The sequence below is a fragment of the Haliotis asinina genome, chromosome 10 (genome assembly GCF_037392515.1).
Source record: "Haliotis asinina isolate JCU_RB_2024 chromosome 10, JCU_Hal_asi_v2, whole genome shotgun sequence".
In the NCBI taxonomy this organism is placed as follows: Eukaryota; Metazoa; Mollusca; class Gastropoda; order Lepetellida; family Haliotidae; genus Haliotis; species Haliotis asinina.
In genome coordinates this window covers 33,674,473-33,931,792 of record NC_090289.1, presented here as the reverse complement: position 1 = coordinate 33,931,792, position 257,320 = coordinate 33,674,473, and the positions used below count along the sequence as shown (strand labels likewise).

General features: G+C 39.4%; 15 protein-coding genes across 18 annotated transcripts; 8 read left to right on the top strand and 7 right to left on the bottom strand.

The window, feature by feature from the left end:
• Positions 1-13,653: 13,653 nt before the first annotated feature.
• LOC137298973 (uncharacterized) lies at positions 13,654-19,878 on the bottom strand. The gene is made up of 5 exons (XM_067831401.1): positions 19,670-19,878; positions 15,538-15,645; positions 15,150-15,231; positions 14,211-14,372; positions 13,654-13,817 (listed from the first exon to the last, which is right to left on the bottom strand). The coding sequence occupies exons 1-5, from the start codon at positions 19,796-19,798 to the stop codon at positions 13,735-13,737; spliced, it is 564 nt and encodes a 187-aa protein (XP_067687502.1). The 5' UTR covers positions 19,799-19,878; the 3' UTR covers positions 13,654-13,734.
• A 4,457-nt stretch (positions 19,879-24,335) lies between these two features.
• Positions 24,336-28,410, top strand: LOC137299093 (uncharacterized). Its single transcript, XM_067831592.1, has 5 exons — positions 24,336-24,485; positions 25,184-25,297; positions 27,199-27,280; positions 27,718-27,879; positions 28,245-28,410. Exons 1-5 carry the CDS (start codon positions 24,357-24,359, stop codon positions 28,328-28,330), a joined length of 573 nt encoding a protein of 190 aa, XP_067687693.1. The 5' UTR covers positions 24,336-24,356; the 3' UTR covers positions 28,331-28,410.
• A 6,572-nt stretch (positions 28,411-34,982) lies between these two features.
• LOC137298989 (uncharacterized) lies at positions 34,983-40,898 on the top strand. The gene is made up of 5 exons (XM_067831450.1): positions 34,983-35,108; positions 39,098-39,205; positions 39,523-39,604; positions 40,343-40,504; positions 40,816-40,898. Exons 1-5 carry the CDS (start codon positions 34,983-34,985, stop codon positions 40,896-40,898), a joined length of 561 nt encoding a protein of 186 aa, XP_067687551.1.
• Positions 40,899-48,558: 7,660 nt separating this feature from the next.
• On the bottom strand, positions 48,559-56,121 carry LOC137299043 (fas apoptotic inhibitory molecule 1-like). The gene is made up of 5 exons (XM_067831518.1): positions 56,074-56,121; positions 51,168-51,285; positions 50,444-50,666; positions 49,911-49,960; positions 48,559-49,214 (listed from the first exon to the last, which is right to left on the bottom strand). Exons 2-5 carry the CDS (start codon positions 51,279-51,281, stop codon positions 49,065-49,067), a joined length of 537 nt encoding a protein of 178 aa, XP_067687619.1. The 5' UTR covers positions 51,282-51,285; positions 56,074-56,121; the 3' UTR covers positions 48,559-49,064.
• Positions 56,122-56,295: 174 nt separating this feature from the next.
• Positions 56,296-85,729, top strand: LOC137298085 (centrosomal protein of 70 kDa-like). The gene is made up of 19 exons (XM_067830159.1): positions 56,296-56,343; positions 58,423-58,485; positions 59,078-59,177; positions 59,957-60,023; positions 60,642-60,738; positions 61,448-61,621; positions 62,190-62,275; positions 62,524-62,592; positions 68,318-68,408; positions 68,872-68,960; positions 69,740-69,817; positions 70,464-70,575; positions 72,091-72,189; positions 72,760-72,924; positions 76,035-76,175; positions 76,645-76,816; positions 80,873-80,987; positions 81,920-81,999; positions 83,019-85,729. Exons 1-19 carry the CDS (start codon positions 56,311-56,313, stop codon positions 83,078-83,080), a joined length of 1,893 nt encoding a protein of 630 aa, XP_067686260.1. The 5' UTR covers positions 56,296-56,310; the 3' UTR covers positions 83,081-85,729.
• Positions 85,730-86,925: 1,196 nt separating this feature from the next.
• Positions 86,926-101,037, top strand: LOC137298368 (glycogenin-1-like). Of its 2 annotated transcripts, none has more exons than XM_067830591.1 (8): positions 86,926-86,997; positions 90,250-90,396; positions 91,707-91,860; positions 92,505-92,667; positions 94,379-94,487; positions 95,027-95,210; positions 99,186-99,243; positions 100,438-101,037. In XM_067830591.1, exons 1-8 carry the CDS (start codon positions 86,942-86,944, stop codon positions 100,599-100,601), a joined length of 1,035 nt encoding a protein of 344 aa, XP_067686692.1. In that variant the 5' UTR covers positions 86,926-86,941; the 3' UTR covers positions 100,602-101,037. The 2 variants fall into 2 exon arrangements, with proteins under 2 accessions (XP_067686692.1, XP_067686690.1); XM_067830589.1 differs by lacking the exon at positions 86,926-86,997 and adding an exon at positions 89,218-89,345.
• Positions 101,038-111,174: 10,137 nt separating this feature from the next.
• On the top strand, positions 111,175-150,152 carry LOC137297800 (chitin synthase chs-2-like). The gene is made up of 32 exons (XM_067829748.1): positions 111,175-111,345; positions 111,992-112,251; positions 120,373-120,438; positions 120,864-120,971; positions 121,671-121,790; positions 122,611-122,725; positions 123,410-123,557; positions 123,966-124,062; positions 124,712-124,829; positions 125,259-125,336; positions 125,623-125,755; positions 126,716-126,944; positions 127,569-127,733; positions 129,981-130,123; positions 131,050-131,175; positions 131,595-131,664; positions 131,906-131,961; positions 132,919-133,068; positions 133,277-133,385; positions 133,607-133,813; positions 135,228-135,463; positions 135,814-136,006; positions 137,161-137,316; positions 138,248-139,227; positions 139,695-139,958; positions 140,591-140,673; positions 141,205-141,307; positions 142,145-142,298; positions 143,370-143,507; positions 144,247-144,379; positions 145,995-146,195; positions 146,607-150,152. Exons 2-32 carry the CDS (start codon positions 112,117-112,119, stop codon positions 148,661-148,663), a joined length of 7,071 nt encoding a protein of 2,356 aa, XP_067685849.1. The 5' UTR covers positions 111,175-111,345; positions 111,992-112,116; the 3' UTR covers positions 148,664-150,152.
• Positions 149,466-157,392, bottom strand: LOC137297801 (uncharacterized). Its single transcript, XM_067829749.1, has 6 exons — positions 157,377-157,392; positions 155,876-156,079; positions 154,311-154,479; positions 152,841-152,971; positions 151,824-151,927; positions 149,466-151,374 (listed from the first exon to the last, which is right to left on the bottom strand). The coding sequence occupies exons 2-5, from the start codon at positions 156,068-156,070 to the stop codon at positions 151,862-151,864; spliced, it is 561 nt and encodes a 186-aa protein (XP_067685850.1). The 5' UTR covers positions 156,071-156,079; positions 157,377-157,392; the 3' UTR covers positions 149,466-151,374; positions 151,824-151,861.
• A 2,787-nt stretch (positions 157,393-160,179) lies between these two features.
• On the top strand, positions 160,180-167,398 carry LOC137298442 (rho-related protein racA-like). The gene is made up of 10 exons (XM_067830708.1): positions 160,180-160,359; positions 160,824-160,992; positions 161,278-161,414; positions 161,600-161,699; positions 161,922-162,112; positions 163,236-163,425; positions 164,829-165,059; positions 165,779-165,885; positions 166,479-166,718; positions 167,186-167,398. Exons 1-10 carry the CDS (start codon positions 160,180-160,182, stop codon positions 167,396-167,398), a joined length of 1,758 nt encoding a protein of 585 aa, XP_067686809.1.
• A 2,061-nt stretch (positions 167,399-169,459) lies between these two features.
• On the top strand, positions 169,460-179,610 carry LOC137298918 (rho-related protein racA-like). Its single transcript, XM_067831290.1, has 11 exons — positions 169,460-169,790; positions 170,467-170,653; positions 170,975-171,143; positions 172,033-172,166; positions 173,250-173,349; positions 174,005-174,195; positions 174,747-174,936; positions 175,294-175,524; positions 176,415-176,521; positions 176,633-176,872; positions 178,117-179,610. The coding sequence occupies exons 2-11, from the start codon at positions 170,471-170,473 to the stop codon at positions 178,327-178,329; spliced, it is 1,758 nt and encodes a 585-aa protein (XP_067687391.1). The 5' UTR covers positions 169,460-169,790; positions 170,467-170,470; the 3' UTR covers positions 178,330-179,610.
• Positions 179,611-181,761: 2,151 nt separating this feature from the next.
• On the bottom strand, positions 181,762-189,485 carry LOC137297973 (rho-related protein racA-like). Its single transcript, XM_067829980.1, has 11 exons — positions 189,437-189,485; positions 188,934-189,120; positions 187,982-188,150; positions 187,308-187,444; positions 186,665-186,764; positions 185,977-186,167; positions 185,400-185,589; positions 184,903-185,133; positions 184,543-184,649; positions 183,551-183,790; positions 181,762-183,038 (listed from the first exon to the last, which is right to left on the bottom strand). Exons 1-11 carry the CDS (start codon positions 189,442-189,444, stop codon positions 182,826-182,828), a joined length of 1,773 nt encoding a protein of 590 aa, XP_067686081.1. The 5' UTR covers positions 189,445-189,485; the 3' UTR covers positions 181,762-182,825.
• A 108-nt stretch (positions 189,486-189,593) lies between these two features.
• On the top strand, positions 189,594-203,221 carry LOC137297714 (metaxin-2-like). Of its 2 annotated transcripts, XR_010957696.1 has the most exons (10): positions 189,594-189,744; positions 192,561-192,608; positions 193,404-193,523; positions 193,948-194,024; positions 194,337-194,429; positions 194,608-194,646; positions 195,156-195,281; positions 197,670-197,746; positions 198,336-199,642; positions 202,535-203,221. XR_010957696.1 is itself a non-coding variant. In XM_067829647.1 (9 exons), the coding sequence occupies exons 1-9, from the start codon at positions 189,702-189,704 to the stop codon at positions 198,499-198,501; spliced, it is 789 nt and encodes a 262-aa protein (XP_067685748.1). In that variant the 5' UTR covers positions 189,594-189,701; the 3' UTR covers positions 198,502-200,249. The 2 variants fall into 2 exon arrangements, 1 of the variants encoding a protein (XP_067685748.1); XM_067829647.1 differs by lacking the exon at positions 202,535-203,221 and having other exon boundaries at positions 198,336-200,249.
• A 4,047-nt stretch (positions 203,222-207,268) lies between these two features.
• Positions 207,269-207,832, bottom strand: LOC137298662 (src kinase-associated phosphoprotein 2-like). The gene has a single exon (XM_067830946.1). The coding sequence runs from the start codon at positions 207,830-207,832 to the stop codon at positions 207,269-207,271; it is 564 nt and encodes a 187-aa protein (XP_067687047.1).
• Positions 207,833-211,059: 3,227 nt separating this feature from the next.
• Positions 211,060-235,267, bottom strand: LOC137297980 (src kinase-associated phosphoprotein 2-like). Its single transcript, XM_067829995.1, has 8 exons — positions 235,139-235,267; positions 234,521-234,664; positions 233,752-233,829; positions 221,591-221,665; positions 220,625-220,738; positions 218,774-218,868; positions 217,089-217,185; positions 211,060-214,998 (listed from the first exon to the last, which is right to left on the bottom strand). Exons 1-8 carry the CDS (start codon positions 235,176-235,178, stop codon positions 214,397-214,399), a joined length of 1,245 nt encoding a protein of 414 aa, XP_067686096.1. The 5' UTR covers positions 235,179-235,267; the 3' UTR covers positions 211,060-214,396.
• Positions 235,268-240,614: 5,347 nt separating this feature from the next.
• LOC137297837 (band 7 protein AGAP004871-like) lies at positions 240,615-255,678 on the bottom strand. 2 transcript variants are annotated; one of them, XR_010957702.1, is made up of 9 exons: positions 255,168-255,663; positions 253,477-253,583; positions 246,526-246,598; positions 245,792-245,874; positions 244,951-245,154; positions 244,037-244,092; positions 243,685-243,763; positions 242,236-242,603; positions 240,615-242,194 (listed from the first exon to the last, which is right to left on the bottom strand). XR_010957702.1 is itself a non-coding variant. In XM_067829800.1 (8 exons), exons 1-8 carry the CDS (start codon positions 255,427-255,429, stop codon positions 242,415-242,417), a joined length of 1,053 nt encoding a protein of 350 aa, XP_067685901.1. In that variant the 5' UTR covers positions 255,430-255,678; the 3' UTR covers positions 240,615-242,414. The 2 variants fall into 2 exon arrangements, 1 of the variants encoding a protein (XP_067685901.1); XM_067829800.1 differs by having other exon boundaries at positions 240,615-242,603; positions 255,168-255,678.
• Positions 255,679-257,320: the final 1,642 nt, after the last annotated feature.

The following is a 257,320-nucleotide window of genomic DNA, read 5'->3' as shown; positions in this document are numbered from 1 at the left end:
TTAGAGCTATTTAACAAAATCTCACCCATGGGCGAAAAACATTTTGGCCCATGGGCGAGAATATTTCCTTTTACCCCAAACACATCTTTTCCAATATTTGGAGGGTGTAAATGAATGAAAGTACATTTATGAGTATCATGACAGAAATTTCAACTCATTTTGACTTAATTCCTCTAAATGAGAGCAATTTTGAAAACGCTCGCCCATGAGTGAAAGACAGTTTGGCCCATGGGCGAGAATATTTGCCTTCACTCAAAATACATCTTTTCCTGTGGTTTGGAGGTTGTAAATGAATGAGGATATATTTGTAAGTATCATGGCACAAAATCCAACTCATTATGACTTAATTCTGCTAATTGAGACCGAGTTTCAAAAACATCTCGCCCATGGGCGAAAAACATTAGGCCCATGAGCAAGAATATTTCCTTTTCACTCCAAATACATCTTTTCTAATGTTTTGGAGGATGTAAATGAATGAAAGTGCCATTATGAGTATCATGGCACAAAATTCAACTGATTTTGACTTAATTTTGCGAGTTCAGGAAGATTTTTAAAAAATATGCCAGAATAATTACTTTTACTCAAAATACATCTTTTTTGTGTTTTGGAGGTTGTAAATGAATGAGGATATATTTGTAAGTATCATGGCACAAAATTCAACTCATTTTGACTTAATTCTGCTAATTTGTAACAAGTACAAGAATCTGGACTTCCACTTAAATTTTCATAGTTTTTTTTTATTGTCTTGGGGGTTGTAAATTTATAAATGAAAGTGTGTTTATAAGTATCACGACAAAAAAAAATGAAATCATTCCGGTCTTAATTCAATTAATCTCGCTCGTGGACGAAAATATTTTCGTTTGCTTGTTTTCTTTATTTTGCAAACATGTGGTTTAAAAATAGATGAAATTCTAATGACAATTCAGTTTAATTTCGTGAGTTTAGTTTTATGCAATATCCCAGCAATATGGCGGCGGTTTCTAGATAATCGAGTTTGGATCAGACAATCCAGTGATCAACAGCATGAGCATCTACCTGCACAATTGGGAACTGATGACATGTGTCAGCAAAAGTCAGCGAACCTGACCACCCCATCCCGTTAGTCACCTCTTACGACAAGCATAGTCGCCTTTTATGGAAAGCATGGGTTGTTGAAGCCCTCTTCTACTCCAGATCTTCACGGGTCCCGAACACAGAGCTTTACTTCCAGCAACATATACATTACACTTAGAATACCTAGCCTTGAGATTCTTTTGAATTTAGGTATTCTATAAATATAACAAAATGCAACCTATATCTATGAAGTTGAAGTTATTTGTGAAAGCCCTAATCAAGAGTGACCAAACTCCAGTGACTATGCTGGGACACATTAATAAACGGTGTTGTGAGATCTTTAAACTGTATTGAAATATGTCTTGTCAATTCCACTGACATTCGCCAAATGTACCTACCTAGTAGTTTTAAGTGTACCTACCCAGTTTAGCATGTTTCGTTTTAATAGTGTGGTCTCCATTTTAGTAATTCCCGTTTGCCAGTCCCGGCTTTTCTTCGTCCGAGGTTTTATGAGGTATTCTCCTATTTGTCAGACCAGAAATAATCTACAACAGGGGTAGGTCACTCGCTTGTTTTCTTTACTATTTGTACTAATTAGTATGCGCCTCCTTGTGCTCCAATGCACACAGTGACCTGATTCGTCTCCATCGCAACTTAGGCTGCGTTTAACAGTACTTCAGCCAGTTTACTGTATCAGTCGAAATCTTACAATGAATGAATGAATGAATGAAGAGCAAGAAGTATATGTGAATGAATGAAAGAAATGATAAAAGAAAGAAGTGCATATGTGAATGAATGAGAAAGATATAATAAAAGAAAGAAGTACGTATGTGAATGAATGAAAGAATAAAAACATGCTAAAGAACGCAAAACTATCGTTAGATCACATGTGTTAACATCAGCTTGTTATTGTCTCCCTGGTCAGACGTAACAATTGTCAGACAGGCTAAAACAACAAACTATCTGGTTGACTGCACAGCTGCCTGTTGACGTAGTATACCCACATCACCTACTTTTCCTGCGTAACCTTCATCTACATCACCACCCTTAATATATTGAGCAGAGAGCACAGAAGGCCCTATAGCTGTAACCACTGAACCGTGGCGTCTCTCTGCTCCCAAGTTCCCAAGTGGGGGTGTCCTTCTCTACCTCTTCCATTAATCTTTAAAACATCTAACAAGCTCAACGCATGCATTTTTTTACTCAAATGTGATGTTATACATATCATAAGAGCATTTTTTTATGTATTATTCAGTTGATAAATTATTATTTCATGATACATATATGTACAATATTTGCTTCGATTCTGTAACTACCCACATTATGACATTGAGACCATTCTGATTTATCGAGTAAAATACGATTGTATAGTTTTGAGTTTGAATCTTGGCATATTTTACCGGTTTGCCACTTTTGCACTCTGCCCTTTTAAAGGGGGCGTGCATATTTTGGTGGTTTTTAGCATTCCATCTATTCATTTGGATTTATTAATGTATTTGTTTTTGTTTTTGTTTTGTTTTGTTTTGTTTTTTACTGCTAGTGGGCCTGTTAGTCTGCTTTGATAACTGTAAATTTATTCTGACGTTTGACGAGCGAAACGTGAAGTGTTGTTATCATGTATGCTATGTAATTATATTATTGGTATGGAGCGGCATTGATATGTATGTTTATGCTTGCCAATCCAGTCCCGATTACTTGAGGAGATTAGTTTAAACTATAGATTACCGTATCCATACTATTAATGTGTAATCATTATATCGGGCTATGAGGAATACGTAATGTAATCAAGATTGACTTTGCGTTTACTTTTCTATTTTTTAAATAAATTTTCAAATTTAAATTAGCAAAACACTCGAAAAGATTTACTTTGGCTTTCGTGATTGTGGTCTTTAAGTATTTTAGAAATTATGTTGTTGAGACAACTAGAACTGTTGATCTGCAGTCTTTCAAAATTCATTTTCACGAGATATATTCTCCCTTTTTACCAGTTCTCAAAAAGAACATATAGCTGTTTACACAAAGGTATCTTCCCGTAAAATAAGTAGGACATAGCATAGCAGCGCATTTGCCATAACTGAAGTTGTTAAAATGATCCTGAAAACTGTCATTTTCAACATTCACCTTGGAAGCAATTTTATCAAGAAACTAAATAACTCATTACTAATGGAAGGAGTGAACTGAAAGCCCATTTTATTAACTGAAGTCACTGATTGAACTCGCTAACATCGATTCACTTACATTCTGGTACACGTGTCTTATTTCGTTTCCTGAGGACACACATTTTACTTTTTTTATAGAAAATCCGTGTCTAATCCCATAAAACAACACCGTTGTCACTACACCAAACGATTTTGACCTCGACCTAAAACAAAGGTTTAACTTACAGGACTACCTGTAAGATATCCCTTTCTTGATAACGAGTTTAACAGCTACGCCGAAATGCTGCTTACCTTATAAGAAGTTGTATATCCATAGAACTTTCGTGTTTTTTTCCAAATGATCATGACCTGAACAGATATTACTTTGTCAAAGACTTCATGAGTGATTTTCAAGTTCTAATCCACACACTGATTTCCACTTTTTCATCATTTTGACTTTTATCTCAGTTTGTTGAGTATCTCAGCATAACTCGCAAAGACAGTGGAAACAGAGCGGAACGATGACGCTTTCTGTTTCTTCCGCGTTCACTTACGTAATTTCCGCAAAGCGCCTACGACAATTTCCACCGAAAGTCATGTCTCGTCCGCTGGTTTGTTTATTGGAGTAAAACAGCTGCCGCTTTCAAGTGTATTTTACTTGTCATATACAAAATTCATCCATGGATCACATTAGGTCATTAGGGGACACCAGCTTTGAAATGAACAGGTGTTCGTGAGTGTATATGGATGAAAAAGACTGATTGCGCAAGACGCGCAGCCAAATATCTCACATTCAAAGGAAATCTCGAATTGATTGTTTTATAAGGCGTCGAGCTGACCAGTTGGTTTTGGTGTTGTGTATAAACCTCCTTTGCAAGAACTTTGTCAAGCATACCTGCTTTGTCCTTTTGCAAGACCTGCACATATTAGTGTTTGAAAGACATTGACATTTATGTGCATGTGCTCTGGAAAACCTTGTCCGGCACGATATTCCTTCCAATTTAGTTATTGTGTGCATGCTGCATTTCAATTTTGGAAATGTGCTTAAAACATATTTTGATTCTCAAAGAACGTGGTTCGTTTAGCAAGTAAACTATTGCTTTGATTAACACTTCACTAGTACTATGCAATATTACAGAATATACAAAACCGGATACACAAACACGAGAAATTATAGCATTGTGATTAGGGGTATATGGGGTTATAGGAGTCCCTTTTTATCCACCGAGACAAGTCCTACACGCCCTGGTGGGGTGTGGATTCGGGGAGGGGGTAACGGAGGAGATGACCAAGACACACGCACTCCATACGCTATCATGGTCTTCCTTACTGCTTGAAGATCGACCTTTTCTCACAGTGGTCTATGATGACTTCGGTGAACGGAAAAGAACTTATTCACTGTGAAAACCAGAAAATAGTTGAATCCGTCCACGATTTTATCATAAAACACAAAGCTTGATTTTTAATTTTTTAACAGGAAACTAATTAACTTGTCAAAAACCTTCTCACAAATGTTCAGTGTTTCTACAAAGAGCTAGTCAGACACAACAAACCATAACTCTATTTTTCATGTTTACTTATATGATAGTTGTATTTTATGTAATGATATGTATGCCTATGTTATTATATGATAGTTCATATGGATGACGACACATGCTTCATTTATATTTGGTATTATATGCTGTATGGGTGAGGTACTGTAAAGCTTGTTCACCAGTCCCAATCAGAGTTCCAAAACACACAAATATACAACAACATGGAGATGTGTGGAGAAAATAGAGACATGTGGAGAACAGCAATGTCATAACTGAACAGAAATCATTCCCTCTATTGGTGAAGGCCGTGTGGGATTAGTTAAACAAAGAAATCTAGTCGACCATGTCTCCTAATCCTCTTACTCCTTAAACAAACGACTTGCCTGGGCTGTCTAAAATTGAATTGAATTTTTTGTAAATTCGATGTTTCGGGTATTACGTGAGGAGATAATCAGGTGTCAACACTATGGCGTTCGACGTTCCGGACATGAAGGAAAACCAAATACGTTATAACGTACAGTAATGTGGTCACTATGAGCGAGGCAGACGGTCTGATGAGCACAGCTCATTACGGAAATCTCTTGTCTTTGGAGCTGCTCGTTGAGACGCTGAAGCCTTCTGTCAAGTTCTTCTTTATTCTTTATTGTGGCCACTGTGTCACAATATGCTGTTTACAATGCTCACAGACCCTCGATTCACGATGACGCCAACTTTCTCGACTACTGTTCGTGCGACGACTATCTTTCAGGAATTGGTTCCACAGCTCATTCTTTCACCGATGTCTTTGTGTATGTGTTTTAGTTCGTTAATTAGCGTAGAGACGAGTCTTCTGCTATTCTCGGGCACAAGTTCTCCAAGGCAGTCGACGCTCCGGGTGTCATTAGAACAGTGTTGAGCACTGTCACACTCCACTGCTTTTCGACAGTCCTGTTGTGTATTTGATAAAACAATCGACAATCCGGGTGTGAACCAAAAGAGGATACCACCATTCTCATCGGTGGATGAAATGGGATGAAGAAAACCCGCATACTCTTCATCACATTGCTACACCGTATTTACCATAACGAATGTTTAAATATCACTTTATGTAAATAGAGCATCAAAACAAGCTGGAACCATGTATTATATTAAGATGGTACTAACTATACTCGATTCGAACCACCGCTTTACAGTTCACTGACTGCCGTGTATGCAGGCTTTTCCCACGTGGCGGGGTAAAACTTAATGATCTATTATCCCTCGCAAGGCCACGTGAACCAATCAGAAATGGACATTCTTAAATGGGGTAGGAGAAATGTGCCCTGTACGTTCTTATGAACCTTGATCTTTCAGGTACATCTCATCAGTTGTGTACAAATAATGGTCTAGAATAATGTTTCAAACACTTTAATACGTATTGATGCAGGGGCTCATTATATATGTTCTTGTTTACGTCCCGCTCGTCAAACGTCAGAATAAATTTACAGGTACCAAAGCAGACTCACTCGCTGGGCCACTAGCAATAAAAAAACCAAACAAAGCAAAAACAGATAAATCAATTAACTTAAACAAATGGATGGAATACTAAAAACCACCTAAATATTAACATGCATCATTTAAAAAGATAGAGCGCTAAAGTGGCAAGATTCAAACTCAAAACTATTCAATCGTATTTTACTCGATAAATCAAAATGGTCTCAATGTCATAATGTGGGTAGTTACAGAATCAAAGCAAAATATTTTACATGTTTATGTACGATTTATTTAGCAAAGCTAGAAAAATCCCCGACAAACACGGCCGCTTCTCCTCAATATGTGGGTTTGTGAGAGTGAGGGTACTCCCTACAAGGCTCACTCCCATTAGTTAACAAGGAGTCCTCCCATTTTATGTATTTTTAACTCGATAGGTACGGAAAATTAATTAGGCGATGTGGGTATGTCATGACTGGTTGATTTCTCAGGATTAGGTGAATTGGGTATGGTAGAGTCGGTATACTATGATCATAGGGGATTTAGCAACAATGTTGGAGTGAAGGAATGACAAAACTCTATGATAGATTAATGAGCATTATGAAAATGGTATTGGTAAATTAACGCAAAATGCCCTAAACCTGTCCAGCGTGTCATATATATAATTTATCAACTGAATAATACATAAAAATACTCTTATGATTATGTATAACATCACATTTTAATAAAAAGATGCATGCGTTGAGCTTGTTAGATGTTTTAAGATTAATGGAAGAGGTAGAGAAGGACACCCCCACTTGGGAACTTGGGAGCAGAGAGACGCCACGGTTCAGTGGTTACAGCTATAGGGCCTTCTGTGCTCTCTGCTCAATATATTAAGGGTGGTGATGTAGATGAAGGTTACGCAGGAAAAGTAGGTGATGTGGGTATACTACGTCAACAGGCAGCTGTGCAGTCAACCAGATAGTTTGTTGTTTTAACCTGTCTGACAATTGTTACGTCTGACCAGGAAGACAATAACAAGCTAATGTTAACACATGTGATCTAACGATAGTTTTGCGTTCTTTTGGAAGGGATGGCCGTGGTGTATCATTTATTCTTTCATTCATTCACATATGTACTTCTTTCTTTTATTTATATCTTTCTCATTCATTCACATATGTACTTCTTTCTTTTATCATTTCTTTCATTCATTCACATATACTTCTTGCTATTCATTCATTCATTCATTCATTCATTGTAAGATTTCGACTGATACAGTAAACTGGCTGAAGTACTGTTAAACGCAGCCTAAGTTGCGATGGAGACGAATCAGGTCACTGTGTGCATTGGAGCATGAGGAGGCGCATACTAATTAGTACAAATGGTAAAGAAAACAAGCGAGTGACCTACCCCTGTTGTAGATAATTTCTGGTCTGACAAATAGGAGAATACCTCATAAAACCTCGGACGAAGAAAAGCCGGGACTGGCAAACGGGAATTACTAAAATGGAGACCACACTATTAAAACGAAACATGCTAAACTGGGTAGGTACACTTAAAACTGCTAGGTAGGTACATTTGGCGAATGTCAGTGGAATTGGTAAGACATATTTCAATACAGTTTAAAGATCTCACAACACCGTTTATTAATGTGTCCCAGCATAGTCACTGGAGTTTGGTCACTCTTGATTAGGGCTTTCACAAATAACTTCAACTTCATAGATATAGGTTGAATACCTAAATTCAAAAGAATCTCAAGGCTTAGTATTCTAAGTGTACTGTATATGTTGCTGGAAGTAAAGAGCTTCAACAGCCCATGCTTGCCATAAAAGGCGACTATGCGTGTCGTAAGAGGCGACTAACGGGATGGGGTGGTCAGGCTCGCTGACTTGGTTGACACATGTCATCAGTTCCCAGTTGTGCAGGTCGATGCTCATGCTGTTGATCACTGGATTGTCTGATCCAAACTCGATTATCTAGAAACCGCCGCCATATTGCTGGGATATTACTGAGTGCGACATAAAACTAAACTCACGAAATTACACTGAATTGTCATTAGAATTTCATCTATTTTTAAACCACATGTTTGCAAAATAAAGAAAACGAGCAAACGAAAATATTTTCGTCCACGAGCGAGATTAGTCGAATTAAGACCGGAATGATTTCATTTTTTTGGTCATGATACTTATAAACACACTTTCATTCATATATTTACAACCCCCAAGACAATAAAAAAAACTATGAAAATTTAAGTGGAAGTCCAGATTCTTGTACTTGTTACAAATTAGCAGAATTAAGTCAAAATGAGTTGAATTTTGTGCCATGATACATACAAATGTATCCTCATTCATTTACAACCTCCAAAACACAGGAAAAGATGTATTTTGAGTAAAAGTAATTATTAGGACATATTTTTAAAAATCTTCTTGAACTCGCAAAATTAAGTCAAAATCAGTTGAATTTTGTGTCATGATACTCATAATGGCACTTTCATTCATTTACATCCTCCAAAACATTAGAAAAGATGTATTTGGAGTGAAAAGGAAATATTTTCGCACATGGGCCTAATGTTTTTCGCCCATGGGCGAGATGTTTTTTGAAACTCGGTCTCAATTAGCAGAATTAAGTCATAATGAGTTGGATTTTGTGCCATGATACTTACAAATATATCCTCATTCATTTACAACCTCCAAACCACAGGAAAAGATGTATTTTGAGTGAAGGCAAAACTGTCTTTCTCCCATGGGCGAGAGTTTTCAAAATTGCTCTCATTTAGAGGAATTAAGTCAAAATGAGTTGAAATTTCTGTCATGATACTCATAAATGTACTTTCATTCATTTACACCCTCCAAATATTGGAAAAGATGTGTTTGGGGTAAAAGGAAATATTCTCGCCCATGGGCCAAAATGTTTTTCGCCCATGGGTGAGATTTTGTTAAATAGCTCTAAATTAACGGAATTAATTCAAAATGAGTTGAATTTTGTGACATGATACTTATGAACATACTTTCATCCATTCACAACCTCCAAAACATGGGAAAAGGTGTATTTTGAGTAAAAGTAAATATTCTCACCCATGGGCCAAATGGTTTTCGCCCATGGGCGAGACTTTTTGAAAAATCACTTTTAATTAGCCGAATTATGTCAAACTAAGCTTAATTTCGTGTCAAGACAATAATAAATACACGTTCATTTATTGAAAAACTGCAAAGCCTGGAAAAAAAACATGTAGTTTCAATGAAATTATTTATTCTCGTCCATAGGCCAATATGTTTTTCACCCATGGGCGAGATTTTTTAAAATCGCTGTCAGTTAGCAGAGTCAAGTCACAACAAACTGAAATTTGTGTCATGATACTTATTAACATTTTTTCATTCATTTACAACCTCCAAAACATTTATTCTGGATGAAATTAAACACTTTCGCCCATGGGCCTGCCCATGGGCCTACCCATTGGCCACTGTTCGCCCATGGGCGTGCCCATGGGCGAGCGAGTTTAAATTTTGAGTTTTCGAAAAAATTTTTTTTCATTTTTTCATCCTTAACACATATACATAACAGCTGCCTGTTTAATTTTGCGAAATCCCTTGTGAGAGAGTGGCCACAGTGCTGAGAGTTTCTGGACTTTTGTGAGTCCAGAATTAAATTGTGACGTGTTAAAGTGTTTTTGTATGGTTCTACAATTATACTCAACAGCAAAAGAAACGCAGCTCTGTTTTGGTCACGTTTTTAAATGTAGACATAAACATAGATGCTTACTTTTATGAAATTTCATTTTTTTCTAAATTTCCCTTTTTTCAGTATACTACCGTCGCTTCAATTCACCTACACCACCAACCACTAAATTTCGTTATGCGTTAATTCAATTTGTAAACGTTAAACGACGATCAGGGCTAGAAATGATATTCATCAACCCATAAGAGGCGACTAGCAGAATCGGGTGGTCAGGGTTGCTGACTTGAGCGTGTCATCGTATCCTAATTGCGTAGATCGATTCTATGCCATATTTAGCACAACATGTTTCTTCAAATGTTTTCTGATGTTTGTATCCAGCCAGTGTCAGCTCTTAACCAAAAATTCTTAACTATGTTACAATCATTATCCACAAAACATGGGGTTGAACTTAAGTAAACTTTGTTCGGCCTCTGAGACAGCCTTCCGGAAGATTTGGATACCAGTACACTGCATGTTTCGCAAGGTTGATTCTGAAGGTCTATTTTGTAGTTTTGTAGTTGTCCGGGGGACAGTTAGCTTAGGGTTGAACTTAAGTACCACACACTATGGAATTAAAAAATGTGTACAGAGACGGAAGGTTGGATGATCAAGTTTGTTTACCCTCTGAGACAGTCTTCCGAAGGATTTGGATACCAGTACACTGTAAGTTTCGCAAGGTTGATTCTGAAGGTCTATTTTGTAGTTTTGTAGTTGTCCGGGGGACAGTTAGCTTAGGGTTGAACTTAAGTACCACACACTATGGAATTAAAAAATGTGTACAGAGACGGAAGGTTGGATGATCAAGTTTGTTTACCCTCTGAGACAGTCTTCCGAAGGATTTGGATACCAGTACACTGTAAGTTTCGCAAGGTTGATTCTGAAGGTATACCAGTACACTGTAAGTTTCGCAAGGTTGATTCTGAAGGTCTATTTTGCAGCGAGGGGGCGTGTACCTCGTCCGTCGATGGGGGCGGCAAATGTATGTATCTTCGAAGTAGTCGATTAATGGCTGGAGAACCTCTGGCAGACGACCAACTACTTCCCCGTCTTTAATTGACTGCGTCTTCAAATTACACATTCATAACAGTTAACTCCACCCTGTAACTCTTTCTGATGAACATACAAGAATTCTTCTAAAGCTAACTTGTCCTTCCCTCTCTGACTTGGAATCCACTCCATGATTGTGGAACGACTTGTCCAAGGGGGGCAATTAGCCTAGGGGGCAGTTGTCCAGGTTGTCCAGGGGGCAGTTAGCTTAGACCCGCGAAATGCACACAGAACCGCCCTAACCTTTTCAACAGAAAAAGGATAATAAGCTTGACATGTTCAGTTTGCTCGAACACGTGTTATCATCTGTTTGCAATGAGGAAATAACACATGTCAGTTGCACTGTCTAACCTGTTGTAACATACATCTTACACTGTGACACGTTTAAATATTTCATATGTGCTTCTCTTTCCACAGAGTCCTGAGATCTAACCTGACGATGAAACGCTATCTATTAACATTGATTGAATAGAACGATGTTCCTGACTTGATCAGATAAGGAGGTAAAGAGTCGCAGAAACGTATCCAGGGCATATTAAACTGGCGGCCAGTTGACAACCACTCCATCCAAGGACTGACGTCCAACGTGCTGTGGCTGTATCTGGTCACTGTGTCCTGCTAAATGACGGTAAAATGATATAAGTAGAAGAATGATAATCGGTGATGGTACCCAAAGATATGGATAAATTTACACATTGTTTCCACTGACCATGGTTAGGTCGCCGCCATTTTTTACTTACCTTACCTCTGCCACCTGGTAGGGGCTCAGCTTGGACAGAGAGCACGTGACCACATGTTGACCATAACGATGCCCCATCAAAAGATATAGGTTACTTTAGAGAATGTTTCCATTGACCATGGTTAGGGCGTCGGCCATTTTTGACTGACCTTAGCTCTGCCACCTGGTAGGGGCTCAGCTTGGACAGAGTGCACGTGACCACATGTTAACCATTAAAAGACGTTGACAAACTGAGACATGTCACGTGGTTCGCAACAATTTACATATCGTCGGCGATTGGTTCAAAGTTGCAAGATTGCAGAAGCAGTTGGCTTGATCTACTATAGAAGTGAGATCTTATCTAAAGTTGCTTGCTAAGAATACAGCTATTACTTCAACGGCAAATAGGGTCCCAATCATAAACATCCTCTTATCTGATGAACTGATTTATAGATGAACTTGATGTCCATTCAACCCATGAAGATCCGGGTTAGAACTGGTCTTCAGCAAACCGTGTTTGTCGTAAGAGGTGACTAAAGCGGACAAGTGCGCGTGGTCACACTCGCTGACCTGATTGACTTAAGTCAACGTATCCCATTTGAGTCAATACTCACTTGGTCTGGTACAAACTGGATTATTTACAGAGCGCCTCCGTATGACTGGAAAGGTTGAAACAACAAAAGCACCAAAGATACTAAGTGAACGCAAAATTTCGCAACATAAGTCACCATTTTCAACATACAAACATCCGAGACGCTACATTTATAATACATTTGTACTTATATATATATATATATTGAAAGTGCAGCAGACTCCCATGGCATTGGAAGAGGTCGGAATGCCGTCACAGAGGTTTTGTCAGGAATTGTGCATCTTTTAACTGGCCATTCGTAATGAGATGTTTTAGCAAACCAAACAAGAATGTTTCACGCCACAGATTACAATATTCCACGTCGACTGAACCGAATAGGCAAACCTACAATATAACCATCGATCTCTGCCTTGGGATGAGGTATACATGTGGGAACACTCCTAGATAAATATTATGTCATGACATAATCCTTACTTTCTTTTTAGTTCTCGATTGCACTAAACAAAAACAACAAAATGTGTTTAAAAGGACAATGTGCGAGTTCGTGGCTCACGAAAGATTCAGTTCGACGTTTTCGACTGCATCAAGAGAATGTTCCTCCGCTCTGACATAAATAGTAAATAAATGATACCAAATGTTTGCAAAAAAATGACTGTATCCTGCCACAATGCACGCAAAGGCACGTAAACTGTCCATCTTAAAACACGGTAACATATAGATCAAACTAAAAAGTGAGTATGCCTTGTGGCATACTTTGCTGTCACTGGTGCGCCAGGTCTTCCACACGTCTACCATAAAACATTTGAAAGCGTTTTGGGGGCCTTAAATCGATCAAACACCATTTCAACATGATGTTTTATGTTTTGAAATCACCTTAAATATGCCATAACTTGTTTTAAACCCCCAAAGCTGTGAACTGAAGACCTCTTAATTGTAGACGCCGAAATGGTGCTCGACAAGGAAAGTTGACCATACCCAAAGTGAAATTGTCCCTCGTCAGATATCTCATTGAGATTTTTTGTGTCACTGTGAGTATTTATTCATAGATATACATAGCAAACAGATGATGCGATCTTACTGGCCTCCTCTGTTTCAAGATCTACATTTTATACCACAAATAGCAGCACTCCATTACTGTTACATCGAGTATGTCTATGACTTGTTCATGACATGACCGATTTTTCCAGTGTTTGGCATCATAAACAACCTCCGACCATTGCTTTTGAGCAATGTAGTCGCCTTGTAAGACCGGCGAAGACACCAAACACACACACATGCACACTTTGTTGTAAAACATAAGTTTGATAATACTGTGAAATTTAGACATGTGGATTGCAATGTCAACTTTTGATATATAGAATAGACGTCATCAGTTGGAGAGGTAGCGCCTCTTGTGGTGTTATGCTTGGAATGGATAACTTGCCATACTTCAAACAGTATTTATTGGTTTAAAGACATGACAAGTGACACAGACAACAATCAGGTATACAAGTTCAGCTTTACATTTTAACAGTTGATGGGGACGCTGAAAGCATCTGGATCCGTGATGCCTATTTCATATCCGTTGAAGTAGAGTTCCCTATCTGGACCTGAACAAAAGCAGAATGTTTCATAGTAGTTACAATCCACGTTGAACGGAGCGTGATTTAAAGCAGAACAACAGGATATTCCATTTTGATTGGTCATTCCAATGTTTCTCAAACTTATTTCTGACACAATCAAAACTCAGGGTTTCTGCTTGCATTACCATAGTGGTTGATATTTATTGCAGTCTATTGCAAATCTATTTGTAAACTCGCTTTGATTAAGTCCCGAAAGTAGCAAGAAGGCAATGTTTCATTCCTCTGAAATCGAAATCTGAACATCAGATATACCAGATGATTGTAGACATACTGTCTCACAGTGACCTTATACCGTCGAGTCAGGTGACAGCGGCCCCCTGTTTCTGCATCCAAGTCTACCTTTGTAAAGGATCTACTCACGACTTGCTGCCTGATTGAAGATTCCCAAGTAGGTTAAGACACAGTCAGAGTCGGTTACGCCCATGGTCAGGTTAACAGAGCTGATAGTTAAAAACCAGTTGTCGGACTTCAGCCCGCTTCCCTCAGCGCCTATGTAGCTTGATCCAAGGTCTGTACTGTTGGCTACACAGAAGGAGGTCATTAACATGAGTGAGCCTCAGATGGGGAAAAGATGATAGTCATTCTGATGAGGTCCTGCTCGTGTTTTGAAACAGAACAGTTGACGTCTCATGTGTGCAATGGATGCTAGATATAGAATCTCTTAAGGAACACTTGGTATCCGAACTATGAGAAGGTGATCTATAAACACAATGTCATCCTCTTAATACTTCCGATACCATGCAAACGATTTTCTTATTGTCGAATAATTCTGGTGACTATATATACACCAGAATTATTCGACAATAAGAAAATCGTTTGCATGGTATCGGAAGTATTAAGAGGATGACATATATATATATATGGTTTGGGGCATTTTCTTCATGCAAAACGCATGTTTAAGCTGTCGTCTGCACGGAAAGAGACCACTGAATATGTTTTAGTTGTGTCTCAGTTTGAAATGAGAGAAAAAACGACAGTTATTTAGATGAGGTCTTGTACAATTCCCAATTATTGTGATCTACTTTTTTCAGCTGAAGGTCTGACTTGCCTCTGCATGTGTTTCATGAATGCTTGACGTGGGATAAGATACGTATACATGATATAACAATAAAGACATAATAATCGTCTACATCATTTCGTCTTATTCTGAACTAGACACGTCTTTGACACAGGGCCAGGGGTAAGCTAGGAAAGACTCACCTCTTCGCGAACACCTGGATTTAGCACTTTTTGACCATAGGAATAAAAATATATATAATATACATAAACAAAGACACTTTTGACAATTGAGTCACATACACGGGATGCAGTTTGGCAGGAGGACGTCATTTGGGACGTCTTTGGTACATGTTCCATCGGCCAAGATGGTGTAGCGTTCGTTCTGCAAAACACAAACCAAATATTTTAAACATTGAAACTGTGCTGTGCACAAAACCACAGTGAATCTGATTTGTTGTAACCCTTGACATATGGATTCTGGTTGGGCGATACCTGACAGCATGGTACCTCGAAGGTACCTGAATGGCTGCTAACCACGGCCACGTTTCAATAACCTTTGTGTAACACATATAACCATATCCCTATTGTATCTAACACAGAGAACCATACCTTAGTTACCTGTATGTAGCACGTACACACGTACCTCAATTACAGCAAACTATTGAAATGGTGACCATTTCCATTGTACCTTTTGATACGACGTGACGATTCTGGTTGATTTCTGAGTTAATCCATACACAGTGTATTGGATGCCAGTTACTCCGTTGATCCAGTCGTAGTAGAAGTCAGCATATATCTAAAATATATAACACAAGGCAAATGTGTGTGTGTGTGTGTGTGTGTGTGTGTGTGTGTGTGTGTGTATATATATATATATATATATATCGACATACATGTTCTGAACAATCATTTACCCGTCTACCGTCATAGATTATCTTACACCCTCAGTTAAAAATATCAGTAACATATATATGATATTAAGCATAGCTTTCCTGCACGTTTTGCAGTGTTAAAACGGTAAAAGATCTTTTTTTTTCAACTTGGTTAGACGGTGGCCAAACATTCTTCCTCGTCTAATTATGTACCTGCATTCCAAAAACAACAAGAAAAGAAACCTATAAATTTCAACTCAGATGATAGGGACGATTAGAATGAAATATTTTCTATTTATGAACTACTGCTCTTGATAAAGCTCACGACACTGTTACAGGAGCTGATAACATGTACTATCAATTCCTTACGCACTTATCAGAATCCTGTCTGGAGACTCCTTTACATATTTTTATGATATTTGGACTTCAAGGACATTTCCTTCTTCATGGCGTGATGCTATAGTAGTACCAATACCTAAACCTGGCCGTGATCATACACATTCGTCAAACTATAGACAGATTTCACTATCTAGCTGTGTTTGCAAAACCATGGAACACATGATGAAGAATCGATTTGTCGACTTGTACTTGAAAACACATAACCTTATAACAGATATACTATGCGGTTTTCGTAAAAACCAGAAGTACTGTCAATCACTTAGTGTGTTTGGAATAATTTGTTGAAAACGCTCTGATTAATAAACAATATGCTGTGTCTATCTTTTATGATCTTGAAAGGCCTATGACACTATGAGGAAATATTTCATTTTAAAAGATTTACATGGCTTCGGATTGCGAGTCCGTTTGCTTCAAATCATAGTTAACTTTTTATCTGACAGACAATGGGTTCTGCCCTGTCTGATCACTACAATCAGGATCAAGGTGTCCCACAAGGCAGTATTTTTTCCATGACTTTATTTAATATCAAGATCAAACGTTTATCAAAGGTTTTATATGATTCATTTTATGGATCACTTTTTGTGGATGATTTTAACATTAGCTGTCGCGGTAAAAATATGCATACTATTGAAAAGCAAATGTAGTTGTGTCTAAATGAAATAAGTATATGGTGTTTAGAATGTTTTGTTTGTTTTAGAACATTTCCAAGTCCAAAACAGAGAGCAAGTTTCTAAGTCTTATTTTTAACTTTCACTTGACGTTTTCCCCGCATATTAAATCTCTTAATGCTAAATGCTTGAAGACATTCGACTTGTTTAAAGTTGTTTACAGTTCAAAATGGGGAGGGGATCAAACTACCCTACTTCACTTATACAGATCACCCCTTGGCTCCAAACTTGATCATGGCTTCAGCTTATATGGTGGAGCCTGTCACAACAACCTTAAAATGTTAAATTCTTTCGACCACCAAGGTCTAAAACTTTGTCTTGAATCGTTCAGAGCTTCTCATGTTGACAGTCTCTACGTCGCGGCAGATGAGCCATATCTTACACAACGACGTATAAAGTTATCTTTACAATATACAACAAAACTTCATTCTAACGAATCTAACATTGCATTTAATTGTGTCTTCGGTGCTGTCTACGAGGATTTATATAACAAGAAACTTTCACTTGTACAACCTCTTGGAATTAAACCTTTCATTTCTACTGGGCAATCTCCTCCCCATCTTCTTTCTTCGATTGATTAGGCACCATTTGCAAGATGACACAGATTTGCAGATAACACTGACCGTGTTATATATATATACAGTGTTCCCAGAAATTATTGATAAAATCTTGTTTTTTTTTTGCTAATGATGCTAAGATTGGAAAAAGGGCTTTCACTATGCACTAAGCATACTAAATAAGGGAGACAACTCTTGAAGGCTTAGAAGGCAGCTCATTACGTCAAGAGTTATCTCCCTTGTCTGAGCAGACGGCTTCCTGTGTTGACATGGCATAATTTACAGCAAGAGAGAAAAGAAAGCTCATTCTAGATGATTTTGAAAGGGGTGAGGCTGATGCTAAAGTGTTAGCTTGTAGACATGGTATTCCTCTGTCTACAGTATACAGAACTTTGAAGAATATTCAAACAGGAACCGGGATAGAGCACAAAGCAGGGGCAGGTCGGCCTAGGAAATTCAGTGTTGTGGATCGCCGAAGACTTGGGCAGATTGTGAGTAGGGGCAAATTGAAAAGTGTTGAGAACATCAGAAATGAAATGATTAGCAGAGGAAGTCCTCAGGTATGCAATGAAACAGTTAGGCAGGAATTACAGAGACTTAATTGGGTGAAAAAACGTGGAATTCCCTCGCCGTTGATGAAAGATGCACAAAAGGAAAAACGTTTAAACTGGTGTCGGGCTCGTGAAAATCAAGACTGGGATAATGTTTTCTTTTCGGATGAAAGTTCTGTTTGGCATTTCCCTAATTGTGTGAAAATTTGGACCAAAGATACTGTCAAACCTATCTACCAGCGACCAAAACATAGCCCGAAGTTTCACATGTGGGGTGGCATATCGGCTCGCGGAGTGACGCCATTGTGTGTTTTCACGGGAAACTTGACAAAAGAAAGATACGTTGACATTCTAAATGGTCACCTTCCGACAGCACAAACATTGTATGAAGATGATTGGATTTTCCAGCATGATAATGACCCAAAACACACTGCGAGCTACACAAAACAGTGGTTGTCGGGCGAAAATGTTCAAGTTTTAGACTGGCCCAGTTACAGCCCAGACCTAAACCCAATTGAGAATGTGTGGGGAGTCATGAAGGACAGAATAAATCAAAAGGGACTGAGAAATATTGAAGATATGAAGGCCGAGGTGGTCCAATATTGGGATACCCTGTCACACGATTACCTACAAACTTTGATGGGTAGTGTGCCTAGGCGTATTCAGGCATGCATTGCTGAGCGAGGAGGTCTAACAAAGTACTAAAACAAGACTGAGACTGTAAAAGGATGATGTTTTAACATGTTTATGTAAGTAAAACGCCAGATGTTAATAAACGTAATGAGTTACATGACGCAACATGATTCTCAATAATTTCTGGGAATACTATATATATATATATATATATATATATATATACACACACACACACACATCTATCTATCTATCTATATCTATATCTATCTATCTATCTATCTATCTATGTATCTATCTATCTATCTATCTATCTATCTATCTCTATCTATCTATCTATCTATCTATCTATCTCTATATAAAACACCCAAAATATAAACAATACATAATCTTCCTTTGTTCCTTTGTCTCCAGGCTATTACAAATCTTTGAAATTGAGATTTATAATGTTATTGCTGCGTCGAATACAACATCGTCCTCTGTTGGTTACGTCAGGGAACATAATGACCGATTTTGCTGCAGCACTCAACAAATCTGTGGCCCCCACTTCTTAACCCATAATCTAATTACAAAGCAAGCATCAGAACTTACATCCGTGATGTTATATACAGAAGAAGTAGGTCACCCTGGGTAAATATTGATATATGGTTTGTAAATAGACAAATATTTTATAATTGATAGATTAATAACTGCGATTGTTAAAATTATTGTCCTCCTGTGAGGGCACGTACATCCAATGTATACCAGTATTTATAGTATCATTTTAAATCGAAGCATATATTTTATTTTGATTCGTGGCTAGAATATCTAAATTTGGATGGTATGAATCCAACTAGGGTCCATGCAGGAAGCAAATGTAACGGTAAGTGCCCATAGTCCCCAGTAAGGCGATCTACCTTCAGTCTATAACCTATTTTCATATTGCAATGCCACCTGTTGTAAACTGTTTTGAGTTAATTACAAGTTTAGTTTTAAATTCATTTCTGTGGTAATCTAGTTAGTTTACTGTCCTTCGTTGACGGGGATTTCATAATTTACCATTAATCACTATGTATACCAATTACTTGTTTTGTCACGATGTGGCTGAACTATCGCCAATGTCACTCACTGTCTATGGTGAACGTGATATTTTGTACTTACGTTATTTCCTTGGTAGGGAGCGCGAACATCAAGCACTTTGGCCGACCAAGCGTTTACCATGCAGCAAGGTGTAGGTTGAGCCTTGACGACCGCCAGGCAGGACAGAGTGATCAGAAGCAGCAGCAGCATGATGGACGTCAGACGTTGGATGGAATGGTGGTGATCAACTGCCCGCCAGTGTTAAAGGCATTGGCTACGTTTCGGCGACTGTATACATCCTTATCTGCTACTCAGTGTTAACAGATTTCAGTGTCTCGATAAGTGACAGAACTGTGAGGAGAGTGAAACATATTGTAAAACTTCAGATGTATGCCACGTCAGTTAGACAGTGCCGCCAACACATAACGGTTCCTCATTTCAAACACACGGCAATATTTGTGCGAGCAAACGGACCACTTTAAGCTTATCTGTTCTCTGCGGCATTATGTTTTCACGTTCCTTGCGATTCAGTGCATATTTCGCAATAAGAATCTACATTGTGAAAGATGAGACTTGCTGAGGTGCGTCTGCCCTTTGGACGACATTGCTTCTGTTTCGCCTTTTTATTACAGATAGAGGTTACGCGTGGGCATCTCGAACTGGTCATTACTGAGACACTATCTTTGGACATCGTTCTTAATATGCTTTTATTTGTGCATCTTCTGAAATCAAGCGCGACGGTCAATGTTTCGCACACTGGCGCAGCCACATGTTTACTGACATCTTTGAGAGGCATTTTAGAAGTTATAAAGATGAAGAAAAACTATCCATAGAACCTATGAGGTTCTATGGATAGTCAGCTTCTTCCATCACCTTATCTCAACACCGGAAACAGTCAATGTAACAAAGAAGTTCACTACAAACAGAACGTGGTTTTCCTTGTTTATTGACGGATTTATTGTTGAAGATTGACATCATTAGCCCACGCATTCTAATTTCAACTTACCATCATGAGTTATGTTCTCTATTGTAAAGCCACCTCTTACCATTACACTTACACACTGAAACGATGGTGCTTAATGATGCAGCAGTCTGTAAAACGTTCTATACCACTTGCCGCATGTACCCTCTTGCACGATCAGAGTTGTCAGTATGACACCACAACTTGTCAAGCGCGGGCACAGTCTAGTATTCTGAACCTTACATCCTGTGTAGACAGAGCTCAGCGTGACTGACGGTGACGTAGAAGTAAAACCGGAAGTATGTCTGGGCTCCGAGTCGGATGTTGTTCTCCATAAGCTACTGACACTGACTGGTTTCATGCCAGAACTTGCCAACCTGTTGTTATGTACGTATGGTCACCCTGGTTAGTAATTGAACATAGATTGAGCTTTTCCATGCAATGTGTCGTGCCATACAAGTTTGAAAAACCCCCAACAAAGTTGACAGAAATGAACGTTGCTGTTTTATGTCTTAAATCCCCGAAGAGATGTAAATAGTCGCAAAGATGAACGACGTGGCTGGTGTCAGTTTTTCACCGCGTCTGCATGAGATCAGCGTTAGTGTGGTCCTGTGCGTATATACGTTATATGCACAGAAACTGTTTGATACAAATGGAATTTGCACCATATTGATTTGATGACAAAATCAAGATTTCCCTCCATACTTGCAGTTTAAGGCTGATAAGAGACATGTTCATTTTTGTCATCTTTTCAACTTTGTATGGCATGACACACTGCAGGGAAAAACACGATCCATGTTCCATGGCTACTACATATACAGTTAGGACCGTCTCCACGTTTGAAGAAACACCTCGATCCCTAATTTGTCACCAATATAAGCAGTTAGTTCACGAAAAAACCCACCAATTTGTGAAATGCCGCAGGCAGCAACGCCTTTGACGTAATTTGGCATGACACGACCAGAGGATCGAACTACTAATCTTTCGACACACTATCTCCTAGACCTTAGCAACTTTCAGCATTCGATAGATTATCGGAACAGTTCCATAAACGACCACGACTATAAATGTCAGATAATGTATTTTAGTTCTAGATAAACATGTATTTAATCTTGACAGAGATAGATTCTCGCGTTTATGCACATACCCAACGCTATCTAGACCGCAGATCACAAGGTCGCATTAAACTGAGATATGGCAAAAGTATTAGATGGGAATTTCTAACAACAGAACTTAAAACATACACTATTAATGTCTAGTCATTCTAGAGAAGCATAATTTTAGTATGAAACTTCAGCCCAAGCTATAAACAACTGTATGTAAATAGATCAAGTCGATGTTTATCGGGAAAATACATGCAGTGAAATAAACTATAAACATACATATAACACGAAACAGGAAACTAAACGTCCTCAAAGAACACACGTGAATGCGTTGGTGTTTCTGGCACGATGCACAGAGACATAGGTTCTATGTGTGACAACACACAATGCATGATTGTTGAGGTAACAGGTGGTTAGTTAGTAGGGCATTGTGTTTAGCTGTGAACAGTACTTGCTGAAAATCAGCTTCGATAAAACGAGAATGGCGCAAGACAAAGTCATATAACAGTGAACAGTCACATAACACGAAACAGGAAACTGAATGTCCTTGAAGGACACATGTGATTGCGTTCGTGTTTCTTGGGAGCATGATGCTCAGAGACATAGGTTCTGAATGAGACGGCATTATCGTTACTTGAACATATGGTTAGAAGGGTACTTTCGTTTACCCGTGAATAATACGTGTTGAAATTGAACTTCGGACAAACAGGAATGGCACAAGACGAAGTTACCCAAAAACATGTCCACAAAATCACAATGATGTCTCTTTGAAGCCGATATCTTCTGAACGACTTCACTCCTTGCAACAATCCGGTCTGCCACATGTGACATCACGTCAACAAGACAACCATATTTGATTGATGCATAGACGGATCCTACCATAACAACAGACCATCAGACCACAATAACGTCTTTTTGACGTCGATATCTAATGACGTACAACGATCTACCACTTGTGACTTCACGTCAACAAGACAACCATATTCGATTGGTACATACACGTATTATTCCACAATAGCTTGTTGGCAAATCCTGATTTGAAACCAGTCAGTGACCGAACTTTATGGAGCTGAACAACATCAGGCCCGGCGTCCAGATATACTTCCACTTTTACCTTTACGTCACCGTCAGGCATCATATATCATATTTGGGATTTCACTGTCTCAGTAAAGTACAAATTCTAGTACTTTTTTGGTTGAGTCCCATCCGGGATTCGAACCCGCACCCTCAGAGTCAGGCACCTAATCGCCAGCACACAAAGTCTGAGGGTGCGCGTTCGAATCCCGGATGGGACTCAACCCAAAAGTATTAGAATTTGTACTTTACTGAGCAAGTGAAGTCCCAAATATGACATATGTTGCATCGGACCACTTTCTAAATGGCATCGTGTAATCACCGTCAGACGTGCCGAGCTCTATGTACAGAGGATATAAGCTTCAGAATGCTACACTAAATAAGGACAATGGTGACCATGGTGAGTCCAGGCGTCATCTTGACAACTCCGATCGTGCAAGAGGTGTACATGAGGCAAGAGGTGCTGAGGAACTTTTTACAGATGGTTGCGTTACTCAAGCCGTCGTTTTCGGGGTGGAAGTGTAATGGTAAGAAGTAGCTTTACAATCTATCATAGAACACAATTCATAATGGTCAGTTGAAGTTAGAATGCGTGGGCAACTGATGTTAATCTTCAATAACCAGTCGTTTCAAAAAACGAATTGGCTGTGAGCATTTGCGACTTTGTGAATCCTGATTTCATATTGACAACTGTGGAGTCCCGGAGAACCTATCAGCGTCGGTAGCGTTCCCATGCATCGTCGGTTTCAGGATGAAAGTGTAACGGTATGTGGTGGTCAGCTGACATTAGAATGCATAGGGGACAGATACTAATCGTGGCCGTCGACTCTGATTTTAGAACACCTGCCCAGAAAAATGTACATCATGGACAGTGTCTAATAATAATGGCTCAATACTGATACGTTCGTGATATCCACACGTGTAACCCTGCACAATTGAAGCAATGCAAAATCAGAGCCGGATACAGCTTTTGGAGAAAGGGGGTTGGGGTTGGGGTTGGGCGGGCTGGTGCACACTCTTGAGAAAGACGGAGCGCACACTTCATTTTCACCCGTTTTCAGTGGTCATTCAATAAGCATCTCTGGAACCGCCTATGGAAATACATAATGAATGTACTAAGGGTGGATCGTGAAACCGTGTCTCCTTCTGGGAGAGAGACAGATTATGTAAGGATATTATCAAATTTCCTTGACCTCTTAAAAACAATATCATCCAAAGGACAGACTTACCTCAGTTTCGCAAGGTTGTGTCTTATTGCGAAATCTGCACTAAATCGATGTACACGAATAAAACCGTAGAAAATGATAAGCTTAATATGGTCCGTTTGCTCGAACAAATCATGTCATGTGTTTGCAATGAAGAACTGATATATGTTGGCTGCACTGTTTAATCTGAGGTGACATTCTTCTGAAGGTTTTCACACGTCCACAGATTTCAATATGTTGCACTTTCCACACAGTTCTGTGAACTAACGTGACAGTGAAACGGTATCTATTCACATTGGTTGGATAGAACACTGTTCCTAATTTCATCATATAAGGATGTATACAGTCGCCGAAACGTATCCACTGCTAATAAAACTGGCGGTCAGTGGATCACCACCATTCCATTGAAAAGTCTGTCGTCAAACATGGTGTTGCTGCTTCTGGTCACGCTGTCCTGCCTAGCGGCTGTTAAGGGTCAACCTACACCTTGCTGTATGCAAACCGCTTGGTCAGCCAAAGTGTTTGACCCTCGCGGACCCTACCAAGGAAATAACGTAAGTATAAAATATCGCTTTTATCGCAGCGACATGTTTGTGACAATAAATTTTATTTTATGTAAACATAAGAGATAGTGTAACCTCAACGGTGGACTCGAGGACCCAAAAATAGCAATAATAGTGGAAGAAATTCGCTTGTTTTCTAACGCTGCACTTAGTAATATGACAACCCGGCTGTCTGTCTGTAAATAATTGAGTTCAGTGAGCAACGATCTACGCAGTAGTAGTAGTAATAGTAGTAGTAGTAGTAGTAGTAGTAGTAGTAGTAGTAGTAGTAGTAGTAGTAGTAGTAGTAGTAGTTGTAGTATCCCTCATAATATGTCAAAAGTAGTTATATTTCAATACCTTTCAGATATTTTCAAATCCAAAAGAAAACGAAAGTAATAATTGTAATATATGGACTATATTGCCAGCCCCCTCACTACCCCCTTTGGTCAGTACCATTCCTGGTGTAGGTATATGGCACTACTTGTACCATGCTTGTTGGTCAGTAAACATGTGACTTAACCTGCTCTCCAGTTCTCTGTGCATACAATACAGAATTCCAGGATCATACAAGGTACCAATACATGAAGAATCATTACAATAATATCTGGAAAATACCTGCTCTAAATGTTCACATTGAAAATCTCCCTTCCCCAACATTGAAAAACATTGTCTGCAAAATCATTGGTCTTGTATATTATATATTTTAGATAAATGCTGACTTCTACTACGACTATGACAAAGCAGCTACTGCCATCCAGTACACCGTGTATGGAACACCGGTAACTCAGAAGTCAACCAAGATTGTCACGGCCTATCTACAGGTAGCACCATTCATTTGTAGATTGGAAACCAGTCACCAGTTCCACAGCTAGTATTCATTGAGACATGATTCAACCGTTAACTAGCGCTCTTTGTCTTGTGAACAGAACGTTTGTCCAGCGGGGGAAGTCGAGTTTCGATTCCCGCATTAATTATACAAAAAACGTTTAAATATGGTATTTGTTGTAAATATCCTGATAGCAGGCAGCGATATATACAGAAGTGTCGACAAGTTGCTGCACTTGCATCAGTGATCTCACCTCTCCTCACCTCAACTAACGTCACCTTTCTGTGAACAGATTATCTGGGTATGGTTCAACCGGATACCTTCATTAAAGCTGGGTTTCCTCTGGTAATTCCTGCTCATCTGGGAATGATCGTACTTTGTACACATATGTAATTGTCATGTGGTCCTACGCGTTACACACATCCAATTGAGGTGTAAATCTACGTGTTGTATACAGGTATTTCAGATACGGTTCTATGTCTTATTTACGCTTAGGTAATTGAAGCACGGTTCTCCGTGTTACCAGCAGGCAACTGGGGTATGGTTTGGTATGTAACATGCAGGTAACTGAGATAGCTCCTCCTGGTAATTGAGGTGTGGTTTTACGTGTTACACACAGATAACTGACGTATGGTTTGGTGTGCAACACGCATAAGCAGGTAATTGAAGTAAGGTTCTGCTTGTTACATAAAATTAATTAAAGTATGACTCTACGTATATCATACAGATAATTAAGGTATGGTTCTGCGTGTTACATACAGGTAATTGATGTATGCACCTATGTGTTACACCGCATCCGTGGTGTAACGGTTAGAGTGCCCTCCTGGAGGGCGGGTTCGATTCTCGACCGCGTCATACCAAAAGACGTTAAAATATTGATACCTGCTGGTCGCTGATTGGCGCACGGCATGAATGAGTACAACAAATACTGGTCGGCTCAGAGTCAGTATAATGTGTCAGTATAATGTGTCAGTATAATGTGTCTGAGTGGGATATTTATGCTTAACTGCGGCATAGTATGTCAGTAGGCTAGCACTATAAAACTAGCGCAAGTCGGGATTAGTACTAACAGCCACACATACACATGCCTGCACGTCGTCTCATGAGCGAAATATATTTCACTGTGAGACTAAACATCACCCCATCTCACCTCACCTCACCTCTCCTCACTTCAACTTCGACGTGTTACATACGTGCTGCATGCAGTACACACTGCAGGACCTTTTTATGTATACTCACACGCATAAGAAACGCAAGTGCTTTTTCTCTCATCTAAACAGGAAACAAAGTCTGAACCCTAAAGTGATATGAGTTTTTGACATATATTGAAGCCTGGTGGTGTTATGAAAAAATATGTTGCGTTTAGGAAGGAAAGAGTAAAACACATCATAAGAAGGAATCACCAAAATGCAGCATACCAATGAACATGAGGAATCATGCACACGCCTTGTGAAATCGAACATGCAGGAACTGTCACCTCCATTTGCTGAACAATGCCACGTTTAAGTCAGACTGAAAGAAACCAGGCTATCGGAAGCTGGAGTGTTTCTCCAAAATGTATCCAGTCATTTCGACATAAACATAACGATCTACCGTCTCCAGCATGGATACACGACTACAGAGACCATAGATGACCGTCCTCGGAGCAGTCGTCCATGGATCACCACCCCTAGACAAGATCGACACATTTCCAGTCAACACCAGCGAGATCAGTTTTGGTCAACCCCTACACCTTTCGAAAACATAATAATGTCATCAGTCTCAGGTCTTCGCTCAGGTTTTATCTATCTGAACCTGTTTGTATTTCTTGTATTTACTATAAACAATTACAGGCATATATTCGTCATACTTGACTTGCGTTACTTTTGCTTGTGAGTATATATTTGGATTTTGCAGAATGCACGCTACACTATCACGGGCAATGGAACATGCACCAAGGACGTGCCAACAGACGTGCTTCTGCCAAAGTGCATCCCGAGTACGTCCGTCAGGGTGGAAAGAGATCATGAAATTTTCAGAATTGTTTTGTGTAGTCTCGTTCCCATAAACACAAGACCAAAAGTCGGATTTTAAATATTTTCTTTTTAAACAAAGTCATATATTTCTTTGAGGGGCATTTTATAAGTTGGGAAGTACAATGAAAAGCCATTAATAACAACGTCATCTATTGCGCTAGCACAACGTTTCGATACTGATTCTGATCAACTAAAGTCTCGGGCAAAACCTGCAGTATTATGCAAGCTAGCACGTCTTATTATCTCGCGTTCCTTTCAGCAGTATCAGTTACGCGTTGTGTGCACTCTTGGCAAATGTTGTGAGGTCTTTGTTTAGACGGATTAAAAGGTAGACTATCGACATCGTTAGTGTCATTACAGAATTGTCCTCTATCAATTGTAAATGCTTATTTCTGCGTAGACGACAGTGAAGACATTGGCTCAAGCTACATCGGCATTCAAGCAAGTGGGATGAAATCCAACAACTGGGTGGTTGTCAAAGACTCCATCAACATAACCATGAGCGTCACCGATCCTGACTGTGTTTTAACCTACTTGGGAATCACCAACCCAGCAGATAGTCGTGAGTAGATCCTTTACAAAGATCGACTTGGGCGCAGACGTCCAGGAGGTAATGTCCCGATTTCGATCTCTAAGGAATGAAACATTGCCTTTGTGTTGCTTCGAGAGGGAAAAGCAATCTGCGTTTTCAGTATAAAATGAGGTTAACAGTAGATTTACCATAGACTGCAATAAATATTAGCCATCACGGTAATGGAAATATCAAACCATAAATGTCGCAAAATCAAAATATCAAAATCGTTTAAGCAATCAAAATCAGGTATCTTTAAAATCTGTGTTACCATATAGAATGGACTTGTTTGGCATTAAATTATTCTCTGCACAACATGCATTGCAATTATTATGAAACATTCTGCTTTTAAACAGCTACAGATACGGAACTATACTTCAATGGATTTAAAACAGGCATCACGGATCCAGATGCTTTTGACGTCCCCATCTCTTGTCAATAAGGGCAGCAGCACTTCATCTTGTCTGTTGAACTTCACGAAATATACAAATAATAGAAATCCATAAAAACTATTTAAAATTATGGCAGGTTCTGTTTTTAATTACAAGCACAAAATCACAGGAGGCTCTGCCCCTTCTTGCAGTAGCATGCATCATGTATGTATGTATGTATGTATGTGTGTGTGTGTGTGTGTGTGTGTGTGTGTGTGTGTGTGTGTGTGTGTGTGTGCGTGTGTGTGTGTGTGTGTGTGTGTGCGTGCGTGCGTGTATGGACGCACGCACAAGCACACAAAAGCATCTTTTCTATCATGAGTGTGGCGTCTTTTAGTTTTTGTAACACGAAGAACACGGCAACAAAGTATGCCCGATGCTGTTCTATATTTTTCATTTGATATATATGTTCCCATGCTTTAAGGTGGACAACTGACTTACATTTCCTTTGGATTGTGGCGCATGGGACAAGACAGGCAACTTTTGTTTGCAAACATTTTGAATTATTCAATAGCAATAGCACAACTGAGTCGACTCTCCATGTGAAGGGCAATGCCATGCATTTGGAATATATGGCGTCCTATTTCACACATTTCTGTAGCTTGTGTTGTTAAAACCGAGAACGGAAAAGGACGTATGGATTATCGTCATCACATAATGTCTGTAGTGTGTCAGCAGGAATATCAAGTCATCACAGTGGACAATATATAGCTTGAATATTGTGATCTGTGGCATTAAGACATTCGTGTTTGGTGTGGCAAAACATCTAATTATGATTGGCAAGTTAAAGCTTTTACTGCACAGTGACTATCCACGGTAGATATACACATATGTATTCAGTCGTAAATCTCAAACATAACGACCGAGTTCAAACTGATCAAGCCAGAACGATTCTGAGATGAATTGGTCCTAAATGTGTATTGAGGACGATAAACTGACCCTAAAAATTCCCTTTCTGTTGCAAATGAAGGGCGTAAAAATTGTTAAAATATTCGAATGACTGGGGATTGTGCCGAGTTCAAATGACTGGGGATTGTGCCGAGTTCGAATGACAGTGTTTGTCTTTCTCGGTTAACAATGGTTTTATGTGGAAACATGAATGTGAGCTTACAGTGAGGCATTATTCACAGTGTACAGCCAAACAGAAAGAAACATGTTAATAGGATATGATCCACTGGAACGGCAACAACATGATCCAAGCTGAAGAGTACTTAGATTCAATTCTCAATTTGTTCTGATTGTATAATGCACATTGTCTGTCTCAGTGCCATTGGAAATGTGAGGCCGGTAGAGATCCAAGCACTCCCGATGCATAAAGGCCAATAAATGTCCCGCTAGCCTCTCTCTCTCTCTCTCTTCCTCTCTGTAAGTGCGTGCGTGTGTGTGTGTGTGTGTGTGTGTGTGTATGTGTGTGTGAGTGTGTGTGCGTGCGCGCGCATTAGCAGAACATAACTCCATATTCAAAGACAGTCACCGACAGTCAATTTTGTGGGCCTCCCTAGTGCTCAATGCCATATCCATTTGCAATAGTTTTCAAAACACGATGACCAGTGGACAAAGCGGTGCCTGTTCTACTTGAAATCACTTAAGCTGATCTGATGTCCTTGTTATAATACTCTAAAATGAACCTCCTCTTCTCAGAATCATCCATACCGTGGATCAACGAAAAAGTCTGCTAACAAGTAAATAGAGGGGGATATATATCCATCTATAATTTGTAACTAACAACGGTGACCATGGATAAAGTTACATCTCTGTCTCCGAATAATCTGAACAAGTCAGATATTTACCGAGTAAACGATTTGTGGAATGCAACAGGCAGTACCACATTTGAGGTAATTAGCCATGACACGACCACAGGATTGAACTACCGGCTTTCCGCTCTCCAAGCAAACATTGTCTACTTGACCTTAGCAACGGTCGTGACGTGTTAACGTTCCAAAAACGATCACGACCATAAATGTCAGATGACGTATGTTAGTTCTAGATATACATGTATTTAATCTTGACAGAGACTCGTATCTCGGGTTTATGCATATACCCAATGCATTCTTAGTTACAGAACATAAGGTCGTATTAAAGTGAGATACAAATAAGAATAATATTGAAAACAATATATTACATAACACTTTCTAACAACAGAATTTACAACAAGACAAAGGTCCAGAGATATAGTCATCAAATCACAGTAACGTCTTTTTACAGTCGACATGTAATGAAAGGCTTGAGCCATGACTCACAACGATTCGGTCTACCACGTGCTGCTTCACGTCAATAATACAACCATATTCCATTTATGCACATACGGATGGTACCACAATAAAATGTTGGCAATTCCTGGCATGAAACCAGTCAGTGGCAGCAGCGTATGGGGCAGAACAACATCCGGTTCTGTGTTCGATATGTCCGATTTTACTTTTACGTCACAATGAGGCACGTCAAGCTCTGTATAGACTGGATGTAAGGTTCAGACTAAATCGGCACACTGTTGATGTGGCCACGTGTCATCTTGACAACTCTGATTGTTCCAGAGGTGTACATGAGGCAAGAGAACGTTTTACAGACGCCGGGTTGCGTTACTCAGACTGTCGTTTTCGGGTGGAAGTGTAATGGTAAGAAGTGGCTTTACAATCTTACACAATCATTTTCAATATGACAAGATAAGCAATAATTTTGGTTTTGATAAAGTTGGATATCAGCAAGTGGTAGAGATAAGGCCAAACAAGGTCACCCTTTAAACACTGTCAGTATCTTGTGTGTTCTCCATTCATCCTGACGCAGGCATTGAGACGATGGGGCAATCAGTCACAGAGCCGAGCAATGTGAGCCTTGGGAATGTTCCTCAATTCTTGCTGCAAAGCCAGTGTGAGATCTGCGACGTTGACTGGCGGTGTCTGACGTCAGTAAACATGTCTCGCCAGTTCATCGCTGCAAATAGGACTGAGATCTGGTGAAAACCTGGCCAGACCATAACATTTCTTGTGTCACCCTGGTGGTATGAGGGTGGGCGTTGTCATGTTGGAATGTTAGTGGACGTCGAGGGCGTAGAAGATAATCCACCGAGATACCTCTACAGACCTCAGTATGTCATCCGCGTTGACACCTGATTATGAATGATTAGTTAAAAGTTTCGCTACCCAATGACAAATAAACGGTAGATATACATCTATGTATCCAGCCGTAAATCTCAAGCTTTGCGAACGAGTGCAAACTGACCACGTCGGAACGACTTTAGGACGAATTGGTTCTAAATGTGTGTTTAGATCATTTATCTGGCCATAATAGTTTTCCTCTTCCATGGCAAATCCTAGGGCGTATCAACTGATCAAACTCTCGTTGAAGTGGGATCATAGCGAGTTTGAATGACACTGGTTATCCTTCTTGGTTATCGTTAGTCAGAGCCTCTTTTCACTGAGGTGGTCAGTATGGTAAACCTAGTACAATGTTAAAAATGGGACTTACCATATATGACCCTAGTAAAGGCTACTTCGTGAAGGGAGATCCGGATCACCAACTATAATGCTCATATAAAATACGAGCTTTTCGTGAGACATTATTCACAGAACTGCTGCAGAGGTTTCACTTTTTCCCATGGTAAGCCTTTTAAGCGTGCATATTCTCCTGGGAGGGTTGAAACGGAAACTTGTTACAGCTTCACAGACCAATTAAAGTATTTTACTTGAAGGTAAGATAAATGTATATGTTGTGTCCTGGAGCTAATATTGCATCAGTTTGCATAATTTGTCTGTTTGCTTGTTGTTTAACGCTGCACTTAGCAATATTAGCAATCCAAGAAGACTCGTCCCCATCTTGATGCTTGTGCTTTGACAAAGATCATCCCGAAGAAAATCGTGGAAAATAGATACTGTCATATTGAAATACGAAGAAGATATCTAATGGAATGGTGTTTCCTCATTTGCTGTTTCAAAAAGGATAATGCTACGGACGGTGAGAGATTCAAATGCACGCCCGTGCGTTTGTTTACATTACAGACTCAACTATTTTCAATTTAGTGTCTTCTGAGGAAATTTCCGGGCATGTTTGGAGATTCTATGTGCGCTTCCGACATTTAGTAGCATTGCAGTAACACATCGTTTTGAGTTGCAAAGCTTAAATATATAACTAATCAACTTAAAACTCAATCAAATTTCACTTTATTGGACATACTTTACTTTCTTGAGTCCTTCATATTTTGTGAGCGTATTCATCATAAATTCCAACCGGTCATTGACAGCAAGATTAGATGCAAGTTCAGAGAACTGGTTGACATTACGGACATCAAGTCCTAATAGGATTCTCCTCAAATTCTCCTTTTCGAAATATATGTTAAAGTATTTTTGTGTTTTCATTAAACGGTATTTGGGAATCTAAAGTGAACAGCTAGTAAAACATACATAAGACCGTTTATTCAATAAACCATCATTCATTTGGTATGTTTAACAGGTTAAGATCTTTTGGGTTGTTAAAGCAGCAATTCTCGAGTGCTTCTGTTTATCACTGTTGCGCTGTTATCAAGTTGCGCTGATGTTCATACGCCAATATGAAGCCTTTCCATCTGGGCACCATGTTTCTCACTGTTGGAGTTGGGCTATTGTTCTTGCTTAAAGTTGCGCTGATGTTCATACACCAATATGAAATCCTCCCATCTATGCACCATGTTTCTCACTGTTGGAGTTGGGCTATTGTTCTTGCTTAAAGTTGAGCTGATGTTCATACGCCAATATGAATCCTTTCCATCTGGGCACCATGTTTCTCGCTGTTGCAGTTGGGTATTATACTTGCTTGATGTTGCGCTGATGTTCATACGCCAATATGAAATCCTTCCATCTGGGCACCATGTTTCTCACTGTTGGAGTTGGGTTATCGTTCTTGCTTAAAGTTTCGCTGATGTTCATACGCCAATATGAAATCCTTCCATCTGGGCACCATGTTTCTCACTGTTGGAGTTGGGTTATCGTTCTTGCTTGAAGTTGCGCTGATGTTCATACGCCAATATGAAATCCTTCCATCTGGGCACCATGTTTCTCACTGTTGGAGTTGGGTTATCGTTCTTGCTTGAAGTTGCGCAGATGTTCATACGCCAATATGAAATCCTTCCATCTGGGCACCATGTTTCTCACTGTTGGAGTTGGGCTATTGTTCTTGCTTAAAGTTGCGCTGATGTTCATACGCCAATATGAAATCCTTCCATCTGGACACCATGTTTCTCACTGTTGGAGTTGGGTTATCGTTCTTGCTTGATGTTGCGCTGATGTTCATACGCCAATATGAAATCCTTCCATCGGGGCACGAGTCGCTATTCGGCTTGTCTCGGAGTAAGACGAGTTGGTCAGGAATGAGACGGCTGGTAATACTTTTTTCCAGTTGTCACCCACCTGGGAGGATTGACACGGAAACTTGTTAGAGTGTCATTAACCAAATGAAAGTGTTAACATGATGGGTAGATAAATATACATGTAGTGTCCCGGAGCTTCGTATGTTGAAAACTGTGACAAAATATTGCGAAATTTGTTTGTTTGTTTGTTTGTTGTTGCACTCAACAATATTCCACGTGACTGGTGTCAGTTTGCCACCGTCTAATAATGCGACTTCGTATGGCCATCATGTGGTCTGTCCAAGCTGAGCCCTGCCAGGTGGCAGAAGAAAGGTCAGCCAAAGGGTCGACACCCAAACTATGGAAAGAATGTGTTTACCTCTTTACCGTTATCTTCAGGTGTCATCATTATCAGGGTTCTACTTATATCATTTTACCGTCTGTTGCCTTTTCTCTCAAGTGGAATCGTTATCGTCGGAAAATCAAGGCGTTTATTGGGCGTTATATTCCCAGAAAATGCTTGTGATAGATGACAAAAAACAAAACAAAAGTATTTTCTTGTTCTAACCATGAGACACGTTCGTTTGATGTAGGCAGAAGTAACAGATGTATCTGTAGCAACAAAACTGTCTTCAATTTGGACTGACAAATCAATATTGAATTAAAAAGATAAGACGCATAACTCACTCATATGCAGTGTGCAGTTTTAAATTTACAATTGAAATATACCCAGCTTGATGCTTTTCAACAGATCTGTCCCATATTCAAACAGACCTCATTGTGTTGGAACAGTGTGGAACAGAGTAAGTTGACTATTGAACAAGAATGGCCTATGTATGTTCAACAGTCATTCTCTCAGCCGTGTAGCACCAGATGGATGTGCGGATGATTAAGTTCATTTGACCTCAGGTACAATGTGGTCGAAAGGACACACATACCGTTCCATGTTTCGAAAGGCGCTTCTTATTGCGAAATATGCACTGAATCGCCGCAAACGTCAAGCCATAATCCCATGGAGAACAGATAAGCTTAATATGACCTGTTTGCTCGAACAAATATTGTCATGTGTTTGTAATGAGGAACACATTTTTGTTGGCCATGTTGTTGCACTTGCAGTGACATACATCTGACTTTTTACATATGTTTGAATATTTCACTAATCTTTCACTTTCCGCAGAGTTTTAGGATCTGAAGTTACACTGAAACGCTATCTATTAACATTGATTGACGTGAATGTTGTTTCCGATTTCATCAGATAAGGGTGTATACAGTCGCCGAAACGTAACAAGTGCCTATAAAACCTGCGGCTAGTTGATCATCACCATTCCACCCAACGTCTGACGTCTAACATGCTGCTGCTTGTGGTCACTCTGTCCTGCCTGGCTGCCGTCAAGGGTCAATCTACACCTTGCTGCATGGCAAACGCTTGGTCAGCAAAAGTGTTTGATGTTCGCGCGCCTACCCAAGGAAATAATGTAAGTACAAAATATCACGTTTATCATAGTGGCAATGTAACAATAGATTTTATTTGTGTGGTACGAATAACAATAGAATTTTCTCAAGAACCACCAAATGATCATTTCTATTCTCAGTGGTATTACTAGAAGTTTGTTGTTTAAAGCCGCATTGTGCAACAGTCCAGCTTTATATCTACATTTTGTAAAAGATCGTGTCTGTACCAGACACTCCAGATAATGAGTGTCAATCTATGCAATTGGATACGTGCATGAGTCAACCAAGTCAGCGATCATCCATTCCCGTCAGTCGCTTCTTACGGCAAGCATGAGTTGATGAAAACCAATTGTAACCGGTTGGTTGGTTTGTTGTTTACGCAAGTGGGTTATAATGATTTGTGTCAACCAAGTCAGGTTGCCTAAACCACCAGTTCCCGTTAGTCGCCTCTTTCGACATAAACAAATAAAGTACATCTAGCAAGGATCAATTCCACTGTATTTTGGAGGGAGCTGAGAAAGATTTCAAGCTAAACTCCTGTACGGATTATGTAGCTGAAGAGAGATGATACGATCATTTTAATAACTTTTCAAAAGGAGAGATACAAATGAACCAGATGTGCTGCTAAATTTAGACAAATTTCTCGAAATGAGTGAAGTTGATAAGGAGATACTTGAATCCACCATAACGGAAGAGGAACTTCACAAGGATATACAGCATATGAAAAATGGTAAATCTCCAGGTATTGATAACGTCTGTATAGAAATGATTAAAACAAGTGAATCTAAAATGATGCTCTTATTAGTGACTATGCTCAATAAAATATATTTAAACGTTTGATTTCCACATGTGAAGTAAAACAATTATAGTTCCTTTGCACAAAAGGGGTGATGCAAATATTCATGATAGTTACCGAGGAATATCTTCACTCCGCTCACTCAAGAAAATATATAACTTGTGTTTTAAATGAAAGACTTACAAGATGAGCAAATGTTATATACAGTCAGGCCGCGTTAATCAGGACACTTCTGTTTTTCATCAAAAACGTTCGGATAGTGAAACGTACGGACTGCTGAAACGAACACAACTACAGTAGAGTTACTTCCCTTTGACATGGCAATACAAAAACATACGAACGTATCCAAGTTTCAAAAGGCTTATTACAGTTTGTAGACATAATAACTTGAATATTCATATAATAACCAATCAATGCATACAATCATGTCTGGTAGATTATACATACACGTGACAAAACTCACTTATAAAAGAAATCTACATGACAGTAACAGTTCTGAATGGTGGAGCTTTTTACTTCGGACCACACAGTTTTCTCAGTGCTTCTCGGAGATTAAGCGTCTGTGGCCGGTCGGCACACTGGATGTATAATAAACTCAAGCTGGTTTTCGGAAGGGCTGTTCAGTTGTTAACCATGTATTCACTTTTCGTGCTATCATCGAGAAAACTCTGTGTAGAAAAAGAACAACATATACGCTGCATTCATTAAATCTTTAAAAAAACACGTTGCATTTTGTAAATGAATATAAACTGTGTAAACTCTGGAAATTGCTTTCACCATACGGCGTGAAGTGTAGAATGGTGCAAACTGTTTTGAACTTATATATAACAGTAAAATCGGGTGTCCGAGTACAGTCCGAGTTAACGGAAATTTTTTAGTGTCCATTTGGTTTACGGCAGGGTTCCATGTTGAGTCCAATGTTATTCTGGTTGAACTTTCTCTAGAAATTTCAAATTCTAATGTAATTCTTTTGTCAGATACTGGTCGTGGTCTTCTGTGTGAGCTAGTCACTTTATATTTGCAAGCAGATAAATGGGGATATAATGTAAATTTAGATTAATCTAAAATTAGCAGTTAAAGGAAAACTGACTTTACAGTGTGAGAAACAAGGAAGGCGTAAACAGCTACAAATATCTAGATTTTGTGTTCACCTGTACATGTGGTCCTAGCAGCCAGTAGTAAGAAGGTTGTAATGGAATTAATTATAAACTTAAGCAAATTAGGACTTTTTAGTATTTTTCAAATGTTTGACAGCCAAATTCAGACCATGTATTTATATCGGTCACAAGTTTGGAGGGTTAAAATATACGATAGCATTAAAAGAATTCACTAACAACTAAAGGCATATACTATGGTGTACCTAGATACTGTTAGGTACTGCAATGGGCGTCTGAGATCCGCCATATACTTTGCTCACACCGTTTTGGATTTGTCTGGTTTTCATTCATATTTTCAAATTCATATTTACAAATTCATATTTGCAAAGATTCATATTTTCAAATTCAACTTTTCAAATAACGCTTAGTCAACATGTTTCACTGAAATTGGACATCTAAGTTTGAAAACAGTTCACGTTATTAGTTGAGTCAGAAGGGTATATGTCTTCCAATATACAATATCAATTCCATAAAGTATTGGTCAAATTCAGACCTGCTGTCTTACGTTTAAAGAATAACGTACTAGTAAGGTGGCACAATATTGATGTATTCCTTGGAGAGTGTCTTGTAGATTTCGAAGATGAATGTCACTTTTGGTTGAACTGTCCGGCTCATAAAGAACTTCGGAGCAGATGTGTGCCTAATACTTTGCAGGTTAATGTGATATCGTTTAGCACTATCCTTAAACAAAGCCAAAAGACATGAACAATCTGGCTCGTTTTATCCGTTGGTATATGACCAGATAGTGGCCACATGATACAAACACCCAGTTGGGGGTACAGCAACGTGCATTAAACTTGGACAAAGTATTGTATGTGTCCCAGTCTACCCAGCTGTGAATGTTCATATTGGCGCTATACAAATATTTGTATGATGATGATGATGGTGATGATGGTGATGATGATGATGATGATGATGATGATGATGATGATTGTATGAGGATGATACAAAATAAGAGAAAAGAAAAATGGAAGTAGGTCCTAAAATTCTGAAATCTTGGGCCCGTGACCTTCTTACGTAAAACAACTTTTGATGATGATGATGATGATGATGATGATGATGATGATGAAGCACGGGGCCCTTTTTTTAACAGATTAAAAATTGAAATGCAGCAGAGAGGGTTCGGGTGATCCTGGCACAGTCAGGCTGGTCAAGCTCATCATCAGCTCAGGGCCCTCGCCCCCTCTACACGCAGCCCAGACAGCGAATGGGACTTCTCCCAGGAAACACTGCCTAGTCGAACCCACCAAGAACTTTCCGGAGAATATGAAGGCTCCCCAACACTGCAGCCTTCTGCATTACCCAGATTGTCAGAAGGGCTGTGCTCCCGGTGGAGAACCTGGGCACTCTCCTCATCTGCGCCAAGAGATCAGGAGGTACCAAACCAAGGGCACCGAGAACAATGGGGAGCCTGACGACAGTGTACTTGGGATGTAAGCGAGACATTTCAAAGGCGAGGTCCGCATATTTATCATGCTTTTCCTGAATTTTGCCAATCACATTGCTGTCAAAAGGGACAGAAAATTCTATGATATAAATAATTTCATTGGCTTTATCAAAAAGGACAAGATCAGGTTTGTTGGCTGGAATTCGTCTCAGGCTGTACATTGGCCTATTCCAGAGAAGTTTGTAGCTGTCATTTTCCAGGACGCCCTGGACATGTTCAGGGTCATACCATGGATGGGCCTCGGAGTCAAAGCCACAGGCATGGCGGAGACGATAATAAAAGCAGCGAGCCATGCCATCATGTCTTTTAAGATATGCTGTTTGTGCCAAGGAAGGGCATCCACTGACAAGGTGTTTGACATTATTATTATTATTATTATTATTATTATTATTATTAGTAGTAGTAGTAGTAGTAGTAGTAGTAGTAGTAGTAGTAATGTGAAATATCAAAAAGACAAGCATAAAGTTTCCTTTAAAGTATTTTCAAATATAGAGCAAATGTAATTACAACAGGAATGTATCTGCTACAAATGTACAAATGGTAATATTCCTGAAACACTGAAAATATTCCTGCTTCCCGGTAAAATAATTTGTCTTGTATTATATATTTTAGATAAATGCTGACTTCTACTACGACTGGAACAACGTCGCAACTGCTATCCAATACACTCTGTATGGATCAACTCAGAAGTCAACCAGAATTGTCACGTCGTATCAAAAGGTACAATGGAAATGGTCACAAGTTCAATGGTTTGCAGTAATTGATGTACAGGTGTACGTGCTACATACAGGTAATTAAGGTATGGTTCTCTGTGTTAGATACAAACAATAAGGACATGGTTATGTGTGTTACACAAAGGTTAATGAGACGTGGTTATCAACCATGTAGATATCTTCGAGGCACCATGCTGTCAGGCATCACCCAACCAGGGCTTCATTTGTTAATGGTTTCAACAAATCAGAATCATTGTGGTTTTGTGTACAGCATAGTTTCAATACCTAGAGGATTGTTTAAAATGTTTTGTTTTGGTTTGCTAGAACGAACGCTACACCATCCTGGCCGATGGAACATGTACCAAAGACACCCCAAATGACGTCCTCCTTCCAAACTGCATCCCGAGTGAGTGACTCTATTGTCAAAAGCGCTCTTTGTTTATGGAATATATAGCAGTCTTTGTTTACGAAATGATGTAGACGATTATTATATCCTTATTGTTAGATCATGTAGTTGTGAATACCAGAGCTTTCTGCAAAAGGGCATCCACGAAAGACATGCAGAGGCAAGTCAGTCCTTCAGCTGAAAACGCATTACACCATAACTGGGAATTATACAAGACCCCATTTAAATAAGTCAATAACTGTCGTCTTTTCTCTCTTGAAACTGACACACAACTAAAGCATATCAGTGGTCTCTTTCCGTGTAGACGACAGCCTACTCAATATTATAGCGTTTTTACATGAGGTGAAATCCCTAAACCACCTAGATCATGTGTTTAGTTACATAACATGCCGCCGGTCTCCTTTTGTTCAGACAACAGTTCAGACCTTCTCTCAAGTTATATTGCAATTGGCACTGAGCCAATTTGATGAAATCCAAAACCTGGATGATAACCATATCTGGTTTCTATAGTCACCAGAATTATCCGCCAATGACAAAGTCAGTTGCACGGTATTTAAAGTAGTAAGAGGATGACATTGTGTTCCGATGAAGTGTTCCTTAAGAGATTCTACATCAGGCAACCATTAAACACGTGCAAAGTCATTTGTTTTGTTGCAAAACACGAGTAAGACCTCATCAGAATGACTATCATCTTTTCTCCATTTGAATCTGACACGGCAATGGTCTGCTTCTGTACAGACGATAGTACAGACCTTGGATCAAGCTACATAGGCCTTGAGGGAAGCGGGCTGAAGTCCGACAACTGGTTTTTAACTATCAGCTCTGTTAACCTGACCATGGGCGTCACCGACCCTGACTGTGTCTTAACCTACTTGGGAATCTTCAACCAGGCAGCAAGTCGTGAGTAGATCCTTTACAAAGGTAGACTTGGCTGCAGAAACAGGGGGCCGCTGTCAACTTACTCGACGGCATAAGGTCTCTGTGAGACAGTATGTCTACAATCATCTGGTATTGAATTTCAGTGGAATGAAACATCGCCTTCCTGCTACTTTCGGGAGGGTGTATGGCGAGCTTACCAATAGATTTACAATAGACTGTGATAGTGGTAATCCAAACGGCCAGCCACGAGTTTCATGTGTTAGTAATAAGGTTTAGAAACCTCGCGATGACCTGTCAAATATCTTGAGGTTCTGCTTTATATCATGCTTCAGCTCCAGATAGGGAACTCTACTTCAACGGATTTAAAACAGGCATCACGGATCCAGAAGCCTTCAGCGTCCCCCTCAGCTGTTAAAATGTGACGCTGCACTTGAACATGTATACCTGATTGTTGTCTGTTTTACTTGACATGTCATTAAATCAATAAACATACTTTGAAGTATGGCAAATTCTGTTTTCCATTCTAACCACAACTCCAGAAAAGGCGCTACCTTTTCTGGTTATGTCATCTATGTAACGGACGTTCACAGTGTCTTCCACGTGTCTTAAGTTCGCAGTGTGGTCCAACGTAAGTTTTGCAACAACACTGTTGCATGTGTGTGTGTGTGCTGTCTTCGCTTGCTTCGGAGGTTGCTTATGACACCAGACATTGGAAAAATGGGCGATGTGATGAAGAGGTTAACCAACAGCAAAGACTTGCAGCTGTTCGTGCTATTACAGTAGATCTTGAAACAAAGGGGACGAGTGAAACCACATCATCTGTTTCCTATTTACAAAGGATAAAATACGACTCCGAGGATTTGGTAGCAAATATAAAGCCCGAGGAGGAGGAACTTTCGGAGATTGTTTATGGTACCAAACATTTGAAAAACTGGTCATGTGATGAACAGGTCATAGACATAATCAGTGTTAACTAAATGCAACGAAGTGCAGCTGTTCGTGCTATTAAATTATATACTGAATACCCGAGGAGGTCTCGGGGTAGAATAGGCCTTCAGCAACCCATGCTTGCCATAAAAGGTGACTATGCTTGTCGTAAGAGGCGACTAACGGGATCGGGTGGTCAGGCTCGCTGACTTGGTTGACACGTCAACCGTTCCAAATTGCGCAGATTAATGCTCATGTTTTTGATCACTGGAGTGCCTGGTCCAGACTCGATTATTTACAGACCGCCGCCATATAGCTGGAATATTGCTAGGTGCAATATATTGAATAAATGGAGGCGAGTCATATTGAAAGTACCAAGAACGTAGCCAATGGAATTGTGTTGCCTCGTGTGATCTTTTAATATGGATAATGCCATGGGCGGTGAGAGATTCAAATACACGCACGTGCGTTTGTTTCCATAACAGGCTCTCCCAGTTCCAATTTAGTGTCTTCTCGGGCGATGTGCGGTCATGTTCTGTAGATTCTATAAGTTTTGAGTTGCAAATCTTAACTGTATGACTAATCAGCTTTAAATCAAAATCAAAATGGAATATCTTGAGGTTCAGCTTCAAATCTTTAAATCCACTCAACATGAATTGTAGTTACTATGAAACGTCCTGTTTGTCTTCAGCTTCAGATACTGAACTCTAGTTAAACAGGTATAAAACGGGCCACATGGATCCAGCTGTTTTCGATGCCCACACTCCAGTTAAAATGGACAGCTTGTCTTCGCCTTGTTGACTGTTGACCCTGTTTCCCTTTATGTCATTAAGTCAATAATTATTCCTTAAAAGTATGGCAACTTCTGCGTTTAACAACACAACACCACACCACTATTGTGTTTGCGTAACGTTTGCGGCATAATCAAACAATAAGGTGGATACATCTGTTTGTCTTCAGTTGTGTTACGAGGCGAGTACATACGAAGGAAGTAATGGGCGGATGTGAATTTCGAGCCATCGTACCACGACGGGTCGAGGTTTTGCTTACGACACGAGACAGTAGGGGAAAAGGTCATATCTCAACTATGATCATTCATTCAATCAATCAATCACCCGAAGAAGGGGCACGAAGTACTCCAGAAACGTCGTGTTATACAATAAAGAAGTTCACACCTATATGCTTGTCTTATATATTTACATACTTCTAAATGTCGGTCAGGAATCTCATCAACATTGAACAGTGGTTATTCGTGCTATGAAAGTATATCAAGAAAAAAAGATTAGTTGGTTTGTCTGGGCTTAACGTCGCCCTCCGCAATATACCAGCTATATAGCTGTGCTCTGCAGATATTCATATGACAAACATGGATTAATGAAGACCAATCGTAACCCGTATCTTCATGGGTCCTCTGTCTACAAGAACCTCTGCCACGTCAAACCCACCCAGAACTTTCTGGAGAATATGTAAACTCCCCACCACTTCTGACCACCAAAGTGTCAGAAGAGCTGTGCACCCGTCAGAAAGTTTGGGCATATTCTTGACCTGATCATGAAATCAGAAGACATCAACAAACGCATCGAGAACAGTTGGGAGTCGAACAATTTGGTAATGGAATGCAAATGGACTTTAAATTATGTGATTAAATGACAATTTCCATTGCAAGCCATGTTTCAGGGAGAAATTCTTACTGCATACGCCGGGAAAAAAGGTTAACCTGCATACGCCGTTAAAAAATGTTAATTTTTTCAAAGTTGTATGTTTCAGCTATGTGCAGGCTAAGTATGCTGTTACTGCTGCATGGTTTCAGTAAGATCATGTCTAGACAGAAAGAACACACAATACGGAGTGCTTCCATCAAAGTTTTAATAAAGGACATGGCACAAAACACAAATCACCTGTTTGGCCTCAATTACCCTGTTGCTAGTAAGAAGCAAACAATGACACAAAACGATTGATCAGTTGGGATCATATGATGAAGGATCCCCCACCAAATGAAACAGTTCGTTGAATGTGTTTTTCCTGCAAATGCTGTATCTGGCTGTCTCCAGACCATTCCCCACGGGGGAATCAACTTTCATCTGACCAATGTATTCTTCGTCTCAGATTCGCACAGTAAACGTATTTGATGCTTGGTGACCCCTCTAGAGTTGTACCTGGCTCTCCTTTGGCGATTCATGACTGTTCCCGTAGTCCCGACAAAATGGCAGCCAGTAGTGCCTCAGAACATTGTTTCTCCAGGCTTTTTGTCCATCACAATCTGAAGTCACAGTGGGTCGCCCAGAAGGTGGGCAATCGTTCGTTCACCTCATCGGTTTTCCTGTAGTTTCTAACCAACTGACTGACATCTGTACATGTAGTGGGTATACATATCCAGACCAATTGCTTTAAATAATACTCTGCTATCTCTGGCCATCTGACAATCGTATCACAGTCGCAGAAAACTGATTGCATTGTAACCCAAGCCAGTCAAGTACCGACAACTGCACATTTGTGAAAATCTGTGGGTTTGCCTCCGGACATGTTACAAAGATGTGGAGAGCTTTCCACCATGTACATGTGCAATAATTTCTTAAATGGTACCTTAATAGTTATCATAGGGGCCAATAAACAAAAACATTCAAAATAAAACACAAACTGTTTAATAAAAAAATGTTTTTTGATTGATAACGCTTTCACTAAGACACATGAGCGTGTTATTCTGGACATCCTCAACATGATCAATAACAGGCTATATACTAACAACACAACACACTCATAAGTAGAATATTATGCTCAGATCAACAAACATTATTTCTATTATTAACAAAACAAATTTTAAACATACTTAGTTAACTAATAACAAATATACTGACTTCCCTTCATGTCATGAATCTGTGACATGTCATATTTTTTTTAGGAAAGTATTCTCATATCTTCACACATTCCTCTCTGTGTGAAGCTCTAATCCCTTCATAGAATATCTAGTCAAACTCACAGTGAACCCTTACTGCCCAGTGTAAATGAAGGATGCACTGACTGTCCAGATCTCAACTCATTTGGTTTAATCTTGTTGACACATTTAGAAAACTCAGTTAAGAAATACAGCAATACAGCTCTATGGCGACAGTCTGTAAAAATATGAATCTGGGTCAGGCAATCCCATGATCAACATCATGTGCACAAATGTTCTTTTTGTTTTGCTATGAGTAGATATATTGTGCTCAGAAATGACCTGGCCCTGATTTCTTGAAACAAACTTAAGTTTTTACTCAAATTTGACATTTTGAAACTGCTTTATTTTTAACTCAAATGCATTTTTCAAAATAGAAAATGCTCAAACACCTTAAGCAATATATTCACAAAACTCAAATTGTCTACTGTTTTTGAGTTTAATATCAATTTCAGTACATTCTGGGAAATGTATTTTCTCAAATTTGGGTAAAAACTTGAACTTAAGTCAAAACTCAGACTTAAGTTTGTTTCGAGAAATTGGGGCCTGGATGGAAAATATTCACAATATTATTCATGGTCATTATTATTTACATTCGAAAATGTTTGTTTTTCAACTCACAGAAATAAGCTATCTTTTTCTGAAAGCTTGAATTATTCCTATGAGAATTTAAAAGAGTTCACAATGGTTAGCTGATCACAGCATTCAACTGACCTCATTCTGATGGGTCAGTTCTTCACACAAAGAAGTGCAGCAACAGAGTAAAGCAGGGCTTGATTTAAGATTTGAATTCAAGGTTAAACTTGCATCAGGTTGCACTAAACACACACAGGTTGCACCAAACAAAATCTGGTTACACCTTGATCAATAAATCCATCAACGTTGACAAATAATCAGGAATTCATCCAGTGATATATGCATCAATAACACAAGACTGCAGAGAGAGTGAGTGAGAACAGTTTTATGCCATTTTTAGCAATATTCCAGCAATACGACGGGCTTCACACATTGCACCCATGTGGGGAGTAGAACCCAGATCTTAAGTGTGGGTGCAAGTGAATCTTTAGCAATATTCCTGTAATATCATGGTGGTTGACACCAGAAATTGGCAAAATCAAATATTGAACCTGCATCTCTAGGGTGATGGACGAACACTTAAACCACTTGGCTACCCTACTGCATCTATGGCTGTACAATGTAATAGTAAAATGAGCATATAATTATGATGTACTCAAAGACTGAAAACATGACAAATTACACATTCTATAATGTTTAGCGCTATATTATGGTAAATAAAACGTCCAAAGGTAAGGTTTGTTTGGATACAGTTGACACACACTTACTTGAAACATTTTGACAGGCACATGGTACATGTAGACATAAAATATTAGACTGATTTATAAGTTTCACTTTATGTGTTATGCAAGTAAATCAAGCCCTGTTTTAAAGACATGAGACTGTTCATTTCACATTAACACAGTTTCAGAATGGAATGAACTGCTTTTACACTTTTAGTGTAGATGTCATCAATAACAAAAATCAAATTCATAAAAGACAACCATAACACTTGTATCGATGGCAACACCAACAACACAGACTTCTCAGTGGCCTTTTTCATTTGAAAGCTGAGAAAACACCCTCCTTTTTCAATAAATTTTCGAAAATATTGCAAAGTAGTAGAATACCCTGATTTCTACATTTTGGTCTCAGGCTTAACAAGATTTAAAATTGAAATACCTTTGCACTGATACATACACATTGTATGTGTATATAGTGTTATGAACATCACCATAACATACGGTACAAAAACAACATAACAGTTATGTGATTGTTTTACCCCAAAAATTTAGAAACCATAAGTAAGTTTAACACTATTGTCTTGAAATGAAATACATTAGTATATAAAAAGTAAAACATATATAAGCCTAGTATGATGAAATTAACAAATGTTGGATTGTCTTGAAGGAGGGCAAGGTGGGTGGGGGTGGGGACCTGGCAAGGTTGATGTGGGGGTGGGGATTGGGTGGAATTGATGTGTTGGTTTGGGATAGGGTGGAGTTAATTTAGGGGTGTGTATAGGGTTGGGTTGATGTGATCTGGGGTGGGTAAAGGGTTGGGTTGATGTGGGGGTGGGGAGTCAGAAAGCAGTCACCAAAACACATGCCAATATGGGACATGCTGCAATGTTGAATCTAAAATAAGAAATCATCTCTACCTGAATGTGGATCATCAGTCTGAAGGGAAACATGGTCAGTCTGAAGGGAAACATGGTGACAACCAGCTTTAGTTTCTACCAAGCGGTTTCTGGAGGTACTTAATGTAAATTTATTTAGACGGAAATTTGACATATATTATACATTGTATTTACAATTATTTTCTCTTAGTTGTTTAATACTAAAATGAAGAAATATGGTTTGACTGTTGTTGCTGATCACATGACTAAAACAAGAAGAAAATAAAAAAGGATATTACAGCACTAATACAAAACAACCTACACAACAATCAATCAAAAACGTGAAGATATACAAGAACACAGACATAGTATTAGGCCAAACCGAATGACCACTTGTACTAAGACAAAGTATGAATGGATATACTTCACACAGATTCCATTCACCAACAAAACCATGTTAGTACTACACATTTTCCAAATTATTCACATCATCTTGTCAATTAGATAAATGGCAAAAATTCCAAAGACACATCTTTGACCAAAACTTCAAACAATCACATAAAGTATAGAGCTTGTTATGGCAATAGAAAGAGTCTGTATACATGGACAAATATATGGACGGTAAAGAATGGACAAGTGTTCAAAGCTTTATTACTACTATCTTTCAGATAAACATGAAGGCATCTTGACCTTGTGCCCAAGTGTATCTATACATACTGACTACTATCTTACTAGTGCCAGTCACTGAAACTGTGTCTCATAAAGGCACCAGAAGCCTTGACCGATTCCACAAGCGAGTGAGTTTAATTTTAGGCAACACTCTATTCTAGTTATATGGAGACAATTTGTAAAAATATGAGTCTGGATCAGATAATCTGGTGATCAACAGCATCAGCATCTATGTATGCAGCTGAGTTACAATGGCACGTGTCAACCATTCAGCGAACTTGACCACCCAAATCCCATTAGTTGCCTCTAATGACAATGGTTTTCTGAAGAGCAATTATAACCCATATCCGATTCAACCAAGTAATCGTGGCACAAATGTCCTGTCAATGTTGGTAATTCCACATGGGTGTGTATCGCTCAGACCCTATCCTAATACCGTATACAGTCAAAGGAATCCACTCCAACATCAATCAAAGTTAGATTTCACCTTGTAAAATATTTTAAATTCCCCACTGAGGCCTAAAGATTGAAAGCTAGGTGATTTCCTACAAAATAAGCAATAATGGTCACAATCGATGCAAAAGGTGAGTTCCATGATTTTGGCGTGAAATTGAGTAGGTAGCTGTTTTGAATCAGTCAAGGCATATAACTTTTGAAATAATGATCCTATTGTGACCATTATTGCTCATTTTACGAGGGGATAACTAACTTGATTGAGGTTGGGGTGGTTTCATTGTTACATCCCTTTCCTTTTATATTGTACTCAGGTCGGTTCTATACACCCATATGTCTTCCTAACACTGTTTCTATGAGAAACACCTGTCTGTGGGTAATTCAATAGCAGGAACATGCCTGACTAAAAATATCATCATCACATAATTTGGTGAAAGGAAACTGGACAAACAAAACCTTTAAATGTCTTCTAAATTGCATGAAAATGACAGAATTAACACAGAAAAGAGAGCTTGCCATTTTCTATCTTTGGGATACATTTTAACAACATAATACATCTGAACAATATACATATTTCATCTCGAAGGAATGTCAACACCATGGGAAAAGAGAGACTGAATACCTTTCAACACTGCTTTTAGTCGAGCAACAAAATGGTTGCAGAAATGAGAATTGAAGTTCGCACAATATATACATGTGAGGAATTAAACACTTAGGTGTGATGAGGAATGCTTTAACCACTATGCTACCTCACCACCCCACAATGATAAGATATAAACTTAATGTAAACAACAGGGGAGTTAACACAGAATCAAGCTCATAAATTGCCAAACTGGAACAAAAAAAAAACAACACTTTTGAACAGTAAAGGCTTTACGAAAGATATGAAACTTTAAATGAGCTCATGGGCAGTAATTTTATTGATTTGCAAACCAAATCTATCACAGGTTAGATATTCAGAATAAAATGAGGATTCTTAAAACAAAGAAAAATACATTTTCCATATGACTTTGTACAAACAAAGTCTTGACCCATTTTTTTTACAATCAAAACCAAAACATTGTTTGGTACATTGTTAAATTTAAGAATCATCTGAATAATACTTTTCACTCTGGATAGTTTGCTGCTATGATGGGCTGGTAAAGATCTACTGCAGTTGGACGGAACAGTATCATTTTAATAAGACAAGGAAAAATAACATATCGCCATCTCATTCTCAAAAACTGCTCACCAAAAATATACCTTTAATAAATAAATATGTGTAGTTTCAGACATTTCACTGCCATACTTAATCCTGAAAAAATCACATTAAACATTCATATGCTCAATCCATTTCTACAGTTATTCCACAACCAAACAATCTGTTCCAAGAATGAAATGAGGTGAATTGTTTTGATATATCCGTTGTTTGCTAGTAATCCGTTTCCTCAGTCGTTGGCGGGAGGTATCTCCTTATCGTCTACAAACAGCTGGTGTACCAGACCACTTCGCCGCTTGCCGCTGCTGCAGATTTTGATATAGGCAGCATGGGCACCAATCGCAAAGTGGGTCTCAGTTCCATCATCAACAAACTCGGCCTGGAAGATTTGGGTTCTCGTTACTTCCCAATCTCATAATAAATAGATCTTAGTTCTCTCTGCTGTCAGATCTTAGGTTTAATTAACTTGAGTTTAAGTTAGATCTTAACAAGCTTAGGATGTCCCATAACGGGATATATCAGGAGGACCTTCTGCAAAATTTTATCATCCGATAAAAAGAATAACAGGAAGTCCACATAAGCCAATCAGAGAGAAGTTAACTTGAGATTTACATCACAAGATTTAAACTGGTGACACTCATTCCAGACCATATTTTGAAAGATACTCATTGATAATTTGGAAAGTGTACACAAGCACATTCTTGAATGTATAATGGATGTCCAATAATGTATGGCAGTACTTTCTGTAGATTATGTCGTTAAGACTATAATGTTAGTCAGAACTAAGATATGGTCAGAACACATCTTGACAGGAGAAACCCATGATCACACTCCTCCAACAGCTGATGCTGGAGCAAGTCAGCTCACATCTATGCAGGCCATTGATAAATGGATGAATTTAAATATACTCAGAGAAACACATGAAGGAAAGAACACAGTGTTCGTTTAATATTTTGAAGATTTTATCACCAGTTTTGAATAGTGCTGTGGGAGGAATTCAGAGACTAAATAGAGAAACACTGCCCAAAACTGGTGTTACCTTATTTGTTTTGCTCAGTTTATGAACTCTACTTACAGCAGTGTTTACTTTCTCTCCATTCACCCATACATCCACCGTGTCCTTCTCTGGAACATAAGATTCAACTGGTTAAAAAAATATAGGATTTACCCTGGTTATAAGAAAACTTCTGCAGCAAGTCTGCCATTGTAATGTAATGTTAAATATTTCCTAATCTAAGCAAAAATGAACTGAAATAGTAAACATCCCAATTCTGAAACAAAACAATAGTCAGTCTCTGAATTTTTCAGAAGTCCAGACACTGTACCATATTAAACTGAGGCATGATGTTTCTGTGGGCAGGTACTTGCTGTGCACTCACACAGATATGTATACACACATGCCAGAAAACATAAGAGCAATAACCTTGACCCCTATTCACCTGGAACAGTGATGTCATCCTACCCATGGTGAACATGCAAGTGATATCACCTTGACCCCAGTTCACCTTGAACTGAACAGTAGGGTGTCATCTTACCACTGGTGAATACACCAGTGCAATCACCTTGACCCCAATTCACCTTGAAGAGAATAGTATGATGTCATCTTACCCATGGTGACCCTTATTGGGTTTTCGCCTATATGGAGGATCCAGGACTGGGTGATCTTGCGCTGGTTCTCACAGAACTTCTGCAAACTTTTGCCATTAACTTGCAATGTGTACTCATAGGCAAATCCACTGACTGCCTCGATGGTTATCTCACAATTGGCCTTGCCCACCTTGAATGCCTCCTTGCCGACCAATTTGAACATCCAGTCTTCTCGATGTATTTCCTAGAATTCAAAAGACAAGTCAGATTGATGTAGTATATGGTGAACATGAAGCCATGTCAAACAAACCTTCTAATACTCACTGGAAGACAGTATAGACATTAGATCTACATTACACATATTACATTACATGGTTTTTGCCAGAAGGGATCTCATATCCTATTAGATGGCAAAGTCAAACAGCTTAATACTTGTGTACTCTAGTCATAATACCTCGATATGTGGCAATATATGGTCACAAGCAGGTCAGGGACATGTATAGGTCTGTCATACAGGGGCTTCTTTCATTGTCACACAGTGTAGAGTTTTTATGTATTCATGTGTGATATGGGGTAGTGTGTGAATTTAGTCACAGGTCCCAAATCTGGTCCATTATAAATTCTTTCGGTCATGCAAGCTTTGCTGGAAACAGCCCATACTTTATCACTGAGTTTTGATGAAAATGATTAAGATGCATGTAATATTTGTGATGAGAACTTAACAAAAATAAAAAAACTACCTCACCTTTCCATCAACTCGGATGACTCTCTTGCCTGTTGTTGTTCCATGTTCAAATTCTATCGTGTGCACCCCATCACTTAGAGCAACCTCCCAAGTGGCCACGAGGTCACTTGACATGTTCCTGTTTAATTTTAAAAGGAAATAGCAATGACAACAACAACAACAACAACAACAACAACAACAACAACAACGGGTTTGTGAAGCCTTTAACTCCATCTGCAAAGTATGCTGGAAAGGCTGAAATATCATTACAGTCAGTGGATTAATATGAACTTTAACTTTCATTTCTACTCCCCTGGAAGAGGACATCCAAGTTTGTACCCCCATTCTATAGTCTTCAAAATAAGTAGGGAATCATAAAACAAAAATGTTCTAAATGCTACAACTAAGTAGAACAACACAGATACACAATGTATGCTGACGAGAAACATTCTATGCAAGAACTTCATCTGCAAAACATAACCATGTTCACATTACTATACAGCATGACCTCATAAGGTTTGAGCTTCAAAATGTTCATCAGCATCAGTGACTTGAATTGAACTTTAATGACATTTTTCAAATGTTTTACACTTTCAAGATTGATGTCAGTATTCAACACATTTGATTTCTTAGTTAAATCTCCCCATGTCTACTCAAATATTTTACCACAACACCACAATGTTGTTTTATTTGCATGCTTTTCCTGCATGGTCCTCTTTCAAGCTGAAATGTGTATGTCTGGATCAAAACCATTAAATTTCAGTAAATTTAAAATGTAATACATCCACATGTCTGTGGAAATGATTACTATGTACACAGTTCGTTTAAATCAATAAAGCTACATTATAAGGTGTCCTTTTGTGTTTACACTTGAGACTAACTTATGAAGTTAAAAAATTGAAACTGATATCACAAAGGTTACCATTTGCACACGACTCAATCTAATTCCACTGGTGTTATGCTTTGTGTTTTGCTACTTAACAGTGTGTCGTGATGGCTTTCATGTACAGGCCTGTGAATACCATATAATACCTGTATTCTGATCTCCAGTTATCTTCAGTCTGTGTGGATTGTTTTAACATGTATAAAGTGTCTTACCATGAGAAGTGCCCACTGATTAAGACTTTGTTTGCTTCAGTCGAATATACTGTTGTAAGATCTGGTGAAATTGTGATCCAGTTTCAACTTAGAAATATTTAGCCAGTTTAACCACTTGTTACAAGATTTGAGGTTGAAACCACTTGAACTTCATAGTATGTTGTATTTTAGAACTAAAAATAGCACTGACAATTACAGCACAGTGCTATCTGTCGAGGGATACAGTAGAGCGGTGTTCAGCCTAATTCCTACAGGTTTCATCACACCTAACAATAATTAATACACAAAATGAACTATTCAATATGTATGATTATCACGTGTGAAGACAAGTTAATCGTGCTTAGTAAACCTGTTTCAAGCAAATATTTGAGGTGATCTAATCAGATCTAATCAGATTTTGAGCTCTTGTCGGCTCTGCCGAACAGTGACGTTGGGCTATTCCGAACAATGGCGTCAGGCTATTCCAAACTATGACGTCCGGCTATTCTGAACACTTGTGTCGGGCTATTCCGGGTTATTCGTTGGACTGATGTCCTCCATGACGAGTGTCTAAGTTTAAGTGCAGTCATTTTGTTCCTATTATGCACTCTGATCTCCATGTTTTCACTAAAATTTGTATAATTTAGTCTGTTCCAATGTATAGCTGGAATAATGTTGAGTGCGGCATTGAACATCAAACCAACCAACCAATAATTGAAACATGCAGCTAGGTCCTCCGCGATTTTTTTCGCTCTATGGGTGAAAGGAATTCATGTAAATTTGCTTGCAGTTTCAGAAAGAGTTTGTTCCAAATTAACGTTTTTATACTGTAATTTTTGGAAAAATGAAAAAAAGATGACATGCTTTTTATAGTGGTGTGGTCCTTCCTTAACATTCCAAAGTGTCTAAGAATCACTCAGTATGCTGATCTACCAGGTACAAGTCCAATAACAGTATAGTTCCATAGTGTAACTATAACTCATATAGTATGTACATTATCGTGCATTAGAACAAACATATTGTTGCAAATAAGGTCAAATACATTATGGTTTGATGTGTTATCTCAACATCCAGTTAATGATGATAGCATGCTCCCGTAACCATGCAGTACAACAAGTACTGCCATGGACGCATCACATGAAATCATTTATGCCGGTATATTTATGCAATTTACTCATATGAGTCAAACACACTTCACGTGTTACAAAAGGTACTTGTCAGGTGTGGTGCTGAGCAACTACATACCAGATAACAACTGTTTCATATGCGTACAGAGGAGGAGTTTGCTTGTTTCGTATGGAACGAAGTTGTCATGAATGATTCTTCAGATGACAGTGCTATCTACACCTTTGAAAGACACAGGTTAGAGCCACCCAAACCAAAGTTACGGCACGACGCTTACGGTCTTACGGACGCTTATGGTCTTGGGACTTTCGGTTATTGACAAATACAAAAATCCTTTCAGTATTGATCTTAACCACCTGACTGAAAAATACCAAAACGCTACACATACTAGCATGTGAGAGAGCAATATGAAAGAACTACAAACTCTAAATCAGACCATATCAAGTGCTTACAGTTAGTTAGTTAGTTAGTTAAGCCAGGTAAATCATATCTGATTCAATTTACGTATAATTTAATCATGTCAGTTAAATAATTTGATAAACACTAGGCCCAAACGTAGAAGAAATATTTGTTCATTTTTGCTCAAAATGAAAATTTGAAGGTAAGCATTCACTATTCGAAACATCAGCAGAAGAAAAGATTCAGAAAGAAAGTCCACGAAGAAGAGTGTTGTGTTAATTTTGAACACTATCACTTGATTGATGTTTTGTTGAAAATGCATTTCTTATATTCACTTGAAAATCATGTAACTGCCAGGCATCAAACAGGTATTCCTGAACATTGTCTCTGCACAAATGTGTTCCAGTGTGTGCCTATTTAACAGGTTTTTCAAATGTAGATCACTTATAGTATCTTTATTTAATGATCTTTATTTTTATTGAGTTGATATATTTCTGGTCGCTTTCTTATTGAAAGATTATTTCATGAAATGTATATTATGGAGAAAAATGAACTGTTCTGAATGCAAAGCTACTTAGTCACATATGGGCATTAATTCAGTCAGCGTCAGTGACATTTTCTGTTATTTCATGTCTGAATGCAAAAAGAAACATGGGGCATGCAAAAAGAAACATGGGGAATATCTCAAATGTTTATTGACATGCCTCAACAAACATGTTCCTGATGTAAAAGTAAGTTGTTCCACGAAGTAATGCTTGGAGTTAATGACTGATTTGGCTTGGGAGAATGCAATAGCTTGTACAGTAAATCTGATTCCTTTATGAAACAATCATGTTTTTTTCAGCAGGGTACAGGACAAGTTAAATTGTAACACCTACCACTAGAGAATGGAAACTTGCATAATTATCTTGTTTTGTGTTTGTCTTGACACTTTAAGAAGCAGATGGAGTAATTAATGCCGTTTGTTTTAGTATAGGTCATAGGCATAAAGTAGAGTAGGGAAAATTGCTGAGGTCAATGGTGCTTGTTCGGTAAAGGACGACAGGGCTGCACATTGATGGCTTAGTGTTGATCGGACGGCACAGTCCATATATGGCTAACAAAGCTTTTTATTATGGTTTGGAACTGCATAATGCACTTAAACAATAGACATATTGGTATATTTAAAATGGGGTATCCCAGTACTGACCAAGACTTGTTTTCTTAGCCATCTCATCGATGATACACACACAAGGTTTAAGTATGTGATGCCAGTTTCTTGTCTTCTCGTCAGTTTTCTTCTCTGCGTCTTTTGAAATATATTTAAGGAACAGACAATCGTTTTTCCAGTAGAGGAAGTTTCCGTTTCATGGTATGCGCATAAAACTTGCTGTAGCGACCGGCAAATTGAGTAAACAATACAGAAATGGAATTTTGTTTGGTAATAGCTGCATATTCGGTAATATCCCAGTGTTTGGGGTTTTCCACGATATAAGACAAAAACGTAATTCTTATCTTTAATATCATTTTAAGTTTTGATTTTGCTAACCTACAGTGATAAAGGTATATTCATCTATTTCACAAAAAATGTGTCACGTGTTTCCAACAAAAACAGCATTGATGACATCGTAGCCACTTGTCACATCCACGTATTTTGTCTGTGTTTTCGACAATGAGCCATACCTTTCTCTCCACACTGCGAGAGTGTTTTGATCACGTGGTTTCCTGTTTCATACATAACCTGTCACTAGCAGACGACTGATCTTGTTGAATTGTGCTGGCTATTTTTTGTTATACAGCCAATTGATTTTGCATCTGAAGTCGTATTAACGATCGAGGGTAAATAATATTGATGTTTATTTGCTCTTTACATAACTTAATTTCTTGATTTCAATTGTCAATAAAACGTCTCACGACAGGATCTGGTCATCCGCCCTACCGATGAAACTTTGTGCACTCCGATCGCGCACGTACTTCCTCGATATAGCGCTAGCAATGCAATCGTCGAAATTTGGGATACCACCGCTCTACTCATATTATCAATACAACTGTCGTGTTGCAGGCAATTAAATTAATGCTTTTCATCTTCAATCTACTTCATCGTGATGCAGATCGAACCTCAGGGTAGTTCATGTCGACTGGTCAACTTTTTTTTATCCTATTGTCGATATAATATTGATTGGCATACAACACTGAATAATAAGCATATAGTTCATATAGTTTACAATATAGACTTCTATTGTGAGTAGATTTAGACATCAGGGAGAAGACATTATTTGATATATGCGTAAATTTTGAAAATCAGAACTAGAAACGATCACAGTCAGAAATACAAATTTGCACTTACTCAGTCTTCGCTTCTTGCTGCTCGGCAACAGACCAAAATGTACACACTTCCGGGTAGATCCGCAGCAAAGATTTTTAGCTTGACCCTGGGAATTGGGAGCCTGCACGCTATTTTGCAGATGGCATCAGCTGATCGTAATCACATTTCTATTTTCAGAATATTTTCTAAAGATGTCCTATACCTTAACGATAGAGTTACTGTACCTGTTCCCGAGTGCGCACCTGTCAAACAACAAACATGGCGTCTTTCGGCAAACAACGCCGTTGGATTGTAAGTTATATTTTGTTATTTCAAACCATTTTTTATGCACTACGAAGACGTCTAATTACCCAAACCTATTTTCTTATCAGTCACTAAGATAGAGCGTAGATTTGACTGTCAGTTTGCCATCCCATTGTTCTGGCGGTAAATTTGAATGTGACAGACTTGTCAAAACATGTTAAGAATTGTGTTACAATATATTTCGAACGGTGTTGAGAGATTTGGAGAGATAGTTGTGTTATGAATGAAATCTATAGGCCGATACGTGTTATGAATACAACGATTGCATCTAGAGAAAATGAAAATAATCATGGCATGTTATCAAATATTTGATTCAGGGATTTACCTGAGTCCTGTATTTGAGGGTCCCTGGGACCTATACTCTTAATTTTCAGGGGTCCTGGGTGACAAATTGGGGGCCCCAGACACTTAAAAATTACTATTAATACAGTTATTGCATTGTGTATCATGACCATCACATGAATTATTACCGTATTTAAATTGCAAATGATACCATTATCCGACTTGCAGCAAACTCAGTGATAACGTACTGTTGCTTGAATGGAATTTTCGCCAAAAGTATTTATACTTTTTCTGCATCCCTATGGATGTGCTAATAAATTTTGTGGCGTCCATTGTCATTTTTATACGTTTAGGATGCAGGAATTAGTATCCTGTAAATCCCTGTTCATATGTCAGTACGCATTTTGCCATGAGTCATTTCCTAGCATTTCACCAACAAGTATAGTTAAAACAGTACAAGTTGAATTGAGGTAAAATTTGTTGTACCATACTGTGTCATCGCTCTGTTTAGTCCACTTACACTTGTGTAAAGAAGGCAACAATGCCATTTTTCATGCATGAATACCCCTTTCCAATCAAACATCCCTTCACCATGTGTTCACTGTCCTTTTGGTTGTGTGGTGCAACCTTTTACAGGTGCCATCACACCCCTGTCCAAGCAAACAGTCCTTCGCCATGTGTTCACTGTCCTTTTGGTTGTGTGGTGCAACCTTTTACAGGTGCCATCACACCCCTGTCCAAGCAAACAGTCCTTCACTGTTCTCAGGGTTGGGCAGTCAATTTTCCAGGTGCAAACTGACCATGCAGTAGAATCCTTTTTGATCAGATAGTTCTTTGTCTTTAGGGTTAGACAATGTATATAGACACTACTTGCACCCCTTGAGGATCCTTAGGGATGGTCACCTCTTTACATTCCTTAGGGATTGTGAGCTAGGATATATAAGAATGGGGTTGGTCATCATTGTCATCATTTACCAAAATTTCATTGCAAAGTGACATGACAACTTACCATCAGTATCACACTCACAGAACAACAGCTATCTACTGATTCTGTTTGAAAGAAACTTAATATTTAACAAGTTGATGGAACTTTATTTTCCATCTTGATAATCTTATCAGTGGGTTTCACTGTCTGTCACAGTGCACAACAAGGCATGTCACATTTATGTGATCTTTAGGAACTGTAACTGTGTTGTTTATCACTAGAATAGATGCTAATAGTAATCACTAATAGTGTAACTTATGTATACAGATTTTACGTGAGCGTTGTTGTTTTATTTTCCAAATGATCTTATCTTGTAAATGTTCAAAAGAAAAAGAAAACACATTCTTTTACCTCATGTTGACAATTTATTCTTGTATAAACCAAACAATACTATATAATATTGTCACATGGTGTATAGTTTAATGGAAAGCAGATAATGTTACCTGAGAATATCAGGGAAACTGTGCAATTTCATTGATAGTTCTAGAGGCCCACAGTTATGTCTTGAATCATTTTATTGCAATACATATACTGAACATATACTGGACGTACCAAATCTGTGTTTTTTTAGACAAGCCTAAACATTTCAGCAGAAACAAACAATTTCTTCGCAGCACTGTGCATCATGTCTGTGTGTAGGATGCTCTTGTATGGAAAAGTAATCATCATCATCATCATCATCATCATCATCATCATCATCATACATCAAAGTTGTTATTGAACCTGTTGATCAGATTATCTGTTTCAGTTATGACACATTTAGTATATATTTATATCATTTTGAATTATTTAACATTCAGAGTCATCAAATGACTAACCCAGGTGTTGATGTGGAAGACGATATGGATAGTCCTGGCTATGAGGTGAGCATCATGAAAGACAACATGTTCCTGTTATTTCACGAGAGACCAAATGTTTCTTACACTCTTGATCATGTTGATTGTCACTATAATGTCAGTCTCAAAAACGTCACATAAGCAGATAAATGTGATGTATGCTTGAATAATTAGGTATGTCATTAATTATAAATTCAGTATATGTGATATATCACCTTTATAGTATCAAATATATTGATATGAATTAATAATAAAATGACTTTTCTGTATGTCACTATGTGTTTTCCATAGATCTGCAATCATAACGTTTTGGACTTAATATGAAATAGGATGATCCATGAAAAGTTTAGATTTTTAGACATTCAACAATTTTCACTTAAGTCAAGTTTTCAAATTTTGAATCAGTATTGTCCAAATTGTAGTGTTCAGTGTAGCAGTTGTGAGGAAAACTTGTGATGTAAAGCTTAAGGAAATTGTCTTCTGCTTGGCTACTGTGAACTTCTTGTTAGCCATTTCACTGGTCAGTCAGAGTTTTTCTTCAGATGTTTGTTTGATGTAGCGACAACCAAGATATGATTTTACTGACATTTATGATGAAAGAGAATTGTTATTTTCACAGGGTGAAATGAAAGCATGGTCTAGTGTGAATCACCTGTTGCGGAGTAATGGTTATGCGAAAGTTAAACTTCTGCATCCAGCAGATGTGTCTCTTGCAACAGGTAATTTATAATGTTACAGTAATAACCTATCTACTCCGACAAGGGTCTGTCAACAGAAAAAAATCTTGCAACCACTGTATGTTTACTTGATTCTTCATATAAATGGTTTAACAATCCAGCCATCTTCATGATCATTGGGCGTCTCAGACATGGTAATCAAAGATGAATCATGCATCTGAAGAAAGTTGTTTTTCCACTATCTACATGATCAAGAGATAACTTCTCTGACATTTACAGAAAGTGGTCAGTGGCAGGGACTTTTAAAGTTTAAGTGGGGTCACTTGCCAGTGCCACACCTTAGGTATGCCCCAGTCCACTGGAGTTGAACAGTGAAATATATCAGTGATTTCATACAGTCGGTTTGATTTCATTTCAGACTGATGAATTGCTCACTAACACAAAATCTAATACATGCAAATGATCATTATTTTTTGTTTCATTAAGGTGTGCAAATTGCACATGTGAAACTGAAATTTCACTACACACATTTGTTGATTACCTTAATGTCTTACCAACAAGTGATCCCCCTTGTAAGAAATAGCTAAAAGTTACAACAAAATACTGATTGTTAATTGTTCGTTAAACAACTTTTTTATTCGTGTGTCCCGAGATATAAAGTTCCAACACTAATCAGCAGAATTGGTCTGTCAATTTCATGGGACTGTGTAAAATTGTTGCAATTTTTAGATTTGAAATCATCGTTCTAAAATGAAATCAAACAGACTATAACAACCTGTCAAATTTTAGTACCATTAATTATACTGTTGTTGTTCTTTCAGATAATGTTGTCTGTATTGATCTTGCAACTAGTGAATCATTGAGAGATACTTTGACAACTCTTCTGGGGTATGTGCCATATTTAGCTAATTTTAGGAAGTTATCAGTCATGGGTTGGATGAATTATGAAAGAAAGCATAAAACTTTTCATTGTAGACTTCCAGTAGGTCACATGTAAGTAATTCAAGGAGTTACCATGTTTACCATCATGTACTTCCGTGTTGTATTTTTGCATTTTGATTCCACATCAATTCATAGCAGGAACACTGCACCATTTTACTTTGGTAATTGTGATAAAGAACAGGAAGTGAAAAGTCTGTTGATAGGATTCCTTGTTTTACAGATCCATATTGAACCTCACACTGACAGAAATATTGATAAATGTCCGTAATACACTTTCAACAAGTTCAGCGAAGTGAATATTGTTGTGTTCCTCACTCACTTGTTTTTCTTGCTATTTTGAAATGCTTGAAACATGGGTTATATGACTTATTTCCTTTAACATATTTAACTGACTAAATTTTGTGGGCTTTTCCAATAAAATGGTGAATGTGCTCTAGAAATATGTCTCTCAATTTTGAATGATATGATTAGTAGAAGGCTTGATTTCCTAAGCAGTACAGAAGATATTATGTGCAGCTTATAACTATCTTTATGATGTTGACAACTGTATGTTCTGGATGTCAGTGACCAACCAGAGCAGCAGAGCTCCTTGATGGAGAAGTATCAGAATAAGGTGAAGGACCTCAAGGTCATGCTGGAGTGTTCAAGGGCCCGAGTGCAGGTATGACGTTCACCTTAAATCAGACACACAGACAAAGCACCTGTGCCTAACGCAACAAATTCCTGTGCATTTTTTGTTTGATTCACTGTTAGTGGTTTCTGAAATTCATTGATTTCAACAAATTTGTTGCTCATGCATAAAAATACTTATACTTCAAACAAAATCAGTGTTCTCCATAGTTGTCTGTTCATTATACAGAATTTATTCCTCACATTTATAAGTGAGCAGGGTTGCATTTAAAAACTAATTTCTAATTTCACTAGTCCTTTGAATTCATCTGATCCAGAGCTGCTATCTTATGATTACATGATAGTCCACATTGGAAGACTATCACTCGAGGATGGAGCCTTGTTGGTCAGTTTGATTAATCACAGTGTTTGAAGTTAGCCTAAGCCCCAGGCAGACACTTCAAAATGTTAACAGTGCTTAAGGATTCAACGAGACCAGATCTGGTGCATTTATCCAGATGAATGGAACATGTAAAATTTTTACCAGACCATCAGGCTGGTTATCAGTAAATTTAAACCATCCATCAGAAATCTATACCTGTTACAGGCTGTCGGACCCGTCTTATTTCATACACTATTAATCATTGTGAATGTTAACTATGAACCTTGCATAAAAATGACAACTGTAAAGATGCAGTTTGCTGTTTTTGAAAATGTGGAAGTTTAAGATTAGTTAGTGAAGTGTTGTGTATGACTGATAGGAACTGGAGCAAGAGGCACAAAGTAGGTTGTCCTACTACAAAGATGAAGGAGACATGCTGCGGAACACCAAGAATGTTATCGTGTCCAAACAGCGTCAGCTGGAACAGCAGTGCAAGGAACAGGAGCTGGAGATTGACATGCTCAGGAGGAAACTGAAGAGGATGGTTGATGAAGTGAGTGGGAAGATGGATGGGTGACGTCTCAAGACCCATGTCCAGTGACTCCATCAGACTTTAAAGTTGCTGCTTCACAGTATAACACTAATTAACAGGTTGCATCCCAAATGGGCACTTTTGAGCTTCTAAATATTGCCAGTAGTTTTAACATGGTGACCTCAGTTTGCAGCACTACTGAGGCAGGGGTTGGAGTTATTTCACCTCTTTTGTCATGAGGACAAGGTGTTTCACCTTATGAGCCATGAGCTTAATGATGTCAAGGAATTGTGATCTCAAGTAATTGTTGCAGTTGATGACTAGGGCATTGTTCAGAATCTATTTCCAAAACAATATCTCCAAAAGGTATTGTTATGGCGATGACAAAAGGTGAAGGGTAGCTCACACAAGCAATAATTCCCATAGAACACAGTTTATGGTGATAAATATGGGTGTTGATTGTGTAGTTTTATCAGTATTTGTAGAACACCTTCCAGTTTAACATGACTTGGACACACGAATAATTAGATAGGTAGGATTTTCTCCTTGAAAGTGTTTAATATGGTTATGTATGTTTCTGTGTTTTTAGGAGACAAGAAGAATCAACAGGCAAAATCAGGTTTTTCAGGAATTCAAGAAGAGAACATCAAGGGCTCATAGTGTGATGGATGAAAAGTAATTCTCTATTTTGGGATAATTTCAACTGAATTTTGTTTTTAATGTAATTTTTAATGATACTGTATGGGCTTTGAAATGGTTTGGTAAAACAAAATGGTCATATGCTTTTATTGATGTTCATGTTTCTCTGAAAACCAAATAGCTAGCCCGAAAATTTTTGTTAAAAGGTGATATTTCATGTTTTATGATGAATTAGAAATTCTGTAAATCCGTCTGCTTATTTAAAGTGGTTGCCTATGTTTCAGACTACTTGACATCATTGATGCCTATGAAGGTCAAGTAAACACATTGCAGAGGGAACTGGATCAATCCAGGTAAATTCGATTTATTATCCAAAACTGTGTTCCACAGTAGATATGGCATGTGTGATATCTCCTAGATCACTTGTTGATAAAGGTAAAAATATCCTCTGCAAGCCTCGGATATTTATTATTTTTCCTTATCCTGACTCATGCATGCACTCCAGATGATCCAGGTCCCGGTCATCAAAACGCAACACAGAGAAGGATATACCCACTCCGAGTGTGTGTACCCGCATGAGTAGTTATACTTGGGGGAGAGACGTCATGTGCTCGCGTGAGTGCACTCTTGGATGGACTCATCAGCGGAAAATGTCTTGTATGCAGTCATCTTCCCCTTCCCCTCTCACAGACTCACACAGTCAGGATCGTCAGCGATCCATGAATTTGTCTTACTCTAGGAATAATGAAGATAAACATCATTGTGATTTGTCACTGGAGGAAGCCTTATTTTCGGACTCTGAAGTCACATCATGGATCACAGATGGTTTAAATCTGGTTTCCCTATCTAAGGATATGAACAAGCTCAACATGTACAAGATGAAGAATGACGACATTGATACGTTAACATTCCCACCGATAGCTTCTGTATCTACGATTCCTAAGACTTTGTCTACAGCATTCAAGTCAGCAACCAAGTTTCAACAGCAGCATGTGCCGCCTTTAAAATGCATGTCATTTCCCTCTTCATCACATGGAGCCATTCATCAGAGTGCCTGATGTCGACAAAGGTTATAAAGTCATCAACTCAGCTCGCAGCAAATTTTAGAAGGTGGAAGACAGGAGAATGGCGCAACTTGAGACTACTACGAGGTGAACTTTCTTTGGATTAGCTCGATCTAAAGCCATCAATGAGAGTCTCATCGCAAAGTTTAGCAACCCAGTAAATGAGGAAGAAAGGATGATCCTGTTGGCACTTGTTACACAGAGGAAGGATCATCAGTTTATGTCTGAACATCTAGCTTCTACCACTGCGGGGATTAATCTACTTCAGAGACAAGGGCTCCTGTCGGCCATGTCATGGAGGCAGAACTTCACAAAGCCATTGTATCAAGTCCAATGGTCTGCACCTACAGTATTCGATGGAAGGATTGAAGGGGTAGCAAGATCGATTACTCAAGATTCAAATGAAGTTATGATGATAAAATCCACTGACACTTTGACTTCTGTCCTTAAACAGACAAATCAGCGTTACACTAGCAAGGCCAAGTTTTCCAGGGTTCAAAGAGTGAGTGACAAGAAATTCAACGATCGACGGGAGAAATCGTCTTCTTCCTTTCGTCGCCCATAGGGAGGAAATAAACGATCTCAGACGTCAGGAAGATCGTCTAGGGGTGATGGAGGGAATAAACGTAGAAGATCAGGTTTGGAACAACGGGAGTCTTCCACCCCAGCCGTTCCCGTACAACCGGCTCAAGTGGGTGGACGTCTTCAACGCTATTCCGAAAATTGGGGAATCCTCAATGATGAATATGTCCTGAATATTCTACGAGACGGCTACAAGATTCCGCTGGAGGATACACCACCACTCACAAAACTACCAACTCCCATCATCTATGCATACAATCAACTAGACAAGCTGACCGATGCTATATCAACACTGTTGCAGAAGGGAGCAGTAGAAGTAATACAGCCTCGGATTTTACTCCCCAATTTTCTTAGTACCGAAGAAGAATTCCAGAGAGAAATTAAGTCTCATTTACAACATGAAGGAATTCAACAAAACGTTTCTACAGAAGCCGGAACATTTCAAGATGGTACATCTTCCTCATCAAACCAGCAGACTGTCTAGCCAGCATAGATCCACAAGATGCATACCTGCATATCCCGATACATCGGGAATCCAGGAAATATCTACATTTCCTTTTCAACAACCAGCATTACCAATGAACAGCCCTACCGTTTGGAATATCATCGGCCCCATGGTTATTTACACGGATAACCAAACCCATTGTCAGTTATCTGCACCTCAGGGGTGCTATTCAGTGTGTTTTATCTGGACGACGGTATACAAGCACATCAATGGAAAAGTCAACTCAGACTACAATTAGACTTCACAATCAACCTACTAACACAATTAGGTTGATTAGTGAATCACTGTCGGAACTGGAACCTCAACAAGATATCAAATTCCTCGGGATTCGTTTCATCACTACGTTGAATCAGATTCTAGTTCCGGAGGACCAGTGGGTCAAGATTCAAGAAATGATAATGAAAGCTCTACTGTCTCTGTTAACACTTCGGCAATGGCAGTGTCTACTAGGCCTCCTCACGTCAGCACAAGATATGACCATAAGAGGAAGACTGCAATTGCATCCCTTACAATGATTCTTGAATCTTCATCTCAACAACAGAGGACAGATTCCGCTCCCAGACAGCCTGAAGCCTTTTCTGATGTGGTGGACTCGCGGATCGAATGTCTGCATAGGAACCTAAATGTTAGAGCCGGTATTCAACAACCACCTCTATGCAGACGCATCTCTACAAGGATGGGGAGCTCATCTAGGAAACGAGTTAGCAGCAGGAATCTGGAACGAAGAGGAACAGGCTCTTCACATCAACCAGCTGGAAATTAAAGCGGTCATTCATGCCATCCACCACTGGTCAACAGCATTGAGAGACAAGTTAATAATGATCCACACGGAGAACTCAACAGTAGCGTTTTACATGAACAAACGCTAAGGGTCAACAAAATCACTGTCTCCACTACGTCTAACTCTTCAACTGTTCAACTTAGTCGACAGTCTGAATCTTCAAGTAAAAGCATGTCACATACCAGGAGCCTGCAACATCATGGCAGATGAGGAAATTCAGCAAGAGCAGCAAAAGCAGTTACCTTAGCCTTATGGAAATCCGTTCGCACACTTCATGACAACACAGGGATTTTCGGCGAGCAAGGCAATTCATCTTCAAATTCATTCTAAGGGTCTGAAAGGTTATACATTATCTGCATACTTAGCAGCTCTCAGCTCGGTCATCACCATGGGAACAGTGACCAAACTGACTAAAGTACCAGACCTTATTGCCTTACTGTGTTCTTTCGCGTTGGAAGATCAACAACACAGATTTGAAGCTCCAACGTGGGACCTAAATGTTGTACTCCATCATCTCACAAGTGATGCACTTGACCACTTGATCATACTTCAATTGAAATGTTGACCCAAAAGATGCTATTTTTACTTGCCCTGGCTACAGCATCAAGAATGTCAGAAATTCATGTTCTAGACTTTAATCCAATGAAGTTTGATGCAAGTCATCATGAAACAACTCATTTAGGTCTAAGATGGGATTTCATAGCAAAGAATTAACTGCGGGGTCAACCGGATAGACTGTTCCATATACCGTCTTTGTCTTCAATCTTAGGACCTCACGATATACAAGATTTATCATTTTGTCCAGTGAGAGCATTGCAAATATACATTGCACGTACCAAGCCTAGAAGAAAACAGTTCAAGCGCCCATTTATCCTTATATCTACTGAGACACCCATGGAAGTATCCCACAACACTCTCTCAGTGTGGATCAGAGCTGTTATACTTACAGCATATAAAGCAGCAGGATTAGATCCTCCGCGAGCCTCTAACCCACATGAAGTCTACACTACCTCTACACTAGAACTGCATGATAATTGCTTGCTATCTACTATTATGGAAGGCTGTTTTGGGAAGTCAAATACAGTATCCGCCAACCATTACCTGTGAGACATAGCCACGGAGGACGTCACTGGCATTCATCAGTTTGGACCACTTAACTAACAGTTCCCCGACAACTCTGACTTAACTCACCCGATTTATCACGTGTCTTGTGGAAGCCAGATGCTCTGAGTATTTTAGTGGAAAGTCTGTGTGCACATCTTGAACAGACTAGCATAAGCGATTATGACCTTGTATTCATTATGAAGATATTTGAACATGAAGGAAGGTCGCAACTAGTTTTGATTGTGATATTGTGATATTTAGATGCATCAGAAACTAACAGGACACTAGCTATATTAGTGTCATCACGTACCAGTCAACAAAGCCCTTTTTCCACTGGATGTGATTTCCCCCAAAATCTACAACGAATATGAGAAGAATAAGACTGAATAATCACCGTTACAAGTTTCCTTTAGGGAGGGAAAGTATTGGACGTAATTTCGAACAGACTGTAGAATACAGCATTGCCTTACCCACCACCGTTTCCATCGGATTCTGTAAGCAATTAAGCATGAGTCAGGATAAGAAAAGATATGTAATTTTCTGGATAAAATTGATATTTTATACTTATCCTGACTTATGGCTAAAGCCCTCCCATCTGCCCCTCACAGACTAGCTGAATTCTTGTATTCTCGTGTCGGGTGATTATAGGAGAGAGGAAAGTACAGCTGACCATGTGCATGAACAAAGGAGGTAATACATGGGTGAGTGTGAATTTATGTCCCCTTCGTTCAGAAGGGAACTTCAAGGGATTTCAGGTGTTCTACTACCTTCGCCAGGAAGAGGAGATAAGCAATTAAGCATGAGTCAGGATATGATTACACAATGCCATTTAGAAAGTGGTCAAATGCAACGTATGTCATATTTGGGATTTCACTTTCTTAGTAAAGTACAAATTCTAGTACTTTTTCGGTTGAGTCCCATCCGGGATTCGAACCCGCACCCTCAGAGTCAGGCACTTAATCGCCAGCACACAAAGTCAGCAGCCTAGCCCGCTCAGCCACTTCCACAAGGCGGTGGATGAGCGGGCTAGGCACCTGACTCAACCGGAAAAGTACTAGAATTTGTACTTTACTAAGAAAGTGAAATCCCAAATATGACATATGTTGCGTGAGTCAGGATAAGTATAAAATATTAATTTTATTCAGGAAATTACATACTTTATCAACTTGTGTTGATATCTTTGATATCAGTAGACACTTGATTGAGATTCTCTGTATGTTGTAACAATTAGATCACTGCCTCCTATGCAAGGATCTGATGAACCCTCCATTGCAGGTCATCAGGTTAGCCAACTGGTCTGCTCTTCAGTACCCACCTCTATGTTCTTGCTATGTCTGAATAGAAACTAATGTGATTTATTTTATTTCTGTACCAAGAAACAAACAATAAATGGCACTCTTGAATAAGACATTATAAACCTACTGCCATGGGTATTTTACATACCTTGTGGTATCTGAGTAAAAGATGAGGATCTTGTTGAGTGAGTGGGGTTTTACGCCGCTTTGAAGGCGCCGCTAGTGTACCCATGTGAAGATCGAACCCAGGCCTTTGATGTGATGAGCAAACACATTAACCATTAGGCTACCCCAATGCTACCCATATGTTGTAGCATTGGGTGTCAACTTGTTATGTTTGTTGTTTCTTCACCATCTCAGTTGTCATGGCACCTGACCCGTGAAGATTCAGTTATTTGCAGACCACTGTCATATACCTGGAATATTGTTGAGTGCAGCATAAAAACTGAACTCACTCACTCATTGTTGTGTCACCATTTTTATGTAATGCCATACCACAGATTGGCTTACTTACCCTTATCAACTGTACTACGGCATGAAATCAGACGCTGAATGTGATAAATATCATGATTATGAAAATAATTATTCAATTATTTGAGCACTGTTTAATAGGGCTTGTTTCCTTATCATTACCAGTTCATATCACTGGGATATCGGTTGTTGGATTCAGATGTATTGTTTGAGTACAGTGATGTCAATTTAGGGTGCTGTGTCTGGCCTTAGTACTGGAATTCTTCTTTCCCTCAGATCTGGTTTACCATTCGGTGCTGAAGACAGTGAAGAGTCCTACCTTTCTCATCACCCCAACCCTTCACAGAATGTAAAAGGAATCATAAAGGTTAGTCCGAAACTGGGATTGTACTAGATAATCAAGTGCATCATTCATTCAAAACCGAATGTGATTTGCTGGTGGTGGAATCCATGTGAGTTTCCTCCCCTTGTTAATAGAAACCAAAGTGGGTGAGTTCAAACCCTGAACAACCTAAAAATAACAACAGATGATATCTACAGAATATTACAAAGTATTCCTCCAACACAACTGTTACTTCTTTTGCATGAGTTTCAGTGAAAATACGTGCACGTTTGTATTGAAAAAGACAAGATGAACCCAAATGTTAAATGGCCAGTGTGTAACCATCACAACCCATACACTCAATCCCATTCTTTTGTTTGGCTTTAAATTTCCCAACCTTTATTTATGATTCCAAACACACTATCTTGGTGTCAGTCACTTCCTGAGCATGCTGAATGCCAATGCATTAGAGTTACCTCCCTTTATTCATTTGCGTCATGTCTTACAGTCATATGAGAAGCGTATCCAGTTGTTGCAGAAGAAGGTGAAGCGGCTGGAGGAGGAGAAGGAGCTGATGAAGCTGGATGTGGGCAGCAAGTATGTTGCTATAGTTACAGTGTATAACAACACAACAGGGTCACATCTAAGTACAGAATTCTACTTGATTTAGTGTCTCTCTTTACATTAATTTTTCATCACATAACAAATGTATTACTTTACATCATGTGAACAACAGAATCAAGTGCCTTCAAGGAACAGTCAGGAAGTATACTGAAGAGCAAAAGATCTGCAAGTTTCCTAAAAATGAAATCTCATGAAAGTAAGCATGCTTATGTTTATGCCTTCTATTTAAAAACCTGAGAGAAAAGCATTTCTTTTCCTAGTCAGTATACTATTTTAATAACCTGCTTGAAATGGGGAATTATGGACTGTCTGTTCTTTGTGAATGAATGAGCCAATGGTTCAACACTATTCATTCACTAGGAAGGATAATCTGTAATTTCTGGGATTGGAACTTGTTAGTTGTTTTCAAAATGTTCACAGTTCTTTTAACCAATAAGTGGTAGCACTGAATAGTATTATATTAATGTCTTAGGCAGTTTATAGTGTCTAGAAATAGATGATGGTCTTTGTGATTGCTGAGTGAGCATGCTTCTAGCCATAAGTATGATATTTGGATGATTGTCTTCCAATGTACTTTGATGATATTGACCATTTTGGTCAGTGTCATTCACTGGTCTTTTAAAAGACAGAAATGGTGTAGCTGAATTATTTCTTTGTTGTAAATCTATATTCACTCACTCACTCTATTTGCTGAGTTAATGTCTTAATTAATGTCACTTGATTTATGTTGTATGTATGACATTGTATTTTAGGCCAGAAGTGAAGGATTACAGACTCGCTACACAAAGAGTTAAGAAGCTGGAAAAACTCCTGGCCACACACAACATCAGGTATAATTTGATGAAGAAAGCGTTTATTGATATAGCACTTGAGATAGGCTAATAGGGGATTAAAAAGTCTTCTCTTATGTACAAGTGATAATCTAAAAGTTTTCTTACCCTCACAATTTTGTCTATTTTGTTTATGCAATGTTTTTGCCTACCATTCAGTTATCTAATGAAAGAAACTTATAAACCAATCAAAGATCTTTTCCATATACAAGTAATGCAATGTTGTGTACTCCTAAGGAAGCTAGAAATGAATTAAAATGCACACTGATCCAGTAAAAGCTCTGTGACAAGCATCTCCAAGTGTGAATCAAGTACTGTGAGGTGTAGATCTATCTCTTACTGACTAACAGCTCCCTTGTCCAAAACAGAGATGCTTCCAAATCATAAAGATAAAGAAACTGTCTCATGAGGAATCAACATATATCTTTTGTTATCATTTCCATTGATTGTGAATTGTTGGAGAAGCCTTCACTCATCAATCAAAGAAGCACCATCTACACATGGAGTATTGATGTGTGGTATGACGTCTGATGCTTCAGCTATGGCAGTTTTTGACTGCAGTTCAAGGTGTATTTGGTAAGTCAGCACTGTAGGTTATAGATCTGCAGTGACTTAATAATGATAATTGTTGACATCTGTTACCTAGTGTCCCTGGAGAGAAGAGCAACAAAGATCCTTTTAGACTCAAGAGGAAATACAGCACCAGGGTTGAAGATTTAGATTATCTCCCCTTGGACTTCTGTCAGCAATATCTCAGGGTAGGCATATCTGTCTGTTTTTGTGTTTGTTGTTTAATACTGTACTGGGCAATATTCCAGCTGTATCGAGACTGTCTGAATAATTGAATCTGGACCAGTCAATCCAGTGATGCACGTCATTAGCTAAGATCTTCAAGTTGGGATCTGATGACATGTCAGCAAGCCTGATCTCTCCATTCTGTTTGTCACCTCATACAACAAGCATGGTTTGCTGAAGACATAATGAAAATGGAATTTCCTTTTCCTTGAGATATCAAAAATGTAGTTAGGACATTAACTTTGAACACTTCACTAATAATACATATTTTTATCCCCGCTGCATGTAAGCTGGAAAAACTCCTGGCCACACACAACATCAGGTATAATTTGATGAAGAAAGCGTTTATTGATATAGCACTTGAGATAGGCTAATAGGGGATTAAAAAGTCTTCTCTTATGTACAAGTGATAATCTAAAAGTTTTCTTACCCTGACAATATTGTCTATCTTGTTTATGCAATGTATTTGCCTACCAATAGTCCTTCCGTAATCATTTTGTTTCCTGAGCATAACTCAGAAACCGTTCAATATTCTTAGACCAAACTTGATAGATATAGTAATCTCAGCTTATGGTTGTGCCTTTTGCTATTTTCAGAATTTTGGCATTTATATTTATTTTGTTTTTCCATGCAACATTTTGGTGTTAGTCTTATGGTGGGGTGGGCTTCGTTTCCTGAGCAGAACTCAAAAACCGTTCAATATTTTTCCGCAAAACTTGGTAGATATATCAATCAGAACCTAAAGTGGTGCCTTTTGCTATATACAGGTTTTTGTGATTTATTATTTTCTCGATTTCCATGGAAACGTTTCAGACATAGTCTCAAACGTGAGTGGTGTGTTCTGTTTCCGGAGTAGAACTCAAAAAACTTCTTAATATCTGTCAGTGTTACTTGGTAGATATGTGTGGCAGACCCCAAAGTGGTGCCTTTTGCTATTTACAAGTTTTCATGAGGTATTATTTTCTCGGTTCCATGAACACATTGCTTTCTCTTTCTTGTTTTCTCGAAAACCGTTTCATATCTTTCAAAAGATCTTGGCAGATATATGAGACAGATCTTGAAACGGTGACTTTTTTTTATTACAGATATATGGTATTTATATTTTTCATGAATTCCATGGAAACAATTCAGACTTGGTCTAAAAACAAAATAAGTAAAGGTCAGATGATTTGTCCTTTCAAAGATGTGGGGGCCGGGGGAATATGTCACCTTCTAATTAACAACTCCGCCATATAGCTGGAGTATTGTCGAGTCCGGCATAAAACTCAAGTCAATTTAATTGACAACAGTTGTAGGGAGATAACTCCAAAATTGTAACCATGGATATTGAAGAATAGCATGACATATATTTGCATATTTTGGAGCAATCTTTAGTATATATGATAAGCTACCCTTTGCCACACCATTCTTCCTTTATTGATTTGTTAAAGAAATGTACCACATTTACAATGTGATGATTAAAGTAATTTCTCTTTAAGGACATATCAGCAGAGCTTGGTATAGATGATATTGACAGAATAAGCGTGTGTATGCAAAGCATCAAGGAAGAAGTTAAAGAATGCAAGAAATATGAAGGGGTAATTATAAATGTTTGTCCAGTGTAACTAGCATGCATACATGTAAAGGTCCTATTTTCTCCTTCATTCCAAGATCAGATGTAACGTGTTCATTATTCACTTCCAATACTGGTGCTGTTTTACTTCAGCAAGTACTGACTCCCTGCATGTGTGACATGGACAACAGTTTATACCAACAATATAGGAAATTGTGCAGTCTTATGTAAATAATGGATATCTCCAACAATAGACATGATTCAATATTGACAATGTAACACGCACAAATATTTTCATATATGCATCTGCACTCTGTCCAGGTGACAAGAAGTCTTTATCTGGACAGAGTACACAGGATTCATTTATTTTGTATGTGGGATTGGGTGGGGGAGGGTCAACTTACTTTGTATATAATTTTTTGGGGTGTGGTGGGTGTGGTCATTTACATTGCACATGCTTTTCCATCAACAATGTTAAGTAACATTCATTCATTCATTCATTCATTCATTCATTCATTCATTCATTCATTCATTCATTCATTCACTCATTCATTATGGAATAATGGTCCCACTTTCTCTTCATTCATTTTTCCAGTATTTCAAACGTATTCACAACATTGTACAAGCTGTGGAACGAGGAAGCCAGGGTAGTCGAGGTCAGAGATCCAGCCCCAAGAACCACATGACGCTGACAGACAAAAGTCTGCAGCATGATATATTTGTTGTGGAGAGTTGGAGCCAAGATATTGCTTCTTTGCAGGTAAAGGGCAGGTGGTTTAGCTTGATAAGGTTATCATGAGCTTTGGAAATGTGAGTGTGGTGGTTGAGCTTGGATAAGGTTATCATGAGCTTTGGAAATTGTGGGTGTGGTGGTGAGCTTGGATGAGGTTATCATGAGCTTTGGAAATGTGGGTGTGGTGGTTGAGCTTGGATAAGGTTATCATGAGCTTTGGAAATTGTGGGTGTGGTGGTTGAGCTTGGATGAGGTTATCATGAGCTTTGGAAATGTGGGTGTGGTGGTTGAGCTTGGATAAGGTTATCATGAGCTTTGGAAATTGTGGGTGTGGTGGTTGAGCTTGGATGAGGTTATCATGAGCTTTGGAAATTGTGGGTGTGGTGGTTGAGCTTGGATGATGTTATCATGAGCTTTGGAAATTGTGGGTGTGGTGGTTGAGCTTGGATGATGTTATCATGAGCTTTGGAAATTGTGGGTGTGGTGGTTGAGCTTGGATGATGTTATCATGAGCTTTGGAAATTGTGGGTGTGGTGGTAGTTTTGTGATTTAATGATCTGGATGTGGTAATGACAGTGATAGTACAGTGTAGTTTGGCCTGGTGTGTTAAGTTATAATGTGGTTGCATTGTAAGTCGTCATGAGAGGGTTATGGGTTCATGTATCCTTGATGTTTGTTTATGTTCCCTGAGCCCGAAGGGGAACAGACAAACATTGGGGATACATCAACCTTTGGGCCCGAAGGAACCAATCAACACTGTATTTATTTTACCGAACATTTCAATGTTAATTTTGAACTGTTTGAAGCTTGGGTATTTGATTGCGCACTTCAACCAACCCTTGTGAATAAAACAATTCGAATCTTGCATCTTGTTTTTCCCACATGTATAGTCTTAGCAAAGTCTCTGTGGTATAATTCCCCTTGTTAATATGCACAGGAACTCCATTTGAACGTTCTTTCAAAATATATTTATTGGAATGGGCGTCAAATCTTTTCGTAACCATTGCTAGATTTTGCAGATGACACAAGATTTAGAGTTATCTCCCTACCATCAATTTCCTTTCACAGTACATCGGTAATTTCCGTGCATTATGTATGATTCAATGTTATTCGAGATAAAGAAGTACTACCATGAAATATCGAATGAGTTACCACTGGCGGTGGGGTACATTGGAATGCACCTCACTTGTATGTGGGGTACATTGAAAATAATAGAAGAGCGCTTAGCCAATCCAAATATGACATTTATGTGTGAAGTAAGATGAGATGTAATGGAGGTGTGGTGTGATGGAGTTTCTTTTGGTGTCATGTGTCAAGTGATGGTTTTGTATGATGTGATTTTGTATTTTAGTGATGTGGCATGATGTGATTGTGTCTGTGGTTTGTATGATTTAATGTGGCGGCAACGTTGTGATGTGATGAGACAGTGGTTATGGTTTTGAGTGATATTGTGATGACTATAGTGTGGCGTGTATGATATGGTGGTATTGTTAAAGGTCACATGCAACGTAAAACACAACTTTGCAGATTCTGGTACCTTTCGGTATGCACTTACCGAAACAAATCATAAAAAATGCCAATTCAACCTATAAAGTTGAAAAAAACACGATGAAAAAAAAGCCTGCGAAATCCGAGTTCAAACGTGTCACTAAATTCCCCCCAGTGCTGGGGGGAAAACTGGTTTCAACAGCTTGCTGCGCTGCATCCATAACGCATGCCCAGTGAATAGGTTCGCAGAGCTTGAAACAGTATGCATGCCCAGAGTCTGAGGTCGTGAGCAGTAGTCTAATCTTGGTTGTGTACACAAACAAGTAAATAATCTACTCGTTACGTAAAACAACTTGTTGATTGTGGTAAGCAGTCACCTATATGTCTGCCTGTCTGCTAAAGACAAAAAGCAATACACAGCTTGAATCATTGGCCACATGCAATTTGAACTTAACACCTATCAGACTTTACGACATAAAGAAAATAAGTTGATTTATGACTCGTGCACCCGAGTCCCATGTCTGCCACATTATGTAATTAGGCATGTGTGATACACATGACATGTTTTTATGTCTGTGGGTTGCAAACAAACTACATTCATTTTTTTCGGATGACTGGATCTGACGGAAACTGGTGCAAACTCTTGTCAGTTTCAAGTCCTGCTTTGTACTTGGACGAATGACAGATTCCAGCCACACAATGGTTTACCATCTCTACTGACATGATTTTTTATTGAATCGAGCGCAAATTCAGAGAACATGTATTTTCTAAACCCAACATCTCTATATACATTCTTCATGGATAACGACTTCTTTTCGTGTATATGATTTTGTTTGACAACAGTATGTGAATCCATACTGAAACGACACATCAAGTACACAAAAAGAAGTTGTTATCCATAAAGAATCTTACTTTCTTGTGACTGGCTATACTTCTAAAATGCCCATCAAACAGATCACCTTTCTGTACACACAATGAACCCTCAGCATATCAGCAAATGAAACAGCCAATCGGAAGCTGTCGTTACACTTGAGTGCATATCCACCAGCTATGACTGGGTTCAGTCTCCCGAGGGCTTCATTTCGGGGGAAGTAAGCCCAAGTACAAAATATTGCACTTTTGAATAGCGATTGTACGCTTATAATTGTGTTTATTTGTTTTTTTAAAAGCAGCAATGTATATTATATGTCATGAATAAGTGATAAATGTGTTTTAATTATGTTTGATTTTTTGGTTGCTTGTTACCTTTAAGTATGACTGTATGATGTGATGTGGTGATGTTGGGGAGTGATGTGTTTGTGTGATGTGGTGACTCTTGTGAGATGTATTGATGTGGTACAGTAAAAGAAGACAGAAATGTCATGCCATCACTTTCCTAACCTTCAATCATCAAATCTATAACAACCACTGCACAGTGTACAGAGAGATGTGGTGTGGTGGGATAGCCTTGTGGTTAAAGTGTTCACTTGTCACATCGACGACCCAGATGCGATTCTCCACATGGGTTCAATGTGTGAAGCCCATTTTGGGTGTCTCCCACAGTGATGTTGCTGGAATATTGCTGTTGTAAAAGGGGCATAAAACCCAACTCACTCTCTGGCTCACTCACTCCAGAGACATGTAGACCGACACGTGTATCTCTCCAACAGGAGCTCCAGTTGACCATCAACTCATTGCTGGATAGACTTGCTCCATGGGCAAAGATTCATTTCACCGGAGGTCATAGTGTTGAAGAAATAATCGAGACACTGGAAAATGTCACTGCCCAGGAGGGCTCCAGTGCTAGGAGAGTAAGTGTCTGCATTTGACAACTTGAGCTTTCACAAGAATTCACAAGGTAGTATAAGATACAGAATACCTTTAATAACAAGAGCCACATACAGATTTCAGCTTACATGAAAGACCAGACTCTAAAACATGTCCCCTGTCAGTAGATTTTAGTGTAGATATATACACACTTGGATGAGTTTAAGATGATTTGGGGATACTCTAGATAAGGGTTTCAATAAACAATGCTAAATGGCTAGAGAAGATGGTTCTGTTGAAGACTCTCCACAAAGCACTAATAACTAAATGTCCATTTTTAATGCGCCTTTCCCATGTACAAGGCACATGCTCCAAGCAGTGAAAGCACTCTCATTGCAACTGCTGTAAAGGTCTGTTTGTATATCGAAGTTGTGAAAAACATTACACTAGGATGATGTATGCCATGAAGCCAGACTGTTAATCAAAATTTCATTTTTTCCTTCATTTTTTCAGGATGGTCAAGAGCACCCTTCAAGGGCTGAAATGGAAAATATTGTTGAACACTTCATGACACTGTTTGATGTTCCAACCGTGGCTGGTGTCTTCCCCAGAATGACAGAACTCTACACAAAGCTTGGCGAGGTCCATAATGTCATGAACTCCTTGAGGAACATACTTTCTCTAAGTGAGAATCTCTTGTTTCTTAAGTCTGATAACTGTGTTTTCAGATTTCATTTTTGGAGAGTAGTACAGAAACGCTTTATTTGTTGGTTTATGGCTGTTTTGGACAATATTGTAATGAGGCTGAAAAGAATCTTTAAGCTTCTATTTTGTAAAGAAAAGGCTTTAAATGTAAATGTTTTGACACAGTACAAATTACAACAACTTCTTGCAAGTACATGTTCTTAAGCAGCATTTAGTGATATGCTTGTTGTTTTTCTTCTGGGTGTATTTGTGACCCTTCTTCTGAATTTAATGAGAGGGCTGTTTAGAGAAGGAAGTATGGACTGATTTGGTTTGGCTCATTTCAATGCCGTCTTTCACCCAGATGAACGAATGCTGAATGCAACTCCACAAAACACAGGAACACCTGTCTTCCTGATGAGGTTGAAGTGCTTTTCAACAATAGAACTTAAGAATATACTCCAAATTTAACGACCTGAGTCATAGTATCTTTGTGTTGAGAATTTTGTGTCTTACCTCATCAGTCAGTCAGTCTCATGTTACTAGGCTGTGTGTCTGTACTGCACGATTCAGCATACTGTAAAGACTAGTAGTAAAGAAAAACTAATTGGAACAATGTTAATGTTCAGTGGAAAATTTATGATCCCACTTTTCCTGTATCAGTGGAGTATCAGGTAGAGTCTGTTCACTAATTGATAGTTTTATCAACAAAACCCAGGTAACCTCTGCAAAGCCACCACATACGGTGGAGAATGGTTGGCTTGTTGCACTGAAGAAGTTTGATTCCCCACATGGGTACAATGATTGAAGCCCATTTCTGGTGTCCCCTGTTGGGATATTGCTGGAATATTGCTTAAAGAAGCATTAAACATATCTTACCCACCCACCCACCCACTCACTCACTCCACCCCCATCATGTGTGTGCTAAGTTCAGTCATCTCCATAATATGTTGCAGGGAAACTCCTGTGATAAAATATCCCATACATATTTGTGTTATCTCCCCTTACCGGATATACTGAACTGTAACTAACTTGATACATATTCTTAGGTAACATGTATAAATTGCTATAATGACGTAGTAGGAAGCTGGTGGTAACCATGGTTACCACAACCATATCAGGCTGAACAGCAGTGGTAAACCCATGTTATCCAGACTTGTGGTTTCCATCACTTATTTTAGATTTTTTTCAACAAGTATATATTTTACATAATGTAAGATGAATCTTCATTTTTCAGTTATTTCAGTAGCATAAACTGCTGCACGAAAAGAACAAAAAATAGCTTGGAAACAACAAGTAATAAGTCACAATTATCCCTCACAGAAAATCCCTATCAAACTTTGAGTAGTATATAGTTGGATTGGGAAGGGCACATTGGTAAGGTGCATCTGGCATACATGCACAGACGTTACAGTTGAAGGTACAGTCAGGCCGCGTTAGTCCGGACCCCGACAATCCGATTCCCGCGATATCCAAACAATAGCTAGCTGTAACCAATCTTGTTTACTATGTAAACTCATTACCTGGACATCGGATATGTTTTGTGATTGGCTATGATCATTTGACAGACAGATGCAATCACGTGGTTGACACGTGATCTTACTTCGTAACAATGCTGCAAGTCACAAGTATGCCAATGTCAAACTGACCAACGTGAAAGTTGATTTCTTGCCCCCAAACACCACATCGCACATTCAGCCAACTTGTATACGTTCGTATGTTTTTGTATTGCCATGTCAAAGGGAAGTAACCCTACTGTAGTTGTGTTCATAAAAGTTCGTTTCAGTAGTCTGTACGTTTCACTATCCGAACGTTTTTGATGAAAAACAGAAGTGTTCGGATTAACGCGGCCTGACTGTATTCAAATAAGGACGTCTAGAACAGCTTGAATTAAAGCTTCAACAGGTAGCTCTGGTACTCGGTTAGAATTGACCCAAAGTAGGACCTGGATATGCCCAGGACTACCCGAACCCGATTAGTCATGTGACATTTTTTTAAGGAGAGGAATACATAAACTCCATGGATGCACAACAAAGTTGCACTTATCTTAACCTTTGTGTTTGAATACAGATAAGCCTCATGTGACTGCAGTGTATATTTAGTCAGATAATTATGTTTGTGTATCTACTTACTTTTTTGCCAGAGCTCCGGTAAATCGATTCCCTTTTGGATATTTTATACCCTTCTGTTGGCACCTTCAGCTGGTTCCCCAGGTTGGGTCAGGTAACAGGTGGAGTTAGCCATAAATGTTGACTTGTCCCTGCTCTCTTTAACATAGGCATTTCAATGTGAGACCTGTGTGAACTTGGAATTCCTGTAAATATGTAAAAACTGTGTAGGGTTTGTTTTCTGATTCTTTATAGATAGTAAAGTTATCTTTTTACATATCTGTTTCAATGGGGTTACTTTGTTGTTAAAGGATCCCGGGCAAGCCATGTTTGTAAGAACAGGCAGCTTAATGGATCATGTAGTTTGACTGTGTGACTTTGTTGATGGCAAGTGGTCAGACCTGGACTTCATGGATCATGACTTATAATATCACGCATTGGAAACCCAATCCTGACCAGATTGTTATTTCTGGCTGATGTCACACAGCAGGAATATTGTTGCATGTTGTGTTCAACAACAACAAAACATAACGTATGTTTTATTTGGGATTACACTTTCTTAGTGAAGTACAGATTATAGTACTTTCGTTTGGCTGAATCCCATCTGGGATTTGAACCCACACCCTCAGAGTCTGTCACATAACCCGCTCAGCCAGCATGGCAGTTTCCACAAAATTGAAAATCGACAACTGGTAGTCTTGACTACGGAATTTGTGTACCCCTCTGTTAAGTGTAAATTGGCACTGTTCCCATGGCTGAGAGCTATGATTGTAAGTGCCATTAGAATATGCATCTGACTTATAGGCTGGCAATGGAATGGAAGTAGATATATTTGGCTCAGTTCCTTTAACATCCACGAATGCATTCACTGTCAGCTTGGGTTGTATACTCCTCATGGAGCTGAGATCATGACCCTGATCCATAGACTGGGACTGTAGCCCCTTTAGTATTCTGTATTTTTGTGGATCTAGTGTCTTATAAAGATACGTTATGAGAACATCAGGCATCTACTGAAAGACTGTTATCCACATCTGTTTGTTTCTGTGGGTGTTCTTTTGATCATTTCTTGTCTTTGTCTAGTGTCTACTGAAAATGGTGTACATAACTAGCATTTGAGTTTCACATAAATATCTTTCCTTTGGGTGTGTAGTGGTGTAGGCTGCCTCATGTAAAAGAGTTTCCTTCTTCTGAGTTCAGTGATCAATTGGTAAAATGGGAATTCCATTTCTGGCATCTCTCTCCATAATATTACTGTGGGTCCTGTTCCACAATGCTCTCATAGCATAACAAGCTATCATAACTGTAGTGTTATGAATGGCTTAGTGCTACAAACACTTTGTGGGTCAGGTCCCAGCACTGTTGTTTAGTAGGGCTGCAACAATTTGGTTCGATTCACCATAAATCATATCTAACACCTTAGTTTCGATTTTCGATAACCATTATTGCTATTTCGATTCGATATTTGAATATCTATTTCTGTTATTTCCACTTATCTGACTTTTGAAATTTTTACCTTGTCTATTTGTGTTTATTATCTGGACTGAGATTCTGAAAGCACTCAGAATGAGTTTGACTTTTGAGATTTTTACATATGCACGTTTATGGCCATTGACATGGGGACAAGAAAGTGAAAACTGCTGTTCTGTGTTTAAACATCATGTTGTATTTGTTTGAAATAGGTTACATCATTGATATTCCTGATTTTCTTTTCAAATCTTTGAAATTTTTTTCCGTGTGATATTTTTTGTATTTTTTAAACTGAAACTAGTGTACATGAAATCTGATGTTATACTTGTCTGACGAACTGAATTGAAATGATCGAATCGAGGGTCCAGTATTGGAAATCAAATCAAATCGAGGTCTGGGTGAATCATTGCATCCCTGTTGTTTAGAACTGCATTATACCATTCTTACGATGCCTGTTCAGTGTACGTGTTGTTGTGTTGAAGGTGATGACAGTAAATCGTCAGCTGTAGTGGATTCTGTAGGGAGGCTGTGTCAGGCACACAACTCCACCACTGCCAAACAGCTCAAACAACTGCTGCAGACGGATGACCTTGACGGGTGAGGAGACCTATGGCTCACTGAGCCTCACACTGCTTTCTGCTGTATTTCAGAGTGGGTAGCATAGAAGTTAAAGTGTTTGCCCATCATGTGGAGGGCCTGGGTTTGGATTCCCACATGGGCACAATGTGTGCAGCCCATTTCTGGTGTCCCTTGCTCTCGCTTGGAAAACGCCCACCCGTGACGTGCCTGAGACAAAGCATGACATGGGCACTTATGTAATATCCTCTATGTAGTACCTGCTTCACTTCTCCTTGCTACAGACCCATTGAAATTCTGGGGTAGAATAGTCCTTCAACATCCCATGATTGCCGTAAAATGCGGCTATGCTTGTTGGAAGAGGTGACTAATGGGATTGGGTGGTCAGGCTTGCTGACTTGGTTGACACATGTCATCAGTTCCCAGTTGTGCAGATTGATGCTGATGCTGTTGATCACTGTATTGTCTAGTCCAGACTTGAATATTTACAGACCGCTGCCATACAGCGGGAATATTGCTGAGTGCAGCATAAAACTAAACTCACGCTCTCCCTCTTCCTGCTATATGACAACCATCCAACCTGACTCACTGATCTGCTCTGTCAGTGTTGTTGATAACAGCAGGGGTAAAAAGTTTGCTTGTTGTGTAATGTGCATTGTCATGTCAATATGGTACATTGACAGTTATATATAGGACATCTCTAAGTGCGTAATATCAAACACCTAGCAGTGAGTGTGATTATAAACCATGACGTGACAGATTAACTGGAAGGAAAATAAAGAAGCAAGTATTGTCTAGCTTGTTCTAAGTAATAGTATTTTGTGAGTCATGATCATGAGGTAGCAAATTCTGAGTGCCGAATGCTAAACATTACATTAAATTAAAGACTACGGAATAGGAGCTGGTGTCACTTCAGTTTGTTTGCTCACATTGCCTGATGTATCCATTCACAGAGTTATAAGACGTCTAGACGAACACAGGACGTTCTTCCCACCATTTCAGGAACTCACCAAGAAACTGCTCCAAATATTAGGTAAATATGTTAATATCTGTTCCTCTCATCAATATTCATTGAGAGCTTCCTAGATAAAGATCCATATGGACAATGTTACTTGACCCTGTGGCCATGATTTGTAATATGTGAAGGTTTCAGCACCATGCTCTTGATGTCTACAGTGAGTGGTGTTCCAAGTGAAACATGTTCTTGGGGCAAGGGAGGTAACTGACAATGGACGTCAAGTTTTCATCCTTGTTGAGTAATTTTTGAATTTCAGAGTTATGTAAGAATGAAGATTTTTATGGATATCAACTTCTTTATGAGAGAACACAACGTTTCGGAGTTAATGCTTACTCCTTCATCAGGTAAGCATTAACTCCGAAACGTTGTGTTCTCTCATAAAGAAGTTGATATCCATAAAAATCTTCATTCTTATGTATTTTCACTTCTAAATGACATTCAAAGACTTCAGAGTTATGTTTTGGCGGGCCTAATATGTGTATGCATAGTGCACTAAAAAGACACTTTAGGAAATTGATGTCTGGTTTGTAAACATCATTTCCACTGCTTGCAGGATTTGTGAAGCATGTGTCTCATCAAGCAGGGAGTGATAGATATTTCATAATCTTGCCCCAGTTTCTTGAAACAAACTTAAGTCTGAGTTTTGACTTAAGGTAAAGTTTTACACAAATCTGAGAAAATGTAGGAAAATATTTTTCCGAGATAAACTGAAATTTTTACACTGATTGAACACTGATTCTTCTTGAAGATCGATGAAAATGGGGTGGACAAATAGCATACTGATTGTCAAGTTTGTTCGGATTATCCAAATTGTAAATGTGTAAAGCTAATTCTTGTTGTCCCTGATGTGATGTGGGAATTTGGAAGCAGCATAGAAATAAACTCACTCACTCCAGGTGAAAACAACACCAGTGGATCGCTTTTGACAAGTATCCTCATGCACATAAACGAATGTGATACAGAAACAATGACACCTATTTTCATTAGTAAAGTTACATTCTCTGTCATCTGTATGGAAATTTTGTCTGATTCAGGTATCGAGAGGTTGGATCAAATCGTCCCTGCAGTCCGAGCACTCAAGATGTTATCTCACTGATCCCAGAGGCATCAGCCACAAGTTCCACATTCTATGTACGAAACGTGGACTGTGGACGTCTCATTTATCAAAAATTTACAAAGCTTCCATTGTAGTCAAACTCAATTCTTTCTGTTGAGATTTAGTAATTATTTTCCAGTGTACCGTCTCTCTTATTTTGTAATGACAAATCCTTAAACCTGCTTGCTGATGCAGCTTCTCTGACATCTTACCTCTTTCATGAACTTACAATCATAAAATGGCCTTGACATTATATTTAAATGATCTATTTCACAGGAAAAGTATTCATGAGCATAAAGCAAGTTGAGTATCGGCAGTGTCAGAGCTTGTAATGAAAGAACCCTTCAGCTGGAGTGAATGGTTTTTCAAGTGTCATTTTAAGAAAGCTTTACTAGCAAATAGGTCTAGAGTATTGTCATAACTCAACAGAGATATGTACAGTGGCGTTATTACAGGGTCTGTTGAAAATGTCACACATAATACTGATTGCAGAATACAGAACATTTCTAGTGTTCTGGTAAATACAATATAAGTTATAAAAAATCAGTATTCTTTTGTTCTCTCCAGCCATGACTTCACCGAGTGACACATTTGTCAATGCTATTTGTGAACAAGTGGCATTATTTCCTGAAACCCGAATGTGCCAATACTCAGGACGACAGTATGCAGTGAATGAATGTCGATGGTTAATCCAGTTCAGTAGGTGATACACATCAAACAGTAAAGACAGTCACAAAACATTTATGCAGGATAGGATACATGCCTCATGACACTATGTGTATTGTGGTAAATATATTTCAACATAGATACAGTACATCAGATCTGAGATTGAAAGTATACTATTTAGTAATGCATATTTATAATGCGCTCACTTCCAATCTTGCAGCATGCTCAAGGCGTAGTTTTGAATAATTTTAATCTCCAGTTAAGTCAGGAGTTAGGAAAATATTCAATAGCTTCATTAAGCTAGTTTTATGAGTAACAGCATCATGTATTTGCTTTCTAATACTATTTTGTTTTCAGATTTTTGTTGAAACAAGATATAAAGTATCTTGTATTTTCTCATAGACAAATATCATTTGTTGACATTACAATGAGTCATTTCTTCCCTATCAGAATTGTTTGTGGATGATGGCCAGTGAGAACACAATACCCAAAGGCAGCACTTTCACAATATATTTCTTAAATGATAAAGTACATATATGTTTGTGTGAAGATTTTTTGTTCACATACTGTGCAGCTGAACCTGACACAATTCATATGTACTATGAATTCCACTCATGGTTAACAAAATGAGACAATGTCATTGTTAAGTTATGGGGTGATAAATTGATCAATGCATGTTATGAAATCCCATTGGCTTAGATCGATGCTTATCATGTCAATCACTGGATTGAGGGTTCCATGTTTGAAAATTTATAGACCATGGGGTAAAAAATCACTGAGAGATATGTTAAAGAAACAGTCAACAACAAGGTTCATCTGCATATGTATCATGTATGTATCATTTGTAGTTGTATTCTGTTGGTATATTCAAGTGTAGAGTTTATGTTCTCTTTTTGTACATATTTCACTTATTAAATTATTGTTTGTATTTAGACTTGTTACTTTTATGTTTGATATATGTTTTGTGTAGTTTCATCTTATCAAGGTGCTTATAGTGACCGATTCAGGAACCTTACCTCAGTGCCCAAAGGGGAAAATTGTGATAAAAATGTGTTTGTCTAATTATTGTGAGGTTTTGACAGTCTTATAGCAAAAGGTATGTCTGCATGACAACTTAATAACATTAAACTAAATTATGCCATCTCGATGTTTTTGTTTGTGACTCATATCCCAACTTAATCAGAAGAGGGTATATAAAGAATATGTAGAGGGTTACAAAACGTATTTTCACCAGTTGTCTGGCATATTTTATTGAGTGTTCAGATCAGCTGCTAATTGTTCTTTTACTTAGTATATGATGTAGATCAAGGTGCTATGTTTTGGAAACAGTCTTTAAAAAATATAGATGACAAAAGGTCGAGCTAACTATCATAGTAGAGCATTCAGATCTTGGTGGAGGGAAGGTATTTCACGGCATTTGAAAGTTTGGGCAAGCAGAAAAACATACATTGACAGCCTAAAATAGGTCCAAAGTTGTAGCTTTATGAAGTAAAGCATAATGTGTAATATCTGAACTTAGTTTCAGTATACTTTGTCAGTTTTTACTATTTGATTTAGATTTACAGCAAGGGAAGACAGAGATGATTCTTTGGTAAAAAGTATGTGTCATGTCAAGTTCGATGTTTGCATGGTCATAACCTTTCTTTAACTATGATCAGTTAATGGTTCCATATGAATGTTTTTTAGTTACACTGTATGCACATCTCCAAAAATATGAAATGACAAAACAGTGTACCATGCTGAATCTTCAGACAGCAAATATGATCTGATATTACTCAAATATTCCTTATATTGTTTCTTTGATTTTCACATCAGTTGATGACAGTTTTTTGCTGACTTTTCTTTTCTTAGCCACAGTTTATGAAACAACAAGTATGTAGTTCAGTAAGTCAGATTTTCTCACAAAATGCACATAGTGAATCTGTCAAGATGTCAAACAATATACACTATATTTTACTCTGTACTATTAAACTGATTTAAGTTTAAGATGTTCTTTATTTTTTCGTTCTGGTTTAGGCATGACCAATTTTATTTCTTGTTACGAATCCACTGGTCCTATTTGTTCAAGAATAAGGAAAAAAGCAATTTTCCATGCTCAACAGTAAAATTCCAATGTCTTTATTGGCCAAAAATGTAAACTTGTAAGTAAAATACTTTTAATATTTTGAAGGAATATTACTTTGACTGGTGATTTGATAACACTTTGTCCTCTTTCCTTATGGTTTTCCGAGGACAAAAATCCATCAAACAAGAAATATGGTCTGGCCTTGCTTTGGTTTGAGTCTGCTCACAGTGGAGCATTCAATTCTTCACCTTCATCTTTCAACTGTTGAAGGCGACTCATAAGAGGCGACTAACGGGATCGGGTGGTCAAGCTCGCTGACTTGGTTGACGCGTGTCATCGGTTCCCAATTGCGCAGATCGATGCTCATGTTGTTGATCACTGGATTGTCTGGTCCAGACTCGATTATTTACAGACTGCCGCCATATAGCTGTAATATTGCTGAGTGCGGCGTAAAACTAAACTCACTCACTCACTCACTCAACTGTTGAACTTGTCCACACCCAGGACAAAATGCCCTCACGTCACTTGGAAGATGTCAGTAAAGCATGTCGACCTCTTGCGTGTAAGTGGGCTCACATTTGTATATCAGTACTGCCTCCAACATTCATCATACAACGGTGCAAATATTGTGTTTTGAAATGTTTCAGACACCTGACTATACCTATTCTGTAGTCTGTTTCATTGTGTTTATGTTACAAAGGAGGCCACAACATTCTTCCATGCACGCAGCTGAATTCAATAAGCGTTACACAGAGAACAAGATTTTTACAAGATATTGAATTACTTTCGGGGATCATACTTCATGTGCAGTCTCCTCTGCAACTGCCTCCTTGCTCTGTCAAATCACAGTCATCCAGGCTGTCACTGTATACTGGCAACGCAAATACATTTATTGACAGAATAGTTACAGGTCATAGGTTAAACCCCTTGAACCCTCTAGACTCTGCCAATGCAAAACATTAACATTTTCCCGTGACACCCTATCCCCCACCCCTCAACCCCCATGCATCCGCCAATGCAGGCCCACCTGTGTCAGCATGTATTGAATATATTATATAATATTCATGTTTCATTTAAGTAGATAGTTACAAAATCCATTTTTATCAGGCGTGCACTTCATTCTTTGGTGAATGTTGTGTTATATTAAAATGCATGAGTGCTCATTTTGTTGCACCTGCTGTAACAGGTAAGTTTTATATAAGTAATGTAATCTAAGCATTGTCCATTGCATCAAAGCTTTTGATTGTCTGGGGTTAGGATTACAGTTTTGACATGGCTGTGTTGTCTGACCCAGGTACCGTAAGACTGTTGTGTAATTGAGAATGTACAAGTGCACTCATGAAAATATTGGCAGGGTTGCATCTAATTAAGGCCTACTCACGTCAGCCAACACTATAAATATGCCAAGAATGTTTGGTGTGGATGTGTTGGTGTATGAGATGTGCAGTGGTCTGTATAACCTGCGGTTATGGCCATATGCGTGTTAGTGGACTAAGTTGAGCTTTACTGAAATGAATGACCAGAGTATATTCAGGTCAGTTAGTGTAGCTCATCCAAGAAATCTGTGGAATAAACTTGTCAATCCATACAGTTTGTTCATGCAGATTTAGTCTGTCTCACAGTACCCTAACCACATTATGTTCCCTACTTCTCAGCCCTCGCTGCAATGTTGAAGCCCTAAATCAAACAAGTTTTGATTGAATCTTGTGTCTTACTGGGGCTCATTTTCAGTTTAAATGGGTTTATTTGTTACTATCAAAACTCTATGACACTGTATATTCAGAGACTAATCATTTAGTTTAATTCCATGTAGATTGTGTTCCTCCCACAAAAAGAATTCGTAACCGATCAATGATGTGTCTGGCTGCCTGTTTGCAACCAGTCAATGACATGTCTTGCTGCCTGTTGTCTAGCGGATAGAGTGTCTACCTTGGGAATGGATAATCGCTGGTTCGACCCCAGCTGTTAACGGATAGTTTTTGTTTCCTGGCCTAAGGAAGTTAAAGGGACAAAACAAGCACTGAATAGACTGAGAGTCGATTTGTGGTGTCGGAGACACCGTCACCGTGAAAACTGCGACACTGGTCGTTTATCTTCTTATCTAAGTGACGGATGATGATATATGATCAGAGACCCTATCCACAAAACGCAGCACTACGTCAATCGTAAGCTAATGACACAGTATAGTACGATAGGGCGTAACGTTAGGGAACCCTGATCATATCTAAATTTTAGGATCACATAGAGAGCAGGATTAATCCAAAATGAGAGAGCATTAGTATGAGTGAGAGCTATACATGTTTCAAACTAAACATGTATAATTAGACGGAAATGACATGCAAATTGTGTCGATTATATATTCCTCTTGTTGAACGGAAGTAGTCTGTTCTTGCAGACTGGATTCTTCTTAACCGGTGACTGGATTTGTTCCTGGGAAGATACCCTTCATTCCGAAGACTTCTTTTTGGTGAATCGGACAGTGGGAACATTCCAAATGGTGAAGTCGGCAGGTTCCACCTACGAGATAAAAGGCCTAATTTATTACTCACAGAACAAGTTGATCGTGACACACAGATAACACTGGTCTATTGTTTTACCTTGAACCGTCTTCTAGGTTATGAAGGTAGTACCTATCGGAACGACATGATAAGTGTACTACAAATATACGTCTATAGTAGGTGCGTTTCCGTTATATGTATTTCTTATTACTGCTGGCTTTGAAAGGTATTTGATATAGAGCAATGTTTTCCAATGAAAGTACGGGCGGTATATGGAAGGATTTGGAATTGTAGACAATATGTCATTGATCATCTCGGTAATATATCAGTGTGAAGTGTGGGCAGTGTATCATCGAATTATTTTAGCAACCTCTCTGTGAAAAATGTTGGCATCATGGCGGTGAACTTCTCGGGCAGTATGTCTGTATACAGTGCTGGAGATATATCGTTACAAGGTTTTGGCAATATATTCATGAACGATGTTGGCAATATGTCGGTGAACAGTGCTGGCGATACATCGTTGAGTGGTTTTGGTAACATCGGTTAATTGTTTTGGCAATGCATGGGTGAACAGTGCTTGTGACAGATCGTCGAATGGATGTGGCAATATATGTTTGGATGATGTTGACAATATATAGGTCAATTGTTGTGGCAATGTGTGAGTGAATTTATTTGGTGAACAGTATTGTCACTATATCACGTGTAACCGTCCTACAAATCACAAACATTATCCTCAAATACATGTGACGTAAAATACGTGATTGGTCATCCAACTATCGCAATATAATGTATTCACGGTCAGTGATTCATTACCAAATATTTCTAACCCGGGCATCAGCTGCCGACCAATTATATCATATTATACATTAATAACACTCCTAGAACGTTGTTCTTGTCTTCAGAACGTATCGCACAAACTCTTGACTCTGGTATCTTCAGTCATATATTCCAAGATGATGAGGTCAAAGAACCGATATTTATTCTTCATTACATTTATTCTTGTCATAGATCAAATTTGTTGTCTCAAATCCAGGAGGTAAGTTAAACTAACTTTATGGACTTAATGTCATGGGAAATTCTGGCTCGCTTTACGTTGTCATGGATTGTCTGGCAAGTGACCTGGTTTAACTGAGAAGTCGACCTCGTATTTGTAACATGATTCCTCTGATAGTGTGTAAATAAGTTTTAAAATGCATAAAATATATTTATTAACGATTTCAATGTTTTTGCGTACCAGTTCTAATTTAGCTCCCCATATGAGTTGGGAACCGCAGTTTAACTCTACCATATCTCACAACAGGAATATGTGACCTTTCCGTTTGAAGATATAGTTCAATGGCATTGAAAAGCTTTGTTGGGTTCAAAACGAAGTGGGATGGTTGGTTTAACGCCGCTCTCAACAATGTATTGGACAAAATAAATTAGGGATATTGGTATTTTTATGATTGATATTTTATCAGTGTATCAATAAATATATGACCATTATTCAAAATTTCAAAATATGCATGTATCCCTAACTATTTTTGTCCAGTATAATCCAGCTCTATGGCGGAGGTCTGTAAATTATCACGTCTGGACCAGAAAATCCGGTGATCAAGAGCACTGCAATGACATGACATGTGCCAGTCAAGTCAGCGAGCCTGACCATCTGATCTGACAAGCATGGGTTACTGAAGACCAGGGTCTAGATTTTCGAAGCTCTCTTGGCGCTAAGATAGTCGTAACTGCCACACATTAACACTGACTTACGACTATCTTAGCCCTAAGAGAGCTTCGAAAATTTAAGCCCAAAATTTTAACTCGGATCTTCACGGGTCTAAGCGAGGCGGAACGGGAACGTAAAAATAGCCAGGTCCTGAATACGTCAAACACTGAACTTCAATTTCTCTTTAACTTGTCATGGTTGAGTTCTGAGATCTCATTGTAAACCTTTCCTTCAGCTGTACTTCAAAGAATGCCTACGTTACCATGGTAGTTGATGACCTCACAGCCATTGGTGCCATGGTGCTTCAGCAATCTTTAAACAACACACAGACCAATCACTGCATTGTTGCCATGGTGACAGACACAGTATCCTGGCTGATAAGGTGAAGTAAGAATACATTAGTTCTTGTAAAATAATGAATGTGATATGCACCCCCGTTCAAAATGAATTAATACTACGCTTTTTATAAGTATTATGCTTTAGAGGTTCATTACATTTCTGCAATATAGAACACAATTTAAATGTTCATACAGTCAGCCTGGATATCAGGACTCACTAGCAGGAACGTTTTGGGCAACTGATGATCTTGTTCTGATTAGCTTTGGAGGTGCAAACTATTTTAAGTCCAACTCATTCATTTTAAAGAAAAGAACCCTTAGCACTATGACTACCTTGAGTTTTTTTTAAGTTATGGGAGTTACGGTCAGCTTAGCGCTAAGATATCTTTGTACAACTGCACCCAAAACCCACTTACACAACAAGATCTTAGCTCTGGATGGTCGCAACTCCCATACTCCAACACTGACTTAAGGCGGCCTTAGGCTAAGATCGCCTTGTGTAAGTGTTTCCTGTTGTGTCACTGTTCTGTCTCAGTCGGCTTTAGGGGCATTACCTGTTAAATTCACTTAACGGATCTTGAGTTGCCCAATTGTTGCAGTCCGTTGTGTAAATATGCGTCAATTTGTCAAATCTGAATCATATATGACTGTATGACGTCCGCCCGGGGAGAGGAAGGTCGCGGGTTCCGCGTCATACCAAAAGAAGAAGAAGAAGAAGAAGAAGAAGAAGGAAAAAACCCACGTTAAAATATGGTACTTGTTGGTACCTTCCTGACGCTCGGCATTAATGGGTACACAAAGGACTTTTCGGATCGGAGTCAGTATAAATCAGTATAAAGTGTCTGAGTAGGGTATATATGCCAAACTACGGCATGGTATCTCAGTGAGCTAGGACTTTGTAAACCATCTCAAGTCGGGGCTAGTACAAGCAGCCATACATGCATATGCACGTACGTGGTCATGTGAACGAACTATTCTTGAGTACTACGTAAAACCTAACCTCACCTCGAATCCTATTACCTTTCCAGGTTTGCCCATACCCTTGGGCTGTCACCACCTTGGTATTTCCTTCCTCGTGGAGTCTCCGCAGCTTGCAATATATGAAAAAATGTTAAAAAACAGGGTTACAGTCCACCCCTCACACACTGATATATATACGTTCACACAGCGTCCGCCCATTTCCACCCCACCCCCCATTCACTCACTCACTCTATAATGATCTATCAACGCGAACTGATTCTGATTATTGACTTTATTTCCAACGTAATATGTTTTAACATAAGTTACTATAATCATTATAACTACCAATGTGTCCATAACGTGTCATTGTGATATTGTTTTTCTCCGTCCACAGAGATATGCTTGGCGACCGTTTTCATAAGGTCATTGACATAAAACCAATCAAAGTAAAGAAAGGGGATCGGCCTCCTTCACCACTCTTCGGGAAATTCCGGGCTTGGTCGTTTGAAGAATACGACACAATTGTCTACCTTCATTCTGATACTTTGGTGAGTAACATTCTGTTGACCCGGGGAGGAATAAGCCGAATGCTTTCATGGCGTTATAGAATCGTGTATTCTGATAGGATTTATAAAGAATTCTACCATAATATATTTTCGAAAACGCCAACCTTAGTGAAATGAATATCATTTTTCCGATGCATATTAGAACCTTGCATTTTATTGCAATAAAATTTCGCATTTTGTATGTAAGTAATCGTTTAAGTAAAAAAAAATAAAATAAAAATAAAAAAATATATCGTGGAAGGGATTGGTTTTTGGATGAAAATAAATATAGCTAATCAGACATTCTAAGATAGCGTTGTAAAAGGTTGTAAACTACGTAAACGGTCTTACTTCCATAAACGCAAAACTCCCCATAGAATTCAATTCTAAACTGAGTGAAGTAGTAAGTACAAGATGCTGAATAATGCAAAAAAAAACAATCCGCTCATTAATAACTATATACGACGAGTGTAGTTATGTTTGCATGTTTCACGCTTCACGCTTCAGCAATATTTCAGCTGTATGGTCTGCAGATAATCCAGTCTGGTCCAGACAATCCTTTGATCTACAGTAGGAGCACTGATCTGCATAATTGGCATACGATGACACCTGTCAACCCAATCAGAGTTTAGGTGTAATTGCTTCAGGTACTGAGTAACGTGGACGAGTTGTTTCACTACCCTGAGTTATCGGCCGTGGCGGAAGGTACTTGGACTGACCACTTCAATTCTGGAGTCATGGTCATCAAGCCGTCCGTTGAGAGATTTAAGTCGCTTCGGAACATGGCCAAGCAGGAACAAAGCTTCGATGGTAAAAGATTTCATTGTTCTGCTTGCAGTTTTACGCCGAATCAAATCAGATAACTGGCATGGCATTTTCTGGAAAGTTTCGGTGTAGTTCTGATCCAAATTTGATAAAACATAGCGACCTTCACCTTGTACTTAAGTCATCTCGGGATAAAACATGTTTTTTGCGAAATTATTATCTTCCTTCCCCACTTCTTTCTACCAGCATACGTCTTTCGCAAGTATCTGGCTCTTGACCCTCGTTATCTGTCAGTCTCTGAATTCTAATTTGAATCTAGCTGAACTATCTCCTTGCAAATCTGTTGTGGAGAACGTATCGTATTCCCACTAACCTAGTTACCCAACATGCAGAAAGAAGTACGTAAACGAAAAAGGATTTAATTCGCTGCAGTTGTTTACATTTTGTGAAGATCATATGAATAACTAAATGATCCTGCTTTTTTAATATATGTTTACATTAAAATTGTTATTTTTTGAGGGTGAAATGTTGGTTAAGGACTTCTCAAGGCCATTAGATAACACCTTGGAGCCTAGAGATAATGTTTGGTTGTCAATGATATAATGTCTGCAGTCTATGCGATAATACCCGAGGCTCTGGGATATAACCGGGGGATATGAAATATTACCTGGCGAGCATGAGATAATACATAGAGGCCATGGGTACTACCCGCAGATCTATTAGATAATACTTCAAAGCTATAGAATACTGCCATAATGCTATGGGATAATGCCATGAAGATGTGAGATAATACTGGGGTGTTGTGGATAACACCTAGATTGCTATGAGACTATACTTAGAGACAAGGATATATAACATGGAGACACTGATTCGAGGCTATGATATAAATCCTGGAGGCTATGCTATAATGCCTGGAGGCTGTAATATTCTACCTGGAAATTATGATACAATGGCTGGAGGATGTGAGAGTCAACGTACAAGCTAATACCTTGTAGATATGAATAATTTTTTTATGAGATAATATCCGGAGGAAATGAAACCTGGAGACTGTGAGATAATACCCGGAAGCTTGGTACCGTTGCCGTACATGTACATTTTGTATTGTATGAGAAACATTCAGTTTCATTATGTGCAGTCAGTGTTCGAAATAGTTTCTAAATTTTGCTTGAAAGTTACCACTACACAAAATAATTCGTTAGCCCGAAATTGTTAGAAACTGAACAAAAGATTACAAAAGCGTAAATTACCATAAAATATTATTGTCCCAAGTACACTGTCGTCAGTCTCCCCATTGCTCCCGATGCCCTTGGTTTGGTACCGCCTGGCGCAGATCAGGAGAGTGCCCGGGTTTTCCACCGGGAGCACAACCCTTAAGACAATCTGGGTAATGCAGAAGGCTGCAGTGTTGGGGAGCCTTCATATTCTCTGGAAAGCGACTTGGTAAATGTTTCCTGGAAGAAGCCCCATTCGCTGTCTGGGCTGCGTGTAGAGGGGGCGAGGGCCCTGAACTGATGATGAGTTTTACCAGCCTGACTGTGCCAGGATCATCGAACCCTCCCTGCTGCATTTCTATCTCAAACTGTAAAAAAAAACAGCAAAAAAAATAAAATAAAAAAAATAAAAATAAATAAATAAATAGATAAATAAAAAAAATAATAAAAACAAGAAAAACAAAACAAAACAAAAACCCATGTCGCACACTGTGTTCAATATTATCATCATATATTCATACGATCCACATGTCCACTATTTTCAGATACAGATCAAGGCACGTTGAACATGTATTTCTCGACATGGCATCGACTATCCTGTATATACAATACTGCAGGCGATTCCCCGGAGACAGCTGTTGGCGCATACAACAGGTAACGGAACAATACTCTGTATTTGTTACGAAGTGTGGCTGTAATACTCTGAACCTAATAACGAAAGGCGTATGGTACATCCTTAGTGTGCGTGTATTAAGTGCAATAGTCTATTTCAGTAGCATGCATTTGAAAAAATTAGACAACCAGGTAGCATATCTCTGTCGGCATGTTGTGAGTGTGAGGGGGAAATAGAAGAAATGGCTGCTACATTGTGTGGGTTTCTCAAACTGAATGGTTCAACTCCAGCACTCCGCACTGTCATCGGCTTTATTAGATGATGGGAAGAAAGACCGCCGATTGTAATAATTCAACTCCTATTCATTGAAACAGTCGAATAGCGAAGTATCTAATACATCGTCTGGAAACTTATAAAACGAATTCTTCTATCTCGAATGTTCATCCAAACGAAACTTTACCATTGTGAGTACACGCTACTGTTTAAGCTAAATGTATGTTAACGTACTGAGAACGAATTGTCTCAAACTCTCCTTTTTGGCCTAGAATATTGTGATAACATGTGAACTGGATTGGCTTAGGTTCGGCCACAGAGTGAAGATTGTGCGCTTCAACACTGAAATGAAACCATGGCTGGTATCCTTCAACCTGGAGGCTGAACAGACCGAAATGTACGCTGGGGAACTCGGCCTCATCCCTGTTCCAAGACCCTTCTATGAGCGATGGTGGCGGGTGTTCAGGGCATCAATCAGACCTCATCTTGACGTAAGTAGTCACAAACCAAGTTAGACCTCAGCCCAAACGACCTTCAAGACCTCCGATTGACGTAAGTAATCAAACACTAATACAGGACTTCACCCAGATGCCAGTATGACCTCACCATGACGTAAGTAATCAAACACTAACACAGGACTTCACCCAGACGCCAGTATGACCTCACCATGACGTAAGTAATCAAACACTAACACAGGACCTCACCCAGACGCCAGTGTGACCTCACCATGACGTAAGTAATCAAACACTAACACAGGACTTCACCCAGACGCCAGTATGACCTCACCATGACGTAAGTAACTGCTAGGAATAAGCTCCGCTGAGACTGGAATCCATCCCTGTTTCTGTCAGACCTCACCTTGAGGAAGAAATCACAGATCGACATGGAACCATCCCTGTCCTAAGTCCAACTTCAACTAATTCCTGGCGACTGTTCGAGTCTGTCTCACATCATGGTTTTCAGTTTAATTTAGGTCTTTGACCCACAGTACAAACAATGGCGTATCGCATTTTGTTTTGGTGGCTCTTACATAAGAGCGTGAATGGCATAATTATACAAGCAGAGTTTAAATTTGTTTGACTATTTATAAATATTAGTTAAAGCTAATGTAGTATGTGATAAAGTCACAGGATACATAACTGTGTTATATCATATCAACGCACAGCTAAGTGCAATCTGACAGACAATATGTGTATGAACAGACTTGTCACATTTGTCCACATGTTAACTTATTCCATATATCAACCTCTTATCTCCATTGTCCTCGTGTTGACCTTTCGCACACATCAGGCACTTACCTTTTTTGTTCTTACGTTAATGCTGGTAGAATAACATGGTAACCCTAGACTCAGGTAATAAGGAGTCGGGTCTATTCAGTAAATGGCTATATGTAAATCCAGTTTATGAGACAGCCCCTATTATACAGTGGCAGCGTTGATGGTGTCAGTTACGCCGGGAACAACACAACGTTATAGGCTAGAACGTTCTCCTTGACCACCAGAGACGCGAAAACCGAATTCAAAGGCTGTGGTTGAACATAAGAGCAATTTATTTTACATGCTTCACCATACTGTCGGAATGTATTGTTGCAGATTTAATCGCGGCAGGAGGGATGTTTCTACAAGATAAAGGAGGTCTAGTTTTGCCAGGTTGGAGTGGCAATGAGATGTAACGAGCGTGAGGTTTCAGCTCAAGAAAGCTCGAGAGACAAGTAGAACACCCAAATTAAAATCTTCATATTAAGTCTAAGATATATTTGAAGGTACATTAAGTTTACATTCTCTTTAGAATCTCTCAGTATATGTTGGGTAGCCTAGTGGTTAAGGCGTTCGCTCGTCACGTCGAACACCCGGGTTTGATTCCCCACCTGGGCACAGTGTGTGAAGCCCATTTCTGGTGTCCCCAGCCGTGATATTGCTGGAATATTGCCAAAGCGGCGTACAACTAAACTCACTCGCTTGACATATGTATGTGTTGTCAAAGATAGAGTCTTGAGCAAACTTAAGTGCTAACCCGCGTCCAATGGGTTAACTCTAGCCCGTGAGTTAAAGGTATTGTCACATAATCTTCAGCTTCACTTCCACCTCACAGACAACAGACAGCTGGACAATATTGGAAGTTTGGATAATACCATGCGATTAGGATTAGGAACTGAAACTCTATATGCCATCTACGGGAGTTAAAACAAATATTAGTAACCCACTATCTTGATGGTGTCCTCTCTTGCTGTGGGGGTTTGGTCTATTTCACCGTAGAAGTGACATTAAAGAAATGTACTTCATAGAAACAAATCAGAGACAGCAGAAACAAGTACATGTAGTTGGTAAGACCAGTTGGGTAATTTGTGCCGGACTATGTTGGAAGATAATAAATGCAGAGGTAATTAGATCACGACAAACATATAGATGTATACCTGTGTGTATATAATGTCCTTTGAGGTTCCCACGGAAGAGTGCTCTTTTACTACGTCTAACCTCGGAACCGACCCAAGATGATCTGTCGGCCTGATTATTTGATTTGGACAATTCACACTGAAAATTGTCCTTTTTTCTAATTATTATTCGCCAAGTTGACCTCTGCTTCCTTACCCAACCTCACGTCCAAGAGGCTCTCTTGAAGCACGGATGTAAATGATTTCATATTCTTAAGTTGACCTCTGTTTCACTACCCCACTCTTCTGTTCAAGAGGCTCTCTTGAAGTTCGGATGTACAGGATTTCATATTGTCAAGTTGACCTCTACTTCTATGCCGAACCCTCCCGTCCAAGAGGCTATCTCTAGGTACACACCCAAGAAATGTCACATTGTCAAGTTGACCTCTGCTTCTCTGCCGAACCCTCCCGTCCAAGAGGCTATCTCTAGGTACACACCCAAGAAATGTCACATTGTCAAGTTGACCTCTGCTTCTCTGCCGAACCCTCCCGTCCAAGAGGCTATCTCTAGGTACACACGCAAAAAATGTCACATTGTCAAGCTGACCTCTGCTTCTTCACCCCAGCTTTACGTCCATACACAGAAAGGCTCTCTTGAAGTACATACATACAAGATCACATTGTCAAGTTGACCTCTGCTTTCCTTCCCCACCCTCACGACCATCAATAGTGAGACTGTCTAAATTAGAAAATTGAAAGATGTAAGATAAACAACCATTCAGGTTATGAAATAAAGTGAGAACTATTTCGGTCGACACACCTTCAGGTGCAATGATATTTTGTCAGCAAAGTTTATACGATATTCTGTAACCGAACAACCAGCACAGATAGTATGTAACTGTAACAGGAAGGTTCAATGAACAATATTCTCCCCAGCCGCAATAACACAACAGCTCTCCACGTTTGAATGGTTTTGTATGTAATGCAAAAATTTTATATTCAAAAGCACGCAATAGACTTTTCCCAGATGCTGTTTACAAAAGGTTGTGAAACCTGGTGTTCGTACGTAATCGATATGTCTATGTATTCGTATTCTGTCAGTGCCTTCTAACAAGATGCTAATGCCATAGGTAGGATCAGTTACCCATGACTCATGTACAAAAGAGACAAATGGTGTCTACGTCCGTATTCCAGATCCGCATTTAAACACCACACTTTGGAATCCAGGAAGTTGACCCACCCTTTTCTTCGTGTCAGGTGTCGTCATGTTCGGGTATTTATGTGAAGGCTCGTCGCCATGACATCGATTGCCCACTGACCCGAGAAATAATCATGTAGCGATTAAAGAATGTTCCCTTGTGATGTAGAGGTAAAAGGCATACCAACAGATTCTTCTTGACCTACCTATCATGTGGGGAGGTGGGATAACCACTGTGGTTAGATTCAGCAGGTTTGATACCATGTGGTTGTATTCTGAACAAAATAAACAAAAACCCTTAGACGTCATGTCATGTCTTATTAGCATCAAACGGAAGACCCGGATTCGATCGGTACAAAGTGTGTAATACATTTGTAGTTACCCCCGCCCCCAATCCCCCTTTCCTTCACCACCAACACCCACACACACACACAGCGATATTACTAATTACTGCGTGAAACCATACTCACTCACTCACTCCTCACACACACACTCACTCACTCAAATAGCGGTTTGACGTTTTTTTGCTAACGTTTTCCGGGTTGTAAATATCTACCATTCACCGCTATGTATATGGTGGCAATAGTCTTACTATTACCACCTTCAGTTGACATCAGCTTAAGTGGAGTTCGATGGGTACAATGTGTGCAGCCCATTTCCACTCTCCCCAGCCGAGATATTGCATGGAGCCGTGTAAAAACCATGTTTACCGAAATAACGTTTTTGATTTTTTTTCAAGTTTTCCGAGTTGGTAAACTTTGAAACTCCCCTCTATTCACTGCTATGTATGAGCTAGCCATAGTCTTACCATTACAACCTTCGGTTGACATCAGCTTAAGAATAATTATGGAAGGAACCTATTATTTATGTTCACTGTATACGTTACACATTTTTCAGAAGGTTCTCAGAAGTCACAACATGGCGATTGTTCAGGATGGACCTCGGATATTTTTAGGTAGGTGTGTCCGACAATACGGGTTTGGTCATATTAAATATGAACAATTTTGTTTTTGTCAGTATACAGAATTCGATGCCTTAATCGCTCCTTTCCTTCGTGTAAAAAACCTTTAAACCACAAAACAGAAACAGACATATGGATTCGGGGGTAGAATAGCAAAATGGCTACTTAATGGAGCGGGTATTTGAATCGTATTTTGGGTCTGACCGATTGTTTTCAGGGAACGGTGGTAGTCGTAGTGGGTGGGAAGTTTTAACGTTAAGAGGCTCACTGCTGGAACGACGCCTTGGCGTATCCCATATAACCTCCTTCTTCTACAGGACACAAAGTGCATTAAGTTTAAAAATCATTAATTAAAAACCCCCAAAAGAACATGAAACATGACCAGTTTATGTTTATGGAGTTTCCTTTTTGACACAAACTCTGCATGACCAAGACGGACAATAATAAGATCCTAGTATGCTGAAAAAGTGTGTCGTTATGTACACGTTGTAAGAATTGGGTTGAAGTTAAGCAGCGCTTGGGATGAACCTTGGTCACTAACCCTCATAAGACATTATGCTGAAGTAGTTATTACAATCAAATTACTTTGACGTTAATGCATCATGCATCATGCATCATGCATCATGCATCATGCATCGTAACGCTTATTTACACCTATATGTGATCACTTTTAATGGCATTTCTCTCTCTACTAGAATTGCGTTCGTGCTGAATGTTAAATGTGTGTATTCTACGACATATCATTTCCTTATATGAAACTGATATTAAAGAACAGGGTATTACAAAAACGGCACTACTGGTTTGACGTGACGTTCTCCTGCCAGACACATTCTACCCGAATCCGGATATTGAATTTATGCCATTACCCCTGTTACTACAATACCCTATCACCGTGGTTGTCGATCGCTTTACGTCATTGATTGTATTGATATGCTATTTGTAATGATTATATAAGTTATTCGTTGTACTGACATGTTATAACTGTATCGATTGCCTTTAGACACCATACGCTGGGGAAGGTCAGCCTGATTATGCAGTCTTGATTGAACTTATTTACCAGTAAGCGTGGGCTTCATAACGCACAACTTATGTCTTGTACGTCTAAGGTAAATATATTTTCATCGAATGGTGCAATAGCCTATGTCCGAAGTCTTTCATTCATTAATGTCATTTATGTTATTTTCGTAGGTGACCCTTACACTGGACTTCATGTACAAGCGAACTTCTTCGCATTGAACGACAAATCCTATCCCAAGTTCCTCAATGTTCAGGGCAAGGCGATCAACAACCAGTATTGTACCCAGTTAGACTTCTTCCTCTGGGACCAAGGCACTTTCGATGTCAGAGGATAGTCCCTAATAAATTTGTTTTTGATTTCGTATACATTGTTCATGTTCAACATCTCTGAGCTGGGCAGAATTATGATTTAGCATTGCAAGACATGACACAAGTTTCAACTGAAAACGTCCTGAAGACAGACTTTATATGAACTTTAGATTGTGAGAGTAGCATTTGATAAAGGCAGTGCAGAACATACTTGCCATTCTGATTATTTCCAGTGATCGATTCATAAATTGCAATCGCTATTTTCCGTTTTTTAGAATTTCTGTTTTGATGCATTGTCTATACCAAAGATGAGATAACTTTATTGATGATCAATTTCTTTATTTTAATAATCATTGTCTATAAAAGTTATAGACACATATACTATATCAGATGGAAGTTATTTTTGATTTCATTATAAATATGTTGCGGTTTCCACAAATAAACTGCGGATGACCCAAGGAACGTTTTGGTGATAACTGTGCATATTGCTTAAGGTGAATGTACGATTGGGAAATCCAAATCCCTTTTATAATTTGAACCGCCTGTAATCTTCATCACACATAATCTGGATACGGATGTAAGACATACATTTTGTTTTCCCACTTGTTTCTTCATGTTCGTGTTTCTTCACCTCAAAATCTCAAGAACAGATGAGGTGAAATAGGTCACTTGCCTTTACATTGTTGAGAGAATAAGAGATCGTCTACACCTGAAACTGAAGATTGTCTATACCTGAAGCTGACTTGAACTGTTTTTTGTAAAGGGTCCTTTTTGACTGGCTAAAGAGTTAGTGAGTGAGTCGACGTGTAACGCCATATTGGAATCTTTTCTAACCCTGAATGGTTTGAAAAAGGAGAGAAAAAAACAACAAAATTCTTCTTATCACTGGAAAAACAGAATTTCTAAAACAAAGCCGTAACTAAGTTAGAAACTGATGGTGGACAAATAAGCGAAACAACGTTATTATCAACTATGCAAAGACCTATTTTGAAACGTTTTATACCGGTAACCATGTCAAAGATGTCGATCAAGAATTCTTTTGAAAAATAGTGGAATATCTACATTATCAGCATTGAAAAAAAAAAAAAAATAAATAAATAAATAAATAAATAAATAAATAAATAAATAAATAAATAAATAAATAAATAAATAAATAAATAAATAAATAAATAAATAAATAAATAAATAAATAAATAAATGAAAACGGAGTATATAGGAAGGATGAGCTACGTCTAAGTCAAAAACAAGGTTTCAAAAACATGCATCCAGAGGACATATATACCTGTGTGAAACATTTCATATCCATTTCACTATTAACTAGCCTCCGCCGTGATATCAGCACGTATTAAAACATACATCCCAATGTAATAAGAACGGATCAAAGGTTATTTATGAAAGGCAGATACTTTGCAGAATGTACAATACTGATTATTAATTATACACAATGCATGAATTAGCCATGATGAGTTTGACACTTATCGACTTCGACAAAACAAAAGGATAAGGGAATAACGATGACTGATTTAGAATCCCGACTAACTCAGTTTGCCTTTGATGAAACTGTTATTTTAGATGGGTCCGTACGCTCCTTTAGTGAAACATTACGAGCATTTTGAAACATGCTTTTGTTTATTTTGGTCGTCTTGCCAAAATCTATTCACAATATTCACATTTCACAATGACTGTAATTTGACTGGCTATATAATGTAAAAATATGTCGACCTGTTAAACGGGTAAGAAAGGCTGTACTCAGATAAGAAAGAAATATAGCTAAAAAATGTTTATGCATGTACAAAAGTCACAAACACGTTACCGTATCCCAACTGCTTAGATCGATGCTCATGCTCTTGATCACTGGATTATCTGGTCAAAGTCAAAGATATTTATTGTATTTCTGGCTTCCGGCCCATATACATTGGAGTTACGTGCAGTATACAATCAAATACAGCTTGAATATCCAGGTGATGTTAACAGAATATCCCTTTTAGACATTGCACTGTGGATGTATTGTGATAGTTTCAAGTTTGATGCAGTTAGATAGGATTTGCTTAAATGCTACAGTAGGTGGTTTAGAGAGGTAACATTCAGGAATAAATTATTTAAGTAAATCTGTGTATGATGGACCGAAAAATAAAGACAAATTAATTTCGTTTTCAATAAACAATTTACATAAAGAGCAAATTCTTTTAGCTCTGTCCATGGGCACGCGTCTTCCTTCATTAATCATTAAGTTTGGTAGTCCTAATTTAGATCGTTTTAACGAATTTCTCAACTTTTGTTATGTTAAATGTGATAGGTACTTTTCGGGTTGGCGTAGGGTTTTAAACATTCTATAGGAATCATAGCGTGAGCTATTATCTAAAACCGACAGCCAGTCTTGATTAAATATATTAATAATTGTTTCCCGGAATTGATACAAAAAAAGCGTCGGAATTTATTATTTACCATATACCTGGAATATTGCTGAATGCGGAGTAAAATCCACTCACTCATAAATACAATGGTTGTTTTTTATTTTCAAATTCTTCACGCATTTAAGCATTATTTACAATTCAGAGTTATTGACAGCATCCATCACGCCAAAGAAAACTACAGTTACTGACATTCATATCTACAATTACGTTTTAGTAGCCATTAATAAATTCAAAATGCACCCTCACACGAGTAGACAGATGCTTCAGACTTACTGCTTGATAATGTGAAACCCTTGCTGTAGTCCTCATCTGTTTTAAGTACATATTCATGATTAACTCGCTCTGACTAAAACAAATCACATACGGGTTTGGCACAGCAATAAGGTAACCGACAATTTGACAAATTTATTCAATTTGTAAATCATATAAAGAGGCCATAAAGAGTTCAATTTGTGTTATTGCCGTTTACCATTGCACATGTCTATATGGAGAGTGTTCCCTTGTATTATGCAGTAGTTTGACGACGTGTAACCAAGAAGGATTCATGTACGTGCTTCTGCGCATATATGATCAATTACCGATGCAATGCACTTACAGTGAATATGTTGTTGAGTCCACGCTTTGTTACAGTTTTAGCCCAACATGGGAGTTGATAGCGTGGGGAGCGAGGAAATTCCATGTGTTACAAGAGAGGTGACTCCACCCGTCTGCCTAATGGCCAGCGTTACCTGTGTGTCCAACTATACACCAACGTTTTCACAGGGTTTTGTGGTATTCATGTAGGTAGATTAAATTTACACATCAGAGACAACATTGGTGTCCGAAAGAATTCCCTATTTTGACGTGCGATATTGCCACGTGCGATCATTAAGGGTTAGAACTGAGTTGACTTTGCGTGTGTTTGTGACAGGTGCAACCGATCGGACAGGATACGCTTCCACCTCGGGTTGTCGTTTTTTTATGTCGATTGACAAGGCAGTGGGAATTGTAATATGGATGTATGGATTTTACAGTATAATTTTCATTTTATATACATATCATTACAGAGGAGAAGCTATTATTTTCTTTTAAAGTAATATCTGTGTACGAAGGTGTCAACAATGATACTGAGTGAGTGAGTTTTGTTTTACGCCGCTTTTAGCAATATTCCAGCAATAACAGGGCTGGGGACACCACAAATGGGCTTCACACATTGCACCCATGTGAGAAATCGAACCCGGGTCTTCGACGAGACGAGCGAACACTTTAACTTCTAGGCTACCCAACCGTCCTTCAACAATGACATGCTGTCAAAACAGATCAGGTACTCAGACAAGGCTATGATGCTGATTGCGATTTGTGTTTCACGCCACGCTCTGCAATATTCCAGTTTTATATTTGCAGATATTTGAGTTTGAACCAGACAATCAATTCATCAACGTCCTGAGCGTCCAACTACTGATTGTGTTGTTTCGACAGGCCATGAAGCAATAACCGCCTTCATATAGCTGGAACACTATTTTGTGCAGAATACACACATGCGTGCGCACGTATTCACACACGTACACACACGATATACCACGTTTCAATATAACAGCTTACATTTAAACTAACAGTCGTTGTTGTGTCTTCACACTGATAACAGTAAATTGTGAAATCGTGAAATTAATGCGTATTTGAAAAACATTACAATTTGAACTCTAAACTGTCGTGTGTACAATTCTTCCTACCAGTGTTAAAAATGCCTTCAAGTGTTAAGATTCGTGCACTTACTTTTTCTCTAACAGCGTGTCATTTATTCACATTCAGATAGCACAATACTCATATACCATTATGCTTGTCTTTATCATGTCAATTATTCACATTCATATAGCACAATATTCATATACCATATGCGTGTCTTTATCATTTGCACTATCAGCAAACAATCTGTCCTGTTAACATGCACCCAGTCCCGAGTAAATACAGGTGTCTTGAAGAAGGGAGATCTGCGTATGACATGCAGTCACGCAAACAATGAATATCGTACAAATGATCTGTAACACTCGCAGTTTTTCTTCCGTTTCGTGGTGTTGTTTTCGATGAGTTCCACAGCGACGAATAACACAAATGTGACATTTGATAATTGATCTGATTATCTGGTGCATGTACATTTCATGTTTGGATCTGCAATGATCATTTGTGCATATGTCATTCCCAAGGAGAGCTTCTGTACATGTGTTAGGGTGTCTGTACCTGTGTAAGCTTGTATGTACCTATGTGAGGGTGTTTCTACCAGTGTGAGGGTGTTTGTACCAGTGTAAGGGTGTCTGTACCAGTGTGAGGGTGTCTGTAACTGTGTGAGGATGTATGTACATGTGTTAGGGTGTCTGTACCTGTGTAAGCTTGTATGTACCCATGTGAGGGTGTTTGTACCAGTGTGAGGGTGTTTGTACCAGTGTAAGGGTGTCTGTACCAGTGTGAGGGTGTCTGTAACTGTGTGAGGATGTATGTACATGTGTTAGGATGTCTGTACCTGTGTAAGCTTGTATGTACCCATGTGAGGGTGTTTCTACCAGTGTGAGGGTGTTTGTACCAGTGTGAGGGTGTCTGTACCAGTGTGAGGGTGTTTGTAACTGTGTGAGGATGTATGTACATGTGTTAGGGTGTCTGTACCTGTGTAAGCTTGTATGTACCCATGTGAGGGTGTTTCTACCAGTGTGAGGGTGTTTGTACCAGTGTGAGGGTGTCTGTAACTGTGTGAGGATGTATGTACATGTGTTAGGGTGTCTGTACCTGTGTAAGCTTGTATGTACCCATGTGAGGGTGTTTCTACCAGTGTGAGGGTGTTTGTACCAGTGTAAGGGTGTCTGTACCAGTGTGAGGGTGTTTGTAACTGTGTGAGGATGTATGTACATGTGTTAGGGTGTCTGTACCTGTGTAAGCTTGTATGTACCCATGTGAGGGTGATTCTACCAGTGTGAGGGTGTTTGTACCAGTGTGAGGGTGTCTGTACCAGTGTGAGGGTGTTTGTAACTGTGTGAGGATGTATGTACATGTGTTAGGGTGTCTGTACCTGTGTAAGCTTGTATGTACCCATGTGAGGTTGTTTCTACCAGTGTGAGGGTGTTTGTACCAGTGTAAGGGTGTCTGTACCAGTGTGAGGGTGTCTGTAACTGTGTGAGGATGTATGTACATGTGTTAGGGTGTCTGTACCTGTGTAAGCTTGTATGTACCCATGTGAGGGTGTTTCTACCAGTGTGAGGGTGTTTGTACCAGTGTAAGGGTGTCTGACCTGTGTGAGGGTGTCTGTAACTGTGTGAGGATGTATGTACATGTGTTAGGGTGTCTGTACCTGTGTAAGCTTGTATGTACCCATGTGAGGGTGTTTGTACCAGTGTGAGGGTGTTTGTACCAGTGTAAGGGTGTCTGTACCAGTGTGAGGGTGTCTGTAACTGTGTGAGGATGTATGTACATGTGTTAGGGTGTCTGTACCTGTGTAAGCTTGTATGTACCCATGTGAGGGTGTTTCTACCAGTGTGAGGGTGTTTGTACCAGTGTGAGGGTGTCTGTACCAGTGTGAGGGTGTTTGTAACTGTGTGAGGATGTATGTACATGTGTTAGGGTGTCTGTACCTGTGTAAGCTTGTATGTACCAATGTGAGGGTGTTTGTACCAGTGTGAGGGTGTTTGTACCAGTGTAAGGGTGTCTGTACCAGTGTGAGGGTGTCTGTAACTGTGTGAGGATGTATGTACATGTGTTAGGGTGTCTGTACCTGTGTAAGCTTGTATGTACCCATGTGAGGGTGTTTCTACCAGTGTGAGGGTGTTTGTACCAGTGTGAGGGTGTCTGTACCAGTGTGAGGGTGTCTGTAACTGTGTGAGGATGTATGTACATGTGTTAGGGTGTCTGTACCTGTGTAAGCTTGTATGTACCCATGTGAGGGTGTTTCTACCAGTGTGAGGGTGTTTGTACCAGTGTAAGGGTGTCTGTACCAGTGTGAGGGTGTCTGTAACTGTGTGAGGATGTATGTACATGTGTTAGGGTGTCTGTACCTGTGTAAGCTTGTATGTACCCATGTGAGGGTGTTTCTACCAGTGTGAGGGTGTTTGTACCAGTGTGAGGGTGTCTGTACCAGTGTGAGGGTGTCTGTAACTGTGTGAGGATGTATGTACATGTGTTAGGGTGTCTGTACCTGTGTAAGCTTGTATGTACCCATGTGAGGGTGTTTCTACCAGTGTGAGGGTGTTTGTACCAGTGTGAGGGTGTCTGTACCAGTGTGAGGGTGTCTGTAACTGTGTGAGGATGTATGTACATGTGTTAGGGTGTCTGTACCTGTGTAAGCTTGTATGTACCCATGTGAGGGTGTTTGTACCAGTGTGAGGGTGTTTGTACCAGTGTAAGGGTGTCTGTACCAGTGTGAGGGTGTCTGTACCAGTGTGAGGGTGCCTGTAACTGTGTGAGGATGTATGTACATGTGTTAGGGTGTCTGTACCTGTGTAAGCTTGTATGTACCCATGTGAGGGTGTTTCTACCAGTGTGAGGGTGTTTGTACCAGTGTGAGGGTGTCTGTACCAGTGTGAGGGTGTCTGTAACTGTGTGAGGATGTATGTACATGTGTTAGGGTGTCTGTACCTGTGTAAGCTTGTATGTACCCATGTGAGGGTGTTTCTACCAGTGTGAGGGTGTTTGTACCAGTGTAAGGGTGTCTGTACCAGTGTGAGGGTGTCTGTACCTGTGTGAGGATGTATGTACATGTGTTAGGGTGTCTGTACCTGTGTAGGCTTGTATGTACCCATGTGAGGGTGTTTCTACCAGTGTGAGGGTGTTTGTACCAGTGTAAGGGTGTCTGTACCAGTGTGAGGGTGTCTGTAACTGTGTGAGGATGTATGTACATGTGTTAGGGTGTCTGTACCTGTGTAAGCTTGTATGTACCCATGTGAGGGTGTTTGTACCAGTGTGAGGGTGTTTGTACCAGTGTAAGGGTGTCTGTACCAGTGTGAGGGTGTCTGTAACTGTGTGAGGATGTATGTACATGTGTTAGGGTGTCTGTACCTGTGTAAGCTTGTATGTACCCATGTGAGGGTGTTTGTACCAGTGTGAGGGTGTTTGTACCAGTGTGAGGGTGTCTGTACCAGTGTGAGGGTGTTTGTAACTGTGTGAGGATGTATGTACATGTGTTAGGGTGTCTGTACCTGTGTAGGCTTGTATGTACCCATGTGAGGGTGTTTCTACCAGTGTGAGGGTGTTTGTACCAGTGTGAGGGTGTCTGTACCAGTGTGAGGGTGTCTGTAACTGTGTGAGGATGTATGTACATGTGTTAGGGTGTCTGTACCTGTGTAAGCTTGTATGTACCCATGTGAGGGTGTTTTTACCAGTGTGAGGGTGTTTGTACCAGTGTAAGGGTGTCTGTACCAGTGTGAGGGTGTTTGTAACTGTGTGAGGATGTATGTACATGTGTTAGGGTGTCTGTACCTGTGTAAGCTTGTATGTACCCATGTGAGGGTGTTTCTACCAGTGTGAGGGTGTTTGTACCAGTGTAAGGGTGTCTGTACCAGTGTGAGGGTGTTTGTAACTGTGTGAAGATGTATGTACATGTGTGAGAGTGTCTGTACCAGTGTGAGGGTGTCTGTACTTGTGTGAGGGTATCTGTACTTGTGTAGGGGTGTCTGTAGTTGTGTGAGAGTGTATGAACCTGTGTGAGGTGAGAGGGTGAAAGGGACTTGGTTGGTTGATAACGCCGAAGACCCAGGTTCGACTCCCCACATAGATGCAATGCGTAAACTATATTTCTAGTATTGCTGGGATATTGCTAAATGTGGCGTTTGACTATATGCACTTACACACTGAAAAATAGAGCAACAGAGACATGGAAGTGATTCTTTGCCGGTAGACAAGGCATGGCTCGACTCCCTGGGATAACTATGTGTCGTTCGCTAATGTCAACTTACAGCTTCCTTGTACAACCCAGTGACGTATTTAAGATTGACATCCGGTCACCCATGTCATCCCAAACCCTCTCTCTACAATAAGCCTCTTTCTATCTGTCCACACGAAAAGTCTGTCTAGTGAAAATACTGTGATTATCATGTTTCATTCCAAAGGGAATACGCGTTTAGTCTGTACGCGCTGGTAAGCTTCAAAACAACTTCTCGGACGAGGTTAATCTATGCGTCACAATTCTTGAGACATGAACCGGCAATCAGACTCTATTGTTGGACGGGTAAGCTTCCTGGTAGACTAGGTAGCCTAACACGTCGGGCATAGCATATACAATTACCTGCAGTCGGTCGCTATAGGGCACAGTAACCCAATGCCCGTAATTTTATGACTTTTGTACATCCTTCTCTCTCTCCTTCTCTCTCTCTCCCTCCGTCCTCTCTCTCTCTCTCTCTCTCTCTCTCTCTCTCGTACCTGTGTGTATGTCTAGTGTGTCTCTGTGTGTGTAGTTCACGTCAAGCCAAAAGAAGTTAAAACATGATATTTGTTGGTCCCTGCCTGTCTCTCCATTAATGGGTACAAAGGGTACTAGTGGGCTCGGAGTCACTGTTATGTGTCTTAATTGGGCATTCATGCTCAACTGCGGCATTGTATATCGATGAGTGAGTATTATAAAACCAGCTTAAATCTTGGTTAGTACAAGAGTCACACATGCATAGGCATGCACGTCGTCACATGAGTGAAATATTCTTAAGTGCGACGTTAAACCCCTGCGTGTATGTTTGTGTGTGTGTGTGTGTGTGTGTGTGTGTGTGTGTGTGCGTCTGTATGTGTATGTGGTATTGTGAGCGCACGTCGACTCTGTGTGTCTTGTGTGTATGTGTGAGCGCTCGTCTCTGTGTGTTGTGCGTGTGTGTGTCAGTGTGTCTGTGTGCGCGCGCGTGTGTGTCCATGTGTGTCTGTGTGTGTTTGTGTGTGTGGATTTATGGGTGTGGGGGAAACGGAGAACTTATTTAGGCAGTGCGTTGCGTTAGGCAGTATCTGTAACACGAGATAACATCACCGACTTCGGGTGACCCTTTCATGTAATTGTCACAGCTGTTTTTCACCTTGTCATCAGTGGAATTTATTTCTGAGGATAGTTAAAACTGGGTATTCCTTTTGCGTGGATTCATAACTACCCTTCTATATAAGAACAGGATAGAATGCCACGTTCAGATGACAAAATGCTTGTGACGAGACACAAAAACAAATCAACGAAAGAAATACGTGTAATATAATATTACGCAAAGTTCTGTTGGTGTAATATATATTTGTGCAATAATAGTTAGCGTTTAAAAAAATTGCCGTCGTGACACAAACTGACATCTAAATCCCTAATTCAAGGGGGTCAACCTCCTCCCCTAACTCTCCCCCTTAAATTCGTCCCTGAGGATCAATATCTCGTAACCTCTGGACCCAGCACACACACACACACACGCTCGCACGCACGCACGCACGAACTCACGCACGCACGCACACACACACACTTCCCCCAAATCCTCGATAGGTCACAGTTTCTGCAAACTGCTCTAAATAAAGGAGAATGCCGCATATTGAGATTCTCTACTGCCCACTGTCTCAGTTCATCATTAAATGTCAGTATGCATCAGTGACAATTACGCCTCACACGTAAGTCAGCGTGGTGACACCACTCCCTTTTACGTGTGTCTCGTCCAAGTTATGCATCGTCATTGGAAGTTTCGCCAAGGATTTGAACTTTAACATCAACGAATGTAGGCCTCCTTGAATTCCTAATGGACGTGTATAGCTGAGCAGTGATTAAACCTGTCTAACCGCGTTTTAAAACAGCATATCTGAAACTCTACCATGTTTGATATTACGAATAAATATGTTCAAGCCTTCAGTGTGTACTAACTTACCAGTATGTTAGTTCACTGTCCAGTGATTATCCAGACTCGCATCTACCTCTAGAAATGATTATATTTTACCGAAAAAGTTCTTATGTGTAACATAAAGGGGATCGTGACTTTTTTCAGCCAACGTGAATCTCGCAAATATGCTAATATGCTCTACTTTCCACATAGTATTGGATCGTTAGTGTTCATATCAATGACGTTGTTTTAAAGATTGTTGGGTATAAATTGCATGTAAGGCTGTATTTTTTTCACCAAGAATCACGTTCTGAGAATTAAAGCTACATATCATCTTCCAACCAGATGCATTGTTCCGAAGAGACTTAATGCTGTCAAGCTTCGCTGCTTCCACACTGTCGTCTGCTGGGAGCGTCACGTGACTTGATGTCGTCTCCTCACATTTCGTCAGTGAACAATCTGAGAGCGGGTTGTGATGGGATTGCCTGTACTTGTGGCTCGGTCCAGGAAAGGAGCTCCTGTGTCTCAAGAAATGTCAAGAATTACACCTTTGTGACAATGGAAGCTGATCTTCCCAGAAATTGGTAAGATATAATCAACGTCACTGATTTCATTTTACAATGATGTTGGCATTAGATCTATGATAGTTCAAATTATACGTTACAGTACAGAACAAATATCAATCTATCATCCAAACCTTTACATACAACCTGTAAATAATTGAATGGAAACCAGCTGTGTCTTGGGTGTAAAAAGGAACCAGTTTAAGTAGCAGTGATTCTATTTGATTTTAAAGCCTTGGCGACTGGTGACGTCACATTTGTCTGCAAAGCAATTTGATACAGTCATATTTATCTCACAAGCAATATCTACCGTGAATCGTTTGGCATGACAATAAGTATGTTATGACGAGTTTCAGAACATCACAAGTATGTGTACGCATATGTTGTCTGATGTAATTCTTACACGTGCGTGACGATTTAAACCTTCTGTTTTAACTGTACGTGATTATGTGTACCTGTGTCTACAGTCATGTGCAGCGTATAAATTTCGATGTAAAAGTATGTGTACACGTTGCCTTAAACTTAGGAGGTCCTGGACTGAGGGTGAAAAAGGACGCACATATTCCATAATTACACATCCCTCATAGCTGTAGTCTTGACAATATCTCTGGTTCTCAATGCAAGAACATAAAAAATATTTTAACAGTACAATGATTTGTGTTTTCAGAACCGAACATGGGAATATAAGTGCTTCAACCAAACAGTAACATTCTGACTTGCAAGGAGGATTCAGAACACAGTGTAGTAATTAACCTTCACCCGAATTAACGTGGATTCACAGATACAGAAGCCATGATGCCGAGCCGTGGCAGTAGCATACGTTGGAGGGACGAGGCGCCCGTCAGTGACCTCACACAATTGAGTAGACTTACTGAAGCCTCTGTTCTAAATGTACTCAAAGAGAGATACGAGACGGACCAAATATACGTAAGATTCATTCCATTGATCTCTCTGCACCTTAGCCAAGTGTCGAAATGTTCTTAGCACCCGCGAAGATCCGGGACAGAATCAGTAGCCCACGTTTGTCATAAGAGGCGACTAACGGCACTGGGTGATCAATCTTGTTGACTTAACTGACAGATGTTATCGTATCCCTATGCTCATGCTGTTGATCTCTGGATTGCCTGGTTCAGACTTATATACACACTGACGCCATATGGATGGAATATTGATGTGTGCATGTTAAAACAACCGAAGAAACAAAATTATGTACTTATGTTCGGTGAAGGTTGAAACTGTATCAAGACAAGTAATTGATTTTCGATTATGATCGACGTGAGGATCCTCGTTCTGTTTTGGACCTAAAATTTGTTGCGTTTCGAGAACTGATTTTAATTTTGTACCGTTTCGAATCCACTCTAATTTTCAGATGCATATATTATTTGCCTGTCAGTGTACTTACTGCAATTATTCATTTAAACAGACTATTTAGAAATCTAAATGAACTGGTGCTCCTTTATCGTTGTCTTCATGGCAAGTTGGAAAATTAAAACACAGATGCAAGATGCGATGTAACGGTTCAGTGACTTCACTATGCGGTTATACATGCCCCGTGATAGTACCACGTATGTTTCAGTTTTCATAAAATCGATCACTGGATTGCTTGACCTTGACTCGATTATGTACAGATCACTGCAAAAAAGGTTGAATACTGGCGTTAAGCGACAAGAAGTTATTTAGAAAACAAGACCTAGACCGAAAACAAGGGAATTAAATTAGTTTGGACGATACTGGTCACGACATTGGTTTTCAGCTGATCAAATGATTCGACTGCATTTATCAACAGGTTTTCTTCAGTCGGTGTTAACATAGCCTTACATTCAACAGCTTTATATAAGTATTGTTTCACAAGGAATCGATCAGTCGATTACCGTATTAACCATATTAAGATCATGGATATGAGCACTGTATATTTTATAAGAGACTGTAAGCTGAACGTCCTTTCAGAAATGAAGAGATTGGGGAGATTTCTGGTCAAGCGGGCGCTCATCACACCTAAGACCCCCGTTTCACAAAGCTACCGTAGCTTAACGTCGTAAGTTTATGTTACAACATAGGGGGTATAGTCATAGCACTATAACAGCTTTGTAAAACGGGGCCCAGGGCCTTTACTCTCGAAATGTTCGTAGCCTCAAAAATTCATAACGTTGATCGTATCCAGTGTGTTAAGAATGGACTTAAGAAGTTCGTAAGGTTACAAATGGTTCGAGAACAAGTAACCTGGTTCGATTCCCCACTTGAGTACAATGCATGAAGCCCATTTCGTGTATTACTAGGAAGTGTCTATTCTCAGTCACTCTCCCATTGAGAAATTAAATGACACCGTCACGTTCTCGATATCACATTACAGATATAATATCCTCTTTGTGTCGGGAATTTCAGTCACCTTTCAACTTCCTGGTGGAGGTCCAAGAAAATCATAATATCATAAGGCCACCACGTCATTCAGAGAGTAGTGGTTAACGTCCCTCTTCATGATAGTTACCCCGTTCTATGTCGATAGCTGGCCCAAATAAATTATAGATCACAACAATATGACAGAAATTCTCAACGATATTGATTCACTCAAAAGTTGATATTCATATTCTTCACATAAGTATCCTTGACGTGCGTGTATGGTTGTGAGGGGTAATAATTTCTAAGGGTAATTCGAACGAAATAAATACCATTGGAACGTCTTAAATTCAGCATTGAAAGGTACTAGGAGTCAAACGCTGAACAAGCATCGTGTTTCGCAAGGGAATTCGTTAATATACACAGCGTTTTGTGTCAGTTGGGATAGGACTGTAACTTTTTTGCAAACACGTATATTATTTTGTATGTTAGTTTATTTGATGCCATGATGATGTAGCAGTATCTGAATAAGATGATGTCATTGTACATAATACTCCGGGGTCCCTTTTATAAAGCGAACTCAGAATTCCGACGGTCAAACTTGCGATCACCATAGCGCTTTGATCGCATTTTAGGACCGAGCCCAGTCTTATGAAACGATAGATAGTAGGTATCAAAGAAGATAGGAATCATTTTTACAGGCTAACAGTAAACATTCGGTAGAAGTCATGTTAAATAAACGGGGTCGGAACAAACGGTGCATTCCTGTCGCATATAGATATGTTCGAATAAATAAATGAATGAATAAATAAACAAATAAACAGACAGACAGACCTAAAATAGATATAAAGGCCTATTGCTATAATTGAATAGAAACATGAATAGATTACTAGACGGCCAGGCAGGTTTTCAGATATACAGGCATCCTTTCACGGGGAATATATGAGTAACGCATACTGTATTGTTGAGAGAAGCAGCTATGTTAGGCAAGGAGTGTATATCTTGTGTTGTAATTGGCATTGAATTCCTTAAAGGCCACTATAAATTAATTTTTAGATTTTCAGCTTAATATCTAAAACATTACCTGGATGACAACGTTTTTTATGTTTGTTTAATAACTTTAAAGCAAACTGTTCACCTGTATATATAAAAGTCCACAGACGTGATTTATAGGGTACAATGCTTATGAGGACAAGGTCGTTTGGGAATTTTACCCTGAAAGGATTAAATAGGAACACACGTATTTTTCATCTGTTCCTCATGGCGTTAACAATGAAAGCACAACATGCCATTACCCCGGATAAACCAAACTGCCTGTGAGAAGCTAGGTTATTAGTTATATGACTTATCATAACGGGCACCCATTTTCTGCTGGGGGAATGGAGACAATTTTGAATAAACTCACTGGTCCAACTCACTTGCCTAAAGTAAGACCACATGTATAACAGGTGTTTAGTTGTGGGTTAGAACAGAAGTCCTGGAAACTCCAAGGAGTCAAGTTGTCACACACTGTCACCCATCCAAGGACTCTCCGTGCTCAACGTCGCTAAACTAAAACTAATGTGTGACCTGAGCTTTATGCACAGGACCATACACGCCAACTTTGCGCTTAGATACGCAGACTGAAAACCCAGTAATTATTTGTCAAGGCCTAAACATAGTGACAGAGCGACAGGCATAGATCGTAATTATTGTCTGTCAACCCGGTATTCGTTCAAGCAGCGATGTAAACATCACACAATGTACATAATCCCAGGGTAGCCACCCGTTTAATATTACAGGGAATATAATGCGTTTGCCAGAAAAGGCTGGGTAGGGTTGAGGGTAGAGGGGTGGTAGGACGCAGTATTACTAATAGCTGGATGTACTCATGTGACTTGAATATTTAATGGATCTTCCGGGTTTGGGTAAGCATACACTGAATAATCACTGGAAGATACTTACCTAGTAATTGATTCATGGTATTGAACGGCAGCAAAGTCAATAGAAATGGAGTTGGATCGATATATCTGTGTAAACATTATACAGACACGAATAAGGAAGTTCGCAAAATCACCCTCATATACTTCACACTAAGATATATGTCAAGTCACCTTGTCGTTCCAGTCGGTAAATAACTCCGCCCAATTTCTGATGTCCCTAGTGAGTATGGTTTTACGCCGTTTTTAATGATATTCCAGCAATATCGCGTGAGAGACGTTCGGCGTTACGAGCAAACGCTTTAACCACAAGGCTACTCCACCGCCCCTACAAAAAGTGACATAACACGTTTGTGGCCATACTTTATTGCCAAAGATACTTTGAAGTTTGTAGAAATATCAACCACATATTATTAACATAAAATTGTATATGGTATTTCAAACTACCTACCATCAACAACTTCCAAACAATACAGTTCCATTAAGTCGAGCATCCTCAGCGATGCGACTAGTCTGCCATACAGACTCTGAAGCAAATATTTCCAAGAAGTCCACGCAAGTAACAATAATAATGAAGGTACCTATACTGCGCAATACTCCACACCGCAAATAGGCATGCTCAAAACGCGCAATGTGGCAAGTCTAGATTTCCACCGCTTCAGATGGAGAAAGTCTCGGGGCTCCTTTTCAGTATATTTTATTTTTTTCATTATGAGCTTTTTGTCTGTAAAATTCCGAGGCTAGTCTATAATGCGGCTATCAAATCAGCAGTTTGAATCAGGGAAGGTATCTGTAATTTTAATCCCTCGGATTCGCCAGTCACAATCGAGTATTCAAACAAATCCATCGCGGAATTCTATACACTTTGCAAATTTTCATTTAGTGACACTTGCACATTTCATAAACCTGACACGAAAACATGCGGTTTTGGATGTTGGTCAGATTGCACAAAAAGCCATCTTAGCGTTAGCCAAGGTGTAAGTACAAGAGATACGATTGTCGTAGCGTTAAGACCGTTTTGTGACAGCGGGCCATGAAAAATATATTAGTGTCGAGTGGAATCCCTTAATTGGACAGGTTTACATTCATTGTACCACAGCGCTCAGGCAAAAACAGATGTAAACGCTTTCATTACAGCAGGAGGTACCTGTGCTTTATCATCTGTTACGTCTGTAATTGGCAGTATCTTGAAAGGAAGAATAATCCGGGGATTCGTGAACATCTAGCTAAATATTCCTTTGATTATATGTTTATGTTTACCATTAAACATAGTGTCACACAATAATATCACACAGGTAAAAACATATTAGCAGTATCAAACGTGGCATTTCCAGACAAACAGTAGCGAAATACACACCTTTGTAACAACTTCAAAGAATTCTACGTTGGGCAGTCAAAGCAATGCTACGTCTTTAGGGGAAGGTGGGATAGCCGAAGATCCTGGTTCGATTCCCCACATGAGTACAAGTCCGTCGTAATGTTGCTGAAATATTGCTAAAACCTTACTCACTCAAAGATCAGGGTGTTGATGTTTCAGAAGTTTACTGTGGTCTCTCTGAGCGTTTGTCCTTAAAGTTTCCTGCCTAAATTATATTGTGACCTTTCCTTTAATTAATATAGGACGTTGAATAACCACCAGCGTTGAAGGAGATGTGTTCACTGTTACACGTTGAAACAGTTTTGGGATTTATATTACATGTTTCCTTTCACGGCAATGATGTCACCAGCATGGTTATGGTCTCAATTACAGTGTTACTCACTTACAGTGTTACTCACTTACAGTGTTACTCATATTCATCAGATGATAATCGTGATGTTAAAGGTGCTACTCACCCTGCTGTTAATCGTGATGTTAAAGGTGCTACTCACTCTGATGTTAATCGTGATGTTAAAGGTGCTACTCACTCTGATGTTAATCGTGATGTTAAAGGTGCTACTCACCCTGCTGTTAATCGTGATGTTAAAGGTGCTACTCACTCTGATGTTAATCGTGATGTTAAAGGTGCTACTCACTCTGATGTTAATCGTGATGTTAAAGGTGCTACTCACTCTGATGTTAATCGTCATGTTAAAGGTGCTACTCACCCTGCTGTTAATCGTGATGGTAAAGGGGTTACTCACTTTGATGTTAATCGTGATGTTAAAGGTGCTACTCACCCTGCTGTTAATCGTCATGTTAAGGGTGCTACTCCCCCTGCTGTTAATCGTGATGTTAAAGGTGCTACTCACCCTGCTGTTAATCATGAAGTTAAAGGTGCTACTCACTCTGATGTTAATCGTGATGTTAAGGGTGCTACTCCCCCTGCTGTTAATCGTGATGTTAAAGGTGCTACTCACCCTGCTGTTAATCATGAAGTTAAAGGTGCTACTCACTCTGATGTTAATCGTGATGTTAAATGTGCTACTCACCCTGCTGTTAATCGTCATGTTAAAGGTGCTGCTCACCCTGCTGTTAATCATGAAGTTAAAGGTGCTACTCACTCTGATGTTAATCGTGATGTTAAATGTGCTACTCCCCCTGCTGTTAATCGTGATGTTAAAGGTGCTACTCACCCTGCTGTTAATCATGAAGTTAAAGGTGCTACTCACTCTGATGTTAATCGTGATGTTAAAGGTGCTACTCACCCTGCTGTTAATCGTGATGTTAAAGGTGCTACTCACTCTGATGTCAATCGTGATGTTAAAGGTGCTACTCACCCTGCTGTTAATCGTGATGTTAAAGGTGCTACTCACTCTGATGTTAATCGTGATGTTAAAGGTGCTACTCACTCTGATGTTAATCGTGATGTTAAAGGTGCTACTCACTCTGATGTTAATCGTGATGTTAAAGGTGCTACTCACCCTGCTGTTAATCGTGATGGTAAAGGGGTTACTCACTCTGATGTTAATCGTGATGTTAAAGGTGCTGCTCACCCTGCTGTTAATCGTGATGTTAAGGGTGCTACTCACTCTGATGTTAATCATGAAGTTAAAGGTGCTACTCACTCTGATGTTAATCGTGATGTTAAAGGTGCTACTCACCCTGCTGTTAATCGTGATGTTAAAGGTGCTACTCACTCTGATGTTAATCGTGATGTTAAAGGTGCTACTCACCCTGCTGTTAATCGTGATGTTAAAGGTGCTACTCACTCTGATGTTAATCGTGATGTTAAAGGTGCTACTCACTCTGATGTTAATCGTGATGTTAAAGGTGCTACTCACTCTGATGTTAATCGTGATGTTAAAGGTGCTACTCACCCTGCTGTTAATCGTGATGGTAAAGGGGTTACTCACTCTGATGTTAATCGTGATGTTAAAGGTGCTGCTCACCCTGCTGTTAATCGTGATGTTAAGGGTGCTACTCACTCTGATGTTAATCGTGATGGTAAAGGGGTTACTCACTCTGATGTTAATAGTCATGCTAAAGGGAGTTACCTTTTCGGATGTTAATTGTGATGGTAGTGATGGTTCCCCGCCAGAGAGACAGTATAATTAAAGGTGCTACTCACTCTGATGTTAATCGTGATGTTAAGGGTGCTACTCACTCTGATGTTAATCGTGATGGTAAAGGGGTTACTCACTCTGATGTTAATAGTCATGCTAAAGGGAGTTACCTTTTCGGATGTTAATTGTGATGGTAGTGATGGTTCCCCGCCAGAGAGACAGTATGATTAAAGGTGCTACTCACTCTGATGTTAATCGTGATGTTAAAGGTGCTACTCACTCTGATGTTAATCGTGATGATAAAGGTGCTACTCACCCTGCTGTTAATCGTCATGTTAAAGGTGCTACTCACCCTGCTGTTAATCGTGATGTTAAAGGTGCTACTCACTCTGATGTTAATCGTGATGTTAAAGGGGTTACTCACTCTGACGTTAATAGTGATGGTAAAGGGGTTACTCACTCTGTTGTTAATAGTCATGCTAAAGGGAGTTACCTTTTCGGATGTTAATTGTGATGGTAGTGATGGTTCCCCGCCAGAGAGACAGTATAATTAAAGGTGCTACTCACCCTGCTGTTAATCGTGATGGTAAAGGTGCTACTCACTCTTATGTTAATCGTGATGTTAAAGGTGCTACTCACCCTGCTGTTAATCGTGATGTTAAATGTGCTACTCCCCCTGCTGTTAATCGTGATGTTAAAGGTGCTACTCCCCCTGCTGTTAATCGTGATGTTAAAGGTGCTGCTCACCCTGCTGTTAATCGTGATGTTAAGGGTGCTACTCACCCTGCTGTTAATCGTCATGTTAAGGGTGCTACTCACCCTGCTGTTAATCGTGATGTTAAAGGTGCTACTCCCCCTGCTGTTAATCGTGATGTTAAATGTGCTACTCACCCTGCTGTTAATCGTCATGTTAAAGGTGCTACTCACCCTGCTGTTAATCGTGATGTTAAGGGTGCTACTCACCCTGCTGTTAATCGTGATGTTAAAGGTGCTACTCACTCTGATGTTAATCGTGATGTTAAAGGTGCTACTCACTCTGATGTTAATCGTGATGTTAAAGGTGCTACCCACTCTGATGTTAATCGTGATGTTAAAGGTGCTACTCACCCTGCTGTTAATCGTGATGTTAAAGGGTTTACTCACTCTGATGTTAATAGTGATGGTAAAGGGGTTACTCACTCTGATGTTAATAGTCATGCTAAAGGGAGTTAATTGGATGTTAATTGTGATGGTAGTGATGGTTCCCCGCCAGAGAGACAGTATAATGGAAGTTCACCTTTCCGGATTAGTTTTGTAAAGACAGTCCCCTTGATTGACGAAGAAGTACGATATATATCTATGGACTATTGAATAATGATATATTCCATTTCAGACAAACTGTAGTGATGTGCTTCTCTCCATTAACCCCTTCAAGGTGTTGCCAATATACAGCGACGAGGTAAGTTACATGCACACAATACACCTCGATCGCTTTCAGGTGCAATATTATTATAAGCCTACAACTGACATAAACGGTCAATATGGATATAATATGGTATGATGATATATGATATATGATATATGATATATAATGTGACATGAAGTGAAGTGAAGTGAAATGATGCGGCGTGGCGTGGCGTGGCGTGGCGTGGCGTGGCGTGGCGTGGCGTGGCGTGGCGTGGCGTGGCGTGGCGTGGCGTGGAGTAGTGAGATGTGATGTGACCTTAGACTGCAGTTCTCAGTCTAGTAACGTTTCTATAACGTGATGTTTTGGTTATATCATATGTATGGAATATTACCCAGTGCAAACAACAAACGTAAATAACAACATATTTTCAGCACATACTTTTGCCCGGTAGTGTATTTGTATTGCTATGTTTACAGTACCACGATAAGTACAGCTTGGAAAGACTCCATCATGGAATGGAACCTCATATATTCCAAACGGCCGCTACGGCCTTCAAGAAGCTCAAGGACACCCACAACAACCAGGTAAAGGCCAGCGGATACTTAACGGTGCAAGCGCTATTTGTGTCTTTGAGAACCACCATTTTCTCACTCTGAATTGTTTTCCACTGAAAAATGATTTGTGAAACATCAATGAGACTTCTATACATAGGAGCATTTGTTTCGTATATGGTCATATTAAGGGCATGATGAGAAACCCTAATGTATTTTAACATGTTGTTTATTTTCGCTTGGAATTTGTGTACACAGCCCAATATGACAATGTCGGTAAGACCTGAATCTGGAAAGTCTTCTTGGATGCCGTCGAGAATAAAGTAGATATGTCAGTTTGAACTGAACAATGTACAAGGACATCTACAGTATCCAGTAGAAGTCCCCAGTGTCAAGTACCCTGCCCCCAGAAGGAAGTCTCTAACGAAACAGACCTCGACATGACCTGGGAAAGTTAGCATAAACTTCCAAACTCACACTGGTTGTTAACTGTATATGTTATAAATCATTAAATGGATATCAGTTATACATGTTAAACATACCTCTGTTATGATTAACGTTTGCGACAATCTGTAGGTTAATCGACATGTAGGGTAGCCTCAGCATGATGTGTCAAATGAGGCATAACCAAGCAGGGGGCAAGTTATGTATTAACCTAGATAAATAAAACCAATGCTGGATGTAAACTGCGTGAAACAGTTTGAAGAAGTGATGTTGTAATCTCACCAACAGGTGGTGTTGGTGTCTGGGGAGTCTGGCTCAGGGAAGACTGAGAACACCAAATACATGGTCAAGCATCTGATGACCATATGTGGCCGCTCGTATGAAGGCCTGGAAGACAAGATACTGGAGGTGAGTCCACAGGCCATTCTGCACTCTGTAAAGAACAGTCTGGCTCAGGGAAGAACGGGAACACCAAATACATGGTCAAGCATCAGGACCCTTATTCTTGAAACGTTGGTAGCCCTAAGAATTCTTAACTTTGGTCGTAGCCAGTATGTCAGGAATGGGCTGACTGACTCGGGCTGCAGTATGTAAACGGTAGTCTGTATCAAGCAATCCAGTGATTGATATCATGGCCTTCATTTGATGTAGTTGTCATTCAATGACAGGTCTCTTGCGTCAGGAATTGACTGTTGAAGATCTGTCTCTGTCTGTACTGATCACAATTACAAGTTAAAGTTGTACATTATATATGTCTTTCTATTTCAAGGAGAATGGTTTTAAAAATGCATGTTAATGGGTATGTTTTCCTTCAGGGGAAGAGATGCGAGATTTGACAATGGAATGAGAGTGAATGATGCATGCTAACGCCTGATCCGAATGAAGTGCAAACAACACTCTAGTATGCTAATAGGCGTTTTAATATACACAAGGAGTACATACGTATCGTACTGTGCTGCTTTTACCAGTATGTTAGTATTACCACTGAGTACCCAGAAATGGGCGTCTCACATCGTGTCCATGTCTGCAATCAGACACAGGTCTTAGACGTGGCAAGCGAACACTTTAACCACAAGGCTACACCACTACCTCTAGGAAATGCATGTATATTGAAAACTGTTGCAAGAATATCAGTTTCCATAGTTAAAAAATATATCACATTTTGCTCTCGTCCTTGTTATGCTTATGTTATGATGTGTGATTAATTAATATGACATATGTCTTTCAGATAAACCCTGTGATTGAAGCATTTGGGAACGCACAGACAGTTCTCAACGACAATTCGAGCAGATTTGCAAAGTACTTACAGCTTGACTTTGGCAAAGATGGAAGTATTCGGGGAGGTACGAAAATATCATATTGTCTAAGTGTACAACCGCCGTATAGATGGAATATTGCTGAGTACGGAGTTAAACAACAACCAAACCAAATTCATGATGTACGATCCACATTTTATTCGCCTTTCTTAGTACCCAGAGCTTTGATTGTTGTGAGGCCAGTGTTCGAAATAGCCACTGGCCAGCTAACTAGTGACTAGACAAAATCAAGTAAATCTCCACATTCACTGGTCCGAGTGGCTAGTGAATTCTGTAAATATATCACTCTTTTCTACCTGTTTTTATAACACACTTTTAGATCATGGAAGATTATGGTCTGAAAAAATACTCATATTAGCAGCTTAATAATAACTTAATTATTCTCATCTATTTTTGCTTAGTTTCTTCTTTCCAATTCTGGACCCGTGGCTAGTAACCTTCAGACATGGGGACTATTTCGCACACTGTGTAAAGCTACTATTGAAATATACCTGACACTGATAGAGCATCTGAAGAGAATTCTTCCTATACCTCCCATTAAACGTTTGGACTCACTTGTGTAAATATTTCCGCGTACTTCAGGCAACTGTTCTAACTTCATTTTGCAAAATATCTGGGGAAAGGAACTTGAGACTTTAATTGGCGAACTAACGACCAGAGTTTCCATCTGTCCTAATCAGTAACGTAAAAAGTACTAATACTTCCCCACAGCGTCAATGAAGGACTACATGCTGGAGAAGAGCCGAGTGGTACATCAAGGAAGCGGAGAAAGCAACTTCCACATCTTCTACAAGTTCCTTGCAGGGCTTACGGATGAAGATCGAGTCTTCCTGTCCATTAACAAGGAGAAGAAATTCAAGTAAGTTTCCCTCGTGATATTTAGTCAGAATAAGTTTCCGGTGGAATGTGGTGGATTTAAACAGCTTTCCAGTATGTTTTTACATCTAAAAAGATATCTATTAATGTGGGTGAGTGTGAATAGGTGATTTTAGTTTTACACCGCTCTTAGCAATATTCCAGCAATATCAGGGCGGGGGAAACGAGGACTGGGCTTCACATTTAGCCGTCATGAGTGGAATCACACCCTGGTCTTCGGCATGACGGGCGAACGCTTTCCAACTAGGCTATCCCGCTGCCCCATGGCAGCAGTAGGCAGTTAGGATGATTACTGTAAACATGATATATCATAGACATAAGAATAGTTGTGGCTGTAGGCATGATCTCTAAAGGTAGCAGCTGGATCTTTCACGTTTGTCTCGTGTTCTAGAATCGCAAGTGGCAGAAGCAGACAGAGGACCTCTGAGGACGCTGAGGATTACCGCAGATATTTCGAGGTTTTGAAGAAGATTGGGATTCCCGAGGAGGTTTGTAAAAGTATTCGCAAGTCCGAATACATGTCCAAATAAGAATATGATAACTAGCGTACCAGTAGGTTGCTTCCGAACAGTGAAAAGAAGCACGCATCAAGAAACCTGTCCATGTATCAAGAATATTCTGATATGCGAGTGAACCTTTGCTCGCTTCACACGTTTATAAGAAGGCTGAACATATTGTCTATGTTGCGCAACCCCATTTGTCTTTGGTCTGACATATCTCTCTCACAGTCCCTGAACCACATTGCATTCCTTACCGCTCAGCTCTTTCTGCTTTGCAACAGCTCTAGGTGAAACAGGTGTAGCTTTCCTCTGAGAACACTGAGACAACTTATCAATTTAAATCGATTCTTTTGTTTGTATGGGAAGTATATATATCCACAGACTAAACGTTATTCTAGCGTCAAAGGTTGACCACTTCGGTGAGATTCTCGAGCGTGGTTTTAATACTGAGACCCCAAGAAATATAATTTCTGAGAATCTTGGATACCCATATGTTTATGCAACTCTACAGAACACATTAATGTGGTATCTTCTTAACATGAGGATCAAAACCAATGTTGCTGTTACAAAGATAAATCTGATTGGCTGATCTGACTGCTATGAATATTTATTAGGTAGATGTATATTTTGTTTTCAGGAAAGGGATAATATACAGAGGATACTGGCAGCTATTATACACTTGACACAGATAGATTTCTTGGAGGACCCGAAAAGTGACACTTCTGAAATATGGGATGAAGAACCATTGAATACTGGTGAGAGCATCCTGGAGACGAAATGGACATCAGTGAACATGCTCTTTTAAAGGACATAAGAGTCAAGGCACCCGTGTATATGGTTATAAGAGGCCTTGCAGTCTGTTATATGGGAATAAGTGTCAAGACGTTCTTTAATACGGTTATAAGTGTCAAGGGATCCTTTTATTCGGGTACAAGTGTAAAAACACTCCTGGATAATGGTACGAGTATGGAAGCTATGTTTGATATGTAAACATTTTCAATTCAGTTTGGATATCAATTAATGTCAGTGTATCAAGAAACTTGTTATAATGTGATCGCATTTGTACCATGATCTGTATTCCTATTGTAACAACATTTACCCTATCGTCATGATTATCATGTGACAGTGTAAGCACATACACCATGCTGCTGTATTGTAATACTATACTGTGTGTTCTTTTTCAGTGACTATGTTGCTGGACACAGACCCGAGTGCTCTGACACAAGCACTTGTTTCAAAGAAAATACATATCCCAGGACAAGGTAATGTATATGTAGGGGCAGTAATTTGATAGACAGGTGATGGCATGAACATTCCCAATTATCTTCAGCAACCCATGCTTGTCCTAAAAAGAAACTAACGGGGTCTGGTCGGGAGGCTGTTGACTTGTTTGATGCATGTCATCATATTCTAATTGCATAGATCGGTGTTCATGATGTCAGCCACTGGATTGTTTGATTCATTTTGATTATTTAGACGGCCGTCACATAGTCGGAATGGTGCAGTAAGCTTCCTTAGACAACAACCAACATTTCTGTGTCTTTGCAGGGGACATTCAAACAGTTAGAAGGAAGAGGGACTCAGAGGGGGTGCGAGACGCCCTTGCCAAAGCCCTGTATGAACGTCTTTTCGGTTGGATCATCCGAAAGGTCAACGAGTCACTTCATCCCTGCTACGACACGTCAGTACTGCAACTCTTATTTGTGTACACATGCTGGAGCTAGTCAACAGATAAGATCCTAGGGCATGGATACAAAACATTATATACTCATAGAAACAAATAAGTGAACACATGCAAGTAGAAGTGTTCCTTTGTTTAGTTTTATCCACAGTGCAACACATACCTTGTGAAGAAACCTGGAAAAGAATAAAGGAACACTTGCACTTTCATGTCTTCCCTTATTTGTTTCTATGAGTACATATGTTAAAACATATTTTTGAAATTCATAGATATAAGGTACATTTTGAGTCCACTGTGTACCAGTAGCCTTGTAGTGAAAACATTTTTTGTCATGCCAAAGACCTTGACCTCCAAGAAGTACTTACAAACGAGTTTTGACCTCAAAAGTAACATTTTACATATATCACACGTTCTGAATGGTAAGAATTCTGAAGAAAGTTCAGAAGATAGCCTGACCAACAACCCACTGAGTGCAACACATTTATGTATACACATATATGTATTGGTGAATCGGGGCGGTGGGGGTAGTCTAGTGGTTAAAGCGTTCGTTTATCACGCCGAAGAACTGGAGTCGATTCCCCACATGGGTACAATGTGTGAAATCCATTTCTGGCTTCCCCCGCCATGATATTGCTGGAATATATTGCAACAAGCGGCGTGAAACTAAACCCATTAACTGACTATTGGTAAATGTATAGCGGACATTGCTGATTCCAGTCTTCCAAGGAACCACAAAACTACGTGGAGAGTTGCTTCACTTTGGCGCACCAGGAACCTTTGGTCATTTGTTCGAAAGAGCGTTTCGCAGATTGTATATAAACGTCTGTAAGAACCGATTCCGTGCTTGCTGGTTTCACTACGATGGTTTATGCTAAGTGACTTTCTCGAAGATCAGTACTGTTCAAAACGGTACTAAACCTAGTTTACTCACTAATTCAAGTTTTTGCGTGTGTCTTGTAGTGCCGAGAACGCTGGAAGTATTGGTATGGTGGACATCTGCGGGTTTGAGTGCCTGAGGGAGAACAGTTTTGAACAGATGTGTATCAACCTCGTCAATGAAAAGATGCAGTGCTTCATGAATGAACAGATCTTCAGGGCAGAGCAGGAGATCTATGAGAAGGAAGGCGTGGCAGGGGACTGTCTGGCCATACAGTACACAAACAATGACCACATTGTTGCCCTCTTCATGGTAGGTGTGTCGTTATGATAACCGCATCACATCTCCAAGACGACTATCCCTTGAGGTTCAAAGGTATATTACCAATGAAAATTGGGGATTCGGGTTTGGTTCTCTTCACCCCATGCTTGTCGTAAGAGGCGCCTCACGGAAACTGATAGTTACACGCTAATTTTGTTCGTGTGTGTCATTGTATCCTAATTGCGTAGGCCCATACTCGTGGTGTCATCCGGTGGTCCGGCCTCGAATATTTATAGACCGACACCACCTAGCCGAAATCCAGGGTAGAACTCTTACCTAGCGGGTTGTAAACCTCAGTGGTAGGACATATCCAGGGTGCATTGAAAACAGGTTCCATTGAGGTTAGGACGCGACTACGGGATTGGGTGATCAGACCTATTGACCCTTTTCACCTTGCTGAGGTCGTGTCAATGTGGCAAAATCGTGTATAGTGTTGCTGATGATGTCCATCACGGGATTGTCTGATGAGCACGACTTTTATTGGCCGGCGCAATTCAGCTGAGACCATTGCCGAGAGCAGCGTTAAACAACTAACACAAATCTCTTTCTCCTAACATATGTCCATATTTTCTTGAGCTAATACGTTTTGATTGTAATATGCTGTCTCGTTTCCAGTCGAAAGGCATACTTCACCAGATAGATGAGTACACCGTCAAACTGAAACAAGGCACGGATTCATCGCTTGTACACAGTCTCAAGGAGAACTTTGGCAGCAACGAAGCCTTTAAAACACCACCGGGAAATAACCTGACGTTTGGCATCAAACATTTTGCGAAAGAGGTATTTGCTAGTTCAAAGTACTTTACGTCACTTAAGCTAAATAAAATTGAACTTAAACTCACCACAAACAAACAAGTTATAGCTGATCCCCGTAAGGAACTGAAGTACATTTACATTTGTTAATGAAGAAACCGATGTCTACATTTGTTACACGGACGTAGATGACACGACTGACCACGCCTATCTTTAACACGTATAGTTACCGAAAAACATGAGTAAATCAGGCAAGTCACAGCGACCTTAGCGCTGAGACTATCGTTAGTATGTATCAAAGTCGAGAAGTTTAGGCAATCCGAATGCGAAAACCATTTTTGTCATCACACTACTTGTCAAAACCGTGTCTCCACAACCACAACTAACGCAGTACCAAGTGGCGTTGGATCTGATCAGTAATGGGAGGTTCGAATAATGCTTTGTATTTACTTCAGAATAAATACCAGTATACTCACGGAAACAGATAAGAGAACACCTGAAAGTACTAGTGTTCCTTTATTATTTATTTAGAATTTCACCCACAGCACAACACATTAACAAAGCCTGTGAAGAAACCTGGAAAGAATAAAGGAACACTTGTACTTTCACGTGTTCCCTTATTTGTTTCCATCAATATATATATATATTTGTGTGTGTATGTGTGTTCATACATACATACATACATACATACATACATACATACATACATACATACATACATACATACATACATACATACATACATACATACATACATACATACAGTGTTCCCAGAAATTATTGAGAAAATCTTTGTTTTTTTTCTAATGATGCTAAGATTGGAAAAAGGGCTTTCACTATGCACTAAACACACTAAATAAGGGAGACAACTCTTGAAGGCTTAGAAGGTAGCTCATTATGTCAAGAGTTATCTCCCTTGTCTGAGCAGACGGCTTCCTGTGTTGACATGGCAGAATTTACAGCAAGAGAGAAAAGAAAGCTCATTCTAGATGATTTTGAAAGGGGTGAGGCTGATGCTAAAGTGTTAGCTTGTAGACATGGTATTCCTCTGTCTACAGTATACAGAACTTTGAAGAATATTCAAACAGGAACCGGGATAGAGCACAAAGAACGGGCAGGTCGGCCTAGGAAATTCAGTGTTATGGATCGCCGAAGACTTGGGCAGATTGTGAGTAGGGGCAAATTGAAAAGTGTTGAGAACATCAGAAATGAAATGATTAGCAGAGGAAGTCCTCAGGTATGCAATGAAACAGTTAGGCAGGAATTACAGAGACTTAATTGGGTGAAAAAACGTGGAATTCCCTCGCCGTTGATGAAAGATGCACAAAAGGAAAAACGTTTAAACTGGTGTCGGGCCCATGAAAATCAAGATTGGGATAATGTTTTCTTTTCGGATGAAAGTTCTGTTTGGCTTTTCCCTAACTGTGTGAAAATTTGGACCAAAGATACTGTCCAACCTCTCTACCAGCGACCAAAACAAAGCCCGAAGTTTCACATGTGGGGTGGCATATGGGCTCGCGGAGTGACACCATTGTGTGTTTTCACGGGAAACTTGACAAAAGAAAGATACGTTGACATTCTAAATGGTCACCTTCTTCCGACAGCACAAACATTGTATGAAGATGATTGGATTTTCCAGCATGATAACGACCCAAAACACACTGCGCGCTACACAAAACAGTGGTTGTCGGGCGAAAATGTTCAAGTTTTAGACTGGCCCAGTTACAGCCCAGACCTAAACCCTATTGAGAATGTGTGGGGAGTCATGAAGGACAGAATAAACCAAAAGGGACTGAGAAATATTGAAGATATGAAGGCCGAGGTGGTCCAATATTGGGATACCCTGTCACACGATTACCTACAAACTTTGATGGGTAGTGTGCCTAGGTGTATTCAGGCATGCATTGCTGAGCGAGGAGGTCTAACAAAGTACTAAAACAAGACTGAGACTGTTAAAGGATGATGTTTTAACATGTTTATGTAAGTAAAACGCCAGAAGTTAATAAACGTAATGAGTTACATGACGCAACATGATTCTCAATAATTTCTGGGAATACATACATACATACATACATACATACATACATACATACATACATACATACATACATACATACATACATACATACATACATACATAAAGATCGCAGTGTTATGTTCAGTTTAAATTAGAGTATGAAGGAATCAAGTTTGGCGGATGGGGATTGGGGCATCACATAATTTCATGCCTTCTGTTAAGCTTTATGTTTCAGCCATGTTAACTTTTTTCATCAGGTGAGCTACGATGCTAAAGGCTTTCTGGAGAAGAACCGTGACACCCTGAGCCAGGAAATGGTCCAATGCATGAAAGCTAGCGACAATGAGATGGTGTCTGACCTCTTTACTGTGGAGAAGAGCGACACCGGAACCATCTCAGCGTAAGTATGATGCTACCACGCCCGTCCCCGACACTTTTTAAATATTGTTGCATCATACTGGCTTTGGTTTCGAATGACTACAATTTGCTAATATTTGGCACAATTTTTCACGGTCAGTATTTTCCAGTTTTTCACAGTGTTAGACCGGACTAAACAGGATTAGGTCGACCAATGATTGAAAAAATAAACACCCTTCCACTTCTCCGATACAACGACGTACATGAATAAAAACTTAGACTAACATTTGTGTCGAGAAATCGGGTGTCTGTTCCACAAAGTTAAGGCAGCGCTAAAATGATCGTACGTCCCTCTAAGATAGACTGACGCTGTGATTTTCTTATGGTACACCCATATTCTTCAGCTGGTTAGTTTCTAGTCACCCTTTCAAGTACATATTGTAAATTATCATGACTGTTCTTATTAACTGGCTATATTAACCAATTAAAACCCGAAAAAGATCATATATTGATCTTGCCTGTAAATGAAAAGAATTTGTGGAAGAGAACCGGCTGACGGGAAATTGCTGACCTTTTAATTTAAAATGTAGTGCATTTTGCCCACAAGCAACCTAAGTCAGGGACAGTCAGTGGAGAAATCTTTTGCTAATCATCATGTGATCCAACGTGGCTCCTTCAAATGTTGATTACATGATAGGAGCGTATTAATAACATAAGTAACGTCAAAAAGTAGGTGATATCTCCATAACTTCAATTTTCAAATACCGATCATACAGCTTCAGTATTTGATTATACACAACTTTTGTTTGTTGTTTAAAGCCACATCTATATTTGCATCATGGATCGGTCTACGCACTGTGTAATTACTGGTGAGAGCTTTGTCCACCGAAGTCACCAGTTACGTCGTCCCACGTCCCCGTTGGTCGTCGTTGACCACTGCGTTATTGTCTTTGTGTTCAATTTGTGCAGGACCCACTACAATTACCGTAAGTCAACCCGTCGCAGTATGGTGCGGTCTGGAAGAACGCGCGTCCAGCATCTTTCTCGAAGCGTCATCATGGACATCAGAAAGAGCCAAAAAGAACTCTTGGACAGGTATCTGTTGTTACTCCGACTGGCCTAGACGGACACACTATGGTTACAAAATGTCCTCTCTTGCGAAAACAGCCTTCACAAAACAAATATTCGAAAAAGAATCCAGGGACAATTTAATTATCAGCATATGTGTGAGTGAGTGAGTAGGTGAGGTGAGTGACCGCGTGTGTGTGTGCATCTGTGTGCGTACGTGTGCGAAATTTTATCTTTACTCCTGTTTCATGAACATATTTCTTTTAAGACACAATTACTCTGCCAAATACTCCCTTTAACAAAGTGTTGCAGGTATGAGTGATGCGTGAAGAGGTGTATCAGTTTTTCCAACAGTTCTCTGAAGTTTATACCACACATAAAATCGGTATACAGTCTTTTGTTGGTCAGTTTAAATCTAACTACTCAACATGTTCATTGTCTTTAAGGAGAACCACATTGCCAAGAGGAGGCGAAGAGGAACCCGTTCCAACACAAACAGTCACTCAGTATTTCAAAGTAAGGCAATAGCTGATTACATAATCTGTATAATGAATGTTGCAAATTTAACTTCCTAATTTTAGAATCAGTTAACGTAGACACATGAATATTTAATTAATAGTTAATGTGGCTATCCAACAAGGTACGTTGTAATTTGCCGGCATGTTTCATTGCGATTTTCTTCTATATAGTTGGATGTCTTTAGTTCATTGTGCATTTCCTCTGAGCATATTCTTAAACTTCTCTATATACGTTATAGAATTCGTTGGATGATCTTGTGGATAAGTTAAAAAACTCCGGATCAAGTTTTGTCAGGTAATATATTAGTTTTCATTTTTTTTCCAAAATAGTCCTTATTATAAATTTCTATTAAAGTAAAAATGCTACAGTATGTTTTTGTAACTAACTTACTTATTATCACAAGTATAATACTCAGGTTTAAAAGTGACATTATGAAACTCTGCTCCCCTTGGGGGCGCTGAGGTGGCCTTATTGGGAAAACGTTTGCTATGGTTCCATTCTTTATGTCGGTATGTTTGAAGCACATTTATGGTGTCCCCCGCCGCGATATTGCTGAAATATTGCCAAAAGCGTAGTAAAACCCACTCACTCCACAACCAGTATTATCTTGTGACGATATTTTAAACGAGGTATGTTTGTTATTTTAACCATTGGCTAAATTTCCGACAACGGAAGGGATGGTGTAAATCCTGCTGAGGTTCATGCAGGTAGCAAATGTAATGTAAGTCCCCATGGTTCCTAGTATGGTGATCTACCTTCAGTCGTTAGCGATCTATACCCAGTTTATATTTTGTGACGTCCTCTATAGTTAAGTTATTTTAAACTTCATTAATAGTTTTAAAATGTATGCATCTGTGATCAGATATTTTAAACTGATTACCTTGTTTTCATCGCAGTGTGGTCGTAACATTGCTGATGCGATGTAAATTTAAACTGACTCACTCACTATCTCGTGACGACGTACATAATACTCTCGTGTAAAGTTTACATCGCATTTTGTACAGAGACTCGGGTGACTGTCTTCTTCCGGTTGCGCCCCTTTGGACGCCCGAAACCAAGATCGTGGGCTAGAATCCCAGTTCGACCCGATTACGGTTCTACGAAATGTAAACTCTTTACCCATGCTTTTCAAACCTTTATCACTACAGGCGTTTCTCCTAAATGAAAACGAAATACCCCAATGCGACCGCAATACAGTTCTAAGCGGCTTAAACCAATGTCGTTCACTCATATGTACTTTTGTTAACTTAGATGCATCAAACCGAACACAGGGCTTGTCCCAAATACATTCAAAGATGCCGAAGTGGTAGCGCAGCTGAAATACAACGGGATAGCCGAGGTGGCCCGAATAAGGAAACAAGGATGGTCTGTTAGAAAGACATTCAAGGATCTTCTGAAAAGGTTTGACTTGAATCTTTTAGCCTTGTGGTTAAAGCATTCGTCGAAGACCCGGGTTTCTATTTACAATATGTACAGTATGTGATGTCCCTTTCTGGTGTCCCCGTTGATATTTCTGGAATATTGCAAAAAGCAGCGTAAAATTTAAGTCATTCGATAACCCGGATCTTCACGGCTTGTATCATTTTTTGTCATCATTTGCTGTTTTCAGATTTCAGATCTTGGTAACCTCTGCAGACGGAACTGACGCTGCTAAGTGCGAGGAACTCCTTAAAATATCGGGTGTACAGGCAGACCAGTTCACACTGGGAAGGAAACTGGTAAGGGAGAGTATGTGATGTACTGGGGCATTATTGATTCCTTCTAATAAAGGTCAGTTTGTAACATGTTTCAGGATTTAGTACAACGGCAAATGTGTCACATATCACGACACTAACACCAATCCCCAGTCCCCTCCCATCGCACGCCTATCTGCACCACCAACCATTGCTTATCTGTCAATCAACCAGGAACTATTACATCACGGTTCACTTACTTGAAGGTATTCATGACGGACTCGGTACTGGAGAAATTGGAAACAGAGTTAAGACGCAAAGAAGAGGAACTAGAAAGGGAGAATCGGGAACGAGAAAGACAAGAACGAGAAAGAAGAGAACGAGAGGAACGAGAACAAGAGGAACGAGAACGCTGGCGCAGAGAAGAGGAGGAGGCTATACAGAAGGAGAATGAAAGCCGTCGTTTTCTGAATGTATGTGTATGATGATTATTTACCTATGGTTTCAAATGGTTACCAGTATCTGAAATTACTCTCCTCAACTTTGATTCTTTGACTGACGCCCTGTGGATTTTGTCAAATCCTGACTCTTTGAAGACCGTTTTTCTCCATAACGTTTCTTATAACTTGTCTCCGAGTCCCGAGTAAAACGTTCTTGATTTATCATTAAAGATTTCTTTATAAATCCGGACTCTCTCAATTACGGACTAAAATTTGCATAATATAGACTGTATATACAGCAGGAATATCTACAAAAAATGTATTTTATATTCGGTTTCGTTATAGATATCTTAAAGTTCACAATTTTGCTTTTGGTTTTATCCAAAACGTTTCCATATTGAACTACTGAAACATGTTCAAAAATATTGGTTCGGTTTATTCAAAAAGGATACGCTCACATTTTTTTGTGAAATCATTATATCGGTATTATTATGTAGTGATTATTATGATTCATGAACATAAACATCATTTTGTCGGATCTCGGAATGAACAATATGTTATGGACATGGACAAAACACGAACTTGATGCGCTTATCAACACTCAAAGAATATATCTACATGGTGTTATTTTGAAAGGATTGTCGGATTAAAACTGCTGATACCTACTTCAGATATATTATTTTTGACAATTAATATACCTCTTCACAAATTAACACTGTTTGAAACATGGTATGACTGATGTGATTGGAAATTAGTTTGAACCACAAACAATTCTATAGGAGAAATACCAGGAGGTTTTATATTATCAGATTCTTTCTGTTTTCATTTACATAAAAAGCAAACTCGGCATACTTGATTTTGTCCCTCAATCTATACTATGAAATCTAGTTGTTGATGGATGGAGCATAACCAACAGTCCGCTGTCAGATATCACGAATCTGACTGTTGATGGACAGAAAACATCGAACAGTCCTTTGTTAGATATCATGAATCTGACTGTTGATGGACAGAAAACATCGAACAGTCCTTTGTCAGATATCACGAATATGACTGTTGATGGGCAGAAAACATCGAACAGTCCTTTGTTAGATATCACGAATATGACTGTTGATGGGCGGAAAACATCGAACAGTCCTTTGTCAGATATCATGAATCTGACTGTTGATGGACAGAAAACATCGAACAGTCCTTTGTCAGATATCACGAATCTGACTGTTGATAGGCAGAAAACATCGAACAGTCCTTTGTCAGATATCACGAATCTGACTGTTGATGGACAGAAAACATCGAACAGTCCCTAGTCAGATATCATGAATCTGACTGTTGATGGACAGAAAACATCGAACAGTCCTTTGTCAGATATCATGAATATGGTTGTTTGTTGATGTGTAGAACGCAGCTTTCAGTCCGTTCTCAGATGTCATAAATCTGGTTGTTTGATGTATAGACAACAGCAAACAGAGCGTTGTCAGATATCACGGAGGAGGGATATCTGTCCTCATCCGAAGGGTCCTCCGCACGTGGTATATCGGGAGGATCGACTTCATCAACCGCCATATATGACAGCGTTACACCCTCACTGCCAGCAAGAACTCCAGATACAGGAGAAGGTGCAGCAACAACCCCACAGAACTCATCACCACCACCTCCTCCACCGCCACCACCAACCGATGAGCGGGAGTAGTAAGTTCTTCAATAGTCTTTGCACTAACTTTAGGAAACTGTTTTTTGCTTCATTTGTTCTTTCTGAAATAAACTGTTAATTCAGTTTGTCATGTATCATCATCTAACAACGTACATTGAAATCAACCCCATTTTCCCTGACTAAATGGTATTTGTTATTACCCTGCCTGATGTTGAGCCAGACCACGGAATATTACAACCACCACAATATGATAAAGACGTACTTTACACCACCTTTGCTGCTGACATTGCGACACACTCTCACTAACTCACTGTGAGTGAGTGAGTATCGTTTTATGTCGCTTTTAGAAATACATCTGCACTATCTAACTTATACGTGTTTGTTGCAGTTTCTGGGACATATTCCGAGTGGTTGACACTGAAGTGATTCGGAAAGAATCTTTCGACCAGATGACCTTTAAGGTTTTGAAAGTTTTGGTCTACATCATCCTCTTCCTTGTAATCCTTTGCGCATGCGTGGCACAGAGGCTTGGACTTATGGTCATAATCTCAAATATTTCCAACCACAGCTCCATACCACTGGTGAGACATATATTTTAATGTGATACTTTTATTTTGCCTATGTTCAAGGAAACGTTCAAGCCAAAATGTTAAAATCACAACTACAAATGTTCAAACCAAGTGAATACAATTCTTCCTTATTGATTTATTGGTCCGGTCCGAACTGGAGCTCCTTTCACGAAGCAACCTTTACTAAGGTTAACTTTAACTCCCATTCGTTAACTTTGAACTAAGGTTACCTTAGGGACTTACGATCACCTTAGTGCTACGTGAAAGGAGGCACTGGTCTTCAGCAACTCTAGCTTGTCGTAAGAGGCGACTAACGGAATCGGTGGTCAGTCTCTCTGACTTGTATAACACATGTAGATCGATGCTCATGCTGTTGATCACTCGGTTGTCTGCTCCAGAGTCAACTATGTACAAAACTGCTGTCGTAAAGCTGGAATATTGCTGAGTGCGGGGTTAATCAACAATCAGCCATTGTGTAATATCATTTTCCTCATCTTCGCATTGAATACAAATAATTTTTAAAAAGTCATAAAATTTCCATATTAATCTGTTGATTCACATGGTTCCAAATATGTATCATTTGCCCACCGCGATGTGGCTAAAATATTGCTGCGTGCGGGTTATACAACAAACAAACATGCAACACATTTACAGATTGTTTCCTAATGCCTTGCCCGTACATGAGCAATTTCAATGGCTTAGGTCAATAACTTTTACTTGTGCATGGGTGGGTGAGGTTTTCGCCGCACACGGCAAAAATCTATATATATGTCAGCGGTCAGTAAATAATCGAGGCTGGACCAGACAATCCAGTAGTGGTCAACAGCATGAGCATCAATCTACGTATTGCGATACAATGACACTTGTCATCCAAGTCAGCATGAGTTACTGAAGATCAGTTCTAACCTGGACATTCACGGGTCAACTTACACGCGCTTCTAAGTGTGGTTGCGTTAAAGAGAAAAACGACAAACCGTAGTAAATGTGTCATGCCACGGCAAATTAACTTCAGTAATATGACAGGATCGAGTTTCCTAACTTCTATAAGGCAATACATATGCAGAAATATGCCTGCAGTATTAGCATGTTTGCAAATGACATTCACCTTCTGTAAGTGCACCCATCAATCCAATATCGAATGTATAGATATGTTGAACTTATTTCAGGAGTCCATGGAGAAGGAACGCCGTCACAAGCACCTAATCCATTACGTCTATCTAGCCATAGCGATGAGCATCCCCTACGCCTTGAGCACCCTTGTCTCCTTCGGCAAATGGCTTTTTGGGGTGTTCCCAACACCCGGTGTCCTTACGTGGATTGTGGTAAGAAATGTTCAGGCATATTCGTTACATCTCAGGATTGTTTCTTTAAGGGGAACCTCCTCGTCCACGCATCGACATAACACTTTAAAAGATGCTAACCTCAAGTTGATGCAGTTAAAATATGAGCCACCTAAGACAGAAACAAATAGGAATTTTCCCAACAAATTAGAGATCGCTATAAACTGTTGCACTCAAGGAACGAACCGTTTCTGTACCATTGAACATACAGATCCATATATACTACTGAAACCGGTTTGCAGTACGCGGCAGCGGTGTTTGTGAAGGTTAAGTGAATGAAATAAACAGTGTGTGGAATTTATCAGGCAGCTTACTCAACTTGTATGTGGTTCTGTCAAGGCATGTTAAATTAACCTTAATAATTGTTTTAGTACTGAATTTGGTGTTCTGTACCGTGTTTGAGCAGTTATGCCACATATCTTTATGTGACCATTAACGATGGCATAAAATGAAGCAAATAGTAATGATTAACTGATGGCATGTTTGGGGCTTCACGTTATCAGTGTTTCGAAGACTATTTTCGGCTTAGTACAGCTGTGATAACGCTGAATGTTCCTTATCTTGTCTGGGCAATCATGTTTTGCCACATACATTTTAGCATTTCTTTGATAACATTTGACATTCTTCAACTTCTTTGGGCACTCATGTTTTGCCACATAGAATTTTTGTAATACTCTAATAACGTTTGGTATTCTTTGACACATACATGGCACATACTATATTATAAATACCCTTTTATAACCTTGAGTGTTCTTTAACGTGTTTGGGCAGTTATGTTTTGCCACATAACTTTTACGGAATGCTTTGATAACATTTGCAGTTTTTATCAAATCGAGTCTGTACACACTCTTGTCAAACAGATTACCTATATTGAAACGTCAGGTATATCTATAAACATGTGCCTCTTTTCAAGGTGTTGCTGGTGGAGATCCTTCATTCTGTGGGACTATGTGCCCTGGTCTTCTGGGTCCTTCCTAAGTATGACATCGTTTCCGGGTCGCTGCTGCTCAGTGCAACCAACGTCATCCCCTGTCTCCTTCTACTCACCTGCTCGTCACAGACGATCCACGGGGAATCGAAAACCCAAGCTGTCCTGAAAGGACTTCTGGATGGAATTGCACTCGTTTTCCAGCTGTCTGTTATCCCATTGATGCTGTTGTTCAAGTTCAGCCAACGGAAGAAAGTGGATATGACCAAGATAGATATCACGGATGATAGTCTTGACTTCCCTGCTGTTGTTTGTGGCTTCCTGCTGACTTCGCTAAAAAACTGGGAAAATTTTGTCGATGGGCGTGTTCATACCCTGAGAGGCAGCCCCAACGCAAGCCATTTCAACAACTATATCTTGAACAAACTGCTCCAGATCCGCTTTCAACTAAGTGAAGGAAGACACGCTGTGTCTATGATAGTCGGTATGATAAAGATCGCCATCACATTTTCTTTCGCATATGCAGTAGCATACTATCATATCGACAAGAAGTTTGGGAACGCCAACAGCGACGTCATTGAAACCTTCACACGTTTTGCAACTCTGTACTCGAATCCAAAAGAATTTTCAAGCCTCTTAGCAATTACAATCAGTGGATTTGTTCTGTACAATGGCAGTTTCTTGGCATGCAAGCTGCAAATGCAGAGAGTATCGCTGGCGGTCCCTGTCACCCTTTCAATCTTCGTGATTCAGGGGATTTTAGCAGGACATTGCGAGAAATGGCCGTATCTCTTCCACCGCATCACATACTATCCAATCGGTGCACGCGGACACCCGGAAACCTGCAAAACAGCACAAGAAAATGTATACATGTACTGCCTCAGCATAGCCTGGATCGTGTCCCTACTTTGGATAACGAGACACATCTGGTTTCCCAGACAAGGACGTCTTGAGGAGTACGACAGGTGCTCTACATTTATCATTGTATTCTTTCATAGGTTCAATAGGTGTTGGTTAGTTACTTCCCCCTTAAGTCATAAACGGGTTGGCATATCACCCCGAAGGTCTGAGATCGATCCATCATGCGTACATTGTTGCTGGGTGTGTTGAGGGTGTCAGGAACGATATAAACGCAACACATTACCTATTATGGGAATTTGCGTGACTGTCAGACTCATTGGCCACTGGGCTTTCACAACGCAGCCTAATGCCTAGGCTGGGGGCTGTATTGCCATATGGTACTCTTGTATAGTCTATTGCAGTTGACGCCTGGTATTGAAAAAATATAGCTGTAAAAGCTGAAAATTTCACAAAAAATCAATATGTAATATATTCATATTCCTATGTAATACATAAAAGAAATCTGCAAACCCATATATCGATGTTATATACGTTGCATAGCAATTTCTGACAATTTTGAACTTTTTTCCAGATTGTTCATCAACCCGTTTTACTGTGGGATACAGACATTCGAGAACATTTTCCTCAACCGACGTCGTCACAATGAGGAAATTTATGAGTACACTGATGATAAGGAAAGAATGCATTATTTTATTGCTAAACTCCAGTTGACACAGTCGCCATCAGATTCAGAGGATTCACAGGATTCACAGGATGCCCCTTCTCTTTTTGCATGTGCTACAATGTGGCACGAGACTCCCACTGAAATGACGCAACTACTGAAGTCAATATTCAGGTAAGTGAGTTAAGATTTGCAGTCACATCGGCAATATTTCAGTCGTATTGTGACTTACAAATTTACGAATTAACAATAAAAGCAAATTATAAAAAAATCTGTCGACTGAGGACAGCAAAATAGCTAGATGATCGCATTTAGAGAATAAAAACTATCAAGTAACGTTTTAAATAAGACAAATAGTGTAAACAACATAGAAAACGAGCTATAGATCATCAGCGACTTAGGGTAAATCACCATACCGGGGACCTTGGGGACTGACAGTAATTTTGCTACATGCTACTATTCAGCAGTTAGTTTATTTTACTATATGTGAACCATTATAAAGAGTAAAGTTGAGATCTTTTAAGTTATACCTTGATTGATTCCCCCCTCCTACACACACACACACACTGCTGATTGCTGCAGCAGCATTCATCTACTTTCTAACGTTATGGTCTTCTTGTTTGATCGTTGCTGCATATGATCTTTTGGAGGTGTTATGCATGCTAACGCTGTCGGTTCTTAATGAAATTCTAAACACTGGACATTTAGTATCCCCCGCAGACACATAAATGTGTATTTTCAACGACGGTGTTATTGTTCAAGTAAATGACGTTTAGTAAAGACGAAACAAATGACAATTGTTTCAGACTGGACAAAGCGCAGGCCGAAAGGGAACAGATGGCGTATCTGGATCCCAAAAAAAATGTTGAAGACAGATTCAACTTTCAAGGTTCGTGTCGTCATCTGTGTCGCATTGTGTTTTCTAATACTTGATCCATTGGTCGTGGTTAATACTTTTGTATTGAAAGCGCAGTGTAAAAATACGTGTTAACAGTCACGTGTGTTATTACTTTGGATCTATAATGTAGACTGCTTATTTGTAGCAAACAAGATGTTATTCCGTGCTCTTCAAGACGTCTCGTCGGAAGCACTTCCATTGTTTCTTAATATTATAATCATCTTTAGTTCAAGAACCCTTTTGCAAGCTAGCAGGAGCAATGCTCTGTTTTATACTCTGGGATTCGCCTCCATCAATATTCCCATGGAGTAAAACACCTGGTAACAGAATACGGGAAGCATGAGAGGTTCAGTCAGTGACGACTGCGTCATGACTACGAATTTTAAACCATTAATGAAATTATCTTGAAGGTCTTGTTGAGTATTCACCATGAAAAACCATCAGAGATGGGTCTACCATTAAGATTTGTACCATTAACGATATCCATTTGGGATAAACGGCAATACGTTTGTTTCCCTTCAGCCCACATATTCTTTGATGACGCCCTGGAACTGAACGAGGATGAGAAATGGCAAGTGAACCAGTTCGTGAGGACTTTGGTGAAAGCCATGGACGATGCATGCTGGTAAGCTACCAAGGCAGCCACGGCTGATGCATTGTGTACATGATTGTGTCTGTGAATGACTTATAACTTTGGTTGATCACTGAACTGTGTGGTCCAGACTCGACTATTTACAGACCTACGCCTTATAGCTGGAATATTGCTGAGAATGGTGTTAAAAACTAAGCCCGTATTTTTAACAAAACAGTAGAAGTCCAGTCATCAACGACAAGAGCACCAATCTACGCAATTGGGATTCGATGACATGAATGAACATTTTTCAACCATTCTGAGAACCCGATCCCCTTAGTCGCCCTTACGACAAGTATGGGCTCCTGAAGATCAGTTCTAACTGCTCTTTTGTGCCGATATCGTTGTAAATACTCCCCTGTTGATATCTGTTGTTCATCTTGAGATTCAGCTGTTCATCACACAATGTTCATAGCTGTTTTGTCCTTGTCGCCTGTTGTTATCTGTCTGAAGACCGCTTTCTCAGTAAAGTACAGATTCTAGTACTTTTATTTGGTTGACTCTCATGAGGGTTCGAAAATGCACTCTCAGAGTCAGGTATCCGATCGCCAGCACACAAAATCAGCCATCTAACCCACTCAGCCACCATCGTTTCCACATGACGGATTTCGGATAACTCGTAGTGTGGATCACATACTGTATGTGCCCTCTGACAAGTGTAAATTTCTCACGGCCGCAAGCTATGAATACATACTTAGACACTGGACTAATGTAACCCATGTCATACCTGGGGCTACTTTTTCTAAGTTATGTACATCCGTAGTTTCGTGTATTTATATACAGTACAGTGGTTATTGTCCATATATCATCCTCTTTGCAAATTTTCTTCAGCGCCGTTCATCAGAAGTACATGAAGGTCCACGACCCCTACAAGGTAGTCACACCGTACGGGGCCCAGCTTCTCTGGGAGATGCCAGGAGGGAACCTGTTGTATGTCCACGTTAAGGATAAGAACAAGATCCGACACAGGAAGAGATGGTCACAGGTAACAATACCATGCCAAGGTCAAAGTTTTCTGCTTCATAGAATCAATTGAGTGAGATCTAATCTACGTAATATCACGGTGGGGGTCGCTAGAAGTGGACTTCACACATACTGTTATTGTCTTCATGTGGGGATTCAAAACCGGCTTTCCGACGAACGGTTTAGCCACTAGGCTACCCTACAACCCCGTATTTCGGGTTTTTTTGCTTAATATAGGGGGAAGTCTTGATGATGATTTCTACTTGCTGCTTATTGTCAGGCGATGGCACAATGTGCTTGTTTAACACCGCATTCAGCTACTTGATGGCGGTCAGTAGAAATTGTGAATGAACCAGACAATCCAGTGATTGCCATTACAGTTATTGATCTACACAACAAGGAAGCGATGACATGTATCAACCAATTTCAGTTTCGAGAATCATGGATTCCTGAAGGCACATCTTAGGATTGCTGTTTGCTTTTGTTTACGCTACACCCAGCTGCATTCTAGTTGACATGTATATTCCTTTTTTATTATTACAATAGGATGTTTAAATGGCGCACATGTCCACGAAACTAGTACTTGCACAAGGCGGTAGATGTCAACCTCAACTGCACATCGTATTATCAATTTCAACTCCCTTGGTATCATACAACTTTTGCTGCCTCTAGGCGCACCGAGTTTGATGCCGCATGCTCATCCTAACGAGGTACCCATTCACAGCTGGGTGGACTGGGACACATTTTTTGTCACAGTTCTTTGTCAAAGTTTACTGCACGTTGCTGTACCCGCATCTGGGTGTTTGCACGCATTCATATTGCCACGTTTGGTCATATACCAACGGATTCGTGGTTCTTTTAAGATAGCATGGCGGTGTATTGTACACTAGGGGTTGTGATGACACGGAAAGAGTCGGACACAGGTAGTCTCGATCCTGACACCTCAGCCTCTCTGGATCACTAGCCTGGCGCCTTACCTACCTCACCAACCGCGCCACCGTGGTAATATTGCGACGATCTAATATGGTTGAAAGCTTGGTCTAACAAAGGTCTTCACAGGTAACAGACTGATAGCAAGGTGCTTGGTTTACAGGTGATGTACATGTATTACTTACTGGGCTATCAGCTACTGAAAGAGTCTGAAGGCGACATCCTCAAGAAGGCACGGGATAGAGATATAATGAACAAAGATGGTGTGGCAGAACTCTTCAGCATCAACGTCCAGAAGAAGGTGGGAAGGAATTAGAGTCAAACACCGATGTAACGAACTCTGATTGGTCGAACTTACTGTTGTCTCCAAGTAGAAGCTTAATCCCTGCATGTTCCATATTTTGTAATCCGTTTGGAGTGGTGTGGAAACTCGATTAAGTCGATGTATTTGCGTGGGACCTCTCAGTTTCGACTCACCCGTGTTTAGCTGTAAGAGTGTGTTTGTTGGTCAAATAGCAATATGACTATGCACTGTAAACGAACCGCCCGGAAAGCTGAAAGTAATGGGTGCAACAAGGCCTGGTCATCTAGGAGAAAGTATAGTGTGTCTGAGTGGGGTATTCATGCTTAACTGTGGCATGGTGTCTCAGTGAACGAGCACTATAGTGTCAGCTTAAGTCTGGACTAGTACAAGCAGTCAAACATACACATGCGTGCACGTCGTCATATGAGCGAAACATTCTTAAGTATGACCTTACACTGGCTATCTGTAAACGAATATGTACCAGACATTCCTGTGACGTCACAAACATTAACCTACGTAATTTAAGCATGATGTCATCCATCCATCGGTGACGTAATTCTTCCTGGTCCCTTTGAAACCATGCAGTGGTTGTACTGTTCAGGGATGTGGTCAGGTATTTTCCAAATGATTCACATTTTAATTCAGCTGTGTCATTTGCATTAACATGTGAACAATACAATTTAGAAACCTTTGCTTATAGTTTAACTTACATTTCCAAATCTGATTGTTCCTGCAGACCAAGAACACCTTTGTCCTGGCTCTTGACGGAGACACCGACTTCAGTCCGAGCTCAGTGAGGATTCTGATGGACAAGATGAATAACGAAAAGGTGGCAGCCGTATGTGGTAGAATCCACCCAATTGGTTCAGGTGGGTCACATGTACAAGGTTTAAATACGTGGCAGAATATATCCAATAGGTTCCGGTGGTGCCTCTGTACAGGGTTGAAATACGTGGGAGAATATATCCAATAGGTTCCAGTGGGGTCTCTGTACAATGTCTAATTACGTAGCAGAATATACCCAATAGGTTCCGGTAGGGCATAATCATGTGCTAGGTTGAAATACGTGGCATAATTCACCCGATAGGTTCCGATGGGGCCTCTGTACAAGGTTTAAATACGTGGGAAAATATATCCAATAGGTTCAGGTGTGGCCTCTGTACAAGGTTTAAATACGTGGGAGAATATATCCAATAGGTTCAGGTGTGGTCTCCGTACAAGGTTCAAATACGTGGGAGAATACATCCAATAGATTCAGGTGGGCCCTCGTTACAAGGTTGAAATACGTGGCATAATATACTCGATAGGTTCCAGTGGGGTCTCTGTACGAGGTCCAAATACGTGGCAGAATATATCCAATAGGTTCCGGTAGGGCATAATTATGTGCTGGGTTGAAATACGTGGCATAATTCACCCGATAGGTTCCGATGGGGCCTCTGTACAAGGTTTAAATACGTGGGAGAATCCACCCAGTAGGTTCCGGTGGGGCCTCTGTACAAGGTTGAAATACGTGGCAGAATATATCCAATAGATTCAGGTGGGGCCTCGTTACAAGGTTGAAATACGTGGCATATTATACTCGATAGGTTCCGGTGGTGCCTCTGTACGAGGTCCAAATACGTGACAGAATATACCCAATAGGTTCCGGTAGGGTATATGTGCTAGGTTGAAATACGTGGCATAATTCACCCGACAGGTTCAGATAGGGCGCCTGCAGTGGGTTAAAATATGTGACGGAATTCTATCCGATAGGATCAGGTTAAAAGGTTGAAATATGTGGCCGAATCCACCCGAATGGTTCAGTTCGGGCCTATGAACAAGGTTGAAATACGTGGCAGAATATACTCGATATGTTCAGGTATGACCTCAGTCCAGGGTTGAAATACGCTGACAAATCAGGACTGGGCTGATATACCTGGCCGAATCCATCCCATAGGCTCAGGAACATCATCAGTACTGGGTGAAAATGCGTGACCGAATCCAGTCGATAGGTATAGGGAAGGGAGTTACAGTATTTTTGTACCTGGTATCGTCTGTATTTTAAAGTGATTCATAAACACGTTTATAATATAGTTTGAATTGTGCGAAGTCGGTTTAAATTCTGAGTTTAAGTCATTCTTATTACCAATAATCCTTTTCCATGCTGACGAGACTCAAAACTAATATCTGCCAAGTTGTGTTTGTTGGTATTCAAGATGTACACGAGGACGGTAGGGTAGCCTAGTTGTTAAAGAGTCCGCTCGTTACGCCGAAGACCCGGGTTCAATTCCCCATGTGTGAAGTCAAATTCGGGTGTTCACACTCCATGGTATTGCAGGAATATTGCTAAAGCGGTGTAAACATAAAACCACTTACCCTTTCATGGTGCATAAAAAGCTTTAAATAAAATAGCCCAAACGTCCTGGGTTTTTTTAGAACATTGTGATGGTGAGTATTTCATGAAGCCGTACGTGATATCCATGTCATGTTGCACTTGTTTTCCAGGTCCACTTGTCTGGTACCAGATGTTTGAATACGCTGTTGGCCACTGGCTACAGAAATCGGCCGAGCATGTCCTAGGATGCGTCCTGTGCAGTCCTGGGTGCTTCTCCCTCTTCAGAGCCTCTGCCCTGATGGACAACAATGTCATGAGGAAATACACAACTATGCCGACAGAACCAGGGCATTTCCTGCAGTACGACCAAGGTGATGCTGCTTGGTCAAGAAACTCTGGAAGCCATCCATTTCCTAACTTTACCATATAATTTAACATGTCTAAAGAATTTGGCAATCATATCGAAATCTTCCGCTGATAGTAACACCCACTAACAACATCATCATCAAATCTTTGGACGGCGTTTAGAAGTAGACTACATACGACTACATACATAGATTTATGGATGTCAACTTCCATACTGTAAATAACACGACCTTTCGGAGTGTATCCTTGCTCCTTTGTCGATATTATCATCATCAATCTGTGTACCAAATGAGTCTATCCCTCTAAACCAGCAAAGCAATGTTAATAAACAAACTGCTACTTATGGCATAATCATATTTTCTGTCGCTGTCAAACACACCCCAGGCTCGGAATATTTGACCGTTTACTGTTTCCAGGTGAAGACCGATGGTTGTGCACGTTGCTGCTCCAGCAAGGGTACCGAGTTGACTATGCCGCTGCTGCTGATGCCTACACGTACGCCCCAGAAGGATTCAATGAGTTCTTCAACCAAAGAAGACGCTGGACACCTTCCACGCTTGCAAACATCATGGACCTGCTCTCATCGTCGAAAGTCACTGTCGCCCGCAACCCAAACATCAGCTTCTTATACATTATCTACCAGATGGCGATGATGGCGGGAACCGTCTTGGGACCTGGCACAGTAATTATGATGATTGCCGGATCAATCCAATCAGTGTTCTCTTTACACCTATTCATTTGCTACGCAATATCAATATTGATTCCAAGTGTGTATATCGTCATCTGTTTCACAACTCCAGCAAAGATACAGCTAATAGTAGCGGCTGTGCTGAGTGCGGTATACTCCTTCATCATGATGGCTGTCATCGCTGGAACTGTGATTATAGCCTACCAGGAGAGCCCTTTGCATCCAAGCGTTATCTTCTCCGTGTTGCTTTTCTCCATGTTTGCTTTAGGAGGGGTGCTGCATTGGAAGGAGCTGAACTGCCTCCCGCATTGTTTTATGTACTTTCTCTGCATACCGACTGGCTATCTACTGCTATTTATCTATTCAATGTGCAATCTCTACAATGTATCCTGGGGAACTCGCGAAGTCCCCAAGAGAAAGACCAAGAAAGAAATAGCAGCCGAGGCAAAAGCCTTGAAAGCGAAAGAGGAGCAGGCGAAGAAAAAGGATGGCTTTTTTGCCAGACTCTTCTTCAGTTCCACTTACATCAAAGAATTGAAGCATCTTCTTGATGGAATAAAACCAAAGTTGACCAGTTCGAACGATGCAATTGTAGAACAGTTGAAAGTAATAAATGAAACTATTGTTAGGCTTGCTGAGCAATCTGGTCGCAGCAACACTGATTTGACGAAACCCGAAGCTACCAGTTTTGAAGGCACGTCCACTACAGAGACATCAGACCCACTGTCCCTGGAGTCTGAAGAGGAAGAGGAAGAAGAAGAAGAGGACGACGATGAACCAGAAGAAATTGATCCCTATTCTGGAGCACACTGGGTAGAAGACCCAGAACTAGGCAGAGGTCCTGTCATGCAGCTGTGCAAAGCTGAAGAAGAATTCTGGGAAAAGTTTATTTCCAAATATCTGAAACCAATTGACAAGGATGAACAAAAGGAAAAACAAATAAAAGAGGGTTTAATTGATCTACGAAACAGCATCTGCTTTGCAATGATAATGCTAAATAGCTTATGGATTGCAGTCAACTTCATGTTCCAGTGGAAAGAAGTTCTCCGAATTTATATCCACTACAAGGACGAAAATGGCAATGATCAAATTCTTAGATTTGGTCTTCTTGGGCTCTTGTTTATAGCATTCTTCACTATCCTGATAATTATCCAATTTTTTGGGATGTTGCTGCACCGCTTGGAAACATTTTTCCATCTCATATCCATGACAAATCTTCGAACGGATAAATCGAATTCCACAAAGTTCAGTGCAGACACCGAACAAATCATGGAGACACTGAGAAATGAATTGGAACCAGTTCCTGATTACGACGACGATGAAGAAGAGGATGAAAGACAGGAGAGGATTCGTTCCGTTGTACAACGAGGAGAAACAATGAGGGACCTTGCACGGTCGCGCAAAGAGGTCCTTGCCAGATCCACGAGGAATCCACTTTCCACAACACTAAACCTCAACAGAGATTGTGAAGTGAAAGCACCCCGTCCTCCGCGACGGTACCAGCAGTTTGACGGTGGGTTGAGAAACCGGTTCTACACACCAGCCATAAAAAGCGTGTGGTCACGGATAGACGTTCCACGTGAAGGGGGGATACGATGGGACAGTGGAGATGATCCTATCTATGCAGAAATACGTGACGTCATGCCTGGAGTTATGGGCAGGGAGTTTGCAAGAAGTGTCAAACGGTTAAAAGGACGGGAAAGACAGGAAAGATATGGCAATGGAATGCGAATAAATGATGCAGCATTTATATCAATGCCTGAAGTGCTAGATACACGCTTCTGAAATGGCGTACTATGCCAATATGTATGCGCTTTAATGGACATGAGTGCAAGAGTATCGTATTGCGCCGCTTTTACAACATGCCAGCAATATTGCGTAAAGGGACACAAGAAATGGACTTCATACCTTGTACCCTTATGGGAAATCGTGACGAGCGAACACTTAAACATCTCGGCTACCCCCAACGCCCCACAATGATTACATCTTCCGTGTAGAGCTATGTGTGAATGTGTCGATTGTAGAGTAGGTCCACCTGATCAATGAACCAATTTGCAGAGGGTGGCCAAAGTATTTCTCGTATCGTCAGCAACGCGGAGTTACGTCCCTTAACTGAACTGGACTAAACAGGAGGTTGGCTAGCGAGTTAAACAAAGTGTACCATGTTGCAGGAGTCTTTGTAACCAGAGATGGGATAATGTTAGGCTACGACAAGTTGGTGCCCATACCACGCAGTGCAGAGTTGCCTCCCTTGATTGAATACGTTTCCTATGGTCATAGATTGATTACAAACAAACCTCTCCGTCTGTCCATCAGACTATTTTTATAAACGTCTGTGCTTTGGGTAACCATATCGGTAACTATACGCCGTGATGGTATTGAAAAACGGCTCGACTCTTCTAACGTTTATGGCGTTTTGTTCTGTAATAGTCCTTGATGTCTTTGTACAAAGCGATCCTCATGCTAAGGTGACCGTAACTTCCATACCTTAACATAGACTTAAGGTAATCTTAGCACTAAGGTTGTACTTATCCTTGGACATAACTCAAGATATTTTATCAACTGTGTTGGTGGCAAGAGCAATGTGTCTGTCTTATATAAAACATTTATTCATTCTTGTTTTGGACACATATAACTAGGAACATAGTTCACAAATTTGTTTCTGCAATGGAACGTCTTCACCATCAGAGCTTATAAAGCACATTGACTAATGTATCACTCTTATTCATTAGCGAAAAATGTAAATTTATCATCATTCATGCCAAGCAGGTTTCACAGGAGACAAACCCCAGGTTATGGACGTACTTGACAAGGCTTGGTCATTTTTGACAAAATGTACAGTGATACTATACTTTACACTATAAAAATATTTTTGGGTTTGACTTACACTGTAAGACTAGGTTCGTCCTAGTATTTTATCACGGTTGCCAACTAGAAACAATTGTACATACGTGCTATGCCTTTCATGCTACCTACCTATAATACCAGTGCGATCTGTTCTATAAGTAATGGTGTGCACAGTTCGATACACTATTAGTTGTTCACCCATGGAAACATGGGTTGACATACCCCCCATGTTTGTTTATGTTCACTAAGCTCGAAGGCCCGAGGGTCCAGTGAACAACATATCTATGAAACTGTACCTGATTTCGGTAACTGAAAGTATATATTATGCAATGTGTATGGCATAAAATATAAACTTGGTGTATGTTGTTTCTTGTTTGAATTGTGCAAATATCAACAGTGTCATACATTAAATAGCTTGATGATTGAATTCAACCCGTTGTTATCCATGAAACCCCGCTATGGTACCAAACACAATTAAATATGCCACAGAGCTGGTCTGTCCTTAAGAAAAAAATGCAGGGCGCCGTGCACGGTAAAACAACGACTTGGTATGATGTATCAATAGTTTCGAAAGACCGAATGCCCCCTATTCTGACGGACGCTCCGTCAACTGAACTCATGAAAGGGGACATGGTTCACCCCTCATGCCGAAATTTATGATCATATATATATTTTTCCGTGGCGATACTACGTCTTCATCGAGGAAAATCATTTTACATTAAGGCAATACGCAGCCTATGATACACCTGTGAAGATTTTGTCTTCAGCAACCTATCCTTGTCAACATAGGCGACAAATGGGCTCAGGTGATGGGACTGGATGTCTTTGTAGACGCATGTCATCATATCCCAATTACGTTGATTGAGTCTCATGCTGTTAATCACTGGATAGTCTGGTCCAGACTGAATTATTTCTAAAACGCCGCCATACAGCTTGTATACTACTGAGTGGTATAAGTAGACAGTGGCTGTGTATTATGCTTAAGACAAAGACGTTTTTCTTCATCAACCTAAACGTTATAAATATCTAGATTATAGTCAGGTATGAACTGTATCTGAACAATTCACATACTCCCTTTAAAAACTTTATACTCACCAGTGTAAACATAGCCATTTGCTACAGACAACTGTTTTAGCTAAATTTTGCAAAATATTCCACCCTGTTTAGGGGCACTGCTAGCACATGAACTGATGTACTGTAAAACAAATTCGTGTCGTTGAAAAGATTATTGTCATGAGTTCAGTAAATGATAAAAATAAGTGATTTTTTTCGAATTCTTAACAATACTTTACACCAACACGCAGCTGTTTACATGCACGATGTTTGCACATGCTCTTCAGCAATTTGAAGCATGCATATGATCCTCCTGCAGTTCATCGGCATAATATTGGCAGTAGGTTCCCCCATATTTTTAAGTGTATCTAAACATTAGAAAAGAAGTATATACTTTGTCCTGGATGTTTAAGTATTCCATGATGGCCATGTGAATCTCCAGGTACTTGCTTATTTAAATTGAATTTCTAACACAAGAGCGCCGGTTCTATAGGCAAACATCTCCTCGAAACAACATTCTTTTTTAACTCCAGATGTACTAGTATTTCTTGAAGTCTTGCATCTTTCCGAAGTTCAGCACAAACAGTCGTACAACCCTGCAAAAGGAATGATCTGAGTCAGTACTACAATATATGGTGTTTACTGAGACACATGGGGGTTCAGTGTTCACCAGGGTGTCCCCACAAATGATGGTTTACTGCAACCTGGTATGTCCCAGCCATAAAGATTTACTATACGCTAGGTTGTCCCAGATAACGAGATTCACTGTATGACGGGATGTGACAGTTAACGACATTTACTACATGCCAGAATGTCCCAGCTTACGAGATTCACTGCATGTAAGCATGTCCCAGCTAACTAGATTTACTGCATACCAGGATGGACCAGAGAGCGAGATTTACTGCATGACGGGATGTGACAGTTAATGAGATTTACTTCATGACGGGATGTCCCAGCTAACGAGATTCACTGCATGAGTGAATGTGAAATGAGACCGACTGCATGACAGCCTTGTTGGGGGTTAACTGACAAGTTTGTAAAATACCTTCATATGAATCCTTAGCACCTTGTTCAGTCCTGGCTTCACAATAGGGTACATCGCCGTGGTTTTCTCTGAATAAGCAGTTTATATAACTCGGCCTCTTCCACCTTTAAAGGAAACATTATCATTAGTCCCATGCATCGTTTGCATGAACATGTTTGTGGTGTGATTTGGTAGGGGTGAGAAGGGACAGGTCCGCCTGACAATGTGGTCGTTACGCCACCATTGTCGTAACACTTCTACACTTAACAGTCTACATGCTACATCTCGTTCATTGCAACAAAACATGGACTTACGGAGCTACGTTTACTTTGCTAATGAGGGCTCAGTCGCTCGTCACGCCGAAAACCTGGGTCCGATTCCACCTACTGAGAAACTGTGAATGCGTGTATGTGTGTGCGTGCGTGCGTGCGTGCGTGCGTGCGTGCGTGCGTGCGTGCGTGCGTGCGTGCTTGGGTGGCCATGGGTTCGCACACCTAGCTGTTCCTCTCTTTGTACCCTTCCTTGTATAGGATATAAAATCACAGAGTCAGTCTGACGCTTTGATTATGATCAGTGTTTCATTGATCATTAGTTTTCGAGTTGGACTGCAATTCATCGGCCGCCGATCTTAGTACAAACAGCTGCATACAATTACATCTTGTTTGATTGTTGTTTAACGCTGCACTCAGCAATATTCGATCTGTATGGCGTCGGTCTGTAATTAATGGAGTCTTGACCAGACAGTCTAGTGATCAACATCATGAGCATCGATCAACTGAAATCTAATGAGTAGGTTTAGTTCTACACCACTTAAGTAATGTTCCAGAAACATCACGGCGATGGACACCCGAAATGGGTTTAAAGCACTGTACCCATGAGGGGAATCGAACCCGGGTCTTTGGGTGCTGAGCGAACGCTTGAACCACTAGGCTATCCCACCGCCCCCAGTTGAATATACGTAGATATGATAGTTTATGCACCGTAAACTAGACATTAAATGCGCACTTTATCTCTGACTAAGCATTTGTAACACCATACCGCGGCACTGAAGCACTCCTCAACCCCTGTGTTGTTGGTAACGCTGGTTTCGTGGTATTTCAATCCTAGCTTATTTCCCATCGCAACGCCTTCATCATACGATATCGTCTCCTCACAAGTCTCTCTCAGATCTGAAAATATGCTCATAGCTATTAATTTGTGATTCAATGAAAGAAAATGTTTTACTATACATTTTACAATAATAGAGACCAAATCAACACAGAAGAGAATATATTTTGGGGTTTAATTATGAATAAGCATATGCATACTTGCTCCAATATTCGTAGATCGATGCTTATGTCCTTGATCACTGGGCTGTCTTTTTCAGTGAGTGAGTGAGTGAGTGAGTGAGTGAGTGAGTGAGTTTAGTGTTACGCCTCACTCAGCAATATTCCAGCTATATGGCGGTGGTCTGTAAATAATCCTCACATGGACACAGTGTGTTAAGCCCGTTTCTGGTGTCTCTCACCATAATATTTCTGGAGTATTGTTAAAAGCGGCTTAAAATTGACTCTCACTTTTCCAGAGAACGCCACCATATAGCTAAGACATTGCTGAGTGCGGCCTTAAACAATAAGCAAGTTCAAATATAACCATGCCTACAGTGTACAATCTTGGCCCTTTCTAAAGTTCTGTGTTTTCCATTGGTCATGGGGCGGTGGGGTAGCCTAGTGGTTAAGGTGTTCGCTGTATTTGTCAACAGATATGAACTAATACAGCTCGTCTCAGACTTTCCAAATTTATATAACTTACAGCACTGATTACCAATATATTTTGCCTTTCTAAAAACTCCAACAAACACCTTCTTCCCCCTCTATCGCGCACTCAATCACTCACTCACTCGCCCTGTCCCTTACAAATGGATCTCGCTTGACCCCTGGCTCCAAGGAGAAATCTGTCACACGCATTCTGGGTATCACATGTCGCTAAACCAGTCGGATGACAATGTGAATCTTTTTTCTTTGAATCGATTCCGAGCAGCGGATAGATTCTATCAATATATTATGTCAAGATTGGAATTCAGTGTAAGATAACAGCACACTACATGATTCCTGTAGAATGTTCAAAACCCGACTCCAGTCCGAAAAGTGCCTAGAGCACTTAACATCCTAAAAATAATGAAATTCATTAGAACGACTTAGATTATGCATATCAAACTATGAAGGATGACAACGGATATAAAAGACTTTGCCCATTGTTAAATCATCTATTGAAAATAAAATTATGTTTTTTTTAACGGCCCATCTTCCATGTATTAACGTAAACAATATATTCCTGACGTCTCTAAGTCACCTACTGTAGCATTTAAACATATCCTGTCTACTTATGTTAACTGTAGCAACTTGAAACTATCACAATACATTTACAATGCTTTGTCTAAGCGTGATATTCCGTTAATATCATCTGTGTATTAATGCTGTATGTGATTGTATGATGCATGAATCGTTTGACGTCGACTTTAGGTATCACCTGTTTTACATGCAACAAGGAGTCGTGGTACCCGGGGACAGTAAAGCATCACCTCCCCGTTATACTTGGTCTGAATACGTTCCAATGACTCCTTATTGTCCACTGAAAAACACAGCAACATCACTTCAGCATTTGGGTAGATTAGCGGCCGCAGGCGGTCATACTCGTCCTGTTGAACAAATTGAAAACGACTCGATACGAATCTAATGAATGAGCAATTAATTAATTTACCTAGTTCAGTGAGTACCTTCACAATTTTTTTTCTCGCTCCGCTTGACTGAGTGAGTGGGTTATAATTTTACGTCACCTCGGCAATATAGCGACGAGAATATTAAACCCTTATAACTCTACCAAAAGATGGTAAAACACCAGAAAATTACAGATTTGGCTTAACACCAGCATGTCATAATAAAAGGTATCACTGCAGAAAACAATACAATAGAAAAATGGGCTAAGATCACCAGCAGTCAAAGGTCAACGCACCATGGGTACTTATGGCACTTTGCTGCCTGCATGTACCCTTGGTGACTTTACAGCATACATCTGTCTACTGGCGATCATAAGAGAATTTAGCCAAGCAGTTAAAAAAACCCAAACTTACAACGATTAAGGACACGTAAGAAGAGTGAACGGGTGAGTGAGAGTGGTTTCACGCCATTTTCAGCAAGACCCCAGCGTTATCACGCCCTTGGGCACTAGAAATGGACTTCACACAATGAACCCATATGGGGATTCCAACCCGTGTCTTCGGCGTGACGAGCGAACGTTTTAAGCCCTAGACTATCCCAGCTACCCTTCACGTAAGATGAACATACTTTGAGTGGATTGAGACCTACGTACCTTCCTCTAGTTGAAAAAGTGAGTGGGTTTGCTTTTATGCCGCTCTGAGAAGTTTTTCATATACATCACGACGTGTAAGCTTGTTGGGGAAAGAATTGATTTAGTTGTTGTTGTTTAGAGCCATAATCGGGATTGGACCCCACATTCCGGACATGACAATGGGACGCGACTACGCATGGTGCAGTTGTAGCCCTTTTGAAAAGTGTAACACAATTGTACAACTATGGTAGTAAGAGAGTGATAATTATGGAATTGTCTCCCCTGATCCCGTGTCTGCGGCTCGGGAACATAAACAATCCTCGAGGGTACTTGAGCCCATGGACCCCTCGTGACCAGTGAACAACGTATTTATCTTACCGAACACCCGAGTTTTAATTTCGAGCTGTTTGAAGCACTTCTGTTGAATGCGAGGCGAATCGCCATTTTGCATACGACACAAGGTAAACAGATTTAGAGTTATCTCCCTTCCATCGATTTTCAGTCGCAAAACATCGGTAATTTCCTTGCTTCATGAGTGATTCAATGGTATTCGAGACAAAGAAGTATTACCGTGAAGCACCAGAAGAGTTCGGAATTCCCAGCGGTGTACATTGAAAATAACACGTCGACTGTAAGCGGGGTACTTTGAAAATAATAGAATACCGCTTAGCCAATCAGAAAGCGACACGCATATGTGAGGTAAGATAACTATGGTAGTAAGAGAGTGATAATTATGGAATTGTCACCCCTGATCCCGTGTCGTTGAGGTTGATGATGTAGTGTCTTCCGTTCTTTATTATTCGCTTATCCCCAGTTTGTCCTATCTGAGGTAGATACCACGGCAGAGATCCCAGGATGTAGAACACTCCCAGGCTGGATTTACCCACAGCCTTGTCCCCAACCATCACCATCTTCACTCGAACCGGTCGATCCTCCGTCATTGTTTTACTGTACAGAAATACATGAATTGGTGACAGCATTTGAACTTAAACTGATGTCGAATAAACAGATAGGTGAGTAGGGATGTAGTTAAGGGTTGGTTATCGGTAAAAAGCTTAGTTATTTATAACTTTCTGTTTGTTATTTGCGACGTTAAACAACGTATGATAGCTAGAAATCTAGATGCAAATAATGTAGACTGCATCATGTAATGTGTTTTTGTTCACCAACGTGAAGTGCCTTCCTTTTATCATATCGAGTTAACATCATGGGAAGACATATGTTAGGAAACTGACAACAACATCAACAACAACAACAACAACAACAACAACAACAACAACAACGACTTCATTCAGCATCAAAATATTATTTTAAGATTTGGGAAGAACGTCTTTGGGAACTGATACCTTGCGTTGGTATAACTTGTAAGCATAATAACTGCTATGTATTGTGTTCCATGTACGGGGATGACAGGTATGACGCGCTGTGTATAGCCGTCACTATGGCACAATGTTATAAAATACGGAGAAGATTCGTGAGGATTCCTTGCTTGGATTCCAGTAAACACCATTGTGGCAAACACTGATATGTCGAACATACAGTTAAGTCGAAGTGAAAATGTGATCCTAGCGTATTCCCTCTGGTGTGTTTCGGGTGCATCGAATCACGGATAACTCGAGTAATTTACTTAGATCCCTTCAATTACTGCCACAGTAGCCACACTGTGTTCGAATAGTTTACTTACATCCCTCCAAGTTCGACACTACAGTGTTTCGCGAGCACATGACATGATTATAACTACCATATTTAAGATATTCAGTGCATTACAAACAAAACTGAATACACATAAAATCTGAACTTATCTTAGCGCTAAAGTGAGACTCCCTTTAACATAGACATAACGACTGGAAGGAAACAAGCAAAAGTGCCCTGTAATATTGCGTCAACCAAAGCGGTGTGTTGTGGAGCTAGTGTCCTATGTCTCACATTGTGTTTGTGGTTGTGTCCGAGCTACTGTCATAGTACTCATATTGTGTCTGTGGTTGTGTCCAAAGTAATGCCAAATTGTGTCCCAACTACTGCCATAATACACACGTTGTGTCCGAGCTACTAACATTACACTCACCATGTGTCCGTGCTACTACCACAGTACTCACCCTGTGTCCCAACTACTGCCATACTACTCACATTGTGTCCAAACTACTACCATAGTACTCACCCTGTGTCCCAACTACTGCCATACTACTCACATTGTGTCCAAACTACTACCACAGTACTCACCCTGTGTACCAACTACTGCCATACTAGTCACATTGTGTCCGAGATACTACCATAGTACTCACTCTGTGTCCCAACTACTGCCATACTACTCACATTGTGTCCGAGATACTACCATATTACTCACCCTGTGTCCGAACTACTGCCATACTACTCACATTGTGTCCAAGCTACTGATGTAGTACTCACCCTGTGTCCCAACTACTGCCATACTACTCACATTGTGTCCGAGATACTACCACAGTACTCACCCTGTGTCCGAACTACTGCCATACTACTCACATTGTGTCCAAACTACTACCACAGTACTCACCCTGTGTCCCAACTACTGCCATACTGTTCACGTTGTGTCCAAGATACTACTATAGTACTCACCCTGTGTACCAACTACTGCTACATTACTCACATTGTGTCCAAGCTACTTTTGTAGTGCTCACCCTGTGTCCCAACTACTGCCAAGTGTCTCTGGTATAGTCCAATAAGCAATACCGTGACATTCAGACGCGGATATATCTGTTCGCTGTCGCTTGACTTTATGACTCACCGGACACGCTCATGTCCGTTTCCAAGCCACAGCCATGTGTATTATCGTAGGGATAAGTTGTTATTGTAGCTGTTATTGTAGCAGTAATAACCTCGTGCATCAATCTAAAATATCCACAACAATTTAACGTCACGTGGAGTTGAATAATCCACCCAAGTGATGTTTATGCACAAGTGTAAGAGAGCGAGTCTATGTTTTTACCGCCTTCAGCAACATTCCAGCAATACCACGGCGGCTTAACACTTTATACCCATGCGGAGGGTCGACCTCGGATATTCTGCATGATGAGAGAACGCTTCGTGAGTTCGAATCCAGGTACGATGTTTTCAGGTTTGTCATGCTCATGGGTGCCACGGATGTCCTAAACGTCTGAAATCATTTCGGTCTTTAACCCGACATTAAGCAGGCCCACAGTGATATTCTAGCAATGGTGTCTAAAGTGGTGTTAAAACAGTTCATTCACTCATTCAAATACACTATTTCAATATTACTGTACCACTAGAGATACGAACACAGGGGCGACTCACCACTTAAGGTTTGACGCCTCACGTATGTAGCGTCTCGCGAATCCTTTCATGAATGCGTCTTTCAAACTGAATGAATTAAATTCTCTGTCACTTATGCCTACATTTATATTTATCCTATACGCCTGTGTTCGTTTAGCATTTCTACAATAAAGAACCTTTACATGTTACAAACAGTTAAAGAATGTTTCTCAAAAGTGCCCGCTACCGTCGCAAATACATGAATACATACCAACCCTGGTAAAACCCATCCACGTAAACACTTGACCCATGTAACGTTGTAAAGTTCTATATTTGTGACTGTGGTGCGTCGTGGTCGTATTTTATCAGTATCCTCTCTATATCAAATATCTCAAGTTTAGTTTAAAAGCATTTCTACTTTCATAACGCGGATAGAGCTTGGTTCTGCACATTGGAACAAGTTTCAGGTATTTTTTCACAGCTGACATGACCGTGAAGGAAAGGTAAGTGGAGAGTGAGAACAGAGTAGTTCCATAAGTCTCGTAGTTCTTGATGTGACGAGAGACAACAAAAACCCTGTATATTTGGACGACAGTACAATACGAAACTCCACTATACAACCGGTCGTCTAGTCCGTACGATTAGTAATTAATTATAATCTGGATACAGAGTTTGACCTGCATCATATTTCATTATTACATGCATCTGTATATCATAGACTTGTTTATGTCATCGTGTCTACACTGTAGCTGATATATTCTGATAAACTGAAACTTGCCCCAACATTGGTTATGTGTGTCTGTGAGTGACTTGGGCATTTTCACAAATACTGTTATTGCACACTGACGTAATACGGCTGTTCACAAATGAGATATTCTGCAAGGAGAAGCAAAACCAGGTTACATTTTAAACTGCGATCCTAAATATTTATTTTGTAACTCGTTGGCACAATGTATTTTAGAGGAAGGTAACCACAACCGTAACGCTCATTCGATCCCTAACCATAGGCACAGTCTTATTGTCTCGAAATGATCTGTATAGATTTCATAATCAAACGCTCCAATACCACTTCACAGCGTCATCAATTTCATTTCATGAATGACAACAACCAACCTCTAAAAACAGTAACGGGACGTGCGTGTATTTCTAATTTACGTACCTGATTTAAAAAGTCATATCCGTCTATTATTTAAGCTTTGAGTCTTCATGGTATGGCGCTGAGAGATATAAGCCCAAGGTAACATGCATGTTAACGTTACTTCTTAATTGTATGTACGTCTCGTTATAGAAAATAATACACTAGACCTCCGATAAATTACTCATTTCAACTGTCACATTTTGTGGAGCTACAGTAGAGGTAAGAATGATATTTTTACACCTAGAAAAATTCATTGACAAGCATTTTCTTTACCCAAGTGGAACTGGCACACAAACGTTAGAATACACTTATTGATTAGAAATATATTATTTTAAAGCAACCTAAATATTTTGAAAAATGCTTTGTTGTGACAAATAGGTCATAAATAATTAATGTTGATTGAGAAGTTCTATTATATAAGAAAGTATATACCTTTGCTTGATGGTGATTATAAATGAGATAAAAATTATATGATGAATTATATCAATAGTGATGTACTTGTATATTTATACATATACCTTGGATTGTGGACGTTAAGTGTTGGGGTGGCAGATGGCGTCATCAAACCAGAACTTACGTTTGAACAATTGTTTTAGTTTTTAGTCATAGATAATTCCAATTTTCAAGTATTAATCAATGTTTGAAAACATTTGATTTAACAGTGAAATGGTTTGCAAACTGGTGGCTGTCGGTGACGAAGGGGTTGGCAAGACTTGTCTCCTAACAGCATCGGAAGGTTCTTCTCTCCCAGCGGAGTACACGTCTACGATATTTGACAACTTCACTTCCATCATCATCGTCGACGGTGAACCAGTAACCCTCGGACTCTGGGACACGGCCGGGCAGGTACATAAACGAGGGTCAGCTGACAATTTGTTCTGAGGAGCTGGGTATTAACAGTGTTTTGTGCTCTTGAAACGAAATACAGTGTGAGACCACGCCGATGTTATTTCTAGTTTTACAGATATGCCGGTTATATTTTCCAAGAATTAATGAAAAATATATTTTCCCCCGCTCAAAACACATAAAATCCTAATCTTAATGTGATATAATAGTAAAAATACTCTTGAAATCAGTGTGAAACCTAACTCACTCAACTTATCTTTAGAAACAAACAAAAAGCGTTAACATGGAAACGCATATGGGTTTTTGCTTTGACTGGTGACTCAAAAAACAAAACACAAACAAAACAAAAAACATTCCCTCCTGCCTTTAAGGCGTCTGAGGACAAACATCCGTTAAGCAAACAATAAAATTGGCCTGGTCTTATCTTAAAAGCGACCGGTGAGGAACACCTTATTTATCCTCAGGAAGACTATGACCGGCTCCGCCCCCTAGCCTACCCCGGAACTGACGTGTTCCTCCTGTGTTTTGATGTCAAGAACAGACTATCATTAGAGAACATCCGTAGCAAGTGGTATCCGGAAGTAGAAGAACACTGCCGTCATACGGCAACAGTCCTGGTTGGCTGCAAGACAGGTTAGTGTTGCTCGTCATTGCTCATAACATCAACCCTTTTTTCATGTAAGTTCCTTACAACGGCATGTGCGTCAACTTTTCAACCGCGCTTTTCATCTGAATGTAAATATACTGAACAATCAAAGAAACTTGACATTATCTTTTTAAGTGCCATGCACACCCACGGAGAGCACTGGGTGTTGCTAGAGGATAAATCTGGTTTATGGACGTACTGATGGTAACATTAAACACGATTAGGTATGTGTTGTACATATACACAGACACACACATATATATCTATTCCAGACTTACGTGAAGGTGCCGGAGACAAGACAGCTGTGTCCTACAAAGAAGGTTCTGCATTAGCGAAGACCCTGGGGGTGAATTACTACGAGACAAGTGCCCTGGTTTTCAAAAGCATTCTGCAATGTTTCGAGGGAGCTGTAAGTACCAGTTCCAATACTTCATTTAATAGCTGCATCTTCATCCCTTATCCCACAAAGACATGATGCATGTTTTGTCACCGATTTCCGAGATAAGTTCGTTCAGTACACTGTAAAATACGTGTGACAGACTGGTGGCTTGTCTTGTAAGTCATTGGTGAATAATGGACAGATACCCATTTCAGATCAAGTATGGAATAAAGAATCTTGAGGCCATGAAGAAGCAAACAGTTTTCAGGAGATACAGGAAGCCTGTGTTGCTTCGTCCGTCAGTGCCACTCGCAGGTACACGTTCAGTCACGTTCAAATCACAAACAACGCATTGTTAAAACAGTCGAAACAGGGATGTAGTCTGCAAACCAGAATGTAGTGTTTGACATGTATACTTCTACGACTGTGGTCACTGTTTACCAACTTCTTTCTTTCCTTTTATTTTGGGGGTTTTGGGGTTGTTGTTTTTGTTTTGTTTTTTGGATTTTGTTTCTTTTTATCATGTAGCCTTTGTAGGTTTGTCCCCTTTGCCGGAGATAAGCGCGTCCAAGTTTGCTGACCATTGGCACCAGCTTCTGGAGGACCCCAAGTTCTCTGACGTCACCTTCCTTCTGGGTGACAGACACCAACTGGACGCCCACAAGATCATTTTGTCCTCAGCCTCAAAGTTCTTTGCCCAAATACTGCAACTGCCATTCACTAGAAAGGTAATGAGTTACTGTTATGGCGAGTAACGTTCGTTGGTCTAATATCGGACATTAGGAGTATCGATCCAGGCAAATTGATTGTATGACATGAAAGTTTGACCCTGACAGCCCAGGACCCGCCTGTATCAAACTTTGCAATTGATAAAGCTTTAATCGTTAATTATACTATGATTAATTAATCATTGATTATCTTCGGTTGCATGAAACCCTTGATAAGGGAATCCCTTCATTAATCCATCATAATTCGCTCACGCCACAAAACAGTCCGTATTACCATATACTCTCAGACCCATGGCCTCATATATACTCATGGACACAAATAAAGGAACACGTGAAGGTACAAGTGATCCCATATTTATTTCCAGAATTTCACCCACAGTGCAATAGATACCTCGTGAAGAAACCTGGAAAAGAATAAAGGAACACTTGTACTTTCCTGTGTTCCCTTATTTGTTTCCATGAGTATACGTCAGATGCTGATGCTTAACTTTTACCTGAGAATGCTAACACATGGGCTGATTTTAGCTGAGAGTAAATGTGGTATTTCAATACATACATTCTTGGCCAAAGGTTTTGATCATTACTACGAATATGATCATTTGAATGACCGTTTTGTGTAGTTTTATAGTAACACTACGTGTCAGATACGTCGGTTGCCATTGTCTTGCCAACGGAACGGTAGCCTCGTGGTCAAAGCTTTCGCTCATCAAGCCGAAGACCCGGGTTCGATTCCCGACATAAACACAACGTGTTAAGCCCATATCTGGTGATATTGCTGGATTATTGCTGAAAGCGGCTTAAAACCACACTCACGCACTCACTGACTGACTGACTCACTCTATCAATATAACATCACAATGGAGACATTGCGGTGAGATGCGGTGAGGCTAGTGGTTAAAGCGTTCGCCCTCAACGTCTCAAACCGGATTCGATTCCCCGCATGGGTACATTGTCAGTTGTCATTCCGTGATATTGTTGGAATACTGCTAAAACGACACAAATCCAGACTCATTCTGTGCCTTTAGGAGATGCAATACTGGTCTTTGATGTGACGAGCGAGAGTTATTATCACACTTATACCATACGTATCATCTGCATATGTAAATATATAAATATTTATTAGACCAACCAGCTGACAAAGGTCAAGGAGACTACGGTTATCACCAAAGAAGACATAAACTCAGGCAAGGTTGAGGGCATCACGTTTGTGTCCGACACACACTCCGAGACCAAGCCAGATCACCTGACCATTCATCTCAGCCCTGACGTCACAGCCGCCATATTTACGCACGTGCTGGAGTTCCTGTACACGGGTACCCTTACACTAAAATCTAGTCACTGAAATGAGCTATTTCACAAAAAAACCAATTTAGTTGAGGATACATATTATGTAATGCACTCATTTAGATTCACCTCCTGAAACTATTTAGACATAGACTTGCCAAATATTATCGCCATGCATGGGCTGTAGTCCATAATAATTATTCGTATTTGGATTAATCACGACTGCACTATTAGAACCAACAGTATGATATGCGAGAGATATACGTACCTTGTATGTGATGGTATTTACATAGTAATGCAGTCCTACATGGTTACAGAGCAGTGCAGTCCTACATGGTTACATAGCAATCCAGTCCTACATGGTTACATAGCAATCCAGTCCTACATAGTTACATAGCAGTCCAGTCCTACATAGTTACATAGCAGTACAGTCCTACATAGTTACATAGCAGTGCAGTCCTACATAGTGTCGTCCTATATCTTGCTGTAAACTGAGGGAAAATATTATATACCTCTTACTGGAATTGAAGTTATGTTTTATGTTCATTTGCAATTTGATATTCAAAACGTGAACCGCTCTGGCGCTTACAAAAATACTCCTACTTGATATTTTTTAAGATATTATTTTATTTGGAATCTTAAGAACCTCAAAGTTAAACATTTTCATTATTTTTAATTATTTGATTAAAATCTTTTAAGCCATTCATTTGTCTTCGCATTATAATCATCTGCTTCTTGAAAATCAATTTATTTGTTTTTGGGGCAAAATGTACAACCCTTTAAACAACACTTATTATTATAATAGCAAATGCATATTCTTTCTAAAGTCTTCATAGAAGCAATTCAGTTTGTGTTCATGTACCCAGTCACTGCTAAGTTACTTTTGCCAGATTGATACAGAAATGAGCGACGGTTAAAAAGACGTAGTCAAAGTTCTTTCAACTTTCAGTTCCATAAAAATACTGTATATGTAGTTTTTTGTCTTCAAACGAAAAACATACGCGATGTACTTTCCTTTACTCATCTGAAGACATGTTCCATCAGGACCCAGGACCCGTGAAGAATAGCATCCCATGCTTGCCACAAAAGGCGACTATGCTTGTCATAAGAGGCGACTAACGGAAACGGGTGGTCGGGCTCGGTGACCAATTGTCATCGGTTCTCAGTTGCGCTGATAGATCGCTGTTCATTCTGTCGATCACTGGATTGTCTGGTCCAGGCTCAATTAATTACAGACCACGCCCATATAGTTGGAATATTGCTGAGTGTGGCGTAAAACTAAACTCACTCACTCACACCTTCTGGGTCTCCTTCCACAAAGCACTAAGGTGATCGCAAGTCACTAAGGTAACCTTATTGCAGTGTTAAAGAATGGAAGTTGAGGGTAACCGTAGTAAAGGTATGCTTCGTGGACGCAGTTCTTGGTCTTCAGGAACTCCCCGACTACCGGATGACGTCAGTGAACAATGCCTGGAAGATCTCATTAGGGTTGCCAAGATCTTCCAACTCCCCCATCTGGTGACTATTTGCTGCAACTTGTTGAACGGCGAGGCATTTCTCAACCACAGAATTACCACCTTCCTGAACCACGAGACAGCGTCCAACATGAAGGAGTTATATTTCGACCAGCCAGAGGCAGCTGATGTCGTTTTCGATATCGGAGGTAAGAATGGATCGTCGATATTTTTCATCGGTGTACTGAATATATTACGGTAACGCTTGAGAATATTCAGTACCAATTATCCTCCGAAAGATATGCCATTGAAAGCATGCAAATTTGCGGTGGTGAGTATATGAAAGGATCACCATTATTCGATGATAGTCTCATTGCCCTAAATGTATGTTGGCTTGGTTGTTAGACCCGTGAATATCTATGTTAGAATTGGCCTGCAGTAACCCATGCTTGTCGTAAAAGGCGACTGAAAGGATCGGGATGTCAGGCTCGCTGACTTGGATGACACATGTCGTCCTCTATTTTCATTCAGGTAATTGAGCTAAGAGAACTTGGCCCTCCTTTCCCACTGAAGTGAAGTCCATATTTAGAAACATAGTACTGTTAGAAAACATCTCCAAGCTTGTGTGAGACGATTAACGGGATCGGGATGTCAGGCTCGCTGACTTGGATGACACATACAGGTAATTGAGCTAAGAGAACTTGGCCCTCCTTTCCCACTGAAGTGAAGTCCATATTTAGAAACATAGTACTGTTAGAAAACATCTCCAAGCTTGTGTGAGACGATTAACGGGATCGGGTGGTCTGGCTCACTGACATGGATGACACATGTCATCGTACCTCAATTGCGCAGATCGATGCGCATGCTGTGTTGTAACCTTTGTCTTTTCATAGATGGAGACAGTGACTCTTAAATACATCTCTTTCAGGACGAGAGCTGTACGCTCACAAAGTAGTCCTTACGTCTCGGTGTGACGTCATGGCCGCCATGTTTGGAGGCGCTTTTGTAGAGGCTCAACAGTCCGGAAAGTGCAAGGTAGGGTCTTGCAGATCCGCAGATCACAGACTTACTGACATCTGTGTTGTGCTAAGTCAGATCCATCCCATCCATCCCTTTTGTCCTTAAAGTTTATTAAAAGACCATTGAAACTCTCGTGAAAATAAAATGTGCGCCCTTCCCAAAAAGCTGTATCCTCCCCTGAAGGACACGAACTGTGCATGGAGACTTATACGTAGGTTGTGTCTTTGTATTGGCATAAACTTGTTTTCAGTGGACGAGGTGTGATTTGATATAAGCTATCATGACAGTGAGTTTTATGTCGATTTTAGCATTATTCCAGCAACATCAAAATGAAGAACACCGGAAATGGGCTTCACTTGTACCCATGTGGGGATTCGAACCCTGGTCTTTGGCGTGACTAGCAAACGCTTTAACCACTAGGATACTCCACCGCTTCTCTGGACATATTGAGCGTATTTAGAAAGTTAGATGCCTCTATTCTGTTTCTTACAAGGGTAACCATAAATTTAAAAACATTTTTGGAAATATATGTTGATTGTCATTAGAATTACATTGAAAACAGGCATTGATCATGACTGTGAAATAGTGCGAATGCTTTTATTTTCCAGGTGAAAATTCCAAACACAACCTGTGAGTGTCTCCTGGCGTTACTGGAGTATTTTTACACGGACCACGCCCCCATTGAAGGCGGTGATGCTGTCGGGATATTGGCCCTGGCGGATGAATACTGTCAACCTCGCCTCTTGAACCTGTGTGAGTTGTACATCACCAAGGAAGTTGACCGGAGCTGTACCAAGAACATCGAGAAATCCGAAATCGACGTCATCGGTCTCTTACTCACAGCTCAGGTAGGGATGTTTAACATCACCATGATAGCGTGTCATTAAACAAAACTCATTTCCTCATTTCAGAAATCCATAATGGCCGCCCAGATAATGGCACAGAATACGACAGTAATGTCATAAAACTACATTCATGTGTATACAGTAGACAACGGTGGTCCAGTTGCCTACAACCTTCTAATCTGGTCTAGAATAGGCATTCAGCACGCCATGCTTGTCGTAAGAGGCGACTAACGGGATCGGGTGATCAGGCACGCTGACTCTGCAAGCACGTGTATTCGTATCTCAACTGCGTAGATCGATGCTCATGCTGTTGATCACTGGATTGTCTGGTCCAGACTCGATTATTTAAAGACCATCGACTATTTGTCAGAACGTGGTAAGTGTGGTCTACAGCATTTGACTATCTTACCGAGAGTCAGAGTTCGGGTTTTGATGCTGTCATACATGTCTAGATCTTTGTGTTATTACAGCTCCACAACGCCTCCCAGCTGTCTAAATGGTGCCTACACTTCATTTCAACCAACTATATAGCGTTCTCCAAGAGATCAGAGTTCGTGATGTTGAAAGGAGTCAACAAGGCCCACGTGGAGGAGAACCGATGGCCACCATTGGCCTATCTGGAGGAAGTGAAGGCCTATGAGAAGATGGTGGCGAAACAGGCACGAAAGTGTTCGGTTATGTGACTGCACTTCCCTGCTGGGAGATAATGCATGTTGTTCACGGGTCACGAGCGGGACATGGGTTGATGTACCCAGTTTGGTTATGTTCCCTTGGTATATCAACCCATTGGTGTCCGAGGGACCAATGAACAACGCATTGGTCTTACGGAACACCTCAATGTTAATTTGAACTGTTTGAAACCCGGTTATGGGGTCATAATAAGTACTGGAGTTAAGCCCAAATACTAACAGGGAATACCAAATGAATTTCCTACAGTTTGGCATCTGCAGCGGGAAACAAAGACAATGTTACTCGCTTACAAGCTGGGTACATTGACCGGCTCAGCCAAAAAGAAATCGACATTTATGAGTGAGGTAAGATTTGATGTACAAATGTGAGAAACAAAATGGTGAAAAGAAGACAGCAGAGAAAAGATTAGCCACCCACCATGATCTTCCTGACCCGAACGAATTTCCTGATATATATAAAGTGTTTCAGAACCATGAATATCAAATCATACTCCAGCCTATAATGAAAGCACTTTTTATCTCTGCCCTGTTGGTTTCGCTAAATGTGCATCCTTTTCGTTTGTCTCATGATGATATACCTGTGACTGGATCAAGCCAAGTATATGTATAACCATAGTAGTTTTCAACTTTTAGAGAAAGGTTTACAAAACACCATCAATGTTCCATGGAAAGACCGGCCATTAGTTGAAGATATGTCGGAGTTGTGTGAAATGCTATGGTACAGAGTACATGTGATAATGCCGTGCAATATCTGTGATAATTGTTATTAAATTCTTGTGATATGAATGCAACATGAATATGATGCAACCGGACATGATGCAGACAGTTATGTCAGGTGTGATATAGTTATCAGTGACCATGAAACTGGGATTACATACCACCACCAAAGGTATACTGCTGTGAATCACAAATAAATCATGGATTTGTTCAAAGTTAATATTTGACGCTTAACTCTGTTCGACCCGTGAAGGTCCGGGGTAGAATAGGCCTTCAGCAACCCATGCTTGCCATAGACGGCGACTATGCTTGTCTTAAGAGGCGACTAACGGGATCGGCTGGTCAGGCTCGCTGACTTGGTTGACACGTCATCGGTTCCCAGTTGCTCAGATCGATGCTCATGCTGTCGATCATTGGATTGTCTGGTCAAGACTCGATTATTTATAGACCGCCGCCATATAGCTGAAATATTGCAGAGTGCGGCGTTAAACTAAACTCACTCACTCACTTAAGTCGCTCATTTCAAAAGTGTACCGAGTTCCGACAAATGATTTTAAGCAAACTTGATGTCGTCATGAGTGAGTGAATATTTTAAGCCACTTTCAGCAACAACCGCCTTCCGCTTTCAGCATTATCACGACGGGACATAGCCGAAATGGGCGCCACACATTGCACTCAAAAGGGGAATCGAACCAGCGCCTTCGCCGGGACTAGCAAACGCTTTAACCACTAGGTTATCCTAACGCCCAACCTCTCCAGTGTAGTCCAGGTTTCTGGAAGTGAGAATCGATAACCTGGTCGATTGCATGGTAGACATGCAGATGGCGGAGATCTTCTCTCACAATATGTCACTGGATTGTATGGTCCGGACTCCATCATTTACTGCCCACCGTCAAATAGAAGAAATACTGTTCCTTATGTGACTGAACAGTACCGAGATGCCTCTCCACGGTACGCTACACGATCGATATACAGAGCGGCAGACAAGTAACGATGTGCTGCTGGTAGCAAGTGTTGGAGATCTAGGTAGTGGTGCACCTGTCTGGCCAATGTGTACTTCTGTTGTACTTACCAAAAAATGTACATGTTTTCTAAAACGCTCCCATTCGGTGACCTTTTAACGTGGGACATTTGTGCCAAATTTAAAGTGGGAGTCGATCGCTCTCGGTCGATACTATTGCATAATGCTAAAGAATTCGCACGCACCATGTTTTAAGAACTAGAGTTATCTCAACACAGATATGAAGTTGTTGATTTGGGTTATAAAAATCGATTGGGTTGAGATATATGGGATAAGTGTGTTTAACACTCGTCCAATTTCTTGAAATATTTCAACAGGTGGCTATGTTTAGGCAATACCGGCTTCTCGTACTCCTGTATTTAGGATTTCGACGTCCAAACATATCATCAGATTGTTGACTGTTCCGTCTCACAGTGTATTCCTGTGATTTCAATGTCAAACTGACAAACTGAGGCAGCCATGACAGCTTACAGCGCCATCTATACCGTCTGACGAATGTCCACAAATAGATTCTAAATATAGAAACAGGAGCTGCTATTATGATTGGATGGTATTTTTAACTCGTACCGTCTGCTCATGTAGATATTATATATGGCGAGTTACTGTTTTGGTAGAGGCTTGCAGTGGGAGCTAAAGGAGATATTCTTGGTGAGTACATTTTTACACGTTTATCTATCTGCAACAGATTTTCGAAGCGAATATAGGGCCCCCTTAATAAATGTCACAGACAGACATTGTGTTTCTAAACAGTATAACGCTATGAACATAATTGTGTTTGCAGTCTGATGTCATATTATCTAAGTAACGTTCGTTATGTCATAGTAAGTAATACCCAATAACCTAAGTGTACAGAATACTTATTCAAATCCTCTTGACCTCCTTAAATGGGAGTCGTCGCTTTCTGATCATGTTTGGAACGTTATCACACATAGCATTACCGTGCAACCCAAATAAACGTTTTGGGGGGCGTTGAGGTAGCATTGTGATAGTCACGGCGGATGCTGTGCTGTGATATTGCAGGAGTATTGCTAACAACGGCGTAGAATCACACTCACTCTCTACGGAAACGTTTGTGGATTTTGAACGCTTCAGCTGCCTTCGATACATTTAATGATATGGGGCGGGGTGGCACAGTGGTATAAGATTCCGTGCGGTAGGTAAAGGCCAGTGTTTGATTCTCCACATGTGCCACGAGTGAAACCCATTTCCGTTGTTCATAGTTGTAATGGTTCTTATACATCGTTAAAAGTGGCTTAAAACTGCATCAGTTCATTTCACTGGTGTGTTTGTTGCTTTCTCCATGCCTGGATTTTCGTTCTGACAGTGAAATGAAGAAGATCAAACTAGTAGTTGTTGGTGACGGTGGAGTTGGGAAGAGCTGTCTCCTCATTGCATACACCACAGACTCATTTCCATCCGGGTACATCCCGACTGTATTTGACAACTACAGCTGCGACGTCACCGTCGGCGGTGAAACTGTCAACTTAGGTCTCTGGGACACTGGCGGGCAGGTAAAACATCATGATCAGTTGAATTGTTCTTCCTCCAACCAGGGGTGGGATGGGGGTATCGCATACTGGTTAAAGCGTTTGCTCGTCATGCCAGAAAACCGGGTTCGATTCTCCATATGTTTGCAAAGTGTGAAACCCATTTCCGGTATCCACTGCCATGATATTGCTGGAGTGTTGCTAAATCCGGAGTAAGATTTTGACCCTCATTTGAATAACGGAGTGTAGTTACTTATGAATAGATGGGGCAATACTTGACAGTTAAATGTGCTCTCTTTCGTAAAATAATATATACAAAGTTTTTATTTGTATTTATATCTCCAGGAAGACTATGACCGACTCCGCCCCTTGTCCTACCCTGAGACCGATGTGTTCCTCGTGTGTTTTGACATCAAGAATAGAACATCCTTCGAGAACATCCGTGACAAGTGGTACCCGGAAGTACAGCACTACTGCCCTAATACACCAAAGATACTTGTTGGCTGCAAGACGGGTGAGTCCTCATAGATCAGCATTGTGTGGAACTATTCAGATATAAAATTTAATGAGCACAACATTCTTGCTCACAGAATGTTTCCCTATTTAGCAACATGACATCTTATTTTATATGTTTTTGTTGTGTTGGATTAATGTTTCTGATCAGCCTAGAAAAATTGAACTGACGTACAAAAGAAAGTATACACCTGGTACACATTTCGAAACGTTTTGCTACTGTGGTAATCACAACCCGTGTGTACGTGTTGGCCAAACACCAAAATGAAAAGGAGAATATACAGTGGAATCTGTCAAATCCGGGTTCTTCATAAACCGGTGTTCCTCATAATCCGGACTGCTTTCTGAGTCCCGTCAAAATTGTTCCTAATTTATCTTTCACATACGGATTACGGACTAAATACCAAGGTTGAAGAAAACGATCTTCCGTAAGAAAATTGGACCCGTGCAGTTATACCCGATGTCATCGTGGCAGTGTCTACGGTAACACAAGTTGACAAATCCGAGCTGCTTTATAATCCAGACAAATGAGTCCGTCTCAGGTTAGTTCGTAATAGACAGGTTCCACTGTACGTTCTTTTGTATACCATTTCTGTTTGTCTGGGTCCTGTTATACAGTGATTTCCACCACGAGCATTAATCTACATAGTGCAATGGGTATACGATGAGTGAGTGAGTGAGTGGGTATGGTTTTACACCGCTTTTGGCAATATTCCAGCAATATCACGGCGGGGACACCAGAAATGGGCCTCATATATTAGTTTGGGGAGGTAACTCCAAAAAGATCGCCCATTCAACACTGCGAGCCACGGCTCCTGATAGCAGTCCAAAACGTTCAAAGTATTACCACAGTCTTGTAGTATCTATTCATATTTATAAGCCATTTTCAGATTTGCGTCGAGGTGATGGGGACAAAACCGTTGTATCATTCGACGAAGGAGCAGCATTGGCTGGGACCCAAATGACATATATGGAAACAAGTTCTCTTGCGCTGAGGGGTTTGAAAGAGTGTATAGAGGGAGCCGTAAGTATATACAATATTTTATTTATGTTTTAGATAATAAATCATAAACCTACTTCCCCCAATTCCAAAAGTTTTCTTCTCAACTCGTTTTAGATTGAAAATATATGCATAGAGTGAGTGTCTAAAGACGCGTAAAATAACAAAGTATCTCAGGTGTGCGAGGAACGAGACTCCACGGAACATACAAGCAAACTAATATGTGAGTATGTACTCCAGATCAAAAGCTTAGACTCTCTAGTGTAAACACAGCCACTTACTTCTAGCAACTGTTAAAAGGTATTGTTTACACATGAACTGATGTATTGCAAAACAAATCCGTGACGTTGAAACGATTATTTGCATGCGTTTAATAGATGATAAAAATCAGTGAAAAATGGCGAATTCTTTACAAAACGCAACTGTTCACATGCGCATTATTTGCACATGCTTTTGAGCAATTTGATGCATGATCCTCGCGCATCTGCATGAGGTTTGCAGTTGGTTTCCGCAGGGAGAAATCAGTCGTCGATGTAACCATATATACTTGTATATACTTAACAGAAAGTGTCTTAAGTGAGTCTAAACTTTTGATTGGAATATATTATATTTAATACTGAGAAACAGTGATGATACCAGGTGTTTGATATTTACAAAATAGGGAAAATTCAAATGTTATTGTGTTTACCAGTGAGTGAGTGAGTTTAGTTTTACGCCGCATCCAGCAATGTTCCAGCCATATAGTCGCGGTCTGTAAAGAATCGAGTATGGACCGGACAATCCAGTGATCAACAGCATGAGCATCTATCTGCCTAACTGGGAACCGATGACATGAATTAACCAAGACATCGAGTCTGGCCACCCGATCCCGTTAGTCGCCTCTTGCGACAAGCATTGTCGCCTTTTATGCAAAGCATGGGTTGCTGAAGGCCTATTCTACCCCGGACCTTCACGGGTGTGTTTAGTGTTCAGAAGATGGAAAGTCTCACAGTAGAGTTATTGCAATGGCTAGTCTTTCATCGCGTGCATGAAAGTCCTCACCCCTTTAACAATCACCGTTGGGTTGCACGTCATTGGTTACTTTCACATAATATGTCAACCTTTCAGATCAAATTAGGTCTAAATAAGCCTTCGTTAGTGAAGACGCTTAACATCTTCGGAAGATTCAAGAAACCCATGCCTCTTCCTCCAGTGATGCCTCCGGCTGGTAAGTAAGACCTTGTTCAAAAACACCGACATGATTAGCTGGGGTGACTGAATTTATTTTTACGCCGTTTGTAGCAATGGTGGCGGCGCGAGAAATGCGCTTCATGCGTTTTACCAACGTGGGAATCGAACCCGGACGTTCGGCGTGACGACCGATGATTTAACCACTCGGCTATCCCACCCCCATGAGTGGCATGAAGAGTGTCTAGTGATAACAATGCGGTGTTTGTGTGGGAAAGAATTCGATGTGGTATGGGAGTCATCTATCCTCCCTGCGTATTACCTCCCTTTGCCAGAATGGAATTCGTGAAGCTTTTTGACAATGTTACATTTTGTTTTCATAATTATTTGAATTATTATCCAGTTCAAAACATGAACTATTAGGTCAGTGTAGTCAAATATATTTCTAGCCAATGCTCGGGATATTTGGTCACGATGATTTATAAATATAGATTTGGATATCTAATCGGGGCCATTCTGAGATTCTAACCGTCATAACTAACCCTTGCACTGATATAGCATTACAGAGGTTAAGTTAGTGCGCCACAGATCATCTGCACCCTGCATTTACAGATGAAATGCATGGATTAGGTCAACCATTTGAACACTGATTGTAATCACAAACATTATCGAGTTATTCGTATCATCATTTAAAGGCCTGGCTCCATGGATTGAGATAGAGACGTCTAAGTTTGCTGACCACTGGTACCAACTCCTGGAGGACCCCAAGTTCTCGGACGTCACCTTCCTCCTGGGTGACAGAGACCAACTGGACGCTCACAAGATCATACTGTCTTCAGCTTCAAAGTACTTCGCCCAAATATTAGGGTTGCCATTCACTAGAAAGGTGAGGAGCTAATGAAACATTGCCCTGGATCTGGATGTGTTGTGTTGCCGTGACCAGGAAATTCACCTGAAGAATCTGAAAGATTATCTTGCGCATATGAATTTTAATGCAGAAGTAGATTCAACAACATTTTGTTTGTTTGTTGTTGCAATATTACAGCCACATGGCAGCGGTCGGTGAATAATCCAGTCTGGACCAGACAAACCAGTGATCAACAGCAAATGGGATGTGATGGCATGATTCAACCTGTTCTCTCCCGGATCTTCATGCATGTTTTCTATAGTAGCAATCAGGACATTAGCAATCTGCAAATAACTTCATATAGAGTCTTGGCTTAGTGCACGAGTCACTTTTAGCAATAATCCAGCTAAATTGCGTCATTCAACACAGAAGATGCTACTTCCTACAATGCTTACCATTTTTGGAATCGAACCCGCTTTTAGGAGACGCAAGTGTCCAGAATGAGAAAAGGACGCAAAAATATGTTCTTTGGAAATGTCATTCACTGCTGCCTTATCTAATATATAAACAGATAGCTTTCTCTTGGTTAGGTCAACCAGTTGACAAAGGTCAAGGAGACAGAGGCCATGACCCGGGATGACCTCAACTCAGGCAAGGTGGAGGGAATAACCTTCGTGTCCGACACAGATTGCAAAGCCAGTCCAGGTCACGTGACTATTCAGCTCAGTGCTGACATCACGGCCGCCATATTTACGCATGTCCTGGAGTTCCTCTATACGGGTACGCCTAGTTTTTCGCAGGCTTTTTGTGTATGAATTGAGACCTGTGAGCGAGTGACCTGTGAGCGAGTGTCACCCATCGTATAAGTGAAACACAGAGTTTAATAACCAAGTTGTTCATCTTCCCATACACTCTGTATTGAGTCTCTTTAAGAAACCCAGTAGTGACGGACATTTACGCTCCTGAAACAAACAAACAAATTATGTAAACAATAACAATTCTATATTTTCTCAAAGTGACAGGAGCTCCTCGTTACAGAAACTGTCCCAAATCTGCGTCTCCCTGAAGTTTCCAAAGTCCACGTCTGGAAATATCAGGCATACATTTACAAGAATGTCAGGATGTTTTGGTTCACAGGAACCCCCCGACTGCCAGATGAGGTCAGTGAACAGAGCCTGGAAGACCTCATCAGGGTGGCCGAGATCTTTAAACTTCCCCAGCTGGTGACGATTTGCCGCAACGTGTTGAACGATGAGGAGGTTCTCAACCCTAGCATCGGCACCTTCCTCAACGACGAGACCGCGGCCAAGATGAAGGAGTTATACTTCAACCAGCCAGAGTCAGCTGACGTGGTTTTCGACGTTGGCGGTGAGGATCTTTGGTATTGCTTACAGATGATTCAGGAAACATATTGACAATAGTTTTTTTAATAAATATGTTTTGGTTTAATCCTTACGTGAAATAAATGGCGGTCCAAATTCTTTCGAAATATGGGTATCGAGAAACTTAAGCTTGACGCAAAATCTGTAAACCATAATGCAAAATCGTCGAATACTGAAAAGGAATATCCAAGACGTCGATACAGCTCTCGAAATCTTGGGGGGAAAGTGTATTTTTTGTTGTTGTTGTTGTTTAACGTTGCATCCAGCAATATCCAGATATATGACAATGAGTGAGTGAGTTTGGTTTTACGCCGCTCTCAGCAATATCCCAGCTGTAAGGGTAAATAATCGAGTAGATATATGACAGTGGTCTGTTAATAATAGAGTGTGGTCAGACAGTCCAGTGATCAAAATCATGAGCAACGATCAACGCAATTGGGATAGTATCATGCCATGCCATATGTCAACCAGGTCAGCGAGCCTAAACACCGGATCCCGTCAGTCGACATTTACGACAAGTATGGGTTGCCGAAGAACAGTTCTAACCCGGATGTTCAGTCTGACAAAATTTCTATTCAAAGTAGAATAAAACTCCCTCATTCCCTGTCAGTCCTTTGCCCTCAAATGAATAACTATACATAATTTTATCAGAGTTGATAACATTCCCGTGTTTGGTACTGGGAGTGATGAATGATAACATCAACTTGATTTCAAACTGAGGTTCGAACTGGTATGGTCTTCAGCAATCTATCTTGTCCATGAGATAACGTCTTGCCCATGGTCACTCCTGAACCGGATCTTCAAGGGTCTTTGTAAATGTAAGAGTCAGCATTGGTTGTCTTTCCCATTATGGAGACTGGAATTTATCTGTTTCAGGCAGCCAGGTGTACGCTCACAAGGTTGTCCTCATGTCTCGGTGTGACGTCATGGCCGCCATGTTTGGAGGCGCTTTCAAAGAAGCTTTTCAGCCTGGAATGAGCAAGGTTGGTCCAACCACGATAGTGTTTCGTTTATTATGGATCTCACTCTAGCCTAGTAAGTGTGTCAGTTTGGCTACAGATTCGAGTGTAATTGTGCAGGGTTTTGTTTTGCAGCTCAAGATTCAAAACACAACCTGTGAGTGTCTCCTGGCGTTACTGGAATATCTCTACACGGACCACGCCCCCATTGAAGGCGGTGATGCTGTCGGGATATTGGTCCTGGCTGATGAGTACTGTCAGTCTCGCCTCTTGAATCTGTGTGAGTTGTACATCACCAAAGAAGTTGACCGGAGCTGTACCAAGAACATCGAGAAGGCCGATATTGATGTCATCGGCCTCCTTCTGACAGCTCAGGTAGCGATATGAAATAACATGTAATGACAATCGTCATAAATACCATAAATACCGTGCGTCGTATACCGAGACATGCAAGAAACATATGACTAGGTTCCAATCCTGCTTCGAATCCCGTGTTTGTAGGTTTCCATCCACCATATTATGCCTATGACATTCCATTCGTTGTCATTAAAGTGATACTGTTAAACAAAGGTACAGTCGAACCCCGTTTATCTGGATGTTTTGGTTTCACTCGAAAACCGTCCGGATAGCGAGATGTCCGGTTACCTGGATCAAGCAAAACGTGAAAATTAAGTGAAAGCAAAAAGTGAAAAATTGTTTCATGTACGTATATCAATAAATGAACTGTGAATAGTAATAACAGTGAATCATCATAACATATAAGTGTACCGATAATACATGGAAGGCGGAACCAGAGACCATATAATAGATTATATGGTCTCTGGCGGAACGCAGGTTACAAGTTGTCAGGTTGTCTCGGACATAATCATGTATCGTGTGAAGCTTCAGGTGGTAAGTTAGATATGAAAAACGTTAATCGATGACAAAAGAGCTCTATGTTCTTTTTTTAATTCTAAAAGCCCTGAAAACATATGACATCGCGTCTAACTTATGCATCCGGACGGGATCACATTTAGATCATGTGGCACGCGACAGATATCATTGATTTATAAGTGTTATATACAGTATAACTACAGTGTAGTTAAGCGTAATCTTACTTAACATGTGTTTTCGTTACTGATGAGATGTTCTCACACCCGCCACAATCCTAATGAACGCGACCCAAGTGTTTTGGTGACTAATTAATCAATTCACATCAAATGCCTCCCGACAGATTAAGGATCACATAGTCGTGCGGGAAAACGGTGCTGAAGTGACCCATACACATGCACGTGTACACCGATCTTTCCGTCAGGATAACTGGATTATTTTTCAGTGGGAATCTATGGAAATGGTTTGAAAATTCGCCGTCCGGGTCCGGAAGCGCGGGATCCGGTTAAGAGGGTACAATTACTGAACGAAAGTTTCGTTTCACATAAAAATGGTCCGGAAAGCGGGGTTTGTAGTCCTAAAACTCGAGACTAAAGCACCTGTGATGATTAAATTTGTGCCTCCTTTTAATGCAATATCCTGTTTTGCCAGCCGATGATAAAACCATAGATCATATCTCATCATATCATCACTTTGTTTCTATTCGTGGTATATATCTGCAGTCCATTTCTGGCTGTTGTCCTTTGCAGCTTCACAACGCCTCCCAGCTGTCTAAATGGTGCCTACACTTCATCTCAACCAACTATATAGCGTTCTCCAAGAGATCAGAGTTCGTGATGTTGAAAGGAGACAACAGGACCCACGTGGAGGAGAACCGATGGCCGCCACTGGCCTATCTGGAGGAAGTGGAGGAGTATGAGAAGAAGGTTACCGCTGAAGGTGGAACGTGTTCGGTCATGTGAATCAGTTTCGGAATCCTGCATAAACAAAAGCTGGCGCTATTCGTGTTCCTAAGATAAGCAAGGCAATTATGCGTCCATATTGTCTGTGTGCTTCTCAGCTCCAACCACAGCCGCAAATATCTACCATAAGCATAGGAAACCTGTTGTACCATGGAGACCGGAAACACTGAAGTACGAACAGCGAAGCAGGGGTAGCGTTGGTGGTGCTGGGATTTGAAGCTGGTATGCAGTGTACTTTATGTGGAAGTAACTGTGTGAAAACGGAGTCCAGGCCCCATGTCACAAAGCGACAGTAGGGCTAAGGTAATCTTAACTCCAGTACTTTGGCACAGACGCGTAGCGCAACGATTGCTTTGTGGAACGTGACCCTGGTCTGGGTTGTACTTGTGTACTTGTAACTTGCGAGTGGCGAGTACACTAGGAGAATACACTCGGAGAGAATTACTTAAACTTGACTTCATTGCATCTGGGCTTCGGTGTATTCTCGGTGGTCTACAATAAGATATGAAACGCATGAGAGCTATGAACAAAACTGATATGTGTATGTGATGTACTATGATGTGGGCCCCTCTGGCTCGTTTGTCGCCATGACAACTCGAAAAACAATAAACATAAAAGACTCAATGAAACGCTTTTCATAATCATAACATCATACCAACACTGAGGGGTTTTTGCAGCATTTTGTCCTGAAAATAAAAACAAACAGCCAGGTGTCCGAGAAACACGTGCACAAGTGGTGACAAAGTTATTTATTCATTAACCTGTGCTGTGCTATCTCCACCCTTTCTCGCACACCTGGCTGTCCCTTTCTGTCCTCTCCTCCCTCGTAAACTGTGTCAGTATTTTAATTATAGATTGATAAACAACCGTTTTTAGGACAAAGATTCTGCAAATTTGATGTTTGTGTGGAATATTTGTCCTAAAAATATACAAAACTAGCCAGGTGGTCCAGAAGCACATGCACAAGTTCCTGCGTCTCCCTCTCTGCACTCCTCCCTCGTAACAAGTAGTGAATTGTGTCATTATTTGTAATTATAGAATGTTAAACAACTTTTATTATTCTAAGGACAAAAATTCAACAAAAACCTCACAGAGATGGTATGACGTTTTGATTATGATCACCGTTTCAATGAGTATTTAATGTTGGTTTGTTTTCGAGTTAGATTGCAACTGATCGCACCGCTTTTGAGCCAAACGGACTATACCTACTGTTTATGATATAAAGGACCACATATACGTGCTTGCAAAAATCCGATAGACACATTAAAAACAGTTAAGATATACTGTAATCATAGTTATTGCGTAAACAAGAAAGGTGTACGAAAGGGCCATAGTTGACATGGCAGTGCAACGTTAACTTGTCATAAGAAATGATGAAGGAAAGTGGTACACCAGTATTCCACGTGTAGTAGACGACGTAATGATGAAGTGCACGTAAAATATAAGTTTCATTTATCTTCCTTTCTAGGGTCGATATTTTTGACTCGGTAACGAAGTGACTTGAAGTACCACTATGTTTCGATTACAACGGATTCTAGTGGTCGGACCCTGTGACTGGATGTGTCATCGCATCCTCACTGATCAGCACGATTCACCTGAATCATGACGCATTTCCTCAATTCAATGTTATACACCAATCAGGTCCCCAGAAAATTGTGCCGAAAGTCATATTGTACACATGTAGAGATCCCGTGAAGATCCGGGGTAGAATCCGTCTTCAGCGATCCATGCTTGCCTTGAACTAAAGGCGACTGTACTTGTCGTACGAGACAACTAACGGGATCGGGTGGTCAGGCACAGCACCACAGCGTGTACAGTGAACGTTGAAATAGTAAGAATTGATCTCCTTCAGTAAGCCATACTTGTCGTAAGGGGCGACCAACCGGATCGGGTGGTCAGACTGACTGATATGGATTTACAAACCGTCTCCACAGAGCTGGAATATTGCTGAGTGCGGAGTAAAACTAAACTCACTCACTCACTGAAATAGCATATCGGATGAATGTATCCAATCATCCGCCGATCATGTCATTGTGTACAGATGTTATTGCTGGTCTTCCATGAAAAGAACTTGACGTTGTAAACTGTCATGGCCGCCTACCCTTGGAACGTTCAATACCATTACAAATCATTTTTAGGGTGTACAATATTGAACTTTTAGGCTCGTAGCTTCAGATATAAGCCGGTTTTACAGTTCAAAGCAAAACATCGCTTTTAAAAACATCCGATTTCGTTTTATGCTTTTAATGGCTCACTCACAACAACAGATAACCACTTTTAGAGTAAGTCACAATCTTCCATGTAAGATCTGCCACTGTATACGATATAAGCATGTATTTTATGTACAGATTAATCTATGTATTACTAAGTTACTTAAACTGTCTTATTCTCATTCACTTACGTCACAGTACACATATATACGATGATGTATGAAGTATTACTGCGTGGCTGACTCTCAGGGTGTGGGTTCGAATTCGAATCGCGGATGGGACTGTAGTTTACAGCATATGTGACAATGTTTCAGTTATGTACTTGGGGAAGCAGGGTAGGCTTGTGGTTAAAGCGTCATCTCATCAGGCTATCACATGAGTTCGATTTTCCACATGGGGACAATGATAGGAGCCCATGTCTGGTGATTCCAGACGTGACATTGCTGGAATATTGCTAAAAGCAGCGTTCAAACATACTGTTTCTTAAAACAATGGTGCCCTGACCACACAATCCAGTGATTGATGTCATGAGCCTTGATGTTCGTAATTGTGACAATGACATACATCAGCCAAGTCGGCGAGACCTGACCACCCGATGTCGTTAGTCGCCCTCGTTCAACAAGGCGGTGAAGAGCAAATCTGTCCTGAATCCTCACGACTGAGCATAGCATGTCCCGTCATAAAAGATTTGAACCAGGTTCTAAAATGACCATATTTTCAACCTTTCATTCCATTCCTTAAGTGCATTTCCAATTCTATCACGGTCAGTCAGCCTGTTGTTACTACACTAAACAAAAGGAATAACACAGGACACAAAGTCAGTGTTATAGTTTGGTGTTAAATATTCCAGCTATATGGCAACGGTCTGTATTTAATGCATGCTGGACCATACAACCCAATGATAAAAAAAGAACAAACAAAACATGAGCACCCATCTACGCAGTTCGTGGGTTAATGATTGGTTTGTTGTTTAACGCCGTACTCGGTAATAGTCCACCTATATAGTCGCGATCTGTACTAAATAGTCGAGTCTGGACCAGACAATCGGGCGATCCACAATATGGGCGTAGATCTACGCAGTTGGGATACGTATGACAGTGTGTCAACCAAGTCAGCGACCCTGACCACCTGATCCCCTGCGTTGTTTCTTATGACAAGCATGGGCCGCTGAAGACCGGTTCTGACCAGGTTTTTCATGGCTTTATGGATTCAGTAACACCATGAGACTACTCGTGTTTATTGCAAGTATACACATACATGCATGCATGTAACGAGCTCTTTCACTCCAACAACGTAGAATAGAATACACAACCTCATGGAATTATTGGTTTACAAAACACAAGGCAACAATATGACAGCTTCATTACAGATTTACATACAAGGCCTACTTCCAGTACTAATGAACGAGCCAACTTGTGATATGAAGACGCTACCCAGTCTACTGTCAGTACCAGATTCCTGGTGACCAGCCAGTATTCAAGAACAAGTTTTGGTTCCAAATATGACTTTACCAGACCGGGCCTGATCAGCCATGTTTGACTGTTGACAGTCTAAACAGTTGGCTAATTTGGGGATGGTTAGATCGGAAATGTGTTATTCCTGCAAGGATTATGAGCTGGCAACCAGGAGACCATTCGAAACAGTGAGACATTGTTTGCAACCGGAAGTTCTACGGTCTCGCGACCTACTTATGGTCCCTATGCTGTTCAAAGGAGTGAGTGAGTCAGTTTAGTTTTACGCCGCATTCATAAATAATCGAATCTGGACCAGACAATCCAGTGATCAAGAACATAAGCATACATCTGCGCAACCGATGACATATGTCAACCAAGTCAGCGAGCCTGACCACTCGATACCGTTAGTAGCCTCTTAGGACAAGCAAAGTCGCCTTTCATGGCAAGCACGGGTTGCTAAAGACCTATTCCACCCCAGGACCTTCACGGGTCCTGTTCAAAACAAATCACCGTACTCTTATATTATATATACATGTATATATACAAACACACATAAAATGACTTTCTGGAGATGGTGCTGCAAAGTTCACAGACAAAGTATGTGTCAACTTTTCGAATCAACATAAGCCATCCCTTCACTGCTGCAGGCGAATGGTTTTTCAGCCTCTCCTTCAAAGAACTGGAATACGCACGTGAAGCACGTGCTTTACGCAAACCAAACTGAACCCGACATAACAGTCGTTTTCAAAGATGTCACGTGATGAGAGTATCTTATGTGTGATGCACGCGGCCAGCCCAAGCTTCTGGTGACAAATCTTGTTTGTGCAGCTGATCACATGACTGAGCATGTTCCTCCTAGTTTGGCCACCTTCTTCTCATACTCCTCCACTTCCTCTAGGTAGGCCAATGGCGGCCATCGGTTCTCCTCCACGTGGGCCTTGTTGTCTCCTTTCAACAGTGTGAACTCTGACCTCTCGGAGAACGCAATGTAGTTGGACGAGATGAAGTGTAAGCACCATTTAGACAGTTGGGAGGCGTTGTGAAGCTGCAGATCATATAAATGTCTACAGTTAATAATTGACAAGATAACATAAGGTAAAGTAATTTTACATAACCGAGATATCTATGCCTTAAATAGTTGCTGATGCGACATTGAGCAATATTCATATACTTGACATTAGGCGCGAACTCTACTACTGCCAGAGAGACCATGATGAATGATTGAGTAGTTTCATGTCACAGCTTTGTTGTGGTGATGTGAAGCATATTTCAGAAGGGCTACACGTAAACATGTGTATTGATGGCGATGACACACCAAGAACTTTGGACTTGAACTTACAGCTATAGATTTGGGAGAAGACTATTACATCATTTGGCCCAAGACTCCGGATTGTCACATTGTTGAAATATTCCAGCAATATTCAAATAAACATTTAATATTGACACAAGACAATCATTGACCTAGTCAATCAATCAGTGGCGTTGGTCATTTTTTACTTCTTGAATGAGGAAATGGGTGTTGTTTAATGACATCATGATGATGTTAAACATCCCTACCTGAGCTGTGAGTAAGAGACCGATGACATCAATTTCGGCCTTCTCGATGTTCTTGGTACAGCTCCGGTCAACTTCTTTGGTGATGTACAACTCACACAGGTTCAAGAGGCGAGGTTGACAGTATTCATCCGCCAGGACCAATATCCCGACAGCATCACCGCCTTCAATGGGGGCGTGGTCCGTGTAGAGATACTCCAGTAACGCCAGGAGACACTCACAGGTTGTGTTTTGAATCTTGAGCTGCAAAACAAAACCCTAAACAATTACACTCGAGTCTGTAGCCAAACTGATCAGTGTATTTTTCAGATCACACATGGCACATAATTACTAGACCAGAACGAGTGTATTTACAAGCAGATCATAATAAACGAAACACTATCATGGTTGGACAAACTGAAAATAAATCAAGTTTGTTCTACAGTCAATGTAGCCAGTTTCTATGTCAATCCAAACACATAAATACAGATGATAATGGTTTTCAATGTTTTGAACTCGACCTACAAACTTGACACACATACATGACACACATTTTTTAACAAGTATAGCCTAATGACTGGCAAAAGAACCTTTTATCACATTTTCTTTGAAGAACAGTGTCCGCAGCTATATACAACTCTCAAAATATCGAAGAAGCCGATTTATACAATTAGATAACCATAAATGTATTACTTACATAAAACGTGTATAAATTATGATGTCTATATACATCGATATCTGTATGTATATATCTATGCACGCACGCACGGACGCAACCCCCCCCCCCCCCCCCCCCCCCCCCCCAACACACGCACACATACCATCCTACAACATGAATTACCACAGTTAAGGATGTAATTTAGCATTGTACATGATTAATGTCTGTGGTAAGTCCGGATAACTCGAACTATTTCTCTGGTCACCGTGGTTTAGAGACAGGGGGGTTTCACTGTACAAGTGAATACTGATGTGTGAGCAATACACAATGTTCGAAATACCACCCTGCTGTGACATACCTTGCACTGCCCTGACTGAAAAGCCTCCATGAAAGCACCTCCAAACATGGCGGCCATGACGTCACATCGGGACATGAGGACAACTTTGTGAGCGTACACTTCCAGTCCTGAAAAACGACAAAATACAGTCAGTTTCTTTTGCGGAATATATTATGAACAGTATTAAGAACAATTATGAAACAACTAATAAAAGACTTTTCATTGTTTTGCTGCCATCTATTTGTATGTGCACATAATAATGTAATGCTACTGTATACACCATGTCTTTAAAGATAGGAAATGCATGAATTTTATTCACATCTAAAGTTAACCAATCGTCATGTTTGTTACTGTTAATAACGGAATATCCTCCATTCATACCTCCAATATTGAAAACAACATCTGCTGACTCAGGCTGGTTGAAGTATAACTCCTTCATCTTGGCAGCCGTCTTGTCGTTGAGAAAGGTGCCGATGCTAGGGTTGAGAAAGTCTTCGTCTTTCAACACATTGCGGCAAATCGTCACCAGTTGTGGAAGTTTGAAGATCTTGGCCACCCTGATGAGATCTTCCAGCCGTTGTTCACTGACGTTATCCGGCAGTCGGGGGGTTCCTGCAAAACAGAAACAATATTTTAAAATGCGATACATCTTCATAAGCATCGATCTTCTAACGAAACCGTGAAGATGTGGGTTAGAATTGATATTCGATAACCCAAGCCTGTCACATGAGCCGAAGTATTCAAAGTGTCTTAAGGCAAAATGATTTTAAGAAAGGATCTGGATATCAAAATGGTGCCACGTGATTGAACTCTGTCATTGCATACCAAAGCAGGTGCAGGTGACGTAAAACAATTCACTCTTTAGAAACTAGGCTTACCCGTATAGAGGAACTCCAGTACGTGTGTAAATATGGCGGCCGTGATGTCAGCACTCAGCTGAATAGTCACATGACCTGGGTTGGTTTTGCAGTCTGTGTCGGACACAAAAGTGATGCCCTCCACCTTGCCTGAGTTAAGGTCTTCCCGGGTCATGGCATCTGTTTCCTTGATCTTTGACAGCTGATTGGTCTGAATATGAAAACGCTTTCTCGGTAATATTTACTTGCAAAATATATGAACAAAATATTTACTCGTAAAATCACTTTGAGAAGATTCGGGTCAGATCTGATCTTCAACATCTAGTGCTATTAATGACAGAGGTCTACGGGGATCGGATGACATGGTCAGACTCGCATGTGATCCAGTCAGATTGCTTGGATTGATATTCCTAATGTCAATTACAGTCTAACATGGTTAGATTGACGATCCAAATCGTTTAATTAGCTTATATTTACTCACAGAGTATCCTGGATTATCGCTTAGTGTGACGTTAAATTCAACCACATAAACCTCCATGTAGTAATGCGTCAGACTTTAGGCCAACGAACGTTATTTGGTATCAGAATGACTCCTCACCTTTCTAGTGAATGGCAACCCTAATATTTGGGCGAAGTACTTTGAGGCTGAGGACAATATGATCTTGTGGGCGTCCAGTTGGTGTCTGTCACCCAGGAGGAAGGTGACGTCCGAGAACTTGGGGTCCTCCAGGAGTTGGTACCAGTGGTCAGCAAACTTAGACGTTTCTATCTCAATCCATGGTGCTAGGCCTTTAACAGTAGAGTGATGATTGATACGATGATTGATACGAATATCTCAATAATTAACGAAGCTGATTCTACAGTTCAGTAATCAATCATTATGCGATGACGAATATATGCATGTATCAGTGACGACAGTTCGGTTACAGTGCTGTTATTTTTCATATTTTGTTTTCGCACTGGTCCAAAAGGAATGTGAAAACAGTATGTATTTACGTCCCTTTGCGGAACATGGATGCGATGATAAAAATTTGGAATTTCATAATGGTTCTGATTGACCCAATTATCCAAGTTGATAGCACGATCTAACTGACATTTTTTTCAAATGGCGCTCATCTCAACTCACTAATCCATTTTGTTTGGTTTTTCTCAGAAGGGAGATAACTAATATAGTATCGTCCACTACAATTGCGTGATTTCCACAATATAACAAACACTGTTTGGTCTTGCTAAGTATGGAGAGAACACTTTTCAGGTACTGTTGATGTGGTGTGGAGCGAACATACCGGCCGGGGGCATCACTGGTGGGAGAGGCAGGGGTTTCTTGGATTTCCCGAAGAACATACCCTTCTTCGATGGTGCTGGTTTGTTCAGTCCAGATCTGACCTGAAAAAGACACATGATCTTTATACACTCCACACCACTAATACCATTTATGGTATTGTGTACAAGCAGATATTATACAAAGTCTGCTTCCATATGTTCCATTTGAATCTAGGGCGGTGGAGTGACCTACTGGTTAAAGCGTTAACTCATCGTGCAGATAACCAGGTTCGAATCCCAGTGTGGGTACAAGGTGTAACGCCTATATCTGGTGTCCCCCGCTGTGTTATAGTTGGCATATTGCTAAATAAAGCCAAATTCACAAAATCCCATCAAGATCCATGAAGGTCCAGGTTAGAATTGATCTTCAGCAACCCATGCTTGTCGTAAGGGGTGACTAAATGATCGGGTAATCAGGCTCGCTGACTTGGTTGACACATTGTTTTCCATTGTTTGTGATGTTGATCACTGGACTGTCTGATCCAAATTCAATTATTTGTGGATCGACGCCATATAGCTGGACTATTGCTGAGGGCGGCGTTAAACAACGGACAAACAAAACCAACAAAAATCAGTATCATAAATGAAGCTTAAAAAAACACTTACAGCTCCCTCAAAACATTCCTTCAGTCCAGTCAAGGCCAGAGAACTGGTGTCAAAGTACGTCATGCCAAGTGACTTCGCTAATGCCGTACCTTCTTCCCACGACACTGCTGTCTTGTCTCTAGCGCCTCGTCGCAAATCTGAAAATCGGCATACATTGCTACAAGATATCAATATTGTTGAACAAAGACAAACAGGTAAATAGAATCTTTACAACGCTTGATACACCAACAAGTAAAACGGTTGTGTGGCGCTCAGAAAAGGGATCATCTTGGATTCAAACCCGTCCTGATATATTTCTTGCAAGTCTCATGGTCTGCAAAGATATTACTGTGCCTCATAACAAGAGTGCAAGGACACATGAGTGCAATGGTTTAACCCATCTGCTGTCTTTATTTAGAGAGCACCCTTTAATAATTGTAATAACACATCTCCAGCAGCTGTTAGAGGTAAAACGCTATATAATAACTGACATCCCATAAATGCAGCGTTAAACCAAATTCACACACTCATTAAGAGCGGCAGATAAGCCGTAAGTGAAGACCCCAGTTTGAGTCTCTCCTAATAAGTGTAATAATTACTTGATGATGTTTAATATCCATATGAAAACATATGTCTGAAAAACTGAATAAATATCAAACAATAACTGAAATTATGTGAGAACGTATATTGCTAACCTGTTTTACAACCGACAAGTATTTGGGGCGTGTTAGGGCAGTGGTGCTGTACTTCCGGGTACCACTTGTCTCGTATGTTCTCGAAGGAGCTTCTGTTCTTGACATCAAAACACAGTAAGAACACATCGGTCCCAGGGTAGGACAAGGGGCGGAGCCGGTCATAGTCTTCCTGGGGACAGGAAAATTAACATTTCTGTATTGCATATCATATGGGGGTGTGCAGGGATACGTGTTCCGCCACCCCACGCACTAGTGCCTGCTCAAGGCCCTGGTATTTTACCCTCGATCACTGGATGTCAATTTCAACAGCACATCGTATCTCAATCTCAACTCCCTGGGGAGTATACAACTCTTGCTGCCACTAGGCGCACCGTGTTTAGTGTGGTTCTCTCATCCTAACGAGGTACCCAATTGACAGCTGGGTGGACTGGGACACATAGTCACAGCACTTTGTCCAAGTTTACTGCAGGTTGCTGTACCCGCAACTTGGTGTATGCACGTGTTCATGTGGCCACCATGTGGTCATATACCAACGGATTCGTGGGTTCTTTTAAATGCACAGGTTTGTGTACTGTACACTAGGGGTTGTGACAACACTGAAAGAATCTTCACACAAAGTTGACTCCAAGGTTTTTACACCCGGTCACAGGTGGGCTCGATCCTGATCCTGAAACCTCAACCTCGCTGGATCACTAGCCTGGAGCCTTAGCCAGCTCGCCCACCATGCCCCCAAAGTCTTATCCCGTGTTCGATCATTCAACAATCTTTAACACACTGACGATCCAAATCGTTTAATTAAATTTTGTTTTTTTCTGATCTAATAATCTGTGATGTGTCGATCTTCATCACTGTTCCATACGTACGGCTGGCATGTTATTCATTAAGCGACAAACATTTGAGTCTAAACTAGACATTCTTTGAAACACGGACAAATCAAGACTGCTTTAATTACCTGCCCCGCTGTGTCGAAAAAGGCGAGGTTTACAAACTTGCCGTCGAACTTGATGTCAGAGCTGTAGTTGTCAAACACAGTTGGAATGTAGGATGCTGGGAAGGAGCCTGTGTTGTATGCAATGAGGAGACAACTCTTCCCAACTCCACCGTCACCGACAACCACAAGCTTCAAATGCTGCATTTTACTGTAAGTGTATGATAATGCATGTTCATGACAGATAGATAGATAGATGGATGAATGGATGGATGGATAGATAGATAGGCAAACAAGCAATAACTAAGCAAATAAACAACAATTATTACAAAATCAGCCCAGATACTTATTGACAAAACCACTCTTAACTGTCAGGTGTACAAAGAGAAATAATTACCTTTAAGCGAATACTCGTATAAAGTATATGAAGTTTTAATAAAATTCTGCAAAAAAACACAAATTAGGGCATGTGTCTATCACTTAACATACGCATATCAACTAAGTGTATTAACAATACGTTCACTTACGAGGCCATGTCTCAAAGCACCATATATCACAACGCTTCAAAGCTGAATTAACGTAACATGTGAATATAGAACCTTTATAAACCGGCGAGAGATGTTATAAATACCAGCCAATCGTGTCTCCGTGTCCAGTTACTAAATTTAGAATTTATTCGCAAACATTCGTCAAAGGAAGTTGATGGCGCTGTAAAGTGTCATGGCCGCCTCCTAGTGTACAGTTTGACATTGAACTCTCAGCAAAGCCAATAACGGCTGAACAGTTTTCATTATGGCATCTTTGGTCGTTGAAACTATGCAGGCTGAACTGGGGGGTATGACATGATATTTGCACAAATTTAGTAGGAATCTACAATGACGTGTATGGTAAAACTCAATGCCGGTATATTGTGGCCCAGGCCATGTGGGAATGATTTCCTTTCGCTAAACTTTCCCGACACATTGTCCGTCATCATCTAATATATACATGATGATGTCATTTTTACAAACCCCTCTGGTTTTGTATGAATTTTCCAATCTATTTTGAATACATAAAGCGAATTGTACGGGTGGAACTCTTTCAGTTCCTAATGTTGTAGAAGCCTCAGTAAAAGACAACAATTACTAAACCCTTCTTGTCGTTCATGTTTTATTGTATAAGCCCTATGCTTACAGTGTATGTGTCGCCGTTTATTTGATGCTCAGGTAGTCACTTTTCTGCAAGTATTAATTTGTAGTGACAGTATTCAGATTACTTTGACTATATTGTATATAGAATATCTAAAAAAACCCATTCACTTCAAAGCGTGACTGTTTCGAAGAAAGTAAACATGTCTCAACACATTAACATATGGGTTTGCGTTGATGTGCATGGAAAGTTGCATATATACATGTATTTGAATCTACTATGAATGAGCTTTCAGAAAATACTAAATGTAACTTTCTGAATAACATGCACATAGGTGAAATTTGCTGTTGGATATTGCCGAATTTTGCGTATATTTTGCACATTTTTGTCAGTATTTGACTATTTAAAGTCCTCTTTTTACATTTTCATTCATGTCATCCAACAACTTGAACATCTATGAATGACTGTAGCAAATATTGTTCAATTATTCTCATAAATAACACTTTAGATGCATGTTTTTTGTGACATGCAGAATTTCTCTGTCTGTGATCAGGCAGGCACGCGAATGTGTGACCCACCCTGCAGGTAGTCATACATGTAACAGGAGACCATCTCACATATTCGTTACATCTTCTACTGATGAAGATGCCACATGCCTCTGGGAGTGTCAAGGATATATATATATATATATTGAAGCAGTCAGAGGCTCTCATGAGACATTTTTGAGTGTGGTGTAATTATTCAGTCAAAGACAGGGTTACATAAATATATGATTTGCTGAATGTATTACATGTTGTGTATTATGCACATATCAGTGCAGAGAAGAAAGGACATGAGAGTTGCAAAAGAATTAAATCAAATGATTAACCAACAATACATTGATTGTTTAGTCACTGTTATCTTGCACAGCAGAATTGTCAAAAGTGTCTCTGTACACACATACATTTACTAAAGCAGATTGGAATACAGCCATGTCTGGTCACAGCAATAAGACAAAATGTTATGGATGTCAACTTCTTTTTTATTGTTTACACAACGCAAGGGGCAAGGAATAGCCCAGAAAAATGTGTCAACAATGAAGAAGTGGACATCCATAACATTTTGTCTTATTCCTGAATGCCAACTTCTACATGCCTCTCAAGAACCTGGTCTCTGAGAGTGTAGATTTCAATCCCAGATGACACTCAACCCAACAAACCTACAAGAATCTCTATTTTACTGAGGAAGTGAGATCCCAAATATAACATATGTTACATATGCTGAAATTCTTCACTCTTGTATCCTTGTTATGTTACAAACACTGGCTGGAAAGCTGTTCAGAATCTCAACATCAAGTGTGATACTTATCCAGGGCTTGAGATAAGGGCCATATTGGTGTATGTGCAGAAATAATTTAAATCATTCACATAACGGTAGGAAATAATTTAGAAATCGTAGCAGATATGCACCACAGGAATGATGTATGGTTTTAGAATCTTGTACAGATGTAATTATCTTTAAAGGTATAATCAGTCTCAGTAAACTTATCCTCAGTACTTTTTGTTACATTCCTCTACCGAGTCTATCAAAACCTTATTGGAGGTCGTGTCAGGTAACCTTTGAGATTAACCAATCACAACACAACTAACCAAATCCCGAAAGTTGACATTCGCACATAGCTTTTGAACTTTTTATCTCGAAACGGTTCGTACCTGAACGATTCCGAGTGCTATTTAGCGTACGCTCGCTTCTGGGTGATGCACACAGCGCACTTACAACTATGACAACTGTGAGTAAACAGTCCCTGAAAATGGTGTTTTTGGCAACATTCAAGGATGGCATCTTGCGGAAATATTAGCTAATGGTAACCAAGTCAACAGAATCCCCAAAGCATATATACTGCAGGTCAAATAATTGTGTTATATGTGGATTTTGTTTGTGGAGAGATCTTTGTCAGTGACCTGAATAACTTAAAAGTCCCTCTGATCCCTTAAAAGTAGCAGTTGTCTGATTGGTTAAATCTATTTAGCCGTCTCGCATTTGATTGGACGGTCATTGGTCACTCAGAGGTTACCTGACGCGACCTTCTACTAGGTTTTGTTAGACTCAGTGGTGGAGAGGGACTAAGTTTACTCAGACTAAAGATATTATTCACTGACCATTATGCACATTAGTAGCAATGTTGTGGTGCACGAAACACAAGCAGTGTTTGCCCAGAGCCTAAAAATTTAGGAGTCCCTAGTGTCATGAGCGGGAGTCAATGACATGTTTTTGAGAGTCAAAAAGCATGCAGGTTTTCTACGTCGTGGCAAACACTGCACAAGATTACTGATATTCTATTAAATTCCAATCAGTGCTGTGTATGTAGTCTTAAGGTTTTTCCAGTGCTCCTGTATTAAAAAAATAAGGATTATGTGCTCTTGATGTTGAAAAATTATGTTGACCCCTGGTTAACTTTTAGAATTAAGATGCCAGGACATGCTAGGAGCAGCTTTTTTTCTTATTCAGAGTCACGTCTGTACATCACAGCCTTTTGTCTTACAGCTACAGAACCCTGGCCAGACAATGCAGCCCTTTTCCAACCATATCAAGGTAACTAGTTCATTTTCATTATTTTATCTTGGTAAAATAATACATTTATATTACTCAGATTTTTTACTTACTTATCTGATGTCTTGTAAAATGTTGATATATTGTAAATACTATATTGGTACATGAAACACAACTTGAAGTTATACCGATCATTAATTAGGTGATTACCATACTGTTTTGAGAAATTAAATGAATGTTATGTAGAATTGATGGTCTCTAAATTTCATTTGGAACCGAACATTTAGTGTGAGCAGTTCCATCACGTCTGTTGTGTTGATTGATATTAGACATGTTGGTGGTCAAGCTGAAGTAGTATGGCAGTGTTGTATATGTGCGACCTAAAGCTTCATGAAATCAGACGCATTTTCAATCCAGACTGATACCGCCTGATTTTATTGATTGATCCATCAAATTCAAGAATTTCACGTAGCCGTGGTAGAATATTTCATAAGCATGACCATTTGCTAAAGTTATACAAATGTCAGTACTAATTCTTAACCATCCATAGTGTTTAAATGACATGTCAACCAGATCAATTTGATGGAGTTCAAGTGAACAAGGTTTTACTGTTGCAGGTTTTGATTTAAGGAAATTAAACCTACTTGTCTCCAGTGCAACCTCAGCTAATGAACTTGTTGCACCAGACAAAAACAGGTTGCAGGATGATACAATTTTAGTTGTGTAATTATTTAAAATAGGCAGCCACGAGCTGCTGAAAATAATGGTTGGATACATGTACAAGGAAATAGAGCTAACTTGATGCTGCAACCGTGTTAACCATATGTTTCTGTATAGTGGAACAGATCACATTTCCGGACTATGCCCAGTGTTTGAGTGTCAAGACATTTCTCCACATGTGTGGACTCAACTTCAATGTGGAGCTGCGGACTAACGCGGAGGAGATGTCTCCCTCAGGTGACTATCACCACTGTTACTCGTTAAGGCCAGTCCACAGTAGATGGTGCTTGTTGTTACCCTGCCTGGTGATATCACCTCTCTTCCAGCATCTGTATGTATGCCTTCTTACACAGCCCTGTAAATGACTTGCTTGAAACATCAGTCCTCTTTGTGAATAATGAAGTTGACATACAATGTATGTCATCCGTTCTAGTGCATGTGGCTATTTAAGCTATATACTGTACATAAGTGGGATAGACTTAAAGATGTACATAAGTTAGAGCATTTGTTTTTCATGCTTAGGATCCAGGTTCAATTCCAAATATGAGTACAATGTGTGAAGCCCATTTATGGTGTCTCTTGCCTCGCCTTGCCTCGCCTCGCCTCACTCACTCACTCACTCACTCTCGGTGTCTCTCTTACTCAGCGTTATATTTAACAGGTAAAGTTCCCTTCATCCGAGTTGGGGCCTTCCTTGTGTCAGAACTGGATCCCATTGTAGCCTTCGTCAACACAAGGGTTCGTGATATAACAGTTTTTGCCTTTTATTCATATAAAAACAACTGTTAATACCTTTTCATATCTCCATTCCTGAATCTTTGACAAGAACAAAACTGATAACATGCAACGGATTTATCCAATTTTGAATACAGCATATCTGGAATAGTGCTACGTGTATTATTGCTAAACCAACAAAAAACATAAACTTTTTCATCGACATGATGGAAGTAACACATATCGCATGAATTTGTTTTCTATGAGTCAGTTGAAAAACAATTTAATGATCAACGATTGCAAGAAGAAAATATTTTCAAACACGTAACATTTCAGGGATTCCAGATAAGCGGACATCTTGATGAACAGGAAAAGTCTGAAATGCGGGCCTACATGGCTCTCGTTGACAACTTGCTAGTAAATGCAGAGGTGAGTACAGGGGGATATATGTATGGAGATCATTGCTCATGCTATCAATCCCTTGGATGTCATTCCCAGAACACATGCAGTGCTTTTCAGTATTGAATTATTAACAAGCTGTGAATGGAGAGTAGATGCTACAAACAGGATAGTATTGATTGTAATTGATTCTGTTCTACTTTTTCAGTTATACCTTGCCTGGTGTGATCAACAGGTATCAGAAGAGGTGAGTGTATTCTTAAGTCTTAAAAGTCAATACATAATTCTAATTTATCACATAACTTTCAGTAGCGATTATAAAATGTTAACTATATATTTTGTATCATGATCCAATCCATGTTCAAATGAGAGGAACTACTTTCAAGTTCCATATTTGATCCAATGCCTTCTCTCCCAATAAATTATTGTTCAATAAAGTAAAAGTACTGAGATATTTCACAACACATCCCTGTGCCTCTGGATACAAACCTGATTGCAAGTCATCTGGCAGCATGTGCAAAATTGGCTAGTCCACTCAAACATTGTTTTTATACATATCTAAAGCATGTTCATTGAGTAAAGTTACATGCTAAAGACAGACAAGTTTCATTTCCTGTCTTACAGATCTGTCGGTCATATTTTTTTACAAAAAATAGAAAAGAATCATGCCTACTCAAAAAGTAAAATCATAATGTTTTATTGGCCCAAAACGAATGTACATCGTGAAACATTACATACTGGTATGTCGCTCTCTAGGTCAGCAAGCCGAGATATGGATGCATGCATCCCTGGCCTCTTAATCGTGTGCTGCCATTCAAGAAGCAGAGAGAGGTCCGGGCTCGACTCAGCAGCCTGGGATGGGGCAAGAAGACTGTAGATGAAGTAATACACTATCCAATTTTTAATTTCTAGATCTGTGTGCGTGCTACATGGGGTAAAACAGTATTAGAACACAGATCCATACATATCATGATTCATACGCGGTGATCCAATACATATTGCAGTACACATGTTCAGAGTGTGTTCCAAAGAAGAGGCTGTTGGCAGACACATGATAGTCACATCTAATTTTGGGAGTGAAGTTGAAACATTAATTTGGTTTCATCATTTTGTGAACTTTGACTGACAAAATATTAGATTGAGAGTGTCCTTAGATGAGGTGTCACGGAGTACTGAGGAGTGGCGAGTATGCCATCTTTTATCAGTACTAGAGTAAACATATCATGTCACATCATTGCATGAAAACACACCGTGACAGTGATTTCAACTTTACAACATGTTTAGTAACTTTACAGGCTGTTGTGATACTGTTTAGTTCTGGCTTTTGTAAATGTTGGAAATCCTCATCTGACAAATATCCTGCTGAAGCATGTGGTCTTGTAAGGATAAAATGGTGTAGTGTTGTATTAGCAGAACCAGTAGTTCACTATAATATAATGGATTTCTTACCATCCTTTTATTAAAGGTCACATGCAACCAAAAAATCAAACATAATTAAAACACACTTATCACTTATTCATGACATATAATATACATTGCTGCTTTTAAATAAACAAATAAACAAAATTCTAAGCGTACAATCGCGATTCAAAAGTGCAATATTTTGTACTTGGGCTTACTTAGCCCGAAACGAAGCGCTCGGGAGACCGAACCCATTCATAGCGGGTGGATGTGCACACAAGTGTAATGACGGCTTCTGATTGGCTGTTTCATTTGCTGATATGCTGAGGGTTCATTGTGTGTACAGACAGATGATCTGTTTGGTGGGCATTTTAGAAGTATAGCCAGTCGCAAGAAAGTAAGATTCTTTATGGATAACAACTTCTTTTTGTGTATTTGATGCGTCGTTTCAGTATGGATTCATATACTGTTGTCAAGCAAAATCATATACACTAAAAGAAGTTATCCATGAAGAATGTATATAGAGATGCTGGGTTTGGAAAATACATGTCCTCTGAATTTGCGCTCGATCCAATTAAAAATCATGTCAGTAGAGATAGTAAACTACTGCGTGACTGGAATCTGTCATCCGTCAAAGTACAAAGCAGGACTTGAAAGTGACAAGAGTTTGCACCAGTTTCCGTCAGATTCAGTCATCCGAAAAAAATGAGTGTAGTTTGTTTGCAACCCACAGACATAAAAACATGTCATATGTATCACACGTGCCTAATTACATAATGTGGCAGACATGGGACTCGGGTGCACGAGTCATAAATCAACTTATTTTCTTTATGTCGTATAGTCTGATAGGTGTTAAGTTCAAATTGCATGTGGTCAATGATTGAAACTGTGTATTGCATGTTGTCTTTAGCAGACAGGCAGACAGACGTATGGGTGTGAACAAACCAGACACTCAGCTTTCTCTGTGACAGAAACTGCTTACTACAATCAACAAGTTGTTTTACGTAACGAGTAGATTATTTACTTGTTTGTGTACACAACCAAGATTAGACTACTGCTCACGACCACAGACGCTGGGCATGCATACTGTTTCAAGCTCCGCGAACCTATTCACTGCGCATGCGTTATGGACGCAGCGCAGCACAGCTGTTGAAACCAGTTTTCCCCCCAGCGATGGGGGGAATTTAGTGAAACGTTTGAACTCCAATTTCGCGGGGTTTTTTTTCATCGCGTTTTTTCCAACTTTATAGGTTGAATTGGCATTTTTTATGATTTGTTTCGGTAAGTGCATACCTTAAGGTACCAGAATTTGCAAAGTTGTGTTTTACGTTGCATGTGACCTTTAACCTTTTTATACCTTTTTCTAGAATGTCTAGAAATCTAATTAGTTTATCAAAAAAATATGTCCACGTTTGGCACTTGGCTCAGTTTTTGGCATTATGATCTCATATGCAGAACTGAAACAGACTGAACCAAAGGCCTTGTACCGCAGTACGTGCTGTACTGTGTTAAGAGCATACTTTTTCATCCATAGGGTATTGTGATGATCAGGTGTCATAAGAGGCTGCTAATGGTTCTGATCATCAGGTGTCATTAGGGGAGACTAATGGTTCTGATCATCAGGTGTTATTAGAGGAGACTAATGGTTCATGGTTCAGATGTTGTTAGAGATGATTAATGTTTAAGTGGATCAGGCTCACTGATGTGGTTAATACATCAGTGAATCAAAATATTGTAGATCAAATCTTACCAATCAATGGACTGCCTAGTCCAGACCTCATTATTTTCAGTCTTCCATCACATAACTGGAATATTGCCTAGTGTGACATTAGACAACATATAGCATTATTCAGTCTGTTCTGTTTGCAGGTGTGTGACGACGTGAGAACCTGCTGTCAAGCGCTGTCAGAAAGGCTGGATAAGAAGACTTACTTCTTTGGAGACAAGTAGTGAACTATTTGTATATTCCTTGGGGTCATTGACTCAGTCAGTGTTCTTATGAAATTTAAATTTGGTTTCTAAAATACTTGCAGGCAAGGTTTCAACAAAGTTAACAGGAATTACTACTATTTGAAACATCGTTAGAAGTAATACAAGAATTCTGTAACTTTGACAATTAATACTGTGTAACTCCATATTGTAGTCACTATGTAGTTACAACATATCCCAAATTGATTTTACTTCTGTAACGTATGCATAAACCAACCCTATTATTTGTTATTCTTGTAAACCAAATAATACTATTGATTTTCAGAGGCAACACAAACTGTCCTATGATCTGCTGATTACCATCACTTTGGGTGCCCCCTCTTTCCCTTTGCTTGTATATAGGGAAATAACCCCCCTTAGGAAAAAAAGAATCTTTTTTCATTTCCTGAGCGAGATAACTTTTTATATGAGATCTCCCTTGCTATTCATTAGAGCAATGAAAGCACTGAAGACCATGAAGTATTAAGATGGAGGAGTGATCATCATATACGTAAAATTGTATACCGTTATAGACAGTGTTTGTAATTTGCATGTGTTTGTTTACAGACCAACAGAGCTGGATGCACAGGTGTTTGGCCACCTGTTTACAATCCTGACGACAGCACTTCCTGTAAGAAGATTTGCTGAAGTCATCGAAGAATACAAGAATCTAACAGCATTCTGTCAGCGGATAGATGAAAAGGTCTTCAAGAAAGCAGGACACACGTTTTGACGAAACAGTGTTCTCCTGAGTACCTGCAGCCATTGGTCATTGTGTGAAATTTGATTCATGCCCCTTGGACATATACCAGGACACTGGTGTGGATGTGACTGTGATGTTTGTGTAGGCATAGTATGTGAAGGATAGATGCTATAGGTGTAATGATATGGTGATGCTCTTATACGATAAATATTCTGATAGCATGGGAGCCATACTTTTAGATCCCCATTATAAGGATGCAATATAATTGTATCCCGAACATGAGGGTACAATACAATTGTATCCCAATAACACTGTGCTATACAAATGTGCCTGTAATGAGAGCAGTACAACTGTATCCAAATAACATGGGTGCAATACTATTGTATCCCCTTATATGGTTGCAGTATGATTGTATCCCCATGATATGGGTGTGAGGCAATTCACATCATGAGACAGTACTTTTTTTTCTCTGAGTTCATATTCTGTCCATTTTTGCCAATATGAAGTCAGTTCTGATGTTCCCTGCTGAGATATTGCTAGAAAATTACTAAAAGCAGTATAAAACCCACCTCAGATATCGTTAAGGAGACTCAAATGGGTGGCATTGTCTGTTCTGCTACCTGTGGTAATCAACTCTTACCAGCAAATACTATCCTTGAATAGCTTTTGTTGTTACCTAAATTTACAGTATTACATAAGTATTAATTTGTGCAAGAAATCAAATGTAATACTGGAGTTATCAATGTATCATATATTGTGGGCCTTGTATCGGGATACAATGCTGTATTGGCGTATTATTACACCCCTAAGAAAGTCATATCTGAAGGTCTAGTGCAGAGTGTGTGTTTTCAGGCTTTTTAGGCTTATGAAACTTTGGCTTATCAATATCAGAAAAAATTAAGATATTTGGGATTTTTACTCTGAACAGCAGTACAATCAACCTGTGACTAGTCAAACAGAACCTCTTGACAGAAGGGAGCAGACGGTATAGTACTATAGTATTGTATAGTACAATTTCCAGCCTTGTGAAATTAATCAAATAATTTCAGTTCATAAAACAAAATATAATGTTGGTTGGTTCCAGATGGAAGTTTCTACAATTACCAAAACAGGTCTTCACAGATGATTCCATCTATGGACTGCCATATGGCATATTGCTTCATAACTTAAGGTTACACAACACCAAATGTTTTCCCATAGACTTCTATAGTAACCTTATATTTTTTTAAAAAATATCCAGGCTATCAACAGCCATTCCATGTACACATGGGCACTGTCTGGCCTCTAAACTACAATAAAACACAAGTTGTGGCCAACTTGTCCGGCACATTTGCCAAGCACAGGAAGCGGAACACATCAACCCCCAGCTCCGCACCGAATGTCACCTACTTCAAAATATAGGTACACACATAAGCATAACCCATGGTGATAAAAATGACAGCACTAAATACTTAAAATTGTGGTCAGTTTTAATAACAGGGTGGATGTGCTTTTAAAACACATACACATCTTACACTATTTCATCCAATCACAGCTGTCACAGGCCTCTGTCCGTTTGAGTTGTTTCCATACGGTCCTCGCTCGGGCAGCATGTGATATTGATATAGTGTAGTGGAACCTGTAGAAAAAATGGTCTGCATCTGCACAAGGCCAATCTGTGATTTATGTACTGTACATACATGAAACTTCTCAGAAAAAAAATAAAACTGCATGAAACCTCAATATTTTTTTCTGTCCAACATATCTATTATGGCAAGAGAATAAAGAGATTTGCTGCACTGATAGAGGTGTAAGAGTTACATCATGTCTACTTCATCAAAGCTTTGCAAAAATGCATTTCTGCTTTCATAGAGAAAGTTTTCAAATCATGTATATACCATGGGAGTTCACTCCTATTTCACAAAAGAAGGGGGTCATGGGTTGATTCCATACATGACTGGGGCTGCCTAGATCATATCAACCCAGAATATATTTTGAACGACCAAAATCATGGACTATAGGCCAGATATTGGGGAGATTTCACATTAAGCAGCTTTAGAATCTTGACATATGTAAGGCTGGTTGATGAAGTTTGTCAAAAAGTACTAAGTGAGGAGATGCATAATGCCTAGCTGTCTGGAACACTGATCAGAGTACCCTGCCGCCTGTTCGTCGATCAAGGCAAATGACCCCTTAAACAGATGAAATCACTTTTTGACCACAGCATGATAGGAACTTATGCTTGACTCTATTGATTCATCAAGCTAAGACTTTTAAAAACTTCCAGGAAATCAAAACTATTTACTGTGAATTGTTTTGAGGTTGTTAGACTGGACAGTTTCATGTATAAGCCAGTTTAGAGGGTACAAAGTGGAAATATCCTCATAATTTTGGAAATTTATTGGTTAACCTGCCCAAAACTGAATATTTCTATTCACAGTTAACAGTATTTGACAGTATCAGCTAAAACCAGTGTTTCTCTGCAATAATTTATGGGTTACTGGGTGACAAGAAGACATATTGTATATGGGTAAACAAGGGAGATAATTTAAAGACATCACACACTCTCATGTCAATAAAATTTCTGGTCAGACCCACTCTACAAGGGTCAATTGTTATTATTTACATCTAATCAACTTCTTGGGTTCATGTACAGCCCTTAATTCATGTCTGGCAAAAAGAAATACTGCACAGTGAGGCATTAAGAGATCATGGTCAGAAACTTCCAATGGATGACGACGACCGAGTGGGGGAAGTTACCAGTCAGACATTGTGGTGTTTTAACTGGACTGGGGTACTTAAATGTACTGTATGTACCTACATATCCAAGTACTGCAACTGCTACGAGGTGGTAAGACATATCGAAGAAAAGGGCGTGTGCTTGATTAGACGCAGTCAACAACAGACTTCAGACCGGCTTGTCGAAATACCACATTGTATGTGAAGGCTTCTGTTTCTGCTGTATGTGTGCATACACACCTCCCCATTCATCAACAGGCATTCTGCAAGCTGAAAATAATGTTGCTATTATATTAAATGTCAAATCATAAAATCCAAAACAGCAATGAGACAGTTGCAGATAAAACAAAAAATAATTTTGAAAGTCATATGTGTTAAAAAGGGGGATTTTTTTTAAAATAAGGAAAGAAAATTAAGTTGATTCACATGCAAAATGGGTCAGACAGACAGAACTGAAATGCTTCAATGTTTACATTTAAAACAAGGGTTTGTGACATGTTCTGCTGTGCAATGAACATATTTCATGATTTTCTTATCATTTAACTTTAATTTGACCCTCAGGGGATAACCTCAGACACTCACATTGTTATAATAGTGTTGATTTTGGCTTACTTTGTTGTCAAATTCATCAGTTCCAACAAATTTAGAAGCAGGTAACCATTAATCAAAGGTAGAACTCACCATAGGGGTCTATTACCACTGTTTGGCCTCAAAACGAAGCAACGTTCATATTCACAACACTAGAACAATCTATTCCACTCAATACAGCCCCATCTTTACTCCCATTACCTTTAAATTTGCCTCCACATTCATACTGACTTGATTCCATGGTGAAATAAACACAGGAAAGCATGTAAAGTATGAATTACTGAAATGTGCTCGAACCCTACAGGTTACACAACACCAAATGTTTTCCCATAGACTTCTATAGTAACCTTATATTTTTTTAAAAAATATCCAGGCTATCAACAGCCATTCCATGTACACATGGGCACTGTCTGGCCTCTAAACTACAATAAAACACAAGTTGTGGCCAACTTGTCCGGCACATTTGCCAAGCACAGGAAGCGGAACACATCAACCCCCAGCTCCGCACCGAATGTCACCTACTTCAAAATATAGGTACACACATAAGCATAACCCATGGTGATAAAAATGACAGCACTAAATACTTAAAATTGTGGTCAGTTTTAATAACAGGGTGGATGTGCTTTTAAAACACATACACATCTTACACTATTTCATCCAATCACAGCTGTCACAGGCCTCTGTCCGTTTGAGTTGTTTCCATACGGTCCTCGCTCGGGCAGCATGTGATATTGATATAGTGTAGTGGAACCTTAAGAGTAGTTAATATATCATGAGAAGACAACTCTTTGAGTACCTGTATGGGGTTATCTCCCTTGGCGTAAAAAATTCTTGTTTATGGATTTCTATTGGTCTATGCTCTAGATAGTAAAATGCATTACTTTCCCAGATGGTCATGGTTTGTGAATGTAGTGTGTTTGATATGTGTGACAGTAACTGAAAGGCGAATGGTTACAAGTGAAAATAAACAATTCATTTCCATTGGCATGTAATCTTTTTGTCAGTAAAATTGTCATTTTTGTGAAGACTTCTGTTCCAGGTTAACCCTTTCACTACAAGAAAGATATTGAATAACAATCAACAATATTTAATACTACCAAACACTATCTCGTTCAATTCAGGAAATATTTCATAACCCATATTGTCCCAAAAAATATTTAACAGTAAATATTTCATCAAATTTTTATTTCTCTCCCTATCCCTATTTTTTTGTCAGCAACAGGAACTCTTGTAAATACATTAATTTAATCGGAATATATATATATGTATATGAAATAGAAAATATAACTGAAAGTGAAACTCATGATTTTCTTCAGAGGCATGGTAAAATAACAAAAATTGTCTGCAGTTCAGCAAAGGAACCTACTTTTGTCATGTTCTGAAGTCCTAAAAATAATTTGAGTTTGTTTCCCAATATGGCGGAATATGACAGTAAGACCACCAATAATTGCACGCTCATTGTTATTTTCCTTTCCAGTGAGTAGAAAGATGCATGTTTATGCTGAGTCTAGACTTCTTTAATGTGTGAGTGAGTTTAGTTTGAAGCCACACTCAGCAGTATTCCAGCTATATTGCGGCAGTCTGTAAACAGACAATCCTGTTATCCAACCGCATGAACATTGATCTACATAACTGGGATATGATGACCTGTGTCAACCAAGTCAACCAGCCTGACCACCCGCTCCCGTTAAGTCACCTCTTACGACAAGCATGGGCTGCTGAAGATCAGGTCTAACCCGGATTTCTATAGGTTGGATTTCTTTAGAATTAATTATACTTTTGTAAACAGTGTACCACCATAGACGTTTTTCTCTATAGTACTGTGTGTACCTGCTGACACTAGGAATCTGAAAAGTCGAGCATTATAAGTTGTTCACTGACCTTGAGGTGAATTTGGGCTGATATACTCTCTGTGAACATGATGAAGGGTGAGGGAACACAATGAAACATATTAGGCAATTTCCAAATACTAGATTTTCAGACATAGAATCTAGCAGACAAGAAACACACATTTAGAGTTATCTCCCTTCTATCGTTTTGCATTCCCAAAACATCAGTAATTTCTTTACATCATATGTGATTCAGCTATTCGAGATGAATAATTGCTGAGGCATCTCAGATTATCCGGGGTAATAATAATCAGACTATAACAAATTTGTAGTGCTAGTGTACAGTCTAAGTATTGTTCATTAAACTCCTACATCGAGTCAAACAAACCCTAATAGCTGGTCATGTCAGGTAATCTTTGAGCGACCTGTGACGGTCCAATCAAACCCATTGTGCAGTCGATGAACTGTGGCAATGCGGATCTATGTATCTTGTCCAAAGATACAAATGTGCTGAACTTGGGACCCGATACTTGGTGACTCCTCAGGGGATTGAACTCAGGCCTTCTGTGGGATAGGCAGACACCTTACCACTGCACCATTTATAATGAACAAAGGAAAGTTTATAAGTACACAAGTTTTCAACTTGACTCAACAGAAAAATTTAAATACATTTTATTTATCTTTATTTCCATCATCGAGAGACAATACTCCTATTTTGACACAAAAGCTATGAGACAAGTAAATTCTGAGTTAACATTAAAATCTACAATAAAATAACAGATATAGAAAACACAAAAAGACAACATCAGAGAACAACCTTTTCTGAAAACCTGCAGAAAGAGACACTACAAAATACGAATCTGCGGTGGGAACCTTCTGAATGGATCATTGGCTGCCAGTAACAGCAATGAGCTTGCAGAGAAGGCACAAATGAATAAATAATGCCCACATCAAAGCATATCTACTGAAAGAAAGAAATAGGGTAACAAGAATATCTCCAGCCATCAATATACTTGTAATGATAGGAAGGAATAAGGTAACAAGAATATCTCCAGCCATCAATATACTTGTAATGATAGGAAGGAAACAAGAATATCTCCATCCTCGATATCTCCAGGGTATACGTTCCGATAAGTCTCCACTATACCCTGGACGCATCTACGGCTCTGTCCGATAAATTTATTACCTCCCTTGACTGTCTTTTGATCCAGTCAGGTGTCTACGCTGGGAAGCTGAGCGAACCAATCACAACGCACTTTCGTTTTTTTAATTATCTAACCGATTATACTTGGCAACAGAAACCATGCAGAGGTTCTCTGGAAGAGTTAGAAGGCGTTCTTGCATATGTTGTTTTAAAGTTTCGGACCTGTCAGTTTGTTTGTATGATTTCCCTAAAATCTGGGACGCACTGCGAGCAAACCTTTGCAGTTGCGACCGCTACCTTTGTTGACACTGGCAAGCTCAGTTATAACGGCAGCCTAGCTGATTGGCTACTGTGAGAAGGTGGAGCCAGCAAAGGGAGGTAATAAATTTATCGGGCTGAGCCGTAGATGCGTCCAGGGTATAGTGGAGACTTATAGGAACGTATACCCTGGAGATATCGAGGATGGAATATCTCCAGCCATCAATATACTTGTACTGATAGAAAGAAATAAGGTAAAAAGAAAATCTGCAGTCAACAGTGTACTTGTATATACTGATAGAAAGAAATCGGTTAACAGCTGACTGAAAAAGAATATCTACAGCACATTAATATACCTGTATATATATACTAAGGCAACACTGAAAAAGTGAAGAATAACACCTTCAGCAGGTAATATCTTTGTATATACAGGTAGTGAGAATTAACAGAACACCTGAGCGAACAGGAATATCTGCAACAATTAGTATACTTGAATTTATTCACAGAAAGAAATAACTGAACACTGGCGTTAAAAGGAATATCTGCTACAATTAATGTACTTGAATATATTAAGTAGAAAAAAAATAAGGGAACACCAGCAAGAACAAGAATATCTGCAACAATTAATATACTTGGATATACTGGTAGTTAGAACTAAGGCAACACTTGAGGGAATGAGATCTGCTACAATTGATATACTTGAATATTACTCGCCCGTTGAAGATACTGCAGTGTAATATTTTCACTTCAGTATTACACTAGTGTAATACCGCTTGACGTATGACGTCAAAATGGTTCAAAGTTGTGACGTCACAATGCTTATGTTGATGAGGCGATTTTACTAGACCTTGCTTGACTTGAAAACTGAGTGTCCTCACACTATAGGCAATTTCGTCTCAGTTTCTGTCAATTTATGTGGGCAAGTAATAAACAAAATACTAAACTCACTTCCGTGAAATACCATTTTCATTAAACTCATTAAAGATTTAGCATCAAACTCGCTTTCGCTCATTTGATACCAGATCATTAACTCGTTTAATAAAAAAGGTATTACACGGAAGGTTGTTTAGTATCCTCTATATATCCTGGTAGTAAGAATTAAGTGAACACTATTGTGAACAGGAATATCAGCAACAATTAATATACTTGAATATACTGGCAGTAAGGATTAAGTGAACACCAGCGTGAACAGGAATATCAGAAACAATGAATATACTTGAATATAATGGTAGTAAAGATTAAGGGAACACCAGAGGGAAGGAGATCTGCTACAATATACTTGAATATATTAGTAGAAAGAAATAACTGAACACACGAGTGAAAAGGAATATCCTCAACAATTAATATACTTGAATATACTGGTAGTAAGGATTAAGGGTACACCAATGTGAACAGGAATATCTGCTACAATTAATATACCTGAATATACTGGTAGTAAGGATTAAGGGTACACCAGCGTGAACAGGAATATCTGCTACAATTAATATACTTGAATATAGTGGTAGTAAGAATTAAGGAAACACCTGAGTGAAGGAGAAGATCTTCAACAATTAAAATACATGAAGATGCTGGTGGTAAGAATTAAGGGAACCACTGATTGAACATGAATATATGCAACAATTAATATGTCTGAATATACTAGTAGTAAGAGTTAAGGGAACACCTGAGTGAAGAAGATCTTCAACAATTAACATACATGAAGATGCTGGTGGTAAGAATTAAGGGAACCACTGATTGAACATGAATATATGCAACAATTAATATGTCTGAATATACTAGTAGTAAGAGTTAAGGGAACACCTGAGTGAAGTTTTGTTTTGTGGGCTGTTTTGTTTTCATTTTTGTTGTCCTGTTTGAACTAGAATTGTAATTTACTAAGAAAGTATAATCCCAAATATAACATATATTATATGTTTTGTTTTTGTGTTGGGAGGTGATTATGGATTCCAGTTAATAACTAAAGGCACAGTGCTCTGAAAACTGGTTTTATCATCCTGAATTCAGAATGACTGTAGTGTAAATATTAGCATAGGGATCCATGATTACACTGACAGAAGGAAATGTCATCAAAGACGTATCTTAATCTTATATCCTTACTTTAAACTATAAACGACTGTTTCAATGGACAAAACAGAATGTTCAGCCTCACTAGACACAGTATTCTGATTACTTAAATGTACATGTATATCACTGCTAGCTAAACCATAGCTAGGATCACCAGTTAACAAACGGCTCTGTCTGTGACCATAACGGTGCTCAATTACATAACCCGATAAGCAGGAGACAGCATTTGTTTCGGGACCAGACCATAATTTGAAGTGTCCTTGATTCGTCCAATCCACCAGCCTTGCTTGTCATAATCTCGGCTGATGATGTGAATAATGTCGGCCACCTTGAAGGACAATTCGTCTTCAGAGTCAGCCTTATTTGCCCACTTTCCATAATACATATTCTCAAAATCCTCGTCCGGGTTGACAACAATCCTGACAGGTAGTCGAGGTGGGGGCTGTTGTTTCTCAACAGGCTTGTTCTGGGAGGCCGATTGTTTGGGTACCGAGGGTATCTGGGGGATGGGAAGTTTAGGGACAGAGGGTACCTGGGGGATGGGTTGTTTGGGAATGGCTGGCAGTGGCATGGATGGAACTTGAGGCGTCCTGGCATCATCATACATCCCTGCTGTGTCCTTGTCAAGTGCCTCATACCTCTCGCTGCCTGGGATGACGGCTGATGCATCATCGTATTGCTGATTGTAGTAGTTGGAGAAGCCATCACTGAAGATTTCATAGGTGTCTTCTGAAAGTAGGTGCAATTCTTTTAGTGTCATCATACCACAGAACACAGTGGACATGTGATTATTTGTCAAACATATCCCGAAAACACTGAAATATACTGAAGGAGAAAATAAGGAAAGATGTGTTAATATAAATCCTATACAACATACATGTATCATGTTCCTGAAAAGTTGTATCAAGGTCTAAATCCACAGTCTCAGAGTGGCTTCTCTAAATTCATGAACCAGTGCCATGGATAAAAAAATTGCAGCATCTCTTTTGGCCTGGGCACGGTGTCTTCAGATATCCATACTTTGGAACACCCAGGAGGAAAATGTCAGATGTGCTGCCTTTTACCATATTTATGAAGGTACTATTCAAAACCATCATTATAAAATAAGCCTCAAAAGGTCAATCTGGGGGTGAATCCATCAGATCTGTTCACATTGAAAAAATGCAATGTTAATGATAAATTTGATATTTTATACTTATCCTCGATCATACATTATGCCTTTAGTTTTAAAGACTGGATAAGGAAAAATATGTAATTGTTTTGATAAAATTGACACGTAATACTTCTTGTAGGAGCAGAGACCATATAATATTATATGGTCTCTGGTAGGAGATAAATAGAATATCTTTTCATTACTTTATACATCACTTCTGCTTCTTTCATAAATTTTATAGTTAATCATCAGTTAGAATCAGCTCTTTATGAAGGCAGACATTTGTTAAGTTAATCATATCAACACTCTCTCAATTTTTCAGTGTTTCTGTTGGTATTCTCTCTCAGACCACCTCTCTCAGGTGTACTGCAGTTCCAACCTCCTCCCTTACTATACAGCTATTCTGATTCACTCCCTCCCAGCTTTTCATTCATTTTCTCTCCCTCCCTCCCCCATTTTACAACTGTTCCCTTATATATTTCCATCAGTATATACCAGGAAGAAACATACTTCATAAAACCTTACAAAACATAAGGTACAGTATTTCATTTACATTATCATGGCATATTTATTTCAACATATATAAAATTTGCAAAGTTTTAACTTTAATTATTCATGCTACAGACTTAGATGGTTTTAATCTTCACATGAGGTGTTAAAAAAAACAACTTACCACCAAGATCAGAGCTAACATGAGACAGAGGCTGAGAGTGCCTTTTAAGTTACCATTACTCGTAGTCAGAAAGATTTGACAAGATTGTTACAAGATATGTGTAGCTTACTGTAAACAGAAATATAAGCAAGCAGAGGGCATTGATGGATAATTTGCAGAGGGCATTGATGGATAATTTAAGAAAGTAAGATTTTCTGTAACACTATTTTGAGTGATACCCATGATTGAAATGCTAGTCAAGTTATTAGTACAGGAATATTTTTGGCATACTCTTCAAATATTCCTTATGTTAGTGATAAAATACATCAAAAGAACTTTCCTTGCATTATAAATACCAATTACCAAAATTATTCTACAGGACAGAGAGAAGACCTATGATCTGCTACGTTAAACTTCAAAAACAGACAATACTTACCGAATGGCATCGTAATTATATCATGACGAAATTATTTATACATACCAGTGAAATCAGGTTTCGAAGATCAGAAAACACATCTCTGAATTAAAAGCATAAGCATTAAAATGAGGCATTAGTATATATATGCTAATATAGTGAAGGATGAGAACACCCTCGTTAGTTGTTAGGTACATGTGAGTCAGCTTGGATGGTACTGGTGGATCCCAATATAGGAAGATCCAGGTAGATCCATAAATATGTGACTTTGTATGTAGAAGTGGTAACATAGTTGATAATAATCGGGAGGTAAAGGTGAGGCTTAGACAGAAATGTTCATTATCTAGAAACATGAAAAATCTAAAAACATACCAGTAACTCTTAAACATTGTCACCATATTAGTTGTAGGTGATAGTGCCATATAGGGAGAACACATAAAAAACTACCTGAATCCCCTTGTGAAAAATGTCCTTTTTGAAATGTTTCTCACACTGATTGTTTCACATTTAGTGTTTCAAATTTGGTTCCACATTTCATGTTTACAATTTTCTCACCTTTGTAAACGTCAGAATACAGACTGCTCAGGAAGTCTACATACGTATGGGACTTACAGTACATAAACATCACTTTATTTTTGCATCGACCATGACCTGACATCAGTTGGTCTAAGCAAACCTTAAGCTATGCCCTATAATTACACAACATACCTCTATTGTGGGGTGATACAGAGAGTGTGAGTGTGTAAGTTTGGTTTTACCCTCCTTTTGCTATATTCCAGCAATATTACAATGGGGACACCAGAAATGAGCTTCATACATTGTACCCATGTGGGGAATCAAACCCAGGCCTTGGGCGTGATGAGCAAACATTTAACCCACTTGGCCACAACACTGACCCATGCAGTGTAAAAAGTGAGATGGGTGTGGTTGAGGTTTAATGGGTGCGTCTGTATGTGTTCAGGGTAAGACTGTCTATGGGAGGGTGGGGTAAGTTTACAAACTGTGTAGTCGAGGAGTCCAGTGGGTAAAATGTCACTTCAGTTGACTTAAGATCCAGGTTCTATTCACATCATGGGAGCGACGAGTGAAGCATTCATGAGTGCCCCTAGCTGTCATTATAATTGCTGGAATGCTGGCAACCACTATAAAGATTTACAACATTAAACAAAAGCACTCAATCTTGATTGAAACTGAGATATTTCTGTCCTGGATTTGACTGTCATGACCAATATCAAATCACTTGACATCCAAGTCCATGGCTCTCCATGACTGTTTTCTCCTTAAACAATACTACTCACTAAAAGTTAGAAACTTAGTGACCTTACTGGAGGTCTGGAGTGATTCTGTCACTGCATGACAGATGAACTATATCGATATAAATGAACAAACAAACTTCTTTTGAGCAGTACAATATAACACACATACAGTAGCAAGATTTGTTGGCTCTCAGAATCTATCGTTTCCAAGCATACTGAACACCAAAAGAAATGCAATTTTTGAAAAAAGTAAGTCTTATAAAAGAAAGTGTTCAATTTCATGTCTTCTATTTAAAAACTTGACAAAAAGTTGGGTTTTTTTATGTTCAATATACATATATTATTCTAATTACAGAATATTGAAATTGAATACTTTTTCTTCCAAAAATTCATTTCATTTCCACCTGGCAATGAACTGTACAAGATATCTGTTCAACAACCCACCCAAAGTTTGAAAATAATGAATTTAAAACAATGCAAAATATAACATGGCAAATGAAACAACACAATATTGTAATGATGACTGCATTTTATTAAAAATTAAAAAGCATGCAGACATATGACATATTCCAGTAAAAACACTTGCAGCAAAATCCTTTAAGTAGGTCCAATATGACTTAATTCACAAGTTAACAAAGCCATTAAGAAGTCATCTTGCTTCAGTGTTTAAAAAAACAATGGTTAAATTCCATTCCAAAATTACAGGGGTAGTAAAATGTTTCTTTGGGACCAAATAACACACACACATATACATGCTGGTACTCAATATTTACTGTAAACAGAAACTTAACTAACCATTAATTTACATCATTCCTGGTAATGTGATAAGTATTAAAAGAATCACAATAGCAGTCCATTTGTGGCACATCTTAAATATAAACAGCTGACTCAGCTAATATTTTGTGCCATCAATTGTACAACCAATACGGATCAAACGACCAATCAAATTTGAGGTTGCTGACCCTTTTTGGTATGGATCATGAAAGAGGTCAGAGGGCTTAGCTTTGTTGTACATGGGACTGACATATAATTGCAACTGGAACACTTCCTCAATTGTCTGTCAAAACTTCCTGTATATCTTGTATGTTTTCAATACTTTACTTTTTCTGTGATTTTCTGTTTTATCTTCACAAATTGTAGCGACCGTTGATGACAAATGAACATGTTCACAATCTGTAGGTGACAATTTTCTATTGTGGAGTTAATTCATTCATATGGTTTTGGGATTTGTTTTAAGCAGTGGTTGAGATTCATGGGTTAGCAGATTTAGCAGTTGAGACTCAACTAAGAATCAATATGGTATTCAGGATTCACAGACAAGGAACTGGTACCCAATTTAACAAGCATGACTAGCTTTTTGTAATACTGCACATCATAGAACTGGAGAGGATTCTGGACATGTTTTTTAATGAGTCACAATCTTTGTGTAAAAAGATCACAGCACAAGCCTAGAAAGCACCTTTCTCCACTCCTAGCACCATGTCAATGCAATGACGCATTTTGAAACTAAACAACAGCTTATCTTATGATTGATACAGAAATGCACAAATATCAATAAATGCCACATGTGAATCTTTGCTAATTGACATCGTAGGCCTTATAATTTTGTCTTGATTGTCTACAAATCTGCAAAACTTAAAACATCTAAAATCAAAAAGAAAACATTCAGAAAGATGGCCAAAACACAAAGAATTCCAATCATGAACCATAATTACAGGTCAGATTTTGCATATATGTTATATAATGACTCAAAAGAGACAATATTTTGTTTAACACCTACCACTGACAAACCAACTTGAATTTTTTTCAAAAATCTTGTGCATTGCATCATACCTATTCAATTTACTGACCAAATTTTTACAACTAAAAAACCACTTAAAAAAGAACCAAAGTGTGGTTTTATCATTTAGCTCATAGCACTGAATGGAAGGTATATTGCTGAATGAGGCAAAAACAAACAAACAAACAAACAAACACTGAAGCCTGCATAGAAAATGGACTGTGAGGACACAGGTTGGCATACAACCTAACCTTAAGATATACATGATATAGGTACAATTATTTCTTTAAATGTTTACACTTTTATGACTTTTGTGGAGACACATTTTATTTTAATACAAAACCTGTCGGAATTAGCATCATGACTTTTGTACCAAATATGAGGAAAGTTGGCAGGCATTTTGGCAGAACACACACCATCAACAAATGGTAGAGCTGGATTGGAATAATTCATCCATTTTCATAGCTGCATAACACTTGACCACTCCAATGGATTCACCCCAAAATGTCAGACTATTTCATGACATTTTTTCTCTTAGCATAAAACATATTAATTAAAAAATTAAATAAATCTGAAAATAAGAATGATGTGCTATTACTTAGGAGGACAAAATGAAAAGTTGGACTTGAAAGCATGAGTCATGGTGAATATGATACATATCTAAACAATACGATATGATTCTTATCCTGATAGTTTTATTTGAGAAGTTCTGATTCTCTAACTTTCTGTAGGGAAATCACAACGCGGAATAATTTTTTTCAAATTTCAGACAGCAAAGATGTGCGTCTATCAGAAAGAAATATAAGGTTTTGTGCGTTGTCAGATTTATAGCCTACCAGAATATATTTATGAGAATCTGCATAAACTTTTTAACACTTTTGGTTATTTTTCACACATTTACATAAATAACCCTTAATGAGTGAGTGAGTGAGTGAGTGAGTTGAGTTTTATGCCGCCAACGTTTAACGTAACAGTTTTGGTTATTTTTCACACATTTACATCTGTGTAACCTTTAGTGTAATGAACTGCACATACTGTTGTAAAATGCTGTATTGTACTGTGAGTCTTGTGTTGTGATACAATGTGTTATTGTCGCATCGTTACACTATGAATCATATGATGATATACTGCTATGAAAAAAGATAGCATACATGGTAGTTAGAACCATACTGTCACACTATGTTTTATAATCTTATTTTAGTGCTTCATATTTGATAGTTAAATTAGAAAAAAAAGGCCAAAAATATTTTGCTGACATAAGACTTAAATATTATCAGGTGCTACTCAGTATCACGTCCACTGTATCATGTCTTCTACTGCTACAAATCAAATCATGATACTTTAAGTAACATCTTGCCCCAGAAACCATTCTTAAAAAAAAAAAAAAAATCCACTGAAATCCATCACACTAAAATTACATAATGCAACATAAATAAATCAACTTATTAACTGTTAATGTTAACTGATGAAAATTCACAATGGAACTGTAGGAATTAAGAGTACAAAATGTTCAATATTTTTCCATGTAAACATCAACATATCAAGTGTCTACTTTATTACCACGTACAATACCAAACTTCAGAATAAAAATGTGAATTTCAGCTTGATGAATACAAACTGATAAAACAAAATAATTAAAAACATGTTTGCATTTTAGAGACTAAGACTTGTCATGCTTGAGATATCTTTTAGGAACAATGGCTGCATGACTCTAAAATATAGCTTATTGAGCAGAAAGTGACTGTAGCAACTTTAATTAATTTTGTGATTATATATTTCATATTTTTCATTTAAGGATTAATATCATCCTAGCATGAATCAAACCAGAGACCATATAATATAGTTTCTGATTAAACTCTATCCAAATTTTTTTTCTAAAAACAATTAAATACATCATCACACAGTATTTTGAGTATGAAAAACAAGTAAAATTAGTTTAAAGTATACAAACAATTTGTACATCTTGAATACCTTGTCAATACAGCTGTATAATAACTGACTGAAAGGTGATATAACAAAACAAAATCATTACTAAAAAATCATGAACATTTTGATTCCTCGGTGTTCTTCATATGGCTCTGTAAGCGCGGATGAGATAATGTTTCGGAACAAGGCCGTACTTCTCATCAATCCTGCCCACCCACCAGTCCTTGTTGTCAAACTCTCGGTTAACAACGTGAATGATTTCCCCATGTTTGAAAGACAGCTCCTCATCGGAATCAGCTTTCCAGTCCCATTTTCCATAATACATGTTCTCATAATCTTCCAGTGGATTGACGGACAACTCCAGCTTGGGTCTTGGGATTGGTTTTGTGGGTCGTGGTGGCGGTAGGTCTGGCAAGGCGGGAAGGGGTTGATCCTGTTTGGATGAGGGTGGGGGTGGTGGAAGATCTGGGAGAGGCATTGAAGGTTTGTTCAAGGATCGCATCGGTGGCGGAACTGGTGGTGGTTTTTCTGTAGGCTTTTCTGGAGTTGTCGGCGTTTTTTCGACATTTCCCACATCATCATAAACCTCATCCATTTCGCCGATAACTTCCTCTTGTTTTGTGGTAGACTCTGCGTCATCATAGACCTCTTGATCGGCATTACCATTAGTTTGTGGAACATCGTTGGTAGTGGACAACGATTTCACCTGCTCGGCTACGTCATCCATATCCTCATAAATATCGTCTGAAAAGCAGTTTAGAGGTAAGCAATTACCTCAACAACCAACTGAGTTATATCCATTGATGCATGCATGATGGACATGTTAAACATTGGAAATGCATTTTTGAACAAGACATACAGAAATCCTCTTGTTTCAGCAGAATCAGCACTATTTCAACAATTCACAATTACTACGGAGTGACTGACTGACTGACTGATGGAGTATGTTGGGTGCGATTGCACTTTAAACAATATTCCAGTAATATCACAGCAAGTGAACTTCATGTGTCAAGAAAGTGATGAAGATTTCAGACATGGGCATAGTGCATATTCACAGAGAAAAAATCAGAGCAAACCCTGATTTGAACCCATGGTGACAGGTTCCTGATGTACCAAAGGGACATAACTCATTGTCACACCTAAAACAACTGACCCACCTGTACCCCAAACTAAGGAAGGACTATTTTTAGAGGTCTACTGTTTTACCATCATGAAGATGGCAACTCTGTACCATACAGTTTCACAGATCAAAGATTTAAAAAGATGTTCTATACCCAGTATAGAGCTAAATTAGTAAGTTTTCAAACCAAGTCACTACAATATAATTCCTCAAAATTATTTAACTTATCTACCCTCATTTTGGTAAATTATGGTTATAACAAACTCAAAGAGACAACTAATTTTAGTTTGTTATAACCAACCATTATAAACATTGTTAACTGTATTTAGACAGTTAATGCAGGAACATGCTGTGACTTCTGTATGGAACTGATGTAAATGTTTCTGTGTTGCCTGCTCTATTAAGCCTTTAAGCTGTATTTCAAAGCCTGTTCCTGTAAACCATTTCCTACTGAGCTTTTCATCTACATGTGGGTTTACAGTTGTTATCCTATCCTCATATCTTTTCTCTGTTTAACATCATTATTACTGCATGTCACAACAGATCAACTTACAGGAAAAGTCTGCCAAAGGAGCTGTGCAAGTTACGTAACACTTAAACTGCTGTGATATAAATACTTCCTTTTAAAAGTTTATGTTATCCATAAAGTGTGCTCTTTTAAAGTGTGCATTTTTCCCAAACCCATCGTGTCTCTCATTTCTTATCTGAAATCTTTACTGAAAGTTGTCTTTAGATAAAATAGAGTATTTATTTTTGGAGTAGCTTATCCTAATTAAGAAAGAGATTGCTAAATAGATTTATAAAATATTTTATGATTTGTAGAAAGTCATAGGTAGAAATGTTCTGTAAGTCACATCCGACGAGGACAGACTTTTCTTATGAGTAGATTTGTAGACTCTGTAGTGATGAGCAGGAAAACATCATTAAATGAATGGATTTAGGGACATGGCAAAAGCAGACCTATATGGGAAAGTGATAAAAATGAAAACAAAGTACTGTGCTTTGTAAGTTAGGTATTGCTGTATGGACACAGACAAAATTTCAAGATGGACGCTACTCTAGACTACTTCTGTTTGCAATGTGAGTGAAAGCCATCCTTTGACTGCCAACTTGACTACACATGGTTGCCTATTTGTCGAAAATCTATTCCGTGCAAAATCTAGAATACTACAAAGATTGTGCAGTAATGAAGACTATTTAAGTTTATGTAATGTTTCTCATCATCATTTCTTGACAGACAAAAAATTATACTTATTAATACTGAATGACAGATCATATCATCATAATATGTACATTTAATGTTTTTCTTACATCATAATGTGTCAAGTACAATAAAGACAATTAACAAGAAGTCATAATTACTCAATCATTAATCATTATCTTGTAGCATAATAATAAATCTGATATCATTAATATATTCAAACTGAAACCATTTTCAATTATTACATACAATAGCAGACACATTTCAGAATAATGAATTAGTACTTTCAATTGTTTTACAAAAAATATCACACATTTTCTTATCAAATCATAATTCATCATCATTACAAAACATTATTAAGGATAATTGCTAAAATTAACAGATACATTTAAATTGTATTGAGCATTATTTCAGAAATCTTATCCATTAATCATACTAAAACATATTCTTGTAATACTACATGTTTCCCAACAAGGCTACATGTTAATGAAGCAAGCGTTATTAGCAGCTTACCAAACTCGCCCTCTATCGGAATGTCACCTGTTGGTTCGCCGCCATTCTCAATGATTGAACGCCACGCCTGAAACTCCTCCTTCGACTCAGCGAGAAACTGGAAAAATCAAAACATAATATGAATGCAAGAGGTCTACACATGAGAATTTTTAATTTATCTGAAGGAGAGGACAAGGTATACATTTTTAGACAAGAATTAATGTGCTGAGGAAAATCATGGAAATTTTTTTGTTGCTTTAGAAGCCAGAAATGATCTTGTTTTTCAACTTTATAATATTAGAAGACAACAGAAAAAGCTTATATTGTTTTAGGGTTTAGAAAAAGGAGGGATTGTTCACTAAACATGCTGAATACATTTGTATTGATAACTAACTATATTTTGTTTAGTGCTGAAGAACTGAATGAAAACTAATGCTTTTCCAAACTATCCTTGCCCACCCACTCATCCAATAATTTCTTAAATGGACAGTTCCTTACAGATGGTGAGTGAGTGAGTTCATTTGCATTGGCATTATTTGAGCCAAAACGACCCCTAATAATAAAACAGTTAATGGATATGATTTCAGTGCTGTTAAAACACAGGCCATCAATTCATGTACTATTTTGGAGGATATGAAAAAAATAGTGGCTAATTATTTCACTGTTATTTACCGAGTCCATCACAAATGAGTAACAGGAAGTCAAAATACTCCCCAAAAAGCTCAGCAGAAACAGGCTGAAAGAGTTTATCATTTCAGAAACTTTTGTCATTTCATTAAAATTTATAAGAAACTAGCAAAAAATATTTAACATGGGTTTTTATATTGCCCTACAAAACTAGAGGTCCAAAAGACCTGTATCAACTACATCTAATTTAAAGGGTTGTTCTGAGGTTTGGAAATGTAACAGCGTACTGTAAAATATGTCAGATATGTATACAAATGCATACATCACAGAATCTTGTCGAGAACAAAACAGTGACTATTACTGTGGATCCCTAGGTCAGCTCATTTGTGTATACTGAATTCACTTTTCTGATCCTGACACCTTTGTCCTTTGAAATCACATTAAACACTTAGCTATGAAATCATATGACACATATAACTATTAATTTTCATAACTGTGATGTATATGTAAGAAATCACATGATGCATTGTTACTAAATTTGTATGCAATCACATGAAGCATTGTTACTAAATTTGTATGCAATCACATGAAGCATTGTTACTAAATTTGTATGCAATCACATGAAGCATTGTTACTAAATTTGTATGAAATCACATGAAGCATTGTTACTAAATTTGTATGCAATCACATGAAGCATTGTTACTAAATTTGTATGAAATCACATGAAGCATTGTTACTAAATTTGTATGAAATCACATGAAGCATTTTACAGGTGATTGTTATTTGTATGAAATCATGTGAAACATTTCACACTGAATTCTTAGAATCATGTGAAGCATAACTCTGTGAAATTACATGAAAAAGTGTATGCACAATTTATGCAAAATAATATACTCTCATTTCTATGAAATCCTGTTGAGCATTTCACTCTTAATTTTACAAAATATGAGAAACATAATTGTATCAAATCACATCCTATGAAATTCATATCAAACCTTTCACAAGCCTACAGACTGTCCACTCATCTGGACACTGTGTATTTGATGCTAGACACACACAGGTAAATTAGTACACATCACCTGGTACGACCGTTTTCCTGACCCCACAATCTCAAAGCTCAACTCCTTCTTGGCAGTCTCCTTAACGTGTTGCGGTGCCTCACGGAACTCATAGCCTGCAAGTAAGGAATGCAGTATACTTACCAACTCTTGTACCATATGTACCAAGGATGTGAACCAGGGTACTACATATTCCATGTAAACAGGTTTGGATATAAGATTCCAGTAAAATAGGGTTTACTGTCAGATTCTTGAGCTCACTCTGAAATGTGTGCTAGTGGTGTTCCGATAATAGAAAATAATCTAAAATCTATCGAAAGAAGGATTAATAATAATTATTGATTTTATAAAACATACTTCGATTTTGAAATTTTGTGTTTTTATTTTAACACACTTGAATGAAGTAAACTAATCATTAAGTCTGACAAATATTCACAAACAGACATGGACTCAACAGTATAAAGCAAAGCACAAAAATGTAACGTAAAATGAAATGTAAAATTTTAACCCCTTTTATTGTTTAATTACAATCCCAGTGTCTTTCTTGCATGCATGCATTCACTGCATGACAGTATTTGTTGTCAAAAACATTAATTACAAAAAAAAAAAACAGTGGAAAAATGCTTAATATTTATGATTACATTACAAAAACTATATTTCGATCAATAATCATTCATCACAAGTCCTCCGACTTGGATTTGTTTTCCGATTTCCAACTCTACTGTGTGCACATTAATGTGTTTCGTTGGTAGCTCTTGTAAATTATCCATGGATTCATCATGATAGCTATACCAATGCATAGTTTAACACACCCTCCTCAAGCACAGTACACTGCCTCAGAGTAAACTAATCTTTGTTTTATCTAGCTATGCTGGGTACAGGAAGGATAACAACAAGTACCGTCTGTAAACATCTTTCAGCATCATGCAGCCACATACCAACCTTCATCAGTTTTCGGAGACTCTACCCACCTTGTACTAGTGAGTTGTAGGTGGTCCACATACCAATTAACAAATATCAGACCCTGACTGATGAGAAATCATACAAATATTATATTTACCATCAATTTATGTACTTATGGAAAGCTTTTTGACTGCATTGCATTGTGAGATCACAATGGTCACCATGACAACATCCCAGGAAGTATGTTGTCATGGACGACATATACACTACATGACACCATGTTCACAACATCATACAGGAACTGTGGCTAAAAATAACTGTACCCTGATCCATGTTTACTAAGTATGACTAGTCCTGGTATCTAAAGCCATTTCCTTTCATAAAAAGTATGCCTCTGAAACACGTGTCAAGTTTTACATGCTGTAAACAACATATATTGAAATAAAACATTCCAAAATTCACATTTACCACTCTCTGTATGTAACAGAAGTTCATACCAAAGACTATCAATTATGCAGACACAAATATTAATTCTCCAGTCCAAATTCCAAGTTACTGAGTGCTTGAACAGCACATTTTATGCCCCTTTCCTTCTGGATGACCTTGACCTTCAATGTCAGCCAATCACATGTCAGAAAATAAACCTGGCGGTACATCACATATGTAGTCATTATGTCATCAGCTTTCACCTAAATTGGTGAGTCAGTAAAAAAGCATATGACTTTATTGATAACAACTTTGGTCTAAAAATAAACACTGAAACAAAGTTCGTAAGAAGTTCTTACCCACTGAGTATCAAATTTGAATTATATGTCTTTATCCAGCCTGACACACGGCACAAGGAAATTGAACACCTAATGCGTGATCAAGGTTCTGTGTACTGAAGCACTGGTTTATGAGATCTCTGAAATGCTGAAATCAGCACGGAATGAGATATAATTGCTCGGGCAGAAGCATTCCGTATATTACCTTCGAGAAAAAAGGCTCCAGCCTGTTTTGCATCCTTGCTCTTCTCGTAGTAGTAGAAGGTCTTGTTGTGGATGACACAGAACCTCTTCTGATAGGCACTTTGTAGAAGTGTGGCTAAAACAGTGAGGGAGTCAGTCAGTCAGTGAGTAAGTGAGTCAACAAGTCGGTTACTGATGTTTGGGCAATCATATCCTTGCAATTGTAGGAGGAAAGACAGAAGTGGTGCAGGTCTTCTTAATCGCTTTGGTGAACTTCAAAATCACAGGGCTAATGCCACAAAGTAAGGTTTATAATAATTGGGGATAATCTTGGGGTCCTACATACAATCATTAGATCCTAGAACAGCTTAAGTTTGCAGCTGATTGTGTGTGGGGGTGAGTTGCGTTTTACAACACTTTTAGTAATATTCTAGTAATATCACTGTGGGGGACACCAGAAATAAGCTTCAGACAATGTAACTATGTGGGGAATCAAACCCAGGCCCATGGCGTGATCAGCCAACACTTGGGCTACCCCACAGCCAATCATCAGTGTGAAATATGTTTCTGTGACCTGCCTTGACACCCCTTGACCAGACCATCAGGTCAGGAGGAATGGAGACTGTGTTTACATATAAAGACCTCACACATTAAACCAATGTTGGGCTAAAACCCAGGACCTCAGCATGATAAATGAACACCTTAACAACTAGGCTACCCCACTGCCGCCGTTTTTAAAGAAGGCATTGTGATTCTATATCAGAACATAGGTTCCCTGCAACCTGTGGTTCTCTAAGCAGATCAGGTTGTCAGGCTCACTGACTTGACTGACTGCATATCACCATATCCAGATCACACAGACTGATGTTCATGATGTTAATCACTGGATTGTCTGATAAAGAAATAATTATTTACATCATGTACCTATATTTCTATACATAAGACCTTAAACAGAAAAGCATGTGAATCGTGATTCAAGTGAACTTACCTTTTTTCCTCTTCTTTTCCAAGAAACCCATTTTGACTGGATTTGTTAAATCCTTCACGGCAACATCAGGCACATCTGTTTAAATATGTTTATATATATAAGTCATTATACTTAATAAGATAAAAATTATTTTATGATTGATGAAAACATGCTCATTCATGATCTTAAAACATTCTATGTTCAGAGGTAGTTGTACTCACATTTTTCAGTCTAGAGAACTTCATAACATGCGTTCATTGTAACATGATTCTACAGAGGTTAGCCATAACATAAAGAAATGTTTGAAATTGGGAAGATCCATGTAAAAATATTCTTCATCCTAATGTACAGACACCTTGAACACAAATAATATGGGTTCATTTCGTCTAAAAAAAAAACATGTTTTCACAACGATAACTTACCAGTTCAAATTAAATCACCATGACCACTATAGTTATGCCGGACATTGAACCCAACAGGTTTTTGTTATATGTTGACCCTCAAATAATGCTGATACGACAAAAGCGTTTCCCTCACTAACAATATGTTGACCGTATTTCCATAAAGTAAATTTATACATGCTAGGAAATGTGATTCAGGAAGAGATTAATTTGGAGTTTTTATTATGTCTACTGATTTGTATGAAAAAAAAGATGTAGAAAATGATATTACACAAAGCACGAATGAAGAGATGTAGTGATCACTACTAGTCTGCTGACAACATTGTTAGGAGGGTGCAACAATTCCCCCAAAGTGGCATTGTGATACTCTTTATCCTTATGAATATAATATCAATAGATCATTTACTAATACAGAACTGTACTTACTGTATACATTAAGACAAAAGTAACATTTAAAATGGTACAATATTAACCATGAAATCTATTTTTCTGCTGACATGTCACGCCTCAAGCCATTGTTGAAAACCGAGACTCATCTAAATGGCTTATTAAGCATGCATATGACTCACTTAGCTTTTAGCTTGCAAGGCCAGATGGTCTTTGCCACGTACAGAAATATTAATTATTTATATCTCATTAACATCATAGGACTGTCATGTATACAATTAGGCATCAGTTACCATGGTGACCAGGTAGATCTGCCCAAGCTATTGGTCTGAGAAGCTTGTTACACGAGGAAACATGTATTTGGTCAGTAATGGGTTACGAACTGCTTTACAAACCTTAAACAGGTCATTGTTGTACAGCTACAACATTTCAACATTCAGATACAATTCAAGGTCTGTCAAGGAATATGTAGCAAAACGTGCCTGAATTTTTCAGCATCTCCTACCGATGTGCAAGAAAAGTTTCCAAATTCTGCTAGCTATGTCTAAACGTTACAAGCCCACAAATAATTTACTAGCCAGAAATGTGAATGTAGAAACTAAGAAAAATATTACAAAAAGGTAAAATTCCATCATTTATCAAGCCATCATCTAAATGATTTTAAAAGTGTTATAAGTTAACAAGTTGGAGAGAGTGATATATTTTAAAAAATACCCCACGAAAATTGAAAATTTTGGCCAGTGATGGCTGATATTTACAAGCCTGACTGGACTTTTAAAAGCCACGGGTCAGCGGGCCAGCAGACCAGAGATTATTTTGCAAAATGTCCACTACCATGTACCTCCATACTAATTTGTAGAAACAGCAACATATTTTTCAGCATTCAACAAAGGGGAGATTGTTTTCTCAGGCACACCTAACAATGTTGTCATTCCTGTTTATTTTTGAAAACTTTTGTCGAACAAAATTAAGCCTCATCTTTCCCTGACACATGATTGTCGTGACAGGAAACACAATGAGACTGGTACTATGGCACAAGGTACACACTGGGTAATCTGTATGCTTTGTACCAAAAAGGTAAAATAGTACCTACAGGTGGTACCATTCCTACTACAGCAGGGCAATATGGTTCAGTATTACACTTTGACACTAGTTTTGTAACACCAATGGTCATGATGGCTAGAACCAACATTCTAAACATACTGAACAAAATAATTTAATGAACATGAAATCTTTTCATAAATTGTACACATTTAAAGACACTCTGTTTGCTACAATAAATCATTTTTGTGCAGCATTGTTCCGGAATCCACTTGAGGACTATCTAAGAACTTAATAGTTTTCCACATGTCAATACATATACCTATTTCATACCATCATATACTACCTATCAAAAGTTTCGACTCCTTACCGGTACTTTATTCAAGTATTCTGAACTAGATATGCAAAATATTCCATTCTGTTTAGAGATACTGTTTACACATGAAATGAAGTATTGTTGAACAAATTCATAATGTCAAAAAGATTATTGTCATGAGTTTAATTAAATGATGAAACTCAGTGAAAACGAGCAAATCCTTTGCAAAACTTACACCAAAACACAGTTGTTTACATGCATGATGTTTGCACATGCTCTAAAAACTTTGATGCCTGATCCTCGTGTAATTCATGTGCATAAAGTTTGCAGCTGGTTCCTTCAAGTTAGTGGAGAAATTCATCTTTGAAGTAACCATATATATATATACATGACACATAAAGAGTGGTTTAAAGAAGTCTAAACTATCGATGGGTAGTATATGTGAAAGGACTCATTTCTTGCAGTGATACACAGTTTTTAACACTGACAGGAGCTTAGTAAGATACAGCACAAGAAAGTATAAGCTTCAGTTTAGAAATAAGCATTTCAAACATGATAATTATTAAAAGCAAGTGTAACCATGGTAACCATATTTGAAAATGATTATATGTTAATTTTCTAACTTTTACTTACAGTTAGCAAAATATTGGTAAGAAAACAAGGAATGGCTCAAGATTTTGTAAAGATAAGATGTAAACATGAAACATAATTAAACTTACTTAAAGACCCAACTGATGAAAATTAACATTGACCTCAAACTTTATAAGACTTGATGAAAAATCAGTGGGTCTATTAAACTGTTATTCAAAGACCAAACTGACTGAAACCTTTCTCCTGATCATGATATTAACATTGAGCATATAAAGAATTACAAACACTATTTGTTTCCCTAAACGACTATATCATGCTACCTTCAAGGCCAGGCAAATCCCAAGTTTTTGTCCGTTTCTGTAAATAGTTGCTGGAATGGATGGACTGGTATACGTCGTTGATTAATTTCATCATAGTTAGACGTCTCATTACATATACATAAATAAGCACCTCTACAAGCCGTCAGCTTGATGTGCAAAGCCTTAACTAATTACTGTCCACAACAAGAGGAAAGGACCACTAGGACGGTCCTTGTTTCCTACACAATAAGAGGATTATATGTGTAAAACCTGGCTAATTACTTGACAGATATGTGGGAGGAAGCAACAGGTTTGACCCCAGCCTAAGGTTACTTGTACCAGTTTTAAGACAAACTGGCAGTCTAGTTCAGATGGTGACAGACTTACTTCAAGGAGAGTCCATTACTAGTGAGTATTAAAGAGGGTTTGACTTACACATTGTCACAAACATATCAAAATTTCATGCATTTCAAAATACGATAAATGTTTCAGTTATATAATCCAGAACCTCAACGGACAATGGATTATTTTCTTCAAAACCTTTTTTCTATTTAGGCTAATAATGTCAAATTATTGATATGAATTAAAACATCTCTTAGTCAGTTTTGTAGGACATATTAATTCATGCAATGGAAATAATTGTTATACATATTTCAGAGCACGAACTTGAGTCAGAAAATGTAGCCTATAATGATTAATTATGCCAGTTTCTCATCTTGAGAAACAAAAATTCTAATAATGTTTCAAACACAAATTGTTTGAGGGAGGTCTATGTTAAACAGGTGATGGATGGGATTCAGTCAAAAAAAGAAAGGTTTGTGTGTGTGTGTGTGTGTGTGTGCATGTCTGTGTGTCTTAACCATCAATATTAAACTTAGACACCATATACTGATTAAACTGACCAGTTTTATTCCTTTAATGCCAAGTGCCAAACAGGGAAACACTAAGTACAATCAGTTTACATGCTTTTATGGTCAGGTAACTAAACATGTAGATACACGTTTTTCAAGTCCTTCAGTTGACCACAATCTGCTCTGCAGTCAGTATGTTGTCTGTGGAATGTTGATGTCATGGACTATGTATAAGCTAGTTAATCCTAGAAAAAACATCATGTCAAAATGCCAGTCTACTTTGGAAAGGTTAAACAGTGGATTTTTATGATTAGGTAAATCCCTAGCTTCAGGATGATAGTGAGTGAGTATGATTTTACGCCACTTTTAGCAATATTTCAGCAACATCACGGTGGGTGACACCAGAAATGGGCTTCACACACTGTACCCATGTGGGGAATCAAACTCAGGCCTTTGGTGTGACAAGTGAATGCTTTAACCACTGGGCTACCAAACCACCCCCTTCAGAAGATAAAGTGTGTAAAAATCTTAATTGAATTAGCAGCAACAAATTTCCTCTTGGTCAAAGTATTTAATTAATTAACGTTCTTGTACTATATTCTTTAACCATCAACATGACACTCTCTCCCAGTAGCCCATCTTTAAAATGCAATTTAACCATCATTGCCCTAAATCTTCTAAATACATTTGTAACCTTTTACAGCTAATGGAATAGAAAAGAGCATCACAGTTTAACATCTCCTCAAATTATTGATGATTCACAATTGCCCACCAAACAATGGCAATCTATCAATGTCAAATCAATATTTCAATTTTCATAATGTTGTGGAGAGAGAAGAGTGTCCTAGGTCTTTGGTGGATCCCATCAACACTGATATATAGCTAAAAAATGAAAACATAATCAGGCAAATTTTATACTTATAACCACAGTTGTCAGGCCTGTCTTAGGGCTGCACAAATGCATTAAATAACCTGTGGCTATATCAGTGCCGATATGTCTCAAAAGTCAACCTTAGTGTTCGCGTTAACACAGAAACCTCTGTTTTTCATGCAAAAAATAATAAAAATACACAAAAAATGATTTGCGTGCATGTTTAAGGTGCATAGATTCTGATCTACTTAATTTGAAAATGTACCTTAAAACAGCAACATATGAAGAACTAATACATTTTGAAATGATTCAGAATTGTAAAGAAAATTTCATGCACAAAAGATTTGGACACATATTTACTATTGTATTTCTGCCCATACTTTTACAAAACCTACCGTGAACACAGTTACTGGAGAGAGAACTGGTGTGGTTACACTTGGCAACGAAATGCCTACAGGAAGTCTAGACTTACAGGAAGAATAAAAAAATAGTTCTTAATCACAGGCATACTTTTACATAAACTAATGTTATTCAATATGTCCATCCTTTCACCTTAAATTACAGCATCTATCACTGACAGTTCCTGATCCTGAACTCTAACATATCATCATTTTATCACTTGTCACACTCCCAGCCCAGGTAGACCCTCTGTCTGAATTTAGAGAATGATAGTAAATATAGCCTCCAAATAATGTGTACTAGCATTCCTCACTCAGCCGATACTTAGGGTATTGACAGAGGAAGTTTGTTTGATGTTCTCGTGTCCATCTATCAACCCAAGTTTTGTACCTGTTCAGCTTTAGTATAACTACTTTGGCACCTTTCAAGACCTTACCTTATCTAGTCACCGTATGCCCCATTACTGTTTACCTATGTTTTGTTATGACCGTATGCCCCATTACTGTTTACCTATGTTTTGTTATGACCGTATGCCCCATTACTGTTTACCTATGTTTTGTTATGTAGGATAAGACTGAAAACTGTGGGTACAGTTTGCATACATTTGATGTACAGCACAGTTCTTCAGTTTATGACTAATAAGAAATTTGGTGTTAAACACAAATAGTACTGGAACCGGGATAGGACCCTGCAGTATGCCACAAAGTATCTATTAATAACTGATTAACGATTAACATCTTCCACTTAAACAGGTTAAACGGCATCTCATCACTTACATGATGTGCAATGTTCAACAGATTAAAAATGATTAAAGGATTAAAAAGTAAATTGCTGGCATAAGAAGGTGTCTTCCCAGGAAGTCAACATTTGGAATTACAGTGAAAATCCTTTGATGTTTTGCTGAGCTAGACTCATGTTGTTTAATGGGCTAGTGAGGTGGGTTATACTATAAACTGAACTGCATAAAGAATCGGTGTTCATTTATATGATATTTATATGATTCCCACTGGTATCAACTCACTGGTTGTTGATTTCCATTGATTTCAACTCACCACAAACTGATTGCCTTTAACACTTATTTTAATTCACTAATTATTTGTTGATATTTACTTACTAAATATTATGGGTATACATCCTGCTTATTCACAATCCAATCCATAACTTCCGAAATGGCAAATCAGCAGTTAGAGTACATGTTCATTCCAACGTCATGTCAAAACTCCTGAGGAGGGGCATTTTGCTGGATGCTTTTGGTCTACATAAAATTCACTGATGCTTGATAATCCCTTAGTTAAACAATAAGGTGTTAACTTAACTTATAGTCTGTTTCAGTAAAAAAAAAAGTACACACTATAACTATAACTTCATCTCACTTTTTATTTTATTTCAACAATTTTGGTAGTTTCTCTTCAAGATGGCATTTCATCAATGATGACATTGATAAAATTTATAAAAACACATTTTGTACATTTCCAATGAATGCAATCCCTCTTAACCATAAACTTATGACCTAGATTGATTAAGTCTCTACCTCCGCTTGTATTTGGTATGAACTGGATGTTAACTCATATGTGTAAACATTTTGCAACCATATGGGTTTGTTTGAGATGTTCATAATCATAAAATAGGGTCAGCATAACCAGACTGACTCATTTTGATGCAGATGTTATGTAAAGGCAAGAATTTTATGGATATCAGCTTGTGATGGACACGATACATTCATTCACTCCATGAAGCAGACTAAGAATATATTTCAAAAAGTCGTGTCCATCACAATAAAAAAAAGTGACGTCCATAACATTCCAGCCGTTATGAATATCACTACTAAATGATATTCCTATACAATGTACTACCGACTCTCTAATCATTATTATAAGTTAGTACGTAAGTAGTTATGATAAGCCTAACAATACACTTGTTTAGTCAAAGTACAGCATTGTTACCATGGCTACGCTGATGTTATGTGAACTGTACACTGGCAATGAATAAAGCCATCATAAAATCCTGAACAGCTGTCTGTGACAGCAGTCATAATTAGATTTACCTCACCATCTCACTTCAATGACAAACTTAACGTTAATTATAGGTGACAGTTTCTAGAAGGGCTAACTGTAGCTATTAAAGAGTAACGTTAGAGCTATTATGACATGACTTAAATCTTATCTACTTGCCCAGTTTGAATAGAATTCCTCTCAAGAAACACTGACTAGTTGCCAGTGTTGACATCATTCCATATTTAAGAAAGAAGAACATGCAACTTTCAGTGAAATTATACTGGACATTCATGTTCGCACTGACACTTGTTACAGCACCAAATATTTGGACAATTTTTAACCCCTGAAAATTCACTGATCTTCAGCAAACAATCCTTGAATGGTAAGTGAGTGAGTTTAGTTTTACGCCGCAGTCAGCACTATTCCAGCTGTATGACAGCGGTCTGTAAATAACTAAGTCTGGACCAGACAATCCAGTGATCTTTTGCATAGTAAGAGTCAACCAGCGGGACTGGGTGGTCAGTTGCTGGTTCTTCGATGTCATGGTATTCCACTTGTGTAAATCTGTGCTCAAGATATCAATCACTGGATTGAAGACCTGACCATTAACAGGTCACCTTCATAAGCTGGAATATTGCCGAGTGCGGCGTTAAACAAAGAAACACAAAAACAATTCTACTGCCTTGTATAGTTGTGAACTTGATCTTACATGTTTTAACAAAATATCTTACTGATTTTACAATTTCTTTCTGCACCAACAGATTTCTGAGTGAACCCTCATGTTTCAGCTCTTTAATCATCCTGTTATCAGAACTGGAAACTGAGGCAGGGAGGGGAGGTAACTCTCACGACTGTCAGTCTCTGACTTTTATTGCCCAAGCAGAAGTTCTAGGAACCCTTGCTCACAGAAAAATTTAAATATTCACTTCTTTCAACCATTTGTACAGTCACATAACATCATGTATTAGCTTGAGCAGTTCACACAAACTAACTACTTGACTGTTTTCAAATAACAAAATACTTCCAAACCTGATGCTTGAAAAAAAAGAAGAAAAAAACAGAATCAAAACATGCAAGACACACTTTAAATTATAGAAATATGTACACATGAAATTTTCATCCACTAAATATCATCCATAGTTCATCTGAAAAACTAATGTAATATGTCTTTAAACCATTGCTAATTTACATGCAGTAAGTAAAAGATATGAAACATAAAACACTGGGACTGATACAGTGATACAGTGTTATACGTATTTGGTTACTCAAGGTGGGATACAAATCCATACTGATACAGTACTTTTGTTTAATAACTTTAGCATTCCTTCTTTCAGGTGATGAATCACAACCCTGAAAAAAGTGTTAATAACCTTCAGGGATGGAAGATGACATATATTTTAGTGAAGACACCAAGAGGTAATGATCAATGTCAAAGTTATGTTGTTTACAACCAACTAAGGTGGGAAACGCTAGAGAATCTGAGTCACCTGCTGAATTGTTGTTGTTACTAGTCATGTATATTCACTGTATCACATCACAGAAGTCACAAATCCATGAATCAAATGTATCTGGATGCAATAATGCATCGCCGTATTGTGACACTACTAATTCAATATGTGAAGTGTCTTAGCACCACGTCTTACATATTAAATAGTATAGTGAACACAGAACAGCAAAAGAAACACAAGTTTAGAAAAAAATGAAAAGTAAGCATTCATTTTTATGTCCTCTCTTTAAGAACTTGATAAATAGCCAGAGTTGCATTTCTTTTACTGTTCAGTAGATTCCCACTACACTCTCATGTATCTGGGGATGGTGGCTTTGACAAGTCTAAAGATATGTGGGAACTTAAAGGTCACATGCAACCAAAAAATCAAGCATAATTAAAACACATTTTTCACTTATTCATGACATATAATATACATTGCTGCTTTTAAAAAAACAAATAAACAAAATTATAAGCGTACAATCGTGATTCAAAAGTGCAATATTTTGTACTTGGGCTTACTTCCCCCGAAACGAAGCCCTTGGGAGACCGAACCCAGTCATAGCGGGTGGATATGCACTCAAGTGTAACGACGGCTTCCGATTGGCTGTTTCATTTGCTGATATGCTGAGGGTTCATTGTGTGTATAGAAAGATGATCTGTTTGATGGGCATTTTAGAAGTATTCTTTATGGATAACAACTTCCTTTTGTGTACTTGATGCATCGTTTCAGTATGGATTCATATACTGTTGTCAAACAAAATCATATCCACTAAAAGAAGTCGTTATCCATGAAGAATGTATATAGAGATGTTGGGTTTGGAAAATACATGTTCTCTGAATTTTCGTTCGATCCAATCAAAAATTATCTCAGCAGAGATGGTGAACTGGAAACTGTCGTTCGTCCAAGTACAAAGCAGGACTTGAAGCTGACAAGAGTTTGCACCAGTTTCCGTCAGATCCAGTCATCCGAAAAAAATGAATGTAGTTTCTTTGCAACCCACAGACATAAAAACATGTCATGTGTATCACACGTGCCTAATTACATAATGTGGCAGACACAGGACTCGGGTGCACGAGTCATAAATCATCTTATTTTCTTTATGTCGTACAGTCTGATAGGTGTTAAGTTTAAATTGCACGTGGTCAATGATTGAAGCTGTGTATTGCATGTTGTCTTAGCAGACGGGAAGGCAGACATATAGGCGTGAATAATCCAGACACTGAGCTTTCTCTGTGACAGAGACTGCTTACCACAATCAACAAGTTTTTTTACGTAACGAGTAGATTATGTACTTGTTTGTGTACACAACCAAGACTAGACTACTGCTCACGACCTCAGACGCTGGGCATGCATACTGTTTCAAGCTCTGCGAACCTATTCACTGCGCATGCGTTATGGATGCAGCGCAGCACAGCTATTGAAACCAGTTTTCCCCCCAGCGCTGGGGGGAATTTAGTGAAACGTTTGAACTCTGATTTCGCGGGCTTTTTTCATCGCGATTTTTTCAACTTTATAGGTTGAATTGGCATTTTTTATTATTTGTTTCGGTAAGTGCATACCGAAAGGTACCAGAATCTGCAAAGTTGTGTTTCACGTTGCATGTGACCTTTAATGTTTACTACCCTTTGAGACAATGTATTTGTGCCAGTATAGAGAGAATTCGAATCAGGCATTCTAAAACAATCATAGGATCCTGGTGCTCCCAAGGAACATGACTCTATTACACTGTTTTACATGTGGTGATGTGCACCCAGTAAACACAAATGAGACAATGAAACAATATACTCTGCATCAGAATCAACAATAAATTCAGCGCTCCAGATAAACTGCATATTTGCGTAAAATACACTATAGAAAAGTTTAAATATGCAAGAAAAATAAATGCTAGCCTATCAAAAAAACTCTAAACATTTACGTTTATGCTATGTCGAAGTTATCCAAAACATTAAAATCATGTTACATATATTATGAGTTGTCAAGTCTAGCAAACATAAAGGTTTTCAACCTCTAAATATTTGCGATTAAAAAGCCTCTAAAATGTGCAACAGATATGGCCCCTCAATAAATAGTAATCAATCAAATACTTGTCTTCTTTTTGTAAACAAATCAATAATGGTGAGCAAGTAAGGCAATAAGTTTCCACACGCACAAAGTAAAATATCTTGTTTTTATGCTTTACAAACTGAAAAATATTTCATTGGAGGACGAGTAAATGAACTGTGTATCACAATCAGAATCAGTTGCTGTTGATATTTTAAAAGAACCTGTAAGATCAGCTATTCATGGCATTTAAGTGAAACAATGCAATGGGAATAACTGTTTATATTAAAATAATTTTTAGAGTGAGGACATGTATATGGCTTTTATACCATCCAATATCCATCTTGGTATCTTGTTTTACACATATCATTTCCTACAGCAATATTAGCTAATAGCTATAATTCAGCATTGTTGATTTTGTCTTATTTTATAATTGAATAAAAACTGCCATACCTGTTGTACTGTTATTATGAAAATCTGGATTTTAAAAACATGGTGGGTATCAAAAAGTATAGATACCCACTTGAAAATAGAAATACCCACTTAGTTTCAAATGTTTCGGTATCATACCAAAATGGCCAAAAGCTTATCTGGAGCACTGAATATTACATTGATAGTTCCTGTTTAAATATAAGGATCATATCTTACAGTAGAGACCTGTATCATGCTTATATTTTCTGTAAAGATGCTTGAACTTTGTACTTAAGGGCTCAGTGAACACATAGGTTTGTAAGGTTTCGAAACATGATGCTTGCCCTAAAAATCTACAAAGGTACTTACAAACCATGTGACATTAAAGAGACAATTTCATCTCTATGAGTGCGATTTTAATACAAATCATGATATGACATGACATGAATTTTTTGTTTGCGAAAATGTGTACACAACATTCTACTGACACAGTTTTAGTGTGTCAGTTCAACAAATGACATTAACTAATATTTTCAAAGGTATGACAATTTTGTAATCCTGTATCATAACAAAGTGATGACATTTCAATGCAATGGAAAATAAAACCAAAATTCTGTTATCAATATCATATGTAAGAAATAGGATAATTCCTCACACATGTGCAAAATTTGACTTAAATCTTACAAAAATTAACTTCAAGAAAATTATTTATGCTGCACTAAATTAACATGTAATTGAAGCTTCGATGGAAGCTATTTCAAGTAGCCGAATACTTTTTGCATGACTGTAGATTGACTGAAGTATCTGATTTTAAGGAGTTTGCTGTAGGTCAGTGTGACGTCTATGATGAGACAAGAGTGGACAGTCAGTGTTCTCTATGCTTTTAAAGTTTCCACTTTTTGTTTTATGATGACATTTAATATCATTCATCACCAAAAAGATAAATATATACAGACAAATATATGAAACATTATTAATAACACATTATAAATTTCAGTAATGTCCTACCAGTAATATTATATAAACTGAAAAATGACACCTGACCACAATAGCTGATCTCTGACACCATCATGGTACAGGTTTACACTTACTCTCGGTGTATGCATAGTCATCTTCATCTGCCACGCCCCCACTCAGTGTGCTCACCTTCCCTGCTGATCCGTCAGACTCTGCAACCAGGAAGAGGGTCAGTTTACCATTATGATGCATGTCAGCTGGACTACTCACAGACTAATCCAAATCATCAGTATCTGACAAGCACTATATCAATAATATTAATAATTAGGCTATTTATATGTATATATATTAACTCCACAACACACAGGCATGCTATAAGCACAGATAACAGAACCATGGTAACGGACAGTATTGTCCATATAACCCAAACAGGCTGTGATGTGCAAGAAGGTCAATAGTCAAATAATTTATCCCACTGGGTACCTACTTTCTGCTATTTAGCTTCAAACTTCAATGCTTTAATTTAACAACATCAACCCTTATGACACCATACAGTTTGAAATATCTTTTTAATTCGAATCATTATGAACAGCTTATGACTTTCTCACCACTGTCTTTTCCTAGCATGACTGTGGCAAATTTAGATAATAATATTTGTGGCAGCACACAAAGAGATACAATCTAAAATTTAAGTCACCTGTTTAAAGAATAACTAAAGAAAAATATTGTTTAGAAAGGATTTCATTGGTGTAAAAATACCCAACAAAGAGGACACAGAGAGGAAATGTATATTTAGTACCTAAAATTATCAATATTTTAACAATGTGAATGATGACCCATAAGCTGACACTTGACATGCTAAACGGCGCCAGACATGTGAAGCCTTGTGCAAGGAAATCTTACCATCTTTATCATTTGTTGTTGTTGGGGAAAGAGCAGGGTACTCCTCCCTCAACTTCTTCAGCAACTCTGTCACCTTGTCCCTGTTACTTTGCAACTTCTTTGACAACTTTTCATTTTTCAGAGCCTCCAGAAATTTGTCAAATTCTGCATAAAAATACATTATGCCACAATTATTACTTAAATAATTTTACTATTTTGAGTTTAAAGTGTTTGAAGAGTGACATGTTATATAATATCAAACAGCATGTAATATGATATCAGGTACACCATGATATCAGGTACACGAGCAAACATCAAACATCCTGCAATTCACTCAGAAAATGTTTATCAGTTATCTGATGAATCTCATCTTATACTCATCATTGTTCAGCTGTTTCCTGAGTTTTCACAGAGAGACTTTCACCGGTGATGATACTGATAATGACATACTCTCAACAAAACATAAAGATTATACTCGATCTGCTCTTACATATTTGTACTGCATACATGATCGTCTGTTTGTTTGCTTCGCGGTACCCATTCTGAAGCTTAAACAAATTGTTAACTTTCCTCTCAGTACGGGACTTTCGCGAATTAGTTATTTGCTGAGATCGAGTGAAAGTTGGAGATTTTCCTCACCTGATAAAGTATTTCGAATGCTCTCGTAAAACTGCGCCATTTTAAAAGATACACGTTCTCCGAAAACTACCAGTAAAGGTTCGTATGACAGTTCATATCCCTCAAAGTTAGTAATTCTCTTCCGGGTCCAGCTCTTGACTTCCTGCTTGGGAGGTCAGAGGTCATAACATACACGCCATTTCATTGGCTGGATGACGAAACGTTTAGCTTTGCCGTTCTCCTCCCTTGAACTCACATAAGTATAAGTAAGCCTCAGCATTATTCGATACACTCCACTACTGAGAGTAACGAAAAATATTCAGATTAAGTTTATTTAGACTTCTACATGGTCTTACAGACTTACCCGGGATATATTCAATAAAGCGTTTACACTCTTGCAGAGACAAAGAAATAATATACGTTTCAATCGGTGACATCTATCCCCTACAGGACTAACAAATTTAATTCGAGGTGGGTGAAGGGGTGGGGTGATGGGAGTTTGGCGGGGGTGATCAGTTTTGTACATATGTACCAGGTGGGGGTGGGGGTGGGGGTGGGGGTGGGGTGGTGGGGATGTATTTAAATTTGTTCATAAATGTTAGGAGGAAGGGGCGGGAGCGTCATTCCCTTTGTACATCAGTTCTCCCAAGACATCAACCAAACCCCTCAGCCCACTGGATCTGTGTTGGGCCTTTAACAGTATTTTGTCTTTTTCAAAAAGAAGCGCACCCAACAATGAGAGGTAATGAGCCAAATAACCTTGGGTGAGTTCGTTTTGTACAGAGTGTTTCGCACGAGCTTCCTAATCCGACGGCCCGTACACTCGAGGGCCAAGAGGGCAAAATCGAGGAGGGAAATCGTGAGAGCGGCGGAAGTACGTCATTTGATGCGGTCTTCATAGCAACATGGTTGAGGAGGCCACAGATATTCATCCACTTACTTACACAAATGAACAAATTCGTAATCAACCAAGCTGTTATCGTTTGAGTTACTTGAAATGATCAACAGATGGTCATGAATGAGTATTCGGACACTGCACCATGTCTTTGTCTATAGGCCACTATTACTAGCAAGAAAATAATTACAGGCATATATTTAATCAATTGTCAAAAGACATTTTTTAGTTTGCAAACAGTGAACCGAGTGTGACACCGAGCTGAGCAATGTATTGTTCGCGCTAGTTGGCCATCTGAACATACGCAAGCAAGCACCATCAGCGAAGCAAAACGAACGGTTTCCTAATGTATATCATTCGTCACCACTCGTCCATTTCCGCCACCTGGAAGACTTGTGCCGGAACGACCCGAGTTGGTCAAGAATGGGTCGAAATCAGATCTTTACCCCGAGTCCGACACTATGACACTGTCACGAAAAGCTCTGCAGTATCGGGGTAGAAGATCTTACTGACAGTTATCCAAGCCTGACCAATCGATCGCTGAAGTGGCAACGTAATACGTACATGTATACATGCCTTGCGTGCTTGGGACCAGTTTTACCCCTCTTTCCGAATGGGGAGGTAGTGATATAGTGTCAGCTACCGAGCTTCATAATTCCAGCTGATGCGAAAACGAATTGGAATAGCCTCTTTGTGTCGATTTGTTTTGAACTTTCAGTTTTCGGAAAAAATAGGACTGATAATTACGTGGAACTACGTTATATGTCGAAGAGTAAGATGATAAAAACAGTCAGAAAATGCTTCATGATCTGAAAAATGACAATGTCGCTTCTTGAGAAAACATCAACCAAGGAGCTTGGTACTTAGAGATATATAACATGATATCTGAGAAGAATATTGGACCATCTTCCTAAATTAAAAATGAATACGTATTGTTTTTTATTGGCCAAGTAACACTTTTCTCAGAAAGGGCATATCTGCTATGGCTATGTATTGCAAATGTACCTACCGTGGGGACTTGAGGCAGAATTGGCCTTCGGCAACGCCTGCTTATCGAAAGAGGCGACTAACGGAATCAGGTGGTCTGACTCCCTCAGATCTGCGACGACGAGTTATCTACCCTGAGGAAGAATGTAGTACCGGCACCTCCAGTACTCTCCCTACCTTCGATGCAGTGAGGTCAGCGATGTACAATCCAAGACTGAGGTTCGACTTGCACAACAACAATGTCATCAGCGTGAACCCAGAAGGAAGAAGAAGTATTTGGCTGTAGACAACAAGATCCGAAGGGCGAGGGACAAGCTGAGCAGCCAAGAGCTGGGTGTGATGGAATTTGTGGACCATGTGGCTCACCTTCTACGTGACCTGAAGTGATCTTGTTTCTGAATGTGAACGACTGACATCTTCTTGTGTTGCTTGAAATATGGAAATGTATCTGAACTATTAAACTGTTGACAGATTATTACAGATAATTTATTATTAAAATTGTTGATATATATTTAGTTTGTCTTGTGTTATTTATTATTTATTTATTATTTGACATGTGATACACCCCTCTTATGTCTCAAGTTGGACTCTTCCATTCCCATACGGCCTAAAATCTGTTAATCTGTTAATCAATCCGTGAAAATCCCATACCACCTAATTACTTACCTGTACCTTATCTAAAAATTTTAGACAGTATGGGAGGACACCGACACGCTGACTTGTTTGTCGCTTGTATCTCAAATGGTGGGTCTGTGCTTATGGTGTCAGTCACTGAATTGTCATTTCCAGAGTCGATTATTTACAGACCACCATCATGGAGCTGGGACAACAAACCACCAAACAAAACAAAAAACAAAACAACTAAAGCGTAAGGGTGTTCTGTGTGCGAAGACGTTATGTTGAGCCCTTAAACCCCGACAGACGTTCACAGCTTCCTGAATTCAACTCATTATTGTGGTATAAACACAGGATCATAACCTGACAAAATCTGGGATAAGCGGATCCCGGCGCATCAAAACTGCGACACCGAATACCACCTGGTGTCCGCTATTAATTTGAAATACCGATGGGATATATTTTCGATTATTTCAGAATTATCATTAAGAGTACGTTAAGTGTTTACACGATTTGACATACAAACTGGATATTCATTAAACTGACCCCGAATGAAGACTTCGGGTATCATCACTCTGTAGAAAAAAGTACGCTCGGGTAAATCTTTTAATATTCCATTCATAAACACGTACTTTTGAAGAAAAGGGGTAATGTTTAGTGCCGTTTTTAGAAATATAACGAAGAACATCGGTAAAGGGCATTGCATCCATTTGGAGAATCGACCCAGGTTTACGGCATGACAATTTAGCTACCCATCGCCTCTCTAAGATCCACTTGGTGGAAATTCAGTGTTAATTTTAATGAACGTTTTAACCTTTGTTCGTTGTTGGTTCTGAAAATGGATGTTGAGGGGTATAATTACGTGTTTGGTTAACTATCGTTGCCTATGTCGACATGGGTTGGGTCATGACATCAACCACTGGTTTGACAGACCAAGAATTGATTTTTACACGTTTCAGGATTCCAAAAAGCATCATGCCACACTTGTTCGGAAGTTGTTTGATCAAAGTTACAACATTTGTTTGATCAAAGTTACAACATTTAAAGCCTCAGTGAAGCTTTCAAGACGTTTGTGGATGAAAATCCAAATTTGAAGCATCAACGATGTCAGATGCACTTCCCTATTTTGACTTGTACCATACGTTCCTGAATTATTTCAGGTGAAGAACTGACTAAACATAGTTTATGTTTATGACGAGTGCCAGCGGTTGGGTAGGATAGGGTCAACCTTTCGCGAACACCTAGTGTCATCATTGTTTCATTGTAATTCATAAACATATGCTCTCTCATGATGAATTGTCTGGTTCATACCCGTATTGTTTACAAAGAACATTGCAAAGTTGCAGTAGAATACTGCTGAAACAAATATCTGCTTATGATTAGTCACAATTTTATAATCGACTATGCTTTTCGCAGAGATTTTTTTTTTGTCGTTTCTATTCACTTGACATATACTGTCTGTATATGTGATAGGTAACAGTGTAAAAGTATTTTCTCTTTTCGCTGGAAACCTCGTTACTGTAAGTCCCGATGAACCCCAGCAAGCTGGTCTGTAGTCTGGTATGAAATGATGGGACTGGATCTCTTGTATATCGGTTTTCGTAATTTTGATCAGTATTATTTTATGTTAATATTGTGATAAACATTTGGGCTTTACTATCCTTTATTGACAGACATTTTAAAATAAATACCTTGCTCCATCGCTGCAACTGAGTTGATCAACCTACCCTCACCACCTTTCCCCCAAAGATGTATCGGCCCCCTTCTCTACACTCACCAGTCGGTACAGGTTACACGACACCGATTCCGACACGACGCCTTCAGTGCAGACTGAATCATGTGGCAATTGTCATTGGGCGATTTTGGCGAATGTGGTTTTTAAATGTATATCCACCCATTTATTAAAACTGACTATATTCTTTTACATATTTAGTGCTGTCATGTTTTACGTGATGACGTTTACTGAGTGTAACCTCATCCTGGTTATGCACACTTGTACATGCAACAGCTCATGACGGCTTAGTTAATATATTTATATTTAAAATATACCATTATGATAAAGGTCAGTGGGAAAATATGTGTAGCCTACAATGCACGTATCTGTGGTATAACCGTACTGAAGAGTTGTGTCCCTTTGTTAACAGATAGTTATTCGCATGAACACGGTGCATTTGCACACCGACAAAAAGGTAATCCTTAAGCTTATGTTGTTTATCAGTATCATCATTAACCATGTATTTTCAGTATGGCTGTAAGATGTGGAGTTTCGCAGCGCTGTGAAATCACAAAGAAATAAATAACATCTGAGATATAATCCTGAATGTGTCGTTAAATAACATAGATTCAAGAGGACCATAGAGCATTGTTCAACTGTAGTACAGTGCAACCACGTTAAGTCGGACGCAATGCGATTTCCAGATTGTGTAGTCCAATACCTCTCAGTGTGTGTTTGGAGGATCGTGTCAGAGTGAAAGATCCGAATTTGATTATATTAATTCACACGATATTGTTCAGTGCTGTTTCCTTTTATGGCGACCAGTTGTTTCCTCATAGGCGATACCGCGAGAAAGTCCGCCACAGTGTGGTTAACGTCTGGCTGCGTGTATGAACTCAAATGATTTCCACATACTTGACAAAGAAAAAAACCAAGTTATTGCCCACCCCAATATTTAACATTTTAGTATGATAATAAGATATTATTATCATTTTAGGATGATAATAAGAACTATGAAACACTCAATACTGAAAACCGGGATGGGCTTCAACTTTTTGAGTTGAGTACATATTTATGGTCGCCGAGGGGGCTACATTTGTGTCATAGTGTTGCTTATCGTGTTCAGTTACTGATTCAGATTCCCAAGAGAATAAGTAGGGTCTCATCATTGTCACGAGAACCGGAGTGCAAGGTCACGCCTGATAATCAAAACGTGCCTTTCGAAAGAGGCGTCTCAAACGCTTCTGCTGTTCAAAATGTGAGTCGACGGAGATATGACCGAGAGATAACATAGATAAATAGTTTATTTCTTGTCTTTACTTACAATACATAAAAATATGGACTACTGCTAAGACAGTGATGTTAATCTGGCTCATGAAGGCATATGTACAATTTAAGCACGATTGTGAGTTAGTACAGTGAGCAATCGTTCAGCAATATCACACAAGAAATTGACGTCAAACATTGTAGCCATGTGGGGTATCAGACCCGTTTCTGGCGAGCGAACGCCTTACCTACCTGGCTACTCCTTCAAATTTTAAAGATAAATGAAGTCTGATGATGAGTAAATACTATTCACACACAGTTATAATTCTAAATAGAGCAAAGGTAAACGGATTTGTAGAGCAGAAACTATTGAAACCAACATAAACAAAACTAGGTTTTGCTTGTTAATTTTCAACTGCTAAATTTGTGTTGATACATTTGTACAGAAAAAGCTGTCAAGTACGAAGAGAAGCATATCCCTGAAATTATTTTGTAAGATCACATTAACCGAACCTATCTACCGTCTGGACTATGTCCTATCACCAGCGCGTTGTTCTTTACCTTTCTTAGGGCCAAATGATGGCGATCATTGAATCATTATCGCAGGTCTATCACCGATGCCTGTCCAAGCTCTGACACTGCAACACTCCCTGCTCTTTCCAAGACTCCCTTGTACGTAGCCTCTGAAGTAGGTCTTGTTTATGTCGCTATCCAAGCAACATAAAGGAGTTTCATTCACCTGACAGCAGCTGGGCAGCATACATGGAAATATATTCTTGAATATATAGTTTGAGACAACACTGTCTGTTAAACTGTTTTTAATGCAATCTTCTGATCAAGGGGAACGTAATTTCACCATTTTTCACCATTTCTGTACCTTGGGGCATTATCTTTGTTTAGTGGATCACACAGCTTGGGTATATATGGTGGAAGCAACAATGCAAACATATCTTTATTTCTGGGCATTAATATAAGCATCAAAACTAGAGACATGTGCGAAACGAAACAAACGGTCCCAAGACATTTCCACTTTTCAGTGATTAATATCAAATGGTATGCAAAACAAAACGTTATAACCCACCAGTGGAGAAAGTAAACATGTTCTGATTTATATAACCTTTCAAAATAACCTTGCCTGTACTGAACGTTACAAAGCGACATTATTGTTATTAATTTCATCATCATCATCATCATCATCATCACCAGCAGCAGTGGCATCATCAGCATGTTAAAGGGGAACATTGGAGTCCAACAATAACGCAAGTACAATTAACAGATACGTTTCTTTGAAACACATAAAGGTCATGCAGAATCACAGAATGAATGGGTTTAGTATTACGCATCAAGATTCCAGCAATATCATGGCTGGGGATACCTGAAATGGGCTTCGCAGTTGTACCCATGAGGGGAATCGAACATATGTGGTGATTCAAACCCACATCTTTGCCAAAATCGTAGAGAGGGAGGCTCTCAAGAATCTGAATAAATAATCATTTGTCATCATATATAATATACAAAGCACTATATACAAAACCGGCCTCAGTACAGGTTATACCACCCATAGGGTCATACCTTGTTGATACAACAGTAATCAATTAGCCTAAAAGGGTCAACTATTTACACAGTGACCATGAAACCAGCCGTCAGGATTCACATCAAACAACCAATGCATATATACAAGTTAAACAGGTATAAAATTGATAAAACAACACAACCCCTCCCCCTTCCCCTATTAATTTCTCAAACGTGCTTATGTGACAAATAAGAATTCTCCTATTATGCTTGCTTGTTGCAATCTAAAATGGCACTAGCTTCAGTAACTACTTCTTCACAAAGGCTTGCATCATGTCAATTGGTAGAGGGAAAATGATGGTAGAATTCTTCTCAGCCGAGATGGCATTTAGTGTCTGCAGATAACGCAACTGGAGAGCTGCAGGAGACTCAGTGATAATATCAGCGGCTTCTTTCAGAGCCCGGGAAGCCTTTTGTTCACCTTCTGCGGCAATGACCTGAAACACGGAAGGTCCATGTCTGTTACAAAGATGTCCACTGTAGCGTATATATTTCTTTGAGTATACAATTTGTTTTTTCGCATAAAGGTATAAGTTGTTTGTTATCTTACGCCGGGACGTAATACTTATACAACATGTTATTTTTGGGACCTCATATTCAGAGTTCATACCATGTTAGCGAGAGGTGACTGACTGGGTTTAGTTTTAGGGTTTTAGGCCGCTTTAAGCACTAGACCACCCCTAGACCCCTCCAAGGGTTGCAACAAATTCTAGCATGAGTCTCATTAACCAATTTATACAATGATCAACTTTTCGGCCGATGCGAATTTTATGGTGTGAAAGTGAAAAGTGATGCTACAAACAACTATGGTTATACTACATTCCAGTTCCTTGTTTCATATGAAAATGGTATTTAGAAATAGAATTTAATTGTAAATTCTTAAGTTTATCGTCGTACTTCTATAGTTTATGTTTAGGCAGATTGTCGTCACAGACTGGGCCTGTTTGAAGAGGCCAACAATGGTTCACAATCCATCTAACTCACTAGCTACACCTGTTATGTGTTCCTTGCGCTTGTCAAATGTTTTCATGTAACATACATTGTGACTGACATTATATCATGTCCGTACCAGACCACCAAACATTTCTAGCGGCAGAGCCTCGTTTTGAGATTTTCAGGTTTCCCTTTGCCACGTTTGCAAGGATTAGAAGGAGAGTAGTGTTCCAATCTAAGTCATTAGATGTATCAAACAATACTGATTAATGTTTATATATCCAGTTGAAAGAGTTGGTCTCAAACTTCTGGACTGTATTAAAGACGGAACCCCAGTCACCAGGAGACGAAAATGATGCAGCAGTTTAATCAATGTTTTGACTTGTTGGGTACAATAGGTATCTTTTCTTAAAATCGCACAAACCCTGGATCTAAAATGTTTTCATTGGCATGTTCCTTAAGTGATAGGATGAATAAATCTTTATCAACAATATTTGAACAAAGAAATTTCATTGGCCTTACCCTATGCATCATCACAGGACAGTCTCACAGGAGACGAGCATGTGCGATGAAAGAGTTACCTACCTTTGCACGTGCATCACGAGTTGCTTCCGCCTCGGCAGCCATTGCTCTCTGGAGCTGAAGTGGCAGTCGCACGTCCTTACTAGAAAATGGAAAGAAGGGGTAAATACGAGTTACGCAGCCATCTTGGATTTAGCAGACACACAGACTAATGTCTATAACCATATCTCATCCGAGAACATCAGTTATCATATGAAGGGGTACCTGAAATGAGCTCTGTACCCATGCGTGTTAATTTTCATAATATGAATCAAGGTCAGACTGGGCAGTTTAGAGTCTGGGATTAAAGTAAAGGCAAGATTTAGAATTGGTGAGCTGCGCACATTGTTTGTGGTATCGTCTGCATACTACTTACACTTCGACTCTCTCAACCTTCACACCCCATGGATCTGTCGCTTCATCCAAGGATGTCTGTGGAAAGAATATTGATTAAAACTGAGAATGGCACACCTCATGCTGTAATGAAGTCAAAAGAGTGAGTGTGGTTTTACACCGCCTTTTAGTAATATTCAAGCAACATCAAAATCGCGTGGTCCACAAAGCAATTTCACAGTTACGGCTGTCATAAGTCTACATTAAAATATGGGAGCGGTGACTTCACGCATATCAGCATACGTTCTTTGAACAAGAGAGTTGGTCTTTACACCACATTTACCAATATTCCAGCACCTTCAAGGCAGGGGACACCAGAAATGGGCTTCACGCATTGTACCCATATTGGGAATCGAACACTTTAACCGCCTGGCTTCCCCACCGTCCATAAAGATGCAAGATTGTCCATCTTGTTTCCCTGTCTGTCAACAAGCTTCATGGGGACAGAACAAGGATAGGTCGGAGACAGGAAAAATGCCGAATGTCATCTCTGTTGGCCTTCCCAGTAAAATGGCACAAGGGCGAACGTGCATTATAACCACAATTATATTAAACGCAAGTTAACGCCACCTGACGTCACCTCAAGCAACATCCATAGGTGATGCTCAAAATATTTGCATTCTGAGCATTTCCAAATCAGTGTCAGTGAATTAGTATTTAACCTTACATCGCGATATTTCAGACATATCCGAAACAAACCAGAAAACTGTTTCCATACGTTTCATCATGCACAGTAACGTAGCTTGTTACTGATACAAAGTTACTGATCTTTATGCTGCAATCAACACAAGTCTGAGATCGTACGTGTTCCTTAGAGTGACAAGTGAAAGTGCTCTTTAGGTTTCCCCTCGAAACCAGATCCAGAGAGACAGGCTGACAGACATTAACTCGTCTTACCTGCATGGTGTGACTGATACCCTCTCTCTCAGACAAAATCTCGCTCAGACTTTTGGTTCCAAGGACGTTCCTTAGTGTTGTGGCTGCTAACAGTCTTGTGGATCGACTCGAGTCTTCGACGTTCGTTATAGAGGCAGTGGCGTTGCTTACACGGTAGTAGACCACAGCGTCAACGGCTACCGTCACAGAGTCACGCGTCAATACCTGAAATAAAGTAAGTGAGGTTTTACAATGCCCATATTGAGACAAACGCTTAACATTGTGGCTGCTCGAAGGTGTAGCTGGCAAAAGTTTTGCCCACAGAGCGGGAGGTCCGCGGGCAGTGTAGGAAATTGTTTCTAAAGTTTGCTTGCCAGTCGGGCTAGCTATGCATGAAAGTTACTGTTCCCCAAAATAATTCACATGCCCAAAATGTGAATGCAAAACTAAGCAAAGAAAGGATTTAAAAAGTTAAAACACCATTATTTATTAGACCATAATCTTGCATGACTTATAAGTGTACTGTAAAAGTCGGAGAGAGTGGTATATTTAAGAATGATCCCCAGAAGATTCGCTGGCATGTCAGTGACTGGGGAGAAGTACTGTGAGAAGAGCCAGTCGCTATTTCGTACACTGTCGGTGGGTCGATCCTCGTCAAGGTCATACCAAGTTACGTTGAAAGGCTGCATTTACTACGATCGCAACGACTTCATTTCTATCATCCGACTACAATTTGGACAGGTGGTTAATAAACACGACCGACAGTATGTAATGGTGTAGGTTTTCATCTGGCACTCTTATCCTTAGTCCACACGTGAGTATTTAATGACAACATTGCTGACAATGCCTTTATCACACTCACCTCTTGGGGTGGTACATCAAACGACACGGTTCTAAGGTCTACTTTGGTGAAGGAATCCATGCAGGGGACGATGAAGAACATTCCTGCCCAAGAGAATGTCATCATTATCATCATAAATTCATTATCACCAAGTTATGAGATCTGCTTCAAAGTACATACAGTCTCGTCTATGTAAATCTATATCTTCAAGATCTCATAACCATTTGCAAGTACAACTTATATTTTTTCTATTTCAAGCGAAAATAAACCACATTTTTTAATACTATACGTATATACGTCGTTATTCAGACTACTAGGAATGGTTGTATCACCTCATGACAAGCAGAGATTCAGCGAGGAAACCTATCCATACCTTAAGTACCCTGTCGGGCTTGAAATATAATTGGTTAACTGAAAGTTTAAACCATCTAATCCATATTGATCATCTTCTTTCAACACCAAGAAAAGTCTGCCATTTCGTCAGTTTCATCCGAACTAGACCATACAACATGGTCATACAACAAACAGCCTGATGACTACATGGTGTGACTAGGCAGATTTCTCAGGAAGCCCTGGGTTCGTTTTCGGGTGATGACATAATAGGATGTAAGACAATACGCTGCTTATTTCAAACATGACGATTGGTGAATTTCAGGCTCCAAACGTGACGGCCTAAAGGTGATCATAGCGTTGATGGTTAACAAGTCAATAAAGATATTCAAGGGCTAGTTTCAATATAATGCAGTTGTGCTTACCTGGTCCCTTGGCACCCCCGGGTACCAGTCGACCCAGTCGAAATATAACCGCCCTCTCGTATTCTTGCACCACCTGCAACACAAATGCGGTTTAACCAAATCACGCATTGCAAGATGCTACCCTGTTTTGTTCTGAGAACGTTAGTCAAGACGTACCCCGTTCCACAAACCCATTTCACAGTTACAGTAAATCTATACTGAAAAACATCGGGCGAGGAAGTTGCGTCATGCCAAATTACATCCTTTGCTAAACACTAATATATAAATAATGCAATGTAATGTAACATACGTTTTACGCCACTTTCAGTAATACTCCAGTACTGCCAGACACATATTAGATGATCCTGCGCACTAAACGCATTTGTAACAAGAGAGGCGGTACAACGAATTGGGCGAGTACACTTGGCTGCTACAGGTAGCTTGACGATTATGCACGTGCAATACATGCTAACCGTGACATGAAATCAACACCGCTACTGATTAACACCCGTCTCGCTACTGTGTAACACCTGTCTCGCTACTGTTTTACATCTGTCTCAATACTGATAAACAGATTTCGATATTTATCAGACAACCTGTCTCCCTCTTGTTTCAAGTGGATCGTTCTGTGGGGCGTTCCCAAGTATGCAAATTGGGGTCATTTGTCAGGTCGTGGATCATCCTACATGTGTTTACCAGTAATATCATGCGAAGCCAGAAATTGGCTTCACGCATGCCACCCACGTAGGGGTTCGAATCCCAGTCTTTGACATGACGAACGAACGCTTTAACCACTTAACTACTCCGACGCCCCAATTTATTTCAAGTGATTCCATGGTATTTGATTGACTAACGAAGAAATTTTGTATGCGTTTATGTTTTCACAGGGAAACAATATTACATTATCACTAAAGAGCTATTGTTTCTAGGTCGATAGCAGGACGAGAGGGATTGGGGCATCGTCATTGGTATAGATTTATCGAATGTCCGCAGTTACGTCTTAATAATTAAACAAGCGGTAACAAATATATGAGCATATTGACTTAGAAACGCCTGTAAGTAAATCCTATATGTGGATGGATACAGTGTTCATACACCAGGTATTTTCTTATTTTGCAGTTATTCATAAACGCAAAACATCGAAATAAGTCTTATGTATTCATGTACAGTCAATACCGTAAAGTTCGTTTATATCGAACTCGCTTATAAAGAACTGAGCCTAGATTTTCAAAGTTCTGTTAGCGCTCAGATAGTCGTAAGTTAATGTTAATGCATGGCACTTGCGACTCACTTAGTGCTAAGAGAGCTTCGAAAATAACGACTCATAAACGAACTGAGGTTTTCGCCGGTTATGTTCGGAATGCTTATTATGCGAACTGCGGTCATAACTAACTAAATTTACTAGTCCCTTTGGTGTCGTTATATTGTTTACTGGGTTTCTTTGATTTTGTATCTAAATGTAAGTGAGATTTTCTATAGCGTAGCCATGATCCGCGCTCACCTGTTGATATATACACGCTGCGAAAAAACGTTGGCTAAGATGAAGAGCATGTTTATTACAGGACGCCGTAAACAAGTAGCGATATTTTGACTGTGCCGATCTAATTCATTTATTCATTCATTGGGGGCGGTGAGGTAGCTTAGCGGTTAAAGAGTGCGCTTGTCACGTGTTAGACCTAAGTTCAGTTCCCCGCGTGGATAAAACATGTGAAACCCTTTCCGGGTGTCCGATATTGCTGGAATATTGCTAAAAACTCATTCATTCATTCGGTCGCACTCACAAACTCACGCACAAACCCAGGCGCTCAAACACTCCTGTATTGTATATGTTCTCGTATATTCTATCATATGATAAATGGTGTTATCGGACCGGTAAACATGCCAATAAGGCCACATATTAAGTACTCTATGCCTCGCCTGACCAATAAATTATTGCCTGAATGTCCTCATCAGGTTTCCAATTATGAGTGTTTGTGTGTTTCAGAAGATAAACATGGCTGTCCATCATTTAGCTCTATATATGGAGCGTATCACTCAAGCACTGTATTCATTCGCGAGTCATTATGACATGTCCCTTCATTGAGCTTAGTCAATGACTGAGTATGAACAACACCACTTTTATATACACTGAACAGCAAATGAAAGGCAAGTTTTGAAAATACGAAATGTTATAAAAGTAGACGTTCAGGTTTATGTCTTCTCTTAAAACAACAACAAAACAGTATTGCGTTTCTATTGCTGTCCAGTATATGATATTAAGACTACGATAAAGAAGTTGTGTGATATAATCTATATAATGAAAATACAAAAGTACACAATAGCATATTTCATGACTTAGTACAGTTAAGGCCGGGATCAGTTAATTTGGTGAGATTGAATACCACGGCAGACCTTGATCGTACATATTGGTTAGAAACATATTTGCACTTTCCTTTACGTTTACACTGCTCATCCTTTTCTGTGATATATTAGTAACATAATATCATAAAACACATATTTTAGTTCATGATATTGACTTCCATTAAAAGATGACCAGATGCTAAGCTATTGTTCTCTATAGGTTACCGCTACAAAAGCAACCTACATCAGTCGTGGGTAGCTTGTCGTTGTGTACTGTCTCTGTGTGTTTGGACGAGCTGCTTCAGAACTCGTGGACACTTCAGAAGAGCTCTGATTGATCAGTCCTCTAATTAACACCAATCAATCAGTTTTCAAACTGTCATGATGTCTCCTGTAAATTTGCTCACGAAGTAGATGACAGCTAATGATCGTCACCACTCCACATAACACACACAGTCAAATACCAAGAAGGTCTTCAATGTCCCCAATCTTGAACTGTTCAATGAAACTGAAAATATCTTTGTCGTTTTTCTGAGTATTACGTTTCTTTGATTTGCAAAAACAGATATTAGGATTACGTAAATTTACGTTGATTAAATATCATATGTATGAAGGACGGACTTTGTTGCTATGGAAACCTTACATCACGAAGGGTAGCGGTACTTTTGATTTTGTACTCTTATATTTCCGGTGGTAATACACATATTGTTATACTGACCAGTTGCTACGGTAACGTTACGTTACATATGCATGGTGGCAAGGTTAAAGTAACCTCTTACCGCGGTACGTTCTATTTACGTGACGATATTTATCCCTTTACGCACACAGAGGTAACTATACATAATTTATATATTTGCATGTGCTCACCTTTCCCCATTTGCATGTGGTAACATCGATCTCAGCGATCCCTTTATTAGTTTTGATTGTTTGAAGAAAATTTCAAAACTAATAAGGGGATCGCTTATGTTGTTTGACTTTAATGTTTGTTTGACTTTCGGCCTTGATTTTCGAAGCTTTCTTAGCGCTGACAGTGTTCGCGTTAACGCAGAAACCTGCGTTTTTCAAGCAACCCAATAAAACCACTCAAAAATATCTTGCATGCGTGTTTTGGGCGCATTGATTCTGATCTACGTAATTTTAAGTACCTTAAAATCGCAACATATGGACAATAATAAAGTTTAACATGATTCAAGATTGTAATGAAAATTTCACGCGCAAAAGATATGAATAGTCATGAGTTATGTTTAGTAAGTTAATGTAAGACAGAGTGACGCCACTGTCCTTTCAAAAAGCCTTTTAGTACTTAACTAGGAGCTTATATCCTTTAAAAATAATGTATGTAGAGATAAATATGTTGAAAGTGTTCGGTTACGAGGACACCGGAACATCCTATCTGGGTAAACACTTCAGACTGAACTTGGTCGCACAGCTACCCCGCAACCCCTCTACAGCATCGTACATGTAAACATTGCAATCTAACTGAATGCTACTGACGATGGATGTCTTTCCCGTATATTTAACATGGACTGACAGATTCTCACAGTCACCTACCCGACGGTCGGGTTAACATTTTGAGATGTATATGAAGATATGATATTTTGTGGGCAGGTACGTTTTGGTCAGGGTTGGCAAAAGGAGCTTTGAAAGTGTAGGCCAAGGTCTTTCCATACGTTACATATTCCACATTCCCCATTCCTCTGCAGTTCCAAAGTGTGATACATTTCTTAATGGCACTACTTTCTTCTCCGTCTTCCCCTTCTGTTATATTTACTCAAAGACAACTGATATGGGATATCCAAACATGCCTGTATCGGCAACTAAAGATCACATTGTGGCCCATGTTCTCACGTGATCGGCTACATTATTCTGCATGTATTTGGCCGCAGGTCCATTCTCATCGACATTCATAATTATTGATTAATTCTGTACACCAAATAAAGATATATTCACACAATGCCACCCTGTACGGAAATCAATAGCTACTATTCCATCATACATTGTCAATAATCCACATGTGTTGTCAACCAGTGAAATCAACTGTGTTACTTCATCGGTCAGCACTCAGCCGTGTATTGTAACAATTTAATCTACAGTGTATGTTGATAATATGGTCAACATGTTTGCTATTTAAGTAATATATGCTTCTTAACCTTAAAAGGAAGTGAGTGCGTGCGTGTGTGTTTTCGTGCGTGTATGTATGTATTTGATTCTATTATTATAATTATATATATATATATATATATATATATATATATATATATATATATATATATATATATATATATATATATATATGTGTGTGTGTGTGTGTGTGTGTGTGCGTGCGTGCGTGCGTGTATGTATTTGATTTTATTATATATATATATGTGTGTGTGTGTGTGTATGTGTGTGTGTGTGTGTGTGTGTGTGTGTGTGTGTGTGTATGCTGCTGTTAAACTCCTTAAAAATGTAATATCTTTGTTTAATAAATTGTAGCATGTGTCACATTCATACACATTAAGCCACCTATGCTTCTCGAATGGACTGCAGATCGGGATCAAGTTTCCGACTTGTTAACTCGTTGATGCAGGTCATCGTATCTCTATTGAGTTAATTTAGTTTTAGGCCGCATTCAACAAAATTCCTGCTATATGGCGACGGTCTGTAAATAATCGAGTCTAGACCAGATAATCCAGTGATCTCGTTAGTCACCTCTTACGACAAGCATAATTGCCTTTTATATAGCAAGCATGGGTTGTTAAAGACCTATTCTACCCACGGACCTTCACGGTCCCCAACAAGGTAGTTGTGACCACGTAAATTGGAGGTGATGTTGTGAAGTTGCTCTTGCAAGTGATGCCCAGTTGCACTCAATACAACCTTCACAGGGCGTCTACATCGCATGGTGGAACAAAGAATTTCAACCGTTTCAAAAAATAATTGCACCGAAACGTATAAGATCATGAAAATATTGTGGCAAAGTGTAATCGATTTTGTCTTCATTACAAAAAATGTACCAGCACAAATCAATTTTTTGGGTGAGTATGGTTCATATTATCTTACACAAATTTTTAATTGTTTGTTACCGCACTCGGCAACATTCTAGCTTGGTGGCGGTCAGCAAATACTTGAGTCTGGTCCATACAATCAAGTTTTTAACAGTATGATCATCGATGTACACAACTGGGATACGATGACAAGAGTCCATCAAGTCAGCGAACCTTAACGCCCGATTCCGTTGGCCATCTCTCATGACAACCATTGGATACTGAGGCTTCCTGATGTAAGATGGTTGGTGTGGATAATCCAGGGCCAGACAGTGCAGTGACTGACACATGACAATATGATCGTGAGCATCGATCAACGCAACACTGATACGATGACACCCGCTCGTACATCAACCAGGTCAGTGAGACACCTGAACTGTTACTCGTCTCTTACAAACCCGAATCTTTACTTGTCTATTTTACATAAGCAATCAGTATATAGTAATGTTTTGTATATTGTGCTATGACACGAAGAGGCTTGGTATACTGTTGTAGAGTTACCCCAATTTTCCCTCATTCGAACAGTTGCGGTTTCTTAAATATTATACCCGTGAAGATCTGGGTTAGAATTGATCTTCAGTAACCCATGCTTGTCGTGAGAGGCGACTGACGGGATCGGGTGGGACTTGATTATGCATAGATGGAATAGTGCTGAGTACAGCGTAAAACTAAATTCACTTACTCACTGCCCGATTAAACGAATGTCCGTATACGTGAATCCATGGGCAACTGTCCGGAGTAATCTTCCCTAAAACACAATGGATGCAAAGGGGAAACCCATATGACCCATGCGAGCACAATCTGATAACCTAACTGTTGAGTCACATGAGGTAGTGCTTATCCACAGTGACAAAGTCGCAACGATCTGATTTCTTACATGATCCGATGAACAAAGCTACAACACGATCATACCTCAAACGTTTTTCTAAGAGTGGCGGTTGGGTAGTGTTCGCTGGTCAGAAGAGCCGATTCGATTCCCCACATTGATACGATGTGTGAAGTCCATTTCTGGGGTCCCCCACCATGACACTGCTGGAATATTGCTAAAAGCGGCGTAAAACGTATATCACAATACCAGATATGGATTTCACACACTGTATCCACGTGAGGAATCGAACCCAGGTTGTCGACCTCGTGTGAATGATTCATGGTCACTTGACTGTGTGTGGCTCCACATCACTGACGCATGGCAGTGGTACTGATGTAATGCCACCTTCCTTCTCTACACGAGCTTAGCATATGAACTGATCGGTTCCTCGTAGGAAATAGAACAAGGTAAATGATCCTGACACTGCCAAGGGACACAACTGAACAGGGCCCCCATTCCTCATGGCGAACGTAGCGCTACACCAGTTTTAAGTCAATATTAAAGTATTGGAGTTACGATCACCTTAACGCTACGAACGTTTCATGGCAAATAGACCTGGGCTAATTGTGGTGTCCTGCACTTCAGTGATGTTAGTGGGTGATTGTAGTTTCAGGCTGCTTTTAGCATTATTCATGGAATATCAAGGCGATGCAACACATTTCACCTCAGTGTGGATTCGAATGTGTCTACCCCACCACCCCAACAATGATACTGGCCTAGTACAGCCGATATTCTTACCTTAATGGCTAGACACAGGCAAAAGGGAAAGGTGATGAGCATGACAAAGAGGGACAGGGCATACAAGATGTATCCACAGCAACCGATCCCACCTTCATCATTACTATCTGAAACAAATATAAATAATGGTTGGAAGCTGAAGCTGAAGCTCTCTCTCTCTCTCTCTCGAGAAGGTACATGGGTGGGAGTCTCACCAAGCTAGCTCTCTCCCCTTTCCTTCTCTCTCACATTCTCGCACACTCGCACTTTCTGTGAGAAGAGGCGAGATGTGCTATAGAATGGGCACAGAACTTGTTGTGCCTCGGGACATACCCCCGATTAGTCGTGGTTCAGAAAAGCCAATCGACCTCCGTTTGCAGAGATTTAATTTGAGGTCTACCCAGTCATCTGTGACAACGACCTATGAACGCCACACAGCAGTCATATATTTCTCCGCCTTTGTGCAGCCTGACCGCACACCGAGGTGTTAAACACTCACGTATTCCCATCCAACTAACAGAAACACCAAGGCAGTTGTGGTAACACATAGAGCTCTCAGATGATTCAAACACATCTGTATTCACGAACACCTTGTAATAGCCAGGTAAATAATTATGTGTATATTAACCAGTTTGGTTTTACGTTGTCGACTGATGCGAACCATCTTCCAACAGCTGGGGCAAGACAGGTAGACAGCAATGTAGATATGGAAAGGATACGTTTGTGGACTGACACGTTCTGTTGCACAGGTTAACACACACATGTACGTGCAACATGGTTTTCAGTTTGTCTCACAGTCCCCGAATCTCATTAATTCACCTTCCGCTAAATGCAATGCTAATGCTGAAGCCATAAATAAAGCAAGTCTAGATTTCCTCAGGTTCGGGTTCAAATTTTCCAAACTCAGTGGGGCTCCTTCTCAATTTAAATAGAATTATTTCTTTCCATCACAGTTACATATATTCAGTGAGTTAATTTTGGTTTTACACCGCTTTTAGCAATATTCCAGCCATATCACAACGGGAATCACGAGAAATGGGCTTCATTAATTGTACCCATGTGGGGAAGCGAACCCGGGTCTTAACCACTTGGCTACCCCACCGCCCCTATATATATTAAATTAAAAGTTAGTCCATGAGGATTCTTACTGTCGTGGGCGATACAGTCAATAAAATACGTCGTGTCACAATTAATGTCCATACTTGGTATATACAGGTCCAATGGAACGCTTTAAATAGCTAAGCTGTACAGATATAATAAATGTTACGTTTCGATAAGTGGCTCTGTTTACAATTTTTCAGCAGGGCAGTTCACAGTCCCCGATAGTTCAATGAATACATTCAACAAAACCCTTAAATCGATCCGCTGAACAACAACATGCACAAAGACAAGTGCATGACAAGTTGAACACGAAACAGTATCCACGCACCATTTCAACTGTTCACATAATTGGGACACACATCTAGGTCAACTGGATAGCTTCTGGCCCATCACACCACACTGCTTAGTGACACAGGTATATATGTGGCCGTGAGATGACCCTAGAAACAAGGATTCAATACAGGTTGACCCACTCTTTATGAACTCCATAAAAACAGCGGTGAAGGGCACAAAACGTTATAGGACAAAAACAACACAGCACGAATATGTCAATAATAGTACAAAGTGTATCACTGGACGAAGCGAGAATACGCTCACCACATAGTATTTACCTGCATCAATCGAGAATGGCTCTACTTTCGCGCTGCCGTGTCCGCTCATGTTGCTGGTACTTGGATGAACGACTTGTGGAGTGGGATGTAATAACTGTGGGTTGTTGTCCAAGTCACGATAATACTCGTCTATCCCTTGGTCCTTTAGCGTGTCGTCTGCCTCTCCGCCCTCGCCTTGATACATCGCGCTATTACCTTGAAAACTTGGGAACTTCCGGTGTGAGACCTGAACTCTGTTGCTAGTCTCGTGCTCCGTCTCCATAACAAACAAACACTTCGATTAGGATTTCACGCAGTTGGTATTGGTTATTCACTATGGGACACTGTATAGATGTTTAGCGTTGACCTGTCTGTCAATAACCGATGTGTCTAGTCTGGCGCTATTTATTTTATGTCACTTTGGTGAAAAGTTTTCATTTATGACAGTCTTGGGGGATCTTTTGTATGTTATTTTGTGTCAAGGGTGCACACTCCTGTCCTCTTGCGTAACTGTCAGGCACCCTTACCCAATGTCACAAGGAGGGAGAGGCAGCAGGCTGTCAGATCCAGTTTCGCAATCCAGGTGCATTCATAGGTAGTAGATAGGTCTAAATATAGAATTAATAAACAACACACGTCAAGGGTAGAGCGATAACAGCTCGCGGGTTTTGCAATGTTTACAAAAGCGCCACTCACGGTCACACAAATGACGTATGCTGCAGTTGAATCACAGGACTGTCACAGAGGGCAGTGTAGACCTACCGTTTTAAAAGGCTGGTGATCTTGCTCTGTGTATTCACGTTAAAAACTTGGTGAGTGTCCCGTATATCCAGTTAGTGAATGGGTGCCCTTCATACCCGACCTATCGTACCCGCTTGTCCAGTTCTACAGCTGTATTCAAATACCATCCGCTCTGGTTAACACAGCTCTACCCCTGGAGGCAAAGTCAATATGATACTTTGAAAGTAAACGGGGAAAACAGTGAGCGGCCATATACACTCGCCGATATCGGTTTCTCTCAATACCAACGGATTATAATGTTTGTATAACATTTTACACGCGACACCTCATGAACAATAGACAGTTAAGGAACAGACAGTAATTATCTTCTGTAATTAAAGTTATTATCATCGTGTCACATAGCACATCCTATGAAAGCCGTAGTGTCAATATGGCCAGTCAAATTCCTATTACTAAATTTACCCGAGGCCTGACCAAATCTATTTCTGGTTTTACGGATATATTTCCTCAGGAAAATCATATGGATCAGGAGGGTATTTTAAAAAATAATCCCAAGTCAAAGTAATATTCTCTTTCGATGCTGAAAGTGTTTTCTTTTTGGAAATGTATTACGTGTGCGTCAGACAAAATCACAATCAAAAATCTTTTTTAGAGGTAAGTGTAAACATATTATATTCAGGACAAACTGAACAAGGATTTGTAAACAAGTTGTAATGGCTTACTTGAATACCTCTCCTAAACACTGATACATGAATACATCAAATATTAAATAACATACAGCATGATAGGAAAGCAAGCAACCTGAGTATTAAACATCGTATATGATTTAGGAAACCTATGCGAATTTATTATAAAGTATGGAAAGCGTTTAGTGTAAAATAATTGCAAAGTATATTTTGAAAGAGGTTCGTAATTTCATGTTATAAACCTCGTAATAAATACTGCAACGTCTGTCTGAAAAATCAGTGAATTCTGTCTTTTATTTTGATATAACTTATACAAACGCTGTTACTTGTATCAAACACGAGGCATGTATAGTGAGTGAGTGAGTGAGTAAGTGATTGAGTTTAGTTTTACCCCGCACTCAGCAATATTCCAGCTAAATGGTGGCTGTCTGTAAATAATAGAGTCTGGACTAGACAATCCAGTGACCAACAACATGAGCATCGATCTGCGCAATTGCTAACCAATGACATGTGTCAACCAAGTCAGCGAGGCTGACCACCCGATCCCGTTAGTCGCCTCTTACGACAAGCATAGTCGCCTTTTATGGGCATGTGTAATGAGTAGGAGGAAGTACACTTTCCGGGAATACCTATTATATACATGATATGAGCATGAATATTGTCATGCATAATATTTGTCATTCTCGAATATATACGTGAATTAGATGCGCTGATATGCATAGCTGTGCGTGCCATCACAGTAACGTC

What these genes read in the sequence shown, in the direction of transcription:
- LOC137299093 (XM_067831592.1), top strand. Translation starts at nt 24,357, where the DNA reads ATGGTGTTGCTGCTTCTGGTCACGCTGTCCTGCCTAGCGGCTGTTAAG. An exon ending in TCTGCCAAAGTGCATCCCGA is followed by an intron (nt 27,281 to 27,717) that starts GTACGTCCGTCA and finishes ATTTCTGCGTAG; the next exon opens with ACGACAGTGAAGACATTGGC. An exon ending in CACCAACCCAGCAGATAGTC is followed by an intron (nt 27,880 to 28,244) that starts GTGAGTAGATCC and finishes GCTTTTAAACAG; the next exon opens with CTACAGATACGGAACTATAC.
- LOC137297973 (XM_067829980.1), bottom strand. An exon ending in AGGAATGTTTTGAGGGAGCT is followed by an intron (nt 186,765 to 187,307) that starts GTAAGTGTTTTT and finishes TGTCTTTTTCAG; the next exon opens with GTCAGATCTGGACTGAACAA. An exon ending in GTCTCTTACTCACAGCTCAG is followed by an intron (nt 183,039 to 183,550) that starts GTAGGGATGTTT and finishes TATGATCTGCAG; the next exon opens with CTTCACAACGCCTCCCAACT.
- LOC137298989 (XM_067831450.1), top strand. Translation starts at nt 34,983, where the DNA reads ATGCTGCTGCTTGTGGTCACTCTGTCCTGCCTGGCTGCCGTCAAGGGT. An exon ending in CGCCTACCCAAGGAAATAAT is followed by an intron (nt 35,109 to 39,097) that starts GTAAGTACAAAA and finishes TATATATTTTAG; the next exon opens with ATAAATGCTGACTTCTACTA. An exon ending in CTTCAACCAGGCAGCAAGTC is followed by an intron (nt 40,505 to 40,815) that starts GTGAGTAGATCC and finishes ATCATGCTTCAG; the next exon opens with CTCCAGATAGGGAACTCTAC.
- LOC137297801 (XM_067829749.1), bottom strand. Translation starts at nt 156,070, where the DNA reads ATGACGGAGGATCGACCGGTTCGAGTGAAGATGGTGATGGTTGGGGAC. An exon ending in TCAACGACACGGGATCAGGG is followed by an intron (nt 154,480 to 155,875) that starts GTGACAATTCCA and finishes TTTGTTCAACAG; the next exon opens with GACGAGTATGACCGCCTGCG. An exon ending in CCTTGTTGCATGTAAAACAG is followed by an intron (nt 152,972 to 154,310) that starts GTGATACCTAAA and finishes GCATATTTTCAG; the next exon opens with ATCTGAGAGAGACTTGTGAG.
- LOC137298662 (XM_067830946.1), bottom strand. Translation starts at nt 207,832, where the DNA reads ATGACACTAAAAGAATTGCACCTACTTTCAGAAGACACCTATGAAATC.
- LOC137297714 (XM_067829647.1), top strand. Translation starts at nt 189,702, where the DNA reads ATGGCATCTTTGGTCGTTGAAACTATGCAGGCTGAACTGGGGG. An exon ending in TATGCAGGCTGAACTGGGGG is followed by an intron (nt 189,745 to 192,560) that starts GTATGACATGAT and finishes TTTGTCTTACAG; the next exon opens with CTACAGAACCCTGGCCAGAC. An exon ending in CCTTTTCCAACCATATCAAG is followed by an intron (nt 192,609 to 193,403) that starts GTAACTAGTTCA and finishes GTTTCTGTATAG; the next exon opens with TGGAACAGATCACATTTCCG.
- LOC137299043 (XM_067831518.1), bottom strand. Translation starts at nt 51,281, where the DNA reads ATGTCAAGTGACCTCGTGGCCACTTGGGAGGTTGCTCTAAGTGATGGG. An exon ending in TCATCCGAGTTGATGGAAAG is followed by an intron (nt 50,667 to 51,167) that starts GTGAGGTAGTTT and finishes TTTGAATTCTAG; the next exon opens with GAAATACATCGAGAAGACTG. An exon ending in GAGAGAAAGTAAACACTGCT is followed by an intron (nt 49,215 to 49,910) that starts GTAAGTAGAGTT and finishes CAAATCTTCCAG; the next exon opens with GCCGAGTTTGTTGATGATGG.
- LOC137298918 (XM_067831290.1), top strand. Translation starts at nt 170,471, where the DNA reads ATGAAGAAGATCAAACTAGTAGTTGTTGGTGACGGTGGAGTTGGGAAG. An exon ending in TCCAGTGATGCCTCCGGCTG is followed by an intron (nt 173,350 to 174,004) that starts GTAAGTAAGACC and finishes CATCATTTAAAG; the next exon opens with GCCTGGCTCCATGGATTGAG. An exon ending in CCTGGAGTTCCTCTATACGG is followed by an intron (nt 174,937 to 175,293) that starts GTACGCCTAGTT and finishes TTTGGTTCACAG; the next exon opens with GAACCCCCCGACTGCCAGAT.
- LOC137298973 (XM_067831401.1), bottom strand. Translation starts at nt 19,798, where the DNA reads ATGCTGCTGCTGCTTCTGATCACTCTGTCCTGCCTGGCGGTCGTCAAG. An exon ending in CTCCCTACCAAGGAAATAAC is followed by an intron (nt 15,646 to 19,669) that starts GTAAGTACAAAA and finishes TATATATTTTAG; the next exon opens with ATATATGCTGACTTCTACTA. An exon ending in CCTGCCAAACTGCATCCCGT is followed by an intron (nt 14,373 to 15,149) that starts GTATGTGACTCA and finishes CCTTCTGTGTAG; the next exon opens with CCAACAGTACAGACCTTGGA.
- LOC137298442 (XM_067830708.1), top strand. Translation starts at nt 160,180, where the DNA reads ATGGTTTGCAAACTGGTGGCTGTCGGTGACGAAGGGGTTGGCAAGACT. An exon ending in AACTGCCATTCACTAGAAAG is followed by an intron (nt 162,113 to 163,235) that starts GTAATGAGTTAC and finishes AATATTTATTAG; the next exon opens with ACCAACCAGCTGACAAAGGT. An exon ending in GCTGGAGTTCCTGTACACGG is followed by an intron (nt 163,426 to 164,828) that starts GTACCCTTACAC and finishes CTTGGTCTTCAG; the next exon opens with GAACTCCCCGACTACCGGAT.
- LOC137298085 (XM_067830159.1), top strand. Translation starts at nt 56,311, where the DNA reads ATGGCGTCTTTCGGCAAACAACGCCGTTGGATT. An exon ending in TCTGTCAGCAATATCTCAGG is followed by an intron (nt 70,576 to 72,090) that starts GTAGGCATATCT and finishes TTTCTCTTTAAG; the next exon opens with GACATATCAGCAGAGCTTGG. An exon ending in GAAACTGCTCCAAATATTAG is followed by an intron (nt 82,000 to 83,018) that starts GTAAATATGTTA and finishes TGTCTGATTCAG; the next exon opens with GTATCGAGAGGTTGGATCAA.
- LOC137297980 (XM_067829995.1), bottom strand. Translation starts at nt 235,178, where the DNA reads ATGGCGCAGTTTTACGAGAGCATTCGAAATACTTTATCAG. An exon ending in TGACTATGCATACACCGAGA is followed by an intron (nt 221,666 to 233,751) that starts GTAAGTGTAAAC and finishes ATATTTAAACAG; the next exon opens with ATGTGCCTGATGTTGCCGTG. An exon ending in GGAAAAGAAGAGGAAAAAAG is followed by an intron (nt 220,739 to 221,590) that starts GTAAGTTCACTT and finishes TCACTGTTTTAG; the next exon opens with CCACACTTCTACAAAGTGCC.
- LOC137297837 (XM_067829800.1), bottom strand. Translation starts at nt 255,429, where the DNA reads ATGGAGACGGAGCACGAGACTAGCAACAGAGTTCAGGTCTCACACCGG. An exon ending in TTGATGTACCACCCCAAGAG is followed by an intron (nt 245,155 to 245,791) that starts GTGAGTGTGATA and finishes ACTTTATTTCAG; the next exon opens with GTATTGACGCGTGACTCTGT. An exon ending in CTCGTGATGCACGTGCAAAG is followed by an intron (nt 242,604 to 243,684) that starts GTAGGTAACTCT and finishes TCCGTGTTTCAG; the next exon opens with GTCATTGCCGCAGAAGGTGA.
- LOC137298368 (XM_067830589.1), top strand. Translation starts at nt 89,263, where the DNA reads ATGATGAGGTCAAAGAACCGATATTTATTCTTCATTACATTTATTCTT. An exon ending in GCTGTTGGCGCATACAACAG is followed by an intron (nt 94,488 to 95,026) that starts GTAACGGAACAA and finishes GGATTGGCTTAG; the next exon opens with GTTCGGCCACAGAGTGAAGA. An exon ending in CAATCAGACCTCATCTTGAC is followed by an intron (nt 95,211 to 99,185) that starts GTAAGTAGTCAC and finishes CACATTTTTCAG; the next exon opens with AAGGTTCTCAGAAGTCACAA.
- LOC137297800 (XM_067829748.1), top strand. Translation starts at nt 112,117, where the DNA reads ATGATGCCGAGCCGTGGCAGTAGCATACGTTGGAGGGACGAGGCGCCC. An exon ending in CTTCATCCCTGCTACGACAC is followed by an intron (nt 125,756 to 126,715) that starts GTCAGTACTGCA and finishes TGTGTCTTGTAG; the next exon opens with TGCCGAGAACGCTGGAAGTA. An exon ending in AGACAGATTCAACTTTCAAG is followed by an intron (nt 140,674 to 141,204) that starts GTTCGTGTCGTC and finishes GTTTCCCTTCAG; the next exon opens with CCCACATATTCTTTGATGAC.